Source organism: Tenrec ecaudatus, chromosome 2 (genome assembly GCF_050624435.1).
Source record: "Tenrec ecaudatus isolate mTenEca1 chromosome 2, mTenEca1.hap1, whole genome shotgun sequence".
NCBI lineage: Eukaryota > Metazoa > Chordata > Mammalia > Afrosoricida > Tenrecidae > Tenrec > Tenrec ecaudatus.
The window spans coordinates 57718040-58006397 of NC_134531.1; the positions used below are offsets into that span (position 1 = coordinate 57718040).

General features: G+C 44.3%; 1 protein-coding gene and 1 pseudogene across 1 annotated transcript; one reads left to right on the forward strand and one right to left on the reverse strand.

Annotated features, from left to right (window-relative positions):
- Window positions 1-302: 302 nt before the first annotated feature.
- ZSWIM6 (zinc finger SWIM-type containing 6) lies at window positions 303-226263 on the forward strand. The gene is made up of 14 exons (XM_075541070.1): window positions 303-957; window positions 143708-144064; window positions 164229-164377; window positions 168100-168250; window positions 197442-197621; window positions 204510-204686; window positions 204978-205124; window positions 211099-211245; window positions 212966-213226; window positions 216404-216539; window positions 221066-221223; window positions 221782-221945; window positions 223561-223642; window positions 225386-226263. Exons 1-14 carry the CDS (start codon window positions 303-305, stop codon window positions 226246-226248), a joined length of 3627 nt encoding a protein of 1208 aa, XP_075397185.1. The 3' UTR covers window positions 226249-226263.
- Window positions 152283-152715, reverse strand: LOC142438781 (trafficking protein particle complex subunit 2-like protein; annotated as a pseudogene).
- Window positions 226264-288358: the final 62095 nt, after the last annotated feature.

Genomic DNA, 288358 nt, shown 5'->3' on the forward strand with positions numbered 1-288358 from the left:
ACATTCTCACAACCCACCGGGCGTCCGACCCGGCCGCCCCCGCCACCCCCGTGTCCACCGAGCGCTCTATTTATGTTTCAGCCAGCGATTTGCATAGGCCCCGCCCCCGGCCCTAGGTTCCCCCAATCCGGACCCCGCCCTGGCCTCTACGTAAAGGAGGGGGCCCCACCTCTTGTGCCCCTACAAGGAGCGGCGGGCCCTAGATGGCAGCGTGGCGTCGCGGCGGCGTGTGCGTGTCGCGCTTCCTTGTGCCGTTTATAGGGTCCCGGCACTTCCGCTGTCGGGTTAGAAGCGGCGCGGTCATGGCGGAGCGTGGACAGCAGCCTCCTCCCGCAAAACGGCTCTGCTGCCGGCCGGGCGGCGGCGGCGGCGGCGGCGGGGGCAGCAGCGGCGGCGGCGGCGCGGGCGGCGGCTACAGCTCTGCCTGTCGTCCTGGCCAGCGAGCGGGTGGCACGGCGGCGGCGGTGGCGGCGTGCGGGGGCGGTGCGGTGCTGGGGCTGCTGCCGCCGGGCAAGACCCAAAGCCCCGAGTCGCTGCTGGACATCGCGGCGCGCAGGGTGGCGGAGAAGTGGCCGTTCCAGCGCGTGGAGGAGCGCTTCGAGCGCATCCCGGAGCCGGTGCAGCGCCGCATCGTCTACTGGTCCTTCCCCCGCAGCGAGCGGGAGATCTGCATGTACTCGTCCTTCAACACCGGCGGCGGCGCCGCGGGCGGCCCCGGCGACGACAGCGGCGGCACGGGCGGCGGTGCGGGCAGCGCGGGCGGCGGCGGCGGCGGCTCCTCGTCCTCGCCGGCCGCCACCTCGGCTGCCGCCGCCGCCGCCGCTGCCGCCGCGGGGGCCGGGGCCCCGTCGGTGGGGGCTGCTGGGGCGGCGGACGGCGGCGACGAGACGCGGCTGCCCTTCCGCCGGGGCATCTCGCTGTTGGAGAGCGGCTGCGTCGACAACGTCCTGCAAGTCGGTGAGTCACGGGGCAGCCGCAGGGTCGTCCGTCCGTGCGTCCGTCCGTGCGGTCAGTGCTAGGGGTCGGGCGCTGGGCTCTTCCCAGGTCCCTCCCCCAACCGGGCGCGTGCCCAGCACCCCCTCCGTGCCCCCTCCCTGGCCGGGCAGCTCTCTGGAGCGGAGCGCCCACTTCCTCCCCGCCGCTCCCCGCCCCCTGTCTCCCCGGACGGGCCAGCGCGAGTGGGAAATGAATCAGCAGGACGCGCCCCGCCTCGGGGTCTGCGGGGTGGGTGTCGGGCGCCCGGAGCTTGCTCCGCTGCCCGCTCTCCTGGGGCTTAGGCATCGCGGAGGGCTGCTCTTTTTTGGGGGGGGGGTAGGATGTGGACAAAGGCGCGGGGGTACGGCCGGGCCCGGCGGAGGGTGTGAGTGTGGCGGGGCCGTGCGGGGCGGGGGAGGGGGCGCGGGCCACACAGACAATGCCGGCCGGGGCCGGCTGCGCTCCGCGCTCTTCCCGTCCCCGTGCGTCGCTCACTTCTCTTTCTCTGCCCCTCACCTCTCTGCGCCCCCCGCGAGCCGAGGGAAGGGTCGTGCATTTCATTGCCACCGGGCAGCCCTTCTCGGGCTGCACGAGGGAGCCGGCCGCAGGGCTCCGGGGTCCTTTCGGTGGCTGGCCCCCGCTGGCTCTACTGGCCGCTCCGGGATTTAAAGGTCTCTACCCCTGCGCTTCCACCCGCGCCTGTCTCTCGGGCTCCGGGGCGCACCTAGCCCTTGAGGGACCTCTGCTGCTGAGGACACCACAGAATGGAAGGGCGCGAGCCCAGGAAGAAGCCGCTCGCTTGTGCGTCCCTTCTCTGTGGCGCGCTGGCACCAGACGGCCCCTCCGCGGGCCGAGCCGGAGCCTAGGTGGTGGCTCGGGCTGCCTCTGTTTTGTTTGCCATGGGCGGTGAGGAGGTCCTTATCCTCCCTGCGAGCCGCGGGCAGCTGTCGACCGAGCTCTCCCTGGAAGCCCGTGGCTGCGGAGCCCGAGGCGGCGAGGAGCTGGTATCCCAGCGGCTCCCAGGTCCCTCCCAGCGGCCCCTGGGCAGCCGGACGCGACCCAGCACTTTGTTCTCATTTTCATGTTTATTTGTGCCCCTTTCAGTTTTCTGTCACCCTCCGAAAAGGGGAAACCAGACAAAAGAGTCTCTATTTCTTTTGAGGGCTTGCAAAGTAGGAGATATTTGACAAAGGCAAGAGAAGGACTTGTGATTTAAAGCTGCACAGCCCTTCTTTCTCGACAGACCCTGAGAGCTTGCTCAAATACTGGGTTTAAAGCCCCCCCCCCCCCAATCTATCTGTCTACGTATATAGTTAGTCTGTTCCAGTATCTTTCAGTCATAGGCAGGGGTGTCTGTGAGCTGCATTGAAAAGAACAATGCTATAGTGAGAGAGACACCTCTTTCCCCCTATTTTTCGCTTGACTGTAAAAGGCGTATTTTCGACCCCCTCCCATCTTACTGCCTGCTTTGAATTGTACTGGTTAACTGGGGACCCAATGAATGGGGATCGATTTGGAAACATCTCTGTTTCTTTGATTTTAACTTAATCTTTTCTTTCTTTCTTCCCTCAGTTCCTTTTATCTTTCTCTTTGGAAGTGGGGTGGGAGCGTGGAGAGGGGCCCCAGGAGAGAATTAAGATTTGTTTTAATCCTGCCTGGTTAATTTGAATTCTAATGCAATCCACAAACGTTGAATTTCTGCCTGGTCATTTATTTTCCAGTTGCCTTCTCGAGGTGCAGACCCTTCCCTCCCTTGGGTTTCCACTTTTGAGGCTCCCTGTCCACTCCCACCTCCGTTTAAATCTAACATTTTCGGCCCCCCCTCCCCGAGTTTCCTGTCGGGTTGAAATGGCTTGAAGCACATCTATGGTTTCCCAGTGTAGCACACTAGAGTATGGCTTGACTGGCAGTGTTTTCTCTTTTCTTTTCTTTTTTCCCCTTTTCCCTTTCGCTGTGCTTGACTCTGCTTGCAAGCGATGAGGAATGACAGGAGAGCACATAGGGAGGGTTTCTTGGCTGATTGCATTTAAGCTAGGAATTCACTGTGAAAATAAAGCCAAGGGGCGATAAATAAAAGATGCAATCTTCTCTGGGAGACAGACACACAGCGTGGGCTTTGCCTGCTTTCATCAGTGGAAGAGGCCTGGGTGAGTAGTTGTAAAAGAACATAGTAACTTTTTGTATAGGCCCCCAAAGGGGCAGGAGGCCACTGAATGGAGTTGGCAGTGGTTGGCGTGAAGTGGCACGATGCTTTTCATATCGTTGTGCAGCGAGGACCACCACTTCTGAAGCACTGACATGCGTGCTGAACAAGTGGTGCCCAAATTGTGGAAAATATTCTCCCACCCCCTCCCCCACCCCCCTTCTGACTCCTGCCAATTTCCTTAACTTCCAAGTTGTATTACTTGTTGTGCCAGTCAGCTTAGAGAAGGAAGGCTATTAAATGCCTGGCAGCTGGCACTGGGAGATAGGAAACTTATGACCAGAATTTTTGTTTTTTCCTTCCCGGATGAGGAATGGAGAGGAGGGGACTAGATGAACCATCTAATTTAGTTTTAAGTGCTGGTTAGAATTGGCATACTAATTCAAGAGGCTCATTTGATTATTTTCTGATTTGAGGTCGTAATCTCAGTGGTTCAGGACATGTAATGGAAAAGAACTGAATATTGTGCTGAACGCACCAGGGCAGTTTTCTGATGCTGCAAAATCGTGAGCTTGTTTATACAGGAAGTATTCCTTGACTTTTGTAGTTGTGACTAAATTGTAACTACAACAGGGAAATTGTTGGACTTTGTTTCATATGTACATTGCTGAACATCATTTAAGGACTGAATGGTGGGGACATGCCCAAACTTAAATTTACTCCACAATTGTTGTTTTTACCACCCCCCCCCCCTACTTTTGAAGATGAGTAGTCCTTGGGCCCAGTAGTTGTAAGCAGTGTTTAATTGGAGCAGAGCTGTTCAGATTATGGAAACTTTTTAGGGAAAGTGTAGTTGGCTTATTAAAAAAAAAAAGGAAAAAGTGATACTGGAAGGAAGCTATCTTTGAAGATGTTTGCATATAAAGATAATCAGGATCAATTAAGTAATGGTTGGAAGTCACAACTGGGCACACCCGGGAAGAGGTTCCTTCATATTGCACGACCCTCCAGTGAAAACAGCAAAGACAGACACTTTGGTTGCATAAGGATGTGTGTAGCCAAAATCATCTTAAACCATGCCAGCAGCGAACTCTCCACCAAGTAATGTTTGCAAAATGTTGACCGAAGAAGGCATGTTTTCATGAATAACCCAGTAAAAAAATGGGCAACACATCTGGCAGAAAAAGCGATTCAAGTGGTTAATAAGCATAAAGAGGTCTTTACTTTTACATGAAGAGATGCAAGTAAAAAGGAGATGCTGTTTTTATTTAGCACATGGGCAGAGACTAAAAAGGATGGATAAATAAGACCCAGGATGGGTCGAGGAAGTGGGAGAAGTGGGTGCCTTCTTTCCCGCTCCTTGGGCACACAGCCTTGCTATGTCATTTCTAGGAATTCAGGCTGTAGGCATATTGCAGGCAACGCAGAGATGTTCTCTGTGCAGTGAAATTCATTACAGCATGGTGTGAAATACCTAGGTTAGAGACACACAACTTGTAGTTGTGTAAAGCCTATTACAATAAATGTGCGGTGCCGTACAACAGGCACCACTTTGAGGTGTGCATCACAACATTTTTATTGTTGCCCTTACAGTATTGTTATGGTAAAAACACTGAAATAAGTTTTCGTGTATTTGGAAGAGTTTCTTTAATGCTTTTCAATACATGGAAAGGTACTCACTACCATTGAGTAGATTTTAACTCAGATTGCTCGGAGCAATGCTATAGGATATAGTAGAACTGCCTTATAGGATTTCTGAGACTGTAAATCTTTAAGAGAGCCTTGTCTATCTTTTTCCCGGCAGACAGATGGTGGGTTCTAAGTGTGGACCTTGCAGATAGTAGCCCATCTCGTAACAACTAGTTAGACCACCGGAGCTCCTAGGAAGGCCTATTCTGTACTATGAACTAAGACAAGTATTTGACTGACAGTACTTCACTGTTCTGTTTTAGGTAAAAATTTGTAGCTTAGACTTGGGAATAGAATTCATTTGCAACCAAAGACTTAAAAATGAATCAGTCTAAACGTTTTTAATCAGGTGGATTAAACATAGGATTCCACTCGGTGGAATACTATGCAACCTTGAAAAATGATTTTTATATACTGATCAGAAAAGGAGAGCCCTGATGGTATGTAGTGAGTATGTGATTATGGGTTGGGCTGAGATCCGCAAGGTCAGAGGTTAGAAACCACTAGGTTCTCCACAGGAGAAAGGTGGGGCTGCCAGCTCCTGTAAAGAGTCAGTCTCAGAAATCCACAGGCACAGTTCTACCCTGTCCTATGGGGTCCCCGTGAACCAAAATTGACTCGATGGCAGTGAGTTTGCTTGACAAGGAAAGATAACCATACTATTTCCTTTAAAAACAAACCAAGAACTGCTCACATAATCTGTGATTTGCCTTGCAAGCAAAACCAAACAAACCCATTCACTTATATATAGATAACATGGGAGCAGTCCCTGGTGATGCTTTTGGGTAAGCATTGGACTGCTGACTCCAAAGTCAGTGGTCCAAACTCACCAGCTACTCTGCTGGAGAAAGGTAAGGCCAATCTGCTCCTTTAAAGATTTACAGCCCTCTGTAAGGTCGCCATGAGTTAGACTCTACTCTATGGCACTGGGGTTATAGATGACATAGACCTGTGTGGAGGCTGGACAGACAACATGAGTGGTTATCTTCGGAGAGGGAGAGGAGCCCAGGCGGCACTTTGGCTAAGGGCTTGCCTGATAATCAGAGGGTGGCAGTTTGAATCCTCTAGTCACACTGAGGGGGTCAGAGCTGGCACTTGGCCTCAGGGAAGATTGATTGTCTTGGGAACCCTGTAGGGGCGGTTCTTCTCTGTCTTACAGGGTCTGGGAAGTGGAAAGAATTTTACCTTCACCTTACGCCAAACAGTGTGGTTGGATTTTTCTTAAAACTGGAAGCATATACGTCAGAATAAAACATCTTGGGAAAATTGTTCTTGTATCTTTTCTTTATTGTTATTTAGGAGTGTGTCATGAGGGGTGCCTCTCTTCTTCTTGAATGCTTGGTCTACATTTAAAAAATTTGAGTGTTTCTTTACTTTTAACTATGTCGTTGTTGAAAGAAGGCAATGTCTTAGCATTACTTAGGGTTGTGTTTTGTATGTGAAGGAAGTTTTAAAAGAAAGTGCTTTTCTGTTACCTACTTTTGGAAGAAAATGGTTTTGCCAAGGATCTGATGAATGCTGCCATCAGAAGCCGTTAGTGAGGGGGAGGGACACGCTAGCTCCAGCTGAGGGTGCCACAGATCCTGGCGCCGTTTATTCGGTTGTTCAGGAGGTTGCCCGGGTTGGCGCTGGCTCGGCAGCACCGACAACAATGTCCTTAAGGTCTCCTCAGATTCAGAAAGTAAAACTATGTTGTTGTTTGTTTTATTTTTTAGGGGGTGGCAAGGTAGTAAGAAATGGCATCATTGTTAAAATTAAATTGAATAAAAATTTTTAGTGAGAATGTTTATTGGGCTTTACAGTTTTTTGAGTTCCTTTACAGCCTGGAAATTTCTAAATAACATGTGATTCTAAATGCACTTTTAGAACTGGCATGAGTTTTTTTTTTTGGGGGGGGTTGTGATAGTATATTTCATAGAACGTACTTTGAGGATTAAAATAATAACAATATAGAATCAATTCATATCCTACACATTTCCTGCCTTTTGATTACTGAAAACCCACACAATGAATTCTGAAACCAGTCTCATACAAAATTTTATTATATTCTTTTTACATGAATTGGTTAATTGTTTATAATTGATTTTTAAAAGTATTTGAGCACCTTTTATGTGGTCAGCATTATTCTGAGTTAAATTTTCAATTTTATGTTGAGATCTTGGCATTTGTTGTAATTCTTAGTTCTCAGAAAGATTGTGTGGGCCCAGTGAAGAGATGAGATCTCGGTGTTGAGAGAACAGAATAAGTTTTGCATCTGAAAGATTTTACCAATATTGGAAGGTGGAATTACACATTGAGCAAAGGTCTCTTGCCACAGTATTGTTTTCCGAAGCACGCACACCTTCAGATGAAAGAGGAAAATGCATTTCAACCACTGTGCTCTCGGTTTCACCCTTTTTGCAGATGTGAGACTTGGATGTGTTTTCTACAAAATCAGGGTGCCTGTGGAACATGTCCTTTAACAGAAGAATTACAGCTACTAATTGAACAATTCTTTGTTGTTTTTAGTATGTTCGGGGAGACTTAAAAACATGTTTACCCTGGGCCTTCTTGTTTTTCACAATGGCCAATCAATGGGTGTCTCAATTCTACCGCAGGACCGGACAAAATGTTTTTGCTGGAAAAGTGTAGACCAGCATACCTTGTCTGCTCACTTCCATAGTAAGGGCTCAGTTAAAAGGGTGAGATTTCAGGGACAGGATGGCAGAAGAGGAACAACTGACATTTTTTTTTTTTTAAAGCTGTCCCTTTAAAAAAAAACAAAAACCGAAACGATTGAATTTTTATTGTTTTCACAAGCCTATCTGCTTTACATTTTAAACTAAATCAGTCTTATTCAGTGAGGCAAATTGAATTTTGTACCTTTATTTTAAGAAGCATATTTAACATATATTTGATAAAGCAGACTCATTTAAGGTTATAAATTTTATAGCTTTAAACTCGAACAGTTCCGAACAGTTAGTTGCTCACCTTCAGCTGTTGTATTTAAGAGGACAAATATTCCAGAAAACATTGAAAGTAAGCATAGGTGTCTAGAAACACAGATGGCCATAGGCAAATGCTTTTAAAATGGTAACAAGCTACATGAAACCCACAAATCCACGCTAGTTATCTTTTCCAATTCCTATGTGATAACTTTGAAAATGAAACAAACCCAGTTCCATTTTCTTGGTCTATGAGTTTTTTGGGCATATGAAATGTTTGGGGACTATAAATTTAAAAAAAAGAATGCTCTCTTTTAATTGTTGGGAAGGCTCTTAATCCTTATGAGAAATCAATATCAAATGATAATTTGTGGAAGCGTGTTACATTCTTGGCCCATGAAAAGAAGAATTCATAATCTAAAAATTCTTAAAAAATGTGTTGGTTAGATTTGTTTTTCTAATAGCAACAAAACACTAGCATTTTTTCAGTTTTTCCTTTCAGTACCATGATTTGTTAAGAAAATGCTTTGTACATGGTTTTCAGTTCTTTAAAAATAGGATGCTTCCTTATTTTTTTTTAAAATTTCTGGTAAAAGTAGCTAAAAGCAGGCTCTGGTGAGGACAGAGTGTGAAATCTGCTTTACAATTTGACTTTATTTAATGTCTTTATGGTTGGTGTCCAGCTGATAGTAAGTGAACTTTGTTGCTAAGGGGCATGCTAATGCTTTGTATGTGTGGAATTCTTAAATGATTAGTAGCTTCTTGTGTGTCGGTATATCTTCGTACGATTTAGACAAATTTGGTGTCCACAGCAAACAGGAAAGAACCAGAAGAAAAATGAACTCAGCTGTCATCCTGAGTACTGCTATGACAAGGCCTTCTAGACACCACAGTGTACATATGGATTTCTTCTGAGTCGAAATTAAAATTCAGAAAACTTACTGAACTTTAAAGCTACTGCTAACTAATATAAAACTGTATCATGACAGTGTGAGTGTATGTGAATGTACAGGCACACTCGTGATAATTTACTGAAAATTGTACTTGATTATGCAGAACAGCAAAGGCTAATAGCCAATGAGAAGCTTACCTGCTCTAAATTTAGTCTGTGGAATCTTGTCCAGTAGTCTGTTCAGAAATGTTTGTGCAAACACCTCCATTCCCCCCTGGAGGCCCCCTCTCCTCCATCACCAGGAAGTATAGAATACTAAAGCTACCCTATACCTGTCCATATTTCTTTCCCTTCATTGATGTTGCTTCAGATTATAGCCTTTCTTGTCCTTCTGTTTGATTTAGGGGTGGCTTCTGCAGAAACCGAACATGATTTGCAGTGGAACTTGTAATAATACTAGAACATTTACCTACTACCGCTACCAGTAACAGTTCCTAACACTTTCACTCACTTAGCCTTATGCTCTGCTAATGTGCTCTGCATTTCTTAACAGCCCTCTGAAATTCTGAAAGAGGGATGGATACCTTGCTGGTTAGAGTTAATCATGGTATATGCACAGGTATTTTATCAAAGTATATGTGAAGAATTATACTTCACTTTAAGGTCCTTTTAAATGTTACTATTCAAGGTACGTCCAGCCTGCTGGTAAAGAAGTTAACGTCTTTGAAGAGAGACCGTTTTACTCTGCAATTGCTCTGCACTGTTTATTTGTTGCCGTCTAGTCAATTCCGACTCATGGAAGACCACAAATGTTAATTGGAAGGACGCAGTACAACTTGTCAGTAAATTTAAACTCTTACCAAACTGGGTAAGCTGATCACATAAATTGGAAGCTCATTTAGTGAATTAATGTGCTTAAAATTCAGGTGACTCACTGCCTGGCCCGGCCTTATTTAACAGTCTGTTTACTTAAAGCACTTTTCATTGTTAATTGGTGTCAGATGTCTAACGTTAGGTTGTATTATAAAGAAAATATGCACAAGAAGGCAGTATCTAGACTAAGTTCACAGAAGCAAGTTTTCGATTTTCCTTTTTAACTACATCATATAATTGTTTAGAATTCTCTGTGCCAAGTGTGCTCTGGTGGCACTGTGAACTAGGGTCAGTGGTTCAAACCCTCTGGCTACTCCTCAGGGGAAAGATTCAAGATAGAAAGACTTACAACCTTGAAAACTCTATCGGCTTATGAGTCAGAAAGGACTCTATAGTAGTATTTTTATGATTAAAATTATTCATTGAGCTTTAATGCATATATCATTCTGTTGGTTTTTTTTATGTGGTGCATGGTACTTTTTACATGCTTGCCAACCAGCATCTAGAACCTTTATAAGCAAAACATGTTGTGGTGATGTGTTGCAGAGTGGATTCTGACTCATGGAGAATCCTGTATTACAGAGGAGAACTTCCCCAGGGTCAACAGGCCACACTTCCCACAGGAAACACAACTCTTCTGGAGAACAGATCTTGGCCCTTTTGGAGCTGCTAGTGAGGCCACCAACCTTGTAGCGTGTACTCAGCATGAAGTGTAAGCCAAAAACCCAAGCCATTGCCATTAAGTCAGTCCAAGCTTTAGCTACCATAGATAGCACGATGGAACCGGCCCTTAGGGTTTCTGAGATCGTACTCTCCACCAAAGGAGACTGCCCCATCTTTCCCGAGGAGCAGCTGAGCGTATGCTTAGCGGCCGCATGTTTTAACCACTGCACCAGCTTGACTCCTTACACGTGGTATGAAAAGCCAAAACCCATTGCCACTGAGTGGACTCTGACTGAGGCGAGGAGGAGGGTGTAAAAGCAAGCGTAAGGACAGCATCTTCCCATGGAACGACTGGGGAGTTTGAACTTCATCTTTACAGTGGACCACTTCATCCCTGGGGCATCAGCACTGCCAGGTGAAGTGCCTTGCCTTGGAGTCAAGCCTGGCTCCTGGAGCAACTTGACAGCGTGTAGTAGAAAGAACCCTCCCACAGGCTCTCCAAAGGCTCTGCCTGTTAGAGGAAAAGCCTGCCGCACCTTTTTCCGGGGGACCTGCTGCGGGGTTTGACTCAGTGGCCACAGTACCCTCAGGGCACAGGCACCTGTAGTGCAGCTCTGAAGAACTTCCCAAGGGTTCCCAGGGCCCATTGGGAGGGTCCGGGAGAGGCTGCAAAAGCAGGTGCCTGGATGATGGCCTATAGTACAAACGTATTGAATTGCCAGGTTTGGAAAGGGAGGTGGCTGTTGGGGGACCACTAAGTAATTAAAAAAAATTTTTCTGAAAAGGCAGTAGAGCAAATAAGTGTGGGCACTTGTGGCCGCCGCCTCTTCCAGCGTTGCAATCGGCGTTTCGTGGGCGAGGCCCTGGGGCCGAGCTCTGTGGCACTCGCCCTTCCGTGATTCTGCTGGCGCGTTTGCACTGCCAGCACGGTATCGGTTCTGCAAAGAAGCTGGTCTTGGTTTACACAAATACTTGCTGTAAAACGCTCACTCCCAAACACTAAACTAGTGTAATCCGTTGGTTGTGAGCAAATTACTTGGAAGCTCTTTCTCAAAAAACGTGTAATCCTCGTCAAGCTTTCACGATGTGGATGTCATCGCACATCCCTGCCTTCCGGCTCTCCTCGGGGATCTCCTGCAGCGCAGGCAGCGCGCAGTCCGACCAAGATCTTGGTGATGCTCGCGTCTAGACGGAGGTAAAGGCCAGCACGGACGTGGCTAGTGACTGCAGTCAGGTTAGACTCAGAATCAGGAGGTGGGAGGCTCTGAGCTGCCCCTCAGGAGTCTTTTCTTTCTTGCCGCCCCTGTCGCTCCTCTCCCTGTGTGCTTGGCCGGGGCCCTGGGGTGGGGAGCTGGGGAGACGAACCCCAAAGTGCAAGAAGTCTGAAGAGGTGGGGAATAGCAACCAAGGGAATGTATCCCACTCCTTTTCCTTCCTAGCCAGTTGTCAGCCCCCTCCCCAGCCCCTCCATCTGGGCCAGTAGGCGGGGGTCCCAGGACCTGTGCTCCAGCTGCTGCGGAGCTTCTATTTTCAGCCCACGCTGCATCAGCCTGGCACCAGGCCATGATGGCGCACGGCCAGCACGTTCGGGGACTGCTGGCCGATGTCAGAAACCTAACTTTTCAGTTACGAAACTCAACTAATTTTCAGACATTCTGTCCTGCCTGTGTTAAACTTACCTGCACTTAAAAAAATGGTACATATATTGTGTGCACGTTTATTTTAAAGACACGAATGCTTTTTAATAGTAGTAATCACAAATACTGTATATACTCGTGGATAAGCCGCATTTTTGATGCATTTTTTGTGGTAAAATTTGGTGCCTTGGCTGATACTTGGGTCGGCTTATACACGAGTATATATGGTAATGAATCTTGAACCGTGTAGCAGGTAGTTTACATATGTGAGTTAAGAGAAGAATTTGAGGATTGCCTTATTGAGTCAAAGGAGCCCTGGTAGCATAATATGTTACAAGTTGGGGTGCTAACTGAAAGGTCAGCAGTTCAAAACCATCAGTTGCTCCTTTGGAGAAACATGGAGGCTTTCTGATTTCATAATGTTTTTACAGCCTTGGGCACCCAGAGGAGGGTCAGTTCGATTCTGTCCTCTAGAATCGGAATTGACTTCATGGTAGAGTGTGAGTTTGGCCACGTCAGACTTTGATCCAGCTCTGTCCCTATGGCTTTGTGGTGCCACCCAGAGGTACGGCATTTGCCTGATTTATTCACATGCCTCCATAGTTTCGTTTTTACAATTCTGTGAAATGGTTCATAGAATTATTGATGCCATCAGACGGTTTTTTTTCTAAAACGTGTATTTTTTTTCTTCCTGATAGTTACTGATGTTCTTTTTGCTAACACACATTTGTGTGTATTTAGCTTTGGTCAATGCTATAGTAATATGTTTCACAAATTAAAAAAAAAACCCAAACCCTGATAGTTCATTCTAGTAGGAAGCAGTTTAGTTTTGGTTAAATTATCAATATTTGAGTCTAAAATCTATCGATACTAGTGTCATTATTTTTCATATTATATTTTCCAAATGCAGCTTTTTAAGCTCTTTAATGGATGTGTGACTTTAAGAACTTACATGATGACCATTTACAGTCAAAATGAATCTATGCTACCTTCTGCAAAGAAGTAAAAGAATGTCACAGTGTGACTTGGATCCTTGGAAGGGACCTTGTGAAGAGAACGGTGAATCATCTATCTCTGTACTCCGGTGGGATTGAGACTGCATGCATTTGGGATGGTTTGCAGGGTGCCCTGAACTGTACTGGGGACCTGAATAGAAAGAGAGATGAGGACTTGGTTATCAGCTGAGCTGCACACTGCTGTAATGTTGGATGGGATGATGTGTTGATCTGTTAATTGGCCAAAATAACTAGAAATAGAATCAAATTGATTTCCCCCCTTTACTTTGTCGTTAAGTTAGTTATTGGACAAATTTTTCTCACTTCACATATTTCAAATAAGAAAATGTAGTGCAAGGTGAATTGCTGGACTGATTTACAGAAGGTTGATGCTGTAGAGTTTATTTAAATTACTACATCTTTGAACACGTGATGCTTATAATGTGGATACTTACCCAAGAGGGTTTTGTTTCTTGTATTTAGGGTGAAAAGAAAACTTTTATTAAGAAATACAATTGGAATATGTTGGAATAAAATTATCAAGTCTGTTCAATTTATATCACACTCATTAGAGGTTTTGGTTACCAAAATTAGTTGCTGCCACCTTGATTCCAACTCATTGTGATCTTATAATTTTCACTAGAACTGGGCAAGCATGAGCTTTTTCAGCGGCTGTTTTCCAGAAGTAAATAGCCAGGCCTTTTTTCTGAAGTCCTTCTTGGTGGACTCAAACACCAACCTTCCACTTAGTAGCAGAGAGTACTGCTCTTGCCAACCAAGTCTTCCCAAAGCAGGTTGGAGCTAGAACTAGGGAACTTTTTATGTATATCCATAAGGGTGCTTGAAAAAAGTTTGTGGGAAAATTGAATGAATAGATGATGTAATTTTGCCACAAACTTTTTGAAGGCCCTTGACAATTGGCAGGAAGGGAGGAAGGGAGGGAGAGAGAGTGGGGGAAGAGTAGAGAGAGAAGTGTGTGTGTATGTGTGTGTGTGTGTGTGTGTGTGTGTAGTTAGGGTGGTGTCAGACATTCCATAGAACGATTTGTAGAACATGTAGGTAAGTGACTGTGTTGTGAACTTTTTAATGTAATTTAGATTTTATTTAGGTGAATGCCATCAGTTCTAACTTAACCAATCCTTACTAACAAACACAAACCCCACGCTCGTAGGACTTGTGCTGTTTAGAGTACTATCCAGAGTGTCTAAGTGATGCTTCTTACTGGAGCTTTGGAGATGGGTTTCTTTGCAATTTTTATGTTTCTCTCTCAGCAACAGGCTAAAAAGATATTTTGTCTAAGTCCCAAAACAGGAAATTCCAGAGGACTGGACAGTATTGCATTTTTGCTTTCAACTGGGACTACAGTAGGGAGGCAAGGGTTTTACAAACCCTCTTTATTCATTTTAGTAACTTTGGCTTGGATGTTTTCAAGTAGACAGCTTTTTGTTTTGTTTCAACCAAACAGATTTAAGTTTCAGCTGATATTTTCATGTTTTAAATTTTTTGTTTTGTTTTTAATTTTTTTAAAGAAATAAATCTCAGCTTACAATTTTACATGTACTAGTAAGTGGTAATATAAGAACCAGTAACTGAGTTAAAAATTCACTGTATGGGATTGTACATGTAGAAATTGTTGAAATGGTCTTTGCTTGAGCACATACTTCCACCAAAATAGAAAAAAACTCTGCATGAATTAGATATGAATCGTGTGCCCTCCCCTCCCCCCTTTTAATGCCGCTTCATCGACTAGAATCCCCAGACTAGCTGCCAGGGCTGCTCTCCCTGGCACACGGTGAGTGGCTTTGAACAGTTAGGGTGCAGTCCATGGCAGTGAGCTATTTCTGTTTTCTCACCAGTGAGCTTGGATTTTTTTCCCCAAAGCTTTGCTTTCTTTTGACTCTAGGGGATGATCCTTCCATGTCTTTTCTCCTTTGTTATGGTAAATATATGTCTGTTATGTATATACTACATATACATATAAAATACATACATTTCACACAAATATATATTTTTTATATATTTCCACACACATAAATCTTTACCCTTTTCAACTTTCTTTACATGTACAATTCAATGACAGGTTTATCATGCTGCTCAATCATTACCAATATTCCTTGGCAGATTTCCCTGTCACTCTTAACAGAAGTGCAGTGTCTCCTGATCATTGCGCACCCTTTCCCCATCCCCTCAAATCTCTCCCTCAAACTGCTGTAAACTTTGGTCTTTTTGTATACTCCAGGGACTTGTCTTTCAATTTCGATAAATCATGGACTTGTGAGTTCTTGTGCTTATCTATGAGATTTTTTGACCCACAGCATATGGTTTGCATTTTCTACATAGCATGTGTGTGCACAGGGCGTGTGAGGCGGGCTGTGAGGGGTGAGCTTGTGGGCTTGCGGAGAGAGGAGGAGTGCTAAGCTTAGAGAAACACAACATCCAAGTGGCTGCGTCCAGAAGTAGAAGGATCCTTTCCTCCTTAGCACTTCATCGACTGCTGAGTTAATTTTGGTAGGTAAAAACGTATTATTTTTTGGGTAAAAGCTTGCTTTTCACAGCTTGCTTTCCTCCTTTCAGAGATGGGGAACTTTGCATTTCAGGATGCGCTGTGGAGGGCCAGTCACCAGTGGTGGTCTGTAAGAGGGCAGTTCTAAAAATGACTTCCAAAGTCGCCATTTCCCTCTGACTTCTTCCCCGTTGGGGAACAGCGGATTTTCTCCATTTGGTTGGCCTACAGCTGATTTCCTCCTTGGTTGGCTTTTCATGAAACGCGGATCATTCCCTCTTAACTTTTTACCAGAAGGCCAGTTACTAAATCTAGACTACATTCTATGTCCGTGCCTTCTTGCTAGTGTTTAACGTGCCTAATAATAAAATCCGTAATAGCAGAGCCCACTTATTTACATCATCTGGTTTGTTTCTTTCCCAGACTGGGGCAGTCATTGTCTCCCCAGTGAAATCCTACCAGGAGGTGGTTGCTGGCCTCCTGTCCTCATGTTCTTTCCATACAGGGTTGTGGGATTTATCTGTAATGTGAAAACTGGAGAAAATGGGGAGCAGTTTCTTAGGAGGAATTGGAACGTCATATACTTTACAGGATTGCAGTTTGCTGAGTATCTTTGAAAGGGGAAGCAGCAGGCTGTCATCAGGCCAGCACTAAATATGGAGTGCTAATACATGCAAAAACGTTAGCTGTGCATGGTTATGGAGTCATTGGTCTGAATGTCACATTGTTGAGTGGATAGTGTCATTTTCATGTTTTTGGGCCAGAGTTGCAGTGCATTGAAATACTAAGTCTCATTTTGGAGGGAAAGCAGATTCTTGTGGATGAAAATAAAAGTGTAAATTTTAAATCCAGAGCTAAACCAAAAACCAAACCTATTGGTCATGAGTTGATCCCAACTCATGATGACTTGATGGGACACAGTTGAGCTGTCCCCTAGAGTTTCTAGGTTGTAAATCTTCGTGGAATCCGACTGCCATGTCATTCTCCCACAGATGGGCTGGTGGCGTTGAGCCACTTAGCTTTGGGTTAGTGGAGGGCGCTCTAACCACTCGGCAGTTATTCATAGTGCCGGCGAGGTCACTTGGATGAGTGATGGACCGAAGGTGTGTAAGAGTGCTTGTGAGTGTCTCTGTTTTATCTTCTCAATCACATTTCTGTAGTTTACTCTTAAGGTATTTTGAATAGAACCCCGGCACTAGATTTACTGAAGATAGATTTGGAATTGGATCTATTAGCGGGTGTCTGCAGATTTTGTGTAAGGTTTCTTTCTTTCCCCCTCCAAGGGGACTTACTCTTCAAACTTGTTAACTTGTTAATAGTAGTATTACCCAAAAGCTGTTTTGAAGGTAATAATTTCTTAGATGATTTCAACAACTAAATGTCATATTTTCATTCATATAGACTAATACTTTTGGGTTTTCCAAGAAAATGACTTTGAATTAATGATTTTTTTCTCTTTTATTAGAAAGGATAAATTAAAAAAATAAATGGATAGGATTTTAAATTTTCCTATATTTTGTCCCCAGATACCTTGAAAGTCAACATAACTTCAAAATAATTTCACAAGATCTTACACAAGGTAAAGATATTGGTTAATTAAAAACTGAAAAACAAAACAAAAAAAAACCAACCTGCAACTCCAGTGCCATGGAGTTATTTCTGAATCATGGCAACCCTATAGGACAGGGTAGAACTGCCCTGTGGGTTTCTGAGACTGCAGCTCTTTACAGGAGTTAGAAAGCTTCATCTTTCTCCCATGGAATGGCTGGTGGTTTTGAACTCCTGACCTTGAGGTTAGCTCCCCCATGTGTAAACATTGTGCCCCCAGGGCTAATTAATAGAATGGTTTATTCACCTTGCCTGCAAAATGTGAGGACTTTCTCTAGTAGAGTCTGCTTAAGACTCAGATTTGCATAAACTGAGATGCAGTTGGGTGCGGAAGAAGGAAGGATTAATTAGATACTGAGTGACCACATGTTCCCACTTGCCGAGACATTCTTCGCTAACGCCGGTTTTCTCGGCGTGGTCATGAAGCCACCTCCTTCTTCTAAGTGTTCCAGTTTGGATGGCAAAGTGTATGGCAACTGTCGCCATATGTCTGAATATTCAGGAAGGAAAGGACAATCACAAATCAGTTGAAATTAGTGTGTGTGTGTGTGTGTGTGTGTGTGTGTGTGGAGAGAGAGAGAGAGAGAGAGAGAGAGAGAGAGAGAGAGAGAGAGAGAGAGAGAGAAGGGAGGAGGGACAAGTTTGGGGTGAAAGAAGTCCAGTGTTTCTAATCTTCATCTGTGGGCTCTGTTCAGTCTCATCCAGATAAGAAATAGGAAAAAGCCTGATTTCGGTGTGAGTTCTTATTGAGACCAAAAGGAAGCAGTTAAGATTTTTAAGATCTCTGTGGGTTTGATACTCACACGATTGGCAGCTTATAGCTATATAGAGTTTCCTACCCACCCTTGATGTCACACTGGCTCGTATTCAGCAGTGCATTTCTAGGAGCCCACTTTCCCACTGTAAGTTGCTGCTCGTAGCATTGCTCCCTTAGGTACTTGCAGTTAGCCGCTCGGTGTGAACCGTTTGCTAATCAAATGGCCATGAGCTGGGCCTTGTCTTTCTACTTGAGCCCATCATTGGGTAGGCCACTTACTTCTGGCTCTGAACCTTCTGAAGTTCTTATTAAATGGGAATATTTATACTTGTCATCTCTACTCTAAAGCTACTAAAAAGACAGAATAGAAATACACGAAAATACCTAAACTCTAAATAGCTACACAAAGGGAGAATGTTGTTGTGGAGTCCTGTAGTTTTACTTACCATATATACTTGTGTATAAGCCCAGTTTTTCAGCACATATTAAATGCAGTTTTTGTGGTATCTCAGCTGATATTTGGGTCAGCTTATACTTGAGTATATATGACAATTTTCTCCATTATAATTTTCTTTTATTTTCCTATATATTCTAAATATTCTGTAATTATCATATGCTGACTTTGTTATTAGAGAAGGAAATCATTGTTTTAAAAAAGTCTGTCTATTATTAAATCATTAAGTTTGACAATCCATAGATTATCTGCTGCTGATGTTCTATTACAATTACAACATGATCTATTACAATTATAACATGATCTATTACAATTATAAATGCCTGATCTGGTACAACTAAGTATATGTTACTCAGCAAAGTGTGCCATGGTCTTAATGTCAGTATGAATAATTGTGAGCCTGAACAGTTATGTAATGCCCCTGCTTGACTCAGTTGACGTGCATGTCAAATGAGGACAATGTCTTGCCATTCTTATGCAGAGCTGGAAGACAAAGACGTTGAAGGTAAAGTATTAGGTACAGCTGTAGGATGGTTTTATGTGATGCCACTGGGGGCTACTATGAAAATGATGAACTTCAGGCTGGCTCATTTATTTTTAATTAACATTTATTTTACTATTTTGTATAAAGTAAATATTGAGTTTATAGAACTTCACAGTGTAAGAGAATATGGAGTTCAGGCATTTAAAATCTACTTAGTTTATATATGAATAGGGTCCGTGGACTTTGTTTCCCCTGACAAATCCCATTGAGAATGAGCATGGTGGTGGTAAAGCTGAGGTGATGAGCCCAGGGGCAGCCCCTGGATGTGCTTGATCAGGCAGGCTTTTTGTGCACGCAGAGCCAGTGGTTTGAAAAGAGTGGTGTGCAGTGCAGTACAGGGCGTATGCGCTGCTTACTAGCCATGTGATTGTTACTGAATCTTCTCATGACTCAGGTGGGTGAAATGGGTATAATCATGGTATCTACCTCATTAGATTGTTATAAAGATTAAAATGAAATACTTTATGTCTGTGGCCACACTACCCTGGACATAGCTGATCTCATCAGCGGAGCAGGGTAAGACTCGGTTAAATTAAACGTGTTTCTATGTGTGAAGCACGTAGAAGAGTGAAGGGCATAGGTTGATGTCAACGTTTGACAGAGAAAATGTAGAAGGCCAGCCCAGCTAGCTGATGATTCCACGGATCTCTAACAGAAGCTTGGTGGTAAGCATTCAACACCTGAATTGTACAGAGACATGAGCTCATGCTAGGTCTTCTTACCTGTGCCACAATCCTGTGGTTTTCTCGTTTTTTCAGATGAAGTAGCAGTTTTGAGGCATTCTGCTTTTATTACCCACATGCCTGAGCAGTCTCTTGAAGGATTTGCATTTTGATTTCCTTTACTCTCTCCTGAACTTCTGAGTGCCAGAAATAGTTGCTGGACCTAGTGAAAATGGTTATTTTGGAATTTTGGGGGTAATGTCCAAAGCAGTAAAAATTACTGGATCAATGAAACTAATATGCGTCATTTTGATAGGAACATCATTTGAATAAAAGCAGTTGCTGGAACTGATTCACTGGGCTCCGGCGAAGAAAGGACGTTTTGTCAAGTAGGCTCGGTGTCCCTTCCTCGTCACAGTATTGACTGGACCTGGGAAATGCCTGGGGACTTCGAGAGAAGCTTCCCAGACACAGATGATTGAGAATTAATGATGTCTTAAAAGTTCCACTTTTATTCTCTCTCTCTCTCTTAACTCTGATAGTTGATCACCTGTTTAGACTGGGAGAAAAATGTCCAACGAAAGTGAAATTCAACAAAAATGACCAGGTTAGCTGGGCAGGTTGAGACCATATGACCCCTGAGACGAGTGAACACCTGGAGATGCTCTTTACACCTGTGCCCAACTCCCCTGAGATAGCCTGTTAGCAAAATAGCAGAGTGGCATGTAACATATATTAGCTGCTAAGTACTGCACTCTGTGGAAAAAATCGTCTGTATGAAACTAGAAGGTCAACATTTTCTCTAAAGCAAAGATGACTAGGTGAAGGAGCAGAGAAACGAGAGTGTTTGAGATAGAACAGCCAGAGCACACAGAAGATGTTGATACATTATGGTAAAAGTGTGGAAATGATCAAATGGGAACCTGTTCTGAATTGACTGTGTCCCCCAAATATGTGTCAATTAGGCTGGGCTATGATTCTTAGTGCATGTAATCATCCTCATTTTGTGATCTGATATAGCTGTCCTATGTATTATAAGTCTTATTTATAAATCTCATGATGACAGTGCGGCAGGATTAGTGGCAGGGATACAATCTACAGGATTAGGTTGTGTTTGAATCAATTTCTTTTGAGAAACTACCTTTTTTTTTTTTTTTTTTTACCAATTGAAGGCTTGAGGGAAACCAAACATTTGCGTGATTTGCTTTATTGTGCGCAGTGCAGTGCATAATTTAATATGTATTCTAAATCATAGCCTTCAGTATTTCTACCAAGTGCCCTTTGTTTCCTTGAGGGTCAGGGATAGATGGACTGGACTGTAATGTTCACTTGTGAGTAATTGTTAACAGGGTTCATTGGTACTGCCACCCTTCTGGATATGAAACCCGTCAGAAAGAAGCAGGAGAGCGAATCTCACTACTAGCAGAATTGAAGAGCCCGGAGTGGAGCGTGCGCATCCTTTGGACCCTGAGATTCCCGAGCAGTTGGCTTCCTTGCTCCAGACCTCAGCTGTGACCCCAGAGGAGGTCAGCGGAGCAGCAGCCACACGGAAGCAGGAGCCAGTGTATGAGACACAGAGATGGAGTTCCCAGCTTACAGAGCAAGTAAAATTGCGCGCTTGGGGGCAGGAGGCTGGCTTGTGGGGTATGGTATCCCTGGGGCGCTGGATTGCAGACCCATGGAATTGGAGCTGGTGCTTTTGGGTTGAGGCTGATGGCTGAGTGGCATGCCCTCTAAGAGCTCTGTAGCATAGTATGAGTAGGGCAGAGTGAAGACCAGGCTGAGGTCCACAGAGAATGCTGCTTGCGATAACGGCAGAGAAGAACCAATCCTCACTGAGTAATTGTCTCCGGAGCATTTCCCCCCGGAATTGCAACCTGTTAACTTCCCTAAGAAGCCCCATGATCGTGAGTATGAGAATTCTGTGTGGCCATTGCAACAGAATTCGAGGACCTAGCCGAGGAGTACAGAAAGTGCCGTGCGAGGGTCGACTGGTGTCATAATTGATAGGAGGGCAGATGAGGTGTGGGGGTGGGGATGTCTGATGTCAGAGTCATAGACGCCGTAGGTGATGCTAATGTGGAAATCGTGGCATTGGGATCTCCTTCTCCCTTGTGCAGCGGGAGCAGGTGGGAGGTCAGATGCCACCCTTACGTCACACATCAGTTTTTTACAACTGGGAAACCCAGTATCAGTGTGACTTGTTTTCTTGCGAAAGCTGCTTTATTGTGGTGTTATCGAAGCGCATCCACAGTGTCTTCAATCTACTAAGCGTGGACTTAAAGTGTGCGTGAAAGTGTTAGCATCAGCGTGTACACTTTAGACTGGCATAGCTTAGTCCTGACAATCTCGATTGCAGCCAGGGTGGCATTGCCCTCACCCTTCCTGATTTGAACCTTCAGTAGTCTCTCTGCTCAGAGCGCTGAAGTCGTGCATGAGCTTGCAGGGCGACTCGCTCTCTGCTCAGTTTCCGCCCCGTCTTCCTAGTTGTCCTGCCATCTGCTTTTGAACAAAGTTTGTGTTTTTCCCTTCTCTTCCAGGAATGCTTTTTTTTGGGGGCGGGGGGGCTGGTTTCAAGTAATCTCTTGATGAAGTGCTTTTGTTGATTTATAATTAGAATTAGACTGTTCGCTCCATGAGGGCAAGAACTGCGTATATGTGTGCACATGCATGTATGTGTCCTTGGATCCATGGCTCCCAATACAACCCTCTACTCATGGCTTTCAATAAAATTTTGTCAAATAAATGGAGAAAGAGAGTGGTGTTTTATTTTGCACACATTTTTCTAGCTTTTCTTCAGTGGCCCCATCTCACTGAAACCCCTCGCCTACCACATGAAGACTGTTTCAGTTTGGGAAACACAGCTTTGTTTTGTGTTTGTGACAGGCCACTGGGCTACTCCCAGATACCCCATGGGCACATTTTCATTCGCCTCTGTAGTTAGGGGACCTGTGTGGAAGAGTCGGAGAAGCTGTGTGCTATCCTGTAAATACCGTATCAGAGTCAGTTATTAAGGTATGCGGGCTTATTGCTGGGAAAATCAGTTTGTCTTGTGGTCTCTGGGTAAAACTGAACAGCCCTTTGTTGGCAGTGTAAGGTGGTGAGAGACTGGCGTGCAGCTGGAGCAGGGCCTTGCGGTTTGCCCGGCCGTGTAGGCCAGCACCCTTCTCCTGGCTGCCCTGGGGGAGCACCGTGCTTGGTCACAGTGGGCTCACGCATGGGCTCACCGTGGACTGCCTGGAGTCAGTTTTACTTTCTGTCCATTCCTCGGCAGTTTTGCCTATACCGTGTTTCCTTATTCAGTCTTTCTTTTTTCTCCTATAGTAATCAAACTAAAAAGTAGCAAGCCAGGATAATGCAGAGAGAAAGCTAGGTAGGTACCTGCCACATGAAGTTTTTCTACCCTAATAAAGTAAGTTTGGAGAAGTTGAAACCTTTTTCAGTGTCTTTTTTTTGATGTGTGCTTGGGGGTGGGGGTGCAGGGAGAGATATCAACTTTACTACAGAATATGTATTAATTTACGATAGTGTATATTACGGTTCATAATGGCTTTTTCACTTGTTTGAGTACCATCTCTGTGTTTGTTGTATGTGCGCTCTTAATACCTTCGGATAGGACATATACCTTCTGTTCAAATGACTGAGGAAACGGAGACATGAGATACTAAACTGGTGGTTGTAGGATCACTGAGTCAGTCTGTAGCCGACGCAGCACCCAGTCGGATCCTACCACGGCACCACCTTTTCTCAGCATTGCCATGCAGAGGCCTCCTGGGCTGTGACACCACTCAAAACCAGCCCCCTCCCGGTGGACCGAGTTCTGTAACTTCTCAGTTAATTTGTACTGACTTTGTTTATTATTGCCTTTCTGCCTGATAGTAATGGGGATAATGGATGTGTGAGCCACACATAGTATCTCCTGACTTGGAAGCAATGCTGAATTTTATTTTGACTGCTGGACTTAAGGAAGTTTCCACCATTACCTATATTACATTCAGTGGTTTCACTTGAAGCAGCGACTCTGCTCTTTGATCAGTTCTGCTTTCTCTCTCATCAGTTCCTTGGTTGTAGGGCAGAGTGTGCAGGAGATGCCCTGGAGAGGAGGCATGTGCTAGAGGCTGTGTGAGGCAGCTGGTGTGCACACCACCCTGCCCTAGGAGGGCAACTGTGGGTGCTGCTGGGATGGGCTCATGCCCTTATTGATGGAGAGAGTTCAGCTGGTTGCTTCTGTGCTGTGGACATTCTCTTGGAAATGAGTTCCAAGTTACAACCAAAAGACCTGCCTAAATTCTTAGAGCAGTCCATTCTGTCCCTTGGTTCTTTAAAATGGGTTCTCTCTTTTAAGGCAATGACAGACCAGCTGTGACTTTCTGGACAACATACAGAGCCCTTCCCTCAGTCCCTCCTGTGTTCTACCCACAAGGAGCCCTGGAGGGGAGTGGTGGATTACATGTTGGGCTGCTAACCACAAGGTCAGCAGTTCAAAATCACCAGTCACTCCATGGGAGAACAATGAGGCTCTCTGCACTGTAAAGTATTAGTACCTAAAGGGACAGATCTGCACTATGAAAGGTCACTACAAGTTATAATCAACTGGATAGGAGTAGGTGTTTTTTGAGTATGTAACCATGATTCTATATATAATAGCATTTCTGATTATTCTTTTATCACTAGTCTGAAGTGCAAATACCATCTTTCAGTTGGTATTTTCCATAGTGGTTCAACTTTTATTTCTTAGTTGGGGTCTGTCTGTGGCAACTTATGAATTGGAATCTACTCTATGGCAGTGACATGTAGACTAGTCAAAGTTAACATCTTAGAACGTCTCTTTCACATCATAATTCTAGCATAGATTGAGGTGGATGTTTTGTTTTCACAAAGGTACCATGTGAAACATCCAACTATACTAAACAATTAGTGAAACACGGAGTAAGCTCAGCTTTTTATGACCAAGTTATGAGATGAATAATTACTCTCTAGAGCAGTGGTTCTCAACCTTTCTAATGCCGTGACATTTTAATACAGTTCCTTGTGTTGTGGTGGCCCCAACCATAAAATCATTTTCATTGCTACTTCATAACTGTAATTTTGCTACTGTTAGGAATCAGGGGATCCCTGTGAAAGGGTCGTTTGACCCCCAAGGGGGCTGTGACCCACAGGTTGAGAACTGCTCTTCTAGAGTGCGTGCTTCCAAATGAAATAACTGCTGCAGGTGTGATGTGACACCAGATGTATTTAAGCCCCAAAGGCATGTAAGTATCCCTCTGCTTGTGAACACACTCATGCTTATGGCCAGAGTTTTATGTGCACGAGGAAACTCACTTTCTGATGAGGGATGGGAACGGTCCACTTGATGCTAAGGTCTCAAGGTAGAGGTGGCGTGGTGTTTCAGGCCCCCTTTCAGTCCTGCATTTCTTTAGGACACCATTTAAATGCATACATCACAGGCTTCTAGAGTAAGCTCGTCTCCTACTTTGGATTTCAAGTAGTAACTGTGGAGCGTTCTCTCGAAGCACCATGCTTAAGATTTATAAGTCACCTCTGTACTTTGACGTTTTATGTCCCCTATTGGACTCGATTTTAATAACCAGCTGTGTTCATTAAAGGCACTGAGTTGCAATTTGACTTCCTACTGAAAATAAAAATTTCTGCCATAAACTCAAATTTAAAATTTTGTACGTTGGCTATCTGATCTGATCCTATGAATCATGAAGAACTAAAGGTAGTAACTCAAAGTTGATGTGTCCATTCTACTTAAAATTCAGCATAACACTAAAATTTGAGTTGCATTTTAAAATGTGACTGATGTTTCTGTCTCTCACTATTTTACCAACTGCTCTAAATGAGCTAACTGCTGCCATCGAATAGTGTCAGAATGATCAGGTTACATCAGTTTCCCCTGTCAGAGGACCAGACTTCAGCTGGGGATTACACTTTGTAGTTATGATTTAGCTCCTGGTTCACAAGCCCAGGAGATGAGAATTCCTTAGCCTGGGGACCAGTAGAGAGGCCTAGAGTGGCTGCTAGGACTTCCCTTGGGTGAGACAAAGGGGAGTTGTGATACTACCTGGCTTTGGGACTCAGAGCGACATAGCTGTGATAAGCTTACCTGTTTACGATGTGTGATTCTCATGGGAGGTTTTTGTTTTTTTTTTGAAACAGTACTAGATGGCAGGCAGCAAAATGTTAACTAAGAGTATGTGAACAGTACATACTTTTAAACTTTTTAAATTCCTAAATATCAGTCAAAAGTGATGCAATCACTATGCTGAATATCAACAATAATGAGACTGGCGAATTTCAGCTTCTCTATGTTCTGCTGTCGAAAACTAGGAACCAGTGGTTGCCTAGGGCTCACAATTCAGCTAGCCTCTGTTGAGATGTACTGTAAGGGTAAAACAAGATTTTGAAGACTTAGTATAAAAGGAAGAATGAAAAAAGGTCATTACTCTTTTTAGAATATTGAGTATACATTGAAATGATATCATTTTGAATAATGCTGGATTAATTTCACCTGTTTTTTCTTTCTCCTTTTAAAAGGTTATTACTGTTGAATTATTAAAATTATTTTACATTAATTCCACCTGTTCTTAATTAAAACCGTTTAACCTACTTCAATGTAGTGACTGGAAAATCCAAAACTATAGATGCGGCTCTCCTCACTTTTCTGTAGACCCTGCTGTCTTCGACTGGGGGCCTGGTTTAGTTAGTAAGATTTTTCCATGTGTGTTTCTACAATGAGTTATGATTAAATTACATAGCTATCAACTTTAGAACAGGCCCAGGACTGGTACATCAACAGCCGTCACTCTTTATAGTGATTCTGAACCCTTGGCTCCAGGGCACAGTGTTCTTGCTTGTCTTTGAAACTGTTTCATTTCTAAGGTGAAGGACCCCGACCATCTGCCAACTGATTCTTAGATTAGAGGCCTCATTGACCAAGTCAATCTTCTTTCTAGTAATTTAAGAGCCTAACTTAATTTTTAAAAAAAAATTCAATGGCTTAGTTATGATTTTTTAAATTGAGATTTTGTTTTCAGTTAAGGTATACAATGAATGCTAAAAACGTCTTATTTTCATTTTCAGAATGTTTCTTAAAAGCACATTTTCACTGACTATGGTACTATCAGAAAGCAGTTTTAAAGGTTTCATTTTTCATATGAAGACAGAAGCATGCAGTTTCTTTGAGTTTCAAACTGGTTTTTGGATGTGTTGTCCAGTTAAAAAAAGACGGAGGAGGGGTGAGGACAATCAACGTACAATTGCCAGCACGTTATTTAATCCAAAGTATTATTTAAATAGTATTTTTATCAAATTGCGGTCCCAGATTCAGCAGTACCAACATCACCCTAATTTGTTAGAAATGCAAATTCTTGGTTTGTACCCTCGGTAGCACTGGTTGGGAAATTTAGGAATTGGGGCCAAGTAACCTGGTTTTTAACAAGCCTCTTGCTGACTTTGGAACATAACATATCAAAGTTTGAGACCCACTAGGTCAGGGTTCACCAGGAACAGAGATGCCACTCTGAAATTTCAGATATGAATTCAGTGTGGGGGGTTGGCCGCCCTGCTGAGAGCGCACCAGAGAGGGCGGATGGCCAGGCTGCAGCAGGATGTCATTGCCGCCATGAGGGGTGGAGCTGAGGAAGGCCTTCTCAGGAGGCTGGAGCTTCCAGTTATGAGCTGGGACTGGTCTTGAAATAGAGAAGTGAGCAGACTACCTTGGCTCCTCTTGCCAATTCCCAACAGTGAAAATCCAGAGAGAAGCCAGCCGACCTTAGGGAGTGAGAAATGACGTCACAGATGGACCTCACGAACAGCAGATCTGTGGTTCAATAGACCCAGGACTATTGAACAGCTATTATGTCTAAAAAGCAAGATACTCCTTTTTAATACAATTAATATTTTAAAAAGGTATATTTTGATGCCTAAACATAATCTCAGAAGGGAGGCCAGTCTTCTTAATGAAATGAATAAAACGTTCTGAAAACTAAACTGTTTTTACGCTTTTACACTGTTTCACTGTTGGTTCCAGGGACCAACATCTGTGAGGTCAAGAGACTATACTGCATCCATTTGAAAGACTGGTTCTTGTTTATCCCAGTCACTGCTATTGCCATGGAGTTGATCCTGACTGACAGCCCAAAGAGGGTTTCCAGGGCTGCCCATCTTTACAGGAGCAGAGAGCCTCATCTTTGACCTGCAGAGAGCTGGTGTGTTAGCGGGGCAATGCCTACCTGGCAGCGTCAGCAGGCCTTCTGTCTGCTCTAAACCAACCAAAGGCAAAACCAATCTTACTGTAACCTGGTCGGTTCTAGCCGATGGAACCTATTTTGAGTAGTTACTAAGCTGTTTCTGTTTGTTAGCGCCACCTTTGGGACACCTGGGGAATTTGCTTTCTCAAGTCACAGTCCAAAATAAAGAGTTGTAAGAGAAGATGCAGTACACTGTAAGCTTAATTTTATTTCTAAGTTTTTATAATAGTACATATGTCAGTTCCAAACCCACTGCTACTGAGTTGATTGACTCACACAGTCCTGTAGAATAGAGTAGGACAGTGGTTCTCAACCGTGGGTCGCGACCCCTTTGGGGGGGGAGTCAAATGACCCTTTCACAGAGGTCTCCTGATTCATAACAGTAGCAAAATTACAGTTATGAAGTAGCAACAAAAACAGCTTTATGGTGGGGGGGGTCACCACAACATGAGGAACCGTATTAAAGGGTCGCGGCATTAGGAAGGTTGAGAACCATTGGAGTGGAGGTTATTAATCCCCGCCCCCCAAATACTTTTATTGGGAGCTCTTACATCCCTTATCACAATCCATACATTCATCCAGTGTGTCAAGCACATATGCACATATGCCGCCATCTTCATTTTCAAAGTATTCTCTTCCCACTTGAACCCCCGATATCAGCTCCCCACTTCTTCCCCCTCCCTCCCCCACCCACCCTCCCTCATGAACCCTTGATAAGTTAGAGATTATTATTTCCATATTTTACATCGTCCTCCATTGCCCCTCATCTACTTTTCTGTTATTCGGCCCCCTGGGAGGGGGTTATAGTTTGATGGTTATTCATCTTTATGGGAGAAAACTGCCTCATCTATTCCCTGCAGAGTTTGAATCTCCAACTCTGGCTAGCAGCTAAGCACTTTCACCACTGCACCACCAGCGCTGTGAATCAACTCCTCTTCTGAATAAATTCTTTTGTTATCAGCACCTTCACTTCTCAAATATGTAGTTTTTAATATATTTAAAAGGCTCTGAACTTAAGGCTCTGAACTTTTTTGTTAAACCAACTCAAAACCAAACCCATTGACTGAGTTGTCTCTGGCTTATAGCAAACCTGCAGAAGCAGGAGAGGGACTGTTAGCCAAGCACCAGGCAGCGCCAGAGCCTGAAAGATGAAAGAAAACTACCTTTCTGGTTCTGGTGGGATCTCCAAGAGCAGCAGCAGGTCAGCACCTGTGGTGGCTCCAAAGCAGCAGGATCGATAGGGACACCCACCCCACCTGGGCACCAGGTGGTCTGGGCTCTGTGCAGGGGCTGTGGAAGCTGCCTGTTTCTCATTGACAGAACCCAACTGGAAGCCAGTTAGCTAGAGGATTTGGAAAATGTAGTGCATAGACTTCTAGCTCCCCGTCATACAGAAAACAGGTGAGAACCAACTGGCCCAGCAGGTTCCGTCTTTATTCTTATGTTAGGAGCGTGGAGATGAAAGCAAAGAGAGGGTAAGTTCCTCACCCAAGGGCACACAGCTGCTTCTTGGCAGAGCAGCGAATGTGTATCTACACACTGTACAGCACGTAGCGTACCTATGCACACTATATGCGCGGACGCCTACCCTTCGATGGTGGTGGTTGTGGGCTTTTCTCCCTCTGCCACTGAGCACTTCGAGTGAGTGTCAGTTACCATTGATTTTACTTACTTAGTACTTACCATTTGGTGATTTCTGTTCCTGGCTTCATCATTGTTTTAACCTTCGTCTCTTAGACCCTCACTCTTCAAGGTCTTCATTGATTTTATAGCCAGTACAATGACTAACTCAGGTTCTCTCCTTGGCTTTTCACCATTTACGTGGATTTCAACCTTGACTTATGTGACGCTGGACCTCGCTCCCATATTTCAGCCTGTTGATCTTCTTTCTCTGCTCTTTCTGGAACTTGTCATTTGACTTTGGCTATAAGAAGCTACACAGTGTGAATTTTATGTTTTAACCAGGACCAATAAAAGCATCACGTGTACAATTCTTGTGGTCTTTTCTGTTTTGTGTGTTGTGAGGTCACTGGGGGAGTCAGAGTGGGTCCCCGTTTGAGCTCTGCTGTGTGTGCCTGCACTGTGCTGTGCTTTCATTTCCATCCCTATATGGGAGACGCATGGTGCTTTACAGATGAAACTGACTGCGATGAACAGGCCATGTGCTCACAGGGACTCTCGAGTGGCTGCTGCTGACAGGCCATTCTGCCCCCCCCCCCCCCCACCGTCAGCCCGGAAATGTCCCCATTTTCTTACTGGTAAGTGAGGGAACTGGGCAAGATAACTTTTGGGATCCACTTCAATACTATCATTGTAGAATATACGGGTTATCCTGAACAGTGGCTGCTGCTTTTCTAAATAAATGCTGAAAAAGGAAGTTACCATCCCACCCTAGGAAATGCCCTGTTTTACTGAGATCAAAAGCACTAACATATTATTTGTAAGCTGTTATAAAATAGGGTGAAGGCATTTACAGAGTCCTGATGATAGATCTTCATTTAAATTTCAAGAGAGCCCCATTACCTCCAAATGAGGCTGCTGCCCAGAACATTAGAGTCTGTGGCTTTTATTGACAGGGCCTCAGGATAATAGCTTTGGAACAACTCCAGTCTAAACAAAGGGCAACCCTGTTATTCCATTTTACTTTCTGTGGAGAGCATTTCTTTCCAGATTCATAATACTCCCACTTTCCTCTCAGGAAATTTAGCGTGCTATTTGCAAGAAGAGAGTGAAAAATATGTTTTAAGGACAGGATTCACTGTGAAGTGGTTTGACATCTTTAGAAAGCCAGCAGACAATTCTAAAATGATTAACCAATATATAATTCTGCCAGATGTTGTCTTCAGCATGCAAATAGATGATTAAGTGGGTACTAGTATCCTCCCTAGGTGTACAGTACCACCACAAGATCATATGAAGAGATTATGTCTAAGTACGTATCAGCAGAATAAGTAACATTTCAGGCTCTGTTGCAAGCCTCTGTTCTTACTTGTAAACACTTTCCAGTCCTTCCTCATTCACAGCTTATTTTTAAAATGGGAAATTTGAAAAAGGGTCTGCCTTCTATAGCTCCTTGGGTTCCTTCTACCCCCTTGGTGATTCCTTCACTGTTTTGGGGGTAGCTTTTCTTCTGTCCATCTTTTAAATGCTGATCTTCTTAGGGTTTCCTGCCGGCCTCTTTTCTCTTCCCTGCTTGCTTTTGGTAGGCGATGCCAGCCATCCCCTTGCTCTCTGAATTATCAGGTGAGTGACTCCCCATGCATTATTTCCAGACTAGGTTCCCCTCCCGACTGCTTACTTATCACTTAATATCCACCTAGGTCAGGCACATATTTCATGCCAGTTTTAGAGAGCCATTCCCTCTCCAGAATCAACTGGACATTGCAACTCAGTGTGCACAAAGCGAGCTTGCTGCTGCTGCTGCTGCGTCAGCTTAGACTCCTGGCAGCCTCACGCCCAGCAAAACAGCGGATGTCTTATCCTACATGGTGTCATCCTCCTCTGATATCTTCAAGACCAGTGGTATTATACCTGCCCTTCTTGCGGAGGGGCTCCCTTGCCCTGATTGCCCGCTGCTCCACTGAACAAGATGCCTTTCTCTGGTGAGTGACCCTCCCCCTCCCAATGACATATGGAAAGCAAGTGAGTCTGACATGGTTCATTTGGGATCCATAAGGTTTTCCTTGGCGGATTTTTGCAAGTAGATTGCCAGGCTTTTCTTTCTGGTCTCGCACAGTCTAGAAGCGCTGCTGAAACCTGTCCATGCACCATGGGTGACCCTGCCCACATGAATATAGACCATGGATATTTATAGAAACCATCAATATTGGCAGAGTACAATTACTTAAGGATCCTGTTGGTGGCCTAATTTGCAGCAGCACACCAGTCACCACAGTGCCACTAGGAAACACAAGGTGATGAAACAGGAGCCGCCCCCCCCCAAAAAAAAAATGTTTCACACAGACTGTAAGTCAAAGCAAACTATTTGCTAGCAAAAGGCAGCAGTGTGCGTGTGTGAGTAGAGTTGTGTTTTACAGGATCTCTAGTGACTGAGTTTTCACAAGCCAGTCCTTACGATGCACCTGAGGGCGGGCTCAGATTGCCACCCGTTTTACTTAGTAGCTGCGTGCATGCTGTTGACCCTGTCCTGGGACTCCACGCGAGCCTAAAAACCACCTCCCAAACACAAGGGTCCCACTCTATACAGAGCTTTCAAAACCGCCAGTCTTTATGGGAGCAGACAGCTGGAATCATTCACAACTCCACTATTTGAATAATAGTATTCTTGAGGTAGTGTAGATATTGGAGGAGTATTTTAAATTGTGGGGTAACTGCCCATATAGTTATAAACATAGATACTTATAGAAACCATAAATATTGGTAGAGTACAGGAACTAGTTACAAAATGAAAGGAGCAAACCATTCCTTGTTGTCCTTATATCAGAAAGTCAACATTTCTAGGGCTGCATCTGTTCTTACCATAGGCTGTTAAATAGATGAACTTCCTAATAAATTACACTCTTGCCTTTTATCTGTCTAAACAAGATTTGGACAAATGGAATAACTAATGAAGCTAGAAAATTATGAGATGAAACCAGGCAGAATTTTTAGGTCCAGAATACCTGTTTGGCCCATGTTTCCCCCCTTCTAAATGCTGACTTGACATTTTGGTATCTGAAAACAAAGTGCCCATATTCTGGGTAAATCACTGATACTCACATATTTGGGTTAAGTCTAACTCCCAGCATCCCTCTCTTCCATCCCCCATCTGCACCATAGTTCAAGAGGAGCAACTGGTATCTTTACCACCTGTCCAATTAGCAGATCGCTGAGCAGAGTTGCTCAAATGAGGAAACTTCCTGACCCACACCCCACAGGGGGCACTGCCGTCAGGTGAGGATAGATCAGAGCTCATGAAGGCCAATCACATGGAAAAGCATCATACAGGCAGTGGGGCTTTTAAAGGCTTGTCTGTATACCAGTGGCCACGCTGGCTCCTGGAGGAAGCAACTCTAGAGTTGGAGCAAAGTTGTGGTGATGGAGTACAAGGAGACATGTACTCCGTCATCTTCTGGTTTGGGAATGTTCAGGTTACGTAGAACCAAGCTTACAGATATTTATAACAGAGCTCCCTGTAATAAGATCTTAATGGGTAGGTACCTTGCTTATTCTGCAGAGCTCACAGAAGGTTGACTAAGTCCATGCTCTCAAAAGCCACCTCTTTGTTCTCAGAGTGCGCTCATCTTAATTTAGATCCAACACAACATTTATTCGAGTGCCGCTTCCAATTGGCTCTGAGCTGGCGGTCAGTAGAGTCTGTGGAGAATTGCGTGAGTAAAGGGAGGAGGGCAGGGTAGACGGTGGTGGAGAGGAGAGTCTAGTTGCTAAAATAGCACAGCCGGAGTGGGTAAGGCATTGGGCTGCTGGCGGCAAGGCTGGTGGTTCAAACTTACCACTGTTCTGCGGGAGAAAGGTGAGATTGCCCACCTGTTCCTGTCAAGATTTACGGTCTCAGAAGCCATTGGGGACAGTTTTACTCTGCCCTGTTAGGGTCGCAGTCAGTCAGGATTGACTTGGTGGCAGTCTGTTTTTCCAACAGCTTTATTGGCACATAGTTTACATTTCATACAATTCAATAGTTCAATCATACCAAGAGAAAACACTGCCATCAAGTCAAATCTGACTCACTGTGATGCACTGCCATGCGTGGTAGGACCGACTGTCCGTGTGTGTTTCTGAGATTGTAGTTGAGAGAGCCCGTTTTTCTCCCGAGGAGTGGCTGGTGGCTTTCAACCGCCGACCTTAAAGTTAGCAGCCCAATGTGTAGCCACTGTGCCATCCGTTTTTTTGGTTTTAAGGGGAAGCTAAATTATGATGAAAAGTTAGTAACATTTTGGCATTAACTTTAGAGCCCAGTATTTTTGAAATAGTCTGTATTGCATAGTTACCATTTTAAAAAGCACAATGTTGTCATTGTTGGTTCCTGTTCATTGGATTCTGATTCCTGGTAATCACAATAGGACTTTGTATAACCTATGGGTTTCTTCGTGAAACCTTAAGGGCATCTAAAGTCATTGAAGTCAGGGTTGTTTTTTGTTTGTTTGTTTTTCATTTCCACCTATTTTTCTTGGCCCACAAAGCTAGATTGGTTTTTACATTTTTTTAATGATTGAAAAAATGATATATAATAGAAACATTTTTGCAATTTTAATTTAAGTTTCAGAGTTTATAAATGAAAGTTTTATTGAAACACATCTTTGTTCTTCATTTGTATATTGTTAATGGCTGCCTTTTGGGTAAATTGAGTTGTGATAGATTCAATGGTCTAAAACATTGCCATAGAACTCTATAGAATCCCAGAGGGCTCCGGGGCTGAATCTCTCTCCCTCACAGAGTAGCTCAGATTACAGCCCAGTGCTTACCCCTTCCCGCACCATGGACTGCTCTTTAGGCCCACAAAGCCTAAAATATTTGATATCTGGTTTGTTGAAGAAAAAAAAAGTGTTTATCTCAAACTGATATGATTTGTACCCTTTTTAAAATCATGCATTTCATGTATCCTATTAGTGAAATTATTTTTAAGAATAGGATTATGGTCATAAATATGTGTGTAGATGACAAGGAGGGCTTTGGAGCTGATGCCAGGGGCTCAAGTAGAAAGAACATGTTTTGAAAAAGATGGTGACATCGTATGTATAGATGTGTTTGACATAATGGATATATGTCTGGGTTGTCATAAGAGCCCCCATTAAAGAATAATAATGAAAAGGACTCTCCCTAGTGTGGATTGTAGATGTACCAGCTTCCTGTGTGGACTGAAGGACCTTCAATAAGTGTTTGGAGGTCACGGACCGCGGTGTGGTGCGATGCTTGCAGCAGCTCTGCTGTTGGCGCTGTGCTGAGTGGAACGACGCGGACGTTTTGTTTGGGATTGACAGCGTCCCTCCTCTGTTTGAGACACCTTAGGTCTCTGCATGCTAACCTCCATTTCACCCTCCTTGTGTGCTTTTATTTTAGCCCAGCGAAGACTTCGTCTGGCAGCAAACTGTGAATATGCTCTCTTCGAATACTTCGCGTGGTTTTCAGTACTCCAGTTTGGCTAATGGGCTCCTCCTTGCTTGAAAGGGGGTGTCAATTCTCGGAGTCGACAGTGGGCCTCGTGTGCGGAAAAGTGGTTCTGTGGAGCCACCACATGAGGCATTGTTGGGCACATGTGTCTAAAGTAAGGACATGTGTCCAGTACTGTCGCTCCCTTTCATAGAGTGCCCTCCGCTCAATGCCCTGTGCTGTATTAGCTTCACTTCTAACGTCTGCTTGCCCTCAGGAGTCCAAGAAGGGTTGTTTATACTATTAGGGACTACTTCTCATCCACCCCCAAGGAAGCTGAACAAACAAACAAACAAACAAACAAACAAAAAGTAAGTAAATAAAACAGTCTTTGAAAATCTCCAAAATTAATGGTCACAAATTCCATACGCTAAAGCTCTTCTATTAACAAGTTAGGGGGGACCCTGAGTCCTCCCATCAGATCCCAGGCATTTTACTTAGCAATCACTTTAGGAGGTCTAGGTAGTTCGCTTGATGGTTTACAACATATTTGGAAGCGCCTCACAGTCTAGGAGAGGGGAGGAGGGGCTGCCACGAGCAGCACCTGTTTACGAACTCACTGCCATTAATGGAGTGGGGCCAACTCCGAGTGACCCTGTTGTAAGGCAGGGTAGAACTGCGCCTGTGAGTTTCTTAGATGGTCGCTTCGTGAGTGTAGGAAAGCTGCATCTTTCTCCCTGCTTGAGAAGGTCACCTTGGAAACACGAGGCAAAGGAAAACCCTAAGGGGATCATGGCATTACTACTGACAGAGAGAGCCCCCACCCCACCGGGTGGAGAAAACTGAGACACACATACTCTAGCTTCCCCCCAGCCAAGATGAATCAGGAAGTGTGGGAGCCGGAATTCACGTCCAAGAAGTCAGATTCCAGACTCTCTGTTCTTCAGACTTCTACCCCAGATGCTCCTATGAAGCTGTGCAGAGGGGGAAATTTCTTAACAGTGGTTAGGTTTTCTCCTGTTAGCTTCCAAATCTGTTACTTTCTGATGTATTAACTCAAGCTCAGTGCCTCTACCTCTGCCTTTACAATGGATAAAAAAGTTGCTTGTGCCTAAATCATAGCCTAGTTGTGAGGATTCCATGGGTTTCTATAAACAGACCAGTGCCCAGAACGTATTAGTGTGTGTACTCAGCGCCATCGAGTCAGTGCTGACCTTTAGTGACCCCTGTAGGTTTTTGAGACTGTGACTGTTGACGGGAGTAGGAGGTGGAGCTCCCTGTCTCCCATTTCGACCTGCCAGCCACGCAGTTCAGAGTCAACGTGTAACCACTACGCCACCAGGCCACCCTTGTATCTAAAGAGTAATGGTTAAGTCAAACCAACCACACAAACAGTCTGTAGGTTTTAAGAGGGTGGAGATATATTTAATACATTCTAGAGATGTTTTATTCACTTGAAACATTAAAAATGCATTGATGTAAGGGCCCAAGTACATATGTTCTTGACACATGGATGTATGTATGGATTGTGATAAAAATGGTACGAGCCCCCAATAAAATGATTAAAAAATGCATTGATGTATTATAAAAGGGATCTTTTATTAAAATAATAAGGATAATTCACGTTGCCATTCTTGGTAACTGAGATTTTCTTGCTTGATGTAATAGTGGGAAAGAAGGTAAACGAAACCTGAAAGCCATGATTGTCCTTGATGATAGTTTATGAGCTCTTAAATAATTTTTAAAATTTTTAAAAAGCGCTTGGGCTTTAGCTCAGTAGAAGGCTTACTTTTTAAGTATCCATTTGCCTTTGGCTAAAGAACTGTCTGTTTTCTATTGCGTGTGTTGGTAGATGAATGGCTCTGGTTGCTGGCCACCTACCAAGAGATGGTAGACGTCTAGAACGTCATCAAGCAGTCTATCTCCCTTTGACAACGTCTGCACACGTTGCGCAGCCCTGACCGAAACCCGGCTGAGGAGAGGCTCAGCCCAAGGCTCCTTGGCTCCAAAGTGCAGTTGCCCCTTTGCTATTTTACATCTGCATGAACTTTGGGCAAATCGCTAAAGCTTCTGAGCCTTTGTTTCATTGCATCACCAGTAATGGGGTAATGATACCCACTGGCTGACCTTCAAGGTGGTTTTGAATAGGAAGTATGGAATTTGTGAAGGAAGTACTTTGAAAGCTATAAAGAAAGATCTAGATACATTTTGGTTATTAAGTAATATTTCATGTGTAATATTTCCTTTTCAAACTAAGGTGTAGCACAAATGTCCATTGGTGGGTTTAGAGATGCAACACCACTTCCTTGGTTGCTGGTTACTGTTCTTTCTGTACTGTTTAAGGATCTGCAGATGGGTTGTCTCAGCATGTAAGGTGGGTCTTTGAGCATAGCCCTGAAGAGTGTACACGGTTAATTCTCTCGACTGCTGATTGGAGATGTGGAGATTTCAGTCCACCCAGAGGTGTTAAAAAGAGTAGCTTGATAATCTACGTCCAGAAAATCAGCCATTGAAAACTCTGTGGAGCCACCATGGGTCAGAATCAACTCATGAGCAACTGGGCACATTTTTCTAAAGTGAAAGGTCATGTTCGTAGTGTATTACTTACTATTTTTGATAGAAGGATCAAATTCTTTTAGCATCCTGGTAAAGAGCATTTTTAGTTAACTATTATATAATAATAATCATTGAATGAATAAAAGTGTAAATATCTGTTGTATTAAACATGGTTCCCTGTGGATAGCTCGCTGAGGTGACCTGGAAGCTTGGTTAGACCTTTTCGATTTGGTACTTTAAATAACCCACCTGTCAGCTCAGAAAAATGTTAATCTTCTTACAAATATGTCATTGGCTCGGACAGCTCCTGTTATGTCATGATGGTGTGTTACTATTTTTACTTCCTGGGAAGTCCTTTTTTGACCCTGGTACCTTTGTGCAAGAACTGACCACTGTGTGCCGTAGGATCCATTCTGCAGTTTACCTCAGTCTAGTGGGGGAGACATTGTGAAGACTCAGTTTATTGTTAAATAAGATTTTTTCTTATAAAGCTAGCTTTTCAGATTCAGCAAGAGAAAAAATTGTTCAGTTGTTCTTAAAGTTTTTCCTTTTCCAGCATGGATTTTACTGTAAACCAGTGGCTCTCAACCTTCCTAATACTGTGACCCTTTAATACAGTTCCTCATGTTGTGGTGACCCCCAACCATAGAGTTATTTTCATTGCTACTTCATAACTGTAATTTTGCTACTGTTATGACTCGGACAACCCCTGTGAAAGGGTTTTTGGACCCCTTAGGGGTTGAGAGCCACAAGTTGAGAACCGCTGCTGTAAAACCAACTAGTAAAGAGAATCTGTGGAACAATGGTTAGAGACCCATTCCTGTGTCGAACGCAGATGGCTCTCCTAGTGCCGTTCGGATAAAACAACTTCTGAAAAGCTTCCAGGTCGGCTGGCCCCGCTACCCTCTCTGACTTCGTCTTCAACCACTCGCCATTTCACCCACAAGGACAGCCGTTCAGACTGTCTTTCCAGACACATCCTGTCTTCTCAATTGGACATTTCACTGACTTCTTTCTCACCGCTGGGCCTTTCTCTTGCTATTTCCTCTGTCTGAAACATCCTCTTCTATTTTTATATTTCTGTGTTCAGCTCAGATGCCAATATTTTAGATAACCTTCCATGCTGAAAGCTCCATGTGCCCACCTCTTTTATCCCACCATTCTCTTTTCTTCATAGCACCCTTCACCACCTGACGGCACGTTATGGAAGTGTCTGTGCGGGTGGGCTCCTTGTAGACTGAGACATTCGTGAGACCCAGGGTCACCTGAGAGCTTTGCTCACCTCCCTATCTGCAGCTTGGACTGCGCCTGGCACAGGGCAGGCAGGCTTACACAATATGTTGGTTAAATGAGAGCCAGGCCAGTTTTGGAACCTTTCAGAATTTGTAATAACCATGGAAATAATGAGTACCTTATCTTATAGTAATCAACCTAGCATATTTGGAAAGCCTAAATATATCTTATTTTTCATGCTTGTGAAATTTGGCTGAATAGGTGTATTCCAGTATACAAACATATTCTTATCTTTTATTAAAATCACAGGGATCTTTTGCAACTTCCTTAATGGAACTTGGACTCTGAGATGACATAATTATGAAGTGTAATTATTTTTCCTTTTTGGAAAAGTTTTTCAAGGAACATTTATGTTTTTGTTATTTTTCATCTTAAATTTGCAAATGCTCTGTGAATGTCCCTACCTCTTAAGAAAACTCTATTGAAATAAATGAACACTCAGAATGAAACTTGTTTTCAAGTTTTTTGACTCATAGTAGTAGAAGTTCTACATTATAAATGAGTTGCAAGATAGAGATAAAGTTCTATACCATTATACCCATAATCACTATTTTCATGTTTCTCTTTTTCCCACACATTAAAAAAGAGTTTTTATATTTATATCTTAGGTTTGACATTTTATACAAAAACAGTGATAATGTTTTAGACATTGTTAAATTATCAAAATGATCGTGGGTAATTAATTGTGTGCAAGTAACAGATTTAACCCAACTGTTGTTTTTATTTTGAACAAATTGTTTCTGAAATTCCCTTAAAAAAATATTGGGGCTCATAGAACTCTTATCACAATCTATCCATCCATTGTGTCAAGCACATTTGCACATTTTTGCCATCATCATTCTCAAAACATTTGATTTCTACTGAGTCCTTGGTATCAGCTTCGAGAGTCCCTTCTATGACCATGCTCAGATGAACATTTTGAGCCATATGTAGTTAGCTTTGCCTCAACGTTTACTTTTGTTTCTTATCCTAGGCTTCCAAGTACGCTTCTAAGGATCCCTGGGATCCCTGGCGGCGTAGTGCTTATAGGTGGGCTTTCTACTTTCATAAAAAAAGCTTGCAGGGACAGTTTCTACCCTGTCCTATAGGATTGTTTCAATGGCAGAGAAAGTGTAGACTTCCAGTAGGGGGTAGAGCTGGGTGGGTGGGCGCGTGGAGGCAAGAGAAAGAAACTATAGACTTCGATGGAAGAAACTGGGGCAGAGGGCATGTTGGGTGTTTTCCTGGTTTTGTAGATCAAGTGACAAATTGCCTACCTTTACACATCAGTTACCAGCAGGAGATAGTATGACTTTATTTTCTTGAGATTTACCAGTCAAAAGTAGTTTGCCTGTTCTTTTAAGGTAAAGTTCCCAGCTCCTTCTCAAGTGAGATGTATTTCTCATATATGTGTTTATTTGCGGCATTTCCTACTTTAGTTTTCACCGAGTGGCGAGGCTTTGATGGTAAAGGAACACAGAGTGGAGATGAAGCTCCCAGACAGACCACTCTCCCACCTGCCCTTCCCCAGGAGGGGGCCAGTGCGTGTGGGAGATTTCTTAATTTAAGGATTTCAAGTTTGGGGTTCTTCTTTTCTTTGCTATTGTGCTTTATTTTCTCCATTTAGAAAAAATTGTCCACCTTTACAGAAGTTTAGTACCCAGTTCTATGTTTCTTCTTATTGCCTCGCTCTACCTAGATTTTCTTTTGGTCTTTTGAAGTTGCCTTCCCTCTGTATCAACGAAGACACAGAAGATATTCTTTAGGAGTGAAACTCATACTTGGAATTGCAGAATTTTGCATGTTAAGTACTGCTAAGCGTTCAACAGTTTGTTGGAATAATAATGTTTTAATAATTGGTAAGTGTCTTTCCTAGATTGCTTTTATTTTCTAAAGAAACAGGTCAGGATTTTATTAGCTAATATATGGTGATTTACTAGGTTTTAGGTATCACAAAAACAGTTTTATTAATTTATTCAGAGGTACCTAATGGGTATTACCTAATGCCATTTATCTTTGATTCACCCCTCCCCCCTTTTCTCCTAATGGTTAGTTGGGTTTTTTTTATCAGAAAATAATCTTTTAAAAATCTCTTTTAAAATTATTTGGTTATAAACTATTTATTTGTTTAAAAATCATTTTATTGGGGCTCATACAACTCTTATCACAATCCATACACACATCAATTGAGTAAAGCATCCTTATACATTTGTTGCCCTCATCATTCTCAAAACCTCATCATTCTCAAATGGTTAGTTTTATATAGGAATCTGCATCTTACCATCACATGGTCTCGGTGTACAGAGAGCAATTAGGAGGGCAATCTGTTAAATCTTTTGCCTGAAGGCAAAACCATTAGGTGTGCTATGTATGAGCCTCAAGGGGTGTATATCACCAAGCCACTCATCTTATCACTTTCTTTTCCCTTCAAGACTTCTGTAAAGCTTTTAATCTGGGGAAGAATCAGAAGTTCACCTGTTGGCGGCAAGGCTAATTTTCCCGCACCCGTTACTTATTTATTTATTTATTTATTTATTTTTAAGACCGAGTATTGCCGAATGAGGTGCATGAAAGTTGCATTCCAGTTTCTATTTTATGTGAGCATCTTCAGTTTTCTGAAGATTTAAATGTAATCAGGACATCTCTCTTATGATCTCCTCTTTATCTGCAGAGGTGGTGAGTTTGTTGTTGTTGATTACTAAGATAAGATTTTAGAAAAAGAAACTCCGAGGATGGCCGAGATGTCTTTGGCCTATAATGAGACTTTTTAAAAGAAATAAGCAGCGTTTAGGTTTGTTTCTTTAATTTTGGGACACTGTTGAAACTAAAAGGTCCCCACTCCCCATCTACTGTTATGTCTAAATGCCATTAAGCATGGTAAAATCTTTTCAACCTTAAAACAAAGAAAACTTTCTTTAACTGAGCCTTCCCACTAATTTCTTCTGTCGAAGGGCCCGGTTTCTCTCTTCTCTTTCACATCTGAATTGCTTGCAAGAGTGATTGTACTTAATTTTTTCCCTTCACTTCCCACCACCTCAACCCTTGTACTCTAATCTCTCTGCCCACTGTTCCACTGAATTTACCTGATAAGGATGCTCAGCATCCAAAAACCACTGCCATCAAGTTGATTCTCACTCACAGGTACCATCTGGGACAGTCAAACAAATCCCCAGGGTTTCCAAGACTGTACATCTCCAGACGGCTTCGTCTTTCTCCCACAGAGACCCTGGTGGAGTGGAACTGCTTGGCATGCTGCTAGTAGGGCTACACAACCCACTGCACGACCAGGGCTCCTTGTGATGGACATCAGTGTGGCTGAAGGCAGTGAGTTCTCCTTCATCTGACTTGACAGCCCAGCCGCTCCCGACACAGCTCACCACTCTGAGAACAGTCGTCATTGATGACCAGAAACCACCTACCTCTCGAGTCGGATCAATCTGACATACTTCTCATACACGAGTTTTCAACACATAATTTTAGTTTGTTGTTGTTAATGTACACTTCAAGACATAGACCCATTTCAAAAGTTTCTGCATATATCACTTAATGCCATTGAGTGGATTCTCCACCTTGTGAAACCATTCTTGTCCTCTCTTCCTGAGTGTGTCTCCTTTATTAACAAATACACTGTTAACTCTTTAGAGTTGCTGTTGTTGATTTGGTTCTGTATCCATTCAAACCAAAATTCCTGTGAATGGTCTGACTTACAGCAACCTTAGGGGACAGAGAAGAACTGTCCTTGGAGGTTTCTGAGACTCAGGAGCAGCTGCTGGTTTTGAACTGCATGTGGATGGCAACCCAACTCAGAATCATTACCCCACTAGGGGCTCCCTCAGAACTTCACATACCAGCTTCAGAGTTTTATTTTGCCCGAGTTCCAGACTGCTATACTCTTTAATTACTTGTTACACTTGTGTGTCAAGCTCAACATCTATCTCCCTAACCCACCTTTCCCTATATGTCCCCTAGCTCTGCAAATGGTACTGCCATTGACTGAATTGTTTAATCTAGAAAATAGTATTTTGTCAGTTCTACCTCCTCAGTATCTCTTGAGTGAATCGTCTGTTCATCTCCACAGGTACTACCAAGCACCATTGGTCTGGTTCATCACAGTCACTTTCTACTCTCACCACCCTACAATTCCCCCTCCTCTAGTCCGTGCCCAAATGTGCTCAAAGAGCCTTTGTAATCACACGCTTTCTCTTTTCATAAACCCCTTACTGGATTTTTTCGCAAGTCAAAGCCTGAAATTCTTACTGTATCTACAAGGTCTTTTATGCTTTCACCGTGACTGCTACTTTAATCTCATATCTTACTCTTTCCACTCTCTAAAAGTAAGTTTTGAGATCTAAAAGTTTTTTAATTGAAATTATAGCACAGTGTAGAAATAAGGGTGTGGGTTTTGAAATAATATTTATGGTTTCCTTTGTATGTACTCATTCACATATAGGCAGCCGGTTTTTTCCTGTGCATCAAGTAAGGCGGTACAAGTCAAAGCCTTTGTAAATTGTACAATATCAATGCAAAATATTCTTATATGCCATCCCTCCTTTTTTTCTTCGGTGTACATGATGATAAAAGATACTACTACACAGGTGGTCACAATTTTGTAAGAATGTTGGAATAAAGTGTACATGATTTTCCAATTTGGAGGACCCTTTGAATGGGCAACTAGGAAATAGTTTGTAAAGGAAACCATTGTGGTAGGAGTAATGTTAAGGAGAAAATATTTCTAAACACTTGATCATCATGTGTGGAGGTCTTTTCACTTCTTCTCCTGTACTTTTAGCTTCTAACATAACACAAAAGACGTAATGAATGTAGAATTGCTTCCTATTTAGTTTTAATTGGCAAATAATTTCAATCACTGTGCTTCTGCTGGGTGTTTATAGGGTTTTCATCCATTCTTGACTCCAGAAGGGAAGTTCGCGCTAAATGCCACTATGCCCATGAGGAAAACCAGTGCATTTTATTGGAATCACACACCTGTGAAATAATCTAGGGAAGCTATGACTGCACAGACTAGAACAAAATTGCCAAATTTGGGGTCATTTCATGATGGTAAATAAGTTCCCGAAATTTGTAGACAAATTAGAATTAATCCTATTGAAAATACCAGGATATTTTTGGTCTTGGCATTAATGCAAACATTAATGTATAACTGAACATACAATAGTATTGGGGAATATTCTGGAAAAATGTTAAGAGTTGAAAAATTAATCCTCTATGATATTAAAATTTCCTATTACAATAATTAAAACTGTGGCAAAGATCCATGTATAGAACTACAGATATAAAATAAAGATAAGAAGGGGATTCGAATCACAAAGAACATACATGATAAAAGTGCATCTGAAAGAAGTGATGGGGAATTCATTCCGTAAATCGTGTTGGCATACTTAGGTAGCCACTTAGGGAAAAAAAATCATTTTGGATCTATATTGCATACCTCCACCAGAAGAACTTTTAGATGGACCACATTTAGAATGCCAGCCCATTAAAAGAAATAGATTTTAGTGGGGAAAAATATTTTTTGTAATTTAAAATGGAGGTTTTTCTAACTTTGCAATATAATTCTGAAACTACTGAAGAGTCGTCACAGCATGGAAAGCAAAGCGACCGTGTTGCTGCTGGGAGGGGCCACCGAGTTGGTTCTGCCTCCCCCACAAGAGGAGCCCGTTGCTCGAGATGCACCCTCCTCAGAATGGTTAGTATTTGAGCCCACTGCGTCCCTGCCACTCTGTCAATCATCTCATCGAGGGCCTTTCCCATTTTCACTGCCCCTTTGCTACCACAAGCAAAATCAAAAGAGAAGTTAAAAAAAAATACTTAACAGCGAGCCAAAATAAGGGACCAATTTCCTTAATGTATAGAAACTTTCTACACTAGGCATAAGACTAGTTAAATTGTGATAAGAGTTGTATGATCCCCTAATAAAATGTCTAAAAAAAAAAGACTAACAGTTAAAATGGATAGAGGGTATGTACAGAGATTTAATAGAAAAAGAGAAAAATATACATGACTTGAAAACATGAGAAGTTAAGGTGACCAACCTTGAGTTTAAAAGATACACGTGAATTCAAACTACCCCTGCAACTTTGTTTAAAACCATCACACTGATAAGAACGAAATAAAAGTCAACAATAGTTTGAGTGTGGAAATAGGTACTCATAAATTGCTGGTGGGCATATAAATTAAAAATTATAGCCCCATAGCTTGGGGCTGGAGGTAGGTACTCTTAGATTACGAGTGGGAATCAAAATTGATACCACTTTCATGGAGGACACTGTAGCAGGATCCATCAGGAGCGTAAATATACAGATATTTTTGACTCAAGGATTCTATAATCTAGGAATTTATGAAAAATGTCAGTGGAATGTGCTCAGGGTTTTTCAAAGCATCATTTAGTAACACTGGAAACAACCGAAATTTTCATTTTAGAGGACTGGGTAAATTATTGTCCATTTATAAAATAGAATACTGCACACTTAACGGGAAAAAAAACCCAACCTCCTCTGTGTAGTTGTATGAAGCAATGTTGATATTTATTAAATTAGAAAATGTAAAAAAAAGTCAATGTGTGAATAGTGTTTATATTATAGTGTGCCATTTGTGTAGAAAGGAGAAAAGACATAAACGCATACAAATATTCCTGTATGCATTCATACGTGAATATATGCCACCTATTTGAAAAGGTTCACAGGAAAATGATCGCCTAATGTTGCTTTGGGAGAGGTAGGTGAGTAGGATACTCTTTAGTACTCTGAGTTTTAAGATACAATAAATTTTTTTAAACATACAGGCAAATATAAAGTGGTGTGGAAGTAAGCATTGAAAACCTGTGTCTTCAGTTTATCAATTCAGAACTGTTTTTATTTCTTACTACCAATGCTTGAGGCTAGACCTTGTGAAGGGAATTCTTTTTATCCGGGGAGCAATCTTTTGGATTTGTGAAGTGTGCTTTATTGCTTCTCTTTGCCTTTAAATCTTTATTGTCTAAACTACTGCACAGAAGTAGACTGTCATCTTAAAGTTGTAGGGATTTATTTGTGGCCAAGTAATACATTGCTTTTTACAGTTTCATTTTTCCAAAGGGTCCTTAGACGAGTTCCGAGTTGATAACTATATGAAGACAAATAATTTAATAGCGCAAAGAAGTGAAGCTCTTTTCCTTTAGTGCGTATCTGAGAGCAATGCCTTTCCCCCATTTGCATTGGCTTTTTCCTTGTGAGTAGTGGCTGTCAGGTGGGATAAATTATATTTGGAGTCGCCCTTTACGGAATATCAAATGCAAACTATTACTTGGGGGGAATGAACCTTTCCATATCCAGTGCTTTCTTAAGAAAACACACATTCCCCCCAATTTTATTTTATCCACACCTCTCCCATCTTCCCTGTGGTGATAGGGCTGAGCGCAGAAGCGCTCCGGCAGATGGACATTGTGTGGAGCCCAAGTCCTGGATCGCTAGGAGATCCAGTCATTGCCATTCAAAGGGAGTTAAAAATGTGGGCACACTTTGGAAAAGGACCATTAGCAATGCTAATGCCAAGTTACATCTGATAGACAGTAAGCAAAATGTTGTCTGTTTGTGTGACATTTAAGATGAAAAAATGGCTTTGCCTATTCTCGATGACTTTGAATAGCTTTGGAGCTATTGTGTTTCTGCTTATCACTCTATCCTCAGACTCAGTTCTGTATAGCTTTAAATTCTTCTCAGAATTTGGAAAGAATCAGCAATACTCTATCTTGCAGTAAAGCTCAGGAAGTTTCTCTAACAATTACGTTTTGTAGAATGGTCATCTCAACCCATTTAATCTAGTTTTTAACAAAACACCTGACCTGTTAGTTTTCCACAGCCAAGGTGAGGCTGTAGAGCGTATAGGTCGCCTCAGGGTCAGCATCTCCCTGAGTGGTGAGGTGAAGCCTGCGAGACCTTTTTGGTGTCAGATGGAGAGGTGGTAGTGCAGGAAACACTGAGTGTTGCTTAGGAAAGGTTGTCTAGCACAATACTGCTTTCTTGACACTGGCTAACTGGACTCATCCTCTTGGGCACTGATCCCTTGAGTATTGTGGTCTGTGGGTTTGCGCCGGTGATGACCAACCCTAGGTTCAACATTGTAAACACAATGGTAGATTCATTTGTGCGTTCACAAACACGTGCTGTTTCTTGTAGTATGTAATAGACATATTACATGCTATGATTTATTGTGATAAGAGTTGTATGGGCCCCCAATAAAATGATTTTAAAAAAAGAAGTGAAATTAATCTTATTTTTCTTATGTGTAGGTTTACTATTAGGTACATCTCCCCTGCACATGTGAGTAAAAATCATGTTGCATTTGCCATGTGCCAGTAGGGTTCCTGCGTGGTGGCATCTGTAAGAGTCCAGGCTGGGAAGCGCACAGGGCAGGTCTACTCTGCCCTGCAGAGTTACTATGAGTTGGAATCAATTTGCGAATATTGGGTAATGCATTGACAGGCCATAGCTTCATCTTTTTAAGAAACATTTTTAAACTGTAAATTTATTGAGATATGGTTAAATGCAACATTAAAAATTTTTATTAGTCATTTTATTGGGGGGACTCTTACAAATCTTTTTAAAATCATTTTATTGGGGGCTCATACAACTCTTACCACACTCCATACATCCATCTATTGTGTCAAGCACATTTGTACATTTTTTGCCATCATCATTTTCAAAACATTTTCTTTCTACTTGAGCCGTTGGTATCAGCTAATTTTTCTGCTCCCTCTCTTACCCTCCATCATGAACCTTTGATGATTTATAAATGATCTTACACTGGCTAATGTCTCCCTTCAGCCACTTTTCTGTTGTCTGTCCCCTTGGGAGGGATCGGTTCCCCATCGCGTCATCTTAAGAGTATGAAGGAAGATGCATACACTTCAAGTGATGAGCAGTTACCTGTAGTTTATTTTCTTTTAGTCTGTGACATGTGGCATCTTGGCTGTGGAAAACGAACATCTATGTCATGGCTTCTTTGATCATCAAAGTGATGTTTTTCTCTGCTGTTCAGCTGGGACTCCATATGAGCTACCCCCTCCCCTCTGCCTTTAGTAATTGCAGCAGGAGCCCTGGTGGCACAGTGGTTGAGAGCTCAAGCTCCAACCCAAATGGGGGTGTGTGTGGGGTGGGGAGACATGGCAGCCTCCCTTAAGATTTATAGCCTTTGAAATCTCCCCAGGTAATTCTACTCTGTCCTCGGGGTCACTAGGAGTTAAAATAGATTTGAGGGGAAGGAGTTTTTTTTTAATGAGGCATTTGTGCAAACCCCAGACCCAACCCAACCCATGTTGTAGAATCGTTTCTGACTCATAGTGACCCTACAGGACAGGGTAGAACTGCCCCCAAAGGTTCCCGTGCTGTAAATCTTCAGGGGAGACAGACCGCCACATCTTTCTCTCCCAGAGCATCTGGTGGGTGGAAATCATCGACATTTCAGTAAGCAACTGGGTGCTTAACCATTGCACGGCACCGCTGGCTGTGCTGGGCATGCATGCTGTGTGGAGTCAATGAATCCATCACACTGCATTTACAGGCAGTTGGCTTCTGTGTGGGTAGCTGCAATACAATTCATTCAAAATAAATGTAATTTCTTTTCATGTACAAGTGGAATATACACTATTTTCAAAAACTGTTCTTTTTGTAGTTGTGAACTTACACCAGTGGAATGTGGCCATTTTCCCTGACGAACAGATGACGCTGGGTGTTGCTAACATGTGCTTCACGAATAAAGGGCCACCTGCTGAACTTTCTGGTCTCGGTTGAGGGATGGGAAGTTGAGCGATCAGGATATATGAGGGAATGATGTCTGGAATGCAGGCCCAAAGCTGGTCTCTTTCACTGACTGGAAGCGAGACTGGGAAGCGCCGTGTTCATCTGACAGATGAGCGTGGCTGGTGCTTGGTCGGTCTTCCGTGTGGTCTCCTGCTTATCCCTTCCTCTCCACGCAGGGCTGGCTGTCAGCCACTTGGTGCCAAACTAGCCTGAACACAGGCCTTTCATTGATTGATTGATTTGGGGATCTATTGATTTTATTTCTGCGAAACAAAGGAAACCAAAAATCAAACAACTGTTCATTAAGCCATTCTAATATTACAAATGAGAAAAAAGGCCCGTTTTTGACAGTTAAGGGAATGCTTAAATAAGCCTTGAGACTGAAAGATACCAGTTACTAGACAACCAGTGAGAGCTTTGATTACTAAGAGACTTTATAATGAAACACAGGCCTTTTACAGTGGCAATGGGAAGAGTTATTCATTTCCACTTCAGTTTTTCCCTGAGTTTCACAATGAAGTTATCCGACTACCTTACTGTCCTTGCCTTTGACACTGCCACCAACTTTTGTAATCTCAAGAGCTGTGTGTATTTGTGATAATGGTCTCATCTGTAGTCACAACTATCAGTAGCAAAATTAACTGGATTCTAGTGGAATTAACAATTCTTTCTTTAGTAGGCTCTTCCCTAGTGTTACACTGTATACACACCACATTCAAATAGTGATGCCCTATGTGGAAAAGAAATTTGGTGTTTGGGGAAGAGATATGATAGGAAATTAAGAGCATTCTGTAGGCAGTGCGTTTCCATAGAGATTACAGCCTAGGAAACACTATGGGGAAGTTTTGCTCTGTCACATAGGGCCATAATGAGTCAGAATTTACTCTGCTCACAACTATAGTATGTATTTGATGGAAATATAGAGTGTCCAAAAAGTTGGGAACCATGACAGACTTTTCAACAGAATGTTAGTTTCATCTTCAGATATTATGCATAGTATATTTTTCTTTAACTTTCAAATTTCTTTCCAAGTGAAGTTTCTGCTGAATATAAAGAAATTAGTTCAATTTTTAGTTTTTGTATGCACAGGGAAAAGTACCTTTATTGAGGGAGTAATTGCGTGTAAAGCTTACCCTATTTTTTTAATGTTCTGAGATGATACTGCTTTTTGTTGCTATGTAGGACCTTCTTGCCCTTTAAGTTTAGATATAGTGCTAAAATAACCATTTACAGTAAACAGAGGAATCAGGCAGCTGACACACTTTGACCTCGTCACTGGTTTAAGATCCTTTGGGCAGCTTGGAGCCCTGTCTTCCACTTCCACAGACAGGCGGATGACGAAAGGCAGAGGACGGGAGTGTCGTATGACTCGCTGGCTTTCTCTTTTCACGCTCACAGCAGACAGTAGTCACAATTGAATTCCTTCTTTCTTTTGAGTGAACAGAGACTTGGGACAGTTGATGATTCCAACGTAACCACATCTGAACATTTCTTATTTTAACTTGTTAGAATAGAGATGTATTCGACCTTTCTCTTATACTTTCTAATGTCTTTTTGGAATTGGTTTAAAGTACTTTATTCTTTAGAGAAATGAAAACATGATGCCATGGTCTATAATATTTAATGAAAGTTACTACTGTGATGACACTTGAAAAAATGTCCCAGGTACAGACCAGGTTTACCATCTAAAAATGATGTTCTCCTTCCTGAAGCCAAGAATCTCTGTTATTTACTGATTGGAATCTTTCAGATGGACTAGAAATGTTTAGACCCTGTGATGGGCTGGGAGGAAAGAAGATTTGTCAAGGGTAAAGACAAGATGTGTCTTCATCGAAACATTATGAATAGTCACTTTAGTATATTACACTTGAGTCCAAATTCATGTAATTAAAGGGTTTAGAAAATGTAAAATTGATAGGTAACCTGCTTTGGTAATTGTAAAGATTTTTAAATTAAGATTTGGGGAAGCTTAGAGAGCAAATTGGGTTTTCATCCAATAATTCTTACACATTTTGTTTTGTGACAGTGATTACAATCCCCACAATGTTGTCATACCACCCTTCCCACTTCCTCCGTTTACCATTCCTGTTTGGCCTTTCCTATCCCTTTTCTGCCTTCTCAGCTTTGTCCTTGGATGCCTGCAACCCCTTTGATTTCATGTGCTTGCTTGTTCTGCCTGCTGGTGTTACTGCTCACCTTGCAGGCCTATGTGTTGTTTGAGAAAATTGAGCCACTGGGGATGAGTTTAGTTCCAGGCTAGAAGGGTTTCTAAGGACCAATCTCAGGGGCCCCACCATTCCCTACCCAACCAGTAAGTCTGGATTTTTGCGTTTGTTTTTTTAAATGATTTTGAGTTTTGTTCCACGTGTTTCACTCTATTGAGGGCCTCTCATTGCCATCAAGTCAGTTCTGACTCAGCATCCTATTAGGACACACTAGAACTTCCCCTGTAGATATCTGAGCCTATCGCTCCTTATGACAGCGTTTCTCAACCTGTGGGTCACAATCCCTTTGGGGGTCAAATGACCCTTTCACAGGGGTCGCCCAATCCATAACAGTAACAAAATTAGAGCTATGAAGTAGCAAGGAAAATAATTTTATGGTTGGGGGGTCACCACAACACGAGGAACTGAGTAATTCTAAAGGGTCACAGCATTAGGAAGGTTGAGAGCCACTGCTTTATGAGAATAGTAAGCCTTATCTTTCTCCCTGGGAGAAACTGGTGGTTTCGAACTGTTGACCTTGTGGTTTGCAGCAGAATGTGTAACCCATGAAGCCACTGGGGCTACTCTTGTAATCCCTTTCAGTGGGGTCGGCAGCGGCAGCAGGGCACCGTCTAGTTGTTGGAGTCCTAGACATGGAAACTGGGATTTAGGTGACATTAGCCATTTGGACAGTGATTTCTTTGGATTTTTTATTTTCACCATTTTTGTTTCCTCTGGAGAGGGAGACCAATAGTTGACCCATAGAAAGCCACTTACAATCTTCCAAGATCCCAGTTGCTGCTCATTAATTTGTCTAAATTTGTTCATTGGGTGTTAATTCTATTTGCTGCTTTGAAAATAAAACTGTCGGAGTGACCTTGAACTGGGATAGAATTTTAGAATTTTTTTGGTTTGGGATTTTAGAACATTTTGTCTACAATGTTAATTTAATTATTAGCGCCATTGTTTTTTTGCCACATGCAAGTGACTTTTCCAGGTTTCTTCATTTTTAACACTTTACCCCTAAAACTTGAAAAATTTCATGGGGAAACTCTTGTAAACCAGGTGGTCTCTGAGGCCCCCTATTTACTCTATGGTCCCATCCTCGCTCTCAAAGCCCGTGTGTTCTTCTGTGCTCAGTGGTTGATTACCATGCACACACTCGGGAAAACACATACACTGATAGTGTTTGTTCTATGTAAGCAGACAATTGTATTTTAAGAAAGATGTTCACTGAAAATGGTAAAGTGGAGCTATTCCAGTGTTTAAAGGGTTTCCCTGAGCCAGCCATGTGCATTGCTTGGGCTTTCGGGGAAATGCTTGGCTCCCTCTATAATTTTCAACTGTCTTTATAGATGTGCATGGGTGAAGCTTAGTTATTTAAGGGCAGGATTATGATAAACATTTTTTTCTCTTTTTAAGTCAACATGATTTAATTGGAAGCACACTAACCTTCTATTCAGAACTGGGTCAGAATTCTGGTTCCAGCTCAGGAGCCAGTTGTTTAACTTTCTGTCCTTCGGTTGTTTTAATTGAGATCATCTTAGATCAGCTCTAAGCACTCTTATCGAGGTTAATGCTCTTTCCGCCTTCCTTGTTTTAGGTTGGAATGCAAACACCAACCAGGCAGAGTAGTTTACTTGGCTCCTCCGCTGGAAACTCACCTGGAACTCCTCCATTCTTTGAGGGTCCTTTCCTTCAGCCTTCTGTGCCAGGGGCTTTGGGGTGTGAGCCTGGTAGCGTAGTGAGCATGCGTGGCAGGCATCCAGGGATTGAGTAGCTAACCTGTCTGGCTGGCTGTCTTGAATAGGAACAAGGACTCTGGACCACAAATGCCTGGTAGAATTTGCCTTTTGGTCAGCTTAGGATGTGGGGGTTTGCTCGGCAGGGGTGAGGGGGGGCTTGTGTAGGCTCGGGGGAGAGCTTTCCCCCGTCAGCATCATAGATACTGGGAATAGTGGTATTGCTGCCCGACAGTTGAACCTATGTGAGGCCTAGTCTGCATTTGGCTTTTATACATTGCATACTAATTGGGAACACATTTTTATGCTTTGAAGTTGTGAAAAGCACTCCTGCCTACATTCCAAATTGATGTTTATCTTCCTTGGGCATGCCATTTATTTAAAGTGGGACCTCAGGACGCACAGACCTCGGGGAGACCTTAGGTTTATCCCTTGTGCATCAGGAGACATTTCTCTTCCTGCTTTGGCGTGATCGTACCTCTGCCTTTGTGCCTTTAAGGTTGCAGTCTTTTCCCTCTGTCTACTTAAACAAGGATTAGTACTTCCTTTACTTGAACTATGGCTATTTTACGTGGATTGGCGATTGTAAAGCTATTTTCTGACCAGGTGTGGAGGAATGAATAGTCTTTTCAATTTAATTTTTTTTTTGGATTTACATTTTTTTATAACCCCCTCTGCGACAAATGGCAGAACTCCATGTGCACACTCATTTTGAGTCCATAGCTAATGTTTTCCTGGACTTGCCAGCTGCTTGTTACGGGCACAGCTGACAGAGCCCGCGGAGCCTGGGCAGTAAGGTGAGCTGCGCTGGCGGCGGAGCAGGACAGAGGGCTTTGCTGTAGAATTAGGCCTTTGACAAAGTGAACAAATGTAAAGGCAGCTGAAAAGTTGAGGGTTGCCAATCAGAAATATCTTTCTCCATTCTGGAGTTTCCAAATCATGTGTGTACTTAGGCAAAAATAATCCAACAGCTTCTGGGTTAATAGATTTTCCTCTTTTAAAAGTTCCTTTGTAGGAACAGGTTTTTGTTTTTTTTGTAGGAACAGATTTTTAAAACTTTTTAACAAACAGTTTTTTCATACTTCACAACACTTTATTTCACAAATAACAGTACCACATTCATTGTCCCCTATGTTTGTATCCCAGCAATTTGATGATTTGTTTTTCAGGCTCTCTGCTCCATGCACGCTCCATCTAATTCACACAGCTGTGGCAGGATTTTCCTATCTCTAGCTGCTAAGGCTTTTATTCTTATATTTACGAAATGCCTGTGATAATGAGGAGTGCATAGAATTCAAAGTGGCTTGTTCTGATAATTGAGTGTGTACTTCTCTACTAGTAGTTACTTGTGTCTGAAAGTGGTCTTCTACAGATTAGCCATCTGCTTTGGGGGGAAATCTGTACTTTCCCAACACTGTCGAGTTGATTCGTATTCAGTGATACATCTTACAGGACAGGGTAGAACTTTCCAGGGCTGTACATCTTTAGAGAAGTCGATTACCATGGCTTTCTCCCATGGAGCAGTTGGTGGGTTAGCAGCTGAGCCCTTGCTGGCTCTGTCACCGAGGGTCCTGGTCACAGCGATATGACACGGTGCCCCTGGCGGCCCTGCTTGCACAGTAGGCTTCCATCCTGCATGCAGTAGCCCATTCCTAAACCCAGGCTATGCCCACTCCAGGGCCTCTTCCGTGTCTCAGGGTGGAGACACTGAAGGCTGTTTTAATGAGCAGTTCTACACTAGTCAGAATAAATGGAATGCTTATGTAAGAAATAGAGGAAAATGATCAAATGAAAAATGGGGGATTTAAATGTAAATGTGTCTCACACTCATTGACTGTGCCATTAAGTTGGTTTTAGGACAAGGCAGAACTGCCCCTTTGGGTTTCCAACACTGTTAACTCCGTTAACTTTTCCCCCAACAGTTTGATTGCATATAAATCATATATCATACAATTCAGTAGTTCAGTCACAAGAAGAGTTGTGCCATCATCATTAGAATCAGTTTTAGAACATTCATTCTTTAATTTGTTTGGACTCTTACAACTCGTCACAATTCATACATCGCTTGCATCAGGTGAATTTGTACATATGTTGCTTTCACTCTTTTCTGGACATTCACTTTCTATTGAGCCCTTGGTATCAGCGCCCCCCCCCCCTGCATAACTCCTTGATAGATTGTACATTGTTACTATTTTCATATCTCATACCAACTGTTGTCTCCCTTCCTCATGTTTTCTGCTGTTCTTCCCCCTGGAGAGGGGTGTATAGTTAATGTGTCAATCATTGCAATTGGTTCCCCCTTTCTCCCTTCATCTACCCCTCATCACCCTACCCTTCTGGTATCACTATTCCCACTCCTGTTCCTGGAATCTGTGTTTCATGAGCTCCCATCTCTATCTATACCTGTGCACATGTTCTGGTCTAGTCTGACTGGAGAAGCAGTCATGGTAGTGGGAGGTGAGGAAGCCTCAAGGAACCAGAGGAATATAGTGTGTTTCATTGATGCTTTACTGCGCCCTGCTTGACTCGTTGCTTCCCTGTGGCCCCTCTGTGGGGAGATGGTTCCATTGTCCACAGATGGGTTTTTGGATCTCTGCTCCACGCCCCCTTGTTCTCAAAAATATGCTTTTGTTTGTTATGTGTCTGCTGATGCTTATTACCCAGTCTCTATGACTCTTTATGATCACACCGGTGGTGTGCTTCTACCATGTGGACTTGTTGCTTCTCTGCTTGTGTAACTTCAAGCCTTTAAGACCCCAGACACTATATCTTTTAATAGCTGGGCACCATCTCCCTTCTTCACCACATTTGCTTATGTACCCATTTTGTCTTCAGCGATTGTGTCGGAGGAAGTCTCTCAGACTTCCAATTTGTTAGAACAAAGTGTTCTTGTGTTGTGGGAGGATATGAGCAGAGAGGCCCAAAGTCTGTCTGCTACCTCAGTGTATTGCCATATAAATATATGTACATGTTAACTCTTGATGGGAGAAGCAAGCCTCATCTTTCTCCTGAAGAGTGGCTGGTGGTTTTGAACTGCTAACCTTACGGTTGGCAGCCCAAAGCAGAGCCACTGTGCCACCTCTCCTCAGTTAACTCCAGGCTCGCTGGATATTGTACACCTACTTGCCATGCTCTTCCTTGTGTGCAATGGAGCTGGGTTTGAGATCAGTGTGCCTAGGCCAGAGTGTATTTTTTTCAGAAACATACATAGGTTTTGATGTTATAAAAGTTTTGTTTTTTCTGTAGGAAGAAGCAAACATAATCTCAAGTCTGCCATAACGGAATGATACTGTTAAGAGCTAGTGATAAGCATGCACAAATGCCCATGTGCACACATAAGAGCATACATATGTGTGTACATGATGGAATGGGAGGGAAGAGTTACCGGCTCCTGTGAACATCTGTGAAGGCCTGCAGAGAAGGGGGATGCTCTGCCCAGCGGTGGGGAAAGAGGGTTGCTGCTAGGCACATGCTGTTCGGAGGAGGTGGGGTGGCGAGCTAGAGGAGGGGACTGGAGATCCAGGTAGGGGAAAAGCGTGGGTGTTGACAGAGGTCACCTCACTCCCTGGATTCAGATTCCGCACAGTTTTTCTGGTGACCACCGAGCGTTGGAGCGGGTAGCTACAGGAGAGGGGACTGGTAGGGGAAACCAGGTCAGAGTGGGCCTTGTGTGCCTGAGGAGGAGTTGGTCTCCAGTCTGTAGGGGCATGGCGCCATCACAAGGCTTTAATTAGCCTCTTGACTTGATTCATGGGCACAGTCATGATAGATAAATGAAAGCCTATCGTGCTCATTTCATTGAGCGATAAAATCCCATTTATAAGATAGGGGATGTGCTAAGTAGTAGTATCAGAGGGTGTACATTTATAATGTGTCCCTTCCCCTCAGCAAGGCTCTTAGGCTGGGTGGTAAGCAGGAAGGTTTTCTTATCAAAGGGGTCCATTGCAGACAGGTGTTGTTACCGGGAAGCCAGCTGTGGGCATTTCTAGCGGTGCGGCGTAGTTAAGCGTGTGTCCCTGCAATGTGTTTCTAACGGCTCAAGACAGAGGACAGATGGCAGGCTTTGCTAAACCCAAGAGCAGTCTTTGTGTCGTGGGGAAAAAAAAGACTATGCTGTGCATTGATTCTTTTTTTCTCCATACCTGCACACAGATATGGATCTGTCAGTATCATGCTTTGAATATGGAGTTAAGCAATATCAGAGTTAAGATAAAAATCAATGGTTTAATTGATTAAATGAGTGCAGGGCAGGACACATGGCGATGGCTCAGTAAATACTTAATTGATTTTTTTTTGAAAACCTTGACTTGAAAGCAAATGGGATTTCAAAAATTGAAAAAATGTGGCTAAAAACTTTGTGTTGTTTTGATATGTCAGGATGATTAAGATTTAGAATTGCCAACTTATAAATTAAGATATCTTATCCCTTTGACATTTTATGCAAAGTTTTATAAGTAAGACACATAGGCTATGAACTATTTTAGTAATCTAGTGTTAAAGTGTTTAGAAGAATTACGTTCTCTATAAATTATCCAGCTGGAACAAAGAAAATTGCTTCACTCGGTGGGGTCAATGGTCAGTCTACTTTGAATATCTTATTAAGCAGTAATATTTTTGTTGTTGTGGGAAGGGAGAGCGAAGCTTTAAGGTACTTAAAATCAGCAGATTGTTTGGAAACAAAAATCTGGAAACAAAAATCTGGAAATTGCCCTTCTTTAGGCATCTCTATACTGAGTTTGGAACAAACAGCTAGTCTGTGGAGGCAGAAGCAGTTTGCGGCTGGGCTGGGCTGGGCAGGAGGTGGGCACCTGCTTGCAGCTCTGCCACTTCTGGCCTTGTGCCCTGAGTGCCTTAGCTCGCCTGCTTCTATTTTCCTTTTTGTCAAAGTATCCCAATAAGATTTATTCTGATCTTACAGGTTTATTGTGAATGTCAAGTGTAAATGAAACATTTCATTTAGTTTGCAATGAGCTGTTCCAATGCAAGGTGACAGTAATGGTATTATATTTTTTTAGTGACATAGCTTAATATTTTACCTCTAGTCAAATTGATGGGGTTCAAATAGCTTTAAGAATAAGGGAAATTACATGATTAAGTATACTAATTAAGACAGGTTTAAATGGTAAATCTTTGATTAAAATTTCTACTTGTTGCTAAATAAAACTATTCAGAAATGGATTTTATTGGTGGTGGTGTTGGAGGGTGTGGGTGAGATGAATTATCCTTCTGGCCGTCGGCAGCGGTGGCCCCATGCGTTATACAGAGCAGAACGACTCTGCAGTTTTTTTGGCTGGCATATTTTTAGAAACACGCAACAAGGTCTGTCTTTCATGGTGTCACTGGGTAGATTTGATTCATATTCTAGCGCAAACTTGGCTGCCAGGGACCTTAGCAGTGGGTTCTAAGTATTCCTTATTTTCTTGGTCTGGATCTCAACCTTCCTCATGCCGCGCCCCTTTAATACAGTTCCTCATGTGGTGGTGACCCCCCAACCATAACACTGTTTTTGTTGCTACTTCATCACTGTCATTGTGCTACTGTTATGAATCGGGCGACCCCTGTGAAAGGGTCGTGACCCACAGGCTGAGAACCGCTGTCCTAGGGGAATAATAAGTGTAATATCTGTAAAGGTCTTTGCTCTTCAGTCTTTTAAGTATTCGTTCTGACTTTCAGGCTAAATAATGGCTTGTCAGAGAGGGTAATGACTTTCCTATGACTGTCCCAAAGGTATGTAGTAAGGAGCGACCTGAAATTAACCCCCCGATCTTCTGACTTGTTACCTTACTGCCCCTCTCTGCCGGAGATGGAGGTGGTACAGGTCAGGATTTCTAGTGTTCTTGGCAGGTCCACGTTAGTCTACGGGGTGTTGTCATTCCCCTTCAGAGATGGGGAGTGTTAGCCTGCCATGCAGCATTGAGCAACTTAATCTTAGGTAGCTCTCATGTCGTGTGGCCTCCCTGCCCTTTCTTAGTCCAAGTTCTATCTTTCCTTTGTCCCAGGGGCACATCTTCAGTAGACTGCCAAAAGCCGTTCCCTGCTTGCCCGCCACAGTGCGGCCTCTGACAGTATTTTAGACCCTTCACAGTCATGCTCACGCTCCCACGATGCTCTGGTGTTCATAGTCACTTTAAAGAGCTGGTCCTGCTAAATAAAATAAAAATGAATCTTTCCCATGGGGGCTGGGAAAGCTGGTCCATAGACAGTCATGCAGTTTTCCAGATAGAGTTGTGACAAGCATAGACATGCTACAGATTAAAAACGTGTATCCTCATTAGTAGAGCTCAGGTTGATACTTTCTTGGGCAGTCTAGTGCTGTGCTGAGCGTGTAAATGCCATCCCTGGCGCTGCCTTTCAAGGGAGCTGCTCATAAGCAAGACTTCATGTCATATATACTCAGTTTATGTTTTCACCATTGAGGTAGTGCGTTACATTTATCCCTCACCTTGCGGGCTGTTGTGACTCTGTCCCTACTCCTGGCCTGTAAGACCCTCTGAATGGCAGCCTGCCCTGGCTGCTAGCGCACCTCACAGGCTCGCTCGTTGCCACCTCATGCTCGTTCATGCCTTCTGCGTCTCAGGTGGTTGACAAACCTGTTGACCTGGGTAGAGTTGAGGAGAGGCTCCATGACTTGCTACTGGGGTCTCTGCTGCCCTGGCCGCGGGTCGGTGGAGCTCTGACAGTGAGTACAGATTCCTTTCGACACTGTATTTGAATTCATGGTTAGAGGTCATTTGTTTTGATTTGATGCCTTCCATTGTGACATCTAGTTCCCTCATTAATTTATACACCATTCTTGAAAATTCTCGCTTTGTACGTTGTTACTTGTGTGTGCGAATAGACTCCTGGGGCTGGTGTTCCCTCACATTTATTGTGTTTTCCGTAGTTTAGCTTCAGTGGTCTCCCCTTGCTTGTGTCGGGCTCCCTCTCCCCTGTGCTTTAATTTGCATTCACAGTCTACCCATGGTCTCCTGACCCCCGGAGTGCCCAATGCTCCAGTGCTAAGCTGAAGGCCAACCAGGGAATCGCTCACGTCAAGGAGAGTACCAGTCCTTTTCCAGAGATGCCACTATGAATATATGCCAAGGTTTTTCCAGAAGACTGTAATTCGAGGCAGTTTATATTTTGTGGGGGAAGAAAGTTTAAAATACAGCGTGCAAGGAGAAATATACTTCAATGTCATTCCACATATTTTAAGTGATGCTGCAGGTTGAGAAGCACCCTTTCGAAAATAAAGCATGTGTAAATCCTGATGAGATGAGGTTAAAATTTGAATTAAATTCACCTTGGATACATAAATATGTAATGAGACATTGTTGCTTCTGGAGTACTGCCTGCATGCTATTGATCTGTCTGAAGAGAGGTGTCAGCAATTGACATGGAGACAGTTACACACAGTAGACCACATCTGCCCTTCCCTGTCTTGTATAGCTCTTTTTTCCCCTTTGTAATAGAATTTCCTCAGTCCTATCAATTTATACGACCTTTTCTTAGTTTGATGTATTACAAAAGAAGCGGTAGCATGGCAATTTGCAAAGTAATAGAACACTGTATGGCTGCCCCACGGAGTCAGAATTTTATGAGCAAGTCCCAGCTCACTTTCCTGCCCTTTCTACTGCCCTTGCTCCCCCCTGACCCAGTGCTTGAAGAGCTGTGTGCTTGAGCCTCAATCCTCCTTTCCCTCTTCCTCACCAGAGAGAAAAGGGGAGATTAAACAAACAAACAAACAAACCGATTTCAGAAGCCTTTGAAAGATGGGACAGAATTCAAGGAAGTGTCTCCCATCATTCTTTAGCTCCTAAGATATCCTGGAAGGAGCATGTACATGGCGAGCTGGGGTGGCAGTTAGCTATTTCCGAGGTGGAGGTGCTCTTTAACATGAAGAACCAAGCATTGACAGAGCAGTAGCACTGTGTAGAAGGAAAGGGTCTTGTTTGTGAGCCTTAGGAGAAGTGTCTGTAACAATTATAAGTGCATTTAGGGAAAGGAAGAATTCAGCGGTGAGAATGATTTTGACAGAAATCGTTCCGTAAATGCTTGACATTTTAATTGAATAGTTGTGATAGATGTTTTGATGCTACAATGGAATCTTGGTATAACGTCCCTCACTAGAGCCAACGTTTTTAGTTAGACTTTGTCTCCCAATTTAGCTAAAACACTTAGCACTTGAAGGACAGACTTAAGTTAAAACTTTTGCTGTAACGTGGATCCTGGAAGCAGGTTTTGAATGGATCTCCAGTGACTTTTTTAAAATGAGAAAATATAGTAAATATTATGTTCAGAATCGCTACAAATGAATATATTTTTAAATATTAACTTTCTGCAAAGAGACTATCTGGTTTATAGATTATAGTGCTCTTGGAGTACATATGATATTGGTATTAGTATGGGATTCAATTTTATTAATGCATAAGACTTTATACCTTAAAGATTTAAGTATCCAATTGTAACCAGCTATAAGAAATTCAAAATTATTATTCCCACAGTAACTGTTACTTTGTCCCTATGGACAGATTTAAATTCTGTATTATTGGATATAATGTCTAATTTAGATTTCAAGGTATGTATAATTGAGTTATAGCTAAACAAATACACAACATTGGTTTCATTCCTGTTATGTATTTTAATTGGGCAAAATTTATTAGTCAGTGATAATTTGAATATATACTATGAGATAGGCTCTTGGGATATTGTTCTGTATAGAAATGAACAAACCAAACAGAAGTGTCTGTTCTCGTGTTGTACACTTAGGAAGTGGGTGCACTGAACTCAGTGAGTGATCCCATCGTAAAGGAGTACCAGGGTATTGTACCAGGAATAATGCAATGTTTACAAATGCCGTCACTTGCGAAGCTTACACATCTGATTTAGAAGAAGCAAAGATTTTATGCTTAATTGAGGGCACATGTCTTTGGCTGTCTTCCTTGAGGTAACTTTTTCTAGTCCTTGAAGACTCTCTGAACACCATCAGCAGGCTTTACAAAAAGAACTCTCCTGGTGGCAGTAACTTAACATTGCCCGATTATTCTCTGCGGCATGGTTTGCAGCATTACCAAACATTGAGAGGTTTTAAAATTCAGAACTTTCCTTGGACCGAGAGAGCGACACTGTGTAGAAAAAATAAAACTAGAATGTGGGAAAAAATGGCCTGGAATTCCAAGTCTTGCACCATGGGGCTAGCCCCTGCCCTCTTTCTCCAGAGCAGAGGGCCATTGAAACCAGGGGCGCGCTAACCCGTGCGCAGCTGGCAGCCTCAGTGACTTACAGACTAACAAGCAGGGCCACCAAGAGTCCTGTAGCGTCCTTCGCTTCCGCACGGCTGCCTCAGCACATGGAGGCCAGGCGAGAAGGGGCTCTGGAGAAGCAACACCTTGTCTTCATACTTAACAGAGTACTCTTGGAGAAGAAAAGAGAACCTTGAATAAAACCAGAAGGGAAAACAGGCAGGTAAACAAGGTCTTGGAGTTGCAAAAAAATACTGTATGCCAGGGCCTTTGCATGGGAACGGCCAGTGTAAACTTTCAACACATAAGGAGGCAGTGTACAACGCCCAATTCTTCATTTCCAATCTTGTGAACGTCTGTGACATGATAACATCAGCGATGATGATATTTTTGTATGTGAGGACAGTTAAACAATGTGCTAATTCAGCCCCTATGGTGCATTTTCAAGTGTGGTTCCCTGGATAGGTTAGCTGCTGTCTTGTCTTCTAAGAGTTAATTGGGTGACCTCTCGAGGACTTTTTAATAGTAGACTTAAAAATGATTTTCCATTCTTCAGGACAACCTTTTTCTTCCATTGTTTTGTTCAGATGACTGGATTTTTTTAAAAGGGTCGCATTTTTCTTGTTCCCAATAGCTACATTTGTATTCACGCTCCAATCTTTGAACATGAACAGAGGCTGGTGGAAGCTCATCTGATCTTCACCTCCTTTCCGGCAAAGGAACGAACACCTCCTTCCCCATTTTGCCAAGTTTGATTCCGATTTGGTTTTGAATGCTGTACCTTATGGTAGAACAGGGGCAGCTGGCTTAAAGAAACCCCTGTAGCCGCCATTCCTTCCGATAGCTGCCAACTCGGGGGGAATTCCCATGCTCCCCTTTATGACCTCACCCCTATTCTCATTTTCCAAACCCTGCGTGGACATGAAAACCACCTAGGGAGCGTTGACAGAGTAGAGTCCTGGGCCTCCCCTCGTGCGTTTCATTCCAGCAAGTGGAGAGCTAGAGCTCTGAGAATCTGTATATTTCTTGAGTTACCTAGGGGCTTCTGAACCCAACAAGATGAGCGTATGATTGCAAGTCTGTCGCTCCTCTTTACTTTTGGAGCCCCGAATCCTAAGCCGTGGCTCTCAGAAATAACAGCCCGAAGCTTCAGGGAGTGAGAGAGCAGTTGGACCAATCTGTAATCATCCAGTTGTGGTAGTTGGTCCTTATAGCACTATATTTAAAATATATTAGCTTTTTGGCTAGTAGTGTAGTGGGTTTCACATTTGGTTGGTAACTGCAGGATCAGCAGTTCAAAACCAACAGCCCCGCTGCAGGAGAAATATGAGACTTTCTACTCCATAAAGAGTTAGTCTTGGAAATCCACAGGGTTGCTGGGACATCAATATGATATCAGTGAGTGAGTGCTTAGTTTTGTCTTCTTTTACGTTTTAATTTACCTTTTAAAATTTTCATTTGCCATTTCATGAAAGTTGCATTTTAAGAAGTGATAGGTAGCAGGCTCCCTCCCCCAAAAGATGAATTCTGTTCTTAAAAATGAGTTAGCTAAGCAGATTTTAAAAATGAATATGGGATACATTTATTTTTCTTCATAATAGTTCTTTAGGCATTTTAGTAGGAGAGTATAGTGTTTCCTTAATTTCTTTCATTCTCATATTAACCTGCGAATTTTAAATACACGTTGGTGATGTTTGTTATTAAATTCTTCACCACCACAGTCTTTGCCAGGGAGGCAACTGGGGTTTAGGAGAAGCTGACCCCTCAGAGGTGGAAGAAACTCTGAAGGAGCAGTGGCATCTGAGCTGAGCCTTTGATCGATGGGGGAGAGTCTGAGTTGAGAGTTGGAATTCTCTGTTGTTGGGCGGCTGTTGAGCTGGAGGAAATGTGAGCAAAGTCGGCAGGCATGTTTGAGAGACAGCAGGCCCCGCTCGCAGGCAGCCCGTGGCTCCGTGGAAGGGAAAGGTGGCCGTGCAGGTGAGGAGCGGAGTGCCAAGAGCTTCAAGAAGCTTCTGTTTGGACATTACGTTGTGTGGCTTGGGTTCTAGAAGACTGCAGACCCAGGGTTTAAAGTCATGGTTTACGAAATGCCATTGTAGCACTGCTTCTTGACTTATTTGGAAGAAAGCCCTTTATTTGTGTGATATTTCAGAACTAACAAAAAATGTGTAGAGACTGTCTCACCCAAGGGAAAGAACTTTAGAGGTTTTTCCTTTGCCTGTCAGTTTGAGGTCCTGTGACTATGGGAAGCTGATCCTATAAGGGACTGGAACCTGAGGTTGAGGGCAAAACACCAAACTCACTGCGCTTGAGTGGATTCTGACTACCGGTGCCCCATTAGGGCAGAGCAGTGAGTGCTTTAATGTGGTCCTTTTATGCTAAGCCCCAGTAACTCCCCAAAATGACCTTTTTCAACAGTAACTTGGTGGTGGGGGGGGGGGGGAACTAATAATATTCACCTGTGAGTAATTGTTAGCAGGACTCATTTGTTTGCCATCCTGCTGGGCATAAAAACGAGTTCTTTGAGAAGCAGGATGTGGGGAATCTCACTACCAGCAAGAACCAGGAGTGGACTGGAACCTCTGGACCTGAGATTCCTGGATCCCGAGATATCTGTGGCAACAGCAGCAGCAGCAGCAGCAGCAGCAGCAGCAGCAGCAGCAGCAGCAGCAGCAGCAGCAGCAGCAGCAGCAGCAGCAGAACCGGCAAAATCTAGAAGGAGCCAGACATGAGCAGCCCCAGAACAATAAAGCCAAGTGCTTTTGTGCAGGAGGTTGGCTTGTGGAGTAGGGCGCTTCTGGACACTTAGTTGGGGCACTGGGCATGCTGACCCAAGGAGATGGAGCTGAGTGCCGCAGGCGACACTTACTGGAGTGGGTGCCTCTGGGCACTTGACTCACTGAGCTGGGATCTCACTCCTAGGGCTTGAGCTTGAGTGCCTTGGGGTTGAGGCTTACAGTAGAGTGGCATGTCCTCTGTCTATTTGTTAGCAGTCTTGAAAGCACGTTGTAACATGCCCTGACTGAACATCTGTACCCTGTGCATTTCTCACCTGCAGTGTAAAGCTGTTAACTTCCAAAATAAAACCTACAATTTTGAGCATTGCCTGTGAATTCTTTGTGGCCATTTCAATGGATTATGGAATTCAGGAGCTGGAGAAATAGTGCTGTAAATGACAGAGCTCTCTCATTCTCTCATACTCCCTGCCATCGAGTGGAGGATCACTCGCAGCAGCCCTTTCAGACAGGGTAGAACTGCCCCCTGTGAGTTTCCAAGACTGTAACCAACTTTTCATGGGCGTAGAAAGCCTTACCTTTCTCCCAGTGCAGCTAGATGTTCCGAACTGTTGACCTTGCAGTAAGTAGCCAGCGCATAAATCCACTACACCCCAGGGCTCGGAATCTGGAACTCCACGTCAATGAGAAGCCTCACCACTCAGAAGAAAGTGGAGCGGCACTATACAGCCGGGCCCTCTGCCTCTCCGGGTTTAGACGTTGTTCTTGTACTACATTGTCTGTCTCCCTCATGAACTGAATGAAGCACAGTGAGCCTCCTATCAGACGGACAATATCATCTGAGATCCCTTCAGGATAACCCTACGAAGGGCTGCATTTTCAGCAGTTCAATGAGCGCTGCACATTACTGCTTTGTGACATCTACTTAAAGGCTAAGCCATTTGAAAGGTTAAACTATTCACATACTTAATATGTATGCGTAATAAAATATGTAATTGTTTATCAGTATGATTCATCACACATATGTAAAGCATTGGCATTTCATAGGGACTTGGTGCCGTGAACCATAACAGATATTGAAAGGAGGGCAAAGACTAGTTAAAAGAACTAGTTCATTTTCATTCTTCACCCATATTTTCCTTAAAGGATAATTTTAAAAGAGTGTGTTGAAAGGCAAACACTAGTTCATTTTCATTCTTCACCCATTTTTTCCCTTAAAGGATAATTTTTAAAGACTATGTTAAAAGGCAAACTTGTCTGTATTCAATATCAAAATTTTTGCTTTGATAATTTTTCATGTAATTATATGGAGTCTTCATGAACACTAAAGGTTTTGCCATGATTGATTGGATGTCATCTTTTTTTAACATTTTATTAGGGGCTCATACAACTCTTATCACAATCCATACATACATCAATTGTGTAAAGCACATCTGTACATTCATTGCCCTCATCATTTTCAAAACATTTGTTCTCCACTTAAGCCCTTGGCATCAGGTCCTCTTTTTTCCCCCTCCCTCCCTGCTTCCCCCTCCCTCATGAGCCCTTGATAATTTATAAATTATTATTTTGTCATATCTTGCCCTGTTCGACGTCTTGCTTTACCCCCTTTTCTGTTGTCCATCCCCCAGGGAGGAGGTCACATGTAGATCCTTGTAATCGGTTCCCGCTTTCCAACCCACTGTCCGTCTACCCTCCCAGTATCTCCCCTCGTACCCCTGGTCCTGAAGGTATCATCCGCCCTGGCTTCCCTGTGTTTCCAGTTCCTATCTGTACCAGTGTATATCCTCTGGTCTAGCCAGACTTGCAAAGTAGAATTCAGATCATGATGGGGTGGGGGTGGAGGCTGGGGGGTCGAGGAAGCATTTAGCAAGTTGTATTTTTCATCGGTGCTATATTGCACCTTGACTGGGATGTCATCTTTCTGAGTGTATGTTTTATTTTCAAAAAAGTTTATTACTTTGAGATAACATTAGATACTATTGTGGTATAAGTCTTTAAATATGACCTAATGTTTTAATTTTTCATCAAAGTCTTAGAAAAGGTTTGGTTTGGTTATAAAAATGGTAAACTCCCCAAATAAAAAATATATCTATTAAAAGTGGATCTTATACATGGGGAGCATGTTAATTTCAGTCACAGTTTGAAATGATCGCTGATGAGAAATATAGCATAAGAATCGATGCTATAGCTATAATTATCTAGTAGATATCCAATAAAGAAAAAACAAAGTATAAACTCCAAAAAATGAAAACATAAAAGCAAAGCCTAAACTACAGAATAAAGTAAATTGCATAAGGAATGACAGTTTACATTTGATCAGTAACCAGATACCATAACAGATTTACAAGAATTCATCTATTTAAAATCTCTAAATTCCTGGATGGCAGAAATCACTTAAAACAAACTCACCAAACTGGAGGGGGGAAAAAAATCTTGCTACGTGTTAGCACAAAGGGCTACTCATTTTTGGAGTGAGGTCCAGGTAATATGGCAGGGGCCAGACTAAACTCAGGGATACATAAGGTAGCCAACTAAAAAGGCGGGGGGAAAGATACATGGGTAGCTGGGGAAACAGGGCACTAACCCACCAAGGGGAGGGTGTTGTTTATATCTCCACAGGGAAAGAGGGACCAGACAAGAAGGCAACACACTGGAACCAGTGGAGAGGCCTGAGGGGCCAGTCCCATTACCAACTAAGTGGACAGCTCCCCATCCCCCCTGAAGAATTCATTTCAGAGGACAGCACTGAGGCCACAGCTCAAGGAGAGGGACTGGTCTGATCAGAGCACACAAGAGCAAAGGAAGGGGCAGGAAAAAGGAGTGAAGCACATCCTGGCCCACCAAGCCCTAAGGACAATATTTTTGTTCAGAGCAGCCAGTACACAGAGAGGACCATAGGGCTGGCCCCACCATGAGACATGACGTCCCTCACTGACCCAAAGCACCATGGGGGACAACACTGGAGACACATGGCGGGAATTGTGCCTGCCCACCACACCAAGGCGAGATGCTGGGGGCATGCAACAGAGCAGCAAGGGGAGCAGAGCAATGAAGTCCCCAGGGAATACCAAAAATAGACTGTGGGTCCAGGGTGTGGTGCCTGATTAGACTTGACTGGAAAACACTTGCAAAGGACAACAAGTAGACCTTGAACTATTTATAGGCTTTTTTGGGTCATTGCCTTTTTGTTGTTGCAGTAGTTGTAGTTATTGTTTTATTTTCTATTATTGCTTTGTTGTGCTCAGTCTTGTGTTTGTGCATATTGTTGTCTTTGCATGTCTATATGGATGGGATCAGTGGGATAAACAAGCTGGAAGAGAGACCAACATATGACAGTTACGGGGGGGGGGGACGCGGGAGGGGGGCGGGGAGGAAAGGAAGTAGGTGTTAACAGACTCAGGGACAAGGGAACAAGTGACCGAAACTCGATGGCCAGGAGGGTGTAGGAGGACTGGTAGGACTTGATCAAGGGCAATGTAACCGAGAGGAATTACTGAAACCCAAATGAAAGCTGAACATGATCGTGGGACAAGAGGAAAGTAAAGGAAATAGAGGAAAGAACTAGGAGACAAAGGGCACTTATAGAGATCTAAATATAGGCATGTAATATGTAAATATTTATATATGAAGATGGGGAAATAGATCTATGTACAAATATTTATAGGTTTAGTATTAAGGAAGTAGATGGTCATTGGGCCTCTACTCAACTACTCCCTTAACACAAGAACGCTTTGTCTAATAATCCGGCACTCTGAGATGCTCACCTTCCTGGCAGGATCTCAGAAGACAAAGCGGGTGCATAAACAAATATGGTGAAGAAAGCTGATGGTGTCTGGCTATCAAAAGATACAGAATCTGGGGTCTTAAAGGCTTGAAGATAAACAAGTGGACATCTAGTGAGAAACAAAGTCCACATGGAAGAAGCACACCAGCTGTGTGATCATGAGGTGTCAATGGGATCAGGTATCAGGCATCAAAGACCCAGAGCAAAAATTCATAATGTGAATGAGGGGGAGTGCGGCGTGGAGGCCCAAAGCCAATCTGTAAGCAATTGGCCGTGCCCTTACAGAAGGGTGGTGCGGAGAAGATGGGCCAGTCAGGGTGCAGTGTAGCACCAATGAAACATGCAGCTTTCCTCTGGTTCTTTAATACTTCCTCCCCACCACTATCATGACCCTAATTCTACCTTACAAATCTGGCCAGACCAGAGCATGTACATGGGTACAGATAAGAGCTGGACACACAGAGAATACAGGACAGATAAACTCCTGGGACCAATATTGAGAGTAGCTATACCAGCAGGGTAAGGGGGAGGTGGAGGGACAAAGGGGGAACCGATCTCCTCCCAGGGAGTTGCACAACAGACAATGGGGTGGGGAGAGACATCAGACAGTGCAAGACATGAAAAAATAATAATTTGTAAATTATCAAGGGTTCACGAGGGAGGGGGCAGTAGAAAATGAGCTCATACCAAGGGCTCAAGTAGAAAGAAAATGCTTTGAAAATGATGATGGCAACCTATGTACAAATGTGCTTGAGACAATGGATGTATGTATGGATTGTGATAGAGTTGTATGAGCCCCCAGTAAAATGATTAAAAAAAACTACAAAAGAGTAAGAAATATGACAGCTCAATAGAAAAATGGGTAAAAACAATTTAAGAGATTATAGGGAATACAAATGGCTCTTAGATGTATAAAGGAGTTTTAACTTCACGAGGCATGTAAATTAAAAAGTACACTGAGATACTATATTTTTACAGATTTTTTTCTTGAAAACAAACACAAAAAACTTTATAACAATGGATTAACAAGGAATGTGGGCCCCCTGAATTGAAGGAGAACCTGCGTTCTGGGGCAGCTTCATGCACCTCTGGTAGGACAGGTGGGAAGTAGGAACGATAGTGGAGGACAGTTCACGCATCAGTTACAAGTGCATGTTTCATTTGACTCAGCAAACACAGCTAGGAATTGACTCGGCAATAATTCATGCGGAGTTCTCACTGCAGCATTATCTGTGTGAGCAGAAAAACTGGAACTCACCTAACACAAAACCACAAACCTCCTTCCCTTGAGCTGAGTCTGACTCACGGGGGCTCCGCGGGTCAGAGTAGAACTGCACCCCCCCCTCCACGTTTTCTTGGCGCTAATCTTAAAGCGCACGACTAGGTGTCTCTTCTTGGGGTGGGTTTGCACCAGTACCTGTTGGGTTTTCTTGATAAGTAGTGGAGAGCAAACAGCCTGTGGTACCCAGGGACCTTGGAAATGAACGAGAAATGTTAGGTGAGAGTACCACTAAAGAACCCACTGCCCTGAAGCTACCCTGTACACCAGCTTGGGACAGCCCCACAGTGCTGCCAAGGCTGGACATCCCTATGGAAGCAGACTGCTTCATGTTTTTCCCCACTGAGCGGCTGGTGGGTTTCAACTGTGGTCTCTTGGTTAATAGCCGAACGCTTAAACCACTACGCCACCAGGGACCACTAGGTGCTGCTGCTAAATAAACTGTGTTGAACTTCCATGCAGTTATAGAACAACAAAGAAAGTAGATAGCATGTGACAGTGGTCACAATTTATGTAAAACAAGAAAACAATACTGGTATTTCTGTTCCGGGACAGATTTACGTCGTGGAAACATGTTCTGTAAAGGTGCATACGAGCAGAATCAACTCCATGTCTGTGAATTTGTTTTTTACGTAACAAATGACCTCTGGGTGAATCAGAGAATGCAGCGAATAACTTGAGAATGCAGTGCTCAAACACTGGGCTGCAGACGTACAGGGCGAAAGTGTGAGAAGCCATCGGTCCACTGGTGGGAGAGAGATGTACTCAGCGTGGATAACGTTTTGCACCTTTGGAAATCCTTTGGGACATGGATTCTACTCGGTTCTGAGAACCAGTTGTCTCAATGATAGTGGTCTTTTCTGTTTTTGCTGAGGAGGAGGAATGGGCCACATACGGGGTGGGATTTGAGGGTGATTTGATCACTGAAAACTCATTTATTCTTTCTGTATTTTGAGCCATTCTGAAAGGTAGATGAATATTGATAAAAATTCAACATCATACTATTTGAACAAAATGTCATTTGAAAAGTAACATCGGTTTAAGGCAGGGGGCAAGTGGGCCGGTTCAGGGGAACATGCGTGTTTAATTTAATCTGCCTCTTAAGCACTTTAAAAAATCAGCTGTGATTTGCTGCGGAATATATTAAAACCCTCTGGAAGACGGACTTCCGAAGTTTGCTTTGAAGTCTGACCAGGGAAAGAACGGGTTCAAGGTGCATTGCAGGAATGGAGGGGTTACGGGCATTATGCGAGCTGTGAGGTGAAAAGGAAGGGCCTTACAAAATGCTGAGCGCAGGAGCCTGGCCGCCAGCCAAGCCTCTGCTGTCCTCCCTGCAGCTGAGGGCTCCCAAGCTTCCCTCCCACCAGTGGGTTTGTCTCAACTGTGTAGGAATGCGGCCGCGGTCGCCAGCTGACGTCAGCGCCGCCGGTTCAGCCGCGGGCCAGAGCCGGGGACTGACAGCGCCGGGGCGGGACCTGCGAGTGACTGACAGCGCGGGGGCGTGGCCGCGCTCCCGGGACCGATTGGGCGGGGGCGCGGGCGGCGCGCTCTGGCTCTGGCTCTGGCTCCTTCCCTCTCCGATGGATTAGGGGATTAATGTTTCTTTTTTGAATGCTAAATTCTGGTTCTAATTTTCTCTTGTAATAAGGTGAAAGACCAATACTGGAAAGCCGGGCTCTATTCTGTTTAAGTTATGAGCATGCAATAAAAGATTTACAATTTACATATAAAATTAGCAACTTTCAAGAAACCTGTAATTTATGTTTGTTTCTGAGAGGTAGAAACTAAACATCTTAGTGATTTTTGTGATTGGGCCTAGGAAGATGACTTTTGTTGGATAGGGAAGTTTCTTCTTCTTACCTGAAAATCCATTTTCATTTCATAATTGATACCAGATGGATACTGTAAAACGCTCTCAGATGCAGTTAGGTAAACAAAACAAAATTTAAAAGAATAGATATTTTATGGAAACCTGCCAAAGTTGAATGCAATTTTATCAAAAATACTTTTGGGTATAATATCTTGGGGTCATTGCTGTTGATTCTGCCGCTTAAGAAAAACAAAAAAAACCTAGACAAACTCACGGCCATCCAGTGATGCCAACTCACAGGACAGGGTAGACTGCGACTGGGACTGGTGACTGGGGTAGAGCGGCCCAGCGCCTTCTCTCTGAAACAAGGTGTGGGCTTTCCCCCGAGACAGCTGACAAGGATCATGCTTTTCAAAGTAGTACATTTTACCTCCAGCTTTTATTTAATTATTTAATTTGTTGTTGTTGAGAGCAAAACAACACCAATTCAACAGATCTTATGTGCACAATTTGGGGCCTTTGATGACAGTCCTTGGAATTGTTCAGCCTTTCCCACCTCCCTTTTTTGAATTCTTCTTCCCTCATGAACATAAACTCACCCAAGGTTCCCGTCTGAGCTTCAGAGACGCTGTTGTCAATTTGATTCCACGTAGGTGGTTCTTAAAAGCACACAGTGCTCAAGGCAAACTTTTTTTAAAACCGCTAAACTTGTTCAATTTAAAGATGATATTAGGTGTATTTTTAGTTTAAAATTTTCAGTTTACCCCAGGAAAATATTTTCAGGAGTTCATCCACCCTCCATAGCTCCAGAAAGTGTGCAGAATTTGAGATTGTGATTGGCATTTTTCCGTTTCTGATCAAGGTTTTTCTATTGGATCTGTGATCAAAATGTTCAGCAATAGCCGGGCACCATCTACTTACTTTCCTCGCTGTAAGGAGTCAGTGGTGCATGGAGGCAGCTAACCACCTATCTCATGTCCTTCTCTCATTCCCGACTCACCTTCTCTTGCTCCAGGTGAATGGAGACGCGCTGTTGTGCTACTTTGGATGTTTGCCGGAAAGCTCTTAAGGCTCTAAGCTCAACACAACATACTCTAGAACAGAAACATTAAACACCTTATTAGGAAAATTAACCAAGTGCCCTGAAAGTATATGATTGTACACAAGCAGCCCTAGAAGCTTCTCTCTCTCTTTCACGCTTTTTCATCATAAATGTATTTGTGGTTAGCTGCCTCCAAACAACTTTGTCAAGACAACTTTATGTATTATATATATAGTTTGACTATTCTTTTACAAGTATACAAATTATTGACAATTATAATAATTGGCTATATAGAATTTTTATTTTATTTTTTCATTATAAATAAATAATTTCAATGGGACTCTTACATCTCTCATAACAATCCATACATCAATTGTATCAAGTAAATTTATACATATTGCCATCATCATTTTCTTTTTATTTAAAAAAATCATTTTATTAGGGGCTCATACACCTCCTATCACAATCCATATATACATCAATTGTGTAAAGCACATTTGTACATTCATTGCCCTCATCATTCTCAAAACATTGGCTCTCCACCCAAGCCCCTGGCATCAGGTCCTCATTTTTTTCTCTCCTTCCCCACTCCCTCATGAACCCCTGATAATTTATAAATTATTATTTTGTCATATCTTGCTCTGTCCCATGTCTCCCTTCCCCCACTTTTCTGTTGTATGTCCCCCAGGGAGGAGGTCACATGTAGATCCTTGAAATAGGTTCCTCCTTTCCCACCCACCCTCCCTCTACCCTCCCAGTATCACCACTCACACCACTGGTCCTGAGGGCATCATCCGCCCTGGCTTCCCTGTGTTTCCACTTCCCATCTGTACCAGTGTGCATCCTCTGGTCTAGTCAGACTCACAAGTCATGACAGTGGGAGGGGGTGGGGGAAGCATTTAGGAACTAGAGGAAAGTTGTATTTTTCATCGATGCTACATCGCACCCTGACTGTCTCGTCTCCTCCCCAAGACCCTTCTGTAAGGGGATGTTCAGTGGCCTACAAATGGGCTTTGGGTCTCTACTCTGCACTCCCCCGCTCATTCACTATGGTAAGATTTTTGTTTTGATAATGCCTGATCCCTGATCCCTTGACACCTTGTGATCACACAGACTGGTGTGCTTCTTCCATGTGGGCTTTGTTGTTTCTGAGCTAGATGGCTGCTTGTTCACCTTCAAGCCTTTAAGACCCTAGATGCTATATCTTTTGATAGCCGGGCACCATCAGCTTTGTTCGCCACATTTGCTTATGCACCCATTTGTCTTCAGAGGTCATACCAGGGAGGTGAGCACAAATGATATGATTTTTTTGTTCTTTGATGCCTGATAACTGATCCCTTCAGCACCTCGTGGTCACACAGGCTAGTGTGCTTCTTCCATGTGTAGCGTTAACTTTAAATCAATTTTCCTATCACTGTTAACTCCCATCATCCCCTCCCTCCTGCCCCTGGTAACCACTAGTAAAAGTTTGGTCTTTATACATTTATTTGATTTTTATTTTTATGTTAGAAGTCATAAGAATATTTGTCTTTTTGTGACTGACTAATCTCGCTTAGCAGCTCCATTCACACTGTAGCATTTATCAAGATCTGACTTCTACAAACTGAGTCGTGTTTCACTTTATGTATGTGCTTGGCTTATGCACTCCTCTGTGATGAGCATTTACGTTGCTTCTACGTTTCGACTACTGTGACTAGTCACTGCAGTGAACATGCTCTTTTTGCTTTCACGTCTTTTGGAATCAACCAAGAAGAGGGATTGCTGGCGCATATGGCACTTCTGTTTTTAGGGCGTTTTGAGGACGCTTCACACTGTTTTCCACAATGGTGCTCCAGTTTTGCGTTTCCACCAGCTGTAGATAAAGGTTCCAGTTCCCACATCCTTGCCAACATTTGTTATTTTCTGTGTTGTTATAATCTTACCCATCCTAGTGGCATCTCACTGTAGTTTTGATTTGCATCTCTCTGATTACTGGTTAATTTTACAAAACATTTGCTCTTCTTACACCTATTAATCAGATCATGTTGCTTAGTCCTGCTGGAGATCGCTTTGTATTAGTTTTCCGGTTTTTAGTTAATGCGAGAATCAGGAATGCAAGTTTATATACTTTTTGTGGAAGGGGAAATGTGGAGGAAGAGGTGAGGGTGGGGAGCAAGGAATACAGGTTCATAAGCAAGGATTTCAATGCAGCCATTCCACTTGATGGAGAAATTTGTTACTGGACTGGGCCAATAAAGGAAGACAATTTCGGGCTGCATCTGAAGTTACTTGGCATAGTTAATTTAATTGACTGGTTTTGAATAATTTTCAGGGACCTACAATTTATAAAAGTGATATGAGGACTTCCCATCGAGATTTTAAAGATCTTCATGAAAGGAAGCAGAATACTTACTTCTTAAGAGACGTGTGAGCTTGGTTATTTACAGACAGCTGTGGCACTGAATTGGACTGCTAACTGCTAGGTCAACATTTCAAAACCACCAGCAGCTCCTCAGGAGGAAGATGAGGCTGTCTGCTACAGGGAGATTTACAGCCTCCAGAACCCTATGTGCAGCTTCCCAAACCTATTTGGCCTAACCATCTCAGTTTCAGAGAAAAAAAAATTATTCAGTGACCCACTGTAACTTTTGCAGACCCCCCCGCTCCTGGATTATCTAAAGCTTCCAAGGGAGCAGTATCACCCACTTTGGGAAGCACTGCTATGTAAGGTCACTAAGAGAATCTACTCAGTGACATTGGACTGGCTGGGGTGTGGATGGCAGAGCTAACCATTCATTTTCTGAACTCAGTTTCTGTGATTCACCAACTCATACCATCAGGTAAAGCCACCCTGTACACACACACACACACACACACACACAAACACTGTCATTAAGTTTAATTCTGACTCATGATGACCCTATTGGGCGGGGTAGAACTGCCCTTGTGGGTTTCTGAGACAACTCTTTGCAGGAGTAGAAAGCCTTGTCTTTCTCCCTAGGAGCAGCTGGTATAGAGTTGAACTGCTGACCTCATGGTTTCCAGCCCAGTGCGTAACCACTACATCCTTAGCCCAATGCTGTACTCCTGTATACCAAGAAGAAAAAAAACAAAGAACCCAAGACCTTCTTGGGCAAAAGGCACTGGCTGCTCACTCCTAAATTACTCAAGTGAAATGCTCAGCTGGACATCGACAATTTCACAGAATTTAAGTGGTCTGAGTTTTGTGACTGATATCATAAATCTAACGAATTTCTTCTTAAGGTGTCCTTGTGGTGTAGTAGATTAAGTGCTGGCTGCTAAATACAAGGCCAACAGTTCAAGCCCACTAGTCATTCTGAAGGAGAAAGATGAGGCCTTCTGCTCTCAAAGATTTACAGCCTCAGCCAAACCCATGGAGCAGTTTGACTCCGTTTTGTTGTAGGGTTTCTGTGAGTAGCAATCAAGTTGAGGGCAGAGTTTGGGTGGTGCAGTCGTTAAAGTCTTGGCTGCTAATGGAGAGGTCAGCGATTCAGATCCACCAGCAGTTCTGCAGGAAGAAGATGTGGCAGGGTCTCCTGTACAAAGATTTGCAGCCTTGGAACCCTGACGGGCAGTTTGCTGAGTCAGAATCACTTCAGTGCAATGGTCAGGGTAGTAGGTAGGCTTTGATTTCTTCATAGGAAAAAGCTTTGAAATATCAAAAACCCAAAAGGCGCTATTTGGGTAATAGTATAGAATGCGCTGCCTCCTAGGATTGGAGCAGCAGCAGAAAGAGAGACCTCGGTGCCCATGCTTGTGGCTGCATTCTCCTGCTGCCTGTCCTTCTAAAGTATGGGGCTCACAGGTTCTCGCCATGAGTTCCTGCCTCTGGGACGGGAGCGGTGTCAGTGTGGATTGAGTTAGGGTTTTCTTTCATCCAGGATTTTGTAAAATTGGTGTATCAACTCCTGACATGATGACCTTTATTTGATGTAGTGGGTTATATGTTAGCCTGCTGACCATGCCGTCATCAATTCCACTCCATAACCACTCTTTGGGAGAAAGATGAGTACAAGCTTAAAAAAAAAAAAAAGGCGGGAGTGGTGGTGGTAGAGTTACAGTTTCGGAAACCCACAGGGGCAATTCTACCCTGTCCTGCAGGGTTGCTGCAAGTTGGGATCAATTCAATAGCAGTTTTGATTTTTGGTTTTGATACCGTTACTTGTGTCTTGTTGGATGAATCTGGATTTCGTCTTGGGGGAGAGGGGGCCGAGGTGGGGGGGTGAGTATGACCCAGTGAATCGATTGATCTTAAACTTTCCTTAATAACAACTAAGGTGACCACATACGAGTCCTGGTAGAGCAGTGGAGTAAGCATCGGCTGTTGGCCAAATGCCTCGAGGGAGAGGGAGGATGATGAAGCACTCTGGTTCTGTAAAGATTTAGAGTCTTGGAAGCTCAATGGAACATTCTAGTCTGGCCTACAGGTGTTGTGAGTCTGAATGGAATCAGTGGCAGTGGTACTTTGGGGGGATGGTGGTAAGACGACCACATACACTGCCATAGTGTCAATTCTGACTCACAACAGCTTTACATATGGTCTGTGACAAGATAGCCTCCTCTTCCTCCTGCGGAACCTCGGGTGGCGTGAATTACCAGTCTTGCTGGCTAACACTTACTGGATGGTGCCACAGAGGTAACCACATAGTGGATGAAGAAGAATGGAAACAAGGCCAAACTTGTGGAAAAAGAACCCTTAATTGGATGGTTTTGCCCAAAGCTAGAGCCTTTCTACTCCCATGAAGATCAACAGTCTTGGGAACTTATAGGGACAGCTTTACTCATCTACTAAGGTCACTATGAGTCAGAATGGACTTGATGGCAGTGAGACTGTGTTAGCTGCCTATACTATGGTACAGTTCAGGTTTCCAACCTTATCTTCAATAACATTCTTTAAAATTTAGTTTTTCAGTGTTATCCTTATTTTGAAAGATAATAGCTGTGTTAGTCTGGGTTGACTAGAGAAACAAATCCAGAGACACTCATAAGGTGGAGAGCAAATGTTTTGAGAATGATGAGGGCAATGAATGTACAAATGTGCTTTACACAATTGTTGTATGTATGCATTGTGATAAGAGTTGTATGAGCCCCTAATAAAACGATTTAAAAAAAGAAAGAACTTTAAATAAAGAGTAATTGTACATTAAGAAACCACCCCAGCCCAGTCAAGTCAAGTCCATAAGTCTGATATTAGCCCTTATGTCCGATACCAGTCTATGAAGTACTCTTCAGACTCACGAAACACAAGCAATGACGCTGAATGCAGGAAGATCAATGGCCAGTGGGTAGGAAGTCTTTTGGTTCCAGTGGCATTTTGAGCATCTCAACGCTGCCAGGGATCTCCACGTGGCTTTTTCCAGCTCAGGCCTTGTCAGCTGCAGTGTCTTCCAGGAAGCAAGCGTGTCCCTCCTCAGCAAGCTATTTATCTCCTTAGCACCTCCAAATGAGGCTGTGATCTGATTGACAGGTAAACTCCACTCCTTCACTCTTAAGTCTCAAATTGACAACATATTATGTAACTACCACAATAGCATACCAAACCGATGCATTTAAGCATTGTAAGTTAAATTTTTCCTTTAAAAAAAACAACAACAGCTTCTCATACTATTTTGAGTTGTTTGAATTTAAGCCCACAAGAAAATGTTAATCTGTAGCTAACACCAATGAAGCTATTAGGTGATTTTAAATTTTGGAGTAAACATGTAGATCCCCGTATAACTCAATGATTCATAGGTAATTGAGCCTGGGGTCCATACTGAGACTTCACGAGAAGAGAAAAACCTGGCAGAGTACTGAGCTGCTTGTTCTGGGTAGAACCCTTGGGGACTTCAGATCTGGCTTTGATTGCTTGGGGTGGGAGGAGAGGAGGCAGCCTCCTTGGTGTGGTCACGTGAAGGCTGACAGCTCAGGCAGGATAGAGGATGGTAGTTGGTTTTTGGACATGAATGTGGAGCCTCTTCATCTCATTTCTTTGCAGTGTCATTTAGGCAGTTTATGTTGTTGCTTCTCTTACTTCAGGCAGCTGGTAACACATTGTGTCTTCGTTTTGGTTAGTGTTTGAACTGTTTGCATATTCGTTTTTATGGATTGCTTCTTGGCTTCTATTGTGATGGAATTGAAAAGAATGAGCAGTGAATACAGATTGTCAAAAACAGAAGAGGCATTTTGTGTGCTCAATTAAAAAAAATCTTTTGTTAACCCCTCTGTATTGGTTCCTGTGAGCTAGGCCAAAGAATCTTGCAGAAGAATGTTTTTCTAGGAGGGTCCATCTTAACTATTAATTTTAAATTGGCTGTTGTGGATTTCCTCTCTCACCAAAGCCAGTTTCTTGTATTGCTTTCCATTTTACCGAGAGTGATTTTCATTAAAATGTATTTCATATGCCTATTCATTCCTCCTTTTCTCAAAACACTCTTTGGATATATGCTATGTGTTAGACTACATGTCAGGTGCTGGGGACAGTTCCCTTGCCTTGTGGAACTTGTAGTCTGAGGAAGATCAAAGGTAAGAAAGCATGTGTAATGGAAGATCCTGACAGAGGAAGGACTTCTGAAGCCAGTTTATTTGCCGGGTGGTTGGGGGCAGTAGAGGAGAAATGAGGGGAGAGTGGTAGGAGATAAAGGGTAGCAAAAGTAGGCAGGGGCAAGGTATCCTGTAAGGCTATTCAGAGGCACAAGAAGGAATTAGTTCCTCTGTGTAGTGGAGAACTACCCTCTGACTGCTGTATGGAGAATAGGTGGATGAGGTAAGACTGGAAGCAAAGTGCCCAATAAGGATGGTGGCTGCAGTCATTCGGCAAGAGGTGAAATGGGAAGGTGTGGTCATTGGTGATGGAAAGAAGTGGACAAGTTCTTAGGGCTTAGTGATGTGCCTGAAAGAAGAAAGCATCAAAGGCGATTCCTAGGTTTTGTTCTGAGCTACTAGGGAGATGGTTGTGCTCATTGACTGTAGCTGGGAACTTCTGGGAAACCAACATTTGTGGGGATTTTTGACCCAGGCCATTCAGTAGGTAGGCTAGGGGGAGGTAGCATGGTTGAAATCCCTTTTTCTTTTGCTCACTTGGTTAATGTTTTTAAATTTGAAGATTTTAACTCCAGCTTGTCGGGTGTCTTAGCATCCCTCACATAACTGTATTTTAGTAAGAAGGCTCTGTCTCCTGTGGAAGGGAAAATGTCTTGTAGCAGACACAAACCCTGGGACTGAGGATCTTGCCCAGCCCCGTGTCCCTGCTAAGCTCAGCTCATTACGTGTGGTGGGGAGTTAAATCAGATGAGAGTGCGTTCATTGCAGACCAGTGTGAACCCAGGTCCTTGATTGATTGTGAAACCTTTTTCTTTGCTTTTCTAAGATTTAGGTAACACAAAGAGAAAGACATAACACTGTACCATAAAATAGACTAAAGAGAAAGTAAACAGAATTTGCCAAGTGATTCATTCGTGAAAACTAGAAATAGTGTACAGCTGTATCTTTTTGAATAGTGGTAAAACCAAGTCTGCATTGGATAGAAGTTGGTGTGTGTGTGGTTTTATTTTGTATCTGCAGACGATGCCATTGACCAGTTCATGGTAAGGCCTACCCTTACGTTATTTTCCTCTTACCCAGATTGACTACCATCAAGGTGACTCTATAGGAGACAGTAGGATTTCTGAGATGGGCAATCTCAACAAGAACAGAGCACCAGAGCTGACTTAATACTGCATGCCAGGAATTCTCATGTGATTATCCTTAAGACTAGTATACGTTGATGAAACAGACACCTAATACGTTGATAGCCGTGGAATAGAACAAGCAATGTTTTATTTGGCATGGCTCACGGAGTAATTGAGAACAGTCAGTTATAAAGATTATATTGGAAATGCTGGGTTAGAACTAAAAATAGAGCTTTCATGAAACTGGGGACCCTGGCATTGAGGAGTGACACAACCAGAGTCCTCTAGTAATTGAGACAAGAGTGACCCCAAAAGTAGAAACTACAACAGTTGAAGACAGTGTACCTTGTACTGTGCTAATCCCTTTTATGCATTATGTTATTCAAACCTAATTCTCACAAGAAGCCTGTGAAGTAGAAGGTATTTGCATTGCCACTATGGAGAGCTTATTTCTTGTCTGAGGATACACAGTTAACAACTGACAGAGTTGGGACCTCCCCCCTGCTTTGATTGGCTCCCAGCACATTCAGTTCCTACTGCTTCTGTGGCTAGAACACAGAACCAAGAGTTCTGCTGTCTGCAGGCTTTCCTGGAGCAGTGTGGTACATAGAGAAGTTAATGTGATGGAATTGAAGCAGGCTTTTGCGTGTGAGTTTAGGAGATGAGATTTTGGAATGTGGAGGTTCTTTGTATAGTATGGAATGTTATTGTTATGTATAGTTATTTAGGGACGAAATGCTATTGAGTGCTACCTATTGAGTGTTGGGATAGGTATGAGACGCGGTCTGGGGTTGGCCACATCCATAAATGGAGCCCCATTCTGGCCCTGTTTCTGTAGTTCACAATAGTTGCAGTGAGAAGATAGCTTCTCTAGTCACTTAGAAGCTATCTTTCAGTATAAGTTGCAGGATGAACTTGAGTTGCTTAATCTATTGCCTCCCCAGAAGGAATAGTTAGGTCTTTAATACTTTCTATTTTGTTTTGTTTATTTTAAACAATCAAGGACATTAAGGGCAAAAGCCTTCATAAAAAATTTACCAATGAAAGGTAATAGGAGCTTAAGTTATTCAAGATAAGGTTATCAGACCTTGGAATACCAGCAGTCTGATTTTACTGTACAACCAAGAGCATAGATTATAATCTAAGTCCAGCTTTCTTATATGTGGGTTGGGGAGAGAATATTGCAGATCTCAGGAATCACTGATGACAAGATGGTCTAGATGGAAATACACTCCCTTCCTATGAACTTGGGGAAGAAAAACATGCCTGTGTTACACATTTCCTGCAAATGCTGAGAAGGAATCGGAAGGGCTTGACTCTCACCTGCTGTCACCTCATTGAGGCCCGGGGGGTCTCTGCTAGCCAACTGTCTTTTCAAACTAGGAGACTTCTAAAAAACTTAACGGGACTTTTAACTACTCCTGCAAGAGTTCCAGGAGCTACAGCTCTGATATCATGCTGCTTTTGATCTTGCTAGCTGATTATGTACCTGTCAGAGCTTATCCACCTCTGATCTCCTCCTGGGGGTGTGATAGCATCCTGCTTCTTGAGTCTCTCGGAGTGATGAGTGTCCAGCAGGAAGGCCTTTGAGCCAGGTGATTAGGACCTCATGCCAATAAGATGAATCAATAGTCTGATAACTTTAGGTCCAACCTTGAAGGAGCAATTTAGTTTAGCTATGCTTTCTCACTTGACCTCCCTCATATTGCCCACTAATTAGCCAACACCACTGGATTGAAAAACAGAATTAATCAAAAAGATGAATTGACACCGTACATTACTAACACTAGAAAAACAGTGATCATGTGAAAGAACAATTAGAGAAGGTGACCAGGGTTAGAGAGCAGAAATGAGAAGGATGGGCAGGAAGCGCGAAGAGAGTACATAACCTAAATTAACATCGGCAGATTATGGGAAATTAGGTCAGAATTGCCATTGTAAAAATGAAAAGCTCTTGTAGTTTATACAGAACGTTCAGCATATTTATGCTAGACAGTCCACTTGAGTGTGACATTGAATGATGGTTTTATTTTTTAAGAAGAAGAATTAGTATAGGCAAGGGAACTTTCTGTATGAGTCTTGTACCTTTAGCTGCATGCATTACCTGACTTAATCCCAGTAAATTCGATAAATAATCCCCATGATCTGGTCATCTAGTGCTGCTTAACAAATCGACCCAAAACAGTTTGAATTTGAGCGTGAACTGGGTATAGTTATGTGGCTCTGCTTAGGGACTGTCAGGTAGACTGGTTTGAACTGGGATCCGTTTAAAGGCTCACTCACTCAACTCACTCAACTCACTCACTCACTCACTCACTCACTCACTCACTCACTCACTCACTCACTCACTCACTCACTCACTCACTCACGGGATGGGCCCTTGGGTCAGGAAGACTGCAGAGTTGAGAGTTGGAACAGTTGGAGCTTCTGGCACGGTCTTTGGGTCTCTCTTTGATCTTTTCACATGGCGGGTGTCTGGGTACCTGAGCCTCTTACATGATGACAAAAGATCCCCAGAACAACTGTTCCAAGAAAGACAGAAGCTGCACGGGCTTCTAAAACCTGGCTTCTGAAGTCAAATTAGATCCCTCCTGCTACATTCTGTTGCTGTGTCAAAGGAAACAGGCAGACTGGTGAAACCGTGTCAGATCATTTGTGGACAGTTTCAAACCACGGCACTTTGTTTATAGGCGAAGAAAGTAAAACCCGGAGTTTTAAGAAACATACCTCAGGTCACATGGTTACTGAGTGGTAGAGCCAATACTCAAACTTATGGACATTAATTACGTACTTATGACTCCAAAGCAAAGGCCATTTTCATTTCCTGTGACAGGTATAAATCTTCAAATCTGTACTGTAAGGTAAGAATTTTTATGGAAACAGAATGGAAAGGACATATAAATGAATGAAGATTCTTCCTGTAATTGTTGTAATACTTGGGTTTATATAGTCAATATTTATGCATCTGCAACAACAGAAATTAAATTCATGCATTTAACAATTGAGTGCCTATTGTGTGTTACAGTATGCAAGCCATGCTTTAAAAAAAAAAGAAGAATGCGAGCACAAACCCTACTTTCATACTGAGCTAGTAGATAGGCTTGTAAGTAATAATTCCCATGTGACACAATAAAGGCATATCAGTGAAAGCTTGTAGAGGAGAGAAGGAAAGCACAAAAGGGGGGAGCAGCACGTTTCGTTTGGGAGAAAGTGGGGTGTTGAAGAACTAATCCTAGGGCTGGGCCATGAGCAAGCAGGCAGTAACAGGCACCCATGGGAATGTGTGCGTGGAGCTCAACATTTGGGAGAGGGCATAGCCACAAGGTATTCAAACGGTGTCTTGGGTAGGGAAAGAGTGTAGTCACATGGCTTAGATACGTGTGTTTTGGAATGTAGTGGGAGTAGAGTGTGGAGAGAGGGTTAGAACACTTTGTAAAGGATATAACTTCTAATGCTAGTAAATTTGGACTTGAAACTCAAGTGAGAATGATTAATACCGAAAGACCTAGTACTTCCATTTTTTGGGCTTTAATAATTTTTACTTTTTCAAGCTGATAGTGAATTTAATGGAACATATATTTTGAAAGTACCGTTAAGAGAACTACACCCATATTATGACCTTTTGGGTTATACATAATAAATGGTTGTTAGTAAGTGACTTAAATTTCAGAACCTATGTATTTACAAAATTTAACTGTAATATACTACTTTAATTTTCATATACTACGACTAACATCCATAGATTCTATTTCAAAAGTGGATTAAAAAAAAAAAACTTGACCCAAGTTCTCAAAGACGCTTGGGCGCAGGTAGAAAGGCTGTTTGTTCTTTCCTGGTGACCATGGTTCCAGACCTTGTTAGAGGGCACAGGGTTATGGTGCTAAAGCATGTGAGCGGAATGCAATCCGAGATCCCATGACTGCGGTGAGTAGAGGTTTGAAAGATAAACGAAAAGCAAAACGAACCCCCCAAAGATCCATGCTAGCATGTGCTTTGCTGCGTGTTGTAAGAGAACAGTATACGTAATGAGATCCTTATCGGGATTGTACTTTTCAAGAAGGATTTATATTTTGAAATATTAATGACTGACTATCTTTTTTAAAACTTAAAGAACAGAACTACTATGAATTTGGGAGAATGGATGGACTATTGATATGTATACAATTTTGAATAGATTGCACAATAATAGTTTTTGCTATTTAGGTAAAGTATGTGATTTTTCTTATTAGGGGGTCCCAAGAAGGGTCATGACACAACGACAGCCACTGTGGGAATCATCAAACTCAAACCAAACTCAGTGCCTTGGAGTTGATGGTGGCTCAGAGCGACCCGACTGCGGGACAGGGAAGACTGCTCCTGTGTGTTTCCAAGACTGGAACTCTTTACAGGAGTAGAAAGCCCTGTCTTGCTCCAGCAGAGTGGCTGGTAACTTTGAGTTGCTGACCCAGCGATTAACCACTATGCCACCAGGGCTCCGTGTGGATATCACAAAATGGTAGACTTTTAGAACCGGAAGAGACTTTATCTATGATCGAATCATTCCATTAACTCACAAATGAGAAATTAATTTTAAAAACAAAAACTAGTAGTCAAAGGATGAGAACCACGATCCAAGACCCCTGGCCTTGCACCCCCATCGTGCGATTTGCTGTGGTCGCGTCATAGTTGGGTCTGACACATAGCCGCCCCTTGTACAGTAGTACGAAACACGGCCTGTCTGGCTCCAGACCCCAATTGTTGCAGCCAGTGTAGGTCCATCTCCCGGAGCCCTTCCTCTTTTCCACGGATCTTTTACTTTCTCAAACACGATGCCCCTCTCTAGATTGTTGTCCCTCCTTGTAACATGGCCAAAGTACACAAATGAGGCCCCACTGTCTGCTTCTGTAAAGCGTCCTGGCTGTGCTTTTTCCAAGGCAGATTTGCTCACTCACCTGGCAGTCCACGGAATAGTCCATGTTCTTCACTAATAACATAATTCAAGTCAACCAGCTTTCAGTTTTCCTCATTCAGTATTCAGCTCTTGCTGCAAAGGAAGTGATTGAAACTCTCATGGCTTGGTCCGACCATCCTCTAATCCTCAAAGGGCTGCCTTTGCTTTTCAGTTGTGTTCAGAGCGCCTTTGCTGCAGGTTGGCCCAGTGCTGTCCTGCATTGGATTTCTCCACTGCTGTTTCCCTGGGCACTGATTGGGGATCTGAAGAAAATGAAGTCTCTGACCATTTGCATCCTTTCTTTGTTTATGGTGATGCTGCTTGTTGGTGACGTTGGGAGGACGTTTGTTTTCTTATGTTGAGGTCATCCACACTCAAGACTTGTCTTCACAGGACTCGCAAAAGCTATCTAGGGATTTGGAAGAGCTCAACAAATTTACCACAATGAAGGCCTTCATGCAGAGTTCTAGTTTGTCACTTTTCTTTAGGCGGCATCTCCTCCTCCCCAGCTAGGTGCATGAGAGGAATGTCATAGAAACACATGCTTCAGTGGGAAGTGACAGGTGTGCTGATAGAAGTTTCGGCTTGTACTCTAAGACAAGGAGATAAACCTTTTAAAGCGATTCTTGAGATTCCTCAAGGCATGCATGGTGTTTTTGTTGGAGAAAAAGTGTTTAATTTCGAGCCAGTCAGGATGCAGTGTAGCAAAGATGAAACATACAACTTTCTTCTAGTTATTAAATGCTTCTTAACCCCTCCCCCACCCCCCGCCACACTATCATGATCCCAGTTCTATTTTACAAATCCGGCTAGATCAGAGGATGCACACTGGTACAGATGGGAGCTGGGAACACAGGACAGATGATCCGTTCAGAACCAGTGGTGAGAGTGGTGATACCTGGAGGGTGGAAGGAAGGTAGGATGGAAAGGGATTACAAGGATCTACATATAACCTCCTCCCTGGGGGACGGACAACAGAAAAGTGGGTGAAGGGAGCCATTGGACAGTGTAAGACATGACAAAATAATAATTTATAAGTTATCAAGGGCTCATGAGGGAGTGGGGAGCAGGGCGGGAGGAGGAAAAATGAGGAGCTGATGCCAGGGGCTTAAGTGGAGAGCAAATGTTTTGAGAATGATGAGGGCAATGAATGCACGAATGTGCTTTACACAATTGCTGTATGTATGGATTGTGATATTAGTTGTATGAGCCCCTAATACAATGATTTCTTTTAAAGTGTCAAATTTACTAGGATACTTTGTTCTGTTCGCATTCCTCAGCTCCCATTCAGAGTTTAGCCGGGCTAGTTTCCCTGCAGAGTGCTGAGCATCTTCCCCCTCTAGAATAGAGGTCTGAGCCGCCTGTCACGGTGTATGCGAGCAGCAGGCCTAGGGTTTGCAGCCACTCATTCGATCTGCCTGACCAGAGAGCTTTACAAAGATTGAAAGATTATGCTGCGGTTATCTTGCTGGCTGTGTTACTGTTGATGGTATCACATCTGTTCCAGTTCCTGTGAACCACGGAGTGAACCAGGCCTGTGCTCTGGGCTCACTCCTACATTGCTTTGCTTTTCTGTTTCCAATCATGAGTCTAGGACTCTGCTGTTAAATAATAGCCAGTAGATACATGTGGTTTTTGAAATTTAAATAAATGTAAGTAGCATTAAAAGTTGGGTAACTCAGTTCTGCATTTCAAGTGCTCAGTAAGCACATGTGACCAGGGGCCACTGTTTTACCCAGATCAAGTGTAGAACATCTACAGCAGCCCAGAAAGTTCTAGGAGGCAGTGCTGGGCAAGAAGGCCATTCTACAGAGCAAGGCTCTGTGAAAGCCGCTCAGGACAATCATTTAGTACGATGCCGCTGCCCTTGGGCCACGTTCATGGTCAGGGATGATGCACAAAAGGCAGTGGATTGATCTGGCCCAGAGCTTCAGGTGTGCAACTGGGTTAGAAGTAGCTATGTTTTATTGATAAAAAGATTCTAGAAGTTTCTATCAGAATATCTCAATGGAGATCCTGCCCTGCCTGTTTTTAACTTGGGCAAGTCAGTTGACATTGTTGAGCTCCATTTTCTTTGCTTGTAAAATGAGGGCCATGTCTCACAAGATAGAGTATGAGATGTACTAACAAGTACTTTATACTGTTAAGTTTATACAAGTATTTCCGTGGCTACTCTAGAAGGAACTACATGTGTTACTTAACAGTAGTATGCTCTAAATTTTACCACCTTTGTTTGGAAGGCATCCTACTGAACTTCTATTAAGACAACACGAGATTTAGAGATCAGCACATGTTTGATGACAGTACGGAATGCAGTGTGTTTCTTGTTAAAGACCGACACAATTAGAATGCCTCCAGCATCTTCCGGCAGATCTGAAGTAGCACAATCATTTCATTTGGTCTTGGACCAGTAAGGACTCATTTAACTTCACATGTAACGAAAAGATCACCCCCAATAAGGTTTTAAACTACTCTTTACGAAAATGTTCTAATTTCCCCCCGCAGAGGCATCGTTTTGAAATGGCCGCATGCATGGAGGGAGGCATGGCTTGCCCTGGCCTGGACTGCAGCTGCTAAGCACTGGAGCGGAGGGAGGGAGCTAGGGCAGTTGCCCTGGTCAAGAGACTGTTTTGGAGTTGGGGCGGGTGGTCTGTAGGCAGGTGCTGCGCTCATGCTTTGGGTCACTCGGTTTAGTCACTTGATTGTGACAGAGCAGTTACAGAAGCTGCATGTGTGCTAGTTTCTTACTCTAGTTGAATCGCTTAGATTGAGGCAGATTTTTAAAAATTAAGTGAAGATACAGTAGAATCTTCAGCAGTTGACGGCTGCTGCAAATCAGATGCCACCCCCCCCCACGCTGTTTCCCTGTGTTTATTCCAACCCACCCCTCCCCCATGCGTTTAGCACTGCACAGACAATACTTGCCAAGGAGCCTCCTGCCTAAAATCTTAAAATGAAAGCAAGAATCTTAGAAAACCAAAAGCATTTCATACATTGAAAAGTTAAGTCTTTTCTTTTTATCATTTTTTTTCCTCCAGCTTGGTACTAAATTTTGACACTAGCTGACAAAGTTTATTCCTGAGCAGTCAACTCCTACAACCACCTCCCACGCCCTCCCCCACTCTCCTCTGTGTTTCCTTAGCAAATTTGTTCCATCTCTGTTATTACCAATCTGCACAAGCTGTCCCCATTGTTTCTGGTGATGGCCAGTTGTTGAAGCAGTCAGGGTGCCTAGGGGGCACTAGTTCAAGGCTACAGTTTCAAACAAGGGCTGGCATGAAGAAGAGGAATTAAAACCTGCTGTGTAGATTCCCACGGCAGATGGATGGCCAGGGTGGAAGTTGTAGGGAGATGGACTTTAAGAATGATCTTTTTCTATCTTTCTAAAAATATAGGAAACGGCTTAAAATGCTTGAGCAGAGCCTAGATAATTACTTGCCAGACTTATGGTGGTTAAAATAGAAGGCAAAGGACTAGATTAGTTATTTCTTTTTGGTAATCACTCACTCTGAGGGAACCATGTTTGTTCAAGGCTAACCTGGGGTGGAGGATGGAAGGGTGGGGGTAAGGATGGAGAGACTATCTAGAGAGAACTCAAGTTGACAAGAAGCTCTTGGCTGCTGTCTTTGCTCTCCTCAGGCATGTCAAGGTCCGTCTGTTTTAGTTCACAACCTCAGTCCTGGAAGTAACAAAAGATAGGGGTTCAGACTCATCATAAGCTCCAGGGGAGAAAAAGCCTGGCAATCTGTTCCCATAAAGATTACAGCCTAGGAAACCCAGTGGACCAGTTCTGCTCTGTCTTGGAGGGTCGCTCTGAACCGAATCCACTAGACAGCAAACAAGAGCAGATGCTGGGCTTCATCTTGGCAGTTCCATGGCCCTCCGCAGGGGCTCGACTATTCAATGCAGCTCTCTAGCCAAGCCCCTGGTGCCCACCAAACGACCTTCCCCTGCATGCGTGTGTTGAGCAAGCGGGGGAAGACCGACAGGATTCATCTGTGAGTAATTGTGAACAGGATTCTCTGGAGTGCCATCTTGCTATGTATAAAATGAGCTCTCTGAGAAGCAAGAGGGATCTCTGGTCCAGTGAGATCCAGGTGTGGAGCACATCCTCTGGACCCAGGATCCCTGTGCAGTGAACATCTTGGAATCACATGACAGCTACACCATAGAGGAGCTGCAGCAAAGCCAGGAGCCAGAGCACAGAACAGACTGGTGGACATCCCGACCCGCAGAGCAGTAAAGCTGAGTGCTCTGTGCTAGAGGGGTGCCTCTGGGCATTTCGTTGAGGAAGTTGGGCGATCTGACCCACAGATGCAGGGCGGAGTGGCTTCCGGCTGAGGCTCACTGGAGTGGGGTGCCTCTGGGCACTTAATTCTGGGAACTGGGTTTGCTGACTCAAGGAGTTTGAACTGAATGCCTTTGGGTTGAGGCTTTCCGTGGAACGGTGCTATGCCCCTTTGGCTTACAGTGGAGTGATATAAACAGTTCAACCATGGGCATTTCTAATTGGCATTACAACTTGTTAACTTCATAAATAAGCCCTTTAATCATGAATTTTGTCGGAGAGTGCTGTGTAGTCATTGCAATGGATATTACAGCCCAGAGATGTGAAATAGAGAACATTAATTAAGAAAAGGCCCTGCTTACCTCAAACAGCAAGTCTCCCTTCAGGATTTCCTGAGGTCTGGTGACAGTAGCCCAGGGATGGGGAGTGCCCGGCCTGCAAAATCACCAGTCCCTGCTAACCTCACACTTTTCACCAAAGAGAAGCAGTGCCCATGATCACTTTAAGGGCAAGGTAGTTAAATGTTTGACCAGATATAGCCAGTTAATTTTTATGCTGATAATTTTTTATAGCCTGCCAATGATGTTATAAATTTCCAAATGGCAGAAAAAAAGTTCCCATCCCTCCAGTAACCTATCACGTACAGCATTTCCAAGACAGCACTCCTTCCTCGGGAGACAGTATCACATCATGGTTAAGGCGAACCTGTCTGTCTGGGGTCTAGTAACCTTGGTTCTCCTCTTCAACCTTAAACAAGTTACTGCAGCATTCTGTGTGCTTCAGTTTCCTTGTCTGTAAAAGGGGGAAATACCATATCTTTATCAAAGCCATGACCATTAACTATAAGATGTACCACTGCTTTCTGTACTATGAAGAAAGAAAAGCATCAACTAGCTTTTGCTAGTTTAGCTGCATCATTGGATGTCAGCTATATCCTGGTTCAAGGTGAGAACAAGGTACATATTTACAGAATTGATGAAACATGATAGCACTAGTGTCTGACACGGGGCGAGTGTTTTGGGTGATAGCTGTTGTGTGTTGTTGACCCTGTCCGAGTGACAGACGCTGGTTTCATCATTTATGGAGGACCATAGAAGCCCCGATAGTGCAGATGGATTCGGCTGCGATCTGCATGGTCAGCAGTACAAAAACTACCAGCAGCTCTGGGGGAGAAAGACTGGGTGTTCTACTCCTCTAAACAGTTACAGTCTTGGAAACCCACAGAGGGGTCTCTGTGAGTCTGCATTGATTCGGTAGCAGTGAGTTTGGGTTGGTCTTATGGAGTACCACGCTCGGGGACGCCGTGGCATGAGATCATAATCCCTGCTCTGAAAGAGTTCTTGTTCTCTTAGGGAGACCTCACAGAGAAGGAGAAGCTGCCCTCCAGCATGGAAGGAGGGACACTATTTTAGGGAGAAGAATTTAAAAAGCGTCTGACTTTTGTCAGGCAGAATCAGGTAAGCCTGCAGAGAAGCAGGGGTAGATGCGCTGAAGCATGAGAAAGGGCTCACCAGGAGGAGAGCCAGAAGAAGAGGTCATTTCAGGCAGAGAGAAGCAGAGGCATGGGCAGAAGAAGGGGTTAGTTAGCACAGCCCGAGTGCTGGAGGTGCGTTTAGGGAGGGTGGAGTAGATAGGTCTAAAGAGGTAAACTACCCTCGGTCGTGATGGGCCTGTTATTCCAAGCTTAGGAGGTTGAATTTTGCATATTGTCCACTGAGAAAGGGACAGATTATGAGAGGTTTTAAGAGTGGGTTGACTCAACTAGTACAACTCTTTCTGTTTTATCAAAAAATTATGTATGCATTGCAGAAACAGATCTACCTAACTATGCACACCGATTTCAAACCTCCTCTGACTGAGTCAGAAGCTGGTGACCGTAAAGAAGCCAGGCCATTGCGTGATTTACAGGGTCGTAGGACAATGAATGATAAGAGAGCCCTATTTTGACAATACTATTTAAATACAAAAGTATTTACTAAATTAAGTGGCAACAGCAGGTTGTTGCATATAATCAATATGTTATTTTTTGTTACCTATATGTTTCCGAAATGTTTTTGTATTTAGTAAGCTTCCATATTGAATTTAACTTGTTTTTAATCATTCCTAATTTTTTCAATACTATTGATAAATAGATAAAATATTTTTAAAGAAAAAGAGCACATGCAAGAGAGTGAGAAAGAACAGAGAGAGAGCCAGTCAATATGTTATTTGTGAATAATTTCAAACAGAAATGTAAAAATAGAAATAATATAGAGTGCATGTGAACATTTTACTCCCGTTCACTTCTGATCGTCTTTCCCCATTTGCTTTATCATCTGAGCTCTCTGTCCACGCACCACATACTTACAAGAGCAATACTTTTTCTTAACCATTTGAATTTAATTCACCTAGCTCTAAATGTAGGTGTAGTCATTCTCCTGTGAAAGCACAGTAGAGACAGTGCAGTTGCTGTCTTTAATAAAGTGATAACAATTTGTATTAATCTGATCATACTGCAGTGTAGTCATTTGACTCAATGATATTTGCCATAGGATTTTTTCCTTGTCTTCCTTCAGTAACAGGATCCAGTCTTGGTTCAAGTGATACAAGCAGTCCTCATGTCTCTCTAGCCTCCTTTCCTCTGAAACATTTCCACAGATCATCTCGATCATTTAAGACTATGGTAGCACCCCCCCCCCTTTATTTTAGTAGGTCATTTTTTTTGTTGTTTTACTTGGGAGCTTTGTGCTATGCCAAGGTTATGATCAGACCCGGTTACGCAGTACCTGCCAGAGTGCAACACACAAAAGAGCGCGTCCTTCTGAGGGGCGCCCGTCTGGAGTCTCAGCCAGTCCCTCCGCGCCTCGGGCGGTGTGGATGGTTAGCCCTCAAAGTGCTTTCCGACCTCTTCACATGCAGTTATGGTTTTTTCCTCTTGGAACAACTAAGCAATCTGTGCAGAAGTACATTATGACCATGCAAATAACCATTCTTATCAAAACTGCCCCAGATTTGGTGCTTGTGGATGATTCTTGCCAGAACTAATCTTTGCTACAATATTGTAATATAGTTTATTTTAATATTTATATTTGCTTCTGTTTTTGTAAAATACTATATTTTCAACCTTGCTTTATTTAAAACAATTATTCTGACTTAGTCCACAAAACTGAACATTTTATTTTGCTCTCTTCATACTGAGAATTCCCTTCCCAGTCACTGATACAGCAGCTTTCCTGAACCGTCATGCCTCGATGATGACTCTGCACGGATACTGGATGAGCCTGTGGGAGGGTTGCATTCTGGGGAAGGGCCTGTAGGGAGCGCCCCATGTGCGGCGAGCAGCCCCTCAAAGCAGTGAGTTGATGCCGACCACAGCCACCTTACCTAAGGGAACTCTGCTTGCGTAACCTTTTCATTTGGAGCAAGAACATTAGAAGGCATTTGTTTGCACTCAAGGGTTAGGAAATGTCACATCTGTTTTGCAAAAGGGGAGTAAGGCACCGGCATAAATGCTAAAATCACTTAGCGTTTGCTTCTCCTAACTGAAGTTTTCTAGATCTGTTCCAGAGTTTCAAAGGCGTGGTGGTTTAATTAAGGCTATTTTATGTTGAAGATGTGTAGGGGTGACAGTAATGCTTGACAAGATGGAGAACACGGCCACATTCCCTTAGATATTTTTACTTTGTAACAATGACGCCCCCAACTCCTACCCCGGTCTCCCCACAGTGGGCTTCACACACCCATGTGCTGGCTGGTATTTTTTCATTTATAGCTGCAGCCGACTCCACTACCTTGGCCATCTTAGTTAGGAGTGGAACCGGGAAGACGATGGATGATGAGCAACAACCTTGCTTATCAATAATTTAGGAAAAAGGCAAGAACAGCCACCATCTGGGTTCCTTACATTTACGTCATTTTAGGTTTGAGATGGCAGAAACTCTCACTGTGAAGCAAGCTCTGCTTGTGTGCAAAAGGAGCCCGGGTGGTGTTGTGGTTACGAGTTAGGCTGTGCTCCACGGGGTGAGCAGTTTGAAACCACCAGGAGAGAAAGAGTGACAGTCTCAGAAACCCACAAGGTCACTGTGAGTGAGCATGGGCTTGATGGCAGTCGTTTGGTCTTTAGTTTATATGCAGGAGGGGAAGTCAAGTGTGGACCTTGGGTTAAGCTTTTGAGACACAAACTGAGTACCTGCTGAGCATGGAGCCTGCTCCCTAAAGGGAAGGGGGTAGGATGAGGGAGGAGAGGACCAAGCTTGGTAACCAAGGGAAGAATGATGAGTCCCTTGCCTTAATTAAGTAGCCATAATTAGTTTGCTTTTGGATTAGCATGTATTGGTACAAAGCAAAACCACCACCACCACCTAGAAGCAAACAGTTGAGCTAATCAACAAGCATGGTTTTTGATTGAAATTAAGTAAGATAATCAGAGTAGGTCTGTTTCACATGAATGGCTGTGCTGTACTTATTCACATAAAGAGTCGTTGGAGGGAAACTGGAGTTTTCTAGATTTGTTGTGGACAGTGGCAACTTTTATAAAATGGGGAGTGGAATTTAGGGTAGGAAATATGAAGAGGAAGGAGGATGAAAGAGCAGTGGGCCCCGAGCGCAAATGTCCTTAATTTCCTACAGAGTCCAGCCCCATCTTTCCCATTGCACTTAGCACTTGGGGAAAAGCTGGCCTCCTACTTGTATTGTATGATCTTTATTGGAAATGCAGCACCTCCACCCCCCCACCCCCCTGTTAAGGAAAATGGTTAAGGAGCTCTGCTGCTGATAGAAAGCCGGAAAGTTTGAATCCACCAAGAGGCACCTCAGAAGAAAGACTTTGCGATCTACTTTTTAAAAGCCACCCATTGAAAACCCACTGGCACACAGTTCTCTGACACCCCTGGGCTTGTCAGGAGTCTGAAATCTAGAGTAACTGGTGGTGCTAGGTTAAAGCAGGAAGGCAGGGGAGGCAGAGAGCAAGAGGTGAGACCTGATTTAAATAAGCAGGGCATTGTCAATGAACGGAGAACTGATAGACACAGAGCAAGATCCACTGTAGCCTAGGTGAGTTAAATAAGGGAGTGGGGCAAGGCCCAGAAGTGGTGCAGATTTTGAAAGACTATATACCTGTCAGGTGTATCTACTGAGGATGAGGTACTGGTGGATGTAAATGTGGATTGTCCCTTTGGAAAGAGCCAGCATTTGGCAGGGAGGGCTGGTGGGAATAAGAAAATAGAGATGCTGATAAATGTCTGCAAGCTAGTTGTGTATATATGTGTGTGTGTGTGTGTTTATGGAAGCTGTGGAAATAGATACTATTTCCAGGAATATGAACCCTGTGAGATAAAATTCGAGGACAACCCAAGGACAGTGACCCCATTGGGAAACGTCAGCAGGTAGTAATTACAGTATCTTTTGTTTGAATGGCGTTCTCATGAGATGTGCATTGTGCTAGGTCTGCATTCAGGGAAATTATAAAGTCTGGGATCATTTAAAACGCATGCTAAGTATTAAGGTAGCAGACAGACATTGGGCCTCTACTCAAGTACTTTCTCAACGCAAGAACACTTTGTTCTAATAACCCGGCATTCTGTGATGTTCACCTTCCCAACATGATCACTGAAGACAAAAGGAGGTGAATAAGCAAATGTGTTGAAGAAAGCTGATGGTGCCCAACTGTCAAAAGATACAGTGTCTGGGGTCCTAAAGGCTTGAAGACAAACAAGCAGCCATCTATCTGGGAAGCAAAAAGCAACAAGTACGCCAGCCTGTGTGATCATGAGGCATCAGGTATCAGGCATCAAAGACCCAGAACAAAAAAATCACATCAATGTGAATGAGGGGGCATGCGGAGTGGAGACCCAAAGCCCATCACTAGACAATTGGACATCCCCTCACAGAAGGGTCACAAGGAAGAGACGAGCCAGTCAGGGTGCAGATAGCACCGATGAAACATGCAACTTTCCCCTAGTTCTTTAATTAATGCTCCCCCACCCCCACTATCGTGACCCCAATCCTACCTTACAAATCCGGCTAGAACAGAGCTTGTACACGGGTACAGATAAGAGCTGGAAACAAAGGAAATCCAGGACAAATAAACCCCTCAGGCCAGTATTGAGAGTAACAATACCAGGAGGGTAAGGGGACGGTGGGGGAAAATGGGGAACCGATCACAATAATCTACATATAACCCCTTCCCAAGGGGACGGACAACAGAAAAGTGGGTGAAGGGAGACAGCGGCTGATGTAAGAAATGAAAAAATATATAAAATTTCAAGGGTTCAGGAGGGAGAGCAGGTGTGGGGGGGTGTTGAGGAGCTGATATTGAGGGCCCAAGGAGAAAGAAAATGTTTTGCAAATGATGATGGCGACATATGTTACAAAGGTGTTTGACACAATGGATGGATGGATTGCGATGGAGCTGTAACCACCACCTTCAGAAAGTGGAGGGCTCTTAACAAAAAACGCAGAGGGAAGAAATCCCAAGAGCACCAAGAAGGAAAAGCCACGAGCAGAGCACCTGCGAGATCACTAGCTGAAGTGGCAGAGGCCCCAGACGTTACAGTAGTGCTGAAAACAGGCAGAGCAGCAGGTGGGCTCCCTGGACCTCAGAGATGGAACCCAAGGGAGCACACCACTGAGGGTTTGAGAACCAGAGAGACACTTCAGAAAAAGAACTGCATCCTTAACATTTTGTAACCTATTAGCTTCCCTAATGAGCCCCATAATTGTGTGTGTGTGTGTGTGTGTGGTGGGGGGGGGGGTAGAATAAAGCACAACAAAGGTTATAAAAATAAAAAGCATGATAAAGTGAGATACCAAGAAGAGGTAGGAGTATGAGAATTATTTATTTCAGTGCAGTGTTTCAGAAGCCAAATCAAAGGATTTTGCTAGAGTAGTGTCATGTTGCGAAGATGTCAAGGATGTGGTGGAGGCTTTAGAAAGAGGCCTCTGTGCTTTGCGTTTATGAGATTGTTAATTACTCCTGAGAGAACCATAACCATGGGAATGCTTGGAAGAGAAGCCAGGTTGTTACAGGCCAGCATTGGGAAGGTGAGGAGGAAATACAGGGGAGAGGAGAGGTAAGAAATGGCTTGAGGAAGCAGTGCTGAGACAGTTTTGTCAGTAATTGCTTTATGACATAGATCACTTCTAGGCAGGTGAATGGCTTACATAATGTTTGTTATCTCAGGGTTTATTCTAAATTCATGATAGTGATAATTTAAAACTTCTTTAAGATTTCACAAACTTCTTTAAGATTTAAACTTTTTCTATAATAATGGAAGAAATTAATAATATTCTCAAATCCTATTTTCCATAAAATTGTTGTTAGCTGACTCAGGACAAAATGCTTCCGGGCCTGCGTCATTCTCACGAATGTTGCCGCCAGTGCATATGGGATGTAGGCTCCTCCTTGGCGGAGCTTCAGAAATGGATCCTCCAGGCTTCTCTGCCTTCCCCACAGTATCATAGATGCCAGTGTGGTATTTCCTGTATTGAAGAAAATATCGATAGGTCTAATAGATATGAATGCCTTTCCCAAGGCCGAACAGTGAATGTCGAACCCCTGGTAACCTGGATTTCCCCAATAAAATAAAGATTTTTTTCTGATCTGGACTGGGTATATAGTTGAAGGTTACAGTGCGTAGTCATTGTTCATATTTCAAATACATAGAAACACAGACTTGTTGGGAAAATCATATATGGACTTAAGGAAGGGGAAATGTATTTAAAACAGTTGAAAACCCCTTGCTATCGAGTTGATTTGTATCCATAGCAACCATATGGGACAGGCTAGAACTTCCCCAAAAGCTGTACGGCTTCCAAAGCTGTAATCTTTCCAGAAGCAGACTGCCCCAGTTGTTTCCTGTGGAGCGAGATGGGTCTGAACCTCTGACTAACAGCACTTGCTAAACTGCTGTTGCCACCAACCAACCCGTGCTCCTTTTTTGAACTCAGACAGTACTACAGAAATTGGGGATTAATTCTGTTCAGCCATTGGCTGGTATTAGGGAAGGAGGGAAGTCAGAGGGAGGAGCTTGGTCTTCTGGATGCCCCAGAATGACACCTGATAGTAAGCCCACAGTGATTTTTAACTGTACGGCTTGAGAGCTGGGCCATTTTAACTTCCATTTTAATTCCTCTGTTAAATGATGAAGCTTAAAAGAAGACTTTCAGCACATGTTACCATAGACATAAAACCAAGGCTCAGTTTTCCAAGGAAAGCTGTTGTTTTTTGTTGTTTATTGTTTGGGGATTTTGGGGTGGGGTGGGGGACTTGGTAAGAGTACAGTGCATGTTTACCTTTCCTTCTCCTTCTTGTTGTTCTTGTTGTTACTCTTTTTCTCTTTTCTTTCTTTCCTACAAACAACATTAGCCATTCCCAGAGCAAATAGCCACTTTTAAAATTCATGTCTTCAAATGTTAATTTGATGCTTTCAGGCATAAGTGACCTTTCTAGCCAGCTCAGACTTGTCAAACAAAGGAATGATAGGAACAAGCTGCTATTTGTTCTAATACAACAGGCTGTTTTTAAAAGGGAATTTCAAAACAATTTTGTTCACATCTTCTCCAAAACATTAAATTAAACCCCGGTGCCAGGTTTGTGTTTCTCAAGAAGTAGTGAATGGCGTCTTGACCACCTGTGCAAAGTGACCTGTAGGCTTCAGCTGGTCGCGGCTCCAGAACGGAGGGCGTGTGCCTGCCTTGCGTCTCAGCCCAACACTGGGCTCAAAGCAGGCTGTGCCACCAAGCCGGCTGAGTGTTAGACGCGAGACAGGCGATTCCAAACAGTCGGTGAGCTGAGTGCCACTGTGCTTTGCCTTTGTTACTGTTGTGAATTAAGGGAAGGAGGCCGAGGTTTGGAGTGACTACTGTCCTTTCTCCGGAGAGGGTTTCGCAGCTAGCTTCCTAGCTTTTTTGGCTGATGCACCTGGTTACACCGCACCACCTCCATGCAGGCCTTGTCTGTCAAATGAGAGTAATGCAGCTTGTCCCGCTTCGTGAGGGATGTTTATCATGAGGCATCTATAGGATCATGTACATAAATGTGCTTTTGCTCTAACCGCGCACTTGTCTTTGTAATTGTGATATTCTTTTTACATCCCTCTTGTTCTGGATACTACTCTTAACACGGATTCTTATTTTCTTGGCTATGTGTAGGGAAGGAGATAATAGTTTGGGATTTGAAGTTCCTAGAATTTTCCTGTTCTCAAATAAATTATCAGGAACTAAACAATAGTCTGCCTTATAAATACAAACCCCTTAAAAACCAAACCTCTTGCTGTCCAGTGAATTTCAACTCAAAGGGACACTATAGGCCAGAATCGAACTGCCCCGTGGGGTTTCCACTGCTGTGCTCTTTACACAAGCTGACTGTCAATCTGCCTCCTGTGGGTCGGATAGTAGATTAGAACCTCCAACCTTTTCATTACCAGCTGAGTGCGTCCAGCCCTGTGCCACCAGGACTCCTTTGCTAATCCAAATCCCCTCTAAATACCTTAATACCAGTGATTTCCTTTGGGGTTTAATATTCCTTGAAGAAAGGAAGAATATATGCTTTGTTTGATAGGTTTATAGTCTGGGGGGTTATTTATTTATTTTTACAAAAATTTCCTTCTTAGGAATCATGAAAAAGGAAGGAAAAGGGAAACTAAGTTTATTTATTTTTTGATAGTGGCTCATTACACAAGTAAGCTTAAAACATTTTCCACTATATTCTGAAATATCATTTGAGAGAAGTTGCTAGCACTCTCACAATGAGTTATATATTTACTTATATTGAGTGCATTTGGCTGTGTGCTAGTCTGGGTTGGCTAGAGAAACAAATCCAGAGGCACTCATATGTGTATGACAGATACTTTATATCAAAGAGTAGTTGCATATTAAAAAGCATTCCAGTCCAGATCAAGTCCATAAGTCTGATACTGGTCTATATGTCCAATACTAATCTATAATTTCCTCTTCAGACTCTTGCAACACATGAAATGATACCAAATGCAGGAAGATCACAGGCCAGGGGGTGGGAAGTTTTTTGGATCCAGTGGCGGTGGAAGCATCTTTAGGGCTCAGGCTGCCATCAGTGTGGCTCCTTGTGTCTTATCAACAGGAATGTGAAGCAGGGAGAGTGTGTGTCCCATCTCCCCTCTCCCAGGAGGAAGAAAGGAAGTTCCCAGAATCCCAGGAGGTGTCGCCCACCAGGAGGCATCATCAGGTTGTGACCTGATTGGCAGACTAGACTCCACCCTATTCACTCCCAATATCCTCAAGTTGGCACTAGATTATGGAACCACCACAGGTTTTTTTTAATAAATATTTTTATTGGGGCTCATACAACTCTTATCACAATCCATACATACATACATCAATTGAGCAAAACACCCTTATACATTTGTTGCCCTCGTCATTCTTTTTTTTTTTTTTTTACATTTTATTAGGGACTCACACAACTCTTATCACAATTCATACATATACATACATCAATTGTATAAAGTACATCCATACATTCCCCGCCCCAATCATTCTCAAAGCATTCGCTCTCCACTTAAGCCCTTTGCATCAGGTCCTCTTTTTTTTTTCTTTTCTTTTTTCCGCTCCCTCCCCGCTCCCCCCTCCCAATGTGCCCTTGGTAATTTATACATCGTTATTTTGTCATATCTTGCCCTATCTGGAGTCTCCCCTCCCCCCCTTCTCTGCTGTCCCTCTCCCAGTGAGGAGGTCACACACGGACCCCTGTAATCAGTTCCCCCTTTCCAACGCACTCGCCCTCTGCTCTCCCAGCATCGCCCCTCACACCCCTGGTCCTGAAGGTATCATCCACCCTGGATTCCCTGTGCCTCCAGCCCCCATATGCACCAGTGTACAACCTCTGCCGTATCCAGCCCTGCAAGGTAGAATTCGGATCATGGTAGCTGGGGGGAGGAAGCATCCAGGACCCGGGGGAAAGCTGTGTTCTTCATCGGTACTACCTCGCACCCTCATTGACCCATCTCCTCTCCTGAATCCCTCTGTGAGCGGATCTCCATTGGCCGACACTTGGGCCTTGGGTCTCCACTCTGTACTTCCCCCTTCATTCAATATGGTGTGTGTATATATATATACATATAAAGACATACATATATATACATATACACACATATATCTTTTTTTTTTTTTTTTGCATGGTGCCTTTATACCTGGTCCCTTTGGCATCTCGTGATCGCACTGGCCGGTGTGCTTCTTCCATGTGGGCTTATTTGCTTCTGAGCTAGATGGCCGCTTGTTCACCTTCAAGCCTTTAAGACCCCAGACACTATCTCTTTTGATAGCCGGGCACCATCAGCTTTCTTCACCACATTTGCTTATGCACCCATTTGTCTTCAGCGATCCTATCATGGAGGTGTGCAGTCAATGATATGATTTTTTTGTTCTTTGATGCCTGATAACTGATCCCTTCGGGACCACTCGATCACACAGGCTGGTGTGTTCTTCCATGTGGGCTTTGTTGCTTCTGAGCTAGATGGCCACTTGTTTATCTTCAGGTCTTTAAGACCCCAGTCACTGTCTCTTGATAGCCGGCCACCATCAGCTTTCTTCACCACATTTACTTGTTCACCCACTTTGGCTCCAGCCGTTGTGTCGGGAGAGTGAGCATCATAGAGTTCCAATTTAATAAAAGAAAGTATTCATGCATTGAGGGAGTGTTTGAGTAGAGGCCCAAGGTCCTTCCGCCACCTTAATACTTAACCTATAAATATAGACACATCGATCTACTTCCCCATCCTCCTATATATATTTGCATGTACATGTCTTTGTCTAGACCTCCATAAATGCCCTTTGACTCCTAGCTCTTTCCTCCATCTCCCTTGACTTTCCTACTACCATGCTTTGTCGCCACCTGGGCTAGAGTATACCTGTTTTATTTTTTTAACAATTTATTGGGGCTCATACAATTCTTATCACAGTTCATACATATACATACATCAATTGTATAAAGCACATCTGTACAGTCTTTGCCCTAATCATTTTTTTCTCCTCTTTTCTTTTTTTACATTTTATTAGGGACTCATACAACTCTTATCACCATCCATACATATACATACATCAATTGTATAAAGCACATCCATACATTCCCTGCCCCAATCATTCTCAAGGCATTTGCTTTCCACTTAAGCCCCTTGCATCAGGTCCTCTTTTTTTTCCCTCTCCCTCTCCTTTCCCCCCTCCCTCATGTGCCCTTGGTAATTTACACATCGTTATTTTGTCATATCTTGCCCTATCCGGAGTCTCCCTTCCCCTCTTCTCTGCTGTCCCTCTCCCAGGGAAGAGGTCACATGTGGATCCTTGTAATTAGTTCCCCCTTTCCAACCCACTCACCCTCCACTCTCCCAGCATCGTCCCTCACACCCCTGGTCCTGAAGGTATCATCCACCCTGGATTCCCTGTACCTCCAACCCTCATATGCACCCAGTGTACAGCCTCTGTCCTATCCAGCCCTGCAAGGTACAATTCGGATCATGGTAGTTGGGGGGAGGAAGCATCCAGGATCTGGGGGAAAGCTGTGTTCTTCATCGGTACTACCTCACACCCTAATTAACCCATCTCCTCTCCTAAACCCCTCTATGAGGGGATCTCCATTGGCCAACACTTGGGCCTTGGGTCTCCACTCTGCACTTCCCCCTTCATTTAATATGGTATATATATACATATATACATATACACATATATACACATACATACACACACTTATATCTTTTTTTTTTGTTTGCATGATGCCTTATACCTGGTCCCTTGGCACCTCGTGATCGCACTGGCCGGTGTGCTTCTTCCATGTGGGCTTATTTGCTTCTGAGCTAGATGGCCGCTTGTTCACCTTCAAGCCTTTAAGACCCCAGACACTATCTCTTTTTATAGCCGGGCACCATCAGCTTTCTTCACCACATTTGCTTATGCACCCATTTGTCTTCAGCGATCCTATCATGGAGGTGTGCAGTCAATGATATGATTTTTTTGTTCTTTGATGCCTGATAACTGATCCCTTCGGGACCACTCGTTCACACAGGGTGGTGTGTTCTTCCATGTGGACTTTGTTGCTTCTGAGCTAGATGGCCGCTTGTTTCTCTTCAGGCCTTTAAGACCCCAGTCACTATCTCTTTTCATAGCCGGCCACCATCAGCTTTCTTCACGACATTTACTTGTTCACCCACTTTGGCTCCAGCCGTTGTGTCGGGAGAGTGAGCATCATAGAGTTCCAATTTAATAAAAGAAGGTATTCATGCATTGAGGGAGTGTTTGAGTAGAGGCCCAAGGTCCTTCCGCCACCTTAATACTTGACTTGTAAATATAGACACATAGATCTATTTCCCCATCCTCCTGTATATATTTGCATGTACATGTCTTTGTCTAGACCTCCATGAATGCCCTTTGACTCCTAGCTCTTTCCTCCATCTCCCTTGACTTTCCTCCTGCCCTACTACCATGCTTCGTCGCCACCTGGGCTAGAGTATACCTCTTCTCTAAGCAACCTTACCCTTGATCATTCCCCACCAGACCTGCCACTCCCCCCTCTCTACCATTTGAGGTCCCATGGTGTTCCCTTGTCCCTGTGTTTGTTAACACCACTTCCTTCCCCCCCCCCCCCCCAAGTACTCCAGGAACTGTCGGTCCCGTTGTTTTTCCTCCAGATAGTTCATCCAGCCTGTCCTATTCAGACAGACCTGTGGAGACACTAACATGCACGAAAACAAGACAGAGGAAAACAAAGCAACAGTATACAACCTGACAACAAAACAACAACAAACCACTGACAAAACAAAACAAAACACTTCCCAAGAGAAAAGCTTGTAGTTAGTTCAGGGATCGTTTGCTGGCCCTTAGGAGCGTTTTCCAGTCCAGACTGTTGGGGCACCACGCCCTGGCCCCAAAGTCCACTTTCAGCATTCCCTGGGGACCTTGCCACTCCATTCCCTTGCTGTTCCACTGCATTCCCCCAGTGCTTTGCCTCGGTGTGGTGGGATTAGGTCAGGTGCAATTCCCACACTGTGTCTCCGGTGCTGTCCCCTGTATCGCCCTTAGCCACTGAGGGGCATCATGTCTCATAGCGGGGCCAGCCATGTTGTTCTCTCTGTGGACTGGCTGCTCTACTCAGGAACATCATCCACTCTCTCCTCCTGCCCCTTCATCTGCTCCCGTGTGCTCTGATCAGTTATGTCCATCTCTCGGAGCTGCAGAGTCAATGTCGTCCTTTGGAACAAATTCTTTTCGGGGGGGGGGCAGGAATCCACTTAATTTATGGTGCTAGGGACACCACAGGTTTTTTACCTTGTATCCTTTCTCTCAGCAAGGTGTAGGGTTGTTTGTTTCTTGGGAGAAAGGGTACATAGTTGATCATTCTAATTGGGAAAAGACTTTCTATGATGTGAGAAAATTTCACTGTCTTTAATTTCATTTTCCCATGAACTTTTTTGAAGTTCTCTTGTATTTTCAAGAAAACATGCAATGTGGCATATTATGGTAGAAACGGAAAACGTTAGGATGTAATTAGTAGCTAAGAAATTACCTTTAACTATAAAAGAGTAACAGCCTCTTGGTCAGGTTAATAGGATTGGTTACAGATTAGATTTGTACAGAGGAGTCAGGGAAGGGGTGGTGAGAAAAGAAAGAGGAAAAGTTGTGAAGTGAAAATTCTTATAAAGTAATAGGATACTGGGTACTTCTAACTCTTAACACAGTTATAAAGTGAATACAAGCCAGGTTTTATAATTTGTTATGAGCTGATATATATATATATATATATATATATATATATATATATATATTCTGCCCTTGATCTTTTTAAAAAATCATTTTATTAGGGGCTCATACAACTCTTATCACAATCCATACATACATCAATTGTGTAAAGCACATTTGTACATTCATTGCCCTCATCATTCTCAACATTTTCGCTCCACTTAAGCCCTTGGCATCAGCTCCTCATTTTTCCCCTCCCTCCCTGCTCCCCCTTCCCTCATGAACCCTTGATAATTTATAAATTATTATTTTGTCATATCTTGCTCTGTGTGATGTCTCCCTTTACCCACTTTTCTGTTGTCCGTCCCCCAGGGAGGAGGTCACATGTAGATCCTTGCAATTGGTTCTCCCTTTCCAACCCACCCTCTCTCAACCTTCCCAGTATAGCCTCTCACACCACTGGTCCTGAAGGGATCATCTGCCCTGGATTCCCTGTGTTTCCAGTTCCTATCTGTACCAGTGTTCATCCTCTTGTCTAGCCCGACTTGAAAGGCAGAATTGGAATCATGATAGTGGGGGGAGGGGGGAGAGGGAAGCATTTAGGAACTAGAGGAAAGTTGTATTTTTTACTGTTGCTACAAAAACTGGTGGTGCCTGGCTATCAAAAGATATAATGTCTGGGGTCTTAAAGGCTTGAAGGTAAACAAGCAGTCATCTAGCTGAGAAGCAACAAAGCCCACATGGAAGAAGCATACCAGAGGTGTCGAAGGGATCAGGTATCAGGCATCATCAGAACAAAAATCTTGCCACAGTGAATAAGGGGGGGAGTATGGAGTAGAGACCCAAAGCCCATTTGTAGACCACTGGATATCCCCTTACAGAAGGGTCTCGGGGAGGAGACGAGCCAGTCAGGGTACGATATTGCGATATATATATATATATATTTACATCATTTTATTGGAGGCTCATACAACTCTTACCATAATTCATCCATCCATCCATTGTGTCCAGCACATTCATACATTTGTTGCCATCATCATTCTCAAAACATTTGCTTTCTACTTGAACCCTTGGTATCAGCTCCTCATTTTTCACCCTCCCTCCCCATAGCCCCTCCCTCATGAACCTTGATAATTTATAAATTATTTTTATTTTGTCATATCTTACACTGTCCAATGGCTCCCATCACCCTCTTTCCTGTTGTCTGTCCCCCAGGGAGGAGGTTTCATGAAGATCCTTGTATTTGGTTCCCCTTTTTTACCTCTCCTTCCTTCCATCCTCCCGGTATAGCCACTCTCACCACCTGTCCTGAAGGGTTCATCTGTCCTGGATTCCCTGTGTTTCCACTTAGTATCCGCACGAGTGTACGTTCTCTGGTCTAGCCGGAATTGTAAGGTAGAATTGGGATCATGATCGTGAAGGGAAAGAAACAGTACAGAACTAGAGCAAAGTTGTATGTTTCATCCTTGCTACTCTGCACTCTCTGGCTCATCTCAACCCTTAAAGGGATGTCTAGTTGCCTCCAGAAGGGCTTTGGGTCGCCACTCTGCACTCCCTCTCATTCACAATGATATGAATTTTTGTTTTCTGATGCCTGTTACCTGATCCCTTTGACACCTCGTGATCACACAGGCTGGTGTGCTTCTCCCATGTGGGTTTTGTTGCTTCGAGCTCAATGGCCACTTGTTTACCTTCAAGCCTTTAAGACCCCAGGTGCTTTATCTTTTGATAGCCAGGCACCATTGAGCTATTATATTTCAAGGACATGCTATTCACGTAAGATCATCTTAACCTGGTTGTGTTCAATTCTGAATTCCCATGACACAATTCAACTACTTGATCCCAGAATACAGATGAAACAAAATTGTGTGTAAAGATCCCTCTGCTTGAAACCAGAAGATAACTGGGCTCTGGACAGTGTTCAGCTACTAACTGTTGAACTTTGGGCTCTTTACTTAACCCCTATGGACCACCTCACTTTCTCCATTGCGTGGATTCTGACTCACAGCAACACTGTAAGACTGAGTAGCACTGTCTCTGTTTCTGAGATTAACTTTTTACTAGAGTAGAAAGCCTCCACTTCCTCCCTGGAAGTGGCTATTGGTTTTGAACTGCTGATCTTGGATTTAACACCCCAACCTGTAACTCACTCCTAGTTACATTTCTTATTATTAGGATGGAGGAGCTAGACTTACGTTATCTCACAGTTTTGTTCCAGATGTAGAAAATTTTGATGCAGTTGTCTTGATAAATGGTTGAAAATACAGTTAATTAGATGTCTCAAATGCCACCTGAAATCTTACTATTTTTTTCCTTAGGGATTGGTATGGTATTAGAACTAGTAAGATAATTTATTTTAAAGTACTGTATTTGTTTTTCTCTTGAAGACTTTGCATTTAATCAAGTGGATTCATTTAAAGTTTTGACCACAGCTGCTACAGAAATGAGTGCACAGCTACTGTTTTGGTAAACACAGACTAGTAACCAGATGGTAGTACTGCTGTAAAGTTGGGCTATATAGTCTGGGAGTCATCCAAATGGGATTTTCAGTGTTTTGCCGAGGTATCTTGGATTTAGTACATACTAAATGAGTTTGAGTGTGTTTTATTACTGCAGTGGCTGGAAAGAACAAATAGAGTATTATGTGGAATACAAATAATGCTTATTAAGCCTGTAGTTGATTCCTTCTTGATAGATGTTCCAAATTGCTGTCAGACTATATTTACTTACTCATAAACAGATGTTCTTTTGCTTTAAATCAGGATAACTATTTCAAACCTAGTTATGCATATTTTAAACAACTGGTAAGGATTACATTTTAAAATCATTGTTGATTAAATAAGAGACTGATTTATTTTTTTATAAGGTTGTTGGTTATGGTGGTTTTCTAGATGGCAAAGAACTTAGTTTTGGTTTTCAATTTGAGACATTGGTTAAAGGTGGAATATCAGTGAACATTATTTTGTGATTGTGCCATTTAGTCCATAATAAATATCTAAAATGAGCAATTAATTATTAGATTAACAAAGCCTTACGTCACTATATAATGATAACCAAAGGAGATGTTGGTAGCAATTTGGGCATGAGCTGACCTGTGCTTTAAATAAACACTACAAGAGTAGTAATGTTACATTTTACAGGCTGGTATTGTTGGTGCATATTTCTTCCAGCTTAACTTAGTTTTTCTTCCTGGACATGTGTTGTTGTTTAAGTTTATTTGTTAAAATCTTGCCTAGGTAGGTTCCATGCTATTCATTAAATATGTCTTCTCCAGGCTGCGGCACTCACATGAGTCAGACTGTGAACAGTGTGTTTGTAGAAGCTGCCCTGCTCACTGCCAGTCCTCCCCGATGTGATGCTTGTGGTTTGCTTCAGGGTCACGGCAGTCCTCGGAGGCTTGCCCATTCCATGGAGAGTTACAGCCTCAGAGACCCACAGGGGGCCGTTTTCTATGTCCTGTAGGGTCACTATGCGTCTGCCTGAGCTTGGTGGCAGTTTTCATTTTGAGCTCACTAAGGCTTGGGCTACTTGCTTTCGGCACTTAAGCTCATGTGCCTTCATGCACTTGTACAAGGATTGGTTCATTACCCAGCCTTGGGCGCTGTGCTAGGAAAGATAGGGAACGCTCATCCTCTAGAACAGCTGCTAGTGGGAAAGTAGATGTTGAATCTATTGTTGACCCTTGAACAACACGGGGGTGACAGTGCTGGCCTCCTTCACAGTGGGGAATCTGCTATACTTTACAGATGGCCCTTAAACAACCCAGGTTGGAACTAGTAGGACCCACTTATGCACAGAGTTTTCTTTCTTTCTTTAAACGGATTGCGAGTAAAAGACGGCATTTAAAAGCTGATCCTGGCAATACTTGAGACAATGAACTAGCTACAGGGAGATACAAGTCTGTTCTGTCTGTGTCTAAATGGCCCCACATGGCTCAAAGCTGTCTTGTTCCAGTCAGCTGTATAACGAGTGCAAACGTGCTGCAGCGATGCCTGCCTGAAAGTAGAGTTGCCCTGGCGCCCGCAGCGACAGAGCGGTTCTCCTCCTCAATGGGAAACCATTGCAAGAAGCCCTGTTGCAGGGTGAACGGATGTTCAGCTTGAAGTGTTCTTGATGATGTAATCATGGAAGCCTTCCCTCATTTCTGCTGCCCAGGATCTCTGACGTGTCTCCTGATGATTAGCTGCCTAGACCCTGCAGCAGAGAAGAGGCGAAGGCTGAGGCTGAGCATCGCTGTAAGGGGCCCACACTTCAGTTACCTGGGCTGGTGTAGGTCCCATTAAAACCAAGCCAAAGAAGCATGGCAGCATAGTCGAAGTCGAAGCACAGAGTTGCTTCAAAACCATCCAAAGGGTTTCTTGCTGCTGCTGCTGCTGCTGCTTTTGATTCCTATACACAACAGAACAAAATGCCCTTTCTGCTCTATCCTCAGCAAGTGTTGTTAGGTCTGAGCCCGTGTTGCAGCCACTGTGTCAATCCAGCACAATTGTGTCCAGCACCATAAGCCAAAAAAGTGGATCCACTGTCATCAAGTTGATGGCAGCCCTGTCTGAGTTTCCGAGACTGTAACCTTGATGGGTGCAGACAGCTTCCTCTTCCTCCTGTGGAGCAGCTGGTGGGTTTGATCTGCTGACGTCGTGATTAGCAGCCCAGGGCCTAATCCACAGGCATCATACTACATACAAAAATAAAAACCCACCAGTTGCCTCCCATACCAAAAGGAATTGTTCACTGACAGATGTAGATAGTTTCTAAAGCCAGAATAAATTTATTAATCCGAAGAAGTCATTAATCAGGCAGCGCTAACTGTGATAAAGCATTCCAGATCCCTGTGCCAGGATGGCACTCTTAATTCTGTTCACACATGCATTCGTTCTTTATTGTAAATCCACTAACACTTAGGCTTGACTGGTAAAATACTGCCATTCATACTGGTCCTTAAATATTGAACATTCACTGCTTCTTGCTGAGTATGAAGGTTAATGAAAAGTTATTATAATTCATACTATCAGACTACATAACTTAAAGCTGGTTTAGCATATTATTTATTTCCTTATAACCTCTTGCTATGGATTGATTTATGTGCACCTCACCCCCACACCACCACCTGTTGTAAATCCTAACCTCTCTTCCTGTGGTTATAATCCCATTTGGGAAAGGGATGTCCTTGTTATGTTAATGAGACAGGATTAGTGTAGGGCCTGTCTTGAGTCAGTTTCCTTTGAGATACAGAGATTAAACAAGCAAGGGGTTAGAGACAGCCATGCATGGGTGGGTGGATGGATAGGTGGGGTAAACTAGCTGCTGGGACATAAGATATTCTCCAGAGTACCTGGAAGCAAACGCTGAAGAGTCCAGGACCTTCCGCTGGAGCCAACACAGAGAGAGAATCTTTCCCTGGAGCCAGGACTCTGAATCCTCTGTTTCTCCTAAAATATGAGAAAATAATTTGTTGTTACAGGCACCTATGTTGTAACTTACTCAGGAGCAATTTATAGGTAGGAAATCATCTCTTTAAAAAAATCATTTTATTGGGGGCTTGTACAATTCTTATTACAATCCATACATCCATCCTTTATGTCAAGAACATATGTATATTTGTTGCCATCATCATTCTCAAAACATTAGATTTCTACTTGAGCCCTTAATATCGGCTGCTCGTTTTCCCCCTCCCTCCCCACTCCCCCCTACCTCATGAACCCTTCATAATTAATAAATTATTATTATTTTGTCATGTGTTACACTTTCTGATGTCTCCCCCCACCCTCTTCTCTGCTGTCCATCCCCCAGGGAGGAGGTTATACGTAGATTCTTGTAATCTGTTCCCCCTTTCTACACCACATACTCTCCACCCTCCAGGCATTGCCACTCTCACCACTGGTCCTGAAGGAGTCATGTGTCTTGGATTCCCTGTGTTTCCAGTTGCAATCTGTACCAATGTACATCCTGTGGTCTAGCCAGGTTTGTAATGTAGAATTGGGATCATGATAGTGTGGGGAGAAAGTGTTAAAGAACTAGAGGAAAGTTGTATGTTTCATCGTTGCTACTCTGCACCCACCCTGACTGGCTCATCTCCTCCTCACAACCCTTCAGTAAGGGGGTGTCCAGTTACCTACCAGTGGACTTTGAGACTCCACTCTGCACTCACCCACATTTACAATGATATGATTTTTTGTTCCTTGATGCTTGATACCTGATCCCTTTCATAGCTCATGGTCACATAGGCTGGTGTGCTTCTTCCATGTGGACTTTGTTGCTTCTGAGCTAGATGGCCACTTGTTTATCTTCAAGCCTTTAAGACCCCAGATGCTATATTTTTTTTGATAGCCGGGCACCATCCGCTTTCTTCATCACATTTACTTATGCACATATTCTTCTTCAGCAATTGTGTTGGGAAGGTTTGCATTCCTGGAATGCCAATTTAATAGAACAACGTGTTTTCTGGCATTGAGCAAGTGCTTGAGGGGAGGCCCGATGTCCATCTGCTGCCTTAATACTAAACCTTTAAATATATGCACATAGATCTGTTTCCCCACACTCTTATATAAATATATTTACATATGTACATTCCAGTCTATAGACCTCTATAAATACCCTTTGTCACCCAGTTCTTTCTTCTATTTCCTTTTACTTTCCTCTTGTCCCACTGTCATGCTCAGCCTTCATTTGGGTTTCAGTCATTTCTCTCGGTTACCTTGCCCTTGCTGAATCCCTACCAGGCCTCTCACACCTTCCTTGCCACTGAGTTTGGATCACTTATTGCTCCCCTGTCCCTGGGTTGGTCAGCACCACCTCCTTACCCCCTCTTTCCCATCTCCCGTGTCTCCCTGGAACCATTGGTCCCGTTGTTTTCTCCAGACTATTCATCCAGTCTATCTTATCTAGATAGATCTGTAGAGATAATAATATGCACCAAAAATCAAGCCATAGCAAGATAGGCGATGAGTGAGAACACAGCAATGACAACAAAAAAGGAAACGAATTACCCATAGAAGAATAAATTAATTAAAAGAAAAAATTTTCAAAAGAAAGAAAAACCTGTAAATAAATCAAGGTCTGATTTTTGATCTCTAGGTGCATTCTTCAGTCAGGTCCAATGGAGTACCATGCTTTGGCCCCAGAGTCTGTCCTTTGAACTCCCTCAGGGGCTCCCTGCTCTGCTCCCGCGACTGCTCTGCTGCACGCTGTTAGTGGTTTGCCTTGGTGTCACAGGTCAGTCTGGGCCAGTTCTAACCCTGAGTCTCCAGGGTTGTCCCCCTTAGGGCCCTGGGCCATCAAGGGACGGTGTGTCTCATAGTGGGATCAGCCATATTGTCCATTCTGTCCATTGGCTGTTCAGAGCAGAGATATCTTTCTCCAGGCCTGATGGGCCAGGATGCGTGTGCTTCACTCTCTCTTCCTCCCCTTTCATTTGCTCCCATCTGCTCTGATCAGACATGCCCCTCTCCTCTAGCTGCAGCTTCAGTGCCGTCCTCTCAAGTAAATTCTTCTGGGGGGAGGGGCAATTGTCCACATAGCTGGAAGGGGGGCCGAGCCCTCAGGCCCCTCCCCTGGCTTCCCACTCCTTGCTGGCACACTGCATTCGTCTGGCACTGACTTTATATCTGGTCCCTCTTTCCCTGTGGAGACACAAACAATACCCTTCGCTTGGGTGGGTCAGTGCCCTATTCCCCCATCACACATCTTTTATTTTTTCTTTCCCCTTTCCTCCCTCCACCCCCTTTTTAGTTGTCTACCGTATGTACCCCTGGATTTGGTCTGGCCCCTGCCATACTACTTGGGCCTCACCCCTGGAGTGTTTGTATACAGTAGCTTTTCCCCTGTGCCCCTTTTGCACTTACCTTTCTGTTCTCTCTTTATATATATATATATATATACACACACAAACTTACCTCAGTGGACTCATGTTATACTTGTCCTTTTGTGCTTGGCTTACTTCACTTAGCATAATTTCCTCCAGTTCTTCCTGTGCAGTGATATGCATCATGCGTTCATCACTGCTTTTCAGCGATGCATAGTACTCCATTGTATGTATGCACCACAGTTTGTTAATCCGTTCGTCTGTTGATGGGAATTTGGGTTGTTTCCAACTCCTTGCGAATGCGAACTGTGTCACAATGAACACTGGAGCACTGATGTCTAGCCGTGGTTTGTTTCTTGCCTCTTCTGGGTATATGCCCACCAGGGGGATTGCTGGGTGGTACGGTAACTCAATTTCCACCTATTTGAGAAATTGCCAAATCAATTTCTATCATGGCTGTACATACCTACAGGTCCACCAGCAGTGGATGAGAGTTCTTATCTCACCACAGCCCCTCCAACACTTGTTGCTTTCTGGTTTTTTGAATTGGGCTATCTTTGAGGGTGTTAGGTGGTATCTCATAGTTGTTTTGATTTGCATTTCTCTTATGGCTAATGATCGGGAACATTTTCTCATACGTTTATTGGCCATTTGGATTTCAGATTATGTGAAACTTCATTTCAGGTCCTTTGCCCACCTTCTCAGTGGGCTATTAGTTTTTCTCTTAACGAAAGCTTGCAAAGTATTGTAGATTTTAGTAATGAGGCCTTTGTGTAATGTGTCATTGCTAAAGATGTTGTCCCAGTCTGTGGACTCTCTTATTACTCTCTTGGTGAATTCTTTCGATGTACACAAGTGTCTTATCTTCAGTATATCCCACTTGTCTATTTGTGACTCCTCTGTATTTGTATCCTCCCCTATTTCTGATAGCCTATGTATTCCCTGTGTCAAGGTTCTCAGGTTTGTCCCAATTCCCTCATTAATGGCCCTAATTGGGGTTTTATCTCAAGGTCTGTGATCCACCTTGAGTTTATTCTTGTGCATGGAGTGAGGTAAGGGTCTTGCTTCATTTTTCTGCAGGTAGATATCCATTTTTTCCAGCACCATTTATTGAAGATCACATCTGCTTCTCATTTAATATTTTTTGGGCCCTCATCAAATAGCAGTTGCCTGTGTGCTAATGTTTTTATTTCTGGGTCTTCAGTTCTTTTCCATTGGTCTGAATATCTGTCATTCTGCCAGTACCACACTGTTTTGACTACTGTGGCCGTATATATAGTACGTGCTAAACTCAGGTAGAGCAAGCCCTCCGACTTGGTCCTCCTTCTTGAGGAGTTCTCTGCTAATTCTGGGCTTCTGGGGAAATCATCTTTAATGTAGAATGAATTGCTGAAAAGAGACTTGCTAGAAATAAGACTTTCAACAGAAGTGTTTAGATTTTCCAGAAGAAGAACATTTCTCGTAGTCTGGATTTTACCAACAACTGCCTGTTGGAATTGTAGTTCCTCCCACCCCTTCCTTCCCCAGTGGTAACCTAGAGTAAAACTGTTTCCGGGAGCAAGCGCCTAAGATGCAAAGTAAACTTGCGTTAGTAAATGCACAAAAATACAAACCAGAAACTTGTCATCTTTGTTTACCTTCTCTGAGCCTTGAATTTTGGTCTGCAGTATAGTTATGTGTCATTTAATATCCATGATACACACTGTGAAATAGGATATTATATAATTTGGACATTGTACAAACATTATAATATGTGCTGGCTCTCTCTGAGTTATGAATCAGTTTCATCCCTAAATCTGTGTCCTAGTTGAATTTGTGCCTGCATTGGAATGGTAATGTACAGTTTCTTATCTCATGCTAGTCAAGTATTTGTCTTTAGTGTATGGTCATGCGTCACTTAATGTTCATGATGCATGCTTTGAAATAGGATGTTGCACGATGTGGACGTCATGGAAACTTCATTCAAACATCATATTATAGTCTTGTCCAGCCTTTTCTTTAAGCATCTTCAACAAACTTCATGCCTTAGCAATGATTATCAATGTGCCGAGAGGGATTCACTCTTATTCCTAGTCTTCAACCCACATCATTAGCAATTTCTCCTATCTGTGACGGTCCCCTCTCGCATTCTCATTAGCCTTGTAGCTTTCAGTGGAGTCAATCACTTAGCAGTGTGGAGACATGCGGGCAGCTGTTGAACTCATTCTGTCTCATCCTCTGATTGGGAGTTCTTTTTTTAACCATATGGCTATAATACATACGTGGTGGAATGTTGTCCATGAGGTAGGATAACTTTCTATGCATTACAAACACACTTACAGACAGGGTGCAGAATCTTCAGCACAACAATACTAGCAGTCATAAGATGGTTTGAAGTATGTCTCAAAGCAGTGCCCGTTTGGTCCTACAAACCACTGGGTGTGCCACAACTTCTTAACACAGCAGGGTTACTGCCACTGCTCCCACAGGCGCATGTGCAGCAGATGTGACCCCATAGCCGCTATGTGGGATGTTCTGGGTGCTGTAGGCTATTTATTTGGAGCCACTGTGAGGGAGCAGACCTAACAATTAAAAACAACAACAACAACAACTGTATCTTTCAAAGAGAAAATTTTAAAATGACGCTACTTAAGAGTGCCTGATATCAGAACCAACAGGCAACGAGCAGCATATAGTTCTGCACATTATGTAGAGGCGTTAAAGGTACATATTAGTAAGGTAGCAGATGCTTGGGTTGTGAAGCTGACGTGTAAAATAGCAGTCTCTCTCTCGGCAGGGCTCTGCCGCAGCCAGCACTCCTTCGCATGTAATGAATAGCTAATTTCAGTCCTATGGTCCATAGGAGACTTGACGGGGAACGAAGAGGAGGAGAGCATCCAACTCTTAGAACAGCAGGATGCACGGAGATATGCTTTTTAATAGAGAAACGTTTTAGAACTCTTGGGGGGCAAATCATAAAGAGGATTACACATGTGTTTTTGTATTTAAATGAGGGAAGTATTAATACAGTCGGACAGCCAGGAGTCTGGCAGCTATGTTGCAAAAGGGAAAAGTGAATGAAGAACTGAGCTCAGGAGCATCTTGCACTTTGGAGAAGATACATACTGAAACTATCCTGCCTCCCGACAGGACGATTTATTAGAAAGAACCGCTTGAGAATGTATTTAGCTAGTTGAAATTTAGGGCTGGCTTTACAACTGCTCGCTGCCTGTAGACCGGAAAAGTTAGTGACTTTCATTCTTCTGCTTCATGGCGAGTTTCTTGCCATTTGAGATTTCCTGGTGTCTATAAATCATCCATCCATCTATTCAGTCGATATTTGCTGAGCCTCTGCTGTGCACCATGGCGTCTGGGAGCCCCCAAATGAATAAAGTCAATCTCCCCTCTCAAGCAGCTCCTTTAAGAATTCTTTAACAGCATCTATCACATATCTGCACCTTTTCAAATCGTTTTGGAATTGTACTTTCTATATTCTTCATACTCACTTTTATTCAACATTATGTGTATGACAGTCATTTTGTGTTGTTACTTGTAACATTCTCATTACTACATAGTGATCTGTCTCTCTACCAGACTTTGTTATCATTTCTCTATGAGTGGACATTTAGGCAGCTTCCAGTGTAGGACTACCATATTGTGATGCCAAGAGCATTCCCGATGTTCTATCTTGGTACCTGTGTTTGCACACTTCTCCCTGTGTCTCTCTGTCCCTCTCACCCTTCCCCTTCACCCCCACCCCGACAGGCGCATATGTATGTATATATACACACATACATATACACACACATCTCCCTTGAAATGGAATTATTGGGTCAGAGCGTTCATATAGCTGAAGCTTTACTAGATAAGGGCCAAACTGCTTTTCTAAGTGATTCTTGTACTTTAGAGAGACTTTGGAAAGTTTTTTTACATTGGTGATTTTAAAATGTCAAATATTTCCTCCTACAGCATGACATTCTTGTGAGGTAGGTGGTAGGGGCAGTTATATGTAGTTGCCATGTAGTTCAGATTCTTCCCTACTGAACTTGGATTGCAGGCATGTTCTTGACATACCAAGTTATGACTTAGTATTTTCCTGTAGTAACTGGAATCGTCTCTGACAAATTGGAAAACATGGCAGCCTGGGGAAAGGTCTGTGAGCCAGGAAGGCGTGCCGCAGTCTTGTTTGGTGCTAGGAAGAGGAGATGGAGGCAATAGCTCTACAGTCTATTCAGGATGCAAAAAACGTGGTGGCTCTAAAATGGTGAGTTCACATTTTGAGGTTCAATTCTATTTTAATCGCTTGACTAATGGAATAAGAAAGATGACTGATTTGGTAGGGCAATCTTGTTGGAAAAATTGACAACTTTTTGGCATAAGGCCCAGATCTCTTTTCAAATTTTGTGTGAAAGAGAAAACTGATACAGTCTCTTAGGTGCTATTAATTGTTGTAAATTAAAAAAAAAAAAACAACCAACAAAGCTGCCATCGACTTGAAGGGTGAAATACTGACACTGCACACGGGGGGAGCTCTTCGTAGCCGGAGCTGGAGGAGATCTCATAGGAATGCGATGCTTGGGGATAGCAGACAGCAGGAGGGGAAAGATACTAGCTGGTTGATGTTTTGTGGAATCCAAGCCCGTAAGAAATAGAAAGGATATTTTAGATTGGCTTCGACCCCCAGGCTCACTCAGAACTGAACTTTCAAGGAGCTTGGAGCTTGCTCTTCCACGCATTGTGGCAGGGTATGTGTTGAGTGTGAACGTTACGGTCCAAAGTTGTGTTGATTTAGTGAAAGACATTTTCTGTCCTATTCAATCAATCAAATTCAGCGAACATTTCATAAGTGCCAGCCATGTGCCTGATTTGGGTAGGGACACAAAGATGAATGGCACAGCATCCAGTTTACTGGGACAAGCAGCTAACTGCAGTGCTGTGTGTTACAGGGGCCTGGGTACGGGACAGTCTGCAGGAAGTACTTGGATGCACCAAACCAAACCGAACCGAACCAAACCAAACCAAACCAAACCAACTCATGTCCCTGGCTCGTAGCTTGTCCCTGGGGGTTTCTGAGACTGTTTATGGGAGTGGAAAGCACAATTTTATCTTCCGTGGAGCTGCTGGTGGTTTCAAACTGCCGACCATGCAGATTACAGCCCAGCGTGTAATCCCTACACTCCTAGGGCTTGCTCGGGAGGGGGCAGACACCCAGTTTTTGGTGTGTGTGAGTGGGGGTGAGGATGAGATAGTTATAACCTTTCCCTGTGGGTGAACTGATTTGAAATAGAAGATAGAGGTGACAAGATGAGGATTTTTAGTGAAAGAAGGGGCATACTTGGCAGAGGGAATTGCACCAGTTAATGAGTTTACGTTGTTCATCTAGATTATGAATATTACATTGTGCGTAAAAGTTAAAATCTCATGACAATTTAGGAATTGCCATTGTTTAATTTGTTAGCTTTTCTTTTTCGTTATCAGGAAAATACACATGCTCATTATGTTCTCTGCTTGCAGAAAGAGTTTAGAAACTGCACAAATTCACCTTGGACTGCTCCTGGATGTGAGAATGGCTTTATTAGGAGTTCATCTTCCACCATTCAGGTCTCCTTATTAAATGCTTAAATGCAAATCACATGTGTTCAGGGGCGCATAAACACAGAGCCTAATAAAGCTGGTCCTTGCTCTGGAGGTAGTTGACAACCCTTTATGTATTTTGTACATTTGTTTTATGTGTGTGTGTGTATATATATACATATAAAACAAGGATGATAAGACTTTGTCTTGCACACTTTGCACAAGCTGTAAAGAGAGACCAGTCTCTGGAGAAGGACATCATGCTTGGTGGAATGGAGGGCCAATGGAAAAGAGGAAGGCTCTCAACGAGATGGATTGACACCATGGCTGCAAAAAATTGGCTTAGTCATAGGCACAAGACCACACAACGTTTCGTTCACTTGTGTCTAGGGTCACTGGGTCGTAACCTACTCAATGGCACGTAACAATTTCACATATATACATATATATTATATATGTGTGTAGTAGTTGAATATTAATATAATAAATTATAGTTAACTAGTCTGCCTCTTACGTTTTAAAAATTGTTTAAATGGCTTGTCCAAGTCACAAAGTCCATCTGCCAAGTGGGGGATGGGAGGGTATGAGGATCAGGTCCCACGAGCACCCTGGCTGTTTTAGTTACCCGTTGTTGCTATATCAAAAATGCCATACCTGGGTGACTTTAATGGACAGCAATTTCTTTTCTCCCCGTAGAGGAGGCTTGAAGTCTGAATCAGCGTGCTGGCTAGCGGGCAGGCCCCCTTTCTCTCCTCCTTCTTCTGTCCAGCCTGGGTGAAGGTCCTTGTCTCATTAAGTTCACTTTATGCTTGCTTGAATAACTGGTTTTTATATCTCAAAAGAGATTGATTTAAATCATACTCTCCATTAATACCATTGTATTAAATAGCAACAGTGAAAAGCCTCCAACCAAAAGGTACTTAAGCGAAAACCACTGCCACTGAATCAACTTTAACTTATAGAGATCCCTTGTAGCAGCGGTTCTCAACCTATGGGTCGTACCCCTTTAGGGGGGTGACCGACCCTTTCACAGGGGTTGCCCAGTTCATAACAGTAGTAAAATTGCATTGATGAAGTAGCAATGACAATAATTTTATGGTTGGGGGGGTCACCACAACATGAGGAACTGTGTTAAAGGGTCGCAGCATTAGGGAGGTTGAGAACCACTGGGTTAAAGGCTTTTTGAGAGCGGTAAATAGGTGTGGGGGGCCGGGGGAGGGTATGCACAAACAACCTCTTAGTGGGTTTGAATAACAGACCTTGCAATTAACAATCCAATCCTTCCCTGACTAGAGCGCCTTCACCACAGGTCCAGGGGTTAGGATTCGCGCCATATGTTTTAGGGGATACAGTGGAACACTGGCTGCAGCTTTTTCACTTGGTTAGGCTCACTGTTCCTGTTTACCCAGGGTTTGAGCCTGCCACACCTCAGCTTCTTCACATGTCCTGCAGTGAATGGGTTAGAACATGGATCTCTGATTAAATTAGATTGGAAACCCCATGGTTTAGCAGATAAACTACCACTTAGTAGATATTAACATCATATCCTTCATCTATAAAAATGATAGGTATTTTATCAGCTTATAAAACTTTTTAATGTAAAAGCTACTGACATTGGGCCTGCCTCTGTAGAAACCAATGTCTTTATACATACCTGTGAGGACCAAATAAAATCATAGACTAGAAATGACTTTTCAAAATATCCCATTCTTTTTTTTAATAAGTTGTTTTATTGGGATCTCTTACAGCTCTTATAACAATCCATATATCAATTATATCAAGCACATTTGTACATATGTTGCCATCATCATTTTCAAAGCATTTTCTTTCTACTTGAGCCCTTGGTATCAGCTCCTTTTTTCTCCCTCCCTTCCCTACCCTCCCACCCTCGTGACCTGTTGATAAATTATTATTATTTTCATATCTTACACCGTTTGCTGTCTCCCTTCACCCACGGTTCTGTTGTCATCCCCATGGGGTGGGGGTGGGGGGTTATACATCAATCATTGCTATTGACTCTCCTTTTCTCCCCTCACCTTCCATCTACCATCATGGTATCGCTACTCCCATTATTGTTCCTGAGGGTTTTATCTGTCCGGAACTTTGTGTATCAAGAATTCTTATCTGTACCAGTGTACATGCTCCGGTCTAGCTGGATTTTTCAGGTAGAACTGGGCTCATAATATTGGGGAGGAGGAAGCATTAAAGAACTAGAGGAATGTGTTTCATTGGTGCTAAAAAGCACCCGGACTGGCTTGTCCATTCCTTGTGACCCCTCTGTGAGGGGATGACCAACTGTCTACAGATGGACTTTGGGTATCCACTCTGTCCCCCTCATTCGTGTCGATATGATTGTTTGTTTTGGGTCCTCTGATGCCTGATACCTGAACCCTTCAACACCTTGTGATTACACAGGTTGGTGTGCTTCTTCCATGTGGGCTTTGTTGCTTCCCTGCTAGTTGGGCACTTGTTTAACTTCAAGTCCTTTAGACCCCAGACACTGTATCTTTTGATAGTGGGGCACCATCAGTTTTCTTTACCACATTTGCTTAAGTACCATTTTGACTTCAATGATCATGTCAGAAGGTGTGCATCACAGAATGCCAGGTTATTGGAACAAACTAGTCTTGCATTGAGGGAGGACTTGTGTTGAGGCTAAATGTCCATCTGCTACCTTGATACTTAACATATAAATATATGTATATAGACCTTCATGCCTATATTTATACCTCTATAAATGTCTTTAGTCTCTTGTACGTTCCTTCTGTCCCACTATCATGTTCTGCCTACATTCAGCTCTCAGTAATTTTGCTCGTCCACACTGCACTTGATCAAACCTCACCAGGCTTTCTATACACTCCGTGCCATCGAGAATAGATCTCTTGTTGTTCCCTTGTCCCTGGGTTTGTTGGCTCCCTCCTCCCAAATCCCACCCCACCCCCCTTCCCTGTTCCTCAGGAACCATCCTAGGTTGCACTGTTTTCTCCTCGGGATTGTTTGTCTTGCTTATCTTATATAGATATACATGGGAAAAAAAGAAGAATAAAAGGGCCTACAAATAAAATAGACTTCATTCAGACTTGGGGGGCAGGGCTTGGTACTTCATCAGACTCGATCGGAAAGCATACATAAGGGTCAGCAGACAGATCTAAAATATCCCATTCTAAGGACTCAAATGGCATTGCATCAGGCAGCCCGGCTGTAAAAGATCTCTCAGTGGCTCAGCAACCCAGAAGCCTCCTGTCTTCCCAGTCCTCTGCTTTCTGTCTGCCTTTTCTGTGTCCCTCTTCTCCATTACTTTCCCATTCATGCTCTGTGTGCTTCAAACCATGCTGGTAGCAAAGGAGGATAGGAGAAGATTGGCGATCTGTTTCCAATTCTTTTCTGTGCATGCTGCGCATCTCCCCTCCCCGCTCTCCAGTGCGCAAACTAGATATTGCTGAGGGCAATAAAAATGGCTGGCTGATGGGGGGGGTGATGTTGAACTAGCTTTGCCATTCTATCAAGAAGCAGGGACCAAAGACACTGCTTTAAATCACGTCTCATCCATTTGATTTATGAACATGAAGTAATTGGTTACAGTGTAAGGACTGCTAACAAGTATACATTCCACAGAATTACCACCTCCCCACATTTTTCCTCACGTGGCATGATGGAGCTCTCTGACTGGCTAGGCCAAGGATGGAGATTTTTTTTACCGTTTCTTGGTGGCGATCTAAAAGTTGCACTTCTCGGCACTCGGAATGCTTGCCCTGCATAATCAGTTTATTGTTGTTGTAACTGTTTACAGGGTACGCCAGAAGTAAATAGTATACTTGCTTCAAGTAATACAGTGGAAATCCTATACTTGTTTAAGAAAATGGATTCCTGGAGCTGACGCTCAGTAGCGAGGTAGCCTGTACGCCCGGCAGAAATGACGGGGCTGAAGAGGAGGAGCCCCGAGAACTCTCCCCATCGGTCATTTTGGGAACAGTGAAGTGTGTTTCTTAGGACTACCTGTGGTCTTACTTCATTCAGTTGAGGTTTCTTTCTTTAAGGATAATGTGGAGCCGGGAAGTCTGTCTCCGGGGACTGCAGTGGAGGTCTTCTGCTGGCGAGGGTGGTGGGAGGGTGGTGGTTGACACTGGGATCGAGCAAGACTCTTTGGATGCAGGAGTGAGCCAACTCCAGTGCTGACTCTTACCCAGGCGTGCAGAGGCAGCCATCTGTCTGTTGGCCACCACTCAGCTGGGGGAACCTGAGCTCCCTTACTCCTGACTAGGAAGTTGGCATCCTGACACCGGGGCAGGAGTGTTTTCAACGTAGGAATTCGAGGTTCAAGTGTCAGAGTAATTGAGATTGGCAGACTAACTAGACTATATTTTGCCATCCAAATTGTGTTTTAAATTACTGAAAGGTTTGTTTACTAGGACTAAAGGAAGTAATAATCAAACAAGATGCTTACCGTCTATACTTTTTGCTTTGTTTTGCAAATGATCTTAATTTCCTAGTGTTTCCAAGAGAAAAATTTTATACAGCAATAGAAATCCCCCATGAGAAGAGATGTAGTCTTAAGGCTTACTTTGATTGTCTTTTGCATCCTTTGGGTGTTGGGATTTTATTTTATTCATAAGAATCAGAAATTGACTAGGAAATGCCGTTAAAATATATGATTATTTTTATGTGGAGTCAATTCTGTCTCTCTGAGTCAAGGATAGTATAAATTAAGAGTGCGTGTGCGTGTGTGTGTGTGTGTGTGTACACCCATAGGGCAGCAATCCTATAGGACAGGATAAAACTGCCCCATGGGTTTCAAAGACTTAACTTTCCACGTGCAGCAAGGCTCATCTTTTCTCACGCAGATTCCTTTCTTGTGGTAACGCCATTCTTAGGTGTAGGTAGTAGACCACTGTAGTTTTTTGTGTTTATTGCAATCCTGCTACTGCTGCTGCTGGTGGTATTATTATTCATGGCAATAACAAGCAAGTTGAAAGTAAGTTCCTTGACTGGAAAATGTCAGGGGGGCGGGGGCATGGGATATACATATTTTATACCCAACTGTGAGAACTACCTTATTACTATAGAAATCATACTGAAAAACTTTTAAAAGAGAGCAATCCCTTCATTGTCATGACTAAGTAGTCATTCACAACATGACTGTCATAATTTATTGAATCTGTGGATGGAGATTTGGGTGACCAGCTTGTGCTATTACAAAGCTACCAGGGACATGCTTTTGTGTCTGGTGCTTCTCTCGAAACCAAAGTGAAGTTGTGGATTTGGGAAGACTACCATGGATGTGAACTGTCCTCTTTGTGTCACGAATGAGAAGGGATCTGTGACATCAGTGTGACTGGTTACTGGCTGTGCTAACCTTGGCCAGTTGGTTAAGGTTGTGTCTGCCAGGTTTCTTCTCCACTAGCAAGCACTTGCTGTCGCTGTCGTACTTTCTCTATTAGAAGAGTCGCTGAGGTCCAGCTTGTGCCAGGAGGGATACTAAGCTCCACCTAGGGGAGGTGGAAGGGTTATTAAATAATTTGTGAACAGGTGTCAAAACCAGCAGTTACTAGTGAATATTTTATGTGGAGCTACTTTGTGTAAATATTATCATTTCTCTTTAAAGCTACACCCACTAACTTTGTCATTCATCCCTGTTGCTTTGTTACTCATTTGCTTTTCTAATGATGGGTTTATTATTTTCCTCAGTTCTTCTACATTTATTAATTAGAATTACTCTGGAAGGAAGACGTATCTCTTCTCTCCCACTTGTTTCTGCAAAAATTCATTTCCCCATGGACTCTCAGGTATGATCTAATGCCATCATCATTTTGTGGTACAGAGAACTGTCGCTGTAGGCACTTGGGGGGCTCGTTCAGATTGGGAAGGGGCTCTGGTGGTGGAGTGGGTATGGAGTTGGGCTGTGAACCAAAAGGTGAGCAGCTTAAACCCATCAGTCACTCCCCCAGAGAATGCCGACCTAGGCTTTCAGCTCCCGTAACGATCTACAACTTCAGAAAAAAGCAAAGCAGGGGGTTCTGCTCAGTCCTCTAGGGTCCTGTGAGTTGGGATTGATGGCAGTGAAGTTTGTGTTCTTTTAATTGTTTAAATATTTCCTCTCTGGCTCTTGACCTACGAGTCCGAGTCACCTTGATGGCAGAGGAGCCCTGGTGGCATCGTGGTTACCCATTGGGATCAGCAGTTCAAAGACACTGCCGTTTTGCTCCCTTAGGGTCAGGGTGTCGGAACCCCCCGGCACTTCTACCTGGTCTCACGGAGTTGCCTTAGTCGGACTCAGGCAGGGTTTCCCCCTCCTTTCTGACAGTAATAGGAGCTTTAAGCTAATCTTATATTTTCTTGTATCCTTGATATAATCATTTCCATTTCTCTAGGAAGCCCTAGCTCCTTTTATTGGAACACAGCATCTAGATATTAAGGTCTGGATGAAAAAATCCAAGCATATCGTCTTCTTACATCAGTGTGTGTGTGTGAGTGTGTGTGTGTGTGTGTGTGTGTGAAGACCTTTTTTTCCTGAGAGCAAAATGGGGTTCATACAGCGGCAGCTTTCGACTCCTTTCTTGTTAACAGTGACACTCGTCATCAGAGTCGTCAGCCTGGTCTCGGACTGAGAAGTAATTCTAGAATGTGCCCTTTCAAGCTCATGGCATTTTTGTGGAGAACTTTGAACAGCAGATGGGAATTCTGTTTTTTAAATAATTTTTCATCATAGATCCACTTGACGATATTGAAGCAAGAGCAGAAAGGAAGGCCTCTTGAAGTGGCTGAGCTAAATCCATCAGCATTCCTACATGGCAACTTGGACTTACCTAGTTGATGAAAACCTAGCTCAGATTTGTACTTCATTTGCTATTTATTTTTTACACAGCTTCTCTAGTTTCCAAAGTCATGGAAGATTTAAGCCAACATTCAGAGGAACTAGAAGGGATGGAAACTTTAAGCAAAATGTCAGCAAAGTGAAGGAGCAGGGGCGAGACTTCTGCTAGGAAGGAGAGAGCAAGAGGGCACACGAGGCCCTTGACCTGCAGGGCAGGGCCAGCTCTACAGGAATGGCCAGGCCGTCACGCTGAGGGAGGCTCAGAGGGTAGAGTAGAGTGAATGCTGTTCATGACAGCCTTGAGTCATCTAGAAAGTGCTGCTTTGTTTTGGTTTTGGGTACTGCTTAGGAAGCTATAAAGAGTTTCTTTGGTTTTAGGAACTCGGCTAGTTTAGTGGTGAAGCGCTCGCTAGCTGTGGTGGGTTGGCACCGCACCCCCCAGCCACTCCACAGTAGAATGATTGGCAGCCTAGGAAACCCTCGGGATTCTGTTCTGTCCAGTGTGGTCACCATGTGCTGAAATCCCCAGATAGCAGTGTGCTCCGGAAATGTTGGCACGTTTTAGAGAGATTTTCATCAACCTGTTAACATGTTGGCATGAGGCACGAACCTTTTACCAGTTATGCAGGCTGCCCTTTTTGATCTTCAGAATTACAGAGAGCCAATGTTTGTGAGCTTACAGGGCTACCGTTCTCCTAAGGAAAGCCAGATCCCCACTGAAGTCTCGAGTCCTCACTACACTCGTTAGATTGCACTAGCTCTGCACCATTTGTATGCCAGTCATTGCTACGCGAAGAGAATTCTGTTTCACAGAAAGATTGTGTCTCATGTGGAAGAAGATTTCTTATATTTATTTGGAAGAACAGAACCCAAGGTTTGTTTCATGAAGACTCATCAAAGAAAATGAAGTGAGATTCCTTCGTATTTGATTAGATAATTTAAGGCTAATATTTCTCTTACCTGTCTAGATGTTTACACTGCTTGTTTGTTTAACAAAATGCTGACTTTTTTTACCCCACCCCACCCCACCCCACCTCACCCCACGAAGGCTCCAAAATGCTGACTTTTGATATGTTCAGAAAAATTTCCTCTTCTCTTTAGAGTTGACTTGTAAACTTAGGCTTGTGCCCTAAGTAGACCTACACAGCTGCCCCCAGAGGAGACTCTTTGTTCCTGCCTCAAAGTGACTGCAGTGCCCCCATCTACTTGACAAATGGCCCAGGTGGAGAACGGAGCTGCTGGGGAGTACTGCTGACACAAAAGAAGGTTCTCTTAGCCTTTCACTTAAAGTGAGAATAGGCAATTTTATTTCAACTTTCAAGTAGCCAGGTTCATTTTCTACCAGAGAACATAGTTTGCCTGGTGATGAAACAGTTGTTTGGAAATATGTGGCTATTGACCAAATTCTAGTGTTCTCAATTTGTGTTTTTCACTGTGAAATTTTCTTTGATCATCTATCTAATATTTGAGACAATTAAAGGAGCTTTTATATACATAGCAATTAATGAAGTGGACTGCATATCTTCTGACTGGTCTTACATAAACAACAACAAACAAACAAACCCCAAGCTCACTGCCATTGAGTCAATATTGACTCATCACAGCGACCCTGTGGCACAGTGGAGCTGGCCCCCGGGGGTTTCCGAGACTGTAACTGTACTGGAGTAGAAAGCCCGTCTTTCTCCCACACAGCTGCTGCTGGTTTCTAACTGCTTGACATTGCAAAGAGCGGCCCATTGCATAACCACTCGACCCCCAGGTCTCCTTGAAGTATTATACTTTTGTTCAGATTTAATAAGCATGTTATTTTAGTTTTAGGATGAACTAAGGTAATTTCATTATATACATGATTCTAGGTTTTTAAAATCATGTTTTTCCTCTTTAATTCCTAGTAAACATCTGTTTTACACTTACTAATATTGTATTATTAAATGCCCTGCATTGTATAGACTACATATAAATAAGTTCCCTATTCTCAAGATTAGATATAGTTGTTTCCTAATCATTGGATAAGTATTTTTGTTGCTTCTAAACATTTTAGAATTTTAAATATAAATGCATATACATTTAAAATGGTATTTCTGAAATTCTATTATGAACTTTAGAAATAATTTGAAGCAAAAGTCTAGGTTTTCATAATGTGATTCACATGCGTGCGTGCGGTGTGGTTGTTTTGGGTGCTGTTGCAGACCAGCGGGTTATTTTCCTTGTCAAGTGGCTGGTGGATTCAAAGGATCAACCTTTTGGTTATAATTGAGCACTTCATTATTGTATCACTAGAGCTTTTATATTTGATTATGTATGAATATGAGCAATATAAATGCATATGAATATTATGTATAGGCTGCTTTTGACTCTTAAGTATATAAAGATTTCAGTGTTTAAGTCTATGGTGAAACCTATAAGGATTCCCTTGACCCAATGCTTAATAGATGGCAGAGACCTTTGACTCTGAAATACTCTGCATAATTTTTGTGTGTATTTTTTGGAGAACATTCATTACCCTCTCAGAAATGACACATGACACTGTCCCCTGAAAAAAATTAAAATTAAAGAAAGGAGCCACCGATCCAGTCCTTTAGCCTCCTTCTGCAGATAAGAAAGTGAGTCCAAAAACTCCAGGTTAAGTGGCTAATGAGCAGCAGAGCTGGGATTACAACTCGTCACTCTCTTAGGTCAGTTCTCATTCCATTATCCTGCCAATCCTCAGGCCCATTTTGATTCTGGAACACAAATCCAAGGTAGTGTGTGCATAATTGTGACTTAATTAGCATGCTTTAATATTTCATGCTGTCTGGGTTTATGTTTCTTGTTAAAGAAGTGAACAGAATAAAAAAATTGGCACAGGGACTCTGGTAATCCATCTTTTAAAAATATTTCTAAAATCTAGCTATATGAGATATAATAATAAGCCTTAAATTATTATATGATACGGAAAGAGAAATTGGTGGTCTCTGAGTCAATTACTAAATTATTTGACTCTTCATCACCACCACCCAACAAATGTGCTATCCTAGGATACAATGGAACGTAATTTGTTTATGTGTATTATAAACACTGCTTCGGAGAGAAATAAATAAAATACAATAATTATTTGGAGTTGTATACAATATTAGTGGCATTTTGTGAGATTTTGAAGAGGTCATGATCAGGGATGTTATCTACAGTCCAAGTTGAATTCTCCATAACAGCGTCTTCACTTAAGCTTCCCTGAAGCAAAAATTATTTGTCTTCAGATGTCCTTTGCATCTTCCCACAAGAGTATAATACCTATATTTCATTTAATTTCTCCACCAATACTAAACTCAGTATCCAGTGCCAGGGACTGTCTGTGTGTACGGGGTGAATGAAGCCCAAAGCAAGATTTGTGCTTCAGTCTATCAGGTCCTTCTTCACAGTGCTGTACTTTTGCTTTGACACTCAAATTTTGAGGATTTGGAAACAAAATATTATAAAGAGGTTGTGTGTTTTATCATTATGTATTCATTAAATTAAGTATTCAATAAATAAAATATTGATTAATACTATTAAATAAAATATTAAAAGATTATTTTAGTTGAGTATTCCAGATGAATTTCGCCTATAGTTATGATGTATTGCATTATAAGGGACTGGCTATCAACAATAGGCTTACCTTTCCTGATAAATAATTGGTTCCTTGGTGGTAAATTGGGGTGGGGGTGTGTGTTATTGATCATCTCTAGCTTTTAAGCCACACATGTCTAGCTGAACCTTCAACTCTTGGGGGAAAAAATCTTGGGAAAATCCTGGCGGGGGCGGGGGGGAATCACAAAACCGTGTCAATTGGGAGGGAGGTAAAAAGGAGGAGCTGATAATAAAGAGTCAAGTAGAAAGATAATGTTTTGAAAGCGATCATGGCAACATATGTACAAGTTTGTGTGATATAATTGAGTAATGGATTGCTATAATATCTGTTGGAACCCCCAATAAAATGATTTTTTTAAAAGCAAGACCAACAAATTATATAAAGATGACTTTTAAAAAAAACCCCAAATCCTGTCAGTTTGTCTCAAGCTGATTGATGATTTGTAGACTCTTGAGTTGAGTTCCTAGTTCTGTGTAGCAACCCTCGTGCTCATCCTGAACTGCGTTTTCATTTTCATTTCCTACAGCTGCTGGTCCAAACCTCTTAGTGCCATTCTGCTTTCAAGTTCTATCAAACAGAGTCTAAGAGGGGATCTTCCCTGTAGGAAGTCATAGAGTTGGTGCCATCTTGATGTATATTCTGTACCTCCAGAAAGGTGGTGCTGATAGAACTTCATCAAAACTCATGTACACATGACCTTGGGGACCGCTGTCTCCTTCCTCCCCTTTGATGAATACCTGTTAACATATGTAGAGCACAGTCCGGGCAAAGGAGATCTGTTTTTTTCTGCTTCTATTGACTCATTTCAAAAGTTAACTGTTCTGACTTCCTGATTATGATTGTCTAGCGTTATTCATGATGCATCCCTGGAGGACTGTGTATTGTCTGTTATCAAGCAGAAAATTAGGGAACTGGTTGCTGAGTGGTGTGACCACTCAGCACATCGCATGTACGTACTGTAGGGATGAAGGTCAGACAAGACCTCCTGGTTTTACTCCATTTTATTGGGTTTTTAAAATGTTTTCTGTGATTCTACATTTTACATACCCAGATAAGATATAAACTTATGCAATAGAAGATTTTTATAAATGGAAATTTTGTCAGCTATATGAACTTTAACAAAAAGATATTATGCCTTAAGAAACTCAGTTTTAGGCAGTTAGGTAAAAATCATTAGGTAAAAACTCGATCTGTACTTGTTCCATACTGAATTTGAAAGTTTTAAAAACCCCTCTCCCCCCAATGCCAGAGAGAGAGATACGTGACTGCAATATTGATTCTTTCTCGCCCCTTGCCTGAGTCAGAGCTCCCAGGTCGCTTGAGCTTCAAGTCCTCCAGGAGCAGAGCAGGTTAAATGTCAGGGACTATATGAGTACTGCTCCTGACCTCTCATGGGTAACTCTCCAGTGTTGTTGGTGTTGGTAATGCCATGGAGTTGGCTCCTTGCAGCAGCTGTAAGTACAGCAGAGTAGTGAGAACCAGTCCTGCACCGTCCTCAGACTAGTTCCCACATTTGAGACCATAGTCGCAGCCTCTGTATCAATCATCTCCTTAAGGGTCTTCTGTTTCATTGGCCCTTTATTAGGCATGATGTCCTTTTTCAACAACTCATCCCTCCTGTTGACATGTCAAAAGTACATGAAAACACGTCTTGCCATCTTCGCTGCTAAGGAGCATTCTGACTGCACTTTGTTCTTCTAGCAGTCCGTTGTATAATTCACAGCATAACCCAAAGACATTAATTCTTTGGTTTTCCTTTTATATTGTCCAGCTTTTATATCGGAGGTGATTGAAAATACCATGACTTGGGTCAGAGGTTAAAGTGATATCTTTGTATATAATGTAGTATGCTAGTGATTTCCTGGCTGCCGCCTCCCTGAATGTTGATTATGGTTTGAAATAAAGTGAAATCCATGACTTCAGGCCTTTCTCCTTTTGTTGTGATGTTACTTATTGGTCCAGTTGTAAAGATTTTTGTTTCATGTTGAGTGTAATCCATATTGAAGCCTTTGATCTTCATTGCTGAGTGCTTAGTCTCTTTTGGCTTTCAGCGAGCAAGGTTGTATTATCTGCATATTGCAGGTTGTTAATGAGTCCTCTTCCAAACCTGACACCACCTTCCTTGACAGAGAGTCCAGCGCCTCTGATTATTTGCTCAGCCTAGAGATTGAATCAGCACGATGAAAGGATACAGTCCTGACTTGGCAACTTTCCTCTTCTTAAACCCGACAATATGCAGACAACTGTCTCTTGTCTATGCGCAGGTTACACAAGAGCCAATTAAGTGCTCTGGAATTCTCATTCTTTGCAATGTCAACCATAATTTGTAATGATATACAAAGTCAAATACATTTGTCAAATATATTTGCATAGTCAATGAACCAAACACTGGTAAATTATCTTTCTGGCATTCTCCATCTGATATCATTAATGGCACCCCTCATCCCACATCATCTTCTGGATCCGCCTTGAATGTCTAGCAAGTTTCTGCTGATACAACGCAGCAATGCTTTGTGAATTATTTTAAACAAAATTTTACTTGCATGTGATATTCATGGTATTGTTCAGTGATTTCTACATTCTGGTCGATCAACTTTCTTTGGAACAGGCTTGAGTATGGGCTTTTTCTAGAGTGCTAGCCGGGTAGCTGCTATCCAAATTTCTTTGCATAGACAAGAGCACCTCCAGCTCTGAACCTGTTTGCTCAAACATCTCAACGGGTCCCCTGTCTGTCCTCAGACCCAATACCTTCGGTGAAGCTTCCACTTCTTGCTTCAATACCACTGGCTCTTGATCAGATGCTCCACCCAAAAATAGCTACCGTACATACTCGTGCACAAACCGAGTTTTTCAGCACATTTTAAATGCAGTTTTTATCGGGTAAAAGTAGGTGCCTCGGCTGACATTTGGGTCGGCTTATGCTCCAGTGTGTATGGTTTGTATCGGCCAGTTGCTTTGGTATCATGGCCATTTTGGGTGCTCCTTCCATATTTTGATGCTCACCGTGTCCTTCTATAGTAGAACCCTGGAGCATTGCTACTTGAGGTTTGAAGCTTTTTGTGGTTTTTTTCCCCCCCTCTTCAGTTCTTTCAGCTTGAGAAATGATGTGCATGTTCTTCTGTTTTGGGTTTCTAACTCTAAATCTTTGCACATTTCATTACAATGCTCGACTTTAACACGCTGCCCCCGCAGCCCCGTTCCCACATCTTCACAAATCATCTCATCCCTCCCTCACTTCCACTCCTGTGGAGTCCATTTCTACTCATGGTGATCCCATGAGGACAGAGTAGGACTGGGTCCCACTGGATTTTCAGGGCTGTGAGCTTTCACAAACAGACTTCCACGCCTTCTTGTGAAACCCGCTCCTCTGGGTATGATTGAAACACCAACCTTTCTGTTTGTAGTTAAGGTCTTAAGGGTTTGATCCAGCCAGCAGTTCACTCCATTTAGCTTATATAATGAATAAATGAAATGAAGGAATAGAAAACACATATTAAGTAATTTATCCATAGGGCTAAAATTAGTGACTAGGAAAAGTACCAGAATCCAAGTCTCTCTCAACCTTGTCTGCTTTGAGTTCTGTAGCCCATCTTCTATTCGTGACTAATGTTAGGGCTGAACTTCCATGGTTAAGGAGAGCCTTGAGTGTCCTGTTGCCCAAGTGGACTGGACCAGTCAGCAGGCAGAGCCAGCACTGATGGCAGTTGGTGTTGTCGTAGGTGTGTGGTCATCAACATGCTCCCAGAACATGTAGCACAAATAATTTCCACGGCAAATTCTTTACCCAGGGAGACATTTACAATTTTAGCGAAAGCACCTTTAATTTTCTTATTACATAAATATTATATGTTCATTATAGAAATTATAGAAAAAGTACTTCCCCACCTCAATCACAAGAAAAGATGAACTGTAGTGACATTGCTCCAACTTAAGGGTGAGAAGGCAGTACATTTTGTTTGACTTTTTAACAAATCCTGTACCGCTTTACCTCATCTTGATCATGATGTACTTAGGGGAGAAACAGGACCAGTTGGTCTTAAAGTACACATACACCAAGTAGTGGGGAGGTTCTGCCCAGCTGGATCTCTGTGGTCAGGAAAATAGCAATCACTTAAAAGTCCTGGTAGGGACTAGATTTTCTGGAGGTTCTTTGAGTGGAATAGGAGCTCTGAATTATTCCCTCTGCCTGTCAGACCGTGATTAACAAATGGACAAAAAACAAACACCCAAACTGCGATTAATGTTATCGTCCATAACAGGAATTGCCAGTCTCCTTGTTGCTGTATTCAACTTCTAGTTAGTTTGCAGCTCAGGGACAAGGGAGACGTGTTGTAAAAAAATAATTTTATATTTATATCGACATGCACAGTAAACCTGAAATAATCTTACATTTGCATAGATGGCGAACATTAGACTTTAAAAAGGGTGTTTTCTATTTTACTATATGACCCTGCAAAGCCCAATGTGAAAAATTTGCTTTGACTTATACTGAAAGTTATTTGAGACAAAAACCAAATTTTCTAAGTCCCCCTTTCTCCTCTGTTTGTAATCAAGCCACACTTTAAGAATGTGCTGTGTAAAATGGGAACAAATATTTTAAATGCTAGAAATCCCATTAATTCACAAGTATGAATATATAAGAATGTGAATTACATCAACACGTCCTTGTCCATTATTGTAGTAGAAAGCTGACATGCTCACGGGAGTTTGGCATTTCCAGCAGCCTGCGCACTACTGCTAACTGGCTGGTGTTTAGTGCACTTGTTACTGCCAAGCTTCCCAGAGCATGTGGCATTTCTGTTAAGTGATGACGGTAGCAACCACGCCATAAAAGTTCGGAACCACTGTGGTGCTTTACACATTCGGTCCTCATCCTTTCAGGAGCTCTACAAAATAGCTATTATTAATTGCTTTTTATAGATGAAAAAACAGAGGCCAAGTTCCTTGCCTTAAGTAATTTAGATGAAGGAAGGCTGATCTTACGTTAGAAAGTTCTAGTACAGGCTGAAATTCTGCTCCACTGACGTCGTGTAGGGTACACTTGGCCTTAGGACAAAAATGTGTTACTGAAATCGTTGCCAGTATATTTTTTTCAATACTTGAATTATTTCAAATATGTAAAAACCCTCAATTAAGAGGAGTCACTTAAACATTGTAACAAATCTTTATAAAAGTAACTCCACTCTTATTTATAAGTTTTATGTTTTCATTGAGGATTTTAGTGATGGTTTTATTTAAGAGCAATCACCTCAAGTTTTGATAGTTGTGAAAATAGTATATTTTTGTTATCATAAAACATTTTTTCCCCTTAATGATCAGGTCCATTGAATATCCCCTATCTGATATCTTGGATTGGTGAAAGTTTATGTTACATAGTAAGTTCGCTACTATATAAATCTTTAAAATTAGAAGTTACATGTTCCTCAAGTGTTTTCACTGGAAGGGCTTGGTTTAATTTGTACCTTTAGCCATCCAAGGCCAGTGCTTGCGACCCGGGTGCTTGGATCAGCAGCAACAGCGTCACTTGTTAGGCGCCAGGGAGGCAGTTCCCACTCACAGCAACCCCCAGGGCATCCGAATGCACAGCCTTCTGGTGCTGGCCCTCACATTGTTATGGTTGAGCCCATTCTTAACAAGGGACTTCTTCCTCTTTCTTTTCACTGTTCCTCGCTCCACCAAGCGTGATGCCCCTTTCTAGAGATTTGTCTCCTAATAACAAGTCTACAGCATGTGAGAAAGAGAGCCTCGCCACTCTTGCTTTTGAAGATCATTCTGGCTGTACTTTCTTCCAAGACAGATTTGTTTGTTCTTTCAGCAGTTCGTGGTACTTTCGGAATTCTTCGCCAACACCATCATTCAAAGACATTGATTCTTCTTCTGTCTTCGTTACTCAGTGTTCAACTTTCATGTGCACATGAGGCAATTGAAATGATCATGGTTTGGTCAGATGTATCTTCGTCCTCAAAGTACTGCCATTGTTGTCCAACATCTAAAGTGGTCCTGTGCGGCAGATTTACCCAGTACATTGAATCACTTGATCTTTTGACCGCTGCATTTCTAAGCATTGATTGTAGATCCAAGCAAGAAAAAAAAAATTGGCAAGAAATTATTGACATCGTCACTTCTCTGTTTGTCACGTTAAGCTGTTAGAGATGCAAACTACCAAGCCTCGTGTAGACTTTTAGTCTGTGAAGTAGCAGCTCTCTGATGATTCTAATGCACCTTCCCTCTGGAGACCCACTGAGCTGCAGGCTCCATGTCTCCGTTTCCTGGGAGCATTTATGCGTTCCTTCATCTAGCAAATGTTTCTTGAGTGCCTCCTCCAGTACAGGAATTTCAGGGTTCTCATAGATCTCTGCTCTCTCCAAGCTTCACGTCCAGCTCTGCTTATAAGAGAGGAGTGGATGCTTAGAAATAGTCTCTGGTTATGCTAAAATACCCTGGGCTGGAGGCCAAGATTTTTGGTTATTTGTGACTTGCACAGTGCAGGGCAGGCGTTGTTTGGAAGAGCTCCAGGAGTTCCTTCCTCGGACATAGCTACAAGGACCTGGCGGGCTCCAAGACAGTGCTTCTTCACCTTACACCTGCCGCGGCCCTTTCATGCAGTTCCTCATGTGGTGGGGACGCCCCAACCATAACATGATTTTTGTTGCTACTTCATAACTATAATTTTGTTACTGTTATGAACCGGGCGACCCCTGTGGAAGGGTCCTTTGACCCCAAAGGGTTGCGATCCATAGGTTGAGAACTGCTGCTCTAAGAGCTTTCTTTTCTGGCCCCTGGGGCTACGGAATATGAAAGATGATACCTCTAAGGGTCCCAAACCTTAGTGGTGTTTTACTTAAGGTTATGGATTCTTTTTATCTTTTATGAAATTTATTTTTTGGTATGGCCAAATTTTCTTTGTGCAAGTTTGCCATTTGGATTGCACAACTCCATGCTCTACTGGTCTGTCCGAGGCCAGCTTACTTCTCCCTGCGTGCTCCCGCTTCCTGGAGTGTGTACAAAGGGAGTCTGACAGCACTTTTGCAAGGTGGTGGTCAGGACTAAGCAGATGAAAGCCTGGCCTTTGGGGTTCAGGCTTAGGAATGGGCTTGGACCAAAATGTAGGAGGTTTCTGCTGGATCGAGGCATTAGTGGAACTCCAAGGTGTAGGTGGAAGAATTTGGCTAGCGAGGGTGGGTCCCATTCTCCCCTCCTGACTCACCATTCTCCTTACATCACGGCCCCCTGGAAGCAGAAACTCCAGAGTTTCTCCTCTAGCTTGGTTCCTGAGACAAACATCCAAGCACTTCCTCATGGCTCTAAGCAGCCATCAGAAGCAAACAGGCAAAGAAGCTTCGGTCCCCCACCACATAAACCTTGACTCTGGGAAATAGAACAAACATTACAGAGGTGCTGAAAGGGGTCTGGGTGGCAGAGGGTGCAAATATGAGCCCATCTGCACCGTCAGAAGTTGCGATCCCAGGTGAGAGGGGAGAGTGAGGAAAGAGACGCAGAGGGAGCACCCAGTGGTGGGTCCTGTGGATAGCCACCTGGAGAGAGAGGACAGCCAGCCTGCCAGCGCCTCTGAGACTGGTGGGGGCAGGACTGATTTGCTTGTGGAAGGAAAGGTTGATGTCAAGAGAAAGCAGATTTAAAAGATGGGGAGCACTGTGGGAACAACTGAAAAATTTTACTTACTTATTCATCATCCTCTTGTCCACTCATTCAGACTCTGGACTGGGCGGCATTTCCTTCCCCCAAACAGGGTGTTCAAATACAGAAATGTGTTCTGAGAAATTGGTGGTGGTGCTGGAAAATTCTTTTATGTGCTTGAGGATTTGAGATGACATAGAATAGTGTGTGTGTGTGTGTGTGTGTGTGCGCGCGCGCGCGTGCACGCGCATGCGTTACTCCAAGCCATTTCTCTCTCTTTTTAAAAAATCATTTTATTTGGGGGCTCATACAGCTCTTATCACAATCCATCCATCCATCCATTGTTTCAAGCACATTTGTACATTTGTTGCCATCATCATTTTCTTTTTTTTTTTTTAACATTTTATTAGGGGCTCATACAACTCTTATCACAATCCATACATGTACATACATCAATTGTATAAAGCACATCATACATTCTTCGCCCTAATCATTTTCAAAGCATTTGCTCTCCACTTAAGCCATTTCTCTTAAACTAGCAGGATGCTAGTAATCTTTCTAAGATGTCCATTGTAGACAGCTAATTTAGTAGATTAGTGTCTTATTCTCACAAGAAATCATAAAATATGTTCTGCTACCGGTGTCAAACAAAGTTATTCTGATCATATGGATCCTTCATGAAATGCTGCACAAATCAGCATTAATGAGAAGACAAAAATGATACGGAAGGGATGCCGTTGGGAACTCTTGCTTTGGGCCCATCCCGGGCACGCTCCATACATGTTTATGTTACTTGTATGGTGTGCTGGCTTACAGTTTGGCCTTTGCCTTAATTTGCCATTGTCTTTCTCCCAGACATTAATGAACTGTAGGACTGGCCCTATTCTAAGTAGGCATTTTAAGGTGGACTTAAAAATAACGATTTTATTTTTTTTAAATTATTTTTTGGTGACAGATGAAAACTGCTTCATTAGTGCTTGCTGGCAATACCGCCTAATGCCTGTCTGTAAGCGGTTTAAGCTCAGTATTAGGCGTTAGGTCTAGAGGACTTAATTAGCTAACGCACCGGGTGTACTCCCTTTCTCTTAGCATTTCCCTTTGAGGAAATTGCACAGCTGAGGAAGGAATGTGATATTTTAGACATACTGTTTTTTCCACTCGAGTTCATTGCCCGAGTCTTGAGCCTCAATGTCTGTGCAACTCATTTGGAAATTGTGCGTGACTTGATTGAAAGCTTTGTGTCTTTAGCATCAATAATTACAGTGTGGAATTGTTGACTGTGTGCAGTTGTAGGCTTTGGAAAGGTAAAAGTTACATTTTCTTGGCATGGTGACTATTTTACTAGGGTCATATAATCAAGTATTGGTTACTACAGATTGAACCAGGGTAGTGGTTTAATTAACCACCAAGTACTCTGTTAAGGGAATGTTAAATGCTACCACTTTTGTATTTTTTAAACTTTGAAAAACTACAAAACACTTCTCACAACTCTTGCCACCCGTTCAGCCATAGCATTACATTGCCTTGGTCTCTGCTTTAATTTCCCTCGGGGTTCTTTTGATTTAGGAAAAGGGTGAGAGATGTATTTGTGTAAGCACTACAGCAGTGCTTCTGTTGAATTCCTTTTCAACAAAGAATATGTTGCTCGAGCGTCTCATGCATAGGACGGATTTATTTCTGAGAAGAATGTGCCCCCAAAGCAATAGTTTTTAGTGTGTGTGTAGTTCATGTCTCCCAGCTTATTTTAGCTTAGAATTTTCTAACACTTTGCATTTGTAATCAGATTCCAGTAAACTGAGCACATAGATGTATCAAAATGGCCCACCTTCAGGGCATCTTTGAGTATTTTAAAACAGCTTTCTTTCCAGTTCATATAGCAGGGTTTTCCTTGTCCTCCTTAAAATGAAACTAAAATTTAACCTTAGATATGGAAACTCAGCCCTCAAGGAAAATTTATTTTGGAACAGCAATGAAGAATTAAATATTCTTTCTAGAACCCTTAATTGATCCTTATTAATGTGAGATTGATGTAGAAGACTTGAATATGTGTTACTGTGTGAGAAATTTGTCCCTCCATGTTGTCTCTACTAAGACTTATTAACTGTTGACCTACTGAAAAATCCAAGAACAAATAGTGTCTGCCTTTTCAAAGAGGAAGGTGCCTGGTGGCGTAGCTGCTAGCCTCGAGGTCAGCGGTTTGAAACCACCAGCTGCTCCTCGGGAACAAGACTGGGCTTTCTCCCCCTAGAAAGAGTTACAGTCTCCAAAACTCAGAGGGACCGTTCTGCCCTGTTTTGTAGGGTCGCTATGAATTGGCATCGACTCGATGGCAATGAATTTGGATTTGGGTTTTTCACAGATGGTTTTGGAGGAGTCTTTTCTTCCATGTCTGGGCTGGCACAGGGCATTCCAACAGTAGTTTTTTATCTTTAGTCGCAGGATCCCTTTTACGCTTTTAATTATTGAGCATCTCAAAGTGTTTTTGCTTATGCAGGAAATATCTTCTGATATCAACTATTTCAGATTAAACCTGAGGAAATATTGAAATATATGCATATTAAATAATAGAAATAGATGCAACTAATAACAGCATCAACAATAAACCCATTATATTCCATTAGCATAAATAACTCACCTTTATAAAATACAAGCATGTATTTCCAAAACAAAAATTATTTTGTTGCAAAGGGCTGCATTGTTTTTACATTTTCAAAAATCTCTCTGCAGTCCATTTTAATAGCTATAAACTGAGTTTTCCTCTCTACACATGCTACCATCTGTTGTGATAACATGCATCATTTAGCCTTTGGAAAACTGAAAATACATTCATGACAAAGAGTTTAAAAAGCCATTGGTGTGATGCTCTTTTCCAATAACTTAAAACATTTTAATCTTGTGAATTCCAAAAATGGTCTTGGGGACCTGTGGGGGTCTTTGAGAGGAATTGCATGAAAACATTTATATACACATGTACATAGACACACTACATCATATATGACCTCGTGACATGTCATACGTGTGATATATATGACGATATATGATGGATATTTATCACTGCCATTGAGTCTATTATGACACATAGAGACCCTATAGGACAGGGTAGAACTATCCCTGTGCACTTCCAGAACTGCAACCCTTTATGGGGAGTAGAGAGCCTTTCTCCCTTGGAGCTGGCTGGTGGTTTTGAAATACTGATCTTGCTGTTAGCAGCCCCATGTTTAACCACCTTGTAACTGAAAAAAAAAAAAGGCTCTACTGTAATATTTTCTGCACACGAAAGTACCACTTTGACAGAATTTATGTGCCGGCTGAACGTACAAGTAAAATGGGAAAATGCCATAGAATGTTTGAAGGTTTTGACTGAGCCATCAAATAGCTATGCTCTCTCTGATATCACCCACTCATATACCTCACGCGTTCTCAGTGACCCTCATGAATTTCCACACCACTGACAAGCAGGGACCCCCTCCAAGCTTAGGAAAAGGAACTATTATGGATGAAGGGAGTACAGCTGACACGCCCCCCCCCCCCCCCGCCTTTCCTCCAGCTGGGAAGGGAAGGAAAGAGAAGTAAAATTTAATGAGCACTTTTACAGGGTGCCAGGTGTTTTACATATGTTATTCCATTTTAATCCTGCTAACAACCCTAGGGGATATTTTTAGCCCTGTTTTGCATGTGAAACAAGGCAAGATTCAGAAAGGTTCAATGACACGCCCAAGACACACAGCACTTCAGTGCCGGGACCTGCTGCGAGAAGAGGCATCTTTATCACCAGGGTCTGCAGGATGCCCTGCCCTTGGTTTCGGTTGTTCTCGCCAGTTGCTGCAGATTGGGAGTATATCAGCAGTGGCCTGATGATAAAGTAATTTTCCCCAGGAGACTTGTTTTTGTATTCCTTTGCATGTTATATTTCACAAGGTCAGAGAGATGTTGTAGTCATAAGAAAATGTTTGTATAATGTCTCCAGTTCTAATTCCTTGAACACATCAAGGGAATTCTGGATCCACATTTAACCATGAAGGGCAGGATTTCAGGGTGCTTCGTTCCATCATGGGAAACAGATAACTGTTCTAAAGAGCTGGTTTGCCTTTGCCACCCCCGTTATGCAGCCAGCCAGCCTTTGCCAGGGCGCCAGAGAAGCAAGCACCGTTCTTGGGATGAAGCTCCCGCTCACCCAGGACCGAGGAGAAAGGGCAGCAACCCTAGTGGCATTGTGAAGAACTGTTTAGCTGCTAACCAGAAAGTCTGGGGTCCAGTCAAGCATCCCATCAGCTTGGGTGGCTGGGGTGGGGTTGGGGGGGTGACCTGGTGATCTCATCAGTTAAGGTTACCCATTGTCCTCAAGTGTATTTTGACTCGTGACAGCCCCATGTGGGTCAGTAACACTATGTGCCATAGGGTGTTCTATGGGTGTGACTTTCTCAAGGTGCCGTGGGATGGATTTGAACAGCACATCTTTCTCTTCATAGCTGAGCAGTCAACCATTTCCACCCCACTGCGACTTTAAAGATTACCGCCTATAGGGAAGCCTTTGGGGCAGGCCGTTTTGTGCCGTCCTAGAGGTTCAACTCAGAGGCACATCAATAACATCATTACTGACTGGGAATTCTGCCCCACATTCTTGGGAAGACCCAAAATGTTTAACTGTTTATTAGCGTGGCAGTGTGGAACTGACAATATGGAGAAATGTTTCCATTAAAATGGTTGGAATTTTGAAAGGCATTTTGGGTACTAAAAAGTTCATAAGCTAGAGTTATTTAGAAAATTAACATTCATGAAACACCATAATCTTTGAATTCATATTAATAACGTATACAAAAGTTGTGGCAAACATACATAACCAAGCCCTTGACATTTCAGTGATCTGTACCATGCCTGTTTCAGTGCATTGTGTTTATCATGGCGTCTACCCATCACCCTTGCACAAGCTCAGGATCCCTGAAATATTGACTTGTCCTAACTCTTGAATTAAGTTGTCTGAAAGTCTTTCTTCTTGTTTACCTTACATAAACACTAAAATAAGAACATTGAAAAAAAATTAATAAAAAAAAAGAAAATTGGATAATATGTGAAGGTTTTTTACCCCGCATATAATTGTATGATATCAAGGTTCAATTCACTTCCTTTTACCTTGAACAATTCACATGACTAATGGTTATTTTTGCAAAGTGATTTAATTATTAATTATCATAATTCCCCCTAAGAATCCTCATGATAGTGAAATCAATTCAAGAAACTCCTCTAATGGTATATCCTTATGGAGTCTTTGCTTTACAGATTAGGTAGATTATATATGTATACTATATATGCTATAAAGAACAAATCTTTGAATGCAGTTCAGCATACAGGAAGAAAGTCAAGAAAAATGCCTAGTCATGACCAAACACTTTGGTGGGAATCAGTCACTAGCTCTAGGGGAGGACGTCAAGGTCAGTGGAACAACGTAGTCCCCAAATGAAACGTTTTACCCCTACTTTGGTGAGATCTTGACTGTGATCTTTAAAAGCTCGCGGACAGTCATCTAAGGGGAAACTCTAGATCTTTCCCTGCCTGGAGCAAAGACAAGTGAAGAAAATCAGAGCCCATGGAACTAACTAATCCAGAAGGCTTATGGACCACACCAGCAGTAGCCTCCCCACCCCTGAGACCAGAAGAACTAGAATGGTCCTGCCTCTCACTACCAGCGGCTCTGAAAGGGAGGGACCACATTAGACTGTCCTAGACCTACACAGTGATTGTTGTTACTAGATGCTGTCAGGTCAGTTCCACCTCACAGCACACAACACTGCCCAGTCCAGTGCCATCCTCACAATTGTTATGATTGAGCCCATTGGCACAGCTACAGTGTCAATCCATCTCATCTTAGAACCTCGCCGCCACTGAGTCGATTCCAAGTCATAGTGACCCTAGAGCAGGGCAGAACTGCCCTGTGAGTTTCTGAGACTATAACCATGGAAGTAGAAAGCCCAGTCTTTCTCCAGCGCAGCTGCTGGTGGTTTTGAAACGCTAACCTTGTGATCGCAGCCCATCAAGTAACCCCTATACCACCAGGGCTCTGCATCTTAGGTAGAATGGGAGAAAGGTATGTAAAACAATTCAAAATCTTTAAAAAGGCCAGGTCCACTGGTTGGATAGAGACTGATGGAACCCTGAAACCTAGAGCCTTTATTTACTCTTTGGACCTGGAACTGAACCCACTTGATTGGCTCAATTTTCTGCTAAACAATAGCGATATAAGGCTATGGAAGGGCACACTCTTAGTAAAATTAATTCTAGGTCAAAAGGCAGCAGATGCCCAAGGACCAAGTTCAGAAGGCAGGAAGGGGTAACAAAGGAGGCCGCAGGGAAATGGGAAACCCAGGGAGGAAGCGGGATAAGAGATGTTTTGTTGCAGGAATTGCAGTCAGTGACATGAAATGAAATATGTATGAATTATTGAATGAAAAGCTGATTTTCTCTGACAACCACTAAAATCTAAATCAAAGTTAATACCAAAAAGACTGTAGTTCAGTCCTCTTGAATCCTTAATTGGTGTGGCTTTGTCTGTGATTTTGCGGAGTTCTCCAGTCTCCCTTTCGCAGAGGCTATACTCTTTAGGGAAAAGACTGGCTCATCTCTTGCGTGGTTTCAAACGGCCGACTGTCCAGTGAGCAGTCCAGCGCTTAACCGATTGTGCCACCAGAGCTCATTTTGCTAGCTTACTGCAGTTGGTGTAGATGAAGGCAAAGTTTCACTTAGAATTCTTCATCTTTGAAAATTTTTAGCCTATTTATGTATGACCATTTTCTCACAGGAAAATGATGACATTAACATTTTAAAAATATATCACTGTTTTTACTTTTATTCTTTGGTTATGATTTTTCAACAAAATGTTTTCATCAAAATAAATTGTTTTAAAAAAAACAATCAAACTCTGCCTCCTTGGCTTTCTAAGACTTTAACTCTTTATGGGAATAGAAAGCCTTGTTTTTCTACCATTGATTGGCTGGTGGTTCCAGACTGCTGAATTTATGGGCAGTAGTCCAGTGCATAACACACTATGCCAGCAGGAGATAGAAATAATGATTTTGAAACAGTAGCTTTGTGGAAAAATCCAGAGGTTATCAAATTCCTGAAAAGTTTCATGATAAAGTAGTAGTTCAGAATTTCAAATTCACCTCCATCCAGTCAATAAGGACTCACAGCAGGCGCACACGACAAGGCAGAACTGCCCCAGTAGGTTTCCGCAACTGTAATTCCTTACGGGAGTAGAAAGCTTCATCTTCCTCCAAACAGTAGTGACAGTAACTTGGTTCGGGGTAATGTTCGATTCTAATTGATTAATTTGGTCATTATAAGACATCGCCTTCTGCGAAGAGTTACAGAACATGAACTAGCAAGGCGGACATTTATTCCTCAGCAAGATTTCTTGTAAGTTGAATAGTGGTTTTTAAACATCTTTGGCCTGAGTTCAGGTATTCCATGTGTAAGCTCCAGACATTTGTGGCTGTCGCTCTGGGTTACCTCCCCATAGCTTCCAAAGTTCCCATGTGGTAGAGGTCCTTCTCTGAGAATGACAGGAACCCAGAGGCACAGGGGCCAGCTTGCTGTACTCTATTAAAATCGCAGAGACCGTGACGGTGAGAGGCCTCCTCAGGCTTCCTTCTAGAACACCTCACTTCTGTCAGGCCCCTGGAACTCCACGGCAGCCCTCCGTCTGGGAAGTCTCCAAAGGCATCCCCTGACCACTGAAGGATGGGTGTGTCACATGCAACCGAGGGCAGCAGTTCCCTCTGAATCTAGGGAAGGGTAATGTGGAAGAGTGATCCCTGGCCAAGCAGGACAGGAGGCAGTTTTCATTTCCCCGGGAGCTGGAGCTAGAGCTGTCCAAGGCGGCGGGGTGCAGGTGGGGGAGTGCGGGGGTGCAGTGTGCCTGTGGGGAGGAAGTGGGGGCATCTCCTCTGGAGTAAAGGGCCATCACCACTCAGGGAGGTTGGGGGTGATTCCAGGACTGCTGCTAATACCCTTCTTACTTGGTGACTGTACCCGTATCCGCCCTGATGCCAGCGTCGCTCTGCAGTCTGTGGGAGAGAGTGACCATTCAGCGGTATGCGGGAGGCTTGCTTGGCTCTCCGGGTCCACCAGCATGCATTGCTCTGAGAGGCTGCGACACGGGTGTCCACTACTGGTGCGACATTGGGATTTGTAAATCGTAACATCCAACACCACGGGTTGGGAACGGGAAGCCCTCCGAGTTGCTGTGTTGGAGGTGGGCGAGGCTGGTGGGTGACTGAAGTGAAGGATGGGTGAGATGGAGGAGTTTGTTGAGAAGAAAGTTGAGTTTTCCGGCTCCACCTTAAGAAGGAAAGGGAGAGATTTGGGTTGTGTACCACAAATTCAGAATGAACTAAATGATGACTTACGGGTGCTGTGATCCCACAACTTCCAGGGAGGAACTATTTCCAGAAGATTTCATAAATACTTCAGCCGAATATCTGTTAAATCCCTTGTAAAACTGAAGTGTGTGTGTTTGGGGTGGGGCGGGGCAGGGGGACAGGACGGATGACTGGCCTGATGTTTCTAGTTGAAAAGCAGAGCTGCCACCATTTCCTGTCCCGCCGTCAAGTAGCTCACATTTCAGAGAACGACATCGCCCAACATCGGGGTCCAGACGCTGAACTCTCCCCGCTCTCTCTCTCTCCCCCCTAGGCTTCCACTTGAGCGGCACAGTGACAGAGCCTGCAACACAATCGGAGCCAGAAACGGTTTGCAACGTGGCCATCAGCTTTGATCGTTGCAAGATTACCTCAGTGACCTGCAGCTGTGGAAACAAGGACATATTTTATTGTGCCCATGTTGTGGCACTGTCGTTATACCGCATCCGCAAGCCAGATCAGGTCAAACTGCATCTTCCCATTTCAGAGACCCTCTTTCAAATGAACAGAGACCAACTACAAAAGTTTGTACAGTATTTGATCACAGTGCACCACACCGAAGTTTTGCCAACCGCCCAGAAATTAGCAGATGAAATTCTTTCCCAGAATTCTGAAATCAACCAAGTTCATGGTGAGTACAGTAACTGAATGAATCAATTACTGGTTTCTTCTCGAGATCTTTTTGACCCTTTTATAAATTCAAGTTTCCCTGCATAAGAATTAGTTCAATGTGAATGACAACATCCGCACCGCTCTCAAGTTCTTGTAAAACTATGAAGTTTAGTTTTGTATTCTAAAGCATTTGCTTTGAAGGGTTTGTGCCATTCTGCTGGGTGGCAAGGAAAGCCTTCCATTTCTGAACTGTCGGTGAGGTCGCCAGGAGGCAGAGCTGATTGGTGCACAGTTGGTTTCTAATTCACCTAGTCTTTACATTTGGTAAAATGCCATTAAACACTAGACAGTAGTTATTAAATAATTTAATTTACCCTTATAAGTTGAAATGACTTGGATTTATTCATCCTTTAAAAATCTTATTGAATTTATTTTTTAACTCAGTGAAGTTTTTGACAGAGTACCTCATATTAAGGAAAGACACTGTTTAATGATTAGAACTTAATGAGAGTTCAGGATATGAGTCATCATTCTATATGGCAACTCTTAAAATGAGTTTCTTTTAAATCTTTAATACATGGAACATGGCATCTCATTTATTTCTAAACACATTTATCTAGTGTTTATTTTGTTTAACACAAATATGACAGTGCACAAGGATTTAGGTGCAACTTTTAGAAATATCCATCATTTATTTAAATAGTACATTAGTATAAGCTAAATAATATTGTTGAACTATAGGTGGCTGTGGTTTTAAGACATTTATATCTAATTTACAAATATTTCAAAACACAGTAGGGTAAAGAACATAGTTCAAGCGCCTAACATTTTTACATTTCTTTTGTTATATTGATTAATGATCAAGGACAAATCATTCAACCCTAATTTCCTAGGTTGTCCTCAAAATGACTACTTCACATAGCAAGTAAATGAGATTTCTGAAGGAGCTGTTTGAGATGTAGAATTTTCATTTTTAAATTGTGGAGTAGAAAATGAAGGCGAGCGCCTACAACATGAAGGTGCCAATTGGCCAGTGTTCTCAAGGGACCAGCACGCAGGCCCGGGGATGGGACTCTGCTGACACAGTTGTGCGGCTCCACTCCCTTCTTAGTACAAGCATTTCTTTGCCCTGAGTTTTTTGGGTGGTAATCACTTTCCTGACTCGGTGTTTTGCTGTTGATTTTACATCTCTAAACACTTTAGTTTTATCTTTCCATAAATGCAATCTTGCAGGTCGATTCCCCTATGACTTTCACTGAACATTATGCTTGTAAGACTCACCCATCCCACGTGAGCCGCCCGAGCTGTTTGTGCTTGTTGCTGTAGGGCACCGCTGTCAATGGGCGTGCGATGCACTTACCGTCGTAGATATGGCACTGGCCACCTGAAAACAAACTGATACAATTAATGTCAGTTATTTTAAATTGTGTTTATTTTAATTTTACTTAATTCAAAATATCTAAAATATTGGTTCAATACAGTTTGAAAAAATATCGATATATTTTAAATTATTGTTATTATTTCTGCTCGTGCCAGGCTCTGAAATCGGTATCTTGTTTGTACTTCCAGCGTGTTGCATATGACTTAACTCAACAGCAGCAGGACTTTGCGTTAAGTCAACGCAGCTCTAGCATGTTCTGGTATGAAAGTGCCACTGTTTCTTTGTCCGTCCTACTGTTGATGCATTTCGTACGGAAAGTGCTGCTGTGAAGAGCTCTTTGACACGTCTCCTGGTGTTGTGAGATACTGTTAGCATGACTTTTAGGTCCGGAAAAATCTGTGGAGCCTTATTTCTAGCCATGCTCCCCGTCAGCCCCAACTTGTCAGAGGGTTATCTCCGGTGGCAGGGTCTGTGAGTATTCAATAACAGGAGTTGAAACAACTCAGGCGTAGAAGTACCTTCGACCCACCCAAAGCACCCTTACTCAAGGGCTCTTTCAAGTGCGCTTCTGCTCTGTCATGTCATCTGGCTCAACTTTTTAAAAAATCCAGGCCAGCCAACAACCATCCCAGAAGTTTCTCACAAGCTGCTTATTAAAATGTTGGTTGAAGACTGAAGAACAGAATGCCGTTTCACCTGTCTTTGGTTCCTGGCGACCCTACAGGCAGAGCAGACCTGCCCCACTGGGAGATGGCCATGTCTGTCACCCACCCAGAGTGGTGGTGCATTCCTTTCACTGCACCGCCGTGGCATGTCTGGGACCCTGAGCAGCCCCCAAAGCCTCTTAGCCTGCATGTTTTAAAATCTAATCTGTGTTGAAATAGTCGGCTTAAAGACACAGTGTAAACTGAAGTCAGATGGGAGAAGATGTTTGTGTGACACTGTTTCTTTCAGACATTCGTAAGTGAGAAGAGAGAGATACCTAAGGAACTAGGAAGGGCGTTATGCAAGTTAGCTTCCCACTCGGTGTCCTGTGAGGACAGCTTCAATCAAACAGCAAAGTTGAGCAGTTTATCCCACTAGCTTGCTCTGCACTTCATTGATCAGCAGATTTCCTCCCAGCCTGGAAACAGGCCAGTTACACGAGCTGCCTTCCTGCCTCCTCCTCCGAAGTGACAAGTAGTGAAAAAGACGAGAAGTAAGAAGCAGGCCATGACTTTAGGCGAAGAAATGGGGAATCTGCTCCCCAGAGGGTTTTATTTGAACTTTCGGAGTGATTACTGTGGGGGTAGGATTAAAAATGTTTAGCAGTTGCTTGACTTCATGGTCCCCCTGCCTCCAAATGTCTGTCCATCAAACTTTCTCTTTTACCACATGTGTTTTAAAACACTGCTTTCTTATATGGTTTTGTGGCTCTATTTTTCGCTTGAGAAAAGTATCTTAAAGATGAATATAGAGCAATTACATTATTCTCTAAGAACAGCATCACTTTTACAACTTGCTTTATAAATTGAATTAGGATAAGATTTAGGATCTATTTAGTGACCATGATAAAGACAATAATGGTTAGCTTACCCAAAACCTTTTTAGAAGAAAGACATAATAAAATTTCTAAATACAAACCATGTTGATAGTATTTTTTTCTTTTCCTTGTGAACTTATCTTAATGTTTCTTAAAATTCTATTCTTTGTCATTTTTTTTGAAATAATCTTTGGCTTTTAAAGAAATTATTTTTTACCCTGAGTAAATTTAAAACCTTGTCAGGTCTACTTCCAGGACTTTGTTTCTTGCCCTTGCATTATAAGCTAGGTACTGCAAATTTAAACTGACCGTACTCTGCCGAGGGAGACACCAAGAGCAGGCTACTAACTTATCTAAGGTCACAGATTCAGCCAAGTCCTTGGAACATAGGCTTAGTCATACTTGAGTCCTTGTCAGATGACCTTTTTATAAATTCTAATAAAACTTGCTAAATAATTTTAATTAGATTATGAAGTTGACCGCTGTATTCTAGATCTTAAAAGGAGGCTGAGTGGTGCAGTGATAAAGTGGTAGACTGCTAACTGAGAGACTGGCAGTTCTAACCTACCCACTTCTACATGGGAGAACGAGTCAGCCATCTGCTCTGTAGATTTACTGCCTGGGGAAATAGGGCAGCATTACACTGTCTCTGTGAATTGGAATCAACTTGAAGGCAGTAGGTTTGGCTTTATTTTGGTTTGAATAATGACTGTAACATAGCGAATGGTAATAGCCCACCAAAGAGAGATTGCCAGTTGTACTGCATTTTTAGAACAAAATTACTAGCTCTTGATTTTATATAGTAGTAAAACATTCCAGCATCCATATTCTTAAGAAAAGAGGCTGATACTTTTGCTACATACTACTCCAGAAGTGTATTGATTTCCAAGGACTAATCCACTCCCTGGGTTAATACAACTTGGCCTCTTTTGGTCTTTTATGCTACCTATTAAAGAGATGTATTGTAGATAGGTAAATTGTCGGGCAGGGACAGAACATTGAATTTGAAATTTTGAAACCCGGAGTCCATTGTTGCTCTGCTATATCTTACCTCTGTGACCTTGGCTGAGTCACAGGATTTACCAGACTCATTTTTTTCTCTGATTTAAAATGCATACAATCTTCCCTAACAGTGGTGGGAATTTTAATTATATAATACATGCTGTTAGATGCCACTGATTTGGTTTTAATGCGTAAAACCACCCTCTGAACAAAACATTGTCAACTCCTGCACTACCTTTGCAATTATTGCCCCTTTGGGCACCATTGTTGTAGCCTCTGCTCCAGTCTGTTATTGTTGCCCAAGCATGATGTTCCTTTCCAGGGATGGGTCTCTCCTGACAATATGTTCAAAGTACATGAGATGAAATCTCACCTTATTTGCCTCAAACGAGTGTCCTGGCGGCACATCTTCTAAGATCGATTTGCCCATTCTTTTGGCAGTCCACAGTGAATTTAATATTTGTTGGCAACATGCACTTTGACCATGTTATATGAAAGACTAATTCTTGGAGAAGGACCTCGTGTTTGGGAAAGTAGAGGGTCAGTGGGAAAGAAAAAAGGACGATCTCTAATGAGAAGGATCGACATGGTGACTGCACCGATGGGCTGAAGTTAGGCACAAGTGTGGAACCAACTCATGACATGAACAAGACAACATACAGGAAATCGTTAAATGCACGAATGACATTAGTAATAAAGGTTACTGAGCTTACCATGCAGTTGTCATGGAGAACAGTGGTAAGCCAATAGCTGATGGCGGTGGTAGAGCAGAGAGATGACGGTGGAGGTCAGTTTGCTTTCTCGCTTTTTTCTGCTACGTTTTCTCCGTTTCGTTTTGTTTTGCCCTTTCCCTTTTGTGCTTTTTTCTTTTACTACCCTGTTTAAGCTCTGGGCAGAGAGAAGGTGAGCTTGAGGGAGGAATCGACATTGACCCCAACCTGGGTGGAACAGAGAGAAAGAGACCTTGGTCAGTCTGAAAAGCAGTCTATATGTAACCTTCACTTCATTGCCAGACGCCCAAGATACTACCGCAGTTAGCCGTTGTAGGGAGATGTGTTCCCATGTCAGATAAGGGTTGATGAAGGAAGGACTCCTAAGATCTTCTCCAACCCCCATGCCGTGCATCTTGGTAGTCTGTGCAGAGACATAGGAGGCACCTGGAGTTAACCCTGCCAAGGTGTTCAGTAATCCCACTTAGGTGTGCCTGTCTCTGTATGTTGTTATTTGATCTGACATCCCTGTTTGCTTGAGCATTAAAAAAGAAAAGAAAAAACCCCACAATCTCATTGCCATTGAGTCCATTCTACTTCATAGTGACCCCATAGGGCATTACCCCTGTTGATCTCGGAAACTGTCACTCTTTACGGCAGTAGAAAGTCGTATCTTTCTCTCTTGGAGCAGTTGGTGGTTTCAAACTGCTGGCCTTACGGTTAGCAGCCCAAAGCTAAGCCACCACAACACCAGGGCTCTTGAGCCTAGTCTTATAAAACCATGACTATGAATTCCATTCGTATCTCCCTATCCGGCTTCACTCGGGCTCTCGTCCACCCTTCACACTAGCCTGTCCAGGCTCTCCTGGATACTAGCAAACAAACAAACCCTATTCTGCCGATTCAGCCTCACCCCGTTGCTTGTTCTATTTCACTGGATTCTGAGCAGCAAGCCAGGGCAGAAATGACTTGCGTATTTTGGTAGCCTCTCTAAAGCACAATTGCTAAAGAAGTCAACACTGACGTTTTTCCATTCCATTGTTATACTGTGGGTGCTTGGGCACTGACCCTCTAGTGGACATGTGTATATATGTACTGTGAGCCTGCCTGTGCGTCACCGATAGCGTGTCTGGATGGAGGCCTCGGGTCTCACCCTCATCCCCTCGTTTCCTGGTGGATGGTCATATTTATTATTGTGATTGGGCTTGCATTAGCATCCAGTTTTTGCCAGTATCCTAGGGAAATAACTTAATTACTACTAGCACATCCTTTCGATTTTAGAGCATTCTGGATTTGACAGTTGGTGAAACAATGTGATCTGCTAGTGGTGAATAAAATAAGCAAATGTATTCTTATAGGCAAGCATGAAAGTTGCTTTAAATACATCGTCACCAAGTGTAGCTGTGTGAAACCTGTCGAAAATTCAAACCGAGAATGTGTGCTGGTTGGACAAGGGACCGTGGTACAGAAGTATATAAAGACTAAAGACAAGTCCTTGTTACCCCCCACCGCAGCTCTGCCATCTTACTTTTTTGCGGTAACCGCTCTTGACAGTGGAGTTTACATTTGTGAAACACTGTCTTTTGTGTACACACATGCACAATCATGCACACCGGCATGTAACTTAATTGTCTGTATGTAATTTTAAGATGGAGAACAGAGCCTGCTTCTGGTCCCTGGAGAAGGACATAGTTATTGTTTGGTAAAGCAGAGGAGCAGTGAGACAGAGGAGATGGATTGACACTGGCTGCGACTATGGGCGCAGGTGGGGGGATAGTCGCCCGGATGGCCTAGGTGGGCAGTGTTTTTTGTGCATAAGGTCACTGTGGGCTGGAACCGACCCAAGGGCACCTAACAACATGTTTCTGAAGTTTTCTTTGTGGTGCTCCTGAAACAAAAACATGAGCACCTTGCGATTGTAGTCGAAATAGGTCTGTCTTGTTTGATCGGCACAGTGCAGATACGCTTAACCATTAACCCAGGAACGAATTTGAGGTTATTTCTTTTTCTATACTTCTTTCCTTATTACTTAGATACTTTTCCCCCTTTCTACTGTATGCAGTTCTGCCATGAACCACCCTTTGCATATGTGTATGAACATGCACAAGTATTGTCATTGACATACATAAAATAATTTAGTAATTATTACCAAATTTCCTTCCTCCAATTCCCAGTTTTACCCATTATAGCAAAAGTTGATATCTTTATAATATCATTGCAGGGTTTTGTTGTTGTTATGTTTTAAAAGCAGCAGTGATGGGCTCTCTAAGTAGACACAGGTGATGCCCCTGTTTGCCTTCCCATGGAAAGTCTGTACATGGTCCATGAGCCAAAGACGTGCTGCTAGAGTTCAAGTCTAGTAATTTGAAGGAATCACAAATCTCCTGCCCAGGAGGCATTTGCTAGAGTCTCCCACTCTGGCCTCTAAACCCTTCGCCTCTCTCTCCTTACCTTCAAGGTTTGCTCCCCTCACACCCTGCAATTATTTCAGACAGTCTCCCTCTACCCCTACCCCGCCCCCCGCAAATCAAGGAAAGCCCTCAGAATTCACAAAGGATCGTTACCAGTTGAGATCAGTCACCACTTTGTTCCTTCTCTTCCCGAGCTGCCCAGAAACGACCGACTGAGTCTCTTGCCACCTGTCCCTGTACCCCAACCTCCAGCTTTGCAGTGAGATGGCTGCTTTGCTTCCCAGCCTGCTTACCCCTTCATTTATTTATTTTCAAAATCATTTTCTTCGGGGCTCGTACAACTCTTATCATAGTCCATACATACATCCATTATGTCAAGCACATTTGTACAATTGTTGCCATCATCATTCTCAAAACATTTGCTTTCTGCTTGAGCCCTTGGTATCAGCTCCTATGAGACTTCTTGTGTTTTTTTAAAAAATCATTTTATTGGGAACTCATACAACTCCTATCACAATCCATACATACATCAACCATGTAAAGCACATCTGTACATTCATTACCCTCATCATTCTCAAAGCATTTGCTCTCCACTTAAGCCCCTGGCATCAGCTCCTCATCAGCCCCCCTCTCATGAACCCTTGATAATTTATAAATTATTATTTTGTCATCTCTTACACTGTCCGACATCTCCCTTCACCCACTTTTCTGTTGTCCGTCCCCAAGGGAAGAGGTTCTATGTAGATCCTTGTAATTGGTTCCCTCTTTCCACCCCACCCTCCTGGTGTCACCACTCTCATATCTGGTCCTGAAGGGATCATCTGCCCTGGATTACCTGCATTTCCAGTTCCTATCTGTACCAGTGTACATCCTGTGGTTTAGCCAGATTTGTAAGGTAGATCATGATCGTTGGGAGGTGGAAGCATTTAGGAACTAGAGGACAGTTGAATGTTTCGTCATGGCTACACTGCACCTTCTAGGCAACTGGACATCCCTTCTTGAAGGGTCGCGAGGAGGAGATGAGCAGTCAGATAGTTTACTTTTCTTTTTTTAGGGGTGGGGGGACTTCAGAAAACATTCAGTGCCTCAGTGCAGAGGCCGCACCATCTGCAGGCACGGTTGCCGCTGCACCTCATGATACGCAGACGTGCACATCCATGTGCACAGACGCCTCTGTCGCTCACAAGCCACTACGCGGATACCTCCGTGGCTCACGCTGCAGTGTGTCCAGGTGCTGCGGCCTTGCTCAGCGGACCTGTGTCATCATGGACGTCACGGTGAATGCGGTTCCCGGGGTTGTTGAAGGGGTTGCACATGACGTCAGTGTAGGAATTATGCAGCTTCCGGTACATGCTGCGGATCTCGTTGTTCCTTAGCGCCGTGTTCGACAAGTCCACCACTGTCACAAACTTCACCTTGGAGCTGGTCACGTAGCAGTAGACCGTGTGGTCCTCGGTGCGGTAAAGCAGGCCCAGGTAGAGCTCCCTCTGGTCTACTAAGGCCTTCCCCAGTGCTGAGATCTTCTCGTCCACCACGTCCGCGAGGTGTGCACCATGTAGTGGAACTTCAGCTCGTTCTCAGTGGGAATTCTTCGGATGTCGAGGGGTAATTCTCCTTGGCGATCACAGTGATGCACACCGCCATCTTGTGAGGCCGGCTGGTTTACTTTTCTTTAAACAAATAGTTAAAGCATTATTTGGACTGAATCAGGTCAGAGTTAAAATGAAGATGTAAACTCAAGCCTTTTTCTCTTTCTTGGTTTGTTTTCTAGTGAAGTCAGAGGGAAAGAGAAAGCATTGAGACCCTAGTAGAACGTAACAAGCTTTGGGTAACTCCAGACCACAGCCAGATCATAAGCCCATTGTGAACATGTCTTAATATGTGTCCATGGTGTGAGGCCGAGCTCTCATTCAGTAAATCTGAAATCTACTCCTTCAGTACATTGGAGAGGTCTCTGCTGCCCCAGGACCCTGCCTCTTCTTTAGTATTAAGATCCAGAATATGGCCTTGTATTCACCATGCTCACCAAACACTGAAGCGCCCTCTTTCTGCTCCCATTTTTCTACCTAGTAAAGTTTCTGATTCAGTAAGTCTGCCATGGTGCCTCAAGCATCTGTTTTTCACAATGTGTCCAGGAATTTTGATATGGTCTCTGAGGTAAGAGAATTTTTATTTTAGAATAAATCAAAGCTAAATCAGAACCAAATCTAGTACCAGACAGAAGACAAAGCCCTAGTGAGCCATCCTGTTGCTGAGTTCTCCTTCACTCTCTTCTTGTGCCCTTACATTACTGAGGTAGAATGGAAAGTAAAAGTCACAAAGCCTTGGCTGCAAATGAGAGCCAATTAAACAGTTAGACTTTTTTCATTTTCCCTGAAGGCTTGAAACTTTGAAGAATTAAGCTCTGGTAATAAAATGCCCACTAAGCCTAATTACATAGTTGTAAAAGTTATGGCAATTATAATTATAAATATAAATAAGAGTAAAAAATATGGTAAATTTTAAAACACTTTAATGGACCATTTAATTTACATACACACAGATTTTGGTTCTTGTCCAACCGAAGGGATATCTATTAGCAAATGTGTAAGTGTATGAGTTGGGTTTCCGTTTGTACTTTCTCCTTTCTCCAACTGAAGTGCTGAGAGAGTTGTCTTTGATTAAAGGCAGCCCAGTAAGAAGTAGAAATGAAATTTGCAAAGTTTGGCACATTTTATACAAGATTTAGGCAATACCTAAATGCATTTAATCAAGACATTAGGGTGTCAATAGCTCAAATTCACCTTAAAGTTAAATATAATAATTCGTTCCCTCTGAGGGAGTGGGCGGTGATTGTTCTTGTAGAGCATCCTTTTGGGGCTCAGTGGTTAAGGAGTGTTGGGCTTCTGCTGAGGAGGGGCGGGGAGGGGTGAGCCTGCAGCCTCCTGGAGAGAAGGATGTGGCAGTTTGCTTCCTCTGTGACAGTAGCCTCGGAAACCTTGTAGCGTCACTATGACAAGGAATCAACTCAGTGGAAACAAGTTTGGTTTGATTTTTTTGTTGCTGTAGATTATTAGTTTCCTGGTACATAGAACATATGATTCTTTCCCTTAAAATATTATCTATATAGTAAGGTTTATTTATTCATTGATTATCTTGCATTTTTAAGACATGGTCTTTCCCATATACCTAATTATATGAGCATTGTTAAAAATTTCTGTAACTTTGCACTTGAGACCACGTCGCTCTGTGGCACTTAAGTGGTTTTCTTGGGGACACATGATTTTCCCCAACTGTGTTTAGAACAGAAGTCTTCTAAATTTTAATCCAGGATTTGGAAGCTGGTGTTGTTGTAATTGTTAGGTGCCATCAAGTCATTTCTGACCCATCTGCACAACAGAAGGAAGCACCCACTGCCTGGGCCTGGCCAGCTTCACTGTTGTCCCTGTGCTTGAGCCCTGTGTTGTATCGCTCTGTCCGCCCGCCTTGTGGAGGGTCTTCCTCTGACGCCCTCTCAGTGCACGTGTGTAGACGATAGAGATTGTTCACCGGAAAGGTGCTGTGTTTCAGCCATTTCTCTTCGCTGCGGCCCCAGTAGTTTAGGTAAGATGTTAACTTTAATGCTAGTTGGGGGGAAGACTTGATTTGTATTGTATTTTTAAAGCTAGAGAAACATTAATTCATGTATTTATATATTTTCTATTAGATATTACCACAGTTGTACAAGAATCAAAATCTGTATATATGCCAATTAAATGTTCTTTAAACTCTACCAGATTTTAAAATACAGATTTACTGGCACATACGTCATATGTCATACAATTTAATTGTTCAGTCATATTAACAAGGGTTGTACAATTATCACCACAATCCATTTAGATTGTGGTTGGTTCCCCACTGCTCCCCCCACCTCCCTTGCTATGCCGCTGGGTAATTGTTAGTCCCTATAGGTTTATCTACCCTATGTATATACAGCAAATCATCCAAAACACAAACAGGAAACAAACCCCCCTCCCAAAAAGACCCAACATCAAAAAACCCCAAACCAAAAATGACAATGCAAAACTTAAATCAACTGAAAGTAGAAAATATTAAAAATGGAAACAACTATAAAATGGGTCAAAAGGGAAATTATAAGTGTGTTTGGCCAGGTTGACTAGAAAACAAACCCAGGGAAACTCATATATATATATATATATATATATATGAAAGAACTTTATATTGAGAGGTCATCTTATAGTACAAAAACACCCCAGCCCAGTGCAACTCAAGTTCATAAGTCCTATACTAATCCATAAGTCCCTTTTCAGGTGCACACAGCCACACACAATGGTGCAGAATGCAGGAAGGTGACAGGCCAGTGGATGAAAAGTCTTGTGGATGCAATTTCAGTAGAAGCATCACAGGACTCTCGAGGTGTCAGTCTGGCTCACCAACAGGAAGTTAAAAGCAGAGGGGGGGTGGGAGTTCCAGGAATCCTCCTTATGAGAAGGCCATGCCCACAAGGAGGCACAGCCCACAAGGAGGCCATGCCCACAAGAAGGCTGTGACCTGATTGACAGGCTAGACTCCACCCCTACACTTTATTTATTAAGTTACCATGACATTATGTAACTACCACAATGAGGTATTATTACAGTTTAACATAGCTAGATGTGACATGATGATGGCACATAGAGTCTGATGTGCCATCTCTGTCTGATGGCAAGCCTATTCACATCCCTGGACTGATGCATGTGGGGTCCCTGCGTATGGGTTTTGGGCTTCCACTGTCATTCATAGTGTTCTGCAACCAGGTCTTTCATAATTTAAGCTTTGATACCACACCTTCCTTCAGATTTAGATTTTATGGTTTTCCATCCTTGGATCATACAGCTAGTGTGCTTCTTCCACATGTACTTGGTTCACGCCTCACTTAAATGGCTGCTTATTTGAGGACACGCCTTTAAGGCCCTAGGCATTTGTTCCTTCTGATAGCCAGGCTCCATCTGGTTTCTACAGCATACTTTGTTTGCTATAGCATCCTATTTTCATGAAGGCAAGTATGTAGTAAGGCCATGCCATAAGAACTATAGTCTTACATTGGGGCTAGAATTAGATGTGAGCCCCAAATGTATGTGTATATCTATGGTTTATGTATCTGGCTCGTTTTAGAGACATCATTATCATTTTATGGTAGGGAACATACATCAGCTCCGTGGGGCATACGAGGATTTTATTGATAGTATCATTAATTTAGCCAATAGTATCGAATTTAAAACACTGTTGAGAAAAGGAAATTCTACAAGTATCGGCCAGCTATCCAGATCACTATATATGAATTCTTGACTTGTACAGATCACACGCTTAAGTGACTGAACACCATTTACATGAAAAATGGGGATTGGTAATAGGGCAAAAACGTTCATTAACACTCATTCACACAGGCAATACCATGTCTGCCAGATGAATACATGCCATAAGAAAGTGGGGAGATACATGAAATAGTAAATATATGGAGCCTTGTGCCACCAGTCATTGGGCACCCTCAGAGCAATAAATAGACCAAAACCAAAGTCCAGTGACCTCCAATTCCATAACCTTGGGATAGCAATCATCTGCTTAAGTATGGGGGTTTTTCCCCCTAAAGGGAAGTGGGGTCACCTGCATTACCCACGAACAGAAGTGTGATCCCCTCCTCTGAGACATGCATGTCCCCTCCCCCATGTTGACCTTCACTCTTTAAGGCATGTCTGTTGATTTGGGGTGACCTTAGCACAATGCTGTCTGGCAGCAACTGAATGGCCTTCTCCCTTTCCCCCAATCTTGACAAACCGACCCCAGCTGAGGTAAGGTCTCCTCTATTAAAGTAAAACCTACCATATTTTAAGGAAAAAGTTAATTGAGTATTCAAATAAAATGTAAGTGATTCCTAGATTATTTCCCCCCCCAGGATTAACGCTCAGCATGAAAGGAAAAAAAGATTAGAGTTTTCTGAAGCCTTTGGAGGGCCTGACAGTGAACACCTTTGCCAGCCCATTCCACATGAAGAAGCCTGGGATTTTCACCAGTCCAAATCTACTTAAAATATTTGGAAATTTCTGCAATGAATGGGAAATCCCAAGTGTAAGCCAGCTGAGACCCACACAGCTACGTACAGCATGTCTGCAGCCAGACCACTGTGCATCCTGCTGCTCCCCCCCCCCCCCCCGGTATTCTGAAGCAAGACTGCAGGGGGCTTGGGCTGTTTGTGACCCAACAGAGAACAATTGAAAATCAACAGAAACTGGGAGACATAAGCACAATGAAGATCAAAATTGGATTTATTTAGGTTCACTTCATTTGAAGGAATGGGGTGAGAGTGGAGAATCAATAGCTTGGCAGAAGTTTCCCTGAAACGAAGGAAGAACATGTCAGCTGGAACTTAACAAATTGAGCTTTTTTCACTTGCAGGGATACAAATGACCTATCACGAGTGGAAAATAGGCTGCCAAAAATCTACTTAAAGTGTTAGTAGACCAAGGTACTCAGTTAGGCCACAGACTTCCAGAAGAGTAAACCAAACTGTCTTGGAAGAAGTACAGCCAGAATGCTCCTTAGACATGAGGAAGGCAAAACTTCATCTCATGCATTTTGGACATGTTAGCGGGAGAGACCAGCCTCTGGAAACGGACTGGAACTATAGATGCTTGATACAATAGGCCAGTGCTTGATGAGATAGATGGCCACAGTGGCTGCAGCAGTCGACTCAAACAGCCATGGCTGTGAGGACAGCGCAGGACCAAGCAGCTTTATTGTAATCTACGTGGGGTCTCTTGAGGTGGCAAAGCCTCAGCAGAACCTAGCAAAAAGCACAGCAGTTTATTGGGGGCGAAGTCTCTTCCAGTGCATTGATAACGCTGACACTATAGCTGTGTGTTTGTGCGTGCGTGCGTGCACACACACGATAAATTATAGGTAAAGCTATCTATAACTGGGTGTGAGTGTGTGTGCGTGTGCGCACTTGCTCCTCCAGACTCAGGATGTGGTAGGTTGGCAGCGCAGAATATCGATGGAATCTAGCTGTAGACCCAATAGCTATCACTGTATAACATTACATGGGAACCAAAATAATACTGTCACAAAGTCGACTCTGACTCGTATAGACCCTACAGGACAGAGTATACTTCCCTTTTGTGGGCTTCAGGGACTAAATCTTTTTTAAAAATAATTTTATTGGGGGCTCATACAGCTCTTACCACAGTCCCTACATACATATATTGTGTCACACACATTTGTACATACGTTACCATCTTCATTTTCAAAATATTTTTCTACTTGAGCTCTTGGTATCAGCTTCTCATATTTGTCCCTCCCTCCCTCACCCTCCCTTCCTTATGGACCCTTTATACTTTGTAAGTTATTATTAATTTTTCATGTGAGACTGTAAATGTTTATGAGAATAAAAAAACCTCATTTTTCTCCTGAAGCTGCCAGTGGTTTCAAACTGCTGATCTTGAGTTTAACAACCAAACACATAACCACGGTACCATCAAGGCTCCTACATCATATGAGGTTAAATTAAAAAATAATTGCTATTATGGACCTAGTTCATGCATGCAGGTGTGTCTTCCAAACCAATATGTTAAACATTTCTTGGCAATTAATAGAAGACTGCAGATAAGTTCTCTCAGTAAAGTCAATCTCCTTAGGATACTTAAAAAATTAGTCTAATCAAAAGAGTAGCTTCCCAAGGGACCTGCTGGGCCAGTTAACCTCAAGGGTGAGAGAGGTTAGTTCGGAAAGGGTATGGCAACTGTGTTTTCATGGGGAATACAAAGGGGCAATCTAGATCGGTTTCTTCAAAGGACACCGAATGGTCATGGACTCCTATGAAGAAGTTTTAAGAAAAGAGATAATATACCAAGGAATATTTTCTTCTCTCATGAGAAGTACTTATTCATTCTTCTAAGGGCAGAAATGGCCATTCTACAAGAATGTCACCCTGAACCAGAGTCTTGTCCCTTCAGACGCCTTGTTATTCCACAAACTCAAAGAACGTGGAACAGGAACACCATTCGAGTGCTGTTAGGGTGCCCAAACCGCCACTGTGCTGTAGTATAAATCAGAGTGGGTGATCTTCAGAGAAGCGTTAGAGGGCTGGGGACACCACCCCCAAGGTGGAAAGACCTCGGCGGAGACAACATCAGGTTACAGTGGCTTCACATTTTGAAGTTTGTGTTTAATAAATATTTTTACGGTTTTACAGTAGTACTTTTTTTACTTACCCTAATATATATTTAAAACTGGCTGTAAAAGAGAAATACAGTAACAATGTCCACAGACTTAATGTTAGATGACCTCAGGTCCAACTTTAGTTGACCTCAGCTCCAACTCTCCAGAGTTAGGAGACAGATCTATTCGTGTGACTGTGGACAAGCCATCGTGACTGGATCAGCTTCTCCTTCTGTCGAAGGAGGATCACGTGTGCCTACATCCTGCAAAGGGGCATTGTGAAGAGACAAGGGGATCATGCACAGGAGGATGTGACAGGAGTCGCTCTGAACCTTTTAGCTCTGAATCCTGTTTTCGGGGAAGAGTGCATATGTACATATTTCCCTCCGTTCGGCCCCCTTGCTCCCAGGGCTGTAGAGTGTGAGACTGGCAGAACCTGTGCCAGGTGTTAGGAAGGCAGGTGAGCAGGACAGACAGTGTCCTGGCACTTGTGCAGCTTCAACGTCTACTCAGCTACCTAGCCCTTACTGGGAAAACCCCTCCTTTCCCGACTTCTGGAGTGCCCTGGTCTCTTGAGCTTTTCCTTAATAAGCCACTTGTCATCGTCATTATTTATGATATTTGTTTAATAGCCTACCCATTTATTTGACCCCCGCCCCCCATGCTTCAATATCCATTTCTTCCCCTGGTCCTATAGCATTTATGGCCTAAATTCCTGCCAGCTTCTTCATTTCTGCTTACTCCCTTGGATTTCAGTGCACCGTCACCATCATCGGTGCAGACCAGGAAAACAGCATCCTCACTGTTGGCCTCATTAATATTTGTGTGCACCACTCTTTCTTCCACACTTCAGTGATATTTTTAAGTAGATTTCAAAGTATGATTCACATGATTAAAAAGTATGCAAAGGTATTCAGAGGTAGAAGTGCAAAGATGGAGGATGTATATGGGAATGCTGTACTTTCTGCATGATTTTAAAAAACCTACAAATCTTTCTGTATATAAAAGGAGCCCTGGTGGTATATGGGGTTTGGAGTTGGGCTGCTATAAGCAAGATCAACAGTTCAAAGCCCAGCACTTCCCTCTGGACCCCCAGGACTCCTCTTTCCTACGGGGCTGGAAATCCAAACACAGAGACTTAAGTGCTGTGCGATGGGGACAGTGCCCTTGTTGCCAACAGCCACGTCTGAAATGGCTTGAACCCTCGGAAACAGAACCGAGACGCCGTTCTGCTGTGCGGCACAGGCCATTTCACATCCCCTCTGGAGCTGCATCCTAAAGAGTCCATGTTGAAACCGATGCTCGTAAGGACAAAATATCTCTCACTATCTAGAATTAATCTTTTTAAAAAGTGTGTTTGACTTTGCCCTTCAGCTACTTAGAAACCCCTTTTACTCCCAGTCATTACTAGAGCACCTCACCCCTCTGCGCCTGTGAGGGCTAATCCTGTGGCTTTTCTCCATTGTTGCTGTGGCTTGCTCTTCCATCTATGATGCTTGCTTGGACCATCTTTTATTTCCTCAATGCACCATGTGCCTGCCTTCCCTCCGGAAGCCTCCACCCAGGCTCTTTTCTTAGTCCCATATACAGACCCGTTCACTCCTTTCAAGTGCCTATACTGCTCCTAGCTACCATCTACTAAACTGCTATTCTACTCCAGACCAATCTCAGTTAAGTGTCATTTTCAGAAAGTTTGCTTGTCCTGACCAGCTAAGGTAAGCCACAACTTCCTTCTGGGTACTTACTCTCACATGCTAGTAGGGCCTGGTGGTGGTCTTGGGTGAGTGTTGGGCCTCTAACGAAAGGTCAGTGGTTCAAATCAACAGCCTTAGAAATTCTATATAGGGTCGCTATGAGCCAGAATTGACTTCATGGCAGAGTGTTTTTTAAAATTGTGTATAAAACTCAGGGATAAGTGAACAACAAGAGATCTAAAATTGATGTCAAGGAGGACATATAATGCCTGGTGGGGCTTAATCAAATGCAATGTAATCAAGTGTAAGTGTAATGAGAGGAACTGCTGAGAGTCGAATGGAGGGTGAGCATGATAGTGGGATAGGAGGAAGGGGAAAGCAAATAGAGGAAAGAAATAGGAAGGAAGAGCTATTTATAGAGGTATGGCTATAGGCATGTATAGAAGTAAATATACTCATTTATAATGAAAGGAATCGAGGCCATTGTACATGTATTTATGTTAAGTATTAAGATATCAGACAGACTTTGGTCCTCTTCTCAAGGCCTCCCTTCATACAAGAACACTTTGTTCTAATAACCTGGCACTCTTTTATAACTGACCTTCCCAACACGATCACTGAAGACAAAATGGTTGGTGAAGAGAGAAGATGGTACCCAGCTACCAAAAGATAATAGCATCTGGGGTCTTAAAGGCTTGAAGTTGAACAAGTAGCCATCTAGCAGAGAAATAACAAGCCCACATGGAAGAAGCACACCAGCCTGTGTGATCATGAGGGGTCCATGGGATCAGGTATCAAAAGATCCAAAACAAACAACTATATTGATGTGTAAGAGGGAGTTTGGAGTGGAGACCCAAAGTCCATCTGTAGACAATTGGATATTCCCCCACAGAAGGGTCAAAAGGAAGGGATGATTCAACCAAGGTGCATTATAGCACCGACTAAACACAGAGCATTCCTCTAGTTCGTGAATGCTTCCTCCCCCCTCTACCGTGACCCAGTTCTACCTTACAAATCTGGCTAGACCAGAGAACATACATTGGTACAGATAAAATCTCTCAACACATGGAATTCAGGACAGATAAATCCCTCAGGAACAGTAGTGGGAGTAGCGATGTCATGAGGGCAGGGGGATGGTCAGGAAGGGGAGAAAGGGGGACCCATCACAAGGTTGGCTATATAGCGCCCCCTGAAGGGGACGAATAACAGAAATGTGGGTGAAGGGAGACAATGGACAGTGTAAGATACAAAATAACAATAACAATATATAATTGATCAAGGATTCATGAGGGTGGGAGGGAGGGGAAAAAGAGGAGCTTATACCAAGGGACCAAGTAGAAAATGTTTTTGAAATGATGATGGCAACATATCTACAAATATGCATGAAACATGTATGGAATGTTGTAAGAGCTGTAAGAGCCCCCAATAAAATGTTTTTAAATGGATTAAAAAATGAAAATATTTTATATAAAGTCATTGGATTGACAATTTATTTCACACAATGCAACATTGGATTTTAAATTACGTGTTGTAACCCATTATGGGTTATGAAACAAGACATTGTGACATGCTTTTTAAAGAACTGAAATAGAATAGGAAACACTCTTACAATAGGAAATAGCATCCATAGTGAGGGTGTTTTTTCCATCAAACTTTGTGTCTGTTAGTGGAGAGGGAGAGGTGTGCAGTCACATGAGTTATATGAAATGTCCTTTCACTTGGAGTATTGGTAGAAAAAGCCTGAAAGCCACTTCCCTAGGTGTAGCAGAGGGCTGGCACTGTGTTGGGTACTCAATAAATGCGGACTCACTGAATACCCAAACCAGTGAACAAGCCTAATCGGGAAGTTCATTACTGCCGCTGCTTTCCGCCTAGGGCAGTGTTCTCACCCTTCCTCATGCCGCGACCCTTTTAATACAGTTCCTCATGTTGTGGGGACTCCCAACCATAAAACTGTTTTCGTTGCTACTTCATCACTGTCATTTTGCTACTGTTATGAGTCCGGCGCCCCCCGCCCCCCTAAAGGGATCGCAACTCACAGGTTGGGAACTGCTGTCCTGGGGACTAATGATGCTGGTTCTAAGCAGAAGTTCATGATTATCTTAGTGATTTGGGTCTGCATTAGATCTCTAGGAGAGAAGAAAAATAATGTCAAACTACACCTATGAATGCATTTCTAAGGTTTGCTACAGAAATGAAGCAGTAGGAATGAAATATTGTTTATACCTTTTGTGTATGCATTTTACTTACGGTTCTGAAGGACTTAAAATACCACTTTATCCTACTAACAAACAATGAAACACTTTCTTACCTACCTAAAAATCTGAGTAAATTTTGAATTTCTAAGGTAGTCCGTACACACAGGGCTTATTATATAGCAGTTATCTTTTGTGTGTACTTCAGAAATAAAATATTTATGTGGTTTGGCAAGGTGATACTACAACCTGGTGGAGTACAACAGCTGCACTGCCTGGTCCCACGTGGCTTGATTTCCCTTTTTCATCTTCGGTTTTCTGCAACTGAAGCCTTCTGCTACCATGGAGTTTAAGCAGCAGCAGGCAATAGTGGAAGCTTCTGGAATTAGCACAGTCAAGAGAGACTGCTACGTTTCTTTGGTTCACATTTTTAATGCCTTTGAAAAATATTTTTATAGCAAGTCATACACAGTAGACCTTTATAAGAATCACATATAGAATGAGACTTTTCTATGATGTTTTCATTTTTAAAACATCCATATAGACTACATTCCAAAGATAGAGCATCTGCTGCTGCTGCTTTTTTTCTTGCCTTCCTTGCACCATTTAATGATGTTGATTCCATTCCTCAAGTTATTAAAGCGTTCTTACCTCCATTTCTGAGTTGTTCATCAAATATAGACATACGTTCTTTACCCCTTTAAGATTCCTATCTAATCCGTTTGATTCCATACAGGTAGTCATTTAAAAAAGCTAATCCTCAAGGCCAACCCTTTTTACTAGTTAAGTGAAACTATTGTATGCTTTTAAGAATACTTGGGAAGATGTCTTCAGATTCTTTCAAAGAAGAAAGCAAGCAACATCTCATTTGTAAAGTAATCTACATGTTGGCTTGGCAAATTAGGAAAGACCTGAAAGTGAAAAGATGATGCTTATATTTACTTCAGTCCTTAGTTTGTATATGTAATTGGAATTGAGGGTGTATTAAAAATTGCAAGGGCAAACAAGAAGAGAATCTCAGTTGCTGTGAAGTTCGAGCGCAGGACTCTTAATCGAGCACGTGTGTTTTGTTTTTGCCCTTTCTTTCTTTTTCTAGGTGCTCCTGACCCAACAGCGGGTGCTAGTATCGATGATGAAAACTGCTGGCACTTGGATGAAGAGCAGGTTCAAGAACAGGTTAAGCTGTTCCTCTCCCAGGGCGGGTACCATGGCTCAGGGAAGCAACTGAACTTGCTCTTTGCAAAGGTATGATTGTTTATTTTCAGAAAAATATTTGAAAAATAGGAATACATAAAAATTTTATCTACATAGTCATGTTTATGATAGGATAAAGACTTTATTTTTTTAAGAGGGTGCATGTTCATGGATGAATTAGACACTTTTGTCATGTAAGCTTTGATTTGCTTTGGTGACCTCAGACACAATATGGAACAATTTTGTCCATCTCAGTTTCGATCAGTAAAATAGTGCTCATGGCACAATTCAGAAAAAAATCTTTCAGTACTACACACAAAATAAATGTCTTAATGCTATTTAGAATGCCATCTTTTGAAGTTTATTTCTTCCTTTTCTACATATTTCCCCAAAGTATATAATGACTTTGAATATAATCCTTAAAATGTGCTTCATATGTTTAGTTTAATACTTTCACTGTCTCAATTAGTTTCAGAAGCATAGACTTTGGAGTAATACAGACCTGGTTGTGATCCAAGGCATGTTATCCTAACCATAAGAACCTCGGTGTATTAGACAGCGTTCTCTAGAGAGACAAAACCAGATCGCTAGTAATGATAGATCGATAACACAAGAAATAAACAGTTAAATTATAAAGCAGTTATACAGCTAGATAACACAAGAAATAAACAGTTAAATTACAGAGCAGTACAAATGGCTCAGTACAATTCAAATGTGTTAGACAGTTGTGAGACACTGGCAGTTCTTCAAGTCTTGAGGACCACCAGGTAGTCCTCTGTAGAGAGATGCAGGCTATCCCGGCACCAGCAGCAAACAGCAAGCCAGGTCACCAACAGTCCCCACCTCTAGAGATGTAAATTCCAATTGTGTGGCAAAGCAGGTCTTAAAAGGAACCTCAAATTACAGCGACACAGTCCACAGCTTAGGTGTCCCACAGGTAGTGTAGTGTAGCTTGCAAATTGAGGCACAGAACAAGCAGGGCAGCTACACACTGGTCCGATGATCAAAGAGCAAGAGACAAGAAAGGAGAGGTTCACCGATCCATTTATCTCTGTCCTTCAATTAATCCCACATGTGTTTATCAGCCAGGCTGGCACAATAAACTCACTATCTCACTTGGCAAGCTACTGAAGCCTATTCCGCAACTGTCAAATGTGTTCATAACAAATCTAAAGCCACGTGATGTCAGTGAGTGAGGTTTTGGACCCAAGTATGGTTTTGAGAGATCATAGTGTCTAGGATATAATATAGCTGGGCTAACTCAGTTTTAATTTTATCACTAAAAGTTGATGGCCTAAGAGACTCAAAGATAATCTGAGTAGAAAAGGAATCTGTTGTTCTATATAGGACTTTTAGTTTATAACATAATCATATTTTAAAATGCTGGCTAATTACTCCTGTGTTTTGGTTCTTGAGTACACCCATCATTGTAGATAATATAGTCAAAATAGTTTCAAAGAAACAAATAATTATCTTTCATTGATACATTTGTTAAATAGTTCTCTAATATAATTAAAATATCTCTATTTTTTTAATTCAGAAGCACTCAAAGTAAATTCTATTACTGGGCATTGTAGGAAAATATAGTATCCTGATTGTATATAACAAGTTTCCAAGAATTAGATTACAATAAAATACATTGAACTCAAGTGATTTCAGATGTGATAAAATCATTCTTTGATCGTTCACGAGCATCTCAAACTCTCCTACTGCCTAGAGTCATCCGTCTGGAAATGAGTGACCACTCGACTCTCGATGCACTTGAATGCTGGTTGAAAGAGTTCTAGTTCACGTGTGTAGTAGTAGCGCTTGCTATTGCGTGTGTTGAGTAAACATTTAGTCGCATCTATCGACACACCGGCAATGTAAAAGTTCTGTGTAATTGGGCATATAGAAAATGTTTCGTGCATTATGTCAGCAGAGTATACACTGTGACTGGTGGGAGGCACGCGAAGAGGGCAATATGAGATTAGGCTTCAGTTGGCATTTTTATTCCTATATGTGATTTATGCAACACATGTGTCAGATGAGGTAACAGCACCCTGTACGTTTGGGAATGGCTTGAGCTCTGGAGTGCGACAGATCTGGGTTCTGATTCTTCCAGCAGTTCTCTGTCCCTGAGGCAGTTTCTCGATCTTCCCTGACGGGGGCCTGGTTTTCCACTTGGAAACCTGGGGATTAGAAACATTACATGGGTGTTATAAAGATCGAGTGGTAAATTAAAAGGCAAAACTGTTTAGCGTGACATCTAGTAAATGGTAAGTCCATTTCTTCATCCCAGCTTTCACCGCGTTTTAAATGGCCTCCTGGCGCAGCCATAGTTTGCTTGGTAACTCCTCTTTAGGAAGGGAGCCGCTGTGGTTCACTGGCAGTGCTCTTGTGTTCTTACAAGGCTCCAGGCGTGAGGATTCTGTGGCCTGCGCAGGCTCCTTCGGTCCAACTTTATCAGGATCTGGCATTTTCTCCTTTACTTGCCTTTCTCACGGAGAAGCCCCAACAAGCGGAGCCCCGTTTGTTGTCTGTTGCTCATGACGGTGCTTCAATGATTTACAAGGAGAGTGGTGTTCGGCTGAGATGGGTTATGTTTGAACATGCAGCATTGGACATTTTTGGAATTGGTAGACTCATTTGCAGCTTCCTGCAGAGAGCCTTAGCCTTGTGTTTCTTTTCTTTTAATTAGGAAATGTAGCACGAGCGTCATGGACAGGGCTTGAGGTGAAAGCGCGAGAGGGACCAAGTTCAGTTCTGTAGGTCAGCAGTTCCTGTTATTCTGCTAAACGGGTCACTCATTTAAAGCCAGAGGGCTCTTGGACCGACAGCCCTGTGTGTTGCCTCCTGTAAAGACAGACCATTCTGAGAAAGGAAGTATGGTGCCATTCTTTATATGTTTAAGAAAAACAACACTTCAGTAAGAGTCCATTAAAATTTTTACTTGAAAAACTGAAGAACTTGCACAACTTGGAAATACTCTAAATGCCATTTCATTGTACAGTGTACGTTACTGAATTGCATGGTATGTGAATTACATCTCAGTAAGACTGAGATGCACAACCTGAAGGACAGATACTGTCATTATGAACATCATCAGGTCCTGGCAATAGCTCCCCAAAGCACTCTTTAGTGGGCGCCGCCCAAGAGCCTCTGATCTGGTGGCAAATACCATCAGTTGGCGAGTCAGGAAGGCGCCAAACCATCTTGTTTGTTTTGGTGCTGTGTCTCTTTAGGCTGGCAGTGCTGTGGCATCTTATCGAAGTGAAGCCACGGCGCCTTGCTAGACCCTGTCTGTTTTCTTAATCTCGTTAGGCCCACACACCTGTTTCCCGTGCCAGCCTTCACCTCTCTGGTTCGCCAGGGTTTGCGTTATGTAGTCATCGGTGCTGGAGTACAGCCTCGAACCACAAAGTGTACTTGCGTTAAGTAGGAGGGGAGATTGTGCAGGAAGCTTTGAAAGGGTACTTGTACTGGACGTTAGAAACACAACACAATCATTTATCCTTGACTGGATAGGAGATACCCAACTAAAAAGTGTGAAGATTGAGAAGTAAGCCAAACTTGCGTTTCCTCTTGTGAATGCTAAAGCATCATGAAATAAAAAGGAGAATTCTGAGTAAATTGACACTTAAGGTAGAGGCCAGCTTTCAAGAGAGTTGGTATAAAGGTTTGGCCCCAACACCATCACCAGGAAGCAATTTAAAAGAATTTTTTGAAAGGTTTTTCTCAGTGTTACTGCTTGCATTTGGAACCATTTTCTAAAAGCTCTTTGTACCCACCAGGTGCGGGAGATGTTGAAGATGAGGGATTCCAATGGGGCCCGCATGTTGACGTTGATAACAGAGCAGTTCATGGCCGATCCCCGCCTGTCACTGTGGAGGCAGCAAGGCACTGCGATGACTGACAAGTACAGGCAGCTCTGGGATGAGCTGGGTAAATACAAGTTTCCTGACAAATTACTCTTGAGCCGTGTGTGGGTAAACACCGTAGTTGAATGTTTAAAAACTTGGTCATGGTGTTGCTGGAAAGAGCTGCTGGCATGAACGTGTTGCCTGTCTGAGAGAATGGGCCCTTGGGTTGCATTTGCAGGAAACAACCGGGGCAGCGTTTGGGGTAAGATTGTCTACTTCAGAGAAAAGCAAAGTCAGGAATGTGCCTTTGCCTTTTCCAAAAGCAGCTGCATTACTTTAAAATACCTCGCACTTGTCTAATAGAGCTAGTTACTTGGTTGTAGGTTAACCTTATAATTGAGTCAGCCAGAATGTGGAGCTTGCCTTGCCCTTCGGCCCACAGTGTCACGGTGTCAAAAGGAGCTTGGGTATCAATGTTTTGTGGGCTGCTATAGACGTAGATGAACTGTTGATCCCCAGAATGGAAAAGGTATAGCAAACTCTAAATTTTATTACTTTTCAAATCCCTGATGGCAGAGATAAATATAGCAGGTAGCTGAAATAATGAGAAGTCCACGTGTTTTATTCAGTAGACGGATACTGGGAATTTTCCTGGGACAAGTTATGTTAGCCAATGCTCCTTCCTAGGGAAATAATGAATTGGAGAATAGTGCATTTGTTTTGTTGTTTTCTATTAAGCTATCAGGAAATAGCTAATGGAATTTCTGGCATTCTATCAGTGCCTATATTAACATCATGGGAAGAAAATCCTGTGCATATTTTTTTTGGAGCTACTGGTCTTCTGAACTGAACACTGGTGGCATAGGGCTTACATAATGGGTTGCTAACTGCAAGGTCAGCAGTTCAAAACCACCAGCTACTACTTCAGGAGAGAGATGAAACTTTCCACTCTCACAAAGAGTCACAATCTAGAAAGACCACAGGGGGCAGTTCTGCCCTTTTCTGAAGGGTTAGCATCGACTCAATGGCAATGAGTTGGGTTTTGTTTCTTTCAGACTCAATGAAAATGTACAGCAAGACTCTTCCGCTTGGCTAATGGTGGGCTACTTTGTGCTGGGGCAATTCCATGGGCAACTTGGGCAAAACCCGCCTCAATGTGGCTAGCTTGCTCGTTCATGTTATTGATTCTGAATCTAGATTGTGGGTAGTCTAGACCATGGGTTGGCAAACTCCGGCTCTCGAGTCATCCCTGGCTCTTTGGGTATGTACCTATGACTCTGAAGTAAAATAGAAAAACGTGTAAGGATAATGGTGATTTCCTTTGGTTTGTAAAAATATATTTATGGCTCTTGAATAATTTTTAAATGCTGGTGAGGGACAGGGATTGGCTTTCTGTCTCAACAGTTTGCGAGCCCCTGGGCTAGATGGAGAGAAGCTTGTCTATGAAGCTATCGTAAGATAGTAAGAATTGCAAAGGACCTTTGTTGTGAACTGCTTAGACATGAGGAGAATCACTTGAAGCCTAGGCGATGAGGAAACTTTTATAATGTGACCTTGTGACCCAGAGTTATGCAGCGAATTGGAAAAGCATTTGACACTGAAGTTTCCTTTGACATGTTGATCTTTCCCCCAGCTCTTTGTTTTAAATATCTTGTAGTAACTTAAGTCTGCCACTTTCCTTACATCACTCAGATAAAGGCCAAAACTCCAGCCAATCTGTAACTCCAGGAGACTATGTCATTGTATTGAAGGGGCTTCGTGTTAGAGAGCACAAGCATGTGATTTAGACAAATATTTTTATAGGATATTGCCTTTTCCAATGAGACTCTTTTCAGTTTTGTTAATTACATAGTATGTGTTGAATTGACTAGAAACATTACAAAGGACTAGCTTTTTTTTTTTTTTTTAAAGAAAACAAACGAAAGGGAAACTTTTAGAAAACATTTTTGGTTTAGTAACGAACTGATGCATTTAGAGACCCTGTTCCTGGGAGCAGTTTGTCCACGTTGTGTGCCAATCTGAGTGCCGTGGGAGAACTGCCCCTCGGGTCTTGGAGGCAGTCGGGTACAGCTTTCTCAGGGGGAGTGGCCGGTGGACTGGACTCGCTGGCCTTGCACTTCACAGCAGACCTGTTGACTGTGTGCGTAGGGCCTCCTTTAGAGAAGTCGAGAGTCTCAAGTAACTGGAAGGAATGACCAACTAACATTTTTGGTGACTGAAAACAGTACACGTGATTTAGGGTGAAGTAAAACGTGCAGTTTTTAATTCATATTCACACCTCACCTTTCCAAGTTGGACTTGCAGATTAAGGACCTCGCTCCTCAATTTAAAGTATGCATTCTGTTGGGTGGAGGTTTCCACCAGCTGATGGGAGTTAAACCTTCTGGCAGGTTTGCTTTCTCATCATGGGCCAGGTGCCCATGCAAGTTCTTTGCTTTCATCCCAGGCTGAAGAACACAGCTTCTTGCCTGGGCCTTACCTCCCTGTGTCATCCCACCCCCACTCGCTCTCCAGTCTCCATCCCCTCTCCACAGTCATTCGCAGACTCGGACTTTTCCTCAGGACTCCGGTTAGCAAGCAGAAGACTCTTGCCACTTGAATGGGTTTGAAGTTCTGGGAAGGATCCCTTGTAGAAGTAACAATAGCTGTCCAATCTCCAAATTCATTCAACAAAAAAATTTAAGTAAAGTTGCTTCTGGACTGTGAAAGGAAAGGATTTTGCTTCTTAATAAACGGGGGGAATGTGACTTTGTGCCCTGCACAGGGCTCACACCGCTTCCAGGCTCTGCTTTGGAATTAAACGCTGAGCACTGCCAGATGCCAGACATTGAGAAGAGGCTGAGTTTTGTCGGCAAATGGGATCTGCAAGTTAATTGGTGTTTTCTGCAGGCTTCTGGCTGTGAAATGAAATTGGAAGCCCTTTAGCCACATGGATAACACAGGACCTGAATACAAATGTCACATGTCACCGTCAGGACCCACTGTGAGACAATAGTGTCCCCACTCCAACACTGCGCCATTACAGATCATTTAAATATGGGGATTACATTTAAACTAAAAGCCCCATTTGCCTTTTACTGCAATTTAAATGTCCTCTTAGCAAAAGCTAAGTGACAAATTAAATGAAAAAAGTGCCCACATTTTTAAAGCTGTAATGCAAAACAACCTTTCATTGCTTCTCATGTGCCACGAATGAGTCATTATACTTGTCAGCCCTAAACCAAGCCAGAACCGGAGCAGCTACCGTTATCAAAGCGGGGCCGCTCCGTGACAGCTTAATAAAGCCGAAACTGTTAAATTCAATCCTAGATGCTTAACTCCTTAGCACCAGTGCATTCGATGGGTCCATTTCTGGCATTGGTCAATACACAAGGGAGGAAAAAGGAAGTCTTGTGGCACGGAAGGCCGACGCTGATGAAAGTGGACAAGTTAGAGTGTCTCCGGCAGGCGCCCCGGAACTCTGCTCCCGGCCGAAGGAGTGGTGCCATCCGTGCCAGCTGGAGGAGGACAGAGCCGAGGTTTCCTAGGATCAGAAAGTCCCCTGCCCAGGAGCTGTTATTTTCTGGTTTTACAGTGCTGATGCTTCAGAATTAGTTTTTAAATGGCACAGATTAATTTTAACTTTTTCTTCCTCTTTGAAATTAATATAAAGCCGACTTAATTGAAGTAGCAACAGGCCCAATTTCTTTTCCCCAACCTCCAGCTAACAAAGAGATTGATTATTCTCAATTCTACTTTTCCAAAATAAGTGCCTATGACATTCATATAGTCTGGGTTAATTTTGGTGATTTACGCCCTCATTTTAATAATGTAGTATGAAATAAGTTCAGATGCATACTATTAAGATCCTGTTTAGTGCATCTCATTTGCAGATACATTTATCTTGGACATGAATCAGTTTTTCACATACTCATTTTACTTTCTCTACATGACCTTAATTTTCCCAAACAAAACTGTAACTGTGATTCTCTCGAGATGGGTGTTGAATCATAATGAGCTTTAAGGAACACCATGGGGGAAGGGGGCAGAATCGAGTCCGTTGTACTTCATAGCAGCCCTATAGGACAGAGTAAAACTTCTCCCTGGGATCTCGAAGTTCGTAAATCTTTATGAGAGCAGAAATTCTCATCATTATCCTGCTGAGTGGCTGGTGGGTTTGAACTGCTGACCTTATAGTTAGCCCAATGTGCCATCCAGGCTCCCTAAAATCTTAAAAGGGCTCTGCTGCAGTGGTGGAGCCTGTACATTTATGGCTAGTGGGAGAAAGACCTGGCTTTCTACGCCCTTACAGAGCTACCGTTTCAGAAACCCACAGGGACAGTTGTACCTGTTCCACAGGGAGGCTAGGAGTCAGACGTGATTCAGTGGCAGCGAGTTTGAGCTTCGAGTACAGCTACAGCTACAGTTTGAGCTTCGAGTACAGCTACAGCATTCCCCAAAAGCGAGGATGGTGAAACTCCGTCTCTTGTACTTGGGGCATGTTATCTGGAAGTCCTTGAAGAAGCACATCGCTCTTGGCAAAGTGGAAGGTCGGCAGAAAAGAGGAAGACCTTCAACAAGATGGATGGACGGTGGCTGCAGCAGTGGGTTAAACCATAGTCGCCACTGTGAGGATGGCGCAGGACTGGGCAGGGATCCTTTCTGCTGTACAGAAGGCGGTCGCTGAGCGGGGACAGCCTGATGGTACCTAACAGCAGCATAGCTCACCGCTTCAGTCGCACTCCTCATTAACTGACCAGCAGACTTCTTGTAATGCAAACGCCCATGCAGTGGATCATGGAAACGACGCCTGGATGACAAAACCAACCATAACTGATGGGTGGTGGTCGTACCTACTGTTAGCCCTCCTGGTGGTCTCTTCACATTTAAATATGGTCGGGTTCTTAGAGGGTGAAAGAGGATATGCTGCAACCTATCAGCGTGTTGACGACTCTCTTAAGCAGTTCCCTATACTGTAGTGCTCTTCTGCTTCATGAACCTAGGTTGTGGCTGTCACTCTATTAAGACCTCATGAGAAACGATGCCATCATAGGAAGTAGTTAAGTAAAATTCAATTACAGTTTTATCAAAGGAAGGGAAATTTTTAAATGTTTATTTTCAGATATCATATGTTTAAAAATTTACACACATTCTATCTTGTTTTCTAATATGAGACCCTTGGGGAGGGGGCTGCAGTGGCTGTTAGAGCTCGCCTCACACAGTTCCTGAGAATAGGGAGCTGTCTCAGCTTCCACTCTGTGTGCGTAATGTAGCCCATGTGAGCAGAAATGGCCTTGGTTACATGTTAGATGGTTCTACATTTCTAGCTGGAAGTTCATTGGCAGGTTAGTTTGACCATTTATTAGGAACAGTTCCAAAGTCGCCTGTTAAGGTGGTAGGTAGAATGAGTGGATAAACAGATCCAAGACACTTGGAAGCAGGCACTTGAATGTGTATTGTGTGTAGCTGGGCCCACCCAGTGGGAGGATATTCATTGAAAAATATGAACAATTACCTGCTCTCAGGACCCAGAACACATATCTCATCTACCATCACTGTGGGTGATGCACAGCCTGAAATAAGCCTCAGCTTGGAGGCGTAGCTGTGGGACATTCCTGAGCATGGGCTACCATACTCTCCCTTGTCTGGAAGCTGTAGGCTCTAGTAGCCCAGCCATCCCCCCACCCCCTGCATTTGTGAGCTTCTGGGCTTTGTTTCCGTGATCACTTCAGCCTCAGATCCCTCACATTTTTAGATTGGTAATGGTTAGTGACTAGCTAAGGAGTAACTGCTTCACGTTGAGACCTAGAACATATCCCACCATAGTTTGCCATTTATGCATAGTTTCCTGCATGGTCTTGCCTTGGAGAAGCCGCAGTCTTGGAGACAACATCAGAATAGCAAAAAGATGGCCCTCCAAACTTGGAAAGTCCCAAATAGCTGTAAGTATCGAATGTAATCCTGATTAAATTCCCCCCCCCCCCCACCCCTTACCCCCAGTCACTTGCCACCCACCAGTTTATTTTCCCACGCTGACGAGAAAACAAAGCTTTATCGTGCACACCCCTCTCAGGGTCTTCTTGTTAACTCTTAGTTCCAGAAGTCTTACTGTGGTCTACCCATCAGTGTAGTAAGCTCTTCCATGGAGGGAGGGAGAGGGAGAGGGAGAGAGAGAGAGAGAGAGAGAGAGAGAGAGAGAGAGAGAGAGAGAGAGAGAGAGAGAGAGAGAGAGAGAGAGAGAGAGATTGATTAGGGATTTGATTTTAGTATTGTTGAAGGTTCTGCCAGTACAGGGCTTGGCAAACTTTTGAGTCAGAAGAGCCAGTCCTGTCCTACACACAATTTAAAAATTATTTGAGAGCCATAAATATATTTTTACAAACAAATGAAATCATTATCCGAATAATAATGCTTTAAAGTTTTCAGTTTTACTTAAAATCCACATGTACCTACTGAAAGGGCCACATCTGTCTGGCTCATGAGTCTCAGTTTGCCGACCTTGGGCAAGTACGAAAGGCGTCGAGCGAGGTCCACAGGAAGAAACCAGAGCCAACACCTTAGTCCTGAATGACTTCCCAAGCACTTTTACCATTTAGTAGGCAGTATATAGTCCCTGTATTTCTTTCAGGTAAATTGGGTTTATACAATGTGCATGGAGATGGATTGGTAGGGAAGAAGTAGTGAGATGTTCTGGAAAGGAGGAAGAGCATCAACAGTTATAGGGATGAGCTCATGGTAGGAGGATCTACAGGCTTCAGATGGACTATCAAGAATACTGTGTTTGAGATTCTCTATCCAACCTTATCATTCATCATTGCTACTTCAAAGGCAAGGAAAGGGAGAGAGATTAGACATCATAAAATCAAGATTTTTGTGCTTTTTCATTTCCTGTATTGTTCCAGCTCCTAATAATAACACAACTGCCAACAGGTATTCATCAGTCACTTAATGCAAGATGTTGTGCATGAACCATTCTATTTAATTCTTAAAACATTAAATGGGTAGGACTGAGACCTAAGGAAGGTAAATTACTTGTCTGAGGTCATTGTGACAGAATGGGGATTTGACCCTAGGAGCCACTGACCTCCAAGGCAGCCATGAAGCCAGGTAACATCTGCAGCTTATGTTAGGCATATTTTACCAGTCTGTCCTGTTCCCCTGCCAGACAAGCTCTCCACTCAGGGTCAAGTAGTGTCAAGGAAGCTCACTTAGACGGCAATAAGTCATGCCGCCTGACCTGGTCTGCCAGAGCTTGTTACCAGACTCCTGACTGCAGACTGGATTGCTGAGCCTTCCCTGGTCTAGTCACCATCTGGATCCAAGGTTAGAAGGTCCACAGCCACTTTGAAATAACAAACACGTTGATGTGGAACAGCCTAGTGTATGCTCCCGATGGAGAGCAGTGTTACGTAATTACACTGGCCACAAAATACAGCTTCTGGGTACTGCAGATGAGATCCAGCTACGTTTGGATCACATTTTCTAGTACCCTCTAGAAGGCAAGGAGCTTTTATGGTGTGGTGGGGCACCCATTGGGCTGCTGTCTGCAAGGTCAGCAGCCACTCTTCCGGAGAAAGGTGAGATGGTCTGCCCCGTCAAGATGTGCCGTCTCCGAAACCCAAGAGCCCGTTCTGCTCTTTTTCCCTAACAGTCACGGTGAGTCGGGATTGACTCAATGGCAATAAGTTTATTTTGTTGTTTGGTTGGAAAGGAGCCAGTGAAGACCTCAGCACACTGCCTCTGCCCTGACCTGTACCAGGCCTGATGACCGTACCCATGCCAGTACTGTTTAGCTCCCATGTGTTCTGTGGGTCTGGCAAGACCCATTCCACTCATGGGCTGTCCCGCCTTGGAGTGGGGTTGCGAATTCCTGCCAGAGCCAGATTCTCAGCCTCTGCTTCTCCCTCATTGCTCTGAGGGAGGCTTTGTCCATTGTGTTGGGCAGGAGGCTTTGCTCCCCTCCAGCACTCTCCTCAGAAGGCCTCTCTGCTGCTGGGTCCTCATTACTGAGGCCTGGTTTCTCTCAGTTTGTGTGGTCCTCCTGCTCTGTCTCATGGAACTGAGAGCTCTGTGTTCTTGGGCCAAAGGCCTCTGGGTTCTGCCCTGCTGTGGAGATGGGAAGAGGGCCTTTTTCTCTGCTACTTTAAGTAGACAGCCACTTCTAGTTTGGTTCAGGAACTAACAAAAAGTGAGGAGGTATATTTCTATAGAGTGAGCAAACCAACAATAAGTGCTTCCCCTGGAATATCAGCCATCTGCTCTTGACTGAAGTGTCTAGGGGTGAATTATCCATTCACTACTATGTATGGAGTACAGTAGAAATCAAAAGAAAAAATTCATATATGTAATAGGAAATAAGGTGTGGTGGCACAGTGGGCTAAGTGTGGGACTGTTGACCACAAGGTCAGTGGCTTACAGGTCCACTAGCCACTCTGAGCGAAAAGATGGGAGGATGCCTGCTACCTCAAAGATGAACTGTCTTAAATATCCAAGGAAGCAGTTCTACTCTGAGTTGGTGTCAGTCGGAATTGTTTTGATGGCAGTGGATATGAGTTTATAAAAATAGACGCTATAAATGTTTCAGGATTAAAAGAGATCTTTACAGATCACTTGATCATATTATTTAGCCAATTAGAGATTCTTAATAGGTTTCTCATTTAACTTAGATGTACAATTAGGCAGATTGTAGCAACACTCAGAGAATCCCCCTGCCATATGTAAAACCCTTTCCTCAGTGTAGACCAGAGAGACTTGCTTGGGAGTTAAGATGGCTGGTAGTTCACTGTTACATACCCAAAGTAGTCTGCTGGTAGTGTTCTTTGTGTTGGAGTGGCCTCCAATTCCCTTTGGGCACTCTATAGCTCTAGTTAAACTTGAGTCCATGCTACCAGACACTTGCCCCACATAATGGTTAACACAAATAGCAGAGAATTCATGTCTTTTTCTTACACTTTTTTGGGGGGTGGGGCGGGAAATACACCTTACTTTTTCATGTTTTTTTTTTTTTAAAACATTTTATTAGGGGCTCATACAACTCTTACCACAATCCATACCTATACATACACCAATTGTATAAAGCACATCCGCACATTCCCTGCCCCAATCAGTCTCAAAGCATTTGCTCTCCACTTAAGCCTTTTTCATTTTCTTAAGAGGTAGCACTGGCCTTGCGCTCTGGAGGCTGAGGGAATCTGCTGGCCACACTGAGGACTGTGTGTGTGAAGAAGCTGGGGAGTATCTCCTAGCGACATTGCTTACTCCTAAGGGGGCAGCATACAATCATAGCAAGGTCTGAGAAGCCTCATCTTAAGCCCTCTGGACTTCCCAGGGCTTCCCAGGGCAGCAGGGATGCCAGGAGCTGGAGGGAAAGCGGTGGAAGCCAGGGGAGGTCTGAGGCAGCCACTGAGGCGGCTCACTGGGCGTGCCAGGCAGGGAGCAAGGTGCTTTACGGATGCTACCACAGCTCACTTAATGCGGCCGCGGGGTGGGGGCACCCATGGAGATCAGAAGTGGCTATTGCTTAGGCCATGGGAGCTCCCACACTGCCCTACAGAGCCCAAGGGTAGGGGAGTGTGGTATGGGTGGGAAAAATAGATGTTTCTCAGTCAGAGCTGTGTGACTTTACCCACTTTGCATACTAGGCTTTCTCAGGATCAAAGGAGTTGGAGATTAAAAATGCCTTCTTACTAATCTCTCATTTCAATAGACTCTAATTAATCACATATATGTGTATGTATGTATATATGTGTGTATGTGAGTGTGTGTGTATGTATGTATATATGTGTGTGTGTGTGTGTGTGAATGTTGTAAGACTACTGCTGTACCCCTATCTGTAATTGTTTAATACAGTTTTAGTGTTTAATTGAAAATTCTAAGTTGAAATAAGACTAGACTACTCTGGTGTAGTAAAAGCACGAGTGACTTCTGACATAAACTTGTTCGGGGCAGTTGATGACTGGTCTTGGGCTCTCTTCTCACGGCTCCAGTCTGGCAGCAGAGCCGCCGGGAGTGGGACTGCAGTGGCTGACAATGTTGGGAAGCACCCTGGTCTTCAGGGACCCCGTGCAGCCATGTAATTGAGCTGAGGGCAACTTGGCCTGTTTGACCTTGAGCTGTGCTTCACAGCCCCTTTCGTTCTGGGTCATATCTGCAAACTTCAAATGTGCTGCAGCTAACCTGGAGAGGAGAGGAGCTCCATGAACGGGACAGCTCTAGGTAGCATCGACGTGGCTGAGCCTGAAAGTCACAGTCTTCGACTGTCGAGCAGTCTCTGGGAGGAGCCAAACAGAGCCCTTCAGACAAGTACAAGCTTGGAAGTGGGAGACAGTCTTGTTAGCAGGAGTATTTTCAGAATGCTTCCAAAGAGCACACAGTTCTGCTGTCTCCACCCTCACCTTGAAGAAGAGGTTAGCAGGCCCAGCAGCCTATTCACCAGGACACACAGAGTGGAAACGTGCAGAGAAGATGCTCCATGGGAAATATCCAGACCCCAGGAAACAGGAGATCTAAGCCAAATAATCTGTGAGATTTTTTGGTTTTAAAACTATCAAAACGACCCGCTGCATTTCCTAGTCACACTGTCAGCTTCTGGCATCGTTGGCTCACCGAGATGCATCCCCCGGCCTCCTCTTCTGCCCTTGTAGCGGTGGACATTTTGACGGTCTGGCCTCTTCTCCCTTTGCTCCCACTCGTTAGAACACACAAAGTTACGCATTAAAAACTTATTTTGAAGTTAGTTTTCCTGTCAGGGTGGGAAAATGGACTTGGCACAGAGTTGGTGGCTAGTAAATATTAATGACTTAAATAACGAGTGTGTGTTTAGAAGCAGTAAGCATTAGGAAGCAGGTAGTTAGGTAGTGAAAACAATGATTGAGAGGCTTCGATCTCCACTGTGCCTGCTCATCCCGCCCTGCCTGCCATCCATCCCTCTGTCCTGTCCAGTCTTTCCTGCCCACAGGCAGATGGGTGTTGGTGAGCGCATGTGAGTGCGTGCGCACGCACACCGTGCCGAAGGGCCACCCGTCCGCCCCCTTTGCCGCCAGTGCTGCAGGTAATCTATTGCATTAATCAGCCAGGCAGTGGGAAATGCATGGGGAGTGATTATACTATCATACACAATACAATCAGCACGAAGCACTTGTCAAGACCAATACATCAAAGTTTAATTCCCTAATAGAATGGATTAGAGCAAAATGAAACATTCTGTTCTCCAAGAACCCCAGCCCCCATCCCGGTTCTTTCCAAACTCCATAGATTGTTGTGGGAGCGCAGTTGCGGTGCCAATGTGACAGAATACTGCCAGCCCTTTCCACGAGGCGCTTCAACAGTGAGCATGCTGAAGTGTGCCGATGGTGAGTTCTCTGTTGCAATAACCATTGGTAAAGTATGCTGTTTTTAGTAGGACTCCTGATTATCTTCTGTGCCCAGTTGGCTCTCCCTGGCAAGTAAAAGGAAGGGTGCTGTCCCAAGACTCAGGGAAGCACTTTGCCATAAACGTGGGTGGTGGACGGTGCATTGCCTTAGCGGTCAGCAGGCAGATGGACAAGAACCCACGTTCACAGTGCCCTGTGGAAAGCACTGCCCTCGGACCTGACAGTCTAGTCAAGAAACACAACAAGTACCCGAAAAACAAAAAGCACCCCAAGTGTTTTGTAGACGCAGCTAACACAATTGTAGAAATAAGATGATCTGATACAGAATATGTTTCAAAATATCTGGAGACTAGATCTAAAACATTTTATGTTGCACGTCACCACTACCACACTTACCAGAGGAACCCTGGTGTCATATGGGTCATGCTTTGGGTTGCTGATCTCAAGGTCCTCAGCTCCAAACTACCAGCTGCTCTGTGGGAGAAAGATGAAGCTTTTTACTCCCGTAAAGATTTACAGTCTCGGAAACCCACAGAGGCAGCTCTACCCTGTCCTATAGGGTCGCTGTGAGTCTGCATCAATTTGATGGTACTGGGACCACACTTTGCTCAGCATGGTTTTTTTTCAAAAAGGGGCAGGTGAATATTTGATGACGCACTGAGACTATTTTCAGTTTTTAAAAATGTCCAACTAGGACATAATGTAGTGTTGTTGGAGTCAGGCACTCCTCGTGGATGGACCTAGTCTTCACATTTTCTGTGTTGCTCTAGACTCATTATTTATTTTCACTGGAAATGGCCATAAGGTGGTTCTTTGAGTAGGAAAGTAAGCATTCAGATCCTGCACAGCACATGGCTTATATAGGGAAGGCAGGTCCTATGGGAAAATTGTAGGGAAAAGACCTAACGAAGGTCTAGAGTCTTTTCCGAGGGTTCATATAGACAGACGCACCTGCAAGTTTGCTCAGAGGCAGGACAGGAGCTGGCCCAGGCACTGACACTGACGCCCGCTTGATTACCAGCCAATGCAGAACACCTGGGGCACGTTCTGCGGGCCACCACAGGTCCCACGTGTCCTCTCACCTCTCTGCCTAGGGATGTCCTGTCTGAGATCAAGAAGTCTGCTCCGTGTTACCTTCTCCTTTTGATTGTTTTCTTCTGCCTTTAGTCCCCCTTCCTCTTCCCTCCTTCCCTCCCTCCCTCTGCCCTGAGTGGCAGAGGCCCGGGATGGTGATGGGTAGAGGTGCAGGCTCTGGTGATTTCTTGTAGAACCAGGCAGCTAATGAGGTCAGGTGGTTTTTTAACGAATCTTACACGTTGACCCCGAAGCACTGGCAAGCTAAATAGGAGGACTGTGTACCAGTTGAAGCCACAGGTTTATCCAGAGGGAACATCTAGAAAACCGGTTGCCTGTTGCGGATGTCAGTGACTTCTTTTCCAACAAAAAGATGGTTATTTAACTTAAAATTTTTCTGAGCCTTATTTAAATTATAAGCAGTTGGGTACCATTGGCTAAGGGCTTAGTCCTGCTTGACCTAAGCAGTCTGAAACCTCTCTGCAGTATCCCTGAGTTCTTACATGATAAAATAATAATTTATAAATTATCAAGCATTCCTGAGGGAGGGGCAACAGGGTGGGAGAGAAAAATGAGGAGCTGATTCCAAGGGCTCAAGTAGAAAGAAAATGTTTAGAGAATGATGATGACAACAAATGTCAAAATTGCTTGACACAATGGATGGATATATGGATTGTGATAAGAATTGTACGAGCCCCCAATAAAATGATTTAAAAAAGAAAAAGAAATCCCAGAAACATTTTAATGGTGAAAAATTGGGACACAAAATTTAAAGTTGGAAAATGCTTTTACCAATTGAACTTATCTTTCAAATGTGGGTGACTGATAAATTAAGACTGCATTGTACTGGAACAGTATTGTAATTAGGGTCATAGTTTAGTGTGCTCTGACCTGAGAAATTTTTGTGACTAAAGTTTGCTAGCACAACTAATTATACCAGTGATCTCTGATATGTGGCTGCATTTAGGCATTTCATGGTCTCTAAATAAGTATAATTAGTTAACTGGATCATGCATGAAGTTTTAGCCTCTTATAATAGTCTCTGAGAACAAAAATAAATATGGTAAATATTGTGCACTGTTTGATAACTGTGGGACCCTGGGAAATACTAACGTGATTTTTCTTTGCCTGCTACTATTTCATAAGAATAAACATGGTATTAAAAATCAGAAATTAAGGGGGTGTTGGGTGGGAATTAAGTTTTTACATAACAACCCTTAATTCTCCACATTTGAAGTAGAGGAATCGGGAACCCTTGATTCTTCTGATGCAAGTGATCTTCCTGTAAAATGCATACAGTAGCAAAATCAAATAGAACATGGTTCTAAGCTTTCCTTTTACTTTAAAAGTTTGGAATCTTGACTTTGTAATTAGTGGGCTGATTTTGCTTGTTGAAAAAGGACTGTGAAAGCAACTATAAAGTGCAACTGACTCAGTTTTATTGAGTGTTGGGTGGTAGAAGTCTGTAAAACGTTGGTTGATTAATTCAGTCACGAATCGTCATGTCCAGCAGGAAGACGTCAGCAGCTAAGAGTGTTCTTAGTCTCATGGAAGCACACTGCCCCATAAACGCCGAGGCCGGCTTAACCCACACAGACCCGATAAACTCAAAACTTGGCACGTGCCATCACCTCGGTGGCAACTAACAGCAGGACTGCCCCTGTGCTTCTCCGAGCCTAGCTCTTTATGGGAGTAGAAAGCCTCATCTTTCTCCCGGGAAATGACTGGTGGAATCAAACTGCTGATCTAACCTAACCTAACCTAACCTAACCTAACCTAACCTAACCTAACCTAACCTAACCTAACCTAAAACCTAACCCCTACACCTCCCAGGGCTCCTAAACGACCTGATAGGACATCATAACATTTTCAGAAAAACAACTTTTTACTGACTTAAATAATCAATTTGAAACCATCTGTTGTACTTTTGATTGTTTTATCTACAGTGCAAAAATTTGCTCTGGGTATCAGTCCTGGGAAATGTAAAGTGGTCTTTTGTTGAATTAAGGCTCTTTTGCGGTGACTTGTGTACATTTTTGTTGTATATGCCATCTTATCCACGGAGAGACATTTATAAGTGTGCATGAACACATGGGTGAACAAAGTACATTTAAAGGGTTGGGCTTCTAACCCCAAGGCCATCGTTCAAACCCACTATCCACTCTGCGAGAGAAAAAATAAGAACGTTTGTTCTCATGGCGATGTATAGTCTCAGAAGCCCTGGGTAGGGTTGCTATGAGTCAGAATCAACTCAATGGCAGTGGATTTGGGGTTCGTAACTTTGGACAAAAGTGTGCTATTTGTGTAGTACTGCTGAAACATTGAAGAATGGAACAATGTTTCTATCGAATTAAATTCATATTTGTCTAGAATTATGTGCAGAGCTGCATGCGTGAAGCATAACTTACAGAAGTACTTTCTAACGTGAGTCTGAGACCAAATCTGGCACCCTTTAATAGCCCCACAGATTCTCTACTCGTCTCTGAACCTCGGTTTCCTCATCTGCAACATGGGTGTGTTCTAAGGTTAACATCTGCTCGTATGTGTAAAATGCAAAGCACTGAGTTAGTGTGAAAGAGCACTGGGGCGTGAAATGCTGGGCTGCTAACCACCAGGTAAGCAGTTCAAAACCACCAATGACTCCAGGGAAGAAAACTGAGGCTCCCTACTCCTGTCAAGGGCGACAGTCTCTAAGGCTCACAGGGGCAGTTCTGGCCTATCCTGTAAGGTCACTATGAGTTGGAATCGACTCAGTGACAGTGAGTTGAGTTGGTTTGAAAAAACATTTGTAAATGGAAGTATTTATTGTTAGGTGGGTAAGTATAGCTGCTATTCCTTTGTAGAAACATGTTATCTGAATTAAGTGGATCACTCCTTTTACCCTAAAGACAGATATTTTAAAACTTTAATCGTGGAATCTAATTAGAAATATAACAGGTGTAACCTGATATTGTTAGGCTTTTCCCTGAAGGGGTAAAACATTAGCATACAAACCAGCAGTTTATATTGTACTGCTTGTTGGGACACTTTTTATGCTGTTAAATTTTTATAATCATTTTCTTTTTGCATGATTTACAGCTATCTCAAATATTGAGTAGTTTATATTTGACTTTGGCTCTTTTTACTAACTGACTTTGTCATACTCATTGGAAAATAATGTAGTTTTCCGTTTAGTAAGCTAGCAGATATATCCGCTTTCTGGAGCTGTGAACATAGGGGTCATGAGTTGGAGCTGATGCTACAGCAACATAGATTCTTAGCCAGTCTTCTCATTGAGAGGGTGGTGCCCTCCTCTCCTGATACTTGGGCAATTTTTATAAAGGCGTGGCTCACCAGAACATGGCAGAAGAGATGCTTGGCTAGTTTCTGGGCTTTGAGTGTTCCCTTCTTTGGCAGCCTCTGCCATAAAGCCTAACGTCTCCACTGGGGAAGTTCGGCCATCCTGAGCAAGCCCAAGCTGTTGATGTGAGCATGTTAGAGCAGAGGAACTGGGGGAGAGAATTCTGCTTACGTAGCAACAGATAACCAGATGAGTGGTCATCAGCCTGACAATACTTCATGTTTGTTATCCACGTCCCAGGTGATGTTGTTGTTAGGTGCTGCTGAGTCAGGTTGGACTCACGGCAACTCTACACACCACACCATCGCTGTCATTCCATCTCCTTGACTGCCTGCCTCTTCCTGTGACTCTCTACTTTACCAGGCATTTCCGTATTCTCCGCCAGCACCATCACTTTTTATTTCCTTGTCCCATTGATGTGCATGAGAGGTGGTGTTGTTGTTGTTAGGTGCCGTGAGTGGGTTCTGGACCCATCGCCACCCTATGTGGAACAGAACAAAACTCTGTCCAGTCCTGCCCCCCTTTACAATTGTTCCTCTGCTTGGCCCCATTGTCTTAAGCCCTTTTGTGTAGCCACAGTATCAGTCCATCTCAGTGAGGGCCTTCCTCTTTTTCACTGCCCTTCTACTTCACCAACCATCATGTCCTTCTTACAGGACTGGTCTCTCCTGACAACATGTCCAAAGTCTGTTAAGACGAAGTCCCACTACCTTTGCCTCCAAGGAACGCTCTAGTCATACTTCTTCCAAGACAGATTGGTTTGACAGTCTCTGGTACTTTGAATATTCTTACCCCGCTGCACAAGTCACATGCACTGATTCTTCTTCACTCGTCTTCATTCAATGCCCAACTTTCACATGCACAACATGAAGCAGAGAATGTATTAACTGAGGTGTAGTGAAGTCCTGTTATCCCTTGAATTGGGTGAAACTGGATGTTTCTTAAAAATAAATCCACATTATAGGAAATAGTAGAACAAGATCCATATGTATTTTTAAAAAGTAATTATTGCCCATCTTTAAATTCTCCTTAAGCCAATTTTTTTCCTAGTTTAACTTCTGGGTTTCCTCCCTCCCCCTCAGTTTGGGTTCTGAAAGTGGTTAGTGTTGAGATTCTCCTACGGAAAGCAGGCTGTGGAGGCTGGGCATTGAAACTCGGGGAGTCAGCGTGGATAGCGAGTTGGGAGTGCTTGGCCCTGAGTCCTGGAGGAGGCAGGTAAGGAAGAGTTGGCACAGACTTTCTTACTGCCCTCCTTTGCCCATCCTTTGCCATGAATTTACCGAGGGCAGAAAAAATGGTATCTGACCCTCTTGGGTTGGGTAAGAGTCTGGGAAGTGTCTTGTCACCCTGTCACCAAGTAGGTAGGATCAAATTAGGAAAGTATCTCAGACCTCTGAAGTGCAGATGCCTCTGGGCTCAGGGGCCTGGGAGGCCTGAGGAAACTATAGTTACAGGAACCGGAAACCTCTTAAGAGCTTGACAGTAAAACCCAGGTGAAAGTAGAGACTGAAATGTTTCTACCTGAAAACATAAGGAAAGTGGAAAGCAATTGTACAAGTGCCTTGCATGACTGGCTAAGAAGTGTTTACTAGTATTGCTACTTTGTGTACTTATGTGCTACAGTGAAAGTATGTATATGGGTATCAGATAGTCACTTGAAGTCAGAGTCCTCCAGTTCTCTTTAAACCATCAAGTCTCTATTCACTCAACATCATAGTCTCCCCAAAGCTTTTGGGTTTGTTTGTTTGTTTGTTTGTTTGTTTGTTTTGAAGCTGAGTGAGTGCTACAATTAGTAAGACCCTTTTTTGCTTATACCTGTCAGCCCACGTAAGGCTAAACAGCCCTGTGAGCCCTTGTGTTTCCCTGAGAGAACTACTGCACAAAGACAAAGGGGGCTTGTTCGTGGGCCTACAGCTGGTAATCCACACCTTGTCCATTCCCGACCTCCTAGATGAAAAAAATCTTCTCATTGGAAATAGAAAACACTGTGGCTGTGAGATGGAGCACGGTGGTGTGTGATGTGTACATCTAAAATGTTGGCTTGAACAGGCGGCCCTGCTAACAGGGGATGTAGCATTCATGGGTCTTTCCCAGCTGAAGTGCCTCTGGCTGGCTCTCTTCCACTGGCTCTCTGCTATTGGGGGAATGCAGAAGTGAGGAGCGGAGAGCTTTCAACGCATGATGCTCAGTCTCAGTCAGAGGCATGCACTCAGGTGTTTGGTCAGGTACAGGAGGATGTGAACCAGTCCAGACCACTGGCTGGATTAGGACAAGTGAGTTACTTTATGAGAAAAATGTTTTGTATTTCTTCTCAGGGGTGTTCCCCCCTATTGTTGGTGTACTTCGGCTCTTATGTTCCAGTGCGTATTTCCACTCAGATCCCTGAGTGCTGATGACCTGGAGTGTAGTGGTAGGGAGGGTGGAAGCATGCTGGCTGAGGGAAGCTACACTAAAGCTGAAATGTGTCATGGAGAATTCACAAGCGAGCGGACACTTGCACCAGTGCCTTCGCTGATAATCGCCTGCCTATACTTGGAGGAAAGAAGTTAGTAAAGCCACTTGAAAGTGTTTCGCTTTTATCCATTCCAAGTAACTACGTAAGTGTCCTTTGCAAAAGAAGCAGTTGTCCTCTGCTAGGTTCTGGGAATACTTAGTTATCTTTGAATTCTCTACTTCTAGTTACTGGATCCCTGGTGGTGTAGAGGTTAAGCATTGGGTTGTGATCCACATGGTTGGCAGTTCAAAACCAGTAGCAGCTCTAAGGAAGAAAGACTGGGCTTTCTCCTCCCATTAACAGTTGCAGTCTCAAAAGCCAAAGGAGTCGCTATGAATTAGCATTGACTTGATGACAGTGAGAGTGAGATTTCTGGATGGGTCCTTAAAACGGTTAATAGAGGGCCAGTAGAAATGGAGTGTTTAATCATCAAAGTACTTTATTCCTAAAGCTACAAATGTTAAGGTGTGTTTGAGGGGAAAGATAAAAAATGCCCAAAGTAGGGCTCTGAATTAATAAAATTTGGAGAATGACTTACTTAATTTTGGTTAACTTGGTTATTAAGGCTAATTACAGCTTTTGTAATAGTGACTGTTAAGATAAAAAGACTTTATCTATTATCATTCTGAACTTGAGTCTAACATTAAGAGCATTCTTTTAGGATGAAAATTCTCTTTAGGGAGTTTAGCAATGAAAGAATGTTACAGACAAATTAATATAGGCTTGGCTTAATTTTTCCCCCTTGTTCTGAAAAATGGAAAAATTTTAATTAGGGAAATACAGGCACGAGACTCTAAAATTTAGAGTTTGTGGAATTATTTCTAACTAAAAGTCATCGAAATCATTGTTTTAAGTTCCAAGAATACCTAATATTTTGCTTTTAAAGATTTTAACTTCTGTGGGTGTGCGTTTCTCATTTTTAAAATGGTAATCTTAATTCTGACCTCTTAGGGGTATTCTAATGAGCCGATGAGAAAATGTTAGTAGAACCCTCTCCTGTCCCCCACATTGACCCGGTAGGGTACAGTGAATTGCCTGTTGAAGTTTCCAAGGCTGAGCTCTTCAGTGTAATCAGATTGCCACATCTGTCCTTCACAGAGTAGCTGGTGGAATTAAAGTTACTGGCCAGACACTTACCCACTGCCCCGCTGGAGCTCCTTTTAGTGCCTATAAAACCCCAAACCAACCCATTAATGTGGAGTTAATTCTGACTCAGAGTGACCCGACAGGCCAGAGTAGAACTACTCCATATGACTTTGAGGCTATAAATCTTTATGGGACTTCTGCCACACATTAGCAGCAGTTAAACAGACACCCTTTGATTAGTAGCTCAATGCTTAACCCACTGTGCAATTAGGGCGCTTTATTAGAGGGTTCTTGTGGTTAGTGACCATGGAGTCACAATTGTCTTTATGTTTGAGCCCATTGCTGAAGCCATTGCATCAATTTCCTGTAGCTCTTTAATAGCCTTTTTCTTTTTCAATTTTCTTCTCCAGCACCATAATTCAATGCCTCCATTCTGCTCCAATCTTCCGGATTCAGTGCCCAACCCTCACACGAAAGTGAGGCAATTGAAAATACCATGCCTTGGTCAAGGTAGTTCCAAAGTAACATCCTTGCTTTTCAAACTGTTGAAGACCCTCCTGCAGCACACCAACCTAATACAACATGCCCTTTGATCTCTTGGCTGCTGCTGCTTTGAGCATTGATTGTGGATCCAAGCAAAATGAAATCCTTGACAACTTTAGTCTTTTGCCTCGATATTACCTATTGGTTCAGGTTTTTTGTTGTTGTTGTTGTTGTTGTTTATTTACACTGAGCTGTAATCTCCGTTGAAGACTGACTGAACTTTGACCTTTTCTTCCTTGTGTTTTTTAATAACCCTTGCTTTCTTCATGTGTTCTGTTCTTGATGTCATCCCACAGCTTGTCGAATCGTCTGTCATTAGTGTGCAATGCATCAGATCTCTTCTTGTGTGTGATATTCTCAAAATTCAAGTGGGATAGACTCACGGTACCCCATCTAGTACCAAGTAGAACTGCTTCACAAAGTTATCCTGGCTGTAATCCTTATGAAAGCAGGTTACTCTACCTCTCTTCCACGTTGCTGTTTGGCAGGTTTGAACCTCTAACCTTTAAGTTAGTAGCTGAAAGCAAACTGTCCGATGCAGGCACCTTCACAGTTATAATAGGTGTCCAATAAATAGTGGTTATTAATAATCATGATTATCAGTTTTACAGACCGTGTGTGTGTGTGTGTGTGTGTGTGTTCTTCCATTTATCTCTTCAAAGGACTTTCTAACGGGTGGAATTATATTCCCTTGTCAGAGAACAGTATCTTGGGTTCATTATCAAGTCTTCATTTATCAGTTAATCTTTTAGTACTATATACTTTGGATAATATCTTGTTAATTTTAACCTTTGAGTTACTTAAAGGAACTTCTGCTTAGTATAATTTTGGTTATTAATTCTATTTTTAAAAGCAGACATTTTAGATGCTTAAAGAACTAGATATTGAATGTGAGAACAATGGATTTGAGATACATAAATGAGTATTTAGAATATGTAGTTTCTATATTTGATATGAAAATAACTATTAGCTTTAATTGACTTGGTGGTACTTTCAATTTGATCTTCAAAACAAATAATAGTTCTTAATATAGCTATGGATTCAAATATAAATATCTGGATTATAAAAATAGACAAATTGAAAATTGATCACTCATTTCTAGATAGACATCTATATCATGTTTGTCAATATTAATTCACTTGGTTGATTTTATGCACAGGAATTTCATTAACAACACCCAATAAGTGAAAATATGAGTCACAGATATTTCTTAGGGCAAGGTCTTAATTTTATCTGATAAAATATTCAATTAAGATTATGAATAAGAATCATAAAATAAAAGTACCTTTGAAGAAAACCATGAAATTCTTAAATATTACATGTTGACTATTATAGCTTGATATGTTACTCAATTATTTGGTAAACATTTGAGTTTAGTATAACCTTATAAATCCTAATGCAGAATTTTATATCCAATCTATAGGGTTTCTATTGTCATTTAATTAGTTATATGGAACGTCATTCATAGTGTCCATCGGTTCAAAGCCTGAAGCCTAGCAAGCTGGTGTCTCTTTTCCCATAAGCTGGTTCCATAAGAAAGGCTGTTAGTTATGTACATGTAACAATACAAATGCCAATGGTTACTGTGTTCATTTGCGCCTTGCTTTGCTATATAGTCTGTGGGCCAGTTCATTTGAAGCTGGATTTCTGCTTCTTGGCACTGGAAATGCAGAAATGTAATAAACTAGTGATTGGTAGTAAGTGGGGTCTTACAGAGAGAGCTCTTCCCTGAGTTTCTGAAGCGTTTGGGAAGCAACCACCAATAGCTTGATAATTGTTTAATTCATGTAGGAAATCGTACTGCTATTTTAAAACTACCTTTTAATTATCATATTTTCTCTTTTAGTGTATAATTTTGAGATTGTACAGGTGCATTGTCATGTGATCACTGCTACAATCAAGATACATAATGGTTCCAGCACTGCCTAAAGCCTCCGCAGGCTTTTCCTTGTTGTCAAAGCCACTGTCCCACCCCCACCCTCACCCCCACCCCGGCCATGAGCTCTCCTCTCTGTTCCTTTAGTTTCTTCTCTTCCAGAATGTTAAATCGAGAGAGAGAGAGAGAGAGAGAGAGAGAGAGAGAGAGAGAGAGAGAGAGAGAGAGAGAGAGAGAGAGAGAGAGAGAAAGAGAGAGAGAGTGTGTGTGTGTGTGTGTGTGTGTGTGTTCATTCGTTCGTTCGTTCCTGGCTCGCCTTTGAGGGTCGCTTCCGTTAGCATGGTGCATCTGAGATGTTCTGGGTTCATCAGGATTGTTTTGTTTTGGTCCCTGCTGAGTAGTCTTCTACTGGAGTGTGCTTGGGTCAGTTTATCTAGTCATCCGCCAGTTGAAGGATTTGGGTTGCTTCCATTCTTAGACACGATAAATAAAGATGCTGCAAGCATTCTTGCACAGTTTTCTATGTGAACATACGTTTTCATTTGTTTTGGGAAAATTCTAGGAATGAAGTTGCTGGATCACGTGGTAATATGTTTGAGCTTAGGAGAATCTGTCAAACTTCTGAGTGGCAGTACCATTTTTCACTCTCCACAGCAGTTTCTCAGCATTCCAGTTGCTCCATAGCCTCACCAGCAGTTAGTATTTTCAACTCCCTACTAATATTCACCAGTTTTTATTTATTTACTTTTCCATTCTTCTCTGTAATCAGTTTTTTATTACCTCACTGAGGCTACCTACCCATTGCCACTGAGTTAATGCAGACCCTTTGTACGGTTTCTTTTTCTCTTTTAAAATCATTTTATTGGGGGCTCACACAGCTCTTACCATAATCCATACATCCATCCATTGTGTCAAGCACATTTGTACATTTGTTGCCATCATCATTCTCAAAACATTTGCTTTTTACTTGATCCTCCCTTGGTATCAACTCCTCATTTTTCCCCTCCCTCCCCACTCCCCTTTCCTCACAAACCCTTAATTCATGAATTATTATTATTTTTCCATGTCTTTCACTGACCAATGTCTCTCTTCACCCACTTTTTTGTTGTCCATCCTCCAGGGTGGGGGTTATATATAGATCCTTATGATCGGTTCCCCCTTTCCACCCCACTCTCCCCTTACCCTTCTGGCATTGCTACTTTCATTATTGCTCCTGAGGGGTTTATCTGTCCTGGATTACCCGTGTTTCCTGTTCTTATTTGTACCAGTGTACATCCTCAGGTCTAGCTGGATTTGTATCTGCGATAGTGGGGGTGGGTAGGGTGGAGGGAAGCATTAAAGAACTAGAGGATAGTTGTATGAGGAAGTGTTAGAACTAGAGCAAAGCTGTATGTTTCATCAGTGCTACACTGCACCCTGACTGACTCGTCTCCTCCCCGCAACCCTTCTGTAAGGGGATGTCCAGTTGCCTACAGAGGGGCTTTGGGTCTCCACTCTGCACTCCCCCTCATTCACATTGATATGATTTTTTGTTCTTTGATGCCTGATACCTGATCCCATTGATACTTTGTGATCACACAATCTGTTGTGCTTCTTCCATGTGGGTTTTGTTGCTTCTCAGCTAGATGGCCGCTTGTTTATCTTCAACCTTTAAGACCCCAGACATTATATCTTTTGCTAGCTGGCCACCATCAGCTTTCTTTACCACATTTGATTATGTACCCATTTGTTTTCAGCGATCATGGCAGGAAGGTGAGCATTATGACATTCCAGGTTATTAGAACAAAATGTTCTTGCATTGAGGGAGTACTTGAGTAGACAGACGCCCAATGTCCTTCTCCTATCTTAATTAGCCAGTTTTTAAGTGGTTCCATATTGTGGTTTTGATTTGTATTTCCCTAGTGACTAACGATGGTGAGCATCTTTTCATGTGTATACCGTCTGAGGTAAAACTTCTGTTCAAGTGCATTGGTTGCCTGTTTGTGTTGTTTGTCGTGGTGCTTTTGTTGGTGGTGTTGTCGTAGTGATTTTGAGAGGACTGTGCATGTCCTTGGAGCCCTCGTGGTACTATCAGGCGAGCATTGTGCTGCGGACTGTGCAGTGGACAGCTCGAACCTACCAGCTTCTCCAAGGGGGACAAATTACGCTCTGAACTCTCACAAGAGCTTTACTGCAGAGGGCCGCAGAGCATCAGCATTGACCCAATGGGGATGGGTTCGTGGTACATACTTTAGATATATTTCTTTTGTCAGGAATGGGATTTATAGATGTTTTCTCTCTTTCTCTTAACATTGACTTTTTCAAAGCATAGATTTAAAATTTGAATGAAGGCCACTTTTATAAATATGTTTTGGGTTTTGTATATAACAATATCTTTGCTTAACCTTTGCAAAGATTTTCTCTTTAAAGGATTTTCTAGAAGCTTTATGGTTTCAGGTCTGGGTTTGTGATTTTATACATAAGGCATGCAGTATGAATTGGGGCTTTTGTGTGGGCGCATGGATGTCCAATTAGGTCAGCACAATTTGTTGAAAAGGCTGTTTTCCTTCGTTGAATTCAGTTAATTGAACATACTTTGTGGGTCTCCTGACAGATCCATGTGCTTTTTTCTTTTCTTTTTGCCAGGACTGCAGTAGTTTGTATTGGTGTAGCTTCATTTAAAAGTCTTGACATCAAGTAGTACGAGTCCTTCAACATTTTTCTTTTTTTAAAATTGCCTTAGCTAGTCTGAAATCCATTGCCTTTCCTTAGAAATCTTAGCGTCAGCTAACAAATACATACAAGAAGCCTCTTAGGGTGTTGCAGCCCCTTTGAATCTGGAGATTAATTTTGGGAAAACCAACATCTTAATTGAATTTTTCAGTCCATGAACAATAACTTTCTACTTTTTTAGGTTGTCTTTGGTTTCTTTCATCAGTATTTTGTAATTTTATTACACAGAATCTATACATAATTATGATTTATACTCAAATATTTCATGTTTTTTGTGCTACTATAAATAGTGCTTAATAGTGTTCATTTTTAACATACTGTGTTATCCTGTTTGTTTTGGAATTACCTGGACCTTGCTAAACTGAGGAAGTCTAGATGATTTTTTTACAAGTTTTTTGGAACACAAACCACATGTAACAGTTAAATGGTTCAATCATATCAGGAAGAGTTGTACAATCATCACGATAGATTTTAGATCATTTTCTTTCTTGTGCCCATTGTTAGTAACTCTTCCTTCCTGCCCCCTCCCAGCCTCTTTGCCCTACCAAGAGACCAGTCATCCAGTTACTGCCTCTGTAAATTTATCTATCTTGGATTTCATATACCGAAAATTGTACCATCCCCATCTCAAAATCTAACACCCACAAAAGAAAATGGCAATTGAAAAGAAATGGAAAACATTAAAAACTAGAATAACTTTAAAATGCGTCAAAAATATGTTTAATTTTAATCTAGCTGTATCTTAAGTAATCTGCTTTCTAATAGGAGTATTGTCAGCAGGTGAAGGCTCTTTCTTTCTCCCTTTGTGATCTCCGACTTTGACCCCTTTTTCTCGCCCTGTTTGCCCGGCTGTCGCTTCCAGCATGATGTCAAATGGGAAATGGTTTTTCATTGGGGGACAGGCACTCCGTCTTTTTGTAGATGCCTTTTAGCTGAGAAGCCTCCTCTTTTCTTTCTTTGTTTTAACTATGAAGAACTGTTGATTTGTCATTCGTCATTCTACATATATTGAGATGGTCATGCAATTTTTAATCTCTTAATGTGGTGAATTAATAGTGGTTGTTTTTTTAATGTTGAACTAACTTTGTACACCTGAGACAAACCCAATTAAAGTTGATCTTTCCTTTTAATATGTTGCTTATTTAGATTTGCTAATATTTTGTTGAAGATTTTTTTCTTCTATGCTCATGATCTTTAGTTGTCCTTACTTGTTATCTTTTTTTGGTTTTACTATTACAACAGTGCTGACCTCCTCAACTAAGTTGTGGAAACATTGCCTTTGCCTACTCTCTGGAGGGTATTCCACAGAATGAACGTTATTTCGTTCTTGAGTCTTTGTTATGATTTTCTAGGAAAGTCATTTGAACCAGTTTGGTTAGCATATTTTTCACCATGAATTTAATTTCTTTAATGGAATTATTATTATCCCAGTTATTATTTCCTTTTAAGTAAGCTTTGTTAGTTTGTAACTTTCCAGAAATTTGGCCATTTTATCAACATTATTGGTTATGGGCATACTTTTTTTCATAATATTCATTTGCTAGCCTTTTCATGTCACTGGGAGCTACAAAAGATATTTCTTCTTTTGCTGGTATCTTTCTTTTTCAGTCGGTCTGCTGAAGCTTTATTGATTTTATTGATATTTCTAAAGAATCAGCTTTGGACTTTTTTATTTATTTGGTCTGTTTCAATTCCATTGAGTTCTGATTCCCATTTTCTTTCTTCTCCTTGTTTTGACTTTAATTTACTCTTTTTGTCTAGTTTCTTAAGATGGTGGTTTACATTGTTGGTTTCTTCTCTCTCAGCATAGGCATATATTCAGAATATATTGAGATGGCTATATGACTTTCCCAGCATAGCATTTAATGCTATAAACTTTCTCTTGAATGCCTCGGGGCTGGGGGCTAAATTCCACAAATTTTTAAATAGTATTTTCATTCAGTAAAAAATTTTTTTTCTGATTTCCCATGTGCCTTCTCTTTTAATGTGTTGTTTAATTTTCAGATATTTGAAAATTTTTCAAATTTCTCTATTAGTGAATGCTAGGTTCGTCTTTTTTTTTTAACAATTTATTGGGGCTCATACAATTTTTATCGCAGTTCATACATATACATACATCAATTGTATAAAGCACATCTGTACAGTCTTTGCCCTAATCATTTTTTTCTCCTCTTTTCTTTTTTTACATTTTATTAGGGACTCATACAACTCTTATCACCATCCATACATATACATACATCAATTGTATAAAGCACATCCATACATTCCCTGCCCCAATCATTCTCAAGGCATTCGCTCTCCACTTAAGCCCCTTGCATCAGGTCCTCTTTTTTTTTTTCCCTCCCTCCCCTTTCCCCCCTCCCTCATGTGCCCTTGGTAATTTATACCTCGTTATTTTGTCATATCTTGTCCTATCCGGAGTCTCCCTTCCCCCCTTCTCTGCTGTCCCTCTCCCAGGGAAGAGGTCACATGTGGATCCTTGTAATCAGTTCCCCCTTTCCAACCCACTCACCCTCCACTCTCCCAGCATCGTCCCTCACACCCTTGGTCCTGAAGGTATCATCCACCCTGGATTCCCTGTACCTCCAGCCCTCATATGTACCAGTGTACAGCCTCTGTCCTATCCAGCCCTGCAAGGTAGAATTCGGATCATGGTAGTTGGGGGGAGGAAGCATCCAGGATCTGGGGGAAAGCTGTGTTCTTCATCGGTAGTACCTCACACCCTAATTAACCCATCTCCTCTCCTAAACCCCTCTATGAGGGGATCTCCATTGGCCGACACTTGGGCCTTGGGTCTCCACTCTGCACTTCCCCCTTCATTTAATATGGTATATATATACATATATACACATACATATATACATATATACACATACATACACACACTTACATCTTTTTTTTGCATGATGCCTTATACCTGGTCCCTTGACACCTCGTGATCGCACTGGCCGGTGTGCTTCTTCTATGTGGGCTTTTTTTGCTTCTGAGCTAGATGGCCGCTTGTTCACCTTCAAGCCTTTAAGACCCCAGACACTATCTCTTTTGATAGCCGGGCACCATCAGCTTTCTTCACCACATTTGCTTATGCACCCATTTGTCTTCAGCGGTCCTATCATGGAGGTGTGCAGTCAATGATATGATTTTTTGTTCTTTGATGCCTGGTAACTGATCCCTTTGGGACCACTCGATCACACAGGCTGGTGTGTTCTTCCATGTGGACTTTGTTGCTTCTGAGCTAGATGGCCGCTTGTTTATCTTCAAGCTTTTAAGACCCCAGTCACTATCTCTTTTGATAGCCGGCCACCATCAGCTTTCTTCACGACATTTACTTGTTCACCCACTTTGGCTCCAGCCGTTGTGTCGGGAGAGTGAGCATCATAGAGTTCCAATTTAATAAAAGAAAGTATTCATGCATTGAGGGAGTGTTTGAGTAGAGGCCCAAGGTCCTTCTGCCACCTTAATACTTGACCTATAAATATAGACACATAGATCTATTTCCCCATCCTCCTATATATGTTTGCATGTACATATCTTTGTCTAGACCTCCATGAATGCCCTTTGACTCCTAGCTCTTTCCTCCATCTCCCTTGACTTTCCTCCTGCCCTACTACCATGCTTCGTCGCCACCTGGGCTAGAGTTCATCTTATTATATCAGAGAATATATGTTTTGTGATTCAATTATTTTAACATTTTCAAGGTTTGTTTGTTGTTTGTGTATTTAATGAGTAAGTTTGTGTGTCTGTGGTGTGTGTGTGTGTTTCCCACTTATTTAGAGTTGATACTGTTGTTGAGATTTTTTTTTTCAATCCTAATTTTCTTTCTCCTATTTGATTTTGGTCTTTTTCTCATTAGTTCTGTCAGATCACTCAGAGAAATGCCAAGTCTAAATATTGTTGTACCTGTTTCTTCTTTCAATCCTGCCGTTTCTTTTTGTTCGATGCACAGTCATTTGGGGTTGCTGTGTCTTCCCCCGTTATTCATGGTAGCTCCCCTTACTCTGAGGTCTACTTTGCATGACCATCAATATAGCTACGCTAGCTTTACTTTTATAGGGTTTGCGTGGTGCACTGTTTGCATCCTTTCCCATCGGACCTGCCTGTCTCGTTGTATTTCATGTAGACTTCTGGAACACAGTCTAGAGTTGGATCTTATTTTTATATCTGATTTGGCCATGTTTTTGATAGGTACATTTAGATCATTTACATTTACTGTAATTATTAATATAATTGAATTTAAGTCTGCCATTTTATTACTTGTTTTATGTTTCTCCTATTTCTTTTAGATCATTTGATGTTTAGTATCTCATTTTACCATACTTGGGTTTTTTTGTTTGTTTTCTTTTGAACTTGGCTATAGTTGTTGGTGTAAAGTGATGTCTATCTCATCCTTGCTCTGATTTTCATCTTAGATGGCTAGTGATCCTGAACATTTCTACATGATTGTTGCCCTTCTCGGCGTCACCTTTGGTGAACTATCTGTTCTAGTCCTTTGCCCACTTTTTAATTGGTAATTCGTCTTTTTCTTATTGAAATGCTGGCAGTTTGGTGGTGTCAGTTGTCATTTTTTTATTACTGTTACAGTTAGCCTTAGTCTTTTGTGTAACATCATTTGGATCTTTGGTTCACACTCAGACTCTGCTTCTATCTCTTTGCAGGAAACTAATTTGTGAGAGTTGTAAATATCCCAGAACAGGGTTCATTTGAAATGGTTTAAAATCTATCATTAACTATTTTAATTAGACATTTTTATCATTTAAAATTTTCCTTGCGCCCCCCTCCTGCTCCCCCTCAAATTAGGTGCCCTGTGGATGTGTATCGTTTTAAATCCCCACTGCAAGTTGGAGCAGAAGAATAGTTGGCTAAAACAGCTGAAAAAGTGGAACAGCGTTGATGTCTGTCCCTGGGAAGACGGAAATCATGGGAGTGAGTTACCCAACCTAACCAACGCTCTGCCTCAGGGGGCAAATGCCAACCAAGGTGAGCAAAACACGCTTTATTCTGCTTGTTTTTTATGTACTTCATTGTGCACATATGTTTATAACAGTAGCTTACAAAAGTTATGGAAAATTACACATTATCTTTTGCTATGGATTTGTGTGTGTGTTTATATTTTACTTGAGCTCGCTATACTCAATTTTTGGATATTCTTAGAATACAGGTGATTTAATCCTTATTTTTTAGTATGTCTTGTAAGGACCTCCTGTTATTTTGGAAAATTCCTCTTTTAACTTTAAAAATCATGGAGTAGGATGGGAATACATTACTTTGCAAATCCAATATTGAGGGACTTAAGGATCTGTGTGCTTCTATCTCTGTTGTCAGTGGATTACTATGCAATTTAACTTAGCTAGTCAGCTAGCCATTTTTAATTTTACAATTGAGCAAGTGCAGTTTTTATCACCGACTGGAGAGTTGGTGGTGTTTGATCCAGGAAAAGCCATTGTTGTGAAGGTCTGTCGAGCATCCATGCCCCAGTCCTTACTTGCTATAGCATATATGTATGCAAGCAGTGTCCTCCAATGTTAAAGACAGCCAACAGATGCCCCTAGAAACTTCCAGACACCCTCTTAAGAATCTCTGTTTCTCATTTCTATCTGCTTTGTAAACCTCTCCCTCTCTGCTGGTTCTGCTCATTTAGCTCCAGGACCTGCATCCTTAAACACCCTTCCCGGATTTCATTTTCCTTGTAGCTACTGTGGAATTATTTTCCCTCTTTCAGATCAAACTTCTTAACCCTTTAGTTTAGTCTTGCAACTAAAATTTTATGAACCTATCATTCTTATATGATTTTGTGGGTTTTAGTTTGTTTTTAATTTGAAGAGAAAAATTGTAGTTATGATAGATGTAAAGTGGGAATTAAGTGATACCAGCAGAATATTGACTCTAGGCTGCTGCGCTGTACGGGCTGGCCCCCCACGGAGCTAGTAGCACTGGGACATTGGGCCGAGTTTGAGTGGAGTGGAGCTCTCCGTGTGTCCAAGAAAGACAGCCATTTCTATTACTCTATCAGGACTGGCCCAATGGAAAAGAGGTTCTGGGACTTGGGAAAGATGCTTGCCTGGCTCTGTTTATCTAGACATGTTTCCTTAGAAATTCAGTATTTGAAATTTGTCATATCTTTATTGCCCTTGATGATTTTATTTAACAGCCTCCAAGGAAATAGATTACCTTCATAACCTAATTGTATTTTCTTCTAGATGCTCAAAAACTTTAAGTTTTCTAATATTTATTCTATTTCATTGCTAGGAAAGAAATGTCTTATCTCACATGCATACATAGACCATCTCATAAATCCTCTTCTGCTTATTCTTGGCAGTTTTCTCTGCCCTTCATGCCCCACCACTTCTTTGAGAAGCCTCCCTAACCTTTATATTTTACCTTTTCCTGCCTTGTATTGCATTCCTCTTGGGTAAACCTGAGTGTTCTGTGAGCCTCAGGAAGGTGTTCTCCAGTAGTTCACCCTGCACCTCAACAGTGCGTTCCACTTAGCGCCTGACCCCCAGGGCAGGACGGCAACGCCTGGTTTTTGAGGGCAATCTTTATAGCTGCTGTGTCTGCAGGTTCCAGAGCTCCTGCCATTAACAACAAAAACAACAACCACATGCGAATCCACATTTTCTGGAAGCGTAGTAATTGTTGTTATTGTTTTTTTAATATATTAAAATAATAGCTAATACCTTACACCAAAAAGAACTTAAAAATGTCCTTCCTCATATACTTTTCTGAATTTCCCAGATATTCTTCAATCAACATGTGTTTGTATTAGATATCTTTAACTTTTTTTTAGCAATTCGTGTATTTATTATTTTTTAAAAATTGCTTGGTAATCATTGTTTATCTTAATGCAAAAATTTAATAGCTGTAGAAATGTAAAATAGAAAATGATCATGACTTCAACACCTAATTAAGTCAATGCTTCATTTGTACATTTTATCTCCTAGTCATGTTCCATGTACATGATCACTTTTTTATATTTCCTGTATTATTATTCACTTTTTGTTTTGTTTTGAATTGTGATTTGGGTGAAAGTTTACAGAGCAAATGTGTTTTCCATTCAATAGTTGCTGCACATTTTGTGGGGTGATACTGATTGAGATTCCCAGCACTCTTCATCTTTCCTCCCTGTATTTCCCATTTCCATCCATCACTCTTTCCTGTCCTTTTCTTTCTTAGGAGCTCTGTCTCTGGGTAAGTGCTACCCTTTGGATCACATGTGGTTGGCATTTCTCAGTAGTGCCTACCACGCTGGGGTTTTGTTTTTTATTAATTTTAACAATTTATTAGGGGCTCTTACAATTCTTATCACAGTTCATACATATACATACATCAATTGTATAAAGCACATCTGTACAGTCTTTGCCCTAATCATTTTTTTCTCCTCTTTTCTTTTTTTACATTTTATTAGGGACTCATACAACTCTTATCACCATCCATACATATACATACATCAATTGTATAAAGCACATCCATACATTCCCTGCCCCAATCATTCTCAAGGCATTTGCTCTCCACTTAAGTGCCTTGCATCAGGTCCTCTTTTTTTTTCCCCTCCCTCCCCTTTCCCCCCTCCCTCATGTGCCCTTGGTAATTTATACCTCGTTATTTTGTCATACCTTGCCCTATCCGGAGTCTCCCTCCCCCCCTTCTCTGCTGTCCCTCTCCCAGGGAAGAGGTCACATGTGGATCCTTGTAATCAGTTCCCCCTTTCCAACCCACTCACCCTCCACTCTCCCAGCATCGTCCCTCACACCCTTGGTCCTGAAGGTATCATCCACCCTGGATTCCCTGTACCTCCAGCCCTCATATGTACCAGTGTACAGCCTCTATCCTATCCAGCCCTGCAAGGTAGAATTCGGATCATGGTAGTTGGGGGGAGGAAGCATCCAGGATCTTGGGGAAAGCTGTGTTCTTCATCGGTACTACCTCGCACCCTAATTAACCCATCTCCTCTCCTAAACCCCTCTATGAGGGGATCTCCATTGGCCGACACTTGGGCCTTGGGTCTCCACTCTGCACTTCCCCCTTCATTTAATATGGTATATATATATATATATATATATATATATATATATATATATATATACACACACACATACACACACACACATATATATACACATACATACACACACTTATATCGTTGTTGTTTTTTTTTGCATGATGCCTTATACCTGGTCCCTTGGCACCTCGTGATCGCATTGGCCGGTGTGCTTCTTCCATGTGGGCTTATTTGCTTCTGAGCTAGATGGCCACTTGTTCACCTTCAAGCCTTTAAGACCCCAGACACTATCTCTTTTGATAGCCGGGCACCATCAGCTTTCTTCACCACATTTGCTTATGCACCCATTTGTCTTCAGCGGTCCTATCATGGAGGTGTGCAGTCAATGATATGATTTTTTGTTCTTTGATGCCTGGTAACTGATCCCTTTGGGACCACTCGATCACACAGGCTGGTGTGTTCTTCCATGTGGACTTTGTTGCTTCTGAGCTAGATGGCCGCTTGTTTATCTTCAAGCTTTTAAGACCCCAGTCACTATCTCTTTTGATAGCTGGCCACCATCAGCTTTCTTCACGACATTTACTTGTTCACCCACTTTGGCTCCAGCCGTTGTGTCGGGAGAGTGAGCATCATAGAGTTCCAACTTAATAAAAGAAGGTATTCATGCATTGAGGGAGTGTTTGAGTAGAGGCCCAAGGTCCTTCCGCCACCTTAATACTTAACCTATAAATATAGACACATCGATCTACTTCCCCATCTTCCTATATATATTTGCATGTACATGTCTTTGTCTAGACCTCCATGAATGCCCTTTGACTCCTAGCTCTTTCCTCCATCTCCCTTGACTTTTCTCCTGCCCTACTACCATGCTTCATTGCCACCTGGGCTAGAGTATACCTCTTCTCTAAGCAACCTTACCCTTGATCATTTCCCACCCACGCTGGTATTTTTATTCACCTTTTAGATCTATCATTAATCTGAGAACTGAGCCGCACGAATCAGTTTGGTTCCAGACTTAAAGGCTGTGTAAGCGCTGTGGTCTTGGGGTTTCAACAGTCTCTATGTGACCGGTACGCTTTGGTCTTTTCCATGATGTTGAGTTTTGTTCCACTTTTTCCCATTCTGTTGAGGCTCTCCTATTGTGATCCCGTCCAGAGCAGCCAGCAATGGTTGCCAGGCACCGTCGAGTTCTAGCTCAGGTACATTAGTCCTTTGAACTGATGGTTTTCTTAGACCTTGATGTCTTCACTCGTCTTTGCTCAAGACAGGGAAAAAAACAAAGAAAAGTTACACCTTTGAAGGTTGGTCACATCTACTAAAGTAGCATTTAGAGCATTGCTTTATGAACTGTTAGGCCAGTTGACCTTGGCGTCCCCCAAGACTAGAGGCCTGAGCTCCCAGGACCAGCAAGCGACTCGGTTCCTCGGGGTGTTTGTCTTTCACTGGGAAGTTTTCATAGCTTTTCTCTCTGTGTGCTCTACTGTATTCAAGGATTCCTTTGTCGCACATATACATACACATGTAGAAATAGCCTCTGTCAAACGTGTGTAGTCTCATTTGCCACACCTGTTCAACTTGAGTTGGGTCCACTAGCCTACATTTTAATTTAAACATTATTTTATGACTAGTTAGCCTTTTCTATTAGAATTGGTTACTATTCTTGCGAAGGGAACAAGTGTTAGCTCCTCCTGGCATGTGTCTGCCCCTTTTGCAGTCCTCAGGTCCTCATAGATAGGCATGTGAACCATTAAGGTATTTGCTGTTGTTCTTGTTAAGTGCAATTTTACTATACACTTTGTTTTTTATTACTGAAGCAACAGATGGTGAGCCAAGTCAACAATGAAGTCTTTAACTTACTACTTTAAAACACATGTAATAGTTGATTTTTTTTTAAAGTCACCTTTTAGTTTTAAAGAAAACCTGGTCTGGTAGTGCAATGATTTAAGCTTTGGGTTGCTAATCACAGGAACCGCGGTTCAAACCCACCAACTCTTCCGTGAGAGAAAGATGAGGCCGTCTGTAGTATAGTCTCTCACACCCTATCCAGCAAGGCTCCTCTGTCCTGTAGGGTCACTAAGTGTTAGAATTGACTTGAGAGCACCATTTAGTGTTTCTTTGTTTGTTGTGTCTGTGTTATTTTCATTTTAAATTCTGCTTCAGCAAAAACTCAATAAAATGACATAGCCAACTCAAAAATACTTGTTTGAGCACCGTGGCTTTGGAATGTTTGTTTTATTGACTATGAGAGTTCGTGGAGCCAGATTCTTATTGGTGGAAGGTATATTTATTCTGCTCAGAGAAGAGGCCAAGTGGATTTGGGTGACTCTTAAATGTAACTCTACCAATCCCGTTTGCGAAGTGTATACCTTTCTGCTGCCCTTCGGGTCTCTGGGTAAGAGTCATTACAAATACATCATGATTCATGCCTCGTAAATTAGCCATCATCCATCCATGCAGCTTGATGTGTCTCTCGTTCAATTTCATATAGCTTAATTTGACTTGAGACCAAACTTAACGTCACTCTCTGTTAAAAACATATCAAGAGCCATTCAAAATACTGAAATAGCTCTGAATGTGAAGTAGAAATGCCTATGTCTTGAATCCTGACAGCCACTGCCTGGTCATGTGACCATGGCAAGCTACCTCTCTTTCCGCCAGTTCCATCAGCAGACTAGGGAAGGTGGATTTGAATACCTATCTCTGATTCATTCCTCTTGATTCTGTTGTTCTCTGGTTTTGTGATTTCCCTTCTACCTCTGCTCAGTCAAAATGCCAGTGACCCGGAGATGAAACCCAGTCAGCGAAGGAAGTGCTAGTTTCTGGTCCTCGTTGAGCGAAGCCATGGGGCAGTGAAGGGCTTTCCCTGAGCTTAGTGAAGCACACATCACTAACAATCGCTGGTGCCTCTGCTTTTCAGTTGAGGCTGCCGCCAGGTTTCTTTCACAGCTCAAGGTTTAAGTGTGGAGTGTGGGGCCCATGGCTGGGAGTGAAGTGAGATTGGAGCCACTCTTACCTATAGGCACTGTGTAAGCCCAGACGTGAGTGTGAGAATATCCGTTATTCCCCAAACATTTCTTTTCTCCGTCAGGTCCTGAAACTTGAACCCTCTTTGGAGTGTCTGCTTCTGCTCCTTTGTGATGCCCTGGCATGCACTATGCTGGGACATCACCCCGGTCATGGAACCTGCTCAGGAGTCAGGAGGCAGCCTGTAGGTGCAAGGTAAGTGCGCTGGTTTGTTTTGTAGCTATGTTGTGTGGCTTTGTGAAATGTTAAATTTATGCATTTATGCCCTTTGGGATATACAGTGGAATTTAATCATTATATCCCAAGAAGCATAATAGTTTTAATTGTGCAAAACCGCACAATATAGTTAAAAAATACAACCAAAAGCACAACCCTTATGCATATCTTTAAAGGCTGACTGCATCTTCCTGGAAGGTTCCATGGCTGGTGTCGCCTCTCTTGCACAGTGTTTGTGAGAGCTGTCGATCCCATCAGGGCAGCCCATCGCAGCGCCTCCGAAGTGGGGAGCAGGGAGCTTTCCTGGGATCTATGTGCCGAGTACCTGCTTTGAGTGGTAGCTTGGCAGCTAGACTTGACGACTCTTTTCGCAGGATGCCTTTAAGCTTAGCTTTCATGGCTGCAGAGTGTTTGTGTTTGACAAAGCAAGAGAGTGAAAGAGCTCTTTGGGCTGACAGGCCTCCTAGTACTTAGGAAATGCGTGTATTCACCCCTCACCCTTCGGCTTCGGGGTGCAGGGCAATCTGTGTGGGTGTGATCGTGCGCATCTGGCCACAGAGTGGTGTGACTGATGTGCTCACATGTGAATGGTAGCTGACACGGCTTTCTGATTGTGGAACAAACAGATTCATCGAACAGGCCGCATCGGACCGTGTTCACCCGAGCCATCGAGGCCTGCGATCTCCACTGGCAGGACAGCCACTTGCAGCACATTATCAGCAGTGACCTATACACCAACTACTGTTACCATGACGACGCGGAAAACTCCCTCTTTGACGCCCGCGGGTGGCCCCTCTGGCATGGTAAGTGGCCAAACCGGAAAGACATTTCCCTGACTGACTTCTTTGTTGAGTTTCTATAGCATTATTGGAGCGGGAGGGGGAGCGTCCAGGGACTCAATGGGAGATGGGTGAATGCTTGGCAATAAGGGTTGAGTTATTCTGTGCCTTGTTTTTTCATTTAAATCCAAGTTCAGAATTGGTTTCTCATATCTTTTGTAATAGTATTTTGGGGGGGAAACAATGAGCTACCGAACCCTGGTTTTGTAACTCCATCTGACAGTGGCAACTTGCCCCCTTGACTCTCTGCCCTAGAACATGTCCCCACAGCCTGCGCGCGCGTGGACGCGCTACGTTCTCATGGGTACCCGCGAGAAGCGCTGCGGCTGGCCATTGCTATTGTTAACACGCTGAGGCGCCAGCAGCAGAAGCAGTTGGAAATGTTTCGAACCCAAAAAAAAGGTGCGTGTGAAGGCGTTTGTGTCACTCGATTGAGATGCTTGATAATGACGTCGCGGGGTTTGTGCTCTCCTGAAAGGAGCTGGCTGTTAAAAAGCGAAGCGATCGTGATGGCCTCGCTCACTACTCATTTAAAAATATTTCATAGCCGCTTTGTGGAAAATCATAGACTTTTCCCCTAGTTGAATGGTATAAAGAATAAGAGTTTTAAAAACTGCCTTACATTAGTTCATTTTGTAAAAAGAACGTTCTCCTATTGTTTGAATAGCAACTTAGCAAGTCCGAGAGAGAGAAGCTCTACTTTCCTTTGTTGATTCTGAATGTCAAGGCTCCAGGAGCAGTCAGCCTGGGTTGGAATCTTGGCTCTGAGCCCCAGCCAGTGGCCTCGGACAGTGACTGAGCCTGCCCGTGACTTAGATTCCTCATCTGTGGAGTGGGGCTGATTCGTGTGGGACCAACCTCCGTTGCAGAGATGAAACTAGTTCACTCCTATCAAGCACTGGGAGCAGTGAGTGGACCATGTAAGCTCCCCAAATATGTTCAGTGGTAATCATCTGCACCTCAGGATGTTGGCCGTCTATCAACTGACCAGCACAGAACTCATGGATTTTTCAAGTTCTCAAAGTGATGCTTGACAAGCTTACGACCAATAGAACTTGTTGAGTAGCCTGTGCTTATTTTTCAGTTTTTGAAATTTAGATAATTCACCGAGTCGGTGAGTCAGTGCGAGTCATGGTACTGTCCCACCCTATAAGACAGGGTACAACTGTGCCTGAGAGTATCCCGGACCGTAATTTTTAACAGGAGCAGAAAGCCCTGTCTTTCTTCCGGAATATTCAGATAAGCAATGCTAAATAATAGTATGGAGATTAGGTAAAAATTAATGTTAATAGGGTTCTAGTTCATACACGCAGGGTGTATGAAAATAAAATGTATTTAAACATGTCTCTGCAATCAGCGAATGGCTGGAGACAGTTTCTCTTTGGGAATACACTTCCCTTCGTCTCATTTTAGGGTGCCTTAAAAAAGGGTCCAAACAAACAGTGCCTTCTGAGGGTGTTGCTGGGCCAGTTCAGTTCAAACCAACCAACTCTCTGCCTCATAATGGCCTGTAAGACAAAGCAGCACTGCCCATGGGGGTTTCCAAGCCTAACGCTGCACCTGAGTAGAAAGCCTCATCTTCCTCCCAAGGAGCAGCTAGTCTTTCTCAGTTTGTGGTCAGCAGCGCAATGTAACCCAGCTCAATTCGCTTCAGAATTTTATGGCAGCTCCTTCTGGGATCCCCAAGGGGCAGGGTGCATCACAGGAGTTTATTAGGAAGACGTTTTAAAAAATAAATGGAAGACTCTGTTGGTGAGAAAAAGTCCAACAAAGTTAAACACAGTGTTGTTATTTTTCCCATTACAGCAATGCACTTGCTTGCTCTCCTAGAGTAACGAGGGCTGTCCCAAGAGCAGTTCAGTGGGAAACCTTACCCTCGCCTGGTCTTTCCCCTTCTGGCGGTTTGTTTTTCCTTCCTTCCTCTCTTCCTCCCTTCCCCCACACTCAGTGAGCGTTTTAAACGAATGCAGTTTGAGTCCCTTGTGAAAACCCGAATTGCTGTTTGACATGGTGCGATGTGGAGAGCACAGAGCTCTTCAGGGCAGGGCGGCTGTTGGCAGGTGCCATTGGGTAGGTGCTGACTCCTAGCCCCGCTGTATGACAGCAGGAATCACTGCCGTCCTCCCAGGCCTTGCTGCATTTCATCGCAGTTTCAGCTCTGGCCCCAGCTGCCCCTTATTCAGGGACCGCTCCCTCCAGGAACTTGTCCAAAGTACATGAGGAAAAGTCTTGTCATCCTTGCTTTCTGGCAGTCCATGGGACGTCCACTATGCGTCACCAGCACCGTCCTTCAAAGTCACGGTTCCTCTGTGGTCTTCCTCGTTCCGTGTCCAGCTTTGGCATGCATACGAGGTGGTGGAAAAGACCGTGGTGGGACACAATGTAGTCTCCCAAGTGGCACCTTTGCTTTTTAACACTTTAAAGAGGTAATTTTCAGTAGCTTTCCCCATGCAATATGCCATTGGATTTCATGAGTCCTGCTTCCATGGGCATTGATTGTGTGTATGTAAAACTAAGTCCTTGACAATTTCCATCTTGTCTTCATGTATCATGATGTTGCTGATTGGTCCAGTTGTGAGGATTTGGGTTTTCTTTGTATTGAGGTGTAGTCCGTATTGAAGCCTCTTGTTTTCGTTCTTCAAGTGCTTTAAGGCATCTTCATTTTCAGCACGCAAGGTTATGGCGTCTGCAGGTTAATGAAGAGGAGATAATTTGGATGTAAACACTTTCACATTTTGGTATTCTTGCTTAATAAAGGATTAAAACTTTTTTACATATCTATGGGTGCTAAAGGAGCCCTGGTGGCATAATGGTTGCACGTTGGGCTGCAGTCCGCATGGTTGGCAGTTCAAAACCACCAGCTTCTCTGAGGGAGAAAATTCTTTCTCTGTGGGAGAAAGACTGCGTTTCAACTCTTGTAAACAGTTCCAGTCTCAGAAACCCACAGGGGTCGCTTTGAATCAGCACTGACTCAAGCACAGTAAGTTTGGTTTTGGGTTTTGGTGAATGCTAAGGTTTATACTCCATGCATAAGGCCCATATAAGAAAAATGAATAATATATGTTTTTTTCTGATTAATCCACATACTTCCTTATTCCTTCTATATATACCAATGTATATGTATATATTTTTTCAATGTTTGTTGTAGATTTTACTGTCTTTGAGCTATTTCTGTATCCCGGGCCGAGGCCATTCTTAGACCCATTCCTCTTTCTCCCTACCTGCTGTGAAAGTCTATTTTAGATTGTTGCTGAAGTGACGCTGGCTATACTCATATTTATAAGAATAGGCTTCTATAGTTATACTCATGTTTCATGGCCAAAAATCGTTACCAAAATATCTTGTACATTTTCATTCAGTTTGGCTTGCTATGTCCGGTTCCTGATCCATTCATAAAACAATTTCCCTTTTTCATTAATTTCTTTTATTTCTGCTTTCTCACTAATGTTTTAAAATCAAGCTGTAAAGAAGGGGCACCGCGTGGCATTTGTAGTGTCTGTCAGTCCACAGGAGCTTGAGCGGATGCAGACACGGCGCTGCCCTTAGACATCGCTCTGGTTGTTCGAAAGAGGGGACCAGTGTTTTCTCCTCCTACTGGTTAAATAAACACGGAGGCGTAAAATGAAATGAAAAGATAAAAATCAAAATATGTAAACTTTATTTTTCAACATAAGCCTCATCAAGTTCAAGACACAGTGATCAACAGCCATTTTGTCCATTCTGATAGGATTGAGGATTCTGGGAATTTAACCTGCAAATTCAGTCTTTTTTCTGTTAGTAACTGAAGAAAAATGGGTGCCCTTTAAATATGTTTTAAGATTATGCAATAGAAATGCCAGAAGGAGCCTAGCCAGGGCAGCAAGTTGAATGCTTAATGATTTCCCATCAAAACTCTGCCAAAATTGCCCATGTCTGATGAGCGGAATGAATGTGGGGCAGTGTCCTGGTGAGAGGGACTCTCCGGTGAAACTTACCCGGGTGTTTTTCTGCTAAAGCTTTGGCAAATTTTCTGAAAACACTTCCCTAACAAGCAAAGGATACCATTTCTTAGCCCTTCCGAAGGTCAGCAAGCAGACTTCCTTGAGCATCCAGGAAACCCTTGCCATGACTTTTGCTCTTGACTCGCCAGTTTCTCTGTGACTGGACCCCTTCCGTCTCCTGGTAGCCCTTGCTTTGCTGCGCTTTGTCTTCAGGACTATACCGGCCAAGTCATGTTACATCTCGAGTTTCACTGCTCTGAAGAAATGCTCCAGGATCTTGATCCCACTTGTTTAAAATGTCCATTGACAGCTCTGCTCTTGTCTGCAGCGGATTCTCAGCAGTCACCCCAGCCACCCGCAGCAAGCTTGCTCAACTTTAATCTTCATTCACAATTGTGTAAGCTGAACCAGGTGGGGTGCTTGGGGGTGGCTTTTGTTTCTGTCCTTTTCTATTAGGGCACGAAGGAGGGTGAATAGCTCACTGGATGTGGATGCAGATACTTTGCCCCTGCAGGCTTCCTGGAGAACATCATTGTGTCCCTTCTTGAAAACAAGCCATCCATTTTTCAATGACTGATCTCCTTGGGGCATTGTCCCCATAAGCTTTTCACAAAGCATTAGTGATCTTACTGTTCTTTCACCCAAGCTTGCCATCAATTGGATGTCTATTCTTACATCAATTCAAACAGAATTCGCACGTTGCCCTGCTGGGCTCTTTACACACTGATGTCTTAGCCTACTTGGTGCCTCGACCAAGAATCTGTTCAAACATGGTGTGTCAGTCTGGGTACTTTGGAGAAACAAATTCACAGAAACTCGTATGTATAAGAGAGAGTTTTATATAAAGGGTAAGTGTGCATCAAGAAAACATCCCAACCTAGTGCTGCCCAAGCCCACAAGTCCAACATTAAACCATTAATCCAGATGTCTAACACCAATCCACAAAGTCTTCTTCCATCTCACAAAGCACATGCAATGACACCGACTGCAGAAGGAAAGCTGAGTCAGTGAATGTGTAAGCATCTCAGTGCTGGCAGGGATCTCCACACGGCTGCTCCAGCACCCAGGGCTGCATCAGGGTAGGTCCATGTGGCTTCTCCTCAGGGATGTCTTGCAGGAAGTCAGCCTTGCCAGCTGAAGCAGGGAACTGGCTAAGACAGCTGCACCCTGGTCCAACCATCAGAAAGCAAGAGACCCGAGAACTAGAAATGGCTCACTGAGCCATTTATCCCTCCACCCTTCAATTAACTCCTCATGTGTTTATCGACCAGGTTGGCACAATAAACTAACTACTTCACATGGCATACCAAGTTAGTGTGAGCTTTTTTGGGTGCAATGCAGTTTTTTAAATCCACATACAGCTTTTTAAAAATTTCTGTAAACTTTTAGAAAACTGCTCCTATGAAAGCTAGTGACAGAAATCCAAGTAATCCAAGACTCCAACTTACATAAATATGAATGCATTGTACCAGGCCATGTCTCATTTTTATGTCCTGATAGGTAGTAGTTCAAAACTGGAAGATTTCTGAGGGTACCTTTGATTTGTGGAATGACTCTTAAGCTATTTCTGAGCCTTCTTTCGTTGTATCTTTTATAGTGCATATGGATTATATCATATTTCCTTTAAGAAGTAGCTGCTTTTACTTATTTATTACTTTGGTAAGCACTTAGATATAAGATATTGCATTATTTACAACAATGGAATGAATCTTAAAACATTAAGTAGTTTAACTTAAGAACTTCAAAGTGCTAACATTCTGTGAAGGAAATGAATATATTCCATTCAAACTGTCCACTCCCTCCTTGCTCTCATTTCTCTTTCTGGCAAAGGTCTTCTCTGAGATGGCTTACAGGTCTACATTAAGGAAGATTGTGTAAGTCAATAGGGGGGTGAATTAATGATCTTCATTTGGGAGTCCTAGTCTACCTCAGGCTACAGCTGACCCCGGGTCCCCAGTTTAGATGGCGCAGTGAGTAAGATACCTCTGAGAGACATTTTCTTAGTGCAGTTGCAGAGTTATCCAGTAGACAGGCCTTCCTTTTCCTTGATGCCGTCACTCCTAGGGGAAAAGGAGACTTGCCCCTGGCTCCTCAGGTAAAATTTTGCAATGCACTTTCCGCATGCTAAAGGGTTCTGGTAGTGTAGGATGAATGTCAACTCAGTACCCTGGACACGAGAATGAGCTAAATTTTGGGGAGCTCTACTGGGAGTTTCAAACTGTTTATACTGACTGAAGTGTGTTCATTTAGAATTCCAACAGTTCATAAATTGGAAATCAAGTATGCCTTTTTGGTTTTGCACCTTTACTAATTATAGTTCATTTTTTTGAATACATGTTCACGCTTCTTCTCTCCCTTCTCCACTCTTCTCATCTTTCCGATCCATTGCTTCACAGAGCTGCTCCACAAGAGCATAACCTCAGTCACCAACCTGGAAGGCTGGGTCGGGCACCCTTTGGACCCCGTCGGCACTCTCTTCAGCAGTCTTATGGAAGCCTGCCACCTGGGTGAGGAAAGCTTCTCCGGTTTCTCAGATTTTACAGGTGAGACCAGCAGCGTGTGTCTCCTGTGCTCTGCTCGTCCGAGCGTCTGCCTGGGGTGGGTCACGGTTGTCTCCAGTTTGTCTCACCGATCCGTGTCATTAACGGCCCTCCCACAGACACGGGTGCTCACCTGGGCTTCAGGCAGGCACCTGCAAGCTGGGAAAAGCTGGCAGGCTGTCAGGAACCTTGAAAATATTTAGTTCCTTGTAACCAGTGCTCAGTCTAAGAATTTATTCGCATGTATGACTGTTTTCTAGTACAAAGATAAAGATGTGCCTGATAGCACTCAAAGTCCCACTTTTTAGTTTTTCTGAGTTGCCTTTAGATGACAAGTGGCTCGTCACTTGTAATTTTAGTCATTTTAGACTACCTCAAGGAGAACATTTACCTCAAAACCCAAACCAGCCAAACTGATGGTCATCGAGGCAATTTTGACTTGCCACAGCTGTAGGTTTTCTAAGGCTGTCACCCTTCAGAAGGGACGGCCCCACCTTTCTCCTGCGCAGTGGCCGGTGAGTTCAAACCGCCAACCTTCCAGGTAGCTGCTGGGCACTTTGCCCAGTGTGCCGCTTGGTCCCAATGAGAACTGGTTTCTCTATATCACACTTTGCTTGAAAGCAGGGCTTTGCGATTGCGCTTTGAGCCCTTGCGACAGAAGAGCCCTCGGATGGCTTCCTCGGGCCTTGAGGAAGGTGAAGCAGCGAGAAAGGCTGCTGGCTCTGCTGCTTCCTTGGTGGAGGAGGGCGGGGGTGGAGGGCGTATGCTGTACCCCCTTCCCCTTTCATTGACCGGCTTTAAGGGACTGTGGATGACCCACACTGTCAGGAAGTCAGAGTTATGACTCAGACACTTGCTTGCTTTGGGAGTTTGATGGTTGGAGTCTGCTGTAATTTCTGAGATGCCCTGTAGCAGAGGCAGAACCATTCCCAAAGGATCATTCCCACTGGTGCACTGACGACTCTCCTCAACATTGTCATAAACGTATGGAAACTTTGTTTTTTAAGTTATTGTTGCCATCATTGTGAAGCCTTAACATTACATAACTCATTTTTTCCACTTTTAATGGTTTTCTCTTTTAGATTCTCACAGTTTTCTTTGGCAATTCATTTTCAGTTGGAGAGAAATATTCATAGTACAGTTGGCTCTTAAACAAGATGGAGACCAAGTGAAACATCTGTCTCTAATGTACAGATGACCCCTGAGCGACTTGGGTGTGAACTGCAGGTGGGGGTGGGCACTGCTGGTGCGGGGGCGCACGGGTTGGCAAGTGCCTACTTACAGCATCACTCGGCACTAAGCACCTTCTTGTTAGCAGTTTGATTCTCCACTAACTTCTAGCCCCTCATCTTTCCATCTCCCCGCACCACCCAGCTGGAGAGAGACACTTCTCACTGGGAGGTGGGAAGTGCCAAGAGGCATTTTGAGAAGATACTGGCAACACACGAGCTCACCACCATAGCTCTAGGAAAAAGAAACTCTTGAGGAGAAGTGGGCCCATGCAGTTCCAACCCAGTGACTCGAGTCAACCGTAGTTGCCCCTCAAAACATACACCTTCAGTGTGGTCAGTCTTTAAAGACCGTGAAACGCTGCCCTGGAACCCGAGAAAGCTGGTTGCCGGCCTCCTGCAAATGAATGCTTGAGTTAGCACTGTTGGTAGAGTACGCACTTGTACTTGCAACTGTAGTTTCTGAGCTCTGGTTTCTTTGTGGCATCTTACAGAGAACATGGGACAGTGCAAGTCTGTGGAATTCCAGCATCTCCCTGCACACAAGTTCTTAGAAGAAGGGGAATCCTATTTAACACTGGCTGTGGAAGTGGCCCTGATTGGGCTGGGACAGCAGCGGATCATGCCCGATGGGCTGTACACCCAAGAAAAAGTTTGCCGAAATGAGGAACAGCTCATTTCTAAGCTTCAGGAAATTGAATTGGATGACACACTGGTGAAAATTTTTCGCAAGCAAGCTGTCTTCCTATTAGAAGGTAGTTCGATAAAGACGTTCCCTTCTTTATCTGATCTCATTCATTTGCCAGTATTTCTGAAGTCAGGACTACTGGTAGCTGTCCTGATGGTATGGTGACTGCGTGTTAAAGGCGTGTTTGGTATCACTTAATAAAAAGGTGCGGCTGTTTGGATTTGTGTCATTTTATTTGGGTGGGTCCACAGAAGAGGCTGTTAGAAATCAACTCCATTGGAGGCCACACGCTTTTGAAAAGGACCCGTGTGTCCTGAGCGACTTAGTGAGTTACTGCTGGTGGCCGTGTACCCATTTGCTTGATCAGTTAAATAATAAAATTGAAATTGTTTGGCATGCCTCTGAATGACTGGCTATTCCTCATCTGGATTTTGAAAATATCATTTGCACACACTGACAAATACAGAGGGCCGCAGGAGCAAATTTCCACTGCACGGTCTGAATATTCCAGAGTGTTCTTTAAACATAGAATCACAAAGTAAGATGTTCAGAGAATTTCTAAGACAAAGTAATTTTCTTTTGGTAAGGTCAGGATTTAAAAGGCCTAACAAATTTTGGCTGGCATTTTTCAGAGGTTTTATGACCTGGAATTGTTACTGTAATACTCTTGATTTTTTTTTGTAAATTCATATGTGATTGATGAAATTGCTTGTAGCTCTCAAGTACATACATGTTGCTATTACAGAATTGGTCACATGATTGATAGGCTTAGACAGGGTTCCATATGAGGAAGGGATTTAGTGGGGAGGGTCTTTAGAAACCACTGTTTGTTACAAATTGAAACTATATAAAAGAAAATATTTTGTTCAATTATATTATGCATTCATACATTTTAAAAATGCAGTTGGAAAGGAAAATGCTCTGAAGGTAAACTTCATTATTAGCATATTTAATTTTGGTAAAAATTCCAGTGAACTTTAGAAAGACTGCCTTAGCTTTTGTTTCCCTTCTAGTTTTATAAACTCATTCTGACCAATTTCAACAGTGAGCTTGCGTCTGCAGTTAGTTTTCTTTCGCTTTCAGCCCATATAATTTCTTTTAAAGTAAACAGTACCCTCCATCACAAACCTTTGTTGATGCTCTGTCACTGGCCTCTACTGTCGAGCTTGTAGTGTCCATTGGCTGAGTGCCAGGAATAGTGTCTCCTGTCTGTTTACCAGGGCACTTCTTCAACGTGTCTTCATGCTCACTACTCATGAGTACAGGCTGACTTGGTCTTAAGTCTGTGACCAGTCCCTTCTTCCCCATTCAGCGTGTTTGTCAGAACCAGGCTGGTCAGGAGTGCATGGGCTCATCCCCAGTCCCTCTCCTCCTGGCCTGGCAGGACCGAGGGGCAGGGCAGGAGGCAGTCCCCAGAGAAGGTGAGGGGCCATCTCCAGGCACTCCAGAAGAGAAGACCTCTGGTTTCTTATGCAAGGACACTCTTTACGAATCTCAAGAAGAAATGGCTCAGCTGACCCAGGGGTCCATGCTGTTTAGTATTCGTCTTTCCTGGCCATCGTGGCAGCTGGTGGCAGAGTGGAAAAGCACCTCTGGAGAAACTGTCCAATTCCAGTTTTTCATTGTTCCATTCACAGAGGACACTGACTTAATCCACAAATAACTTTGTGATTTTACTGGTTCTTTGCCCTGCACTTCCCTAGTTGGAACATGTCGTAGTAACGTGCTGATGATGCAGTGGGACCTGGGTGGGGCCTATTAAGTACAAGACCTAGGGGCTTCCAAAAAATTGGTGGAGAAGTGGAATTTTTTACCCACGAACTTTTTGAAGCCTCCCTCATAGAAAACTTCAGGGCTTAAAGGAAATACTGAAACAATGAAGAATATAGATAATCTACTAATTGATTGGTAAATAAAGGAGTGTCAGCAACCATTGAAAAATTAAAACATTTTAAAATGTCTTAAGGGAAAAGATGAATAAATTTGGCCAAGTTAGAAATCTAGGGTATGTTTTAATTTCCCCGAGTTTTGAAAGATTATAATAAGTTGTTTATATGATTTTTTTAAAGTACTTAATAGTTAATAGTTCAAAAACACTGTGAAATATATCCAATTTTAAACTTGCCTCCATTAAAATAATCTAAAAAGCTTCAAAATCTTCCTTTGTGGCTAGTTCATTCGTTCCTCTTACTACGTCTCAGGAACTTGCTTTCTAAAGTCTCTTCAGAGCCTGTCTTCATGGAGAACAAGCACATTCTGTCCTCTGAGTAGTCACGCCAGGGTTCAGAATTCAAGAAATCACGAAACAGATGTTACCCAAAGGTGACACGGAAACTCATTTACAGTAGCGAAACTTCCAAGTAGCTCAGCGGAAAGTGGTTGAACTTACCCACTGTGTTTCCTCTCAGAAATGATTTTAAAAGGCCCTTTGCCCTTCTCGGTGTTCAGAGCTCGCAGAGGGGAGTCGGCACTGCCACCGTGGCTTGTAATCTACTAAGAAATGAAGTTTGACAGCTTACATGTAATTTAGCTTTAGAAATTGGCCTTCAGGTGCCCAGAGTGTGGTGGGTTTCCAGTTACTTTAAGTGTTTGTCTTTTGTCTGTGTGAGGGTAACATGATAACTGTAATGTTGTTAGGAATCGCTTTCCAGGAATCAATGTACGTCTGTGTTTCTGCCTGATGCAAAGGACCCTGTTGAATATCTCTGTGATGAGCACTGAGGTTTAGGCCCCCCCCAACACACACACACACACACACACACACTTTTCATTCCAGGCCCCCAGGCAGCGCGTGCGCTGGAACCTGGAGGCTCTCGGCTCTGCCCCTCAGACTGCTGGGGTCCGAGGCCAGGGGCAGAGCTGCGGAGTCCCCTGGGCCTTGGGAAAGTGGATGCTGAGAGGCCACACATTTTGAAAGGGAGGTTCCTTCAGCTCAATGAGATGTGATGCTTGGGAGAGTTTCTTTCTCCCACAAACAATGGTGATGTACAAAAGCTGGGCCCCTGGCCCCGTGGTTCCCATCGGAGCCGCACTACAAGGGCAGGGTGCTCCTCAAGTGAAAACTCTACTGGATTTGGATTTTGTACCCTGAGAGTTGTCTCCCTTTCTGCTTTGTCACTTAGAGTCTAAGCTAGATGGACTTGTGTATGCTATAACTTTACATCTAAATTTTTAAAACATACTTTTCAAGAAGTGTTAGTTCATTTTATAGGAATTTTAAAATGTATATGCTCTCTTCCCACAGCCGGACCATATAGTGGTTTAGGCGAAGTCATCCACCGGGAGAGCGTTCCAATGCACACATTTGCCAAGTCTCTCTTCACCTCTCTCCTACCTCACGATGCTGAATTGGCATACAAAATTGCACTGAGAGCAATGCGGTACGTATTCACAGCCCAGCTGGGCAGAGGCAGTCCCAGTTCCCCATTGGGAAGATAGCTTTTCACTGATTTCTTCATGTTTCTTGTAGGCAGCAGGGTTTTCCCTATTTCTGCTTCTTGGATGGCTGTCATGGGTGTGTTTGTTGGCTGGGTCTGGTTCTGACTTAAAGGAAGGGAAGAACTGTACCCCGGACTGCTGTCACACCCACGCATCATGGTCCCACATTTCTTCTTTTTTTAAAAAATTCCCCCCCCCCCACATTTCTTCTTAAAGCTAGACTTTAGACCAGGTCTAGGCCCCTTTAATCACCAGGCGGCAACAACAGTTGGGACCATACTTGTGTACACTTTCAAAATAAGGAGGGGGCGGTGATTAAATCCACTCAGCTGAGTGTAAGAGACGGGAGTTCCATCACTCCTGCTGCAATTCTACATCCCCCCAATAAAGCAGGAGGGCCCTGGGATCCCTGAGAGCCCCCGTGATCCGCGTGTGGACAGGAGAAGAGGCGCATGCTCACGGTGTTGAGGTGCCCCTTCCCGTCGTTGGCCAGGTGGGCTCCCCTTCGCCCCAGCACGTGCTAGCTGCCGCCACTGCTCACCGCCTTGCTTTCACTTTCCTCTTGAGTCATTTTACCAGATCTTTGAATTTAAGGGACTATTTTGTAATGAGTTGAAGCTTTTATCGTTTTCTATCTCGTAATTTTTCAAGCAGCAAGAATCTGAAGTAGCAAATTAACTTTTCGTAAACATTAGGGTTGGTTTCTGTTTTGTTTTTTAAGTTAGTAATGTATCCATACATTTCTAAGAGAAGATGCGATTGGACCCCATGATTTAGGGTCCTTGATGAGTCGGCGGGATGAGTGCGGCCCTACCCGGACTTGAGAGGTCCCCGGGAGTCAGACTGAACTCAGGGGCAACTTGTTTTTCATAGTCATGTCCGGATGAGCCGTGTGTAGCTCTCCAGGCTTGAGTCTGGGCGAGAGTTGTGTGGTCCCATAGGAAACTTTTTATCAAGGATGCTATCTTGAGATTATTACAGTAGATTAAAAAGCTACATCTTTGCCTCTGTATTATCACAGCCCAGCATTTTCTCTGTTCTTCCGGGAAGTAATGCGTGTAGCATAATCTGTCAGGAGATCTTTTATGCAGTGAGAGGGTGAGGGAGTGTGTGTGTCATAATGGGTTTAAAGGCCGACCACCTGTAATCGGATCTGCTTCCTTTGGCACCAAGAGGCCACATGGACTGATCACAGAAACCTCACAAGTCATACCCTTTGTCTGTTTATTTGTTTGTTTTTTAATACAAAAAAAATTAATGAACATGAAGCCAAGTCCCCACCCCTATACTGCTCCCTGTATTTCAGTGCTCCATTCTATAGTAACAGATTCCTCGGTCTGGGTTTTGGAAAATGGCATGAATGTTGCCTGATCTCAAGCCAGTCGGGAGCGTTTTGCCCTGTTTTAAAGGGAAGGACACTGATGTTCTGATGCCACCAGGTGAACTTTCAAGCCGCAGAAAGGAGGTTTCTCTGTGCCTCTGGCTTAGTTAAGGGTATCTTATCCTGTGGAGAAGCTTGCCTTCCTGACCACCATAAACTCATTTCTAGCAATCCTGGGTTGTTGCCAAGGCCGATTCGCCATGGGGCTATAGAGCAGGACACAGGGAACACCCTTCCTGGTCTCTCCGCCGTTAGCCAGCCCCGTCCCAGCTAGACGCCCATTTCGAGCTGCCATGGGAGGGGGTGAGGTGACCAGGAGAGATGCTCAAGGCAGCCAGGGAGAAAGGTGGGGAAAGAGACCCAGCTTGCTTGCTCCCCATCCTTCCAAATGGGGACGCTGAGCAAGGCTGCCTGTAGCACTTGGCTTCTCTTCTTCCTGGGCATGTTGACTGATGTTCTCTACTGCCTTGATGGCCAAATGTGCCTGTGAATGCAGAAACATTTAGAGTTATTTTTAAAAAGCTAAATAACCACTGCGCCAAAATCCTTGTCACTTAATTGCCCACCTTACTGTCCTCTAATGGGAGTCAACCTTTCTCCTTAACTTAAAGGAGAAAAGGCAGTGGGGCCTCTGGCTTAGCAGCACAGTAACTGCTTGTGGGTGAGCCTCAGGGCCTCGTTGCCAGATCCAGCAGCTAGATCCCCAGCTCTGAGCATGTGGTCCCTAAGCTGGCCTGGTTGGCATTTTGATGATTGTTACAGGAGTTGTTTCTGGGGTCTTTCCTCTCATAATCTCGTTGCCTGGAATTTATCTTTGGAAGAGGTCGTTGTTGATGTGTCTCCTTTTTGAGCATGTTTTTATGCTCATCAGCATACTCTTAATTCCAGTCACACAGATAGAAATCAGAAATCACCCCAATTTTTGCAGAACTATCAAGAGACAAGACACTTTGCCAATGGAGTTAATCATCTCTGGCATGATTCATGGGGCATATTCAAACTTCAAATTCCTGAAGTCATAAGAAACTAATTCTGCAGCAAGAGAAAACATAAATGGAAGAGAGGTCATTTTTTAAAAATTACATCTCTTGTTTTTTGTATTAATAACTAAGCTTCAGGGAACAACGAGTAGTTCAAAACCAGTGGCAGGGAGGGGCTGGGAGGACTGGTATGGAGTGACCAAGGGTAAGGTAACTGAGAGGAATTACTGAAACCAGAATGAAGGCTGAACATGGTAGTGGGACAGGAGGAAAGTGTAAGGAAATAGAGGAAAGGAGTAGGAGGCAAAGGGCATACATAGAGGCCTAAATACAGACATGTACATATGTAAATACATTTATGATTATGGGGGAAATAGACCTATGTGAATATATTTATAAGTTTAGTATTAGGGTAGCAGGTGGACATTGGGCCTCCTTGCGTGCATTCCCTTAATACAAGAGCACCTTGCTCAGCTAAACGGTCATTCCATGATACCCACCTTCCCGACATGATTGCTGAAGACAAACGGGTGCATAAGCAAACATGCTGAAGAAAGCTGATGGTGCCCGGCTATCAAAAGATATAGCATCTGGGGTCTTAAAGCCTTGAAGGCAAACACGCGGCCATGTAGCTTGGAAACAACAAAGCCCACAGAGAAGAAGCACACGAGCCTGTGTGATTACGAAGTATTGAAGAGACCAGGTAGCAGACACCAAAGAACAAAAACCATCATTGTGTGATCACCTTCCCCACATAACCGCTGAAGATGAATGCGTGCATAAGTAAGTGTGGTGAAGAAGGCTGATGGTGCCCGGCTATAGAGAGATATAGTGTCTGAGGTCTTAAAGGCTTGAAGGTAAACAAGTAGCCATTTAGCCCAGAAGCAACAAAGCCCACATGGAAGTAGCACACCAACATGTGTGATCTTGAAGGGCCAAGGGGACCAGGTTTCAAGCACCAAAGGCGGGGGTTGGGGGGGGTGGGGACGAGGGGAGTGCGTGATGGGGACCCAATGCCCATCTGTAGACAACTGGACATTCCTTGCAGAGGGGTAGTGGGGAGGAGATGAGTCACTCAGGGTTCACTGTAGCAATAATGTAACTCACAACCTTCCTCTAGTTCTTAAACACTTCCTCCCTCCAACTATCATGATACCAATTCTACCTTGCAAACTTGGTCAGACCAGAGGTTGCACAGAAGTACAGATGGGAACTGGAAACACAGGGAATCCAGGACAGATGAACCCCTCAGGACCAGTGGTGAGAATGGCAATACCTGGAGGGAAGTAGGTGTAGAAAGGGGGAACCGATCACAAGGATCTACATATAACCTCCTCCCTGGGGGGTGGGCAACAGAAAAGTGGGTGAAGGGAGACACCGGGCAGTGTAAGATAAGATCAAATAACAATTTATAAATTATCAAGGGTTCATGAGGGAGAGAGAGGGGAAAATGAGCTGGTTCCAGGCACCCAAGCGGGAAGTGAGTTTCGAGAATGATGAAGGCAACGAATGTGTAAGTGTGCTTTACACAATTGCTGTGTGTGTGGGCTGTGGTAAGCGTTGTATGAGCCCCAATAAAATGATTTCTTTAAAAAGACTTTCAGGGAAGGGCTCAAGTAGAAAGAAAATGTATTGAGGATGATGGCAACAAATGTACTTGACACGATGGATGGATGGATTGTGATCAGAGTTGTATGAACCGCGAATAAAATGATTTTTAAAAAAACTAAGCTTCATCGCAGCCATCCTCTGAGCCCTGGCTGTTTTCTCAGTCTTAAATATTCCCTATCAGTTGCTGTTGATTTTCATTTTTTAACAGACGGTAAGCATCAGGACTTGTTTCACAGTTCTTCAATGTTCCATATCTTAATTTCCCTGAAGATTGCAAATTTCTGAATGAGGTGGAAGGAAGTGCCTCAGATTGTGGTGCTGTTAAGTTAACAAGGTGACCTTGGCCTCCAGACAGCAGCCCGTAGCTGCACGCGCTCTTCCTACCACTGAAGCCTAGACAGCCTCTCCCGCATCCGCCCACTCCTCTGGCTTATGTCTGGGTGGCCAAGGTGAACAAGCAGTAATTAGGGTCAACTGCCTTGTCCTTTCATTGCAGGTTACTAGTATTGGAATCTACTGCTCCAACAGGAGACCTCACTCGCCCCCACCACATTGCGTCAGTTGTGCCCAACCGATACCCCCGCTGGTTCACTTTAAGCCACATAGAATCCCAGCAGTGTGAGCTGGCATCCACCATGCTTACCGCAGCCAAAGGTAGGTAGTGGTGCTAGCGTTAGATGTACATCGTAAGGGCCTGCTTGTTAGTGGTGCTAGCGTTAGATGTACATCGTAAGGGCCTGCACGCTTTGGGTGCGAGGGTACGGGGCAAGCAGGTGCCACTCACATGAGCCCGGCACCTTCCGCATTTAACGGCATCGTTAAACTTCAGAGCGCAGAGTTCTTTGCCAAGAAAAGGTGAGTGACCGTGGAGATTCAGAGGCAGATTGAAAAGTTAGACCACCTTGTTTCCTCCCTGAGATGTGCACCAAGAGTCGCAAGTCGAGGAGCTGTGTGCTGCCTCATGTTGTTGCTGGTTCGTACATGCTATTAGTCATGGTGGGGGGGGGGGTTGCTGAACCGTGTTTGTGCAACAGGGACATGTAGCATAACATCTGTGCCATCTGCCAACATCTTGTGTAAACTACCCGGTGCTTTGTGTTGTTTTCCCCTTGCCACCTCCCTTTGGGTTTGCGTCTGTGTTGGGTTTGGGGTTTTGTTTTGCTTTGCTTTGCCTTGACTTGGTTGGATTTGGTTTCCCCTTGTTCACTGCAGGCGATGTTCGGAGGCTGGAAACAGTATTAGAATCCATCCAGAAAAACATTCACTCCTCCTCACACATCTTCAAGCTTGCCCAAGATGCATTTAAAATAGCGACTCTCATGGACAGTTTGCCAGACATCACTCTCTTGAAGGTGTCTTTGGAGCTGGGGCTGCAGGTACATGACTGGGCATCTGGAGAAAGATGTGCAGACTTTGTGTCTCCTGGGGCACCAGGAACGGTACCCGGGAGGTTGGCACCCTCGGAGCAGGGGGCGGTTTGTTAGGACTTTTTAGTGCAGGCAAGTGACGCTTCAGAGTCCAGTTATGAGAGAACCAGGAGAGCTTTGTATTCAGCGCTGTGGTCCTTCCCAGCTGAACTGGACCATTGCCCGAGATGTAGGAACTATATATTTAGAAGCCCTATTTAAGTAGTTTTGTTTGTTTGTTTTTGTGAAGAAAATTCCATTTCCTGAATTGTGACCTTAACATTATTGTTTTCTCTTTTGAATGAATAGAGAAGGATTATCACTAGCAAGAGACCTAAGTATGCACTGAGGGTCCAGTTTTCAGGGGAGGTCTCCAGCGAGAGTGTGGATTCTTATTGATGCTTGCATTTTTAGAATACATGGGCAGTTCCAGTGCCATTTAAAATCCTGGGAAAATTAGAGAAAGGGCCGAGTTTCAGCTTCCGGCAGGCATTCCTGGACATATTACCAAGGACAATCTGAATTTGTCACACTAATAGATAGCAGATTTGAAGTTTTTAAGCAGATCGCTGTCTAACCCAGGAAGAAAACATTTTTTGTTTTCTCTCCTAGAATCTATATTAATATTTGCTCTTTTATTTCTCCTCCACATAAAGAGGATGAAACAAATCACTCACCTTCTAATTGTCTAAGTATGGGGGGGGGGTGTAAAAATGACCTGATTAGATGATTAATCTGGTTTTCTAGATATGGACTCGTCCTTTGAATGATTAATAATTTTTAAATGGGTCACTGAAATCTACTTACTATTATAACTAGCATGCAGTACGATCTAAGTAGAGGGGACAGCATTTAAGCTGTATGGTGATACTTTTTCAGTGTTTCTCTTAAAAATGAAATTCTTATTTGGCTTGTTTCGTTGTCATTCGCCCTATCTTAAAGATGGGTACAGAAGGAATCAGTCACACAAGCTACCTAGTTTGAAATTTCAACCAAATTTCTGATGACCAGCAAGTCCACCCTGCCTCAATTTCTGTAGGACCTAGCAGTGACCACGCAGGCTCTTTGCCAGGATTTACATATTCTAAATTTCGAAGAAGCAGGCAGAAATGGATAGCTCTATCATGAGGCCTCTTATTAGGAAGTTTTAAGAAGCCCATCAGACCCTCGCGGTGGCACAGAAGCGGGCTTTCCGTCCCCCCACGGCTGTCTTAATCACCAGGATTCAGAGATCAGCTAAGCATTTTCCTGTTAAGGCTTCCTGGTCGAGTGGATTCATGAGGAACCCGAGAAACCTACAGCCGGGCCTGTGAGAGCTGGGGAGCGAGGACAGCGGATTGTGTGTGACTCCAGTCCAGCCCTCTGATTCTGCAGAGGGGAAAATTGAGGGTGCCCAGGCCGCCACCTTTGGTCGTGACCAGAAACAAGCACCCCTGCTTAGTAGGCTGTGGGGCAAGATGAGCTAGGGGAGCTATGGATAGATAAATCTACATTCACACACAAAAGTTTTGCTCTAAGCCCTGGTCTGATGTGTGCCCCATTGCCTTCGGGTAACGCTGCGTGTGTTTTTACCCTGCTTTTATAGGTTATGCGAATGACGCTATCAACCTTAAACTGGCGGCGCCGGGAGATGGTGAGGTGGCTGGTAACGTGTGCTACGGAAGTCGGTAGGTAAACGCTAAGGAGAAGCTTTTTCCCTTGCCGCGTGCTATGATTTGACATGCTAAGTCCAGCTATGATTGCGTTCACTGTCTCCTCCAAAATCTCTCTAAAGCTTACAGCCCAGTCTTCCCCCTCTGGTTGGACCCCCTTTCCAAGCTGTCACATGGTGAGATTCCAACTTCTTGTTTGAATTGCATTCAATCAGTTAGGCCAAATATCCTACTACCTTTATATTCCATTTTTCTGTCACTGTGAATGTGATTTTAATAAGTTTTTTGTGAGAAGAAAGTAGGTCCCGTAGTCAGTCCTAAGCATAGTGGTTACGCATTGGGCTGCTAACTGCAAAACCAGCAGTTCCAAGCCCCCAGCTGCTCTGCCAGAGAGACGGGAGTTTTCTGCACTTGTTAGCAGTTACAGTCTCAGAAACGCACAGGAGGCAGTCCTGCTGGGTCCCACAGGCTCTCTCTCTGTGAGTTGGCATTGACTTGATGGCAGTGAATTTTTATAGGCAATCCACGGTGGGTTGGAAACTACTTCTGAAATGAACTTGAGTGGGGATCACTAGTTTCATTCACTTAAAAAGCACTCTTTTAAATAATTGTTTTCCTTGATTCTGTGTTGTGTTCCACCCTCATGTACGAGATGGGGAGTACCCGTCATATTATTCAGCAGAGCAGGGACCGCGGGGCATGGTTTAGATGAGCTTACAGATGTGGGAGAAATTGTAGCTGGCCATCAGAAGAGCCCCTGGTTGCCCATAAGCTACAATTTGTGAGGCCCTTCTGCCAAGTCTTTCCCCTCTGCAGCAATAAATCAGTGCTCAAGAAAACCCCACAGCCCCAGCAGCAAGGCCAACACGAAGAAATGTGGCTGTTAAAGTAAGTGTTGTGTAGCTCGTCGTCCTGGCGTCCTGTCTGCTACCACATCTTGCTGGTAAGACAGGAAGATCTCAGTATTTAGGTCTTGACACAGAATCCATGATGTGAAAGTCATTAGGACTATTTTTTTCTTGATGTGTGTTGGTTTGTCATTTTGGAAGAAGGGAGGCGAGTCTGAGTGAGTTAGCAAGGCAGTACAAAGAGAACACCATTTCAGATACTGCCATGCAGCTCCCCTACCCTGCATCATCAAGATCTACGCCTCGTTTCTCAGTCGGGAGCTCAGTCACATTCAGCAGTAGCCAACAGCTGGTCTGTTGACTTAGATTGGATATGATCAAGACCTTACCGACCGTGCCCAATATCTCAGTCATCTGTAGGTCTGCTTCTGTGGACTTTCTTCTCTTGATTACATCACACTGCCCTGCTGCTTTACGTGCCGCAAAGTCTGTCTCTTGTATTATGCTTGCTACGTTTACACACAAATCCACACACCGTATAAAAATGCCCTGTTTGGGTGAGGGCGTTAGTTCTCAGCCCAAGTTCTGTAGTGAGGAGCTGACTGGTGGCCCCAGTGAACTAGAACTCATTAGCAGAAACCCATTGTCTGAAATGGCAAGCAGCACAGTGCAAATACCAGCCACCAAGAGGATTCGTTCTTTTATTACAGGAAGTTCATGTTTCATTCAGGCATCTCAGTGACTAACAATCTATAATAACCTTATTCTAAAAGGTTGCTCCCAGGCCCATTACCTTACAGGATTCTCTGGCCTAGCTCATGTCCTGTGGTGGCTAACGATGTAAGCATTGATTATAAAAGTGGAGATAAGGCAGGACCTCAGTCAGAGGGCTTGTTTGTGTCCCTTGCAGGCGTGTATGCCCTGGACAGCATCATGCAGAGCTGGTTCACGCTCTTCACTCCCACCGAGGCCACAAGTATCGTTGCGACCACCGTGATGTCCAACAGCACCATCGTCCGCCTCCACCTGGACTGCCACCAGCAGGAAAAGCTGGCCAGCAGTGCCCGGACACTTGCGTTGCAGTGCGCCATGAAGGACCCTCAGAACTGTGCCCTCTCTGCGCTGACGCTGTGTGAAAAGGATCACATAGCTTTTGAGACGGCGTACCAAATTGTTCTGGATGCTGCTACCACCGGCATGAGCTACACGCAGCTCTTCACCATCGCGCGGTACATGGAGCATCGCGGGTACCCCATGAGGGCCTACAAGCTGGCCACCTTGGCCATGACCCATCTCAACCTGAGCTACAATCAGGACACACACCCTGCCATTAATGATGTTTTGTGGGCCTGTGCACTCAGCCACTCCTTGGGCAAGAATGAGCTTGCGGCTATTATACCTCTGGTGGTCAAGAGCGTCAAGTGCGCCACGGTACTGTCGGACATTTTGCGCAGGTGCACGCTGACCACTCCCGGCATGGTGGGACTCCACGGCAGGAGGAACTCTGGTAAGCTCATGTCACTGGACAAAGCTCCCTTGAGGCAGCTCTTGGACGCCACGATCGGGGCCTACATCAACACGACGCACTCCCGGCTCACACACATCAGCCCTCGGCACTATAGTGAATTTATCGAGTTCCTCAGCAAGGCCCGAGAGACCTTCTTGATGGCGCATGACGGACACATTCAGTTTACACAGTTCATCGACAACCTGAAACAAATCTACAAAGGCAAAAAGAAACTGATGATGTTGGTGCGGGAGAGGTTTGGTTGATGGAACTCGAATGGGTGGGGGTGGGGTGGGGGCGGGGGGACGGTTTGTTTTTACTTGAGCCTGCCTTTGTACCCTTTTTAACTTAAAGAACAGAGCCACACCGGTATTATATGTGTGTAGTTATATCGCGGTTGCAGACTAAAGTGTCATGTCGTGGAAGCTCGTGTGTGTTTCCCCCCGTTTCCTTTTTCCTTCTTCTTTCCCCTTTTCTCTGATTTATTTCGGTTCTGTATGCGAGAGAGGTTAAAAAGGTTTGGTTTACGCTGAGTATATGTTGTCAAGTGGCGAAAGGCCACAGAACTCTCCTGTTTTCTGTATACGTTCACAGCCTCAAAAAAAAATAATTGAAATGGCTTTAAAAACCAAACAGAACACCTCCATCCTGTGATAAGTACCTCGAATGGATTCAGCTTTACTCCTTTGTAACTCATCTTGACATTTTCAGCATATTTAGACAGACCAACGGAAATGAAATGCTAGTAGCGGAAAGGCTGACCCACGTGGCTTCGCAGTGCTGTTCGTCCAGAAGCATGACACACGATGCTTGCGCATGTGGAAACTTAGCGACTGTCAACATACATTCTCAGGGATTTATCCAAAAAAATTAAAAAAAAGAATGAGAGCGTTTATTGTACTGTATATATATTATAGTATATGTCTGAATATTGAGAATATAACATTAACTAATTTATAAAAATATTCTATGTAATGCAAAATACTTGAAGCTGCAGTAGCTTGGTTTAAACAACACCATCAACAACAAAAAAGCTGAGCGAGAAACCCTCGTGGGACTAAAAGCGCGCCTTGCTTCAGGGTGGCTCGGGCGGCGGACTTCATGCTGGGCGTCTGCGCAGAGCCACCTTTGCATCGCATGGTTGGAGCGAGATCTATTGGGAGAAGTTATGTATGTATATATATTTATACATATATACATATATATGTACACACACACACACACCACCAACAACCACCACTACACCACACGTGCTTGTAACAGTCACTAGCATAAAGAGGAACAACAGAATTCACAGCCCGAGCAGCGAGCCTTAGCATTGAGAATATCCAGTGCGCCAGAATTTGGGGTTCGTGCCTCCCAGCCTAGGAAACTGTAACGAAGTATCCTTTTGACACAAACGCAAAATGTGTTCCAAAACAATTGACATGATACATTATGCCTTTGCAGTGAGCTAATAATAAGCTAACCTTGTGCACAAATAACATTATATATATTATATATCTATTCTGCATAGGTATTTTGACTTTGTGCAGGACAGAAAGTTGTGTAGGTATGACTGTTCTACTTTTCCGTTTTCTTCCTTTCTTTTATTTGTTAAACACATTTTGTTTTCTCTAGAATGACTCAAACAAAAGCAGCCTTCTATCTTGCCTTGTCTTAATGCTTTAAAATAACCAAACTGGAGGTCTAACTACCAAACTGTTCATTATATTATTAAATACCAACTTTGGTTACAGTATAGTGTCTTTACTTTAGCTGATGGTTCTGTAACCTTGTGCTTTTCAAAGCAATTTTTATGTTTTGGTGCAAAAGTCGTCCAGTGTCTCTTGTTCCCTTCCTTAGAGAACATGCTAGAGGTATGTTTGTAGGTATTTTTGTTTAGAAGGACTATTTCATGCGCTCCATTTTATTTATTATAATAGGTAAAAAGAAAAAAAAAAGGTTGTACTTCATCACCCATGTAAACATGCTCATGAAGTTGAAAGTAATTAAGATTTGATACACTGATATCAATTTATTTATGTAACTAAATCACTGTTTTATAAACTTGTTAATGATCAACAATTTTTGTTTTGATTAAAATTAGTTTTTTGAAAGTTGATTCTGCCTCCTTTATGGTATCTCTCTTATTACACTTTAAACTGACAGGTAGAACTACATCTCTAATTGTTCAGTGATGATATATGCATATTATATTTAGTGTGTTCAGTATATGTAGTATACGCATGTCAGTATTGATTTACTGTCTCCCAGGCACTGTACTAGGCCCTGGGGTGTGTATGTGTGTGAATAGAACCAGACCCTGGAGCTCACTCTCCGCTTGGTAGAGAGGACAGGTGTCAATCATTACACATCAAATACAGCAGTCAAGTTTTCCTCAGTTCGTACACTTGCTCATTCCTCCCTAAACTAATCAATTAGCCGTTAAGGTGCTCAGGACTTGATACATTTAATAAAGGGCAATTTGGGGAGAAGTTTCGCTTTGTGGTTTAAGAGGAAATGGCATTTACAGGGGTGCAGCTGCATAGACACTATACGCGGTCTTTTCCCACCCCGTCACCTTCCGAGGTGATGTATGTATGTAAAACAATGCAAACACCCATTTTTAACATTTTCTGTGTTTAGAATGCTCACTCTCTTGAAGTTTTAAGTTTCTTTTGACATCTGAGTCTGTACCAGTAAATTCCAAATGTCAAGAGGTTAAATCAATAGGTGGAAGCTACATAAAGGAGGCTGTCGTGACATTTTAAGATCCCTTTAATGCCGAGTAGAAATAAAAGTCAGAACTATAAAATGCAAATTTACTTGTAGTTTTTGCAACTGGTATCACTAAGGGTGTATACTAGTTGATGTGGCTCTGTAGAAACACTGAGGCGTTCCGTAAGAAAGTAGGCTGGTAAAGTCGGGGGTGGCCACTTCTGCTAGGAGCATCAAAAGGAGGAGAAACGTGGTTTCCAGCAGAGACTGAGGTCTTGTCTGATGGAACATTGTGCGCTGCTCACTGGCCACCTGTGAGCAGTGCGGGCTTACAATTAGGGACCTTGAGAACAGAGTTGGAGACCAAGGGTGATGGACAAATGAACTTCCTTCCTCAAACCCTGTTGGATAACATTCTTAATCCGCGGTACCTTCAACGCCTTAGTCATAACCGTGGCCAAGCAGAAGAAGGACCTGATCTGCTCGTCCTTCCGTGGGCTAGTGCTCGGAATGCCCTTAGTTCCAGCATGAACAAGAAAGGGAAGAAATGTTAAACCTCATAAACTCAGAGACAACAATTTCCTCCTGGCTCCCCAGGGTCTGGGGTTTAGAATTCTGTATTTCATTGCTTTTGGGTGGTGGTTTCATTCGGCAATACGGGCTATAGCATACAGGCTATATCAACTCAGTTGGATAACAATTCACCGTAGTCACAGTAAACTGAACTTTTCCTGAATTGTTAAAAGGAAAAAAATTTAATGACAGCTATGTCTAGGGAAACGTAGGGAAAACATTATCCTCACATAGTCTGATACATTTTATAGTACAAGAAATGTCTAAGATGAAAACTTTTTAAAAATGACACTAGTATGAGGGCCAGCTCAAGTACTTGCATAAAAGAAAAGTAAAAATCCGGAGTGTTTCATCAGACATTTTTTGTTTGCCTTCCATGTGTTCGGTATTGTTTTCTGAGCAAAGAAGACAAGTTCAAAACTGGGTGCCCATTCTCGTGGAGCATCTAGTCTTGACGGGAGGGGACATATGAGCAAATGCTGCATTCACTTGTGATGGGTGGCGTGAGGAAGAAATGAATCGGGGTAAGTGGACTGGCTATGCGAAGAAGGGCCGAGGGAGACCTCTGTGATGTGCTGGACTAGGAAGACGTCTCAAGGAAGTGAGAGCGGGCCCCGATGGCATCTGTCAGGTGTGTGTGCAGGGGTGCGGGGGCAGGTCTGGGAGCAGCCAAGAGGCTAGTGAAATGAGGGCCGTGAGGCCAATGGTTTGGCTGAAGTTCCACAGGTTGCCGATTCTCTAGGGGCTTGTAGGTCAGGGAAGGATGTTTGTTCTTACTTGAAGAATCTCAGGATGAGGCATCACATGATCTGACCTACAAGTCCATGAAAATCCATGCACTGGCTCCTGTGTGGTTGGAGCGTGAGATGGAGGCCAGTAGGCACAGCTGAGAGGATGACCTGGGCCGGCCATGATGCACCTGTAGCTAGTGGGGCCGGTGGCGATGACAGCAAGTGGTGAGATTCAGCCAGTCTTGGAAGGTCTAGCCCTTTGTGACACTCTGCGAGTGGGTGGTATGTGGAAAAGTGTGACATGAAAAATGACTGCAATTTCTAAATTGAAACAACCACAAAAAAAGTTGCCATTCACTGAAATGGAGAAGATCGTGGAGAGCATGGCTTTTTGGCAGATCAAGAATTTAGTTTTGACTATGTCAAGTGTAAGATGCCGGTAACACACCCAAGTGGAGCTGTCAGGTAAGACATTTCAGGGCTGTGTGTAAACACTAGGATTCTTTTGTTTTTCATGTAACCGTGAGACCAGGGGTGAGTGAAACTACTTCAATCCCAAACGGCAAGTCCTGAAAATGTTCCTCTCCCTGCTCAGTGTTGCTGGGACAAACCCTTGCTAGGTCCTCCTCGTCCTCCTGGCCTCGAACTAGTGGCTCCGTCTGGTATTCAGCCCTTCGTGCCTTCTCGCCTGATTCCTCTCTCATTCTCTTACCCTCTCCCATTATCAACGTCATGCTATTCGTCTTCTGTTTCTCCTCTTCTTGGTTTGCTTCATGTTCACTTTATTCTCCCCAAATCATTTCTCTATGGGTCACAATGAGCAACGATCCTCCCGCCCATCCTTTCAGTTTCTTGCCAGAGAAGGGCTGCCTTCCACTTAAGTCTTCAGGGAAGACCCAAAGACAGGGGGCGCATGGTAGGCTGCACAGCCATGGCCAAGCAGGGGATCCCTGTTTATTGGAGGTAGCAAGAAAAGGAGCGTTCCATCTATGTAACTGTCTTAGTCACCTAGTGCTGCTGTAACAACAAAGATGCCACAAATAGATTGCTTTAACCACCCCCAAGTTTGGGGGGTCCTGACTATTCTCGCCTATTCCAGCCTCTGCTTCTAATCCTTGGTGGCTGACTTATAGTCAGGGCCTTCCCATGGCGTCTGCCGCCTCCTGACATACGGATCTGTGTTGTTCTTGTAACATTCCACCAGAAATTATTAGTTTTAGGACCCACCATAGTATGGCTTCATTAGCACAGCAAAAGAACACCCCAGTTTCCCAACAGGATAACACAGACAGGTAGCTGGGTTAGGACTTTCATATTTCTTTTTGGGAGGACAAAGATCAGTCCTTGATAACAACCAGATTTTCTAGTGACTTCCTTGGCAGAAACAACGATAACTTATGGATAGGTTTAAAAAATTTTAATTCAGTATTACAAAGGCCTTGGCCTTCAGAATATTTTGAACTTTTTACCATTCTTTCCAGTACTGTCTTGGAGGAAGTACAGTCAGAAAGCGCGGATGCACCTTGAAAGCGCAGGTGTGGAGGCTTTGTTCTGAGAAACCATTCCTTGTAGAAGGACAGCGTGCATGCGTGGTAAAGTCTTGAAAAAGAAGACTGTCAAGCCGATGGATTCCCACGGTGACTACAACGATGGGGGTCAGACATCATCACAGTGACAAGGGTGGCGCAGGTCTGGGCTGCGTTTCGTTCTTGCACAGAGAGTCACTGTGAGGGGGACCCGCTGGATGGCGGCTAGCAACTACACTCCCCAGTGCTGTCAGTTGGCAAGAATTGCATACTTGGTACGTCTCTGGAGGACCTTGGGCTGCTTACCCTTCGTGTGCCCAATGATCCCTGTTTCTTCGTACTTGAAGATATTTTCATGCTTTGTTTCGTCCTGTTCCCAACAGAAGAGTGGAAAGAGTAACCAAGTGGGAAAAGGTGACTTGCTAAGTGGCCACACAGCCTGGGCAGCTGGCAGTGTGCTGGTTCTGGCGATCCAGTTCCTAGGTCCCAGGTCAGATTGACATCCACCACCACCACCACCCACCCCCGGATGTCATACGCCGGGCTGGGTTTCAGAAATCGCTTAAGCCCAGGTTCCAATCTAGGAAAGGAAGAAATTACCCTTTGGGAAAGTGCAGATTGGAAACAGCCCTCTCCTGCAGGTGGAGTAAAGATCTACCTCTCAAAAGGAAACAAATTAGGGAGGGAAAAAATACATAAATAAATAAACAAATAAAACCTTCCTACTCCATTGATAAGCCCTAATTTGGGGATGGGGGGGCCTTCAAAGATAAGCACACACAAAGAGCTTTCCCCCTTTTCCCTGTGGATGCTGTATTTTGAATGGCTGCTGTCTTATCGGAGTTCTGTTAAATGACACACAATGCAGAGACGCGCGGGGTGCACGCTCGCAGCCACTCGAAGGACAGCGCGCTGTGGGCCTGTGGTGAGGTGCGCATCATCACTGTAAGGAGCGCAACACCCTTGCAGCAGCCATGATGGAAAATGCACAGAGCCTGAGTGCCTGCCAGGCTCTGTTCTATGCCCGTCCTTCTCCCGCAACAATCCGACAAGACCTGTCCAGCCATCGTTACTCTCCCACTTTACTGATGACGAAGCAGGGTCACATCAAGGCTATCGGAGGTCTCACGAAAGTGGCAGATTTGATGTAAAGTTCTAAAGTGAGCCTTGTGAGCAATCATGCCGAGCTGTTTCTTGTAGTGGGGTTGGGTTTACTGAGTGTCCTTTATGTTCTTTGTCCTTTGGGGCCCAAAGATATCTAAGCCTTCATTCTGGCCTTCAAAACAAGAGCGAAACCAGAATGAACTGAGAGGTGCACACAGCAAGGTGGGTGAATTCTTGAACAACTGTTGCCCAGGGTCACATTTTTCACTCAACACAGTAATAGGATCGATTTTCTCTTGACCCAATCGAGGAAACTCAACTTTGAAACAAGATAGAGACTGACCAGCTCACCTAACAGACCGCAGAGAGGCATCCCAGAAAGCAAGTGCATTTGCCATCTGCGGGACCGCCTTGACTGATCCTGATCCTGCCATCGCATCTGCCTCCCAACGTGTGACCAGAAGCCAACAAAGAGCAGAGGGTCAGACAGCCCATTCTTTATTCGTGTGGAAAAGTAAATTTTCTTAGCTTAAATATCTGAATCATTTTGGATCGTCTTTGCTAGATCCTGATCCATCCATGAGAACAACTCAACAGGCTGTTCCCAAAACTCATGCCACTGAGTCAATTCCGATTCATAGTGACCTTGGGGGACAGAGTAGAACTGCTCCTGTGAGTTTCTGAGACTGTAACTCTTTATAAGTCGAGCCTCATATTTTTTCCACAGAGCGGCTTGTGGCTTTGAACTGCTGACCTTGAAGTTAGGTGTCCAGTGCTTAACCACTACGACCCTAGGGTGCCAGAGGGCATGTTAGACACGCGAATTCCTGGCCCTCGTCCCAGAAGTACACAGAACTTACAGAACTGTATAGAGAACTTTCAGTTCTCCGACACTCCCCACAGCATTGCTAAGTGCTCCGGAAGATGGAGCACAAACAGCAGGCGCTTAGAGCATGGGCTGAGGGGCAAAGCCATGCCCCCGTCCTAGGCCACCGGAACTCTTCACCCGTGCATCTTTCTTTCTGTGGCTTCCGCCTGCCCATCCCACTCCCCATAGAAACAGAGCAGACTTTGCTCTGCCGGCCAGGGTGTGCTTGCTGCATATCCAAGATAATGCCGATAGGGGTTCAATTCTACGTTCAAACCATGGGTAGAGACAAACACTCCACAAACGACTCTCTGGAACAAAATTGTCACCTGGCCTTCCTATGGCAGGCAACGCACGAGCCTAGACACCCAGCGCCTGAATGAAATCAGCTAACAGGTGCCGTCGAGGGAACCCCCTGACTGCCAGGTAGGACACGGCTCCACAGCTTTTTCGAGATGGGCCTTTCTGAAGAGAGCGTCTGGCTGGGTGGGTGGTCCCTGTTAGGCACCTGTTGAAGCCACCTACACTCAAGCAAACAGAAACCAAGCTCACTGCCATCACAGGGAGTCCAACTCCCAGAGCCCGCTGCGGAAGCATAGAGCCGAACCGGCCCTGTGAGGATCCCAGTCTATACCTCTGGGCAGGGGCAGAAAGCCACCTCCTCCCTTGGCGCTGCCAGTGGCCTCAAACCACCAACCCTGTGGTTAGTCACCAGGGCTGCTCCTGCCTCTCAGTGGCCTCGTGTGTCTCCAAGTGGAAATGTGTTCTCCAAGGTTTTAAAGGTTGGATTGCTGGGAGCAGATGACCCAGTCTCTCTTCTGAGGTACCTTGGGGTGGCCTGAAGCCACCAACCCTGTGGTGAGCAGGCTAAAAGTTTACATCGCCCGGGGACTCCAGGGAGCCACGAGCCGACTTAAGACAGCACCAATGGGGCCCGGCCATTTCAGCTTGCCCTGGCAACTCTGGCTCTCAGAGCCGAAACTGCCCCTGAGTCACGCTGAAACCATTCCACGGTGCCAGTGGGTCCCGTGCCTTTTGTGTCTACCACGTTTGACCCTCAGACCCCCAGGCCCCGAGCGGCCAGGAGACGCGGCGGGCCGCGCTTCCATACTGGGAGCCAGCGGTTTGAGCTATGGGCGAAGTTCCCCAGATCCCTTTTGATTGCTGCCACCCTAGGAGATGGGAGGAGCGGGGACTGATGGAGAAGAGTGAGCAGCACTTCTTTACAGTGCGAGGCAGAGGATTCACTCGAGCTCTGGCTCAGGTGAGACGGGAGTGTTTCTCGTATCTTGATGACCTTCTCAAGGCTCTGTCTCCGAGCAGTCTGTCTGGCAGCCCTGAGCTTCCGCCCGCTCTTCATAAGGCAGTGGCTCTGAGGCCGCGGAGTCCTCTCAGCTCTTGCTGTGGGGACTCGCGTCTGGCGGGGTGCAGACACTGCTGTAGAAAGGGCTTCCTGTGTGTGCAAGGCAGTGCCCAGCAGCCGGGTCCCAGTCACGGGCCAGACGGCTTTCTGCAGCCTTGCTGATTCGGTGACTCGGGAGTTTCTGACCGACCTGCTCCAGCGCAGTGAAGGTGAAACCAGCCAGCCAAACGGCCACAAGTTTTCTTTCGTTTTTTCCCCTTAACGAACCCGGGAGAATGCTTGAGCATGTTCTTATCGATCGTTACCCACTAGTTGGTATTTTTATACCAACTTCAGGGAGAGGCTTGGGATCTGCCGATGAAAAGAGCCTCTGGGCGCTGGCAATCAGCTTGTCTTGCTGCCCCCAGTGACCAGCACGGCAGATCGTGTCAGCACGCGGAGATGGTAAGATGTGGGCAAGCACTGTAGTTTACCAAGAGCAGGAACCCACTTAGCCGGGTGATGATGTCAAACCAGAGGAGTCGGACTGTATTCTGCAGGAAAGGTGGTGCCAGCCCGGCCATCACTGCCAGGCTTTCTTCACACCGTGACTTCTTGTGGGGTTCAAGCTCCTCCGCAGCGATGTGGGGGCCACGGCTTCGCGAAGGTTCTGCCCTGTTCCTGCACCAGCGCTAGTCTTACCGGAAGTCAACAAGCCAGCCCCAAGAAAGCAACTGACATCCCACTGTAGATGAAACGAAGAGACATTCTGGCATCCTGCCTTCATGTCGGAGGAAGGGTTGACAGGCACTGCCAAGGTGCCTGAGAGAGGAAACTGTCTGCACCCAGTGGCCCCCTTGGGCCCCCTTGGCCCAGCAGAATTCCCCAGAGTGGGTCACACACCTCTAAAGGCTCTTCCTTCGTTTGACTCAATGCCAATCGGGCACCAGCAATGAGAGACATTCCTCTAGCCTCGCTGGACGTCAGCAGGTAGTGGAGATATGGAGCCAAATGAGGAGCACACACCAGGGGCCCTCAAGGAGGCGATTCGTTGCACGACTGGTGGCGGAGAGAGACTCCCAGGCACGTTCAGTCTCATAACTGCTGATTTCTTAGAAGCACAAAACAACCTGCTCCCAGACCCACCGTGATGTGATCGTGAAGAGCAATTCTGCTGGCTCACCTCTTAGACATCTCCTGCAAGGGGCGGGACCTGGAAGAACTTGCCTCATTGAAAGATAATCATCAGAGACAGAATCGGCACAGGAATTTTACAAATATATTACAAGGAAAACATAAAGAAAAGAGTAAGCAAAACAACTGATAAGAAACAGGCTCCAGGAGAAATGTGGTCATCAAGCTGAGAAAAAGCAAAGAAGCAGAGCTGTCAGAGCTCCGGGAAGAAACAGGCTTATGACGTCACTGTCATTGTTACTGTTATTGTTACTGTAATCACTATTCCTGTTTCCTGTTGTTGATTCACAAACGTGCATAGAGACCCTAAAATGTGTAGGGCTGGTTCCGGTGCTCTCCTGCATGAACTCATCAGTCCTCACAGCAGTTCTGTAAGGCGGCGCTCTCACGATCCTCCTCGTAGAGGGGAGGCAGCAAAGCATTTAGGTAGCTTGACCAGGATTATGGTCTGGTAAGTGGATTCGAACTGGGAGAGGCCAGGGAGAAGACAAAGAGATGAAATCTTCATGGGATCAGTGTGAAAGGGACTAAGCACTGATGAAAATACAAAAAGAATATAAAGAGGCAGGCTGAAAAGCAAGCAAAATCCATTGGAAAATGAAGAATAGCATGAAAAATATAAACAGGGAAGTCGATTCCACAAATAGCAACCCTAGAAGAAAAGACCCAAGCAACAAAGATGTGACAGAAGAATATTTCCAGAAACGAAACGTTTGATTTGACACTGTGAAAGGACATGGCATGTCCTAAGGGGGGAGGGATTGATATACTAAGTAGCAAAACGAAGGCAAAGTATCCTAAAGTAATGAGACTCCAAAGATTAAGAATCCTGCAAGAATTCTAACAAAGAGAAAATAAAAATTCAGCTGACATTAAACACGTCCATAGCAATGGTCAACCCTTTTCCATGTCAATGAAAGAAAAGGTGAGGCCCCGAAGAAGTTAATGCTCAGCAAATGGATGGCTCAGGTTCAAAGGCAGAAGGCAGACACCTGTGAGCATGTCTGGGGAAGGTCTGAGGACATAGAGCGCTGCTAGCCATTTCTTGAAGAAATTATGAAAAGGCCAACTTAGAGACCAGTGGGGAAATCTTGGCAAAAGAAATATTCCATGCAACTGTAGGACAGAGAATTAAAGCGTGTGGATATCCTGATTCTAATACAAACTAAGTGTCATAAATCATTGCGATGTATTTCATTGAAATGGAGGTCTGGGAAGGGAAGAAGAAGGTCAATGCACTGGTTTCCAAACATTTGGGGCCAAATGATACTTTTTAAAGCAGGTAACTGACAATCCTACAAGTGTATTTAATGATAAATAGAGTGATTGAATCATTTCCAAGTCTTTATTGTTAAGGAGACAAGAAGAAAAACGAAATAAAGTGTTCAGCAGACGTGTTTTCCTAGAATGGGGGAAGATTATATATACCTCTATGCCTAAAGAAATAGGGATTCTCTTCCAAAGAAAATACACAAATTGTTAATGTTTCCCTTTGGAGAAGGGGTCTGCTTGGTTCGCATGCCAGGGTGGGAAAGAAGCTTATTCCGCCCCCCCCTCCCCCGGTGTCATTAGAATTAGAAACTATATGTTTATATTAGCTAATCAGTAAATTGCTTTTAACCCAGGCTTGTACGATTTCTTTCTTTCGCCGTTTTTGGGGTCACTCTATTTTCTGCCTCTCTGACTTCTTTCATTTGACTCCAAGCTCCCCTTTCTGGTCTCCTGGTCACCACTGTCTGCCTGAGGACACACACCAGTGAGACTCCCTGTGTGTGAAAAAGTTGTTTCCCCTAATCCTCAGACGAGCCCCTCTCCTCCACCACCACCTCCTCCCCTGCAGCCCCAAGCAGGTACAGTCTGCCGAGAACGGAAACCCTCTCTTCTGAGATGAGTGTGCACAACTGGACGGAGAAAATGTATCATCATCAAAGGGTAAATGTATCATTGTAGAAGGTTGGTGGGGTGGAGCTGCAAACCACAAAGAAAGTTAATAAAAGTAACTATCTTGCTCTGAACAAAGCCTGGAGTCAAGCAAGACTCCAGGTGTCAAGTGGCCTCTTTTAATTGTACTTGAACCTCAGAGAGCACTCTGGACCTCCAAGTGCATTGGGCCTTTCTCAGCACCTTTCTGAACTCTGATCTTCCAGGATGGGGTTTGGGCTGGGCGGGGCAGCTTCTGCCAAGTAAGACCAAAGACTCCTGATCAGTGCTGGGCACTTGGCCCCCTTTTGTACTTCTCAGAGGTCCCTGGGTGGCTCGTGGGGCTTGGGCTTGGCTGCTAACCAAAGAGTTGGCAGCTGCACCCTGCCCAGTGGCATTGTGGACCAAAGGCCTGGCGATCTGCTTCCATCCGGATGACCACCAAGAAAGCCCGAGACGGCCGAGTCCTGTGAGGGGCACAGACTGAGGGCAGCTGTGTGCTGCTTTGGTGTGGGCGCATGTGTAAACGCCTGTGTCCCGGCCCGGGTTCCCACCCCTGACTGCAGATGCTCGCTCACTAGGTGGGCCGTGCTGGAGCGCCCACCTTCTTTCTGAAGACACGCGAGAGAGTGTCGGGTTTTTCCAGCAGAGATAGACACTGCCTCAATTTGGGGGTCTGAAGCCGAAATCGCCAGACTGATTCAACTGCCAGTCCAGCAGCGTCCCTTTGACTTACACTTGCTTTACTAGGGTCTCCCAGGCGACCCATGCTCGGGCCTGCCCCTGGCCTCTTTCCCATCGAGCCCCAAGCCCTCTCCCCCACCCCCCAGGCGAAACAGTCGGCTGCCTCAAGACCTTCCGCTGTGCTGCTAACACTGTGTAAAATGCTTCCCTCGTTGCCAGCACCTCTGTCATTTATTGATGGCTCACTAATGACAGGCGCTGCGCTAGCCATTTTACATGTGATATTCCATCGTAGCGTTTGAGTCCGGTGACTGAAACGTATAGAGATTTCAGAGCTGCTTCTAACAACACACTGCCCCGGAGTCAACGCTGACTCATAGTGACCCCCTGTGTTAGTCCGGGCCGACTAGAGAAACAAAGCCATAGAAACTCAGGTGTGTATAAGAAAGAGGTTTACATACAAGAGCAATGGAAAATTGAGGAAAGGTCCCAGCTCAGGCCAGTCCAAGCCATAAGTCCGATATTAGCCCATATGTCTGATACAAAGCTATACATTCCTCTTCCGATTCATGAAACACACACAATGATGCTGAATGCAAGACGATCACAGACCAGTGGGATGGAAGTCTTCTGGGTCCAGTGGCGGTGTCAGCATCTCAGCGCTGGCAGGGGGCTCCACGTGGCTTCTCCAGCACCCAGGGCTGCATCAGGGTAGGTCCATGTGGCTTCTCCAGCTCAGGGCACTAGCGTAGTTCCATGTGTTTTGTCAGCTGCAATGTCTCCTAGGGAGTGAGCAGAAAGAAGTATCTCTGGCCTACAAGGAAGAAATACAGAATTTCCCAGAATTCTCAGAAGGTCATGCCCACACAGAGGCGTCATTGGCTATGATCTGATTGACAGGCTAGACTCCACCCACTCTTAATCATCAGATTGGCAAAATGATTATATAACTACCACACTACCACTGTGGGTTTCTGAGACTAACTGGTTATGGAAGTAGAAAGCCCAGTCTTTCTTCTGAGGAGCTGCTGGTGGTTTCAAACTGCTGACTATGAGGATCGCAGCCCAGCGAGGAACCACTATGCCCTCAGGGCTCTTCAGACCTTCATCTAGCTAACTTCAAATATTTGATTTGTTTGACCAAGTCACCATCTTGCTCGATCCCCACAACAATCCTATGAGGTACGTAGTGTTACCTGCATCTCTACCCCCTGAACCACTCATTAAGGAGTGCAGAGAGCATAAAGGTTCAGCACTTGGCTGCTAGCAGAAAGGTCAGCTGTTCAAACCCACCAGTTACACTGGGGGAGAAAGATAAGACAGTCTACTGTGAGATTACAGCCTTAGAAACGCCTTGGGGCAGTTCTGCTCTGTACCATGGGATCACTGTAAACTGGGATTATTTTTATTATTATTAATTATTATTATTATTATTACTAAACATGATACTCTTGTTGAATCCTAAGTGAGCTGACTGGATTGAAAATCAGGAGAGAGAAAATCACGTTTTTATTTTCTTTTTTCTCTCAATAAAGGCAACAGTGGGGTGGATGGCAGAGATGCTGTAGAAGATGGAAGATAAGCAGATTCTGTGCCCTCCACATAGAGCTACACAGCCTCCTCCTTTTCCTACTAGGATGCAAAGGGCATAGAGTATTTGGGGACCTCTGGCCTAGACGTTGGATTTGGAAGTGAGGACCTTTGTGGATAAACAACAGGAATGAAAAGTCCTAAGCTGTAGGTAATTTAAGTAGGGCCAATTTCTTTGTCCTTTTAGTATGGGCATCTTTGTGACCATTTCCCAATAGCGAAATAGGTGTTTATTGACTCAAATTGCCACCTGGAATGTGGAAAACCTCTAAAGGGCTGGGATGACTCAGGTCTTTCTGTAGCTTACTTTAAGAACGGCTCACCTTCCATTCTGCCCCTGAAAGCCTCTACTTCATTCAGCTGGAGCTTTGAACCCTAAACTGCTGAGCCGGGCCTCCCCAGGCCAGAATGGCAGTGAATGTCTTAAGTTCTGTCGGTCGGTATGCCAGCACCACTGCCTTTGTTGTCGGTAAAGGTGAATTCTGCCGTCCTTACAGAATCCAAAGCACATCCGCTTTATTCCTGTTCCTATACGCCTGTGCTGCCCACGTGACTCAGGCTCTCATCCCCTTTCAGGGCTGGCCTCCTGACTTCTGAACCCCCTTTCAAAGAACTGAGAGGGCATCGTTCACACGTGACTGCTGTTGGCAGGTGGGTTGACTCTCTTCGGGCTTATAGTAGCCGCCTGGCCCTGCGCCCCTCACCATCATTGTTCGCTGTGTGCCCATTGCTGCAGCCACTGTGCCAATGCAGCTCATCGAGGGTCGGCCTTAGCAACATGTCTTTCTCCAGGGACTGGGCCCTCCTAAAAACACGTCTGAAATATGTAAGACAAAGTCTTGCCACTCTCAATTCTAAGGAGCCCTCTGGTTGTACTTCTAAGACAGGTTGTTCATTCTGGGAGCCCATGGGACACTCAACATTTTTCACCTTACAATCTTCATCACCTTACAACGCAAGGAGCCCTGGTGGCCCTGCCAGTGAGGCATTGGGTGGCCAACTGCAGAATTGATGGTTCAAACCCAGCCGCCGGTCTGAAGAAGAAAGAGGAGTCTGTCTGCTTCTGTAAAGACGCACCATCTTGGCCCGTGAGGTAGGCCTGTAATGCGTGGGTTCTTGTAGCAGTGGGTTTGAGTTTGGGGTTTACTAGCAGCGCTTGGTCTTCAGTTGTTTTTTAAAAAAAGAAGAATTGGTGGCAGTGAGTTGTGTTTTGTAAAGATTTCTTTTACTTGCAAATTAGGTGGGGGCTTGTATTTTAGATTACCAACATTGTATTCAACAATTTAGACTACTGATCAAACCCTCTAATAGGGGGCTTTGGTTTCTTCTCTTTGTGGCGGTCCACTATCTTCCATGTCACCCAAATGACCACTCATCGGTAGTTTAGTCCAGTGCTTCGGGGAGGTGGTTGGGGTGGGGGTGGGGGTGAGGGGGGCGGGCACTGGAAAAATCCAAGGAGGCTGAACACTTTATCCTGGATCCTGGGGTAGACTACAAATGTCTTTTAATTACCAGCAAGGCAGGTGCTGGGTAACTCTTTTTCTGAAAAGGAGTGGTAGGCCACACATGCTGGGAGCCTCTGGTCTAGCCCATTGCCGAGTCTGCCCTTCCTTACTCTCCAGGCCTTGGCCATCAGGTCACTTCTAGTCATAGGACCCTGTGGGCTTCCAGGGCTGTACGTCTCTACAGGGGCAGAGAGCCTCATCTTTCTTCTGCAGACAACTGGCTGAACATGCTGCTGACCGTCTGGGTTCAACTAGGCTGGTTTATTTAAAGCCACTTTGAATATCTATTTCTATGCACCTATACATTGTATCCACCTATACAATGAAACAAAATATCTACCTCGTTTAGCTCTTAAGTGGGGGAAGAATACACTCTAAACTACCACGTCATCTGCCTCTCAGACTCTGGGAGAAAGGAGGGACTTAATCAATGGAGGCATTTGATTCCCAAACAAAGAGACAGTTCCTAGGGCAAAGGTCATGCAAAGCGCCCCTGTATTCCAGGTCTTCTCAGCCAGGCTGACCCTTCCTCGTTGGTAACCCTGCGCATCCCTAGGAGCCTTGGCAATCCTTACGTGGCGCCTGTCTGCTCCCCTGGGTCTCATCTGCTCTTTAGGCATCTCAGTAGTGGTCTGGGTTAGATCACTCTGCAACAATACAGCCTCACTAATGTAGCAGGGGCCCGACTTCCAGGCGGAGTCACAGTCACAGTCACAACTCTCTTGCTGTCTGCCCTCAAGTCAGTTCTCACTCATAGTGATCTTGCAGGAGGACTAGACTTGCCCTTAGCGTTTTCTGGGCCATAATCTTAACAAAAACAGTTTGCCAAGTCTTTCTCCCATGGAGCAGTGTGGTAGTTACATTTTCTGGTGTCAGTTTGGGACTTGAGAGGATTAAAAGTGAAGGAGTGGAGTCTAATCTGTCAATCAGGTCCTAGCCAATGAGGCCTCTCTGTGGGCATGGCCTTCTCCTGAGGATTCTGGGAACTCCTGTATTTCCCCCTTGGAGGTGAGAGACACACACACTCTCTCTCTGCTCACTCCCTTGAAAACGCTCTACTGACAAGGCTCACTACCTAAGAGACATTTCTGAGGAGAAGCCACATGAAGTTACTCTGAGGCAGTCAGAGTTTCGGAGCTGAAGGAACCACGTGGAGAACCCTGGCAGAGCTGAGATGCTTACAATGCCATGGAATCCACAAGACTTCGGCATCATTGCTTGTGCTTCATGAGTCTGAAGAGGACTTTCTAGCTTTGTATCAGACGTATAGGCTAATATCGGATTCATAGGTGCTTACGCACTTAAGCACTGACCTCCAGAGCTCTTTCCACAGGTGTGGGAATGAAATTTCAGCACATTGTGTGTCAAACGCGTGGCTTGGGGAGTGGAGGGTGGGGGCATATTTCAATGCTCAGAAGAGAAGTCTTTATTGTAGGGTCCCTGCTGACAGGAAGGAGAAGGTTCTCAGAACTTGAAGGAGTTAGTGCTGAGACCAGCTTCGCTCTCTGGAACGCAATGTCTGGCCTCCTCCAGTTTTCTTCATTGAGAGCTGCGCGTGGCTATAGAAGAGTGACTTTTCTTGATGTGGCTCTTTGACCTGAGTCTCTGTAACTCCACCAGATGACCAAGTGGGACAGTGCACACAGGCGTGTGGAACACCAATAAGGGATCAGTCAGTTTGCATTACCACCCCCGCTCCCCACACCCCCATGGCTATAAGGATGCGCCATCTTCGAGGCAGAAATAGAGAAAGCCCAGGCTCATCAGAAGAGCACATTTCGGATCTCGGTCGGAAGTGGCGGAGGCTTAGAGGAGAGGCACAGAGACAACTGTGCAAGAGGAGCAGCACCCAGACTATTGGGCCGGTGAGGGCAGCGTCCAAGGGGCTGCACGGCTGAGAGCCTGAGGACCGGAAAGACACTTGGCTGCTGGCTGAGGAGACCAGTGACTGTGTCCTTACTGTTAACTGACCCTGACTTGTGTTCATCTACTAACTTCCCTAAAAAACTCCCATAGGAGTCCTGGGGGTGAGGTGGTTATGTGAGTCACAAGGTCAGCCAGTTCAAAGCCACCAGCTGCCTCGGGAGAGAAAACTGGGCTTTCTACTCCTGTAAAGAGTTACAGTCTCGAAAACTCACAGGGTCATTTCTACCCTGTTCTATAGGGTCACTATGCGTCGGCATTGACTCAATGGCAGTGAGTAATTTTGTTTTGGGGTGGGGTTTGGTTTAATAAATTCCCCTAATTGTGAGTATTGTCTGTGAGTTCTGCGTGGCCGTTGCAGTAAGCTATAGAATGCAGCATGTATGTGGCGTGCTTTCAGAGGAGGGAAGGAAGGAAGGAGGGTAGAGACATGCCTGGTCCCATAGACATGAATGGCTATGGCCATCCAGACCGTGGCCTGCAGTGGTCTGTTTGTTGGGGATTGCAGGGACGATCTTGTGAGGTTTGAAGCCTCTGAATCTCCTCTTTGGGCATGGTCACGAGCCAATTCTTGAGCTCTGGAGCTGTTCGGGAATGCCGGGGCATCACCACCAAAGCCAAACTAAACTCACTCCGTTGAGTTGATTGCAACTCCTAGAGACCCAAGAGGACAGGAGGAGAACTGCCTCCTGTCCTGCCTGGACGAGACTGTGGCTCTTTATGAGCGTAGAAAGCCCAGCACCACCACACTCCCTGCATTCTTCTCTGGACCAGAGACCACACCCACCAGGCTTATGTTGCTACGCAGCACCCCAGGCTGAGGTTGTGTGCTAGCTTCAGCCCAATAGCCTAGTGGTCAATAGCCTATTGATCCTCAGCCCAGTGAGAGGAGAAGCTAATGGTTGGAATTTCTATCCAGGCATCAAGAAGAAACATCAAAGACTCAAACATGGTCTAGAATTTGATGAGCATCACCATTGGGCAACAGATGGGTTTGGAGTTTTTTGACTGTCAGAGATCTGGGTGGTGTTATAGGGTCAATGTTCTTGCCTCAGTGCCCGAAGGTGGGAGGTCCAGTTCCCCCAGAGTTGCTTTGGAAGAAAGGCTTGAAAAATCCACCATTACATACACTCATGGGGTGGCTCTGATTCAGAACTAAGTGGACAACAGTTGGTTGGCTTTGCACGTTTGGTCTTGTGGTCAAAGATATTGCTGAGCGGCTGTCTGTAGCAGATCACCGCGTGGACCTACTCACTGCTCTCTACATTCTGACCTCCACAGTCCACGTTCTGTCCCCAAGTCCGGCAACCATGGGCTCTACTGGGCCAGCAGGGGACTTTCCACATATATCCACTCCCTTCCCTGAACACCAAGCTGCTCAGTTCCTGCTTTGCTGGGACAAAAGTGGCTGCAGGCATTGTTCATCCAGGATCTAGAAAGGATGGAGCCCCAATGAGGAGAGAGGTGCAGAAGCTATTCTTGGAGTCAGGCAAGGAATTCATTTGAAGGCATCAGCTTCCCTGGGAAGGAAATGTTCCCTGCAAGGCTCACTGCCAACAAATTCTCATCAGCACTCGGGGAAGAAAGGCCACTTCCACTGGCTGCTGTGCACGTGGGAAGGCAAATATCCTGGCCGAGCAATGAACCTGGGGCTGAGTCTCCGGGGGAGGCCTGGTAGCCCTCACAGAGTCCCAGGCCCGAGGCTTCTCCCCAGGCTAAGGGCTGTGCTCTGAGGTCAGGAGGACACCGCAGCCTGGGTGATTCATGCCATTCTTCATGCCCATCATCATAAAGCGCAGGGACATGGCTTGTTAGCAGGACCCCTGATTCTGAAAAAGGCTGCAATGTGTTCCAGGACGTGGGGCCTGTTTCTTCAGATTCTGGACATGCTCCTTGCCCTCACTACTGCTCTGCCCCCTGTCTGCCCTCTCTACCACTCTCCCCCCATCTGCCCTCACTACTGCTCTGCCCCCTGTCTGCCCTCACTACCGCTCTCCCTCCGTCTGACCTCACTACTGCTCTCCCCCGCTGTCTGCCCTCACTACTGCTCTCTCCGCCTGTCTGCCCTCACTACTGCTCTTCCCCCATCTGCCCTCTCTACTGCTCTCCCCATCTGCCCTCTCTACTGCTCTCCCCCGCTGTCTGCCCTCTCTACCGCTCTCCCCCCCGTCTGCCCTCACTACTGCTCTTCCCCCATCTGCCCTCTCTACTGCTCTCCCCCGCTGTCTGCCCTCTCTACCGCTCTCCCCCCCCCCCGTCTGCCCTCACTACTGCTCTTCCCCCATCTGCCCTCTCTACTGCTCTCCCCCGCTGTCTGCCCCCACTACCGCTCCCCCCCCCCGCGTCTGCCCTCACTACCACTCTCCCCCCGTCTGACCTCACTACTGCTCTCTCCCCCTGTCTGCCCTCACTACCACTCTCCCCCCTGTCTGCCCTCACTACTGCTCTCCCCCCCTGTCTGCCCTCACTACCACTCTCCCCCCCCTGTCTGCCCTCACTACCACTCTCCCCCCATCTGCCCTCACTTCTGCTCTCCCCCCGTGTCTGCCCTCACTACTGCTCTCCCCCCCTGTCTGCCCTCACTACCGCTCTCCCCCCCCCCCGTCTGCCCTCACTACCGCTCTCCCCCACTGTCTGCCCTCACTACCACTCTCCCCCCCATCTGCCCTCACTACTGCTCTCTCCGCCTGTCTGCCCTCACTACTGCTCTCCCCCATCTGCCCTCACTACTGCTCTCCCCGCTATCTGCCCTCACTACTGCTCTTCCCCCATCTGCCCTCACTACCACTCTCCCCCCGTCTGACCTCACTACTGCTCTCTCCCCGTGTCTGCCCTCACTACCACTCTCCCCCCTGTCTGCCCTCACTACTGCTCTCCCCCCCGCCGTCTAACCTCCCTACCGCTCTCCCCCCCTGTCTGCCCTCACTACCACTCCCCCGCTGTCTGCCCTCACTACTACTCTCCCACCCCCCCCCCGTCTGCCCTCACTACCACTCTCCCCCCCTGTCTGCCCTCACTACTGCTCTCCCCCCCCCCCCGTCTGCCCTCACTACCACTCTCCCCCCCCATCTGCCCTCACTACTGTTCTCCCCACTGTCTGCCCTCCCTACTGTTCTCACCTCATCTAGCCCTCCCAGTGGGAGTCTCTGGCCCAAGAGTGTCTCTGAATAAATGCAATCACGTCATCTATCAAGTGCATGCCAGTAATTCAGTGCAAGAATGTTCAAATCCGAGCTATATATGTAACAATAACAACACCAATTTCAAAGGGAGTTATTGCTGTGGTTGGTGGTGGGTGTGGGTACTGAAGATGCTGATTCTAATTAGACAATCTAACCAACCTCGTGGGATTAGTTCTCTTGGTTTGGGGGTTTAGCGTCATGGTTTCAAGAACAATCCCATCAATTGTCATAATACAGTGGTTTTTTTTTAATTTAAAAGTTATTTATTTTAAAACTTTTTATTTTGAATTAGGTGAAAGTTTACAGAGCAGATGATCAGTTTTAGAATCAAAACATTCATACACATTTTCTTTCAACCTATCCATTGCAATCCCCTTGAAGTTCATGATTTATTCTCTCTGCTCTGTTCCCTTGCCTCCTCCTTCCCTGACCCTCTGAACTTTGTCCTTGGGTGAAAGCTGCCCCTGGATCTGAAATGGTCAATTATTCTAACACAGTGGGGAGTTCGGTTCCAGACCCGTCCGGTGATTAAGGGCCATAGTCTTTCGGATCCCACTTGGCTTGACCTGGTGACCAGTGAAGCTGGTCTTTTCTGTGATTTTGAGCTGTGTCCCACATTTTTCTCCCATGATATCTAGTACCTTCTTTTTTTTATTATTTTAACAATTTATTGGGGCTCATACAATTCTTTTCACAGTTCATACATATACATACATCAATTGTATAAAGCACATCTGTACAGTCTTTGCCCTAATCATTTTTTTCTCTTTTCTTCTTTTACATTTTATTAGGGACTCATACAACTCTTACCACAATCCATACATATACATACATCAATTGTATAAAGCACATCCATACATTCTCTGCCCCAATCATTCTCAAGGCATTTGCTCTCCACTTAAGCCCCTTGCATCAGGTCCCCCTTTTTTTTCCCCCTCCCTCCCCATTCCCCCCTCCCTCATATGCCCTTGGTAATTTATACATCGTTGTTTTGTCATATCTTGCCCTATCCGGAGTCTCCCTTCCCCCCTTCTCTGCTGTCCCTCTCCCAGGGAAGAGGTCACATGTGGCTCCTTGTAATCACTTCCCCCTTTCCAACCCACTCACCCTCCACTCTCCCAGCATCGTCCCTCACGATATCTAGTACCTTCTAATGTGATCCTTCTCAGAGCAGTTGCCCGGTTGTGGTGGCCAGGTGCCACCGAATTCTGGACTCAGGGCTGTGGGGATTGATATTTGCATAACCCCTTAGCTCATTACCATAACGGTTTCCATCTGTCTTTCCATTTTTATTACGCTTCTTTCCTCCAGGTGGGAAGAAACTGGCAGCTTTTAAGAAGGTAGTCACCACTCAAAGTGAGATGTAGAAGATTGGCTTTGTGAACTAAGTTGTGCTAATTGACACCAGTGTTTCCTGAAACTACGGTCCTGAGCACCCAGCCCAGCAAATCACTCTCTCAAGGTGTTTGCTTATTTCTAAGAACTTCTCATAGTGTTGCTTCCTGTGTGCTCTACCACAAGATTGTGTACCTTTGCTGGAAATAGAATGTGTTTTGGCCTTTGATAAAGGTCAACTGTAGGTGGAGGTATTTATTTCTGAGTTCTCAATTCTGTTCCATTGCCCTATGTATCTATTGATTATATTCTTACCAGGTTGTTTAGACTGCTGTAGCTATATTGTAAGTCTTAAGGTTGGTAAATGAAAGGCCACCTGTCTTGTTCTTCTTCTTTATTAGCGACCTTTTTCCTTTGCATATAAAGTTGCTTTTAAAATTCGTTTTTCCATTTCTTCCAAGAATATGGATTGGGATTGTATTCTATCTGTAGATGGTTTGGGGCAGTATCTACATTGTCACAATGTTAATTCCTTCCATCCATGAGCATGATATCATGTTCCATTTAGGCAGGTTTCTTGTAGAAGTGTATTGTAGTTTTCTTTGTACAAATTTTTTTGGGTTATATTTATTCCTAGGTATTTTATCTTGGAGCTGGCTATTTTAAATGGTTTCGTTGTCCTGATTTCCTTTTGTGAGTTCTCTTTGTTATTGTAAAGGATTATGAATCACTTATATATATTCATCTTATACCCTGCCATTTTTCTGAGTCTTTCTCTTAGTTCCAACAATTTTTTTACTAAGTTTTTGAGATTTTTCTATGTATAGGACCATATCTACAAATAGAGAGAATTTCACTTCTTTTTGGCAATTTGGGAGCCTCTACTATTTCTCTTACAGTGCTAGCTACGTCTTTTTTTAGTTTCTTTCTTATTATTCAATTATTCATCAAAAGTGGTGTCGTAAAGTCTCCCACTTCTTTCTACAATTACTTAAGTATTTTCTTGATATATTTTGAGGCTCTTTCATTACATGCATGGATATTTGCTATGATTATGGCTGCTTGTTCAATTAATTCAAATAATTATGTAATATTAGCGTTGGTTTCTTAGGCTGAATCTTGCCTGAAAGTCTATTTTATTAGAAATTAAAATTAGCTTGATAGCTTTTGGTTTTTAGTGAATTTCTGTTTTGCATCTAAGGGAGTGGTTCTCAACATGTGGATCGCAAGCCCTTTGGGGGTCAAACGACCCTTTCACAGGGGTCGCCTAAGACCCTCAGACAACACATATTTTCCATGGTCTTAGGAACCGAGACACCACTCCTCTACCCGTCTCCAGGCGGGTCCGCCCACATGCAGATACGCCCACATATGAGTACCCGGTGCACTGAGATCATTGTACCAACCCCATCACATACATCCCATACAAATACAGGTGTAGGTGACAGGGTTTGTGCCATATTGTACGTATGCTGACCAGTCACACATGTAGAGAGCAGCTACTGTGTAGAGAGCATGTACTGTGTAGAAAACAGCTGCTGTGTTGAAAGCAGCTACTCTGTTAAAAGTAGCTACTGTGTTGAAAGCAGCAGTATTGGAGGTAAAACACTTCATGAATTATAATTACTGGGTAAATGTAAAATTATGTACTGTAAAATCATCAACAACAGAAATATATATATTATATTAATATATTAGCTTTCTTGTAATTTTCTTCATCTCTGTGTTAGTGTTTACTGAAGCTTTATAATTTTTCTCTTTCTTATGTGGATGAAGCTTACCTTCTTTGAGGTTACCCTGAAATATATTAATTTCATCCTCAAGTTAAAACAGTCTGTTTTATCTTGAAATCTACTTGACTGACTCTCCATTGGAAAGTCTGTAACAATTCTCTCTAAAAGTTCTGTAATGACACGATCCCTTTCCTTTGTAAACATCTTTATTAAAAATTGATATCTCTGGCTCCCTATTTTCAGTCTGGTAGGCTTGTTTTACGTTCGATACTTATATATATGGACTGAATTCATTTTGGGGGTCTATGTATTGCTGGCTCTCTATCCTAAGAAATCCCATACAGATTTCTCATAAGGTGGGTCAGTTTCTTTTAATTCCCTTTAATCTCTGTTTATCTGGAAAGGTCCTAATTTTACTCTCATAGTTGAGGGACAATTCTGCTAGCTATAGGATTCTTTGTTGGAAAAATGTGTCCCCCTTTTTGCTGCCATGGCTTTTGACCCAGTAAGTGTTAATTCCCAAGGTATGTATGGATTTGGCTAAGTTGGGTGATCATGATTGCTGCCTCTTGTTGGGTGGGACAATAAGGAAGAAAAACAACAACCAAATAAATAAAAAACAAGCAGGAGAAACCAGACAAACAATAGCAAGAAAAAATTCAATATCTAAAAGGAAAGTATAGGTAAAACAAACCAAAAACCAAACTGGATGTTATCAAGTCAATGCTAACTCCTAGCGACCCTATGGGACAAGAACTTCCCCCGTGGGTTTCTGAGACTGCAACTCTTTAAGGAAGTGGAAAGCCCAGTCTTTCTTTTGAGCAGCGAATGCTGGTTTCAAACTGGTGACCTTTTGAATTGCAGCACAATGCATAACAGGATGCCAGCGAGGCTCCACTAAGTGAAGATAAGAGTAGAGAAAAAGAAAAGATGAACAAGTGTAGCAAAAACATACAGCGAGACTCCGGATAGGGCAAGATATGACAAAATAACGAGGTATAAATTACCAAGGGCACATTGGGAGGGGGAGCGGGGAGGGAGGGGAAAAAAAAAGAGGACCTGATGCAAAGGGCTTAAGTGGAGAGCGAATTCTTTGAGAATGATTGGGGCGGGGAATGTATGGATGTGCTTTATACAATTGTTGTATGTATATGTATGGATTGTGATAAGAGTTGTGTGAGTCCCTAATAAAATGTAAAAAAAAGAAAAAAAATGACGAATGCAACAAATGTATAAGGGAGCTTTGCTCAATTGATGTATGTATGGATTGTGATAAGAGTTGTATGAGCCCCAATAAAAATATTTATTAATTAAAAAAAAAAACATACAGCGAGCAAAAATGCCCACAAGGAAAGCATAGGCGTTTCATAAACAACAGAACTAAGAGAAAAGACACAAAGGGAAAAATGAAGGGAAGTGAAAAAGAAGAAAAATCAAAGACAAGAAAGAGAAAGGCAGGCACCGAGAAGGAGCAAGAACAAAGGAAATGCAGGAAACGAGGAAAGGAGGCAGGGGGCTGGACCAGGAAAGCAGACAATGGTGGAGAGCTGTGTACCCCACCCCCATCTCCCCATTTGGGTGGGCACCTCTGCCAGCCAAGGAGTGCTAGGGGGAGGGGTGGAGGGACTGAGCCCAGTCTTAGGGAGATTTCCTGTGGGCCTCTGTTCTGTGGGGTTAAGGACCTGACTTGGAAGTATTAGTTCACACAGACTCATAGTGGCTGGGATCAGGTGCTTGTTCCTGGAAATGACCTCCATGGGATTCAGAAGGCAGCTCTGGGCAAGGCAGATGCTTATGGATGGAGTTCTTGACCGGCGGTGGGGCTGGGGGTGGGTGGGTGGCAACCGCTTGTTCAGTTCTGTGCTTTCTGCTGTTCTCAAGGGGTGTGCGCCTGGAGGGTGGTGCATCAGGGGCCTGACTGTGTTAGTCTGGGTAGACTAGAGAAACAAATTCAGAGACACTCGTGTGTATAAGAAGGAGCTTTATATACAAGAGCAGTTGAATATTGAGAAAACCTCCCAGCCCGGTCCAGATCAAGTCCATAAGTCTGGTGTTAGCCCCTATGTCTAATACCAATCCATAAATTCCTCTTCAGACTCCCGCAACACATGCAATGCTGCCAACTGCAGGAAGATCACAGGCTAGTGGGTGGAAAGTCTTGTGGATCCAGTGGTGGAGCAAGCATCTCAGCACTGGCCTGGGTCTCCACGTGGCTCCTCCAGCACCAGGGCTCTGGCTGCATCAGTGTAGCTCCGTCTGGCTCATTGTCAGGAATGCCTCGCAGGGAGTGAGCGTGTGTCCTGCCTCCAGCCAGCTATTTATCTCCTTAATGCCTCCAAATAAGGTCATCAAATTGTGACCTGATTGACAGGCTAACTCCGCCCCCTTCACTCTTAAGTCTTAAATGGACAACAGATTATGTAACTACCACACTGACCCACCAGGCCAAGGCCGTGGGGACTGTTCATTGCTCAGGGCAGTGTATCCCGCCCTGGGTGGGGGCCGTTTGGGGCTGGCCCTTCCCCTGGTCACCAGAAGGCTGTGGGAACAAGGGAGGATTCACCTTTGAGACACTGCAGTGGGAGCTTGTGCGGCTCCTGAGCAAGTGGAGCTGGTCATGGCTGTGCTGCATCGGGCAGGCCGACAAGCCACCCGTCTGTCTCTTCTGGTGGCGTTTGTTTAGCTCCTCGTCAGCTTTCCCACCGTTTCCCTGCCCTTTGCTCTGAGGGCCAGGGCTTCGAGACGATCGTCTCCCTCTCTTCCACTTGGTCTCTTGTCTCCTCGCAGTGGAGGGTCTGTGAGGCAGGTCTGCCCAGGCCACCGTCTTGCCAGTCCCTTAATTGACGTAATTTAGTTCTTAAAGTGTCTGTTCTACTTCCCAGTATGGTGAGCAGTGTCTACAGTCTTAAACACTTAAAAGTAGCCATCTAAGAGATCGCCATTGGTCTTTGACATTCATCTGGAACAAAAGAGGAAGACGCAACCCCCCAAGTCAGACAAGGAAGGCCTGCAGGACTCATTGTGTACTTAAAGCTTGCTCTGCTCCACCTGGGGCCTGAAGAACTGGTGGGGCCCAGCTGCCCTGCTGATGGTTCTGGGCAGGAACACCCTAGAGAAATCTTGGTTAGAAGGGGGAGGATTGTGGAACAAACCTTTCGTTTCCTAAAGAATCCAGATTTACTGGGCTTATTGATACTGAGAATCCCTGAGACGATGGCCCTGAGTTCTTCTTCCAACCTTGAATTTGAAACTGCCCCCTAAAGTCACCGTTAACCTAGGTCACACTCAAGCACAGAGTAAAGATGGTCACCCTTCAGGATTGTGTTATAAACAAATAAAGCCCTATATGGGTCCCAAGGGGTGGCAGCCAATTAAAAGTGAGGTGAGTTGGTTGGGGACAGGGGAGAGGAGAGGAAGTCGATGGAGGTGCCACCACTGTACAGCGCATGCTGACGTAATGTGGAGATTTTACCAATGTCATTGATCATTGTACCGAGAAACCGTGGGTTGGGAGTGGGTTTTGTTGGGTATATTTTCATCAAAAAACAAGAAAACTAACTAACAAAAACTGTTTACATAGTTTTCCCACTCAAATTTAGTTTTATAATTCAAAATTTTTATTTACTCAAAATATTAAATATTTATGTGGTAGTTATATAATCTGTTGTCAATTTGAAAGGACTGCGAGTGAGTTTACCTGTCAATCAGGTCATAGTCAATGAGGCCTTTCCTTCTCCTGAGGATTCTGGGAACTTCTGTATTTCTCCTTGGAGGTGGGAGATAGTCTCTCTGTCTCTCTCTCTCTCTCTCTCGTCACACCCTGCAAGACATCACTCTGGAGAAGACACATGGAGAGAGGCTGATGGAGCCAGCGAAACTCTGGAGCCGGAGAAGCCACGTGGAGACCCCTGCCAGCACTGGGATGCTCACATCGTCACTGGATCCACAAGACTTCCCACCTACTGGCAGTGACTTCCTGTATTTGTCGTCATTGCATGTGTCTTGTGAGGCTGAAGAGGAATTTATTGATTGGCACCAGACATATGGGCTAATGTCAGACTTATGGACTTGATCTGTACGGGGCTGGGATGTTTTCTCAGTATTTAATTGCTCTTTATATATACACATATGGGTGTCTCCCTGGTTTTGTTTCTCTAGTGTACCCAGACTAACACAATCTAAATCAAAGTTCTACTCACTCATATGTTCAAAATCACTGTCCCTGTGGCTCCCTATGCCCCCTACACATACACACATGAGTTTGGACCTGATTGGTCTTGAGAGTCAGGGGGAGTTCATTGTTTCTTTCTTATCCCACCTCCTCACTTACTGATTCTGCTTCAATTCTTTGGCCGCTTTTCCCTTGGGTCCAGATTTGGGGTGAAGGGAGGAACTAAAAAAACTACAGAACAGGACTGTAGTAGTCCAGGGCCAGGGTCCTCGGTGGGTGCATGGGCGACCCCATGCATGTTGGAAGGAAACCCTGCTCAGTGCCGCACCAGCGCAGGCTTGACTGTGGGTTAGACTGCTGCCTTTTCATGGGCTGATTTTCAGAAGTCTGTTTAAATCGTGAAACCTGTTCAGCATCATCAGCATGCACGCCTCCAAGTCTGGGTTGTGCGTCTGATTCTTTGGCCAGGAATCACACCTGGGTCTGCCGGAGGGAAGGTGGGAATGAAAGGCTGGGCCGCCCATGTCCCCATGCTGTGTGCGCAATAGACGTGTGGTGGGTTCCTTCCAGATGACTCCCATCCCCACCCACCCACCCAACCCCTTTACTGTCAGACCCATTCTGTCTTACAGCCACCCTGTAGGACAGAGTAGAACTGCCTCGTGGGTTTCCAGGAAGGGCATCTCGACAGGAGCTGCTTGCCACACCTTTGGCTGTGTCCTGGTTGGTGGGACTCACCCCTCACCCTTTGTGATGATGTCATCAGGTACCCTTGAGCTGATCCTGACTCACAGCGACCCTACGTACAAAGAACATCGCCGTCCTTCTCCTTCCTCACCGTTGTTGGGTGTGCGCCCAGGGATCCGCTGCCATTTGTAGTCACCCGAGGTGGGCACCGCCTTCTCCAGGGAGCTCCCTTCCACCTCCCTGGTCTCCAGAAGCCCCCGCCCTTCTTACCTCTCTGTAGACCTGACACCACTCCTCGGGGTCACCTGGCCCAGGAAGTCCGCTCCCCCTCACCCAGGTAAAGCTTGGCCTTCAGGCTGAGTCCTCTTGTGTGTTTTATGTCCCCTACAAGATTCCAGAAGACACAAACCCAGCTTCCTGAGGATGCTGTACTCTGGGATCCCCTCCTTGCCCCAAGGTGGGGTAGGGTGTGTTGTCTAAAGAAACTCCCAACCAGCCACTTTCTCCATCACGACTGCTAGGCCCAACCGGGTTCCCCAGCATCTACCCACCATGCCTTCAGGCTATAAACAGAAGGCTCCAGAACATGGGTTTGGCACCTACTGTCCAGAGTTTGGCGGCCTCAGGCAACACTGTGAGAGGGAAAGACTCTTGCTTAATAGCTGGTTGGACAGGTAAAGGCCTGGTGAGATGCCATGTGGCAGGGGTTCAAACTCAACTAAAATGCGGACCATTGGTGCAACAGGCTAGATTCACGCGGGCCACATCACATTGACAAGTTTCGATACATTTATATTTTGACATGAGGATTCAGGAATATGGATAGGATAATTAAAACACTGTGCAATTGCTTTTATTTAAACATTTGTTTTATTTAATGTATTTATACAACTAATTTTTTTTTACCTGAAACTTGCCAGTGCTTTCCTCCTACTAGTTTTCACTTACCTCTTAAGTTGTGACCAAAAAATATAACACAGTAACTATTAAAACACAAAATGCTGGACAGCTGACAAACGTGACACAATCGTAATGGCTTCCCTCTAAAAATGTGAACGAGTGCTGCCGCTAGGGGTGATTCATAACAGCACCACCCAGAGTGCTTTGTTTAACCTTTTCGCTATTGGGATCTGCTTACATGGCGTGACCCTGAGAGTGGCGGACATATCACTTCCAAACGTCACTGGAACCGAGTCAGCACATTGATACACGTCCACAGGCCCCCAGGAAAGGCACTGGGCCACGTGTCTACTCGTCTTCAGTAGTTAAAGGGTTAATGAGGGAATTGTGTGTACGGTATTGCCTCGATCTCCCCTAAATGCTATTCTCTTCATAACAATCTTTTCTAATTTAATTTTATTTCAGAGAATTGTGGGCCACAAAAAAATTACCTGGGGGTGGGTGGGGGTGGGCGCATGCAGCCCTCGGGCCGCCAGTTTGACACCCCTTCCGTATGGCATTGTATCCCTCAGCCATCATCAGCCTGTGTGAGCTCTGCTGGCTTCCCAGCTGGCCACCCTGCCTCAGGAGCTGGGCTCCACTCTGGCCCTCTGACCAGTGGGGCACCCAGGTCTCCCCTGGAGGTTCTTCTTTTCCTTGATGAACTAGCTGCAGGCCCCTGAGAGGCCGAGATTCTCCCGCGGCCTGCTGCTTGGGAGGAGGCAAAGCTGAGATGAGAGCAGCCGCCCTGGCCAGTGTGGCGACTCTGACTTCTGGAGCGCTCATTGCTGGTGTGGGTGCAGTTAGTTGTGGTGGAGTCGCCCTGACATGTGTCTTCCCATGAGCCTTTGGGGATGGGACCATGCTGATATACAGGGTTTTCAGCGGCTGATTGGCAGAAGTCGATCGCCGGATCTTAGTCAGGATGCTTGGCTGAAACCCACTCGGCAACATAGAAACAGGCAAGCCTCCCAGAAAGGCCCACGACCCATGATGGCTGGATACCGAGGAGGGGCATTTGCTGGGGAATCAAATCCACATTTTCTGCATCAACTCAGGATCCCAACGCACTATCACAAAGCCACTTCTGACCCGTGGCACCCCTCTAGGGCAGGTAGAACTGCCCCTGTGGGTTTCTGAGGCTGTACCTCTGCATGGGAGCAGACAACCTCATTGTTCCTCTGTGGAATGCCTGGTGGGTTTGAACTTCTGACCTTGGGGTTTGCAGCCCCACGCAGAATCCATTTCACCGGCAGGCCTCTCACCTGCATGGAAGTTGAGAATTCTCCCAATGAACTCTCCCCCCTCTGGGATGTTGTTTTCTGTCATAAACTTGGCAATTCACTCACAGGGACCCCACGGAGCAGAGAACAGCCGCACAGGGCTTCCCACCTATGACCTTTGTGGAAGTGGGTCGCCAGACCTTTCTCCTGCTGAGCTGTGGTGTGAGTCCCTAGGGCAAATTTCCAGTTCATAGCCAAGTTCTTAACCACTGAGCCCAAGGACACCATTACTTTGGGGCAGAAATATTCCATGTAAGGGAAGAGAGATGGACAGGAGGGCTAGACACTTACCCTAAGTCCATGGTAGTCAGGTGTGTGTTGTTTTTGTTTTGTTTTGTTTTCACTAGCTTGGTGAAACACTAACGGGTGACCTTGGGAAAATCACCAAGACACTTCTGATCTTAGGAACCTTATCTGTCAACTGGACTTGGTCTTCGTCTTTAAGGGATCTTCCAGCAACAGGAATGCTTAAAAGTGGCTCCCACACATGCCTAGTCACTGGATTATTTCAATGTGTCTGGCGGTCTAGAGTGCTGGGAACCCCTGCAGGCTGGGCAGTTGTCTCATTTCAATGGCACCACACAGAGCCCCTGACTGCTGCTTTTTCTGTGTTTGGGCCACCACCTCTGGTCCAGTGCCGGCAGTCAGACCCAGGCAGGGCTCCCTAGGAACTCTCGCCGGCCTCTGACAAGGTCTACACAGTCCATGGATTCTGCTTTCAGCATTTCCCCTGCCAAGTGAAGACTTTCCCTCCCATTGATCACTGTCGGGCTCTGCCTTCAATCTCTCTACACGTGCCATGATCAAATAGTCTAATGGTCCTGCCTCCTCTTCCCTGTCCGTCTGTGGTTGTGTATTTGTGCAGTTATTAAAAACTCTTTCACTAGCATATAAAACCCCCAAAAGGCAGGACCTGGATCTTTCTTACTCATCCTGATATTCCAGGGAGCAGCACAAAGCCCATTCTGTAGGACATGTTCTTTAAATCTCTCATCAGTGAGGAATGAAAGAATGGGGGAATGGACCATGTCAACAGTCTTTTCAGCCAGCTCCTTGATTCCAGGCTCGGCTCACTCCAACTCCATCTTCAAGTTCCTTCTGACTACATCTAGACTTAGCAGCAAGGTACTAAACCTCAAAGCTCAATCTAGAATCTAGTCCAAATTTACCCCTTCCACCTTCCCAAACTCTAGCTTGGGGCTTTTCAGCCTGAGATGTTTGCTCGGTAAGTAGGTCTGTGTGGCAGGGAGCTGCCATGTGTACGGTACTGTTTAGCAGCCACTCTGGCCTGAAGCCACGAGATGCCAGTATCCGCGATGGGCTCCGGCACAGGAGCAAAGGCCAGGATGAAGCGGGACCATGCTGAGCTCGGCTCTGTTGTGCATCCGGTTGCTCTGAGGCACAGCTGACTCGATGGCATAACAATGACATCAGCACTCTCCTCCTGACCCACAATGTCGCCCAACCAGAAAACGAAACTTACAGCCATCAAGTCCATTCGGACTCACAGCGACCCTGTGGGACAGGGCAGAACTGCCGCTGTGGGTGTACTAGACTAGTTCTTTACGGGAGTGGAAAGCCTCTCTTTACTGCTGTGGAGTGGCTGGTGGCTTCAAGCTGGTGACCTCGTGGTTAGCTGCCCAACATGTATCCACTACCTGCCCCCTCCCCCCCCCAGGACTCCTGACGTTGCCAAATGTCCCCTGGGAGGCAAGGGGCCTCCAGCGAAGATCTATTGCTCTAGCCCCGTCTCACCTTCCCGGCAGAGGTGCCAAGCGCTCACGTTCTGGTCTTCATATGTCCTGCTCCCCCAACTGGGAACACTTCCTTTTTATTCTTCAGGGCCCAACCCGGATGTCTCCTTCTCTCTGGAATCTCCCCTTATGTTCCAGGACGAGAACGGAGGGAAACAAGGCTGTTGTCTTCATGAAGACTGAATGATTAAAGGTCAGGAAAAGGCTCGGCAGGAGGTCAGTGTTTGTCAAATGAATGAATGCATGTTTAAGAGGGACATGGTTATGCACATGGGAAGAAACAGAGTGTTTGGCTTCGAGCAGCTGAGGATAATCTGTGAATGAGCACTTCATCTTGGGAGCGAGGAGTGAGCCTGCCTGAGTGGACGAGAGCAACTCCACACTGGGAAGAACTGGTTGCTAAGTAGCTGTGTCAGACACTGGGGACACCCAGCAGAGGCCGAGGAGCCTTCTCAGGGATTCTTTAGTGATGGTTCAAGCAGCTGGCGCCTTGGCTCCTGATACGAACCGTTTGTCATCAAGGTCTATTCTGAGCATGGTGGCCCCATGTGGGCAGAGCAGGCCTGAACTCCAAAAGGTTTGACTTCTTTCTTTGGAAAAAAATTTCTTGTGATGAAAATACGCCCCACAGTCACCAATTCAATAATGTCTGCATGCATATTTCTGTGACTTGGGTTGCTTTTCTTCAGGCTGTGCAGCTGTCACCGCTGTCCTTTTCCACATGTGTGTGTCACTGGTAGCATAAACGCATCCCTCCCAAGCGGAACACTCTCTTCTCCCCATCATTAGTAATCTGTCCTTTCTGTATGTTTACATATTTCATATAAGTGGTCAGATACTTTCTTTGTCCTTTTGGGACTGACGTATTTGCTCAGCAGAAGGCTTTTGCTCTTCGTCGTGTGGTGACATGGATTAGGACTCCCTGTCTTGTGACTAATCGTCCACTGCCGCGGTGGGCAGATGACCCGCCCGTGCTGGCCGAAAGTGAGGAGGACTTGAAGCATGTGCTGGCGAAGAGCAGGATTGCAGCCTCCACTATGGTCAACACTCAGCGTAAAGAAAGCCCAAACACTCATGATTGGACCAATAGGTGACATCACGCTCAAGGGAGACAAGACTGAAGTTGTCAAGGACTTGGATCCACCATCAGTGCTCATGGAAGCAGCAGCCACAGGTCAAACGAGGCACTGCATTGGCTACATCTGTTGCACAAGCCTTCTTTACATCGTTGAAAAGTAAGGTTGCTACTTTGACAACCTAAACCATGATATTTTCAACCGCCTCATATGCATGTGAAAACTTGACATTAAATAAGGAAGACTGAGGGGGAATCTGCATTTGAACCATTATGCTGGCGAAGAATATTCAAAGTTGCATGGACTGTCAAAAAAACCCAACAAATCCGTTGTGGAAAAGATACAGTCAGAATGCTCCTTAGAGACAAGGATGGTCAGATTGTGTCACATGTACTTTGAACATGTCGTCAGGAGAGACCAGTCCCTGGAGAAGGAGATCCTGCTTGGAAAAGTAGGGGGACATTGACAAGGAGGCAGACCTTCGACAAGATGGGCCAGCGCAGTTGTGAGGATGGTGCAGGACGGGCCATGGGGCGTTCTGTCGTACAGAGGGTCGCTGACTCAACTGCATCTAACACCACCACCCATCTTTCTAAAAAAATCATGAAACAGTTCACTCTCTTTTCATTCCATTTTGTTCTCCATGGACTTTTTGAAACACACACACACACACACACACACACACACATACACCAATGGGGTCAGACATAACATCAATTGTGAGGTTGGCACAGGACTGGGAGTGTTTTGTTCTGTTGTACAGAGGGTCAATCTGAGTCGACATGGGCTGGATGGGACTAAACACCAAGAAATAGTCCTGGGGAAGCCTTCGGTGGACCCCCCACCATGTTTCAGGGCCCACTGACTGAGTCCCTCCGCTACGGGCCATCCCTCAGGTGTCAGCACTCTGGGAATGGCCTTGTTCAGAGCCGAGCCCCTTCCTAGGAGAAGGTCACGTCCAATGACTTGTGAAGTCACGGATAAAGACCTGGCTTCTCTGTCCACTTTCTGGTAGAGGCATAGGGCAGGTGGCTGTGGCCCCAGACTGGGATGTACTGCGCATGCGCCGAGTGGAGGCAGGGCAGCCAAGCCTGAGCCGTGGCCAGTACAGTAGGACTGACCATCGCGGCTGCAGGATTTGTAGGCCGTCATGTTTTGCAAGCCACGGAGCGTGTGGAATCTCACATACACCAAGTTTTCCAAAGCCCGCCAACATCTGCCTTTAGTGGAGGCTATTTCCGGGGGGGATTTGAAGCCCAAATGACAACACAGGAGGCAGCATCAATTCTGGGTGTTAGTCCTTCTGCCAATAAAGGCAAAATAAGAGATACGAATCATGCTCTTAAATCACCCAGATAATGGAGGATCTCAGTGCATAGTCGCCAAAATCAACGAAGCTAAAGCTGAAAAATGAAGTAAATGTATGATGAATTTTGAAGTGTCTACTAGTTTATATGTGACCCTGACTTTTTATAATAAAATTCCTCAAAACTTTGGTTTCTAACAAACAAACCAAAGATGAGGCTTCTCCATGACCTTGGGACACTGGAAAAGGTCATGCCAACTCCAGAGCTCTCTGCAGGCCTGCTGAGGCCTCCGCGGAGAACTTCTGCCTCGGTCCAGTCTCCTTCCTTTCCCTCGACAGAGATTGGTCCTGTGATCCAAATAGAAATCTCTGTCCAGAGTCTGCTTCTGGGGAAACCCCAGTTAAAATGCAGGGCCCTTTTCTCTCCCTCCCTGCCTTGTGTCTCTCTAGAGCAGTGGTTCTCAACCTTCCTAATGCTGCAACCCTATAATACAGTTCCTCATGTTGTGGTGACCCCAACCATAAAATTATTTTCATTACTACTTCATCACTGTCATTTGCTACTGTTATGAATCGGGAGACCCCTAGGAAAGGGTTGTTCAACCCTCAAAGGGGTCTCAACCCACAGGTTGAGAACCACTGCTCTAGAACTTCCTACTTTCCCCTGTAGAGGGGAGTCCTGAGAGCAATGGGTCCTAAAAAGACCTGGACAGGGAATCCAGGGTGGACGATACCTTCAGGACCAGGGGTGTGGGGGGCGAGGCTGGGAGAGTGGAGGGTGAGTGGGTTGGAAAGGGGGAACTGATTAAAAGGATCCACATGTGACCTCCTCCCTTGGAGATGGACGGTAGAGAAGGGGGGGAAGGGAGACTCCGGATAGGGCAAGATATGACAAAATAACAATCTGTGGATTATCAAGGGCTCATGAGGGAGGGGGGAGTGGGGAGGGAGGGGGGAAAAAAAGAGGACCTGATGCAGAGGGCTTAAGTGGAGAGCAAATGCTTTGAGAGTGATTAGGGCAAAGAATGTACGGATGTGCTTTATACAATTGATGTATGTATATGTGTGGATTGTGATAAGAGTTGTATGAGCCCCTAATAAAATGTAAAAAAAGAAAAGAAAAAAAAAGAAAATGATTAGGGCAAAGAATGTACAGATGTGCTTTATACAATTGATGTATGTATATGCATGGGTTGTGATAAGAGTTGTATGAGCCCCTAATAAAATGTTTAAAAAATTTTTTTTAAAGACCTGGACATTTCCTGGCCTCTGGGGGACTTTGGAAGTTTCAGACATACACCTGAGTAGGTTTCAGCTATCCGTCTCAAGTGCCTTTGGGCACTCTCTGTCTTCTTGCTGTCCCTGCCTGGGGATTTAGACACTCCTAGGGCACTTTCCTGGAGCTCTTTCTCCTCGGGGTCCCCAAGCTCAGGACAAGTGCATAGTGCAGCAATGCCTTAGAGTCAGTGACATTGGGATTTTTTTTTTAATGCAGAGTCAAGTCAGACGTTGTGGTGTGGGCCATAGAAGATGCCCCAGGCCACACAGGTGGGGCTCAGAGAAGTGCACCTTCAGATCCAGGCTCTATAGCTTCCAGCGCAGTGCTAAACTATCACTCCTACAGATTGTGGTGTAGACAGAAGGAGACTCGTCGATAGATTTGGTACAGTTTTTAGGCAGAATCCATCCCATAGCTAAGATGTGCCCACTTGAGGGGCAGAGACTAACCAATAAACAACCCCCCTGACTCATAACAACCCCATAGCATAGGGCCGAGAAGAACTGATCCCCGAGCTCTCTGAGACTGCATATCTTTAAAGGCGCACATGATGTTCATCTTTCTGTCTCGGAGCATGGCTGGTGAGTTTGAATAGCCGACCTTGAGTTAGTTCTGAAGGGCAGAGGGAAATGGGGGGGGGATTTTTTTCCTGTAAGAGTCACAGTAACGAGAGTGGGGGCTAAGCACTGGATGCTCTGTGGCATTCTCTGGTATCCCCCAAAGTTGTCAGCGCCTGCATGACGTTTGGCAAGACGCTGGGAAAAGTCTGATAGAACTTTGACCCCCTGCCTTCCCCTGGGGACTCTGCCTCTCTTTTCCAGAGGCCTCTTCCAAAAGGTCTGCCTTCACGAAATTGCATTTATTCAAATGCTCTGTCTCAGAAGGATGTCAGGCTGAGCAGAAATCCTCCTGGGATTTGAACCTGCAGTTCCCTGGGGCTGAAGAATTTCAATCTGGAGGCTTAGGTCACTGAGCCAGGCCCTGAGGGGACTGAATGCAAATTTCGTGCTTTAATTTCAAGCTGGGCCAGAAGAAAAGGGCCCATGCCTGGCCTCTCTCAGGTGGGGAATGCTGAAAGCCCCAACTCTTCCTGGCCTCCCGCCTCCCATGGCAATGTAGGCTGCGAAAGTGCCCCAGAATGCACTGTGCTCCCGCCCGATATGCTGCCGGGTCTCCCCGCAAGGTGTTCCCTCTTCAGCTGAGGGTCTTCTTGCCCTTCGTGAGCTCTGACTCTGGGGCGCATGGGGGAGCTCACCCCGTCTGCAGTCAACAGGTGAGAAGGTTTGATTTCTTTTAAGAAACCTCACTGTGATAAAAATATGTAACCAAAATGTATGACACAATATGGTCCATTTAACCACTTAAAAACACAGAGCGAGTGTTCTTTTGTATATGTTGTCCTGCTGTGTGCTGTTGAGTCAGTTCACCGCAGCCCCGCCTGCCCCGCCTCGTAGGGTTTCCCAGGGTATTGTGGAAGCAGATAAACCTGCCGCCTCTCCTGTGGACCCACCGGTGGGTTTGAATTGCCCACCTTTGCTTTTGTGGGTGAGCACTTTCACCAGTGCACCACCAGGGCTCCTTGTAGCTTGTCCCGGCCCAGTGACCTTCAGCCCCTTCCGGCTCCGAGCAGCATCGTTTCCCTGGAGAGCAGCCAGTGTGTTCCCACACAGGCTTCTTGATTACAGCCCAGGGCCAGCCCCTGCACGGCCAGTGCTCGCTGCTGTTGCACACAGAACCAACCAACTACGAGGCGCTGGTGGCCCCCGGGAGAACTCAGGAGTCCGTGCAGGAGGTCTTGCCAGCGTGCCTTTTGCTCGGTCATCACTCCAGGGCAGCAGAGGGTTGTAGTTGGTGTTTCCAGACTTAAAGACTAGCAAGAAAGGCCTGGCTTTTCTGAATCTACTTCTGAAAAAACAGCCAGCGAAAGTCCTGTGGAGCTTAGGGGTCAAATCAGCAGACTGCTCATGGGGTCGCAGGAGAAGGGGCAGCATTTCGCTCCTTTGTGCCCAAAGGCTGCCGTGAGTTAGAACTGCCTGGCGGGGGGGGGGGGGGAGGGCATGTGACCATAAGGACAACACAAACCATCTGTGGCCTCGGCTTGACCAAGGTCCCATGTCTCTGCCTGAGACTGTTGGGTCTCCAGGAGCCTCATCTCAGTTCTGGTAGATCAAGATACCATGAGCTGTAAAAGGCTGACGTGGCCCTCTGCCCTGTGTTGATCATCTGGGTGCAGATACACATGGACTAAAACGTGGGCGAAGCTCTTGGAGCACCTACCTCACTGGTGTACTGCCCGGTGATAAAACACCAAGAACTGGGCTCATGATGGAAATCCTGACACCGGCATGAGCGTGTTGATGCTAATGGGCAACTCTGTAATAAATCCCTCTGAGGCTTTAAAAGATCTATGTGCTGTTGGGAGAGGATATATTAGCCGCTGCACGGGGTAATCTTGTTGTTCCTATTTCTCAAAGCATTTGCATCAGGAAGTGTGCGCTCGCACGGTGCCCTAGTTAGATGCAGGCAGCTGCACTGCTGCAGGCTCTCGGGGAAATTCCCTCTGGCCCATCCCCAGCTGTGGGGCCATGTGTGCTGTCGGAGCGTCCCTTCAGCCAGCCCCACTGGCTGCATGGGTCCATTTTCAGTGATTTCTATGTCTGGGTTTTCAGGAAGAAGTCTTTCTGAGCAATGTTGACATTGCACACTGATGAGCCCACCGGGACAGGCAGTGGCTGGGTGTAGAGCACCTTGCATTGTCTTTCCTGGGGAATCGGTTTGAGTCCAGCTCAAAGGTTGGAACCATCTGTAGGCCTGTGTGGTCCGCTTTCACCCTGTACCACAGGTTCCATGGCGGGGTACAGTCTTGCAAAAGGGTGGCGCTGAGGAAGATTGGTGAGGCGGCCTCTTCCTACACTACTTGGATTGCTGAGTTATTGCTGCACAATAAGTCCCCCCAAGCAGAGTGGCTCCCAAACACAGCTATTCATTCTAGCTCATGGGCTGTGAGTAGGCTGGACTTGGCCCTATCTAGACTGGTCTGGGATGGCCTCTAGGATGGTCTGGGATGACCTCCTGCTTCAGGTTCCAGTGTCTTGGAACACTGCTTCCTAGAGACTCGACTCTATATGGATCTTATCCTTCTGGGATTGGACCGAAGCAGCAGCCGCAGAATGGGGTTCTCCTGGCAGTAGCAGAGGCTGGGAATTGCACCCTGTTGCTCCTGCCTGTGTATTTTGGGTTGAAGTAGACCACATGTCCAAGTCCAAATCCAGGAGAAGTTCAGTGGGTTGTCCCATGATGGGCCCAGGTCAAGGGTGTGAGGAAGGAATGAGGAATCAGGTTAAATAAGTCAATCTACCACTTTCTCCTCTCTACTCCCTCAGACCCTGTCCCCTTCATGTCTCTCAGGCCTAATTATTATATTTTTTTTAAGTAACAAGGGAGGGAGGGTGGGGGAGTGAGCAGAAAAAATGAGGAGCTGATATGAAGGGCTCAAGTAGAAAGTAAATGTTTTGAGAATGATGATGGCAACAAATGTACAAATGGGTTCGACACCATGGATGGATGTGTGGATTGTGATAAGAGTTGTGCCCAATAAAATGATTACAACAACAGCACAAAAGGATAACATACTAATGCACCCACCTCCCTAAGTAACAAGATACAACATGCAGGTCTCTAAGTTTCTGGGTGACCTTTGTGGTTATCATTTGTTCTGGGATTGCCCTGGAAACATATAGGGAACAGAAATGACTATTGTTTTGGGTTTGCACTCAGAACAACTTTCTTCTCAGCACACCGTTTTGCATTCCAAGCTGTAATTCCCTCTATAGCTCCCTGTCTTTCATGTCCCCTGACACCTCTACTTAGAGGGAGGTCACCACCATAAGCGGATTCTTCCAGCTCTGCTTAGACCAGTTCTTTGGGCTCAGGAGGGGGTCAGGTCAGTTTCCCTAGTCTGTGAGGCGCTGTCATTCTCTCCCATAGAGTTAGAATCTCAAAACCCTATAGAGCTGCGGTTCTCAACCTGTGGGTCTCAACCCCTGTGGGGTCGAACGACCCTTTCCCAGGTGTTACCTGATTCATAACAGCAGCAAAATTACAGTTATGAAGTAGCCACAAAAATATTTCTATGGTTGGGGGTCACCACAACATGAGGAACTGTATTACAGGTGGTGGCATGAGAGAGAGAGAGAGAGAGAGAGAGAGAGAGAGAGAGAGAGAGAGAGAGAGAGAGAGAGAGAGAGAAAGTGCTAAGATCCTTAGCCTACCTAAGGCAAATTCTATTCATGGACTTACCAGATATTGAGCCAGTAAACTCCCCTTTGATCTGAATTCAGTTTCAGTTGGGCTTCCTACCACTTGCTTTAAACAGCGTCCCCGTGAGCACAGAAACTCTGGCTGGTAAGTCCTCCCTAGATTCTTTGCCTTTGAAGGTATTTGGCAGGCAGGTGGGCTGTGGGCTGCAGCGAGCAGAGGCCTGATGGCCTAGGCTGCTGGGCCGATGGTTATCCAGGGAAGGCCTGGGAAACACAGTCACAGGCTCTTAGACTGGTTTTGAGCAATTCAGTCTCACCTGCATGTTCCTTCCCTTGAGAAGCAATGAGAAGGGCATGAAGCAAAAAGACAACCTTTCTGTCTCCAGAAGGCATGGGCCACCTCACTGCTCATTCTTGGGGGCCTTATGCAAGGGCCCCGATGTAGGGGAGGGAGCCACTCCTACTTAGGTGGGGGTAAACTGTCAATGCTACCTGAAAGCTTGAATTGTAGAGTCCACCCACGTGCTCCTTGAAAGAAAGGCTCTGGAAGCTATTTCTGAAAAGGCAGCTCTTGAACGCTCTCTGGAGCATAGTCCTGCTCTGACACACTGCGATCCCCCTGAGTTAGAATCCACCAGATGAAAGACTTTTTTTTTTAAGCTGATGCCAAGCATATATCTCATTTGGTAACCCCAACAAACAAGCAAACAAAGAATCCAAACGCATTGCCAATGCATCAATATCAACTCATTGCAACCCTGCAGGACAGAGCAGAGCTACCCCGTGGGTTTCCAAGGCTATGGCTCTTTATGGGAGCAGAAAACTCGGTCTGTCTCCCATGCAGCAGCCAGTGTTTTCAAACTACTGACCTTGTGGTTAGAGGGCCTATTTAAAAAAATCATTTTATTAGGGGCTCATGCAATTTTTATCACAATCCATACATACATCAACTGTGTAAAGCACATTTGTACATTCATTGCCCTCACCATTCTCAAAACGTTTGCTCTCCACTTAAGCCCCTGGCATCAGCTCGGTTTTTAACCCACTACTCAATCAGGTCTCCTCCATCTGGTAATAGTAATTGTGATAATAATGTATTCATTTATTAAAGGCAATGTTTTGTTTAAGTGAACATCTGCTATCTACCTGGCATTATTCTAGGTGCGGAGGATACATACAACAGAGAACAAAATGGCCCTATTGGGGGAAATGAGGCAGAGACTGACTGTATGTAAATTGGTACATGCTGGACTCTGATGCGCATAACCGAGAGACCTAAAATGGGAAAGGGCACTGCGGTAGTTACACAATTTCATGTCCACTTGATAAATAAGAATGAAGGGGTGGAGTCTAGCCTGTCAATCAGGTCACAGTCTGGTGATCCCTCCTTTTGGGTGTGGTTTTCTCATGAAGATTCTGGGATTCCCTCTCTTTCTCCCTGGAGGCAAGTCACTCTCTCTCTCTCTCTGCTCCACATTCCTATTGGCAAGCCACATCGGAGCCAGCACCGAGATGCTTCCACTGCCACTGGATCCACTAGACTTTTCACCCACTGGCCTGTGATCAGCCTGCCTTCAGCATCACTGCATATGCTGCGTGAGTCTGGACTAGGATTGTATTTATGGGTTCATATTGGGCTTATGGACTTGATCTTGACTGGACTGGGATGTTTTTTCAATATATAATTGCTGATTAATATTAAGCTATCGTTTACATATTGATGAGTGCCTTTGGACTTGTTTCTCTAGACTTCCAGGACTAACACAGACACTGAGGGTTGCCAGAGTACTGAGCAGTTTCCAGAAATGAGCTTCCTAAGAAGGTGACAGTTAAGCAAACCTGCACGAGGGCAGAGAGTGCCCTGAGACATCTGAGGAGCAGTCATTTCAGGCAGAGGCAACAGTTAGTTGAACACGGCTGGCATATTTGCAGATCCTTAGAAGGATGGCGTAACTGGAGCAGGGAAGCAGCAGAAGGAAATAATAATGATGTGTATGATTTGTATGATGGAGGAACCCATTGTGTGAATGCTGCTCCCTGTGGTGAGTAAAAGGGGCCAACCAAGAGGAGAAGACACACCTGTAGGAAGCAGAACACAGCCTGGTCCACATCTCATGTCCCAGACCTAGCCCAGGGACATGCTGGGTAAGTAAGTGCCTCACTGCTAACCAAAAGGTTGGCAGTTGGCATTCACCAGCAGCTCCATGGGCGAAAGACCTGCTCACCCACTCTGCTAACGATCGAATTTTATTGTTAGGTGACATTGAGTCAGTCCCATCTCGTAGCAATCCCATGCACAGCGGAGGGTCTGTGATCCAGTCCAGTACCATCGCTGCTATGTTTGAGCCAATTATTGTAGCCACCGTGTCCATCAGTCCCAACAAATTACTGCTCTTTGTAGATGACCCTCTAGCAAATGCGATTTTTTTTTCCCCTCCAGGGACTGCTCTCTCCTGATAACACATCCCAAGTATGTGAAACTAAGCTTTTGCCATCCTTCTTAGGAGCATCTTGGCTACATCCTTCCAAGCCAGATTTGTTTCTGCTTCTGCCAGCCCATGGCACTTTTAATATTGTTCTCCAACCCCTTAATTTATATGCATCACTTCATCTCCATCTTCATTATTCTTTGCCTAGCATTCACATGCACACGAGGTGATTGAGAATACTATGACTTAGCTCACTAACATTTTACTCTTCAAAGATGTCAAAGGTTTGCCAAAGGCAATGCATCTTTTTCTTTCTTGACTATTGCTTTCATGAACATTGATTGTGGATCTAAGTAAAATGGAATCCTTGACTATTTTAATCTTTTCTTCACCTATTGTTGGTTGCCTATTGTTGTCCGATTGTGAAGATTTTTTGGTTTTCTTTACACTGAGCCAATCCATCTTGAAATTTCTTGTTTTCCTCAGTAAGTGTTGCAAACCCTACTCACTTTCATCAAGCAAGAGTGTGTCATCTGCATATTGCACATTATTCATAAGCCTCCCTCTAATCCCAATGCTGCATGTTTATTCATGGAGTCCAGTTTCACAGATCATTTGCTCAGCCTGAACATCGAGTAAGCCCGGTGAACGCTGCAAACTTGGCATAGCCCTTCCTGCGTCCAGGTATAAGTTCCACGTGAGCACGGGAAATGTCCTGGAATTACCATTCTTTCCCATTGTCCGTAGCTATAATCCACACAGTCGAATGCCTTGCACAGGCAATACGACTTTTTCTGGTGTTTTATGCTTCTCTCTAAGACACATCTGACGTCAGCAGTGGTATCACTTGTTCCACCTCTTCTTCTGAATCCAGCTGGACTATCTGACAGCTGCTCATTGAGGTACTGCTACAAGCCAACTGTTTCACAAGTGATCTTCAGAAGAGTTTTCCTTTCATGTAACATTAGGTTGCTGTTTAATAATTCCTTCAGTCAGTTGAATCGTCTTTCTCATCTATCTCAAGAATGGGCACAACCATTGCTCTCCTCTAGAAGTTGGCCAGGTAGCTTGTCTTCCAAATTGCGTGACAGACACCAGTGCATGTTTCAGGCGCTGCCTCTGCTTGCTGAAACATTTTTGTTTTTATGCTATCAATTCCTGGAGCCTTACTTTTTCCTAATGCCGTTAGTGTAGCTTGAATTTTAACACCACTGGTTCTTGATCAAATGCACCCTGTTGAAATGGTTGAATGTCAACCGGTTCATTTTGTTACAGTGTCTCCATGTATTCCTTCTATCTTGCTGAATATTAAATATTCCTGAATCTTTAAATATTTTAACCAGAGAATCCTTCAATATTTCAGCTCTGGGCTTGAGTTTTTTTCTTCGCTTTTGTCCACTTGAGACATGCTGAGTGTGCTTGTTCATTTTGGCTTCCTAACTCCAGGTCTCTGCACATTTCACTTTAATGCCTGCCTTTGTCTTCTAGAGCTTCCTTTAAAGTGTTTCTGTTCAGCTTTCTTTATGTCACCAGGTCTTCCAATTGCTTTAGTTACTCTAAGGTCAAGAGTAGGTTTCATCTGACATCCACTTAGATCTTTTTGTTTGTTTCTTTTCTTTTAACAGCCTTTCACTTTCTTTGTATGTGATGCTCTTGATGTCGCCCCACAGCTTGACTGGTCAGTGGTGCTCCATGCGTCAAATTTGCTGTTGACATGGTGTCTACATGCAAACGGTATGGACTCAGAGTTGGCTTTTAGCTGCTGTGAACTTATTTTCATTTTCTTCAGTTTCAGCCTGAACTTCAAGGTGAACAATTGATCATCTTTTCCACAGTTGCCCTTGGCCTTGTTTTGGTTGATGGTCTTGAACTTTCCAATGGTCTTTCCTCACTAATATAGTCAATTTCCCCCCTGTGTGTTGCATCTGGTGAAGCCCATGGGGACAGCTGCCTGTGATGGTTTGGAAAAAGATATTTGCGTGAAGAAATCATTGGACTTGCAAAATTCTATCTATCACCAAGGCGATATTTCCTGAGTACTGATCCTTCCTCTTTACTTCCAATCGCCAATAATTGTCAGTGCGTCTTGATTGTATGCTTGATCAATTTTATACTGAAAAATTTGGTAGAATTCTTCAATTTCTTTATCATTTGCTTTGGTGATTTCCCTAGGGTGTTCTTATCCTGAATGATCCTCTGAAACCAGTCAATAATGGGTGACAGCTGCCAGCATCACACACACACACACACACACACACACACGCCACCCCCACACTTTCACAAACGGAGACAGTGGGGTCTCTGAGTTTACAGCTCCCCAAAACCAACCCCGTCGAGTAGTTCTGCTCTGTGCCCCAAGGTCACTATGAGTAGCGCACGACTCAGTGGCACCAAAGAGCAGCAGTCGTTGGAACTCCTGCAGCTGCTTGGGCGCGTGGACAGATCTCTGCGTGCTAGGAAGGAGCGCAATCATTAGGGTGACTTGGCTCTCACCAGGCAAAAAGTAGCCTCGCCCCCCGTTGCTTGTGAGAAGCTGTTTGTGTAGAGTCTGGTTATTTTCCTACAGCAACAAGATCTTTCCCACAAGCCGCTTTCCTGTGTGCCCCTTGACCTGGCTGTTCAGGGTGATGCTCAGAGCATGGACCCCTCACAGGCAGGACCATGGGTGGACACTGGGGCTGGTGGAAGCCTTTCTGAGGAGCTATCTTGTTCTCTTGTACTTTGGCCATGGCGATGTTACAGCGTTTGTGCCTCCACCTATAATTGTAAAGAAGAAAGCTGTATCATCGAATTGACCGTGTGATGGTGACAAGCCAGGAGACCCTCTAGACGGCGGGTTTCCTTGCTGGAACGCGGAGGCTTTGGAGAGAAACAAGCCTGGTGGGTTGAAACCACCTGGTGTGCCTTGGAATCAAGATCTGGCAGCCTGCCTGCCAAAGGTCCCAGCTAGACCCACCAGGTGGAGAGCAGCTCTACTCTGACGCTCATGGGGTCCCTTAGGAGGGATTGACTGGAGCAGCGATTCTCAACCTGTGGGGCTCGACCCCTTTGGGAGTTGAACGACCCTTTCACAGGGCTTGCCCAATTCATAACAGTAGCACAACGACAGTGATGAAGTAGCCACGAAATAACGTTATGGTTGGGGGTCGCCACCACACGAGGAGCTGTATGAAAGGGTCGCGGCAGGAGGAAGGGGAGACCCACTGGACTGGAGGGCAACTGGTTAAGGGCTGACCCTTTGCTTTGGGCCACAGATGGACAGACTGCAGTACCTACTCCTAGGTGCTTGGTCTTCTCACGGTGGAGGACAAGCTCAGAACTCACCGCCCTCAAGTGAAGGAAACTTAGCGACCCTATAGGACAGGTAGGATTGCCCTCAGTTTCCAAGACCGTCACTGTTGCTGGGAGAGAAAGCCCTGTGTGTGGTGTCACTGCTGGGGTTGTGGTCCAGGGCTCCTCAGTTGAAGACTAGGAGCCACAATTTAGCAATCCTTTTGGATCTTGTATAGTAGGTGTGAGTACTTTGTCATAGATCATGCTAAGGGAAAAAATCTTTTCACAGACAACAACTTGATATTGAGCCAATCAGGTTCCCGTATGAGGCGTTATACAACGCACCCTGCAGGGAGACCAGAAAGAGATGGCCAAGGCCCTGTTCCCAGTTGCCTTCCTAACCTGCTGGAGGAGCTAAAGTTTTCCCTGTGTATTGTTTTTTGGGGCAAAAAAAAAAGAAAAGAAAAAGATTCAGGAACAAAAAAGTCACTGAGAAAATAAGAGGAAATTCGGGTGGGAGGATCTGGAACCAGGAGTCGGTGACTAAGGTTTAAAGAAGAGGAAAGGACGGCTGAGGTTCTGTGGGTAACCCTCACCCTGGCTGCCCAGACTCCTTGGGGAGCCTGTCACCCCAACTTTCAAGGCCACAAATGGGGCTCTGGAAGGGCTGGGCTGGCTACGTGGTTTGAGTTGCTGAGTCAGGGCCCTCTCAGACCTCACAGCTGGACGTCTGTCCAGAGTTGGCTTTGTCTCCTGAGAGCCCACTCCGTCTCTGCAATGTCTACAGAGCCCTCAGACGGTTTGACCCAAAGCCATGCTCGACACACACACACGACTTTGAATCATCAGTGTTTTGTGCTTAGGGACAAAAAGCCAAGAAGTTCCAGAGTCCAGTCCCTAAATCATCTTAAGAAGGGATGAAGACAGCCTTCCTTTGTGCCTTTTGCCAAGGACGCCCAATGTCATGTGTGGCTGGTCTTGTTTGGTTCCCTTCTGGTTAACAATGAGGCCTCCCTCCGCCGGGGAATCCGGCTCATTTCCTGTACCTCCTATTTCACTTGACATGTGGTGCACAGTTCCTGTAACGAGCATGACGCAAGCCCAGCAGTTAGGGGAGGGGCTGTCCAGGGAGGCCAGGGTGCTTCCTTCTCAAAGGCAGGCAGGTCTCTGCTCCTGGTCTCTTCCTTCACCTCCAGAAGCAGCCTTGCGGGGTGGGAACTTGTCTACTCGGGGGGTCGGCTCCTTTGTGAGCACCCTCTCCAAAATGGGGGTGGCTTGACAGTGGCAGAATCTATAAAGGGGGGAACGGCTCTTCATCAGTGTGATGTTCCGACCCCTTGGGGATCCCATCCCTTGAGGACATTAGAAGCTCGAACACAGGTCAAAGGGAACGCCAGTCTTCAGGAGCTGTTGAAAGGGCACGTGCTGTCACCCTTGGTCACTCTGCTCTGGAGTGGTTGACTCTTTTTATTTGACATCTCCTAGATGGCAAAGACCCAGAGAATCACCACCCTTGGCCAGGCTGCCATGGGCAAGCCTGTGGCGTGTTTGAACTTAGATTGAGAGCCTCAGGTCAGTAAAGAAAGTCCAGGGTCCGCACCATGTTCAGTGAGGGTTGTGTTTGCATCATGGGCTGGGTCCTGCCAGTTGTGGTCACCTAAACCATAAATCCAAACCATGGAAGAAGGATCCTCTCACTGGTTTCGTGTACAAGCCATCAATCAACCTGTAATCCAGGAACTCAGTTCAACTACACCTTTTAAGTGCCTGACACTGGTTAGAAGATACATTCAGCTGCTTGAAGGCAGACCTAGGAGCCCGGCTGGTGTAGTGGTTATATGATGGGATGCTAACCTAAGTTCAGCAGTTCAAAACAACTGCTAGAAAGATGGGGCTTTCTACTCCTGTCTCAGAAACTCACAAGGGCAGTTCTACCCTGTCATAGAGGGTCGCGGTAAGTTGGACTCGATTCAATGGCAGAGAGATCTATGAGAGGAGAAGGCAGACCTAACAGCACAGTGGCTGAAGCCCAGTGGAAATTGGTTTCTCCCTTGTGTGACCGCCTGAGCTCCAGCACCTGGGTGGCTAGAGAGCTGGCTGCATGTCACCTGGGGCTAGCATTTTCTCTCCCACATCCACTTGGCTCAGCACGACTGGCCAGCCTGGCTGCATTCCAGAATGAGAAAAAGGGCAGGGGATGGAGAGGGAATATGCCCACTTTCAAGGCCATGTACATGTTTGCTCACTTTCCATTGGCTGGAACAAGGGGCTCACACCTAACTATAGGGTAGGTTAGGAAATATCTTAACACAGACACACACACACACACACACACACACACACATACACACACACACACGAGCTCCACCACTGCATCCAAAGACTACAGTTTCCCAAGTAATCTCCATCAAGGGCACCTCTGACAAAGTCTCATTTTGGCTAGAGATGCTACGAAAGCACGGGTCACTCATCCCAGGCAACCCAGCCTGCTGAACTGGGGCTCATCCCCTCCCCAAGCACACCTACCTGCATTCCTGCCTCTGGACTCCTGCACACCCAAGCAAATGACTCCCGCCCCCCGCCCCCCCCCCCCCGGGGACCCAATCCAGTCCCGCTGCAGAGCTCCCTCCTGCCCCTCCCACACTACCCAGCAGCAACCCCACATCAAGTTGCAGCTCTTTCACAACGCCTTCTCTTGGACCTTCTGCAACCGAACGACTGCGATGTCCTTTCCCCAGTCTTTCCAGCTCCCTTTGCACAGTCAGCCATGCACATGTCTCATGTTACTCAAACGAAAACCGAACCCACTGCCATTAAGGGGATTCTGGCTCAGAGACCACTATCCAAGGCTTCTGAGACTCCCCATCTCCATAGGAGCAGAAAGCCTCGCCTTTCTCCCAGAGAGAGCCTGTTGGATTTGAACAGCTGGCATTTTGGCTAATCTATAGTGTCACAGGGCTATGCTCATAACATTAACATACTGGGCTAGAAGTTGGTCTATGGCAAATGTAGAATTCTGCTGGACATGATTGACCTATGGAATGATTTCACATATGTATTAATTCCAATGAATAATAATAATAAAAAAAATTGGGGGTCGTGATCTTGGAATCAAGTCTATTTTTATTTTAACTGATAGGAAGACCCAACTGTCATTCTCCTGAGGTGAGCTTTTCCTTCATCCTGCCCCGGGGCTCTAATCATGTGAGCCAAAGTCCCTCCAATCTAGGATCTGTCCCAAACCTGGCAGGTTGGAGGCATCCAGTGGTGTGCAGGAACTAGAACTCGCTGACTCAGGGAGGCAACTGTGACTAGATGGCTGGAGAGAAGCAGTGATGAGAGGCTGGGACAAGAGAGAGTGAAAATAAAAAGTAGCTGCCTTGGTCTGTTTGTTCTTGAGGTTCCAGTTCCGGGAGTTCTGGGAGCGCCACTGTCGCTTCTACACACGGGCGCTAGGACGCATCTCAGCTACCCTTATATAAACCCACCTGGACTGAAGCCACCTTGAAGGGTCTGCTTCATGCAGCTCAACCCTCTCCTGAAGACTTTGGCTCTGGCACTCATGGTAAGCCTTGACCAGATCATTTAGCTCACGTTGCGCTTCTTCGTCCATAAAATGAGAACAATAATATTTATCTTTTAGGGTTATCTGAAGATTAAATAGGACATAATATGATAAGCACTTAATCATCACTGCATAAACGTGAGGCACTAATATTTTGCGACACATGTAGCACAGTGCTGTCATCGAGTAGGAAACCAGTAAGTGTTGGTTGCTCAAGTCTTGAATCTTCGCACTTTACTCATCTCTCTGTCTGTCTTGGATGCTCTTTGTACTGCCCAGCCGCCTCACTACTGTGGTAGTTACATAATCAGGTGTCAATTTGAGAGGACTACGAGTCTTCACTCATAGAGTGTGGCCTGTCAATCAAGATATAATCCATAGTCCTCTGCTGTGGGCATGGCCTTCTCCTGAGAATTCTGGGAAATCTAGTATTCTCCTTGGGGGTGGGAGACCTCTCTCTCTCTCTCTTTCTGCTCACTCCCTGGGAGACATTGCAGCTGACAAGACACATGACACTACACTAGTGCCCTGAGCTGGAGAAGCCACATGCACCTACCCTGATGCAACCAGACCTCTGAAGCCAGAGAAGCCACGTAGAGATCTCTCCCAGCCCTGAGATACTTACAATGCCACTGGATCCAAAGACTTTATACCCACTGGCTTGTGATTTTTTTCTGCATTTGGTGTCATTACATGTGTTTCGTGAGTCTGAAGAGGATCTTATTGATTGGTATCGGACATATGGGCTAATATCAGACTTATGGACTTGGACTGGACTGGGTTGAGATGCTTTCTTAGTGTACAATTTCCCGTTATATAGAACTTTCTCTTATACACATATGAGTGTCTATGAGTTTGTTTCTCTGGTCTACCCAGACTAACACACCTACACTCCCACCCCCTTAGCCAGCGGTCTCCTAGGTGGCTCTCTTCTGAGGTGACAACTGCTATCCTGTATCATTACTTTTTTGGGGTTCCTCATCTAGACTTTGAATCCTTAAAGGTAGTCTGTACGTCTTGGTGCCCACAATTTGAAGAGAATATATATATAATACAGCATCTATAAATGATTGATAACTGAATGCATGGATAAATGGATGGAGCTATCCAGGTTAGACCCCAAAAGAGATACTTGAAGTCAGAGATGTGAATGAGATCACCAGGGGGTGCAGTATGAGCAAAGGATGAAGGCAGAAGGGGCAAACACGTGAGGTTTGTGCTCAGAGGAGCCAACAAACCTGAGAAGAGAGAATGTAGACCTAAGAATAGTTTCTAGAAGACTAAGAGTACAGAGGTATGGAAATCGGGAAGAATTTAAGGAGTGGTCAGAAGTGTCACAACTTCCTGTAGTTGGGGGAGAAAGGATTTAAATAATGGCACAGGGGATTGTAATTCAGAAATTATTAATGAGGTGTTGGAAAGTAGATCCAGAAGGCCAGCTAAGGCGAAAGCCGTATTAGAACAGACTTGTGTAGGTGTTAAGGATGCACTGGGAATCCTTTGGGAATTCGGTGAAAAATATAGATGCAGGAGGAGGGAAAATATTTATTAGGAGAGGGATACTGGAATCACCTTTGTTTTCAATCTGCCTATACCCCTGCCCACCTGCTTTGAGTAAGAGACTCTTTCTCAGCTGTCTTGGTGCCGGGTAGAGTGATGCTATGCTTGCTCTCACACAGCCCTGGTGTCAGCGTGTTGAGTTTGTGCTATCAGCCTCTCGTTGGGAGAAAGACGAGGCTGTCACCTCTGTCCTGCTGGCTTGCTGTGAGTCTGAATTGACTTGATGGCAGTGGGTTGGGTGCTTGCTCTCTTTATCACTTTCCTGAAGTTTCTATTGACCTAAGATTTGATAAACTCACTCTAGGGTTGCTATAAACTGGGAGAGACTCAGCCGGTGCTGTTGGGTAAGCACTGAACTGCAAAGTTAGAGGTTTCAAACCCACCAGTCACTCCATGGGAGACAAATGAGGCTCTCTGCTCCCATAAAGATTTACAGCCTTGGAAATCCTTGCTGGGGTGACTATGAGCTGGAATGGGCTCCAGTGTAGGCAGTTTGGATTTTGGTTTTGGTACATACCCTTTTGATTTTAAATATTGGCTGCCCCATTTCTGTCCGTTTTCGATGGATCCATCCATCCATCCATCCATCCATCCATCCATCCATCCATCCATCCACCCACCCATTCTTCCATCCTAAAGTTATTTAGAGTCACTTACCATTACAGTGCAGACATTCCTTTAGGGATTGTTGGGAGCTGCAACTTCCCTTGAGGAGTTTTCCGGCTACTTGCCACGGTCAGAACACACCTGCTGCTGTCTGATTTAATTCCTTTGGGAGTTGCAGCCAGCCCTTGATCCTTCAGATTCCTGGATATCATGTGCTCTGAGTTGAGCCCCATGACTGGGGATTCATGGTAATGACCTGCCCGGAGCTCACGTAACACCAATCAGAAATCAGGGTGCACAGAAGCAGGTTGTCTGATGGGAAGCCAGAGGCAACAGGCTCTAGTTGGGGGGTGGGAGGGGGGGCGCGGAAGGAATTCTCTCTGTGAGAGACCTGTGTGCATTATTCATGGCTTGTCATTTGCAGTCAAATAGACAGGCTGCCCTCTGACATCTTCAACTAACTTCATGATTTATTGGAAGCATCAAAAGAAATATAAAACGAAATAATACTATAACCCTTTGGGGGAAGACTTGCTTGAGTGTTTTACATAATTTTAGAACCTCAGCAAATAGTTTCCCTGAGATAAAAACTTTGGCAAACATTCAACTAAAATGCTTGAGAAGTGAAACCATTCATGTTTTCAAGTCAGAAGACTTGACTTTCATCCAGTTTTTTTTGCATATCAAGTTTTGAGAAGTCCCCAGATACCAAGGAATTAGGAAGTCTAGCTCAACCAACACAGCCCCCACGGCTCTAAGCGGAGCTCAGCGACCCGCGGTGGTTTCGGCCTCTTCCTTGTTGCTACTCTCCTCACAGCAGTCTGGGAGCGCTCAAGACTTTCCTTTGTGATTTGTAAGGGGCACGAGGACAGGAAAACGATGAGCCTTCAGGAGTGCTTGCTGTGAGGTCACACTCATTTGATTCAGGAATAAGTTTGACTACAAAGAACAGAAAAGGCAACTCTAACACTCTGGAGCAGTGGCTCCTTTTCCTCACACAGCCCAAAACCTGGACATGGGCAGCCCAGGGCGCGTCCAGCTGCGCCGCCATCGTGTCTTTCTGTCCCGTGGTTCCTAGCGTGCGGTGTCCTGTTTTCAAGACCATTTCCAGGCAGGAAGAGAGGCAATGCCCAATCTTTCTACTTGAGACATCTTATTTATTTATTTACTTATCTATCGATTTATTTAATTTCTGGCAGGGAAGTCTTTTCCATTGGCTTCCACTTTTCTCCCATTGGCCAGAGCATGGCAGTTCCCGGCTAGAAAGTAGCTGGAAAGCAGAAGATTCAGCATGTCTGCCGCAGTGGTAAAGAAGGGGCCTCAGGGGGAAAGGTGGTTGAGGTTATTAGGGATCAAGAAAGTCATTCTACAGCATCAGTTGCCACATTCTGAAAAACGTTTGGGACTTGACTAGGACTCAAGTATCTAAAACAACCGCAAAAACCCAGCTCACTGCTGTCTGCAATTCTGGCTCATGGCGATGCTATAAGACAAGGCAGAACTGCCTCCTTGGGTTTCTGAGACGGTAACTCTTTACAAGAGGAGAAAGCCCCATCTTTCTCCCACAGGACCCATGTACACACACTGTGTTTAAATAAGGCAGGGGATTAAACCCAAACCCAAACATTAATAGGTAGCCCAAGAGAAGTTATGTTCTAAATACAATGCTATCTCGTCAGAAATGTTCATATGCTATTAAGAAGTCTAATGTTTGCACATTTTCAGCTGAACTCAAAGCGAAGGAGTGAAGAAGAGAGTGGAAAGAGCACATCTTTTATTCGCCCCTGAGAAAACAGAACTGTCTGGGACTACATATCCTCCTGTGGAGTCCTCTCAGTCCCAAAGCAGGGTGGTGGTGATGGTGGTGGTGGGCGGCACAGATGAGCCATTTCAAGGTAGCTTGGAAAGAGCCCCTGATAACAATTCAAAAGGATGGGGTCATAAAAATATATATCATTGGAAGTCCCTGGTGGGAATTCTCCATGTGCTCTTGGTGACATGTGCCTTGGAGCTAGACAAACTCAGGTCCTCCCTACCCCCAACCCAGACTGTCCAATTGGCTGAGGATAGAGAACAGAGGCGTTTCTCACCATCCTTCCTGGTCTCCCAAAGATGCTACTCTCTGTTGCCTTCCTTTAGCTAGATGCGGGTTTGCTTGCTTGAACTGCTCTGATATTGGATGTGATGCAGGTTAAAGTCCATTGCTATTGAGGTGATTCCAATGTATAATGACCCAGTGGGGGGGTTTCTGAATCTCTTCATCTTTATGAGAGAAGCTAACCTTATCTTTCTTCTGAGGAGCAGCTTGGCTGGGGTTGAACCAATGACCCCTCAGTTAGCAGTTCATTGTCTACATAGCAGCACCACTAGGGCCCCTATGATGTTGGATAGGCAAAAATGAGTTCCCCTGGAGAGAAGAGAGACTGCTGAGGCTAAGAAGAGCCAGATTGTAGGACACAAGGCGCTGGGGTCAGGTTAGAGGGGAGGAACATATCTCTTTAAGATCGCTGATGTTTTGGTTTGCCCACATAGCTCCCGAATCCTGAAGACACTGGATTATAAACCAGAGGTTCTCTAGGCAAAGCAGCATCGTTGACGTCACTGCAGTGGTGTCAATGGGAAGCTTCTCACTGAGAGGAACAGATTGGGGGATACAGACTGAGAAGTATGAAGGGACAACTGAGGAAAGCACAGACAATTTAATCGTCACGGTCATTCTGCGCCACGTGAGTGGGTTCTGACCCATAGCGACCCTGTGCACAGCAGAACAAAACCCTGCCCGACCCTGCACCACCACAGCCCACGTTCCAGCCCACCATTGTGGCCACCGTGTCAATCTACCTCCCTGACTGTCTTCCTCTTCCTGCCCGGCCCTCAACTCTACCGAGCTTGATGTAAAGTGGTGGATCTCGCCCGATGCTGTCCAGAATACATGAAATGAGGTCTCCCCATCCTTGCTTCTAAAGAGCACCCTGGCTGACCCTCTTTCAACACAGACCTGCGTGCTCTTTAGGCTGTCGTGGTTCTTTCGGTATCCCGGCACAGGCAACCCGGGGCACACACAGAAAGGTTACACAGCCTGGTGAGTGTCACACCAGTGGTGGGTAGGTTAGTGGATAGGTCAGCGTTGCACTCTGTCCTGACTGATGTTCAAACTCACTGGGCCGCATTTTGAGACCCAGCTGGCTGGCTTCGGCCAACCCTACATGTAGAAGCGCTCAGCCCCACTGGGCCAGAAGCCCCTCGCCAGCGCTGGGTGGGCGGGTGTGCAGTCGCCCTTGGTCCGGTGGAGCGAAGTCCTCAAGCTGCAGCTTGTCCCGCAGTTCACAGCTTCTTCTGAACAAAATGGCTGCTGAGCGCAGCACCAGTCCCCTTTCCTCATTCCATCTGGAAGATCTTCAGAGGCGTAATTTTATTCAAGCAAATGTAATTAAGAATTTGATTTGATTAAAAGAAAACAAATCAAAGGAGAGGAATGAGGCATCTCCTCCCTCCATCTCTTCACAAACAGGACACTCATTAGCAAGATGCGTGCGCACATGTGTGTGTGTGTGTGTGTGTGTGTGTGTGATCAGTGACCAGGACCCCCTTACTCCACAGCCCTTATTCTGGAAGAACTATGCCAGGGTGGGGGTGGGCGTGGGCGTGTGTGGGAGGGGGCACGGAGACCTAGGAAGGTGAGGGGTACAATTCCCCCAAGAGATCAGCGAACTCAGCAAATAAAACTAGGGATTTAAAAAAGATTCTACTCTGGCTTCAACATACCAGCAAAACACAACAGCTGCCCAAGCTCTGCAGGAAGGCGAGGTCCCTTAATTAAAGCACGGCCCTCGCCCGTCCCCGGGCGCCTCCCAGAGAGCGAGACCTGGCAAAGCTGGGTCCTGATCAAACCAGATCTGCTGCCAAGAGCACCCCATAGTCAGAAGGGGTCACCAGCTTGCCTCTCCAGGAAGACATGGCTCTGAAGCCAATTGGGGCCCAAAGTGGGTAGGGGTGGTGGAGGAAAAGTCGAGTGGGAGGAAAGGATTTGTGATATTGTATTATTGGCCATGACCCAAATAATCTGCCTTTGACCTACTCTAGCTTATCTCAGAGGCTCCAATGAGAATTGTGTGGTGAGCTTTCATAAAGGGCAATTCAAAATGAGAACCGTGAGGTCAAACACTGGCTAGGCTGCTTCTGTCAGCTTTCTGCACAGACACACCCTCTGGCCGGCTCCGCTGTTGGTGGAAACGCTCCTTTGTCCGTGTTCTGAGTCCGCCTCCTTCCCCTCTTTGAAGAAGCCCGTGTGAGTGCCAATGCTGGAGCTGGGATCCGTTTTCCAATGGCCCCACGTGGTCATATTAAGACCGTGACGTTACTTGAAAGGAAAATTCCAGAACTCAGAGTTGTCACAAGATGGTATCAAAGCATGAATCCTCAGGCTGAAGTGGTGGCTGGTGTGGTGGAGCTGGCAATGGTGACATCAAGGACCCAAGCAGGCCCATTGGCCCTAGGAAAGAGCCGAACCTGCTGCCGTCACGTCAGTTCTGACTCTCGTTGTTGTTAGATGCCATCGAACTGGCTCCGACCCACAGCGACCCAAGGCACAAGCAAACGAAACCCTGCACGGTCCCGTGTCACGCTCACAATGGCTCCTGTGCAGCCACTGCGCCAACCCATCTTGTCCAGGGCTTTCTGCTTTTTCTTCGCCCCTTCACTTTACCAAACATGATGTCCTCCTCCAGGGATTGGTCTCTCCTGACAGCAGGTCCAGAGGATGCAGGATGAAGTCTTACCATCCTTGCTTCCAAGGAGCACTCTGGCCTGACTGCTAATCTAGATAGGTTTGGCTTTTCAGCAGTCCATGGCAATTTCAACATTCTTCTCCTCCAGCATGGCCATTCAATGTACCCATTCTTCTACTGTCTCCCTTACTCAGTGTCCCACTGTCACGTCCATATGCGGCCCCGGAGAATACCAGCACTTGTGCATGCTAGTCCTCACAGGAACGTCCTCTGAGGCCTGGGGGGGCAGCCACCCGTCTTTCCACCCCATTGTTCCCAGTCCCCCAGCTTGGGGACGTTTGCTCCAGGCCGCTTTGCGTTTGCAACGGCAGGAGACAGGTGTGGCGGCTGCGCCACGTTTGCTGCCCTGGGGCGAGCTCTTAGGAAAGGAGGCGGCACTCACCCTGTAGGCACAGAGTGGCGGCGCCAAGCGCTCTCCCCCTCCAGAACGAGCTGCAGAGTCTCAGCATCGCACTGCCCTGGCTTTGGACGTGAACGCTTAGGTAATTCTGGGGCTGATGTGTGATTTGGTACCATTTCTTGAGTTACATTTGGATCTATAAACACTGGAAAACGTATCCCCTGTTAACGAATGATCGTTGCTTCTCCACTTTACAGCACTGGGGCTTACAGAAGACCTCCCAGGAACACGCTTTTCAGATCGCTTGAGAAACCCGGTTTTCTGCTACATAATAGAGCTTCAAATTCAAACTCACTGCCATCAAGTCGATGATGACACATCGTGACCCTCTTCGACAGGGTAGAACTGTCCTTGTGGGTTTCTGAGACTGTAACTCTTGACAGGAGTAGAAAGCCTCATTTCTCTCCCCCAGAGCAGCCGGTAGTTTCGAACTGCTGACTGTTGGTGTTGGTGGTTTCAAACTGCTGACCTTGTGGCTGGCAGCCCAATGAGCAACCCATCACTCCTCCAGGGCTCCCACTTATAAGCATGGTGCTAGATGCTTTATAGGCACAATCTTTTCGGTGTTTAGATGTTTCTGTGTAACAAACAGTCCCCACACTGAATGGCTGTGTCTGTAGGATGGCACATTCTTGGCACTGGCTGCCGAAGCTGTCTGCTGCCTGGGAGCCAGTGCGGGGTGGTTGCCCAGGACATGGCGTTTGCACATGGCCTCTCCTTGAGGCCTGAGCTTCTAATATCTTGGTGGCTGAGGCCCAAAGGGAGCATCCTGAGATTGTTCCCAGAGACCCTCAGGAAAGTCCAAGACATCAGATGATCTATGATCTAGCACTATTGGCATAATGTGCTACACATTGGACTGCTAAACACAAGGTCAGCGGTTTGAATCCAATGCTACTTCACGGGAGAAAGAGGAGGCTTTCTGCTCCTGCAGAGCTGCAGTCTCAGAAACCCACAGGGGGGGAGTTCTACTCTGTCCAATGGAGTCGCTGTGAGTCAGCTTGATGGCAGTCCGCTTGACTTGTCTGTTTGGAGCCTGGGCGGATGAAGGCATCACTCCCATTGCATACTCACTGGGAAAGTGAGTCAGGAAAGTCAGGCCGGATCCCCGGGGACCCTGCATTTGCCAGCGGGAGGAACAGCACAGGACTGGAAGCCATCTTCAGTCTCTCCAAGGGGGGTCTTTGTGCCCCAGCTGATACAATGTTACAAAAGAGTCAACTCACTCTACAGCGGTTCTCACCCTCTGGGGGTGGAACAACCCTTTCACAGGAGTCCTCTGATTCATAACAGTAGCAAAATTACAGCGATGAAGTAGCAACGAAAATAATTATATGGTTGGAGGGTCTCCACCACATGAGGAACCATATTAAAGGGTCGTGGCAAGAGGAAGGTTGAGAACCACTGGTCTAAGAGGTCTGGTGAATAAGAGCCAGAACGGAATTGGAGCCCAAGCTTGCTGGGGGTCAATCTGGCATTTTAATAACATTTCTCTCTTTTTCTGTTTATATATGTGTGTGTGGTTGTTGTTAGTTGCTATATCAACCCGTTGTTGTTGTTGTGAATTATTGGCAAGTTAATGCCGAGTCATGGTGACCCAGCTCCAAGAGGGCTCCCAAGGCTGTGACTTTTGCCTCTTTTGGCGTAATGATTTCCGAAGGTCTCATTGCAGTCTTGGTGGAGCAGGGGTTCCGCATCAGGCTGCTAACCACAAGGGCAGCAGCTAGAAACCACCAGTGACTCTGCAGAAAAAGATGGGGCTTTCTATTCCCACAAAGAGTTACAATCTTAGAAAGCCCCAGGGGAAGTTCTACCCCATCCTATGTTGTGACTTTGTGACTATGAGTCAGCATCAACTCCATAGCAGTGTGTTTGAGTTTGTTAAATTTTACTTTTATTTAAGACAAACAGTACTTCCATTACACACCATTCACCTCAGGTCCTTAGACACAAGTGACGGGTAGTTTCCTTCTGAAATCCTGTGAGATTGTCTTTGAGTTGAGCCCTTCCGGGATCCCGGGGCCTGACACCTTGTTCAGGCTGTCTGGGATGCTTTGGAAGAGGGAGAGAATTGCCTCAAGGTTCCCAGCTAAGTCAGAGATGAAACCAGGTTTAGGACCTGACACCCTTTCCTCTTCCTGTCCCTCCCAGCCACGACCCACCCCGCCCGTCCCTCAGAAGCCTCAAGGCACCCTTTCAATCTCCCCACCCTCCAGCTACCCTGACCAGGCGCAATCCCACTGGCTCAATGCGGTAGGTCGGTAGAGTGAGGGACAGAGTGGCAGAAGGTGCTGACAGATGCCTGACCACGCCTCTCTGGCTGGAAACCGAGTTTTTCCAGTTGGAGGGGAGGGTGGGGGAGACGCACCCACATGGTGCTGGTTGGGAGAGCAGTCCTCAGGGGCTTCCAGTGGCCTCTTGGACCACCAGCCAGATTCCCGCTCATCAATGCTGGGCCTCTTGACTGTCCCTGGCTCAACCTGCCTGGATGCATCTGGGACTGGAGCCTTCCGCTGAGTGTCATCGCCCCAGGTGAGGTGCAGATGGAGACCTCTCGGCAACCTGGTCCTGCCTTCTCTCCTCCTGTCGCCCTGCTCCCAAGCGTCTCCTCCATTCTCCCTCTGAGGCCTGAAGTTGCCCTCCCCCTCAGCTGATGCCCCCTCGCTCCAATGTCAAGATGTGAGGAGCAGGGCTTGTGTGACACTTTTCCGGGGGTGGAGTGCGGGGTGAGGAGCTGTTCCCACAAAGCAGAAGAACATCACAGAACTCCGTGGGCTGGCAATGAGCCACCAGCCCCAGATGCTGTTTAATTACGGGGACTCTCGCAGTCTCTCCCCAGTGACATGGCTTTGCCATCAGTGGAAGCTTGCTTCCTCAGCTTGCTTCCCAAAAAACTCTCGATTGCCTCTCCAAGCTGTTAGTCTCTGACGACCTTCCCTGTCAGACCCCACACTCCTCTGTACAGACCTATTGCGGGTTCCCTGGGTGGGCTCACTCACCACTGGAGGTGAAACTCTATCGGCCTGGAACACCCTGGTCCCCCTTTCTCCCTGGCCCACCTCTGCTTCTCTATCACTGTAGCTCCAGCTCCTGAAAGCCCAAACCAAACTCACTGTCAGTGAGTTTGATTCTGACTCATAGCGTCCCTGTAGGACAGGGCAGAATTGCTCTTGTGCGGTTCTAAAACTGTAACAACTCAGTCTCGGGGTAAAGAGCCTCATTTTCCCCCAAAGGAGCAGCTGCTGGTTTCAAACTGCTTAACTCGTTGTTGGCAGCCTGATGTATAATCATTATACCACCAGGGTTCCTAAGTGTCCCCAAACTCACTCACTGCTGACCCTCTGGGTTTCTGAGACTGTCACTGTTTATGGGAGTAGAAAGTCTAGTCTTCCTTCTGAGGAGTTGTGGGTGGTTTTGAACTGCTGACCATACGGATTGCAGCCCAACATGTAACCATCACACTAGTAATTGTAAAGCACGCTGATGCCGGTGTCAGGATTTCGTTTCCATCATGAGCCCAGTTCTTTGTGTCTTATCTCCCGGCAGTACGCCAGTGAGACAGGTACTCCAAGAGTTTCACCTACGTTTTAGTCCATATGTATCTGCCCCAGAATGGCCAACATAGGGCAGAGGGACACGTCAGCCTTTTACAGACAGCTCATGGTATCTTGATCTACCAGAACTGAGATGAGGCTCCTTGAGGCGGTCTCCGGCAGAGGCACGGGACCTTGGTCAATCCAGGGCCACAAATGGCTTGTGTTGCTGCCATCATTGTTAGCAGCCATCCAGGCAGCTGCAACCCAGGGCGACGCTGACTCATGGGACCTTCATGCACAATGGAATGAAACCGGGCTTGCGCTGCTTAAATGGTTGCTCTTATCAGTAGTCACATTCAGGCCAGCTTTACCTCGTTTGCTCAGCTCGTCAATAAATCGTGAAAGGACCCCAACCTTTCTGGGGCCAGGTTCTGATGCAGGGAGCCAGGTGGGCTTGGTCCTGTGATGCGTATAGCTCCTGTGGGAAGACAGGCACTCATCCAAGTACAGGGACAGATAGAAAAACCAGGTGAAAACAGAAAATATGAAGGAAAAAAGGTACAAAGGAAGGGATGGAGGGAAGAGAGAAAGCAGAAGCTGTCACCGAAAGAAATGGGAGAGGCTCTTCTTGGATCAGTACCAGGGCTGATGTGGCTTCAACATTTGAGCAGGGATGTGACAGATGAGGACAAAGTCATACCTCTGAAAATTGGGAGGGGAGAGGGGCTGCCAGGGGAGAGGCTCTGAGGCTGAAAAGAGCCTGAAGCTGGAGCAGAATGAGCAGAGGACGAGAGGGGAGAGGCAGGCTGGGGAGAGAGCAAGACCCTGGCTGGCTGTGTTAGTCTGGGTCTTTAAAGAAACAAATCCACAGAAATTCATGTATAAGAGAGAGTTTTATATAAAGGTTAAGTGTGCCTCAAGAAAACATAGTCCTGCCCAAGCCCACAAGTCCAAAATTAACCCATATGTCCGACACCAATCCACAAAGTCCTCCTCCATCTCATAAAACAGACGCAGTGATGCCGACTGCAGGAGGAAAGCTGAGTCAGTGAATGTGTAAGCATCTCGGCGCTGGCAGGGGCCTCTAGACAGCTGCTCCAGCACCCAGGGCTGCATCGGGGTAAGTCCACGTGGCTTCTCCTTGTGGATGTCTTGCAGGAAGTGAGCCTTGCCAGCTGAAGCAGGGAACTGCTAAGGCAGCTGCACCCTGGTCTGACCATCACAAAGTAAGAGACCTGAGAACTAGAAAGGCAAGGCTTACTGAGTCATTTATCCCTCTGCCCTTCAATTAACCCCACGTGTGTTTATCGGCCAGGTTGGCGCAATAAACTAACTACCTCACTGGCCCTCCCTGGCTTTCCAGGCTGGGACGGACCCAGCTTTTTGTGGACGCCTTTACCCTTGCTCACACTGAGGTGCTGGTCCAGCTTTCATCCTGGGCTGCAGACTCCCTGAAGGAGCTCTGGTGGCATAGTGGTTACATGTTGGGCTGTGATCCCCAAAGGAAGTAGTTCAAAGCCACCAGCCGGTCTGAGAGGGAATGACAGGGCTTTCTA

What these genes read in the sequence shown, in the direction of transcription:
- ZSWIM6 (XM_075541070.1), top strand. Translation starts at nt 303, where the DNA reads ATGGCGGAGCGTGGACAGCAGCCTCCTCCCGCAAAACGGCTCTGCTGC. An exon ending in CATGCTTACCGCAGCCAAAG is followed by an intron (nt 221,224 to 221,781) that starts GTAGGTAGTGGT and finishes TGTTCACTGCAG; the next exon opens with GCGATGTTCGGAGGCTGGAA. An exon ending in AACGTGTGCTACGGAAGTCG is followed by an intron (nt 223,643 to 225,385) that starts GTAGGTAAACGC and finishes TGTCCCTTGCAG; the next exon opens with GCGTGTATGCCCTGGACAGC.